At 35.3% G+C, this 215933-nt stretch overlaps 8 protein-coding genes and 3 long non-coding RNA genes across 17 annotated transcripts; 4 read left to right on the top strand and 7 right to left on the bottom strand.

Moving 5' to 3' along the window:
* Positions 1-16622: 16622 nt before the first annotated feature.
* Positions 16623-28429, bottom strand: LOC106080232 (legumain-like). The gene is made up of 5 exons (XM_056039026.1): positions 28003-28429; positions 21941-22286; positions 20919-21084; positions 17949-18157; positions 16623-16941 (listed from the first exon to the last, which is right to left on the bottom strand). The coding sequence occupies exons 1-5, from the start codon at positions 28346-28348 to the stop codon at positions 16692-16694; spliced, it is 1317 nt and encodes a 438-aa protein (XP_055895001.1). The 5' UTR covers positions 28349-28429; the 3' UTR covers positions 16623-16691.
* A 7908-nt stretch (positions 28430-36337) lies between these two features.
* LOC106064233 (uncharacterized) lies at positions 36338-58232 on the top strand. Of its 4 annotated transcripts, none has more exons than XM_056039010.1 (8): positions 36338-36480; positions 45113-45500; positions 47356-47616; positions 48363-48959; positions 49142-49661; positions 52454-52753; positions 55537-55610; positions 55702-58232. In XM_056039010.1, exons 2-8 carry the CDS (start codon positions 45186-45188, stop codon positions 55942-55944), a joined length of 2310 nt encoding a protein of 769 aa, XP_055894985.1. In that variant the 5' UTR covers positions 36338-36480; positions 45113-45185; the 3' UTR covers positions 55945-58232. The 4 variants fall into 4 exon arrangements, with proteins under 4 accessions (XP_055894985.1, XP_055894973.1, XP_055894990.1 ...); XM_056038998.1 differs by lacking the exon at positions 36338-36480 and adding an exon at positions 36487-36829; XM_056039015.1 differs by lacking the exon at positions 36338-36480 and adding an exon at positions 36487-36887.
* Positions 57238-86778, bottom strand: LOC106064234 (RRP12-like protein). Its single transcript, XM_056038991.1, has 34 exons — positions 86457-86778; positions 80263-80462; positions 79941-80024; positions 79770-79846; positions 79466-79571; positions 79243-79359; positions 78626-78764; positions 76058-76185; positions 74282-74380; positions 73350-73441; positions 72745-72856; positions 72461-72616; positions 70999-71034; positions 70445-70587; positions 69667-69788; positions 69411-69526; positions 68924-69035; positions 68665-68813; positions 68378-68442; positions 68019-68112; positions 65086-65244; positions 64915-64995; positions 64723-64834; positions 64150-64257; positions 63493-63650; positions 62786-62871; positions 62520-62684; positions 62204-62367; positions 61747-61860; positions 61549-61634; positions 61117-61192; positions 60832-60911; positions 58198-58280; positions 57238-57876 (listed from the first exon to the last, which is right to left on the bottom strand). The coding sequence occupies exons 1-34, from the start codon at positions 86650-86652 to the stop codon at positions 57771-57773; spliced, it is 3921 nt and encodes a 1306-aa protein (XP_055894966.1). The 5' UTR covers positions 86653-86778; the 3' UTR covers positions 57238-57770.
* Positions 86779-91674: 4896 nt separating this feature from the next.
* LOC129927784 (uncharacterized) lies at positions 91675-94587 on the top strand. The gene has a single exon (XM_056038966.1). The coding sequence runs from the start codon at positions 91907-91909 to the stop codon at positions 94457-94459; it is 2553 nt and encodes an 850-aa protein (XP_055894941.1). The 5' UTR covers positions 91675-91906; the 3' UTR covers positions 94460-94587.
* A 744-nt stretch (positions 94588-95331) lies between these two features.
* Positions 95332-114183, bottom strand: LOC106064232 (aldehyde dehydrogenase 1A1-like). The gene is made up of 15 exons (XM_013222727.2): positions 114087-114183; positions 112707-112778; positions 111969-112073; positions 110805-110945; positions 109621-109753; positions 107526-107587; positions 106192-106320; positions 105583-105696; positions 105145-105247; positions 104871-105055; positions 98925-99089; positions 98654-98811; positions 96900-96974; positions 96733-96772; positions 95332-96575 (listed from the first exon to the last, which is right to left on the bottom strand). The coding sequence occupies exons 2-15, from the start codon at positions 112752-112754 to the stop codon at positions 96543-96545; spliced, it is 1491 nt and encodes a 496-aa protein (XP_013078181.1). The 5' UTR covers positions 112755-112778; positions 114087-114183; the 3' UTR covers positions 95332-96542.
* A 5561-nt stretch (positions 114184-119744) lies between these two features.
* LOC106053020 (dynein regulatory complex protein 11-like) lies at positions 119745-153351 on the bottom strand. Of its 2 annotated transcripts, none has more exons than XM_056038949.1 (10): positions 153207-153351; positions 152884-152997; positions 148827-148953; positions 143509-143688; positions 139110-140624; positions 136362-136524; positions 132336-132464; positions 131436-131563; positions 125399-125486; positions 119745-120180 (listed from the first exon to the last, which is right to left on the bottom strand). In XM_056038949.1, the coding sequence occupies exons 3-10, from the start codon at positions 148901-148903 to the stop codon at positions 119893-119895; spliced, it is 2568 nt and encodes an 855-aa protein (XP_055894924.1). In that variant the 5' UTR covers positions 148904-148953; positions 152884-152997; positions 153207-153351; the 3' UTR covers positions 119745-119892. The 2 variants fall into 2 exon arrangements, with proteins under 2 accessions (XP_055894924.1, XP_055894933.1); XM_056038958.1 differs by having other exon boundaries at positions 120041-120180; positions 131440-131563.
* Positions 153352-155387: 2036 nt separating this feature from the next.
* Positions 155388-177004, top strand: LOC106069781 (leucine-rich repeat-containing protein 49-like). Of its 2 annotated transcripts, none has more exons than XM_056038907.1 (17): positions 155388-155443; positions 159986-160052; positions 161106-161223; positions 162709-162900; positions 163662-163767; positions 165555-165758; positions 166497-166563; positions 166732-166875; positions 167495-167556; positions 168613-168760; positions 169873-169956; positions 173556-173761; positions 173864-173986; positions 174118-174334; positions 175000-175185; positions 175771-175998; positions 176396-177004. In XM_056038907.1, exons 2-17 carry the CDS (start codon positions 160011-160013, stop codon positions 176594-176596), a joined length of 2328 nt encoding a protein of 775 aa, XP_055894882.1. In that variant the 5' UTR covers positions 155388-155443; positions 159986-160010; the 3' UTR covers positions 176597-177004. The 2 variants fall into 2 exon arrangements, with proteins under 2 accessions (XP_055894882.1, XP_055894877.1); XM_056038902.1 differs by having other exon boundaries at positions 155390-155443; positions 159992-160052.
* A 360-nt stretch (positions 177005-177364) lies between these two features.
* On the bottom strand, positions 177365-214816 carry LOC106069782 (adenosine deaminase-like protein). 2 transcript variants are annotated; one of them, XM_056038916.1, is made up of 8 exons: positions 214680-214816; positions 184309-184430; positions 184053-184113; positions 183476-183769; positions 182915-182995; positions 181468-181627; positions 180872-180972; positions 177365-178418 (listed from the first exon to the last, which is right to left on the bottom strand). In XM_056038916.1, the coding sequence occupies exons 1-8, from the start codon at positions 214731-214733 to the stop codon at positions 178224-178226; spliced, it is 1068 nt and encodes a 355-aa protein (XP_055894891.1). In that variant the 5' UTR covers positions 214734-214816; the 3' UTR covers positions 177365-178223. The 2 variants fall into 2 exon arrangements, with proteins under 2 accessions (XP_055894891.1, XP_055894896.1); XM_056038921.1 differs by lacking the exon at positions 214680-214816 and adding an exon at positions 214583-214601.
* On the bottom strand, positions 194314-197973 carry LOC129927777 (uncharacterized). Its single transcript, XR_008779453.1, has 4 exons — positions 197577-197973; positions 196066-196172; positions 195647-195715; positions 194314-195284 (listed from the first exon to the last, which is right to left on the bottom strand). It is a non-coding gene; the product is annotated as an uncharacterized LOC129927777 (long non-coding RNA).
* Positions 200710-203373, top strand: LOC129927776 (uncharacterized). The gene is made up of 3 exons (XR_008779450.1): positions 200710-201014; positions 201615-201691; positions 201971-203373. It is a non-coding gene; the product is annotated as an uncharacterized LOC129927776 (long non-coding RNA).
* Positions 205873-208224, bottom strand: LOC129927778 (uncharacterized). Its single transcript, XR_008779457.1, has 3 exons — positions 207627-208224; positions 207208-207276; positions 205873-206845 (listed from the first exon to the last, which is right to left on the bottom strand). It is a non-coding gene; the product is annotated as an uncharacterized LOC129927778 (long non-coding RNA).
* Positions 214817-215933: the final 1117 nt, after the last annotated feature.

Genomic DNA, 215933 nt, shown 5'->3' with positions numbered 1-215933 from the left:
ATGTGACATCGCCACAAGTAAGTCATGGGTGTGTCTGATGTGACATCGCCTCAAGTAAGTCATGGGTGTGTCTGATGTGACATCGCCTCAAGTAAGTCATGGATGTGTCTGATGTGACATCGCCACAAGTAAGTCATGGGTGTGTCTGATGTGACATCGCCTCAAGTAAGTCATGGATGTGTCTGATGTGACATCGCCTTAAGTAAGTCATGGATGTGTCTGATGTGACATGGCCACAAGTAAGTCATGGGTGTGTCTGATGTGACATCGCCTCAAGTAAGTCATGGATGTGTCTGATGTGACATCGCCACAAGTAAGTCATGGATGTGTCTGATGTGACATGGCCTCAAGTAAGTCATGGGTGTGTCTGATGTGACATCGCCTCAAGTAAGTCATGGGTGTGTCTGATGTGACATGGCCTCAAGTAAGTCATGGGTGTGTCTGATGTGACATGGTCTCAAGTAATTCATGGGTGTGTCTGATGTGACATCGCCTCAAGTAAGTCATGGGTGTGTCTGATGTGACATTGCCTCAAGTAAGTCATGGATGTGTCTGATGTAACATTGCCTCAAGAAAGTCATGGGTATGTCTGATGTGACATCGCCACAAGTAAATCATGGATGTGTCTGATGTAACATGGCCTCAAGTAAGTCATGGGTGTGTCTGATGTGACATGGTCTCAAGTAATTCATGGATGTGTCTGATGTGACATCGCCTCAAGTAAGTCATGGGTGTGTCTGATGTGACATTGCCTCAAGTAAGTCATGGATGTGTCTGATGTGACATGGCCTCAAGTAAGTCATGGATGTGTCTGATGTGACATGGCCTCAAGTAAGTCATGGGTGTGTCTGATGTGACATGGCCTCAAGTAAGTCATGTGTGTGTTATGTGACATCGCCTCAAGTAAGTCATGGGTGTGTCTGATGTGACATGGCCTCAAGTAAGTCATGGGTGTGTCTGATGTGACATGGCCTCAAGTAAGTCATGGGTGTGTCTGATGTGACATGGCCTCAAGTAAGTCATGGGTGTGTCTGATGTGACATCGCCACAAGTAAGTCATGGGTGTGTCTGATGTGACATCGCCACAAGTAAGTCATGGGTGTATCTGATGTGACATCGCCACAAGTAAGTCATGGGTGTCTGATGTGACATCGCCACAAGTAAGTCATGGGTGTGTCTGATGTGACATCGCCACAAGTAAGTCATGGGTGTCTGATGTGACATCGCCACAAGTAAGTCATGGGTGTGTCTGATGTGACATCGCCACAAGTAAGTCATGGGTGTGTCTGATGTGACATCGCCACAAGTAAGTAATGGGTGTGTCTGATGTGACATCGCCACAAGTAAGTCATGGATGTGTCTGATGTGACATTGCCACAAGTAAGTCATGGGTGTGTCTGATGTGACATCGCCACAAGTAAGTCATGGGTGTGTCTGATGTGACATCGCCACAAGTAAGTCATGGATGTGTCTGATGTGACATCGACTCAAGTAAGTCATGGATGTGTCTGATGTGACATGGCCTCAAGTAAGTCATGGGTGTGTCTGATGTGACATGGCCTCAAGTAAGTCATGTGTGTGTTATGTGACATCGCCTCAAGTAAGTCATGGGTGTGTCTGATGTGACATGGCCTCAAGTAAGTCATGGGTGTGTCTGATGTGACATGGCCTCAAGTAAGTCATGGGTGTGTCTGATGTGACATTGCCTCAAGTAAGTCATGGGTGTGTCTGATGTGACATCGCCACAAGTAAGTCATGGGTGTGTCTGATGTGACATCGCCACAAGTAAGTCATGGGTGTATCTGATGTGACATCGCCACAAGTAAGTCATGGTTGTCTGATGTGACATCGCCACAAGTAAGTCATGGGTGTGTCTGATGTGACATTGCCACAAGTAAGTCGTGGGTGTCTGATGTGACATCGCCACAAGTAAGTCATGGGTGTGTCTGATGTGACATCGCCACAAGTAAGTCATGGGTGTGTCTGATGTGACATCGCCACAAGTAAGTCATGGATGTGTCTGATGTGACATCGCCACAAGTAAGTCATGGATGTGTCTGATGTGACATCGCCTCAAGTAAGTCATGGATGTGTCTGATGTGACATCGCCTCAAGTAAGTCATGGATGTGTCTGATGTGACATCGCCACAAGTAAGTCATGGGTTTCTGATGTGACATCGCCACAAGTAAGTCATGGGTGTATCTGATGTGACATTGCCACAAGTAAGTCATGGGTGTCTGATGTGACATCGCCTCAAGTAAGTCATGGATGTGTCTGATGTGACATGGCCTCAAGTAAGTCATGGGTGTGTCTGATGTGACATCGCCACAAGTAAGTCATGGGTTTCTGATGTGACATCGCCACAAGTAAGTCATGGGTGTGTCTGATGTGACATCGCCACAAGTAAGTCATGGGTGTGTCTGATGTGACATCGCCACAAGTAAGTCATAGGTGTGTCTGATGTGACATTGCCACAAGTAATTCATGGATGTGTCTGATGTGACATCGCCACAAGTAAGTCATGGGTGTGTCTGATGTGACATGGCCTCAAGTAAGTCACGGGTGTCTGATGTGACATTGCCTCAAGTAAGTCATTTGTGTCTGATGTGACATTGCCTCAAGTAAGTCATGGATGTGTCTGATGTGACATCGCCTGAAGTAAGTCATGGGTGTGTCTGATGTGATCTTTTGATGGACAAAGAACGAATGGACATTGACTTTTAATGACTTCATATAACCATTGACATATCAATGTATATGGCAAGGCCTAAAAGGGAAAGAACATTGCAGGATTGAGATCAAAGCTTGACGAACATTTGGAGTCGATCATTAGACACAATGCCATCAAAACACTATTCTCCAGTCAGCAACTCAATAAGTCGATTGGTGGTCTAGAGTTGTCTCTCTTGGCATGCTATAGTGACACGCTAATCCAACATACACTCCAATAGAACTTTCTGGTTCAACAATAGGCTCAGTCAATATTGACATCGGATACTTGAGATCAATAATAAATCTATAATTCTTGTGAGACTAAATGATCTTCTTTAAGAATCTTTCAATTTAAGCAAATAAAAAAATGTATGTATTGTAATCTAATTCTTCTAATTAAGTCAAGACTTTCATTGGCAACACATTAATTTCTTGGTCAGTTCAAGCAGTCTATAACTGAACCTGCAATTACCATTTGTATGCATTCTATTTTTTGAAATAAATATGTGCTTCGTCTCCCAATGTTATTTTGCTATCGAGAAAATAAAAAGAATTACTTTTGTGAATGAACTATTCTGTCCTAAAGTATTACTTTAAGAAGTGACTGAACTAAATCTGTCGTATACAAGAAATGTTTCTTGATGATAATGTTAAATAAAATAATAGTTCCAGAATTCTGTCTTGTCCTAATTAATTTTAAAGTTTCATGGTATTGAAATCGATGCACTAACAATTTAATAATAATTATGTCAAATATAACAGTGGTGTAATAATTTGTTGACCTTAATATTTCCATGATAATTAGTTGTTTTTTTAACCTGATAAGTTGAATAATAATTACTTTGTTGATATTTTTCTCCCATGACTATTACTGTGTTGACCTGATTAGTTACAATTATTTAATATTAGTTATTACTAATTACTATTTAAAAGATCAACTCAGGCGCCATTTCGCCCTCACTGGCATAGAGAAAAGTAGCTGGCAGCAAATGGCCTCTGAAACAGACAGTTGGAGAGCGCTCACAAAGGCTGCGGGACAAACATTTGAGACTCAAAGAAAGACATTATTGAAGACAGGTGCAGAAGACGGAAAGAAAACTTAAATAGACCGCAAGCGGACAACGGCTTTGTCTGCACGAGATGCAGGAAAATATGCAGGTCGTAACTGGGTTTGCGGAGTTGTGTGAAACACTGCACTCATCGGAATCGAAGATCTTTTTGAGAAAAGTTAGGAATTGACAGAATTGACAGAACTCTTAGTTAACGACCATTCTTGTTTGTATTATCAATATAGTCTACTAAAAATGAACGCATAAACATTGTCTCGTTGATCAGTCTTTATATTTGCACATCTAGGGTCTCATCATAGATTAAGTTCTCTGACAGTCTCTGCTCACAGCTTCTAGTAGAGTCTCATTATAGATTTAGTTCTCTGATAGTCTCTGCTCACAGCTTCTAATAGAGTCTCATCATAGATTAAGTTCTCTGACAGTCTCTGCTCACAGCTTCTAATAGAGTCTCATCATAGATTAAGTTCTCTGATAGTCTCTGCTCACAGCTTCTAATAGAGTCTCATCATAGATTAATCTCTCTGATAGTCTCTGCTCACAGCTTCTAATAGAGTCTCATCATAGATTAAGTTCTCTGATAGTCTCTGCTCACAGCTTCTAATAGAGTCTCATCATAGATTAAGTTCTCTGATAGTCTCTGCTCACAGCTTCTAATAGAGTCTCATCATAGATTAAGTTCTCTGATAGTCTCTGCTCACAGCTTCTAGTAGGGTCTCATCATAGATTAAGTTCTCTGATAGTCTCTGCTCACAGCTTCTAGTAGAGTCTCATTATAGATTAAGTTCTCTGATAGTCTCTGCTCACAGCTTCTAATAGAGTCTCATTATAGATTAAGTTCTCTGATAGTCTCTGCTCACAGCTTCTAATAGAGTCTCATCATAGATTAAGTTCTCTGATAGTCTCTGCTCACAGCTTCTAATAGAGTCTCATTATAGATTAAGTTCTCTGATAGTCTCTGCTCACAGCTTCTAATAGAGTCTCATCATAGATTAAGTTCTCTGATAGTCTTTGCTCACAGCTTCTAATAGAGTCTCATTATAGATTAAGTTATCTGATAGTCTCTGCTCACAGCTTCTAATAGAGTCATCATAGATTAAGTTCTCTGATAGTCTCTGCTCACAGCTTCTAATAGAGCCTCATCATAGATTAAGTTCTCTGACAGTCTCTGCTCACAGCTTCTAGTAGAGTCTCATCATAGATTAAGTTCTCTGATAGTCTCTGCTCACAGCTTCTTGTAGACCTAGGAAGCAAACTTTGCTGCACTACACAATTGTTAACTTATATTTTGTATTGTTCGTCCATACCTCTGGACTAATATACATAGGTCAGTGTAAAGAAGGCTGAATAGAAATTTAATATTAAACAGGAAGTTGTTATTAAACAGGAAGTTGATATAAAACAGAAGTTGATATTAAACAGGAAGTTGATATCAAACAGGAAGTTGATATTATACAGGAAGTTGATATTAAACAGGAAGTTGATTTTAAACTTGAAAGTTGATATCAAACAGAAAGTTGAAATTAAACAGGAAGTTGATATAAAACAGAAAATTGATATTAAACAGAACGATGATATAAAACAGGAAGTTGATATAAAACAGGAAGTTGATATCAAACAGAAAGTTGATATTGACTCGAAAATAAAATTCGAGGATAAAAATTCCGAGACGATTTTAATCTCGTGCAAAGCACAGATGAAATGAATTGTTTAAATTTTGGGGTTTCCCATAACTTGCTAAGATATTGTATGGCCAGCACAACGACCCTATTACAGTTCATAACAAATTCTGCATGGACGAATTTCATAAAATCAATTAACAGACTTTAATTAAGGCAATTTTACTGTTGTCATACTATTCATAGTTCTTTAAACGAAATGTTTGCCCACCCCCATCTGGAATCGTATCAAACTCTATCACCTAATGAAATAGTTGAAAGATATATCAGGAGACATACAGAAATGTAGTCTTTCATTTCCGTAATCACTTTCCACCCCCCCCCCCAACCTCTTTTTGTATCGTTTTTTTTTTTACGCTTCTCTAATACTGTCATGTCTCGTTAAATATTAATGCGTTTCTTGTCAATAAGTAATTAACGCTCTCGTAGTTGTTTTTAAATAAACTCATGTTTCTTTTATTTATTTTTTCCACACAGGAGCTATCCCTTTATAAGTGCTGACTGAACACATACACGTAACGTCATTCTACACCAACTACTTGTGTTTATAGAGTACATTCTAACGTCATTCTACACCAACTACTTGTGTTTATAGAGTACATTCTAACGTCATTCTACACCAACTACTTGTGTTTATAGAGTACATTCTAACGTCATTCTACACCAACTACTTGTGTTTATAGAGTACATTCTAACGTCATTCTACACCAACTACTTGTGTTTATAGAGTACATTCTAATGTCATTCTACACGAACTACTTGTGTTTATAGAGTACATTCTAACGTCATTCTACACGAACTACTTGTGTTTATAGAGTACATTCTAACGTCATTCTACACGAACTACTTGTGTTTATAGAGTACATTTTAACGTCATTCTACACCAACTACTTGTGTTTATAGAGTACATTCTAACGTCATTCTACACCAACTACTTGTGTTTATAGAGTACATTCTAACGTCATTCTACACCAACTAGTGTTTATAGAGTACATTCTAATGTCATTCTACACCAACTACTTGTGTTTATAGAGTACATTCTAACGTCATTCTACACCAACTACTTGTGTTTATAGAGTACATTCTAACGTCATTCTACACCAACTACTTGTGTTTATAGAGTACATTCTAACATCATTCTACACCAACTAGTGTTTATAGAGTACATTCTAATGTCATTCTATACCAACTACTTGTGTTTATAGAGTACATTCTAACGTCATTCTACACCAACTAGTGTTTATAGAGTACATTCTAACGTCATTCTACACCAACTACTTGTGTTTATAGAGTACATTCTAACGTCATTCTACACCAACTACTTGTGTTTATAGAGTACATTCTAACGTCATTCTACACTAACTACTTGTGTTTATAGAGTACATTCTAACGTCATTCTACACTAACTACTTGTGTTTATAGAGTACATTCTAATGTCATTCTACACCAACTACTTGTGTTTATAGAGAACATTCTAACGTCATTCTACACCAACTACTTGTGTTTATAGAGTACATTCTAACGTCATTCTACACCAACTACTTGTGTTTATAGAGTACATTCTAACGTCATTCTACACCAACTACTTGTGTTTATAGAGTACATTCTAACGTCATTCTACACCAACTACTTGTGTTTATAGAGTACATTCTAACGTCATTCTACACCAACTACTTGTGTTTATAGAGTACATTCTAATGTCATTCTACACGAACTACTTGTGTTTATAGAGTACATTCTAACGTCATTCTACACGAACTACTTGTGTTTATAGAGTACATTCTAACGTCATTCTACACGAACTACTTGTGTTTATAGAGTACATTCTAACGTCATTCTACACGAACTACTTGTGTTTATAGAGTACATTCTAACGTCATTCTACACGAACTACTTGTGTTTATAGAGTACATTCTAACGTCATTCTACACCAACTACTTGTGTTTATAGAGTGCATTCTAACGTCATTCTACACCAACTACTTGTGTTTATAGAGTACATTCTAACGTCATTCTACACCAACTACTTGTGTTTATAGAGTACATTCTAACGTCATTCTACACCAACTACTTGTGTTTATAGAGTACATTCTAACGTCATTCTACACCAACTACTTGTGTTTATAGAGTAAATTCTAACGTCACTCTACACCAACTACTTGTGTTTATAGAGTACATTCTAAATATGTTTCTCTCAAGCGGTACATCCCACCTACCAAAATATTTATAGAATTATTTTTTAAATCGAATGGGCACAAGGTTATGAATATTGATTATCATTGCCCATACTGTATCTATATGCCTAATTGATTATCATTGATAATCCTATATACACCTTTGCAAATGGCTGTTTAGAAAGAAGACAAGTGTGAACAAATGAGTATTAAGCTGAGACTGAACAAAATTAAAAGCTGCTGGAACATTTGACATCTACCTACATCTTCACGTATGTAATGTGTGTGATTGACCAAACCATAAAGCCAGAGATCGATAAGGTTGGCCAAATCATAATATATGAAGCTGTCTGGCCACAGCGAGCCAAAAGCAATTTTCTAGACGCGCTCCTGGGATCACAGATTAAGCTGTGCCGAGTTTTCAGACAGTGTTGCTTCAATCGGCCCCAGGTGACATGGAAATGAGATCTGCCTGATATTCCCAGTCTAGGCGTGGACTGGACGTGGGATACTGATCATGTAATCTATGACACGCTATTCGACTATCAAGGCTGCAGCTTGCTGAACAAAGACTAGTGGATTATAGACCACGGTTCTTGTTGTCCAACCAAAAAATTTAAAACCCAAATCTAACAGAAAAAAACAACACAGCATTTAAATTGAAAAATCTACCCAGTTATAGAAAGCTGAAGATGAAAATAGAAAAATAAAAGGAGACGCTTAAAGAATAGTAGAAGTATCTATTTCTTTGAGTCGTGTTACTTGCAACAGAACTTTGGAACAAGTGTCACACATTCATTTGGTGGAGGGAGTGCCTCCCGTCAAGTTATATTTATATACACTTTAATGTTAAAATACTTTCTATTTCTCTCCCTCCCTCTCTCTCTCTCTCTTTCATCTCTCCGTTTCTCTGTCTCTTTCTCTCTCTCTCATTCACTCACCCACTCTCTACTTTATTGCTTGTATTATCACGATGTACCAAAATTTTAAAGTACTTTGAAAATATTTCTCTCACTCTCTCTCACTCTCTTTCAATGTCTCTCTCGCTCTCTCTCACTCTCTCTCACTCTTGTCACTTTGTACTTTTCCCCCTAGAAACTTCAAGCTGGTCACAAAGTGAAAGAAGAAGGTGGGTGGAGGACAGAACTCCTGTAGCCCTGCCAATAATTTGAAATTCTTAGCCTTCGGTGATTTCCCTTTACCTTCTAGTGTTATTTCTGATCGTATTAAAACAAACAAACAGCTTGACTACACTTTGAACCATTCCACTGTTTGACCAGAAGGTGGGGGGGGGGGGGGGGGGGACAAGTCCATTGAAAACATGCAGACCTGCTGGAAGACTTCATGTTTACATTGCACTAGCGATGCGGTTGAATTATTGACAAGCTTCCTCTGATGGTCTTTTGGAACCTACGGGATAAATCACTCAGATGAATTACACGTCATGGATTATACACACACATACACTGTCACACACACATCAAGTTTTCATTAGAACAATTAACTAAAACGTTTTATACAAATAAGCGTACATATATATTTAATCACGTATTTATATTATTTAAAATTAAAAAAAAATACATATATATTTTAAAATAGGATATACACAGATGCATATGCAAAAATTCGAAACTCATATAAATAGAAAGACTATGTGCTCTGTTATATTTGCCGGATTATCGCACATACAATGAAGTCACAGTAACACTTTACTAGTTATTGGTACATTGATACAATCATATTTTTTGGTATGGTGCGGTACTATGTTGTGTGTGTGTGTGTGGTGGTCTGTTGTGTTGTATGGTGGTGTTTTGTGTTATTTAGTAATGGTGTGTTGTGTTGCTTTGTAATAGTGTGTTGTGTTGTTGACTGATGGTGTGTTGTGTTATAATGTAGAGTGTTTGTGTTCCTCTATATTCTCGACTAAGTCCAACTGACTGTATACAATGTTAATATAATCTGATTCTTTAAGAAAGGTTTCAATGACCTGATTGTTACGTCTGGTATTGATTAACTGCTTAGAAGAACAGTTTCGTCAAGAAAATCTACACTGTATGTTGATATTTTATTGAGTTTCTGTCTATCCCTATGAATGCTTCACTGCAACAGCTGCCTCTCAGACGTTGAAGTCATTTTCACAGGGTCAGAGCTGACCACCGGTCTGGGTTTATTTAGAAGATTTTGGGGCTACATTATAGTGCCACCATCTTTCCCGATAAAAAAATATATACCAGGACAGACTGATGACGTGACCGATTGCCTGGAAATTCTCCGTTTGTATTATAATTAAATGACTATGAGATTTGCTTACCAAATGTTTCAAGATTAGTCCACTCAGCATAACGGTAAACCCTAGCAGGGCCGCGATGACCTTACTCGGTCAATGGAGATTGCAAAGTTGACCAGATTTAGATCTACAGTAAAGATTGGGACGAATGGAGCGTGACCGCTACTGTCTCGTAACTGTCCCTACAGTCCCACTCTTTTGTCGTTTCGTGTAGAAAGCGGAGATGATTCTGTGATACAAAGCTCGTAGACAGAAATACACGGAAAAGAAGTAATTGGAAATAAAAACTGGAAATAAATAAAACCTGAAAATAAAACCTGGAAATAAATAAAACCTGGAAATAAAACCTGGAAATAAAACCTGGAAATAAAACCTGGAAATGAAACCTGGAAATAAAACCTGGAAATAAATAAAACCTGGAAATAAAACCTGGAAATAAATAAAACCTGGAAATAAAACCTGGAAATAAAATCTGGAAATAAAACCTGGAAATAAAATCTGGAAATAAATAAAACCTGGAAATAAAACCTGGAAATAAAACCTGGAAATAAAACCTGGAAATAAAACCTGGAAATGAAACCTGGAAATAAAACCTGGAAATAAATAAAACCTGGAAATAAAACCTGGAAATAAAACCTGGAAATAAAACCTGGAAATAAAACCTGGAAATAAATAAAACCTGGAAATAAAACCTGGAAATAAAACCTGGAAATAAAACCTGGAAATAAATAAAACCTGGAAATAAATAAAACCTGGAAATAAATAAAACCTGGAAATTAATAAAACCTGGAAATAAATAAAACCTGGAAATAAATAAAACCTGGAAATAAAACCTGGAAATAAATAAAACCTGGAAATAAAACCTGGAAATAAAACATGGAAATAAAACCTGAGCATTTCATTTGAAAAACAAAAGAATGAATTTTTACCATAAATTAAGGTCTGGAATTAAAATCAGAGTCAATAAAAAATGAAAACCGACTTTAAAATGAAACCTAGATTTAAGAATAGGAAGCTTATTGAAACTGAAAATAGAACTAGACAAACAAAATAGAAACTCAATACAAAATATAGAATTAGAAATAAAATGTTAAATCAAGAAAAAAAAGTTAAAAAAAAAAAAAAAAGCTTATATAAAGTAATTGTATCAATTACTTTGGATCAGTCATGTAATTAAATTTGTGATAGATCTAGACTAACAATAATAAATCTGTGCGATTAGAATTATTAGACCATTTTTTTTTGTTTAACGCCATTTCATGCTTTCTCAATGCGCTATGATCCTCTAACTCAGGGGTTCTCAACCTGTGGATCGCAACCCCCATGGGGGTCGATTAGCGGTTTACGAGGGGTCGCCTAAGACCATCAGAAAAAATATATTTTTCGTTTACAAAACATGACATAAGATCCAATCTTTGCGAAACAATATTTTTGAACTTGTTCAATCATGGAACTCTACTAATGGTTATATACAGAAGTATATTTGGTGCAGAAGAATTCCCGATCAGGTCAAACAGAAACAAAGCTCAACTTTCGAAATGAGTTGTGGCTTTTCCCACAAACTCTCGCAACATTTTTGTAGCAATGTATGACTCCATTTGCTGGAGCTTACCATGTCCAGAAATGTTTTCCAAATTGGAAAATAATTATAAAATCTTGAATATATCCAATACGCAATTGAAATGTAACAAGTCATAAAAAACACAAACTCAATTATTTGCAATTTAGCTATTAGCAGAAATATTTAGTGTTTCTTGATTAAACATACAGCTTTGGCAAATCATACATTTTGATTTCGATGTTATGTATGACACCCTCAACCTAAGATTTTACAGCTAGGGGTCGCCGCATAAAAAGGGGTCGCGTTACTAAAAAGGTTGAGAACTGCTGCTCTAACTTGTCTGGACCAGTTTGGAAAAGAGGAGGGAGTAGAAGGCGGCTATCTGGATGAATGTTTCCGTGGTGGCTTTTTAAATGTGTCAAAGAAGTGTTCCCTCAAGCACAAGCCTCCACAAGGGGTCTAATGAAACGTATACCACCACATCTGTCAAGTACGATTTCTTTCCATTGTTCAATATCAAACAAAATAGTTAATTACCAATAGTTAATTAACTAATTGTTTTTAGCGGCTCCCGAAAGGAAAAAGACGCTATTAGTTTTGTCTGTCCGTCCGTCCCGTTTTGATCTCGTAAACTAGAAAAGAGTGAAAATCCGACATCATAATATTTTAGACCATTCAAAGTTCTGATGCAACGGCTACTTTTTCTTTTCTGAAAGCGAAAAATCTAATTTTTTAATCACTTATGCAAGCAGTCTTTTCATAAAATACAGCACTTTTACAAATATTTACTATTAATAGTAACAAACACGGGAGGCTCTTTAGTAGGGGCGATGGCTATATACCATATTTTAAACACATTAATGCAAATGGTTTTAGATTTTTTGTCAAAAATAACGAGAAAAAAATTTGTTTAGTATGCATATAAGTTGAACATAATTTAAGATAACAATTAAAACGTAGTTTTTCATACTATGGAGTAAACTGCAATGTTACACTTCAGCCATAGAGCATATAACTAAAGGAATTTGTTTTTTTATGGAAATGTTTTTTTCTTCAGGATTTGAATAAGAGATTGACCCTTTACAAAACAATTAGATCAATTAGATAATCATTATATACAATTAGATGAATTAGATAATCATTATAAGACATTAGTTAGGCCATCTAACTTTACATTCACTTTCAACTATCATTTGGTCTGTTGGACCGCTGGGACACCACACAAGATCGGTCAACCTTCTTTCTCCATTCTTCTCTGTCTTTGTCTTTGATAGAATTTTATTCTGATGTTCTTTCTGAAATTATTGAAACCTGCCTTTTTACCTGCCTGAGTGGACCACTTCGGGGGCCGATTTAGAGTTTGTGTTTCCACACAAACTGTCTTTGTAAAATTGTTTTTTTTTTTATTGATTCTTGTGTTGTCAGGCATAAAACAATAATTGTGCAACTATTAACTTGATCCTAGATTGGGTGTCGGAGACATAACGTGTACAAACTTTTGACCAGACAGACAGAGTTGATATAAGTTTGGTAATAAAACAACACTGAAAGTAAATAAATATCAAATAAGTTTTGATTTTTTTCCAGTTTTAGTTTATCCACTGTCATTCTTAGTCGTTTCCGCTTTCGTAAACGCTTTCGTAAATATATTTGTTAGGAATTTTGTTTTTCTTGCCCTAACAAATGACGTCAGTTTTGGGTAACGAATTCTTCCATTCAAGTCTTTCGTTAATTAGCCAGGACTTATAAATATTTAATTCCCTGTTGGTAAATACAGTCAGCAAAATGAGAAACGTATTCTCCGTGACATGGCTAGAGAGATTTGGTATGACTAGTAGCCTTGACCTTAATTAACCCGCCAATTTTTTTTTTTAATAAATGTAGAACCTAACCAATAGTCAATATATTCAATACTGGATGGCTGACAGGTCGTGCGGTTTGCGCAATGGTCTGTCGTTCGATCGTCTCAATGGTCCCGGGTTCATACCCTGCCTGCCTGCTTGCCTGCCTGCTTGCTGCCGACTCTGAAGGAACATTCGAAACATGTAAAACATGTTTAAAACCATTCCCTACTGTGTAGTGACCGTCATAGTGTGTGCAGAGGGGAAATAATTCAAACACAAATATCTTCCTTTGCTGTTTCATGACGTCGACTAAGTTAAATTTAGCAAAAAACACTAAATGTAAATTTAAAATACTCTGCTATGGGTAGTAGACAGTAGTTAGAAGACATTTCTACTCTTCTACTTGGTTATATACAGACATAAACATATTGATGTTATTTCATAAAGGACATAGCATTTTCTTGAAAATGAAAAGTAAATTCCGCCTTATAAATGTTTTGATTTAGATGTATAAGAAAGTCCGAGGCACTGAGTTAATGTAGGCTTTGAGTTAATGTAGGCTCTGAGTTAATGTAAGCTCTGAGTTAATGTAGGCTATGAGTTAATGTAAGCCTATTTAACCGTATCTGGATACCAACAAGGGACAACAAATAGTTAATTACCAATAGTTAATTGATTAATTGGTGATTTTTTTTTATTGATTCATGTCTTGTCTATTTGGGAAGTGAGGTTGAGAAGCTAAGTACACACCCGACCCGAGCAGAGTTGTGTTTACTTTCTCCCAGATACCACCTCCACCAATCAGATTGGACCCCAGCCCACTGAGTGTGCTAAAAGCAGGAAAGTAGAGCTACATAAAAAAAAAGCTATAAGTTTAATTTCATTTAATTTTTAATGATTTATTCTGCAAAGTTTCAACTTGATCTGAGGATGGGCGTGGGAGAAATAACACATGCACAAACGTTTTACCAGACAACAGACAAAAGAATGAAGGGTTGGAATGTAATAAAGAATAATTACGTGTACACACACGAACGCACACACGCACGCACGCACACACATACATACATACATACATACATACATACATACTGTGAGCTTGCGCTCCCAGAGCTATTTTTTATGTGTATTTTCATAGGCTATAGCTGTTCTGTATATTCTTTTTTATAGGTTAGTGTCAGATTTTATAATTGTACTTCCGCATATTTTTATATAGGTTAGTGCGGGATAGTATAAAAAGTGATTTACATGCTGTCTTAAAACAGTTGGGTGTACAATTGACCAGCGGTCACTAAAGTATATCACTGTCTGTGTGACAGTTGATGATCTTAGTGATCTTGCGTATACTTATTTAATCATTTCTATATTTCTGTACCTGGGACGGCCTGTAAGTTTATAGCTATTTTATATTTTCTTTTACTAGATGTATATCACACTATGTGTAAATATGCTAGATATATCTTAATTTAGTTTTTTGGAATATTTTTCAAAAGAGTTGACAGTTGTTCCCAACATGCTGTATTGAAAATGGCGGCTCCCAGCTTAGCCTGATATGAATATGTTGTTCATGTTCTAGATCTAATAGAATATATGATTTTGTATTTATAGTTTTGCATTTATGTATTGCAGGCTATTATTACTGCTGTTTTAACTGCTGAATATAGCTGCTGAAATACATGCTGCTGTATCTAATATTGCTGCTTTAAGCTGCTGCTGTATATCTAGATTCTAGTGTTATTTTGGTGTACTTAGTCAACTTAGTAAGTAAGGTTCTAAGGTGTTCTTGTTTTAGTGTTAGTGTTATGGGTTGGTTGTAGTAGTAGGATATTGTAGATCTAGACTAGTTTATTGTAGGGTGTTAGTGTAGATCTAGGTCTAATGTACTAGTTGTAGTGATTTAGTTAAGTAGTTGGTTTGAATAGTTTGATCAGTTTGGTTAGTTTGTTGGTGTTTGTAGTGTCGTAGATTTAGAGGGTTTTAGTTAGTTGCTGGGTTCAGTTGTAGTGGTTAGTGTATATATTATATTTTATGATTGATTTATTTTTATGTAAATAAAGTTTCATTTTGTCTTATTTAATTTCAAGTAAAGTTTCGTTGGTGCTTTCATTTAGTTTAAGTTAGTATAGTTTAGTATGTCTGGTTACTTAGGTGACTCTAGCCCCTTGGTCGTAGACTGAGGTGTCACAGATAAAACCCACCCAATAGCGCTAACATCTGCCTACTGTTAAAATTTAATGTTGAGCAGAGAAAGGGTCCTCTCTCGCGCCTCCTGACCTGCTCACAATACATACATATATATATACATACATACATACATACCTACATACATATATATATATACTTTTTACCAGACAACAGACAAAGTGAGTTGATTATAAGCTTTTTAATAAGAAGAAAAACATTGCATAAATCTGTTTTTTCTATTTTGAAGAACTAGCTTATATTTAGTGTATTTGTATCAATTACTTTGGATCAGTCATGCAATTAAATATAGATCTAGACTTATCTGAGCGATTAGAAATATTTTTACCAAAAGTTTTCATGCTTTTATCTTTCTCAATGCGCTATGATCCTATCAGTTGGAATGGTGAGAAGGGGGAAAGGTTGGGCTATCTGTGTGAATGGTGAGAAGGGGGAAAGGTTGGGCTATCTGTGTGAATGGTGAGAAGGGGGAAAGGTTGGGCTATCTGTGTGAATGGTGAGAAGGGGGAAAGGTTGGGCTATCTGTGTGAATGGTGAGAAGGGGGAAAGGTTGGGCTATCTGTGTGAATGGTGAGAAGGGGGAAAGGTTGGGCTATCTGTGTGAATGTTACAGTGTACGACTTGAATGTCCAATTCAGTGCTCATGCCTCCTTAAGGGGAACTAATTCAATTTATTCCCCCACATCTGTCAGTACAATTTTTTTCCTTTGTTCGATACCTTAATTAACTTATTGGTTAATCTTTTTATTGATTCTTGTGTTGTCAGGTAAAAGAAATAATTGTGCGAAATTTCAGCTTGATCCTGGATTGGGTGTGGGAGAAATAACATGTACAAACTCTTTAGCAGACAGACAGAGTGAGTTGAAATAAGGTTTGTACAAACTCTTTAGCAGACAGACAGAGTGAGTTGAAATAAGGTTTGTACAAACTCTTTAGCAGACAGACAGACAGAGTGAGTTGAAATAAGGTTTGTACAAACTCTTTAGCAGACAGACAGACAGAGTGAGTTGAAATAAGGTTTGTACAAACTCTTTAGCAGACAGACAGACAGAGTGAGTTGAAATAAGGTTTGTACAAATGTTTGAAAACACAACAGTTCACTTTTAAATTAATACTTTTATTCTTTATTTACATGACAATGAGAGGTAACTCTCTAAGTTCTGGTCTAGAAGTTGCTACATAACGGGTTGACCCCTACAGCTGTTTCCAGGGCTGCGATGACCTTACTCTGTGGGTTGTGGTTACAGAGGTTGACAAGGAGGTACAGTTTACGCAAGGCCAGATCATTATTGGTCAAGTGAATGTTGGGACAAATGGAGACCAGAGTGTCCACGGCCATCTCGTAGCAGTCCCACTCTTCAATCTCTTCGTGTTTCATCATGACTAGGGAGTAGAGGTGATTCTCTGGCACCTCGCTGGACACAGACAAACAAGCAAACGTAGACACATCGTTATGATATGTGGCAATACGTTAGAGTGTCACAGACAAACAAGCAAACTTAGACACATCGTTATGTAGTGGTATGTAGAGACAATAGTGTCACAGATATCGATATGAACAAAACCACTTTTCGCTCTTTGAAAGATTAGACACAATTCTCTACTCTGTAGAAACTTTGGTAGACGAATCCAAATAAGATAATACAGATAATAGTAGAACTTGATATTGCTATGATATATACTCTATGTAGTTACACACTAATTATTTTAGACTAGGACATTGATTTGGCATACAGTCATAGACTAATACTAAGATCTGAATGTCATTTCAATAGAATCACGTTGTCACTATTGTATTGTTGCTATCCTGCCAACAAATTGTCACAGGTCACAAATAAATTGTCACACTTCAACCATAAATTGTCACACTTCGCGCATTAATTGTCAAAGTTCACGCATAACTTGTCACAGTTCACGCGTAAATTGTTACAGTTCACGCATAAATTGTCGCAAGTCACAAATAAAGTGTCACAGGTCACAAATAAAGTGTCACAGGTCACAAATAAATAGTTACAGGTGTAGTATTGTAAATTCTAAAAGCCTCTTAAGAATTACTTACATTGCTATCTTACATTATAACCAGATCAAACCAGATCATCAATGCCACCAATATGAAAGACAAAGTGAGGAAATAAGAGCTGTCGCGTGGACTATAGGGGCAAAATATGGGTTGGGGGCTTCCAAATGGAAATAGTTTGGATTTCTCTCTATCTGATTGCCATTCTGGCTCTAAATGGATCTGCCCCCCCCCCCCTTTTTTTTTCTGAACATTTCTGTGCCTATAATACACGAGTGTAGACTTGTACAGAGAAAATATGCAGAACCAAATAAATAAATTTTATATTTGTTTTTGGTTGTTTTCTTTTTTTTTACTCACAGCTAATTTCAAAGGAGCTATTCGCCAAAACAATTTCTTTCCTACCTGTAAACTGTACTAACTATTTGATTGAACAGCTGATTGGTATGAGACATGGTTTGTTTCAATTGATTTAACTTTTCCTCCAAATGAGATCTTTCAAGGGAGTCAGCCGCTGCAGCCAATCTGTTTTCAAGTGTCTTGAGGACAACTAGTTCGCTGGGCACTTGATCTGTTGGAATGGTTCTTTCTGTCTTTTCTGGTAATCTGATTGGCTAGACGAACACACAGACACATTTTAGGCTATTTTGAGATACAACTAAAATGTCTGGGTTTATATTGAAACAATTTTAGACCTACTCAGTACCAGTCTTTTGGATAATTTCCAGTTAAAATAAGTAGCCACATTTTTTTTTACTAAATCAATAGACCATTGAAAATTATTTTAATCAGAAGGTTTACAGAACCTGGAATGACTATCGTTGAAAAGTGTCTAAATATATCAGTGTATAGAATATCGGAGATTTTCACAATGTCAAGGACGCTAAAGTAAACTTTAATGTTACCAACGAACTAAAAGCGACATGGCAGAAGAGTTTAAACAGTTCATTCTGCAGAGCTGAAAAGCATTATCCAATGCCAATATAACTTTAAAAAACACTTTTAGCTTATCAACACTTTCTTGTATACCGGAGACACCCTTGCTCTTTATAGCAAGTATGAACATGTCCACTAGAAAATGTTATTAACATAACTTAGAGTGTATTGAAAGAGAGATGGATATTTTCACAAAACAAAAACTGTTTTTAAAACATTGAAACAATTTGTATAGGCTCATGACAACGATGACATCCTAGAAGGCTGACTCAACAAAGAGAATGTAGTCAGGTCGAAGTTTTTGTTCACACTGGACAAGAGGGCTATAAATATTTTTGTTTTAGTCACAATAAAGTTTCAACAGTAGAGTCCCCTTTCAGACCATGCGGTCTATAAAGCAGATGATGTTAGGTCATCTATTTCTTTGGCCAACAGTTAACGAGCAGGGTGTCATGTAGCCCCCACAACGACCAACCACCTTTCCCCAACTACAGTCAGGTACCCATTAGAGTTGGGTGGACTCAGGGGTGCCTTAAAAATCCCAAAATTTAAAACCGCAGTCTTCATCGAGATGCGAACCCAGGATCTCCAGGTTCGGAAGCCAAGTTCTTAACCACTCACTATAATGTCACTTCTAAACAGCCTTGACATTCGAAGAACGTAAAGTCCTTAAAAACTAAGGTAAGGGGGAAAATGAATGTATTTTGTTATGACACGATTAAGAATTAGTTATTTGTTTCGGGAATAGAGGGAAAGTTTTTTTTTTACTTAGTGACAATGACGTGACAGACCCTTTAAAAGTAGAAACAGTTTAGGAGACGCTATAAACAAGACGCTTTTCTTATCACAGGAGGATTAAGAAGCATTCTATAGATGGTTGTAGTAGATGACATTCGACGGTTCCCTCTTTGAGTATTAAACGTGTTTGATGTTCAACACTAGCGTCGACTCCATTTATCGACTGTTGGCCTTTCGTCGGTGTTCCTGTTCCAGCATTGAGTTCGGTGTTACCTCCATTGGAGTCTGCTCCTATTTCAAGTACTCTTCACCGCGGAAGCGCTTAACAATTTTTATCTATATAATTGGACGTCAGGTGTGGTGCCCCAACGGTTCAACAGCCTGACGTCATGTGTGGTGCCCCAACGGTTCAACAGAATAAGTCACTAAGGGAAAGGTGAATTGGGCAACCTGCTTCCATATGAACTAGTCCATGTACATGTCTATGTTCAAGTTTATATACAAGTTCATGTATACGTACATATATATAGGTTCATGTACATGTTCATAACCATATCCCAGTTGATGTTCGTGTACAGATTCATGCTCAAGTTCATGTACATGTTCATGCTGAAGTGGTAAGCCTAATCCATTTCATCCTGTTAGTCTAGTGGAGCTCATCCCAGAGTGTCACAATTAACAGCAGGCTTTAGTTTGGCTGTGGTGGGGCATTAGAGGCCTGAACTTTTTTTTTTATCTTGTTTTTTTTCCCCTCCACGTTTGGGACATTGTTGTGCTTTTGATCGATTGACAATGTGGAGTGGCTATGTAGGGAGGACTAGACTCTTCAGCTATTTATAGCCCGCTGGGACGTGCCACTCTTTCTTTCACACTTTCTCTCTTCCTTCCTGGGCCACTCTTTCTTTCACACTTTCTCTCTTCCTTACTGGGCCACTCTTTCTTTCACACTTTCTCTCTTCCTTCCTGGGCCACTCTTTCTTTCACACTTTCTCTCTTCCTTCCTGGGCCACTCTTTCTCTCACTCATGTATTGTCCAATTCCTATCTCTTTAAACTTATTCTTCACGTTATTCTATATCACTGGACGTTGTCTCTCTATCTGTACACATCTTTACATCATTCAACGTTGTCTCTCTACCTGTACACATCTCTACATCATTCAACGTTGTCTCTCTATCTGTACACATCTCTACATCCTTCAACGTTGTCTCTCTATCTGTACACATCTCTACATCATTCAACGTTGTCTCTCTATCTGTACACATCTCTACATCATTCAACCCTCCTCCCCCCCCCCTCTCTCTCTCTCCTTCATTTATACTGTCTTTCTCTCTCTTCGTTGATTTATTTTGTTTTCTTTAAATATCCTATCTGGCTTCTTCATTTTTTGTACATTTTTTTTATTGAATAATCTCCACATAAACCTAGACCCTGAACTATAATCTAGATTATCAACGCAAGTACCTGTAAGAAAAAGTCCACATGAACCTGTTAGATCTCGATTTAAACTTAAAGGACTTTGAGCTTAATACGATAAAAAAAAAGTATTTCTGTTGTTACTGGGACCTACTTGCTCTCTGTGTACAGAGATGATGAAACTACAATTCTGTTCTAATGAAACTACAATTCTGTTTTAATGAAACTACAATTCTGTTCTAATGAAACTACAATTCTGTTCTAATGAAACTATAATGCAACTTACTTCTTGATTGTTGCCAAAAAATGTGTCGAGTGTAAAAGCATCAATGGAGAGGGCTCCATATTGCATCACATGACTCTGGTTGGTCTTGGCCTTGACCTTTTCATATTGTTGTTCTATAGTTTCCTTCGTCAGTACAGCAACATCTGTGTCTTCCATCCAGTTTACACTGGAAATAGATCAGTAAGCTGAGTCTGAATCATCCAGTTTACACTGGAAATAGATCTCAGTAAGCTGAGTCTGAAGCATCCAGTTTACACTGGAAATAGATCTCAGTAAGCTGAGTCTGAAGCATCCAGTTTACACTGGAAATAGATCTCAGTAAGCTGAGTCTGAAGCATCCAGTTTACACTGGAAATAGATCTCAGTAAGCTGAGTCTGAAGCATCCAGTTTACACTGGAAATAGATCTCAGTAAGCTGAGTCTGAAGGTATATAAAGCCCCCAACCCCCACACACGCACCTTATATTCTTTAAAAAAGTGAACTAAGAAGTTTGAGAGATTGTACCTACTGATGAAACAAAACAAAACGTTAAGTCCATTTAGTTAAGAAGACCAGGTGAGATTCAACTGGCAGAGAATCTGATTTGTAAACAAGTGTCGGAAATGAACAATGATAACCCTAACAATAAAGTCAGACTGGAATACAGTAGTCTCTTTGTGATAGTAGCCTCTTTGTGACAGTAGCCTCTTTGTGACAGTAGTCTCTTTGTGACAGTAGCCTCCTTGTGACAGTAGCTATAGTGGAGGTATCTGTTTGTCTGTGTCTCAGAGGTGAAGGTAACTATATTAAATGGGGGGTTTAGGTTCTCTCAGAGACACTGTCTGTGTCTCTGAGGTAAATGTTACTCTACTGGCCTGTCTGTGTCTCTGAGGTAAAAGTTACTGTACTGACCTGTCTGTGTCTCTGAGGTAAAAGTTACTATATCAAAAGTGGGTTCAATGTCTCATAGGTAAAAGTTACTATACTGTCTTATATATTATTGACATGTAACTGTCTCTGAGGCAAAGGTTACTCTACGGACCTGTATGTGTCTCCCAGGTAAGCATTCCTCTTACTGTCCCAATAACAGCCCCAGCTGGACTCTGTTGGGTTGGCTGCTGTTGTGGCGAACACGTTGATGTTGTCAGGCAGAAGTTTGTTGAAGATGGAGCCGGACTCACAGGCCTCAACGTAAAAGAGAAGCTTGGCGAACTTCTTCTTGTCGTACATGTTCTTCAGGGCTGTATTCAGCTGTCGGGCCTTAAGGTAGGGCTCAGTTGGCATGCCCAGGATACCTGGTGCTCCGTGGTCAGCGAAGTTGACAAAAATGTAATCTTCTGGCCCAGACTCAATCACTTTACCATCTTTGCCTGTCAGTTCACGAATAGCTTGCTGAGAGTTGCAGACAGAAGAAATTTGATTAATTCAATGCATCATTCAGTCCATGCATCAGTAATAATAACTATAAGAAAAACGTTAAAGTGTCTAATTAAGATGCACAACTATTTGACACATGGCTACGCATAGGACGTCATTTTCTTCTTCTTAATAAAGACTATTATTTTTTGTTGGTCGCCCTTGGTCACCCCACGGTTCATTGACCACGGAAATTCTACATTAAAAACAAAGGCTTTAAAGATAACTTAATGAAATTCAATTATTATATCATCTTTCTATTTCTATGAATATAAATTTCTTTGAATTTTCAATAAAATTTTCGCTCTTAAAAAAAAACAAAAAAAAAACACATTTAAGCGACCAAGTTAAGATCAAGACTTTTAAGATTTTTTAGTCAGATAGACAGACATACAGATTGATTGATAGATAGATAGATAGATAGAAAGATAGATAGATAGAAAGATAGATAGATAGATAGATAGATAGATAGATAGATAGATAGATAGATAGATAGTCCTTTCTGTGACACAGATAAAATGGTCAGTTATGTCAAGAGATATTCAGGTCATATTTATACAAGTCAATCAAATATCAATCTCCGATAAATTGTTCCCAAAACTGGCATGGCTGCCTCAGGCTCCAGCTACTAGAAGGCCACTTCATCAGTTAAGTAATGGAACACCTTCTAGCTGTGTTGTCTCCCTTAGAAAGATCTATCTAGACTAGTATAGAACAAGAGACAGACTTCGGTGTTTGTTTTTCTTGTTCTTCATTTCGAAATGTTATAGGAAAACAAATGACTAAAAAAATAAAACTTAAAAGTCTTGTTCTAGACTCTTAAAAGTCAATTAATTAACAGCGAATTAAAATAAACGGTAAGCATCCAAAATGTTATTGACAAATGCAAGAAATTATCATACATGATTCAATAACCTAACTTCATACATTTTTCATTTACAATATAGGTCTAGAGCAGTGGTTCCCAAACTTTTTTGTCTCGTAGACCCCTTGCCATGTTTTCCGGTTTTCGGTAGACCCCCTGCTTAACTATTATTTTAATTTTGTAAATGTAACAACTCAATTTATTTTTTACTGTTTTTAAACTGTATTTATGTGAATAAAAGTAAAACAAATTATAAGCACATGTTAATTGGTATATATACAAATTAAAACGAAGCCAAATAAAATTTAAAGAGTTTTACATGAAAGTATGAAGCAAAAAAAAATAGTACAGAGCACATCAGTTGGAAGGATGGGCCTGATGCTTTGATACTAAACTATCAATGTTGGGCTTCAATTTCGTTAGGCTTAATCTTAAATCTCCTCTGTTAGTGATGTCCAGTTTGTTTCTTTTATTTATTAAAAGATTGGTAACAGTACTGAACCCTCTTTCCACAAGATAGGAAGATGGAAAAGCAATTAGAAACTTTCTGACGATATTCCATAATATGGGATAAGTATCAGGTATATCTTTTTGAAGCCAAAAGAGCTGATATCCTTTTTTAAATTGTACTTTCAGTTCTTCATTAGTACTTATTCCTAGAAGTTCTTCTTGCAATGCTACATCATCCTCTTCTATAATATCAACATATGGATCGATAATCCACTGAGGTATTACCATATTCAGAATATCATCAAATCTAATTTGAAAATCAGAATATAGGGAATTCAAATGCTCAACATAAATGAAAACGTCCTCTTCCTGACATTTTGTGTGTTCTAAATTTGGAAATTGGGAAAATTCACCACGACCAATGTTTTGCTTCATTAATTTTATTCTTGCAAGAAAAGCTGAGATTATGGACTTTGTTTTGATCAAATTCAGGTTATCCCCTTGTAGCTGCAAGTTAACTTCATTAACTTTTTGAAATAAGTCTGTCAAATAGGCAATGTCCTATTTCCGCTTAATTAAATTTTGCTTTAAAATTGAATCTTTATCATGCAAGAATTCTGAAACAGTGTCAAAAAGAGAAAAAAATCTAGTCAGACATAAGCCTTTCGACAGCCATCGAACTTCGGTGTGAAGGAGCAGTTGGTGAAAGTTCTCGTCATTTTCTTCACACAATTGAGTAAATAATCGAGTATTCAAAGCGTTGGCTCGGATTCGATTAACAGCAGTAATGACAAACTGAAGAGATTCATGCAATCTGACACTGAGATTTTTAGCAACTAAATGTTGTCTATGGATAACGCAGTGTATTGCCAACACGCCGGGTACATTTTCTTTTAAAAGGCTCACAAATCCTCGGTAGCGTCCAACCATTGCAGGCGCTCCATCTGTTGCAACTGATATTATATTTCCTAAAGGGATCTCTTTTTCTTTAAAGTAGTCCTTCAAAACTTTCAGTATTGATTCGCCTTTTGTGTCAGTGGCCAAAGTTTTTGCAAATAGAAGTTCTTCGTGGATTTCTTGATCCATAATAAAACGAACATATGCCAACAATAATGCTTCATTACTAGGCAAGGTTGACTCGTCCAGCTGTATAGAGAAGCATGAAGTTTGCAAATATTTACACAAGAAGTTTTCAGTGTCATAACTCATTTCATCTATTCGTCTTTGAACTGTGTTGTTACTTAAAGGAATTCTTTTAATTATATCAGAAGCAAGCTTGTGTAAAACAGTTTGTAAGACTTCTGCAACGGCTGGCAAAATCAATTTTTCACCTACAGTGTGAGGTTTTACGGATTTCGCTATCAGTAAAGAAATATTGTAAGATGCTCGTAAACCATCATCTTCTCTTTGTGATGTCGAAGTGAACATTTTGTCCACTGTAGGTCTATTCTGAGATCTATCTTTAAGTGTTTGAAAATACTTCAAGTCTTTGTCGATTTTATCTGGGTGGCATCGTTTCAGATGATTCTCCAGTTTAGATGGTTTCATGGCGTCATTACACAAAATTTTGTTACATAAAAGGCACATAGGTAATAGCTTGCTGGATGAGGAAGGAATGAAGCCAAATTTCAAATATTCAATACTAAACTGTCTACATTTCTTTTTTGATTCGGCCATGTTAAATATCAGTTACCTGTAGACATAATTAGGATATTTTAAAAAGTTATTAAAATAAAAACTTTCGATTCGCACAAGAGGATTTCACCAGGATTGAAAGTTAAAGAATTAGCTAAGGTAGGCGTACAAATAAAGTATCAAGGTAGGCGTACAAATAAAGTATCAAGGTAGGCGTACAAATAAAGTATCAAGGTAGGCGTACAAATAAAGTATCTTGTGTGTTGAAAATAAAAGAAAATAAAAGTGAGGTTCTGCAGTTGTCAGGAAATAACTACCCCATCCATGAGAGCAGATGTATAGCATCGTATTATTCATTCTAAGAAATCAATGCACATAAAATAAAACTAATAACATCATAAAAAATATTTCTTTTATTATAGTGAAAAATAGTCCTAATAGGATAAGCCTCAATGTTTTACCATGCTAACGTCTGCATTATTTTAAGTTTCAACATTACTGCCATGTATGGCAATCTGAACATAAAAAAATAAAATATACTTTATAAAATAGTAACGTTCAATGCTGTACCAAAATCATCGCCAACAAACAAAGCGCACACTTGGACAATTAGTCAAGAAGAAACAACATTGATAGGTAAGCTGTGCAGATTTTAAGAAAAAAACAACCACCTCTGTTTCATGATTGTAATCTATGACCATCGCAAAGAAGATATAAGACACAGATAACAGAAATAAAAAAAAATAGACACAAAAACTCATTCAACAAAATGAACCTATTAAGTTGTAAATTTTACATGTAATGCTAAAGAGAAACTGTTGTGCAATATCCTACAAATTGTTTGCTCTTATAATGTATTGTAATGTAAAGGCACAATTATAAAACAAATTTCCTCACGGATAATACAGATTATTATAATATATTATTACTATTATATTATCATGTTTTAAATAGAATCTTGAAGTCTTGAAATGGTTTACTCTACAGAGCTCAATAACCTTCAAATGCCACACATTTAGTTGCATTCCACTCTCCAGTTGAACTAAATAATCACTATCTCTACCATAAGACTCAAACAGCTGGTAATGACTTACCACAATCCTTATTCTACAATTAAAACAATAGTATTAAGTCTTATTGACATTTTATTTATTCATATCTAATTATATCCACTCTGTCGTTCTTTTAGGTCAGAGTTAGTAAATGTTAAAAAAATAAAAAATTAGCAGTGCATTCGTCAACGAAACAATTAAAAATCGGCGATTGCAGGCATAGCCCGGTGACTACAATTGTGTAATGGTTTTAAATGAGATTCATTATCGTAGACCCCCAAAAGCATCTCATAGACCCCCAATTTCTTTTTTAACTTCCGTGGACCCCCTGGAGGTCGCCGTGGACCCCTGGGGGTCTATATAGACCACTTTGGGAATCACTGGTCTAGAGTTTCTGTTATCAATGAACTAAATTAGAAAATGGCAGTCTAGGGTAGGCATATGAACCAAAGACCAAAGGGCGGCCAACAAACAATAATTGTTTCATTTTTTTTTTATCTTTTAAATTACAGACAAGATAATTACGTACGCCGTCAATCTAATTGTGCATCTTAATTAGGAGCTGAAGTTCTGCTTAGTCATTGGTTTTCCTGGTCATTCTAAAATCTAATGGCGCAAGGAAAGAAGTAGGCCTGCTCTCTATTGAGTAAATTGAAAATAGTAGTTTCCCTGTCAGTCTTGGCGATCCAAAAGTTTATATACTGCTAGGTCTTTCAACATGCGTGCATAACACATTATTTTAAGGTCGTGTAATACTATTGTTTTTCCCGTATTTTTAAGGTTTGTTCGTGAATTAATTTTTTATTTTATTTTGATCAATAAAGCGATCAGCAAATAATAATGCTTTTTCCGCATTAAATAGAATTTGGAAAGATTAGAGGGCAATAACTCATATTAACTAGTTTTTAAATTTACTGTGCTTTAATTGTCGATCTTGTTTTATGTGCCACTACATCCAAAGTGGCGTGACTTTCGTAAGTTAAATGTGTATCTTTAGTGTCTTCTTAATGGAAGAGAGAGAAAATAATAACAATCTTTAGCAGGTACCGAAGACGAGATACAACTTTTGTTGTTATCACGATTAAATCTCTTGAATATGATAATTTTACTGTACTTATAATAAAACATTCTATTTATCTACCCATCTATATTACATAAACTGTAAAAGGTATATACCCCAATCCATATCTCAATAAAATAGATAATTGGAAGAACTAGGCAGGGGGAATTTAGTGGCCCCAAATGAAATAAAAAATAAAAATAAATAGCGAAAAAAAAATTCTAAATCCTAGTGTACTCTAACAGTAACTTTGGGCACAAGTCTCGCGCTTTTCTTCTCGAAACAAAACGGTTTTGAGTCCTGTGCGAGGCCTTCACAAATCGGAGGTCCTAGGCGGCTGCTTAATTTGCCTATGCCTAAGGCGGCCCTGCTGATATATCAGTTTACTTAAGTCTCTTTACTGTTATATCCGTTCACGTCTTCTGGCCCTAACACGTCCACGAAGGCTGCCTGGCCGTGTGGTAAGCGCTCTGGGCTGTCGTCTCCTTGGTCCCAGGTTCGATCCTAGCCCGTCGCCATCCCGATCAGCTTTTGAAGGAACATCCTAAAACAAACTCAACGTGAGCCTTGGCTAACTTTAAGATGAGTTAACTCTAGTCTAATATACTCCAACGAGCAAAAGTCACTTGCCTTATCTCCCTGTAAAACTGCCAGGAACGTCTTGGCGTTGACATTTTTCCCCGTGTAATCTTTCAATACTCCGGGATACACATTGGGTCCGTTTGGTTTGTTGATGATGTTGCCTTTGACTGGATTCTCGGAATTATGGGCTATGTCATCGTACATCATGACCACAATCTGCTCGTCTGGAATGCCAGCCTTGTGGAGAATCTGGTAGGCATGGCATATGTCAGCTTGATGGCGGTAGTTTTCATAGCCAGCTGATCCAGCAATGAGCAGAGCCCAGTTCTTCCTGGCTGACACAGTGTACAGGAAGACTAGAGACAAGCTGACTAAGAGAAAGACTTTCATTGTGATTGCGATCTCAGGGTAGACGCCACAGAGTAACTAATGTTTATGTTTGGGACTTTATATAGGTCAGCGTCTTGTGACTGGTAGATTGCACTATCACCGTGTGCTTGCTTCACCAATAGTCACGTGATATGATACTAGGACAAAGATAGGGACACTTGATAATAACAATAGACATTCTATTTTGTTCGAGTTTTTTTTTTTTTTTGTTTTTTTGCCTTGGTAAGTCTAATAACCAACAGAGAGAAGAGAGAAAGTATTGCTTGGATTGATTTCTTCAAAGAAATAGTTGCAATGAAATGTCTTTTAAATCTCCCCTAGTTTTGTCAAGTCATAAGTAAAGACATTTTAAAATTAAATTTGAGTTTAAATCTTGTCCTATCTTATAAATAATAATCACTATTTAATTAAGTCGTTCTTGTTTTTTAAAAATTAAAATTTTTCTATGTCATTGATTTTCCTGATTGATAGAAAACGTGTTCCATGTTCCTGATTGATAAACAATGTGTTCCATGTTCCTGATTGATAGACAATGTGTTCCGTGTTCCTGATTGACTAACAACTTGTTCCATGTTCCTGATTGACTAGAAACTTGTTCCATGTTCATGATTGATAGACAATGTGTTCCGTGTTCCTGATTGACTAACAACTTGTTCCATGTTCCTGATTGACTAATAACTTGTTCCTTGTTTGAAATGAAAGAATTTGTATACGAGTTGAATTTGGAAATTCAGCAAGTGAACTCAATATTCATTTTTTGAATTCTTAATTGTTTTGTTTTTATAAGTAATATTACATTTAGTACTGGTACTATTTTATAGATACTAGTGCAGATTCTATTCTAGAGAGCCTCAAAACTAAAAGATAAAAATAATGTTATTCATTAACAGTTTTAACATATGAAAGAGTTGCTAAGCTTTTCTTTGAATTGGGCATGGGTGAGGGGGAAATATAATTTCATTTTCCAAAATTTTCTTGATTAAAGAGTTTCCTAACAGAGAGAATATATTTTCACATTTTTTTCACTTGTAAAAAACTATTTCAATGGAACATATATTTTATTTTTATATTTTATATCAATAGAACCAAAGTTTCTTTTCAGTACAACATAGAACTAATGCTTAAAAATTGTTGAATTTTTAGTCTCATAGCAATTTGTTGAATTATAACATTGTCTTCCAGCCAGATAGTCTAGATCCACCATTTGCATCGCCACACTGTCAGTTGGCCGGAGAAATGGAAAGATTTTAATTAATGGCTATAGACTTCTGTGTGTTGTTATGTTTGTGCATGCTGTTGTTATGTGTGCATGCTGTGGTTGTGTGGTGGTGCAAACTATGGTTGTATGGTGGTGCATAGTGTTGTTGTATGTGTGCATGCTGCTATTGTAGAGGTCTAAATATTGTTGTGTGTATGAGAGCATGGTGTTGTGTGGGTGTGCATATAGTGTGTTTGTACATGCGGTTGTTGTTGTATGTGTGCATGCTGTTGTGTGTGTGCTTGTTGTTGTATGTGTGCATGCTGTTGTTGTAAGTGTGCATGCTGTTGTATGTGTGCATGCTGTTGTGTGTGTGTGCATGCTCTTGTTATGTATGTGTGCATGCTGTTGTTGTGTGTGTGCATGTTGTTGTGTGCATGTTGTTGTATGTGTGTATGCTGTTGTATGTGTGTATGCTGTTGTGTGTGTGCATGCTGTTGTTGTGTATGTGTGCATCCTGTTGTTGTATGTGTGCATGCTGTTGTGTGTGTGCATGCTGTTGTGTGTGTGCATGCTATGTTGTGTATGTGTACATGCTGTTGTTGTGTGTGTGCATGTTGTTGTGTGCATGTTTGTATGTGTGTATGCTGTTGTATGTGTGCATGTTGTTGTGTGTGTATGTGTATGATGTTGTGTGTGTGCATGCTGTGTATGTGTGCATGCTGTGTATGTGTGTATGCTGTTGTATGTGTGCATGTGTGTGTATGCTGTTGTATGTGTGCATGTGTGTGCATGCTGTTGTATGTGTGTATGCTGTTGTTGTGTGTGTGCATGCTGTTGTATGTGTGCATGCTGTTGTTGTGTGTGTGTGCATGCTGTTGTATGTGTGCATGATTTTGTTGTGCATGTGTGCATGCTGTTGTTGTGCATGTGTGCATGCTGTTGTATGTGTGTATGCTGTTGTATGTGTGCATCCTGTTGTATGTGTGCATGATGTTGTTATGTTGTTGTGTGTGTGCATGCTGTTGTTGTGTGTGTGCATGCTGTTGTGTGTGTGCTGTTGTTTGTGTATGCTATTGTATGTGTGTGAATGTTATTGTATGTGTACATGCTGTTGTTGTGTGTGTGCATGTTGTTGTATGTGTGTATGATGTTGTATGTGTGTATGCTGTTGTATGTGTGGATGTTGTTGTTGTGTGTGTATGTGTATGATGTTGTGTGTGTGCATGCTGTGTATGTTTGTATGCTGTTGTGTGTGTGCATGTGTGTGTATGCTGTTGTGTGTGTGCATGTTGCTGTGTATGTGTGTATGCTGTTGTTTGTGTGCATGCTGTTGTTGTGTGTGTGTGCATGCTGTTGTATGTATGCATGCTGTTGTGTGTATGTGTGCATGATGTATGTGTGCATGCTGTTGTTGTGCATGTGTGCATGCTGTTGTATGTGTGTATGCTGTTGTATGTTTGCATGCTGTTGTATGTGTGCATGCTGTTGTTGTGTGTATACATGCTGTTGTGTGTGTGCTGTTGTATGTGTATGCTGTTGTATGTGTGTGAATGTTATTGTATGTGTGCATGTTGTTGTTGTGTGTGTATGCTGTTGTATGTGTGCATGCTGTTGTATGTGTGTGCTGTTGTATGTTAATGCTGTTGTGTGTGTGCATGCTGTTGTATCTGTGCATGCTGTGTATGTGTGCATGCTGTTGTGTGTGTGCTGTTGGATGTGTATGCTGTTGTGTACTTGCATGCTGTTGTATGTGTGCATGTTGTTGTGTGTGTCTATGCTGTTGTATGTATGTGCTGTTGTATGTGTATGCTGTTGCGTGTGTGCATGCTGTTGTATGTATGCATGCTGTGTATGTGTGCATGCTGTTGTGTGCTGGTGTTTTTTTTACTGATAAGATATTAATGCATACTTTCTTTAATGAAATTCTCTTGAATATTACTTAATGAGTTGTGTGTTGTTTTTTCTGTTAATCCTTTTAAATCTTTCTTCGTATTGTTTTTTTTTTAACTTATAGGAACATATGAAAAGATGAAACACACTTGACCATGTATGGGGCATGTTTTTGTGTTGGCTCTGCATTAGCTTCATTTATTGCATGAGATTTACTTCACATGTTGGATTAAGTCTTTGTTTTGTTAAGATTACAACAAGCAGTAGATCCCTCGAACAATGCCAAGTTCAAAACAACACACCCTACAAGTACTTTATGAACTATAACAAGCGCTGGGTTTTTCCCACACTATCTTAAGATGCTATTCTTGGGTCAACTATTAAAACTACTTTTTGGATAAACCTACGACGATTCATTATAATTAGGTCTATGTTGAGCTCAAAGGTTATCCCAAATCACACACACACTCTAACAAAAGATACACACTCCCCTTCAGATTACAATGTCAGAACAGGTGGGAAAAACAACAAACAAACAAAATAATGAAGATCATGACCTATGAAAGTTTTGATTCCGACAATCCAATAAAGAAGCCTTTGTTGATTAATTCTGGTATATGACTGAGTATAATGAATGCAATCATGTGACTTTCTCCGTACAGTTCTTCTTGACAAGGAGTTCCATAGTGATAGAAGTGACCCTTCCTAAACACTGGCTTCATGAAGAGCTATCACTTCTTTTCTTTTCCTCGCTCAAGATATTTGATAACATGTTCCAATCAATCTTAAGTTGTTTCTCTTAAGAGATAGTTCATATCTTTTAGTGGTAGATATCTAGTGCAGATATTGTTCGTATGTTGAAAACAAAATGAAAAGGATTAGAAACTGATTGGTGTCACATTTTGTAAGTTAGAATATGGGAGGCAAATGAGGGTTGTTGTTTTTTTTGTACTGCCACCAACCCAACACTTTACAGCATGGAATTATTTTGTGTATACTTTCTTATGGATTAAAATAATTTCTCACAGAACTAACACAATTTTACGCACTTTAAGATAAAAATCTCAAGAGAATCTGCCTGGTACCGGTCCGCTACTTTTGCCAGTTGTACCTGTTACTTCAGCTTGTACCTGTTACTTCTGCTTGTACCTGTTACTTCAGCTTGTACCTGTTACTTCAGCTTGTTACTTGGACTGTTACTCTAGCCATGTATGTGTCGCAGTTCTTGAGATCTAACACCACTCACTTAACACAGTGTGGAATAAAAAAAAAGAATGTTCTCAAGTTTTGTTCATTTTTAGACATTTTGAATTGAATTTCTTATACTTTCATCTATCCAATATGAGAACGTATCAAATGCTACGCATAGAGAACTAGGTTCCGAGGAAGGAAGCGCATACTTTATGTAGAAAATTGGTTTTTCGATCTCCCCATTGTAAGACAAGACTTAAGTCATATATATATACACAAAGTGAGAGAGAGAGACGTTAGAATTTTCTTATAAAATGAGCTCGATATAAAAACTGTTTACAAGTAAAACTTACACAAATGTCTGGACCTAACATGGTGTGCTACTATTTAAATGTGAGAACCTCCAATGTAATAGCTTACAAAATGACATTTGTGTTCTGAAAAGAAATGAGGTTCTAGTACGCACTATTGTGTTGCTGAAACGAACGTGAATCACATTAGCTGGATTGATAATCTTTTGTCATGTCATGGCTGTGACAGTCACATGATCAATGTTTTGTCTCCATTTAGATGGACTCGATAAAGATGGCCGTTTCATTCAATGAGGGTAAAACGAACTTCATTTATAGGACTAGTTTAGCAAGGAGGTACATCTACAAATAAAATAAACTACTTAAGTTTCAAACTTTATGATAACCATGTGTTGACAAATTAGCCTCGTACTGGATTCTACTGTGCCGGACCGGCCACATTGGCATCACATCACCGGACTGCATCTAAATCGTGAGGAGTCTTGACTCTGAAACCTTCTCTCTTTATATAGGATCCTCGAATGCCTAATTGAAAGCGATAGATCATTGCCAGTTCCTTATGGATGATCACATGGCCATTGCATGCGTGAATTGCATGAGTATTGATCTCAGACAAACAGCAGTAGTTTTTTGAAGCGTTGTCCGTCACCACTCGCCTAATGTTGGACTTTGTCCTCTGATTATACACACTATTACTTCGACACGCTTTGTCACCACAGTTATAACAATAGAATAATAATCATTTCTGATTACAATCACACCATATACGTATAATAGTGTATAAAAATTGAGAACTATAAATACTTACTGGCTTCCACGTTTCAGAATCTTTTTCCTGCCTCTATGCCCTCTCTAGAATGCCCATATTTCACTATATATTTTATCTTCTATTACTTCTGCCCGCTCACTACGTAACACGCACACACGTGACACAACACAGTCTTAATAACGACGATGTACACAAGTACTGTTCATATTGCTTATGGAGTGTTTGTGTGTTTGTATACATCCAGAAGTGTTGTTCCCCAGCTTATTGTCCGGAAGCTCTTAGAGAACGGTTGTCCAGAACTGTTGTTCCGGGGGAATAGTCAGGAAAAGCTGCAGATTAAATGTATTGTTATAACTCTGGTGGTGATGCAGATGGGGGTACTATTGTGTGTGTGTGTGTGTTTGTAGCCAGCTAACACAACTTACACAGGCCAGCGCTAGACGAGCGGTCAACGGTGACAAGTTGCGACATGGCTACGTTCGAGAAAGATGTGTTGTGAACACTACTCAGGCCAGTCACGTCGGATATAGTCGTTTGACCCTCCAGAAGGGTCGAGTGATGTTCCATCGGTTTCTAGAACGCCTTCGGGGACCCTATAAAAGAGTGGGAGCTCGATTCAGTTCAGTGCAGCTCAGTGTAGAGTGGTTCAGTACGGCGCATTACGACGGTTAGGTTCGGAGTAGATTGAAAACACCTCGTGAGTACTAGACGAAGTCACGATCTACGATTAAGTTTGGTACAGCGAGCTCAGAGTGTGAAGTCAGTTTGGAACAGTTTAAACCCAGTGATGCAAGTCCGGGACGTAGCGGAGAGGCCAGTTGAGTGGATACGGCTGTACGGTTGTTAAGGGTGAAGCATTTGGACAGTCAGTGTTACAGGTGCCACTCGTACAGTATTGGCTGTGATTTGTCAAACGTTAAAATGTTACTTTGAAGCCTGAGTTGTCAATTTCTTTGAGTTGGTTGTGTCGTTCGGGGCTATTTGCAGAGAGCCTGGATAGTAAGAGTTGTTACTGTGTGTTAATGGATCGTTTGTTAATAAATCCTGGAACTGAATACCTTTTCAATGTTTCAAAAATGTACATTTATGTGTGTATCTTCTGTTATGAATGAACGTTTGTAATGTATGATAGGCCTATCTGTGTTTATTTAGCTGTAGTTTGGAGATAAGCTAGAATCAAAACTTCGTTTAAAACTTCCAAAGGAACCATGTATTAAAAGCACAGAACAGAAAAAAATAGGCTGAAACTTAGGGGGGGGGGGGGCTAGTTCTTTATGATATTGTACATGTCTTTAGCAGCAACTCTAGACCTGCGCTCAATGGACTCAGCGCTTCTAGTGATGCCATGTTTCTCCTTCAAAAAGTACGGTCTGCGGGCTTTTTCAGTGAACGGACCAAAAGTTTGAAACTCATTTCCCATAGATCTCAGACAGACAACATGCTTCACTACATTCAAGAAGAAAATTAAGACATATCTGCTTAAAGCTGTTTTTAGATTCATTTGCCATTTTAGCTCTCGTGTTTATGCTTGCAATGTTATTTCAGCGCCTTGAGCCTACAGTATATGATTGGTAACAGGGTTTTATAAATTAAATTATTATTATGTTAGAAACGAACGAGTATTCATTCTCTGGCACTACCAGAGAAACCAAATGCATTGCAGTCCCTGTATCAGTGTCCACTGAGGAATGTTCTGGTGGCAGGTCTGCAGCAGTACCGCCCTCTGACAGCCAACGAGAATCTTCTTAGGAATGTTAAAGGGCCTTGGAGGTATCTGTGAGGTCATTGTCATTATTATTATTCATCAATCGTCTTTTTTTCTTCTTTGTGTCCAAATCCCGTTCCTCTTTATGCCCACCGTTAGAGTTTGGGTGTCTGGTAAGTCTATTGGTGCTGAACTAAATCACGTGTTCTCTCAATGTAGATACCAAGTAATTCACTGGAGATTTAAATACGACCAGTTCCTTTAGGTCTTCATTTACTGGGTGGTTATAGTTGTCTTTGTTACCCACCACACAGCCTTTGGGAAGGAGTATCTAGTCTTTCACACTGTGAATCTTTTGTGTATTTGTTCCAATGTATTCATGCGTCCGTTTTAAATGAGAGACATTCACTATAAAAGCTAAACGCATTACGAATTGTTTAAGTCTAAGTTCGCTATCATAAAATAGATCCATTATCAAAACATACAATTAAGAATGTTATTTCATAAGAAAATTTGGTTTAGCAAATATAGTGATACACACACACACACACACATATAGTGATACACACACACACACACTTACACACACACACACATATAGTGATACACACACACACATATAGTGATACACACACACACACATATATAGTGATACACACACACACATATTGATACACACACACACTTACACACACACTTACACACACACATATAGTGATACACACACACACATATAGTGATACACACACACACACACATATTGATACACACACACACACACACTTACACACACACATATATGTAGGCCTACAGTCTATTTGTATTTAGTTCTTGTCTAGAGACACACTTTGAAGCTACGATTCCGTTCTAAAATAAAAGGACGGAGCCTAAATAGTCTTGACTAAATAAATACAACATCAAGATCTTGCTCATTCATTTATTTCCTGTACGCTGTGAAGGTATGCACTTGAGAAGTGAGCAGTTCTGGGTGCGAGGTCAGGGGTCACAGGGCTCCTCTTATCTTTGATTCACACGTTAGACTACAGATAGCTTGCAACTGTTGCGGTAAGTCTGCGGGCTATCATTCCATTTTGTTGTTAAACAGACTATACCCGTTTAAATAGCTGACACATGTGAATTCCAGAATGGCAACCAGCTAGTATCACATTGAATGTTCTAATTCTTACTGAGAACTCTTTAGATAGTGGCCAAAAAAAAAAGTTAACAAAACTACGAAAAGTTTAGTTTTTTTCTTATCATTTAAATAATGGAATAAAGTGTTTTAAATGATCAACTTAAGTATATTCACATATTTAAAAAAAACAAATACTCATTTTCACGAAGGCTTGTTTACAGTTTCCAGCATAGGCAACTTGTGAATCATGTCATTAAACAGCTGCTTCGTGACGTGCGGGTAAGTGTACGATAAGAAAGATACTTCAAGTGAAGAAGCACAGAATATTTACCTCTGGGTAGGCAAAAGTCCTTCGTGACTTTGTGTGCTGTGTGTGAAGTGGTTGTGAACTTTCTGATATATTAGGAATACTTTATGAATGGTCTAACTAGAATGTTTTCTTTTCTTTGATTGGTTGCTATTTCAGTCTAAACGTAAGTTAATTGTTTCCTGTCTATATCGGCGAGCTACGTTCAAACAAATGAGATCTTATGTAAGATCAACAACAAACTATATGCTGTGATAAACAATAATATGAAACAATTAAATAAATATCTCTTGAGACTAATCTATTGTTATTGCGACGGGTACTGTGTGTGTGTGTGTGCGTCTGTGTTGTTTTTTTTTTTTGGGGGGGGGGGAGATAAAGATCGGCATTAATGTAAACATACAGTGTAGATCTAAGTTTAGAAGATGTCTGTAAATTCCCTTTACCAGAAAAAAAATGCTTTAGCATATAGGCTATATAAGTGAAACAATATCAATGACTTGTGTTACAATCACGTTCAGTTTGACCTTTCACCTATTGTATATAGTAGGCCTATACACTCATTTAACAAATAAAAAATCGTTGATCCTTTGATGAATGAGTAATGGCCTACGTATTATGTACTAAGGCATGCTTCTATTTTTAAATACTAGACAGCGTTGTCTCGCGCTTAGAGGTTGCTGATTGACCAGATTGTAAAAAAACCAATTCATGAAATTAATAACTACAAAATATTTTTAAAGATTGTAGTCGGCTAATTAAAAAAAGAGATAAACATTTCGGTACAGGATCACTCAGCATGACTCAGCTTCGGTTTCGTCCAATTCCTGGCGGCTCACAAATGAACTAGATAAAGAGTGACTTTAGATCGTTCAAAGAAAATCAGTAAAGATGACTAAGAGATCTTACATCATACATTAGAAGAATCGCTTCACACTCAATGTTAAATTGTGTGGACACTTTGTACAGATAGACCTAAGGCAGTGGTTCCCAAACTTGAGGCCTAAGTGTACCCCTTTTATAATATTTGTAATGTTGAGTACCCCTCGTCCCCCCTCCCCAATGTACTTGCATCTATGAGAAGAATGAAATTGTTTGTGTTGACATGTCAGTGATGTCAGATCATGGATTCCCTGATTGTTCATTTTAATCTGAGATCAACGTCCAATAGTGTGTGTGTGTGTGTGTGTGTGTGTGTGTGCTTTTTTTCTCTACGTCCACAGATGCTAAACAAAAAGAGACAACTTTACATAAATATAAAGTTGGAAATATAAAGTTGGGAAAGTCAAGATACATTTCAGAACTATTTCTGTTCCAATCGGATGTTGCATTCCAGATTGATGTTGAGGAAATTAAAACATCCACATTTCTTTTCTGTCAAATTTATTTTTAAGATCCACGATAAAACCAGTTATAAGTTTGTACGAATACAAAATCAAAGAATATTAAAGAATGTGAATTAAAAGTTATTACCCCTACTTGATTTTAATTTATTAACAGAATGTAATACATAGGTAGTTAAAAAATCAGCATAGTTAATGACATGAACGCGTACCCTGTTTAAGATATTCCCGTACCCCTGTGGGTACGCGTACCCCACTTAAGGGATAGACCTAAGAGATAGAGCTGCGCTGTTGAAACTAAATCCACTTTCTCCTCATACTAGTTGGGGGGGGGGGGGGCGCTAAGAAAAATGAAATGAAATCTTTAGATAAAGATCAATAAACAGGGACGGACTGGGTGTTAAATCATGCCGCCAAATTAAATGCCATATCCTTAAAATCATTCTGCTAAGTTTGATACAGAGACGAAAACTGGGTTTACGTGACATAATGCATTTCTACTAGTAGGTAGCCTGCATGGTAAGCTAAATAACAATTTACTTCAAGATTATTTTTTTACTATCTTGAATTACTAAGGGACACTTGAAATTGGATCTTTTATAAAGTGAACAAAAAATCAAGCTACCATATAGGTATATATTAAAATAACCATATTCACACACAAAGCTGGTTAAGATCGTCCCCCATGAACGAACTATTCGCCGCTACATCGTTTATGTGTTCCAAATACTCGTAGAACGTCTTGACACCAGGAAAGTGACTTGTGTCTTCTCAGCCTGGTCTTGACACATCTGTACTAGGTAGTGACTTGTGTCTTCTCAGCCTGGTCTTGACACATCTGTAATAGGTAGTGACTTGTGTCTTCTCAGCCTGGTCTTGACACATCTGTAATAGGTAGTGACTTGTGTCTTCTCAGCCTGGTCTTGACACATCTGTACTATGTAGGGACTTTTGTCTTGATACTGCTCAGCCTAGTCTTGACACATCTGTACTATGTAGGGACTTGTGTCTTGATACTGCTCAGCCTAGTCTTGACACATCTGTACTATGTAGGGACTTTTGTCTTGATACTGCTCAGCCTGGTCTTGACACATCTGTACTATGTAGGGACTTGTGTCTTGATACTGCTCAGCCTAGTCTTGACACATCTGTACTATGTAGGGACTTGTGTCTTGATACTTCTCAGCCTGGTCTTGAAACATCTGTACTATGTAGGGACTTGTGTCTTGATACTTCTCAGCCTGGTCTTGACACATCTGTAATATGTAGGGACTTTTGTCTTGATACTTCTCAGCCTGGTATTGACACATCTGTACTATGTAGGGACTTGTGTCTTGATGCTTCTCAGCCTGGTATTGACACATCTGTACTCTGTAGGGACTTTTGTCTTGATACTTCTCAGCCTGGTCTTGACACATCTGTACTAGGTAGGGACTTGTGTCTTGATACTTCTCAGCCTGGTCTTGACACATCTGTACTATGTAGGGACTTGTGTCTTGATACTTCTCAGCCTGGTATTGACACATCTGTACTCTGTAGGGACTTTTGTCTTGATACTTCTCAGCCTGGTCTTGACACATCTGTACTATGTAGGGACTTGTGTCTTGATACTTCTCAGCCTGGTCTTGACACATCTGTACTATGTAGGGACTTGTGTCTTGATACTTCTCAGCCTAGTCTTGACACATCTGTAATATGTATTGACTTCGCTCACAAGCTCCTTACAAAATACAAAATTCTGTACCCGGTCTCTATAACAGCAACTATCGCTTCATGAGCAAGTTCTACTAGGCTTCGGCTTCACTCCTAGCCATGTTCTCGGGCATATGGAACTAAATGCACAAATCCAACTCTTCATTCTCAATTCTTTTGTCCGGCCACTTCACAAGGTCATCTGCTGCTTTCTTAATCACTTGTAATGTCCTGTTTGCGAGTCCACATCTTTGTTACACTGCTTAAGATCATAATTGTGTAATCCTGAAGGGCATCTCAAGATCATGCGATAACCATAACGATAACAATTCGTATGTGCCTGGATATTCCATCTATAAGACTGTTGTGATTGGTCCCTTTATGGAGAAATTCAATTATATTGACACCAACGAAGTTTATAAGAAATATAGGTATTGTTACTTGTTAATGACTTAGTGCGTAGGTCCCTATAAGGGATGAAGCCTATAAATAGCACTGTATACGGTTGTAGGCTTTTACATTATTTCGGAAAATACGTTAGCTTTGTAATCCTAAAACACTGTAGAGTCTGTAACTCACGAAAATACGTTAGCTTTGTAATCCTAAAACACTGTAGAGTCTGTAACTCACGAAAATACGTTAGCTTTGTAATCCTAAAACACTGTAGAGTCTGTAACTCACGAAAATACGTTAGCTTTGTAATCCTAAAACACTGTAGAGTCTGTAACTCACGAAAATACGTTAGCTTTGTAATCCTAAAACACTGTAGAGTCTGTAACTCACGAAAATACGTTAGCTTTGTAATCCTAAAACACTGTAGAGTCTGTAACTCACGAAAATACGTTAGCTTTGTAATCCTAAAACACTGTAGAGTCTGTAACTCACGAAAATACGTTAGCTTTGTAATCTTAAAACACTGTAGAGTCTGTAACTCACGAAAATACGTTAGCTTTGTAATCCTAAAACACTGTAGAGTCTGTAACTCACGAAAATACGTTAGCTTTGTAATCCTAAAACACTGTAGAGTCTGTAACTCACGAAAATACGTTAGCTTTGTAATCCTAAAACACTGTAGAGTCTGTAACTCACGAAAATACGTTAGCTTTGTAATCCTAAAACACTGTAGAGTCTGTAACTCACGAAAATACGTTAGCTTTGTAATCCTAAAACACTGTAGAGTCTGTAACTCACGAAAATACGTTAGCTTTGTAATCCTAAAACACTGTAGAGTCTGTAACTCACGAAAATACGTTAGCTTTGTAATCCTAAAACACTGTAGAGTCTGTAACTCACGAAAATACGTTAGCTTTGTAATCCTAAAACACTGTAGAGTCTGTAACTCACGAAAATACGTTAGCTTTGTAATCCTAAAACACTGTAGAGTCTGTAACTCACGAAAATACGTTAGCTTTGTAATCCTAAAACACTGTAGAGTCTGTAACTCACGAAAATACGTTAGCTTTGTAATCCTAAAACACTGTAGAGTCTGTAACTCACGAAAATACGTTAGCTTTGTAATCCTAAAACACTGTAGAGTCTGTAACTCACGAAAATACGTTAGCTTTGTAATCCTAAAACACTGTAGAGTCTGTAACTCACGAAAATACGTTAGCTTTGTAATCCTAAAACACTGTAGAGTCTGTAACTCACGAAAATACGTCAGCTTTGTAATCCTAAAACACTGTAGAGTCTGTAACTCACGAAAATACGTCAGCTTTGTAATCCTAAAACACTGTAGAGTCTGTAACTCACGAAAATACGTTAGCTTTGTAATCCTAAAACACTGTAGAGTCTGTAACTCACGAAAATACGTTAGCTTTGTAATCCTAAAACACTGTAGAGTCTGTAACTCACGAAAATACGTTAGCTTTGTAATCCTAAAACACTGTAGAGTCTGTAACTCACGAAAATACGTTAGCTTTGTAATCCTAAAACACTGTAGAGTCTGTAACTCACGAAAATACGTTAGCTTTGTAATCCTAAAACACTGTAGAGTCTGTAACTCACGAAAATACGTTAGCTTTGTAATCCTAAAATACTGTAGAGTCTGTAACTCACGAAAATACGTTAGCTTTGTAATCCTAAAACACTGTAGAGTCTGTAACTCACGAAAATACGTTAGCTTTGTAATCCTAAAACACTGTAGAGTCTGTAACTCACGAAAATACGTTAGCTTTGTAATCCTAAAACACTGTAGAGTCTGTAACTCACGAAAATACGTTAGCTTTGTAATCCTAAAACACTGTAGAGTCTGTAACTCACGAAAATACGTTAGCTTTGTAATCCTAAAACACTGTAGAGTCTGTAACTCACGAAAATACGTTAGCTTTGTAATCCTAAAACACTGTAGAGTCTGTAACTCACGAAAATACGTCAGCTTTGTAATCCTAAAACACTGTAGAGTCTGTAACTCACGAAAATACGTTAGCTTTGTAATCCTAAAACACTGTAGAGTCTGTAACTCACGAAAATACGTTAGCTTTGTAATCCTAAAACACTGTAGAGTCTGTAACTCACGAAAATACGTTAGCTTTGTAATCCTAAAACACTGTAGAGTCTGTAACTCACGAAAATACGTTAGCTTTGTAATCCTAAAACACTGTAGAGTCTGTAACTCACGAAAATACGTTAGCTTTGTAATCCTAAAACACTGTAGAGTCTGTAACTCACGAAAATACGTTAGCTTTGTAATCCTAAAACACTGTAGAGTCTGTAACTCACGAAAATACGTTAGCTTTGTAATCCTAAAACACTGTAGAGTCTGTAACTCACGAAAATACGTTAGCTTTGTAATCCTAAAACACTGTAGAGTCTGTAACTCACGAAAATACGTTAGCTTTGTAATCCTAAAACACTGTAGAGTCTGTAACTCACGAAAATACGTTAGCTTTGTAATCCTAAAACACTGTAGAGTCTGTAACTCACGAAAATACGTTAGCTTTGTAATCTTAAAACACTGTAGAGTCTGTAACTCACGAAAATACGTTAGCTTTGTAATCCTAAAACACTGTAGAGTCTGTAACTCACGAAAATACGTTAGCTTTGTAATCCTAAAACACTGTAGAGTCTGTAACTCACGAAAATACGTTAGCTTTGTAATCCTAAAACACTGTAGAGTCTGTAACTCACGAAAATACGTTAGCTTTGTAATCCTAAAACACTGTAGAGTCTGTAACTCACGAAAATACGTTAGCTTTGTAATCCTAAAACACTGTAGAGTCTGTAACTCACGAAAATACGTTAGCTTTGTAATCCTAAAACACTGTAGAGTCTGTAACTCACGAAAATACGTTAGCTTTGTAATCCTAAAACACTGTAGAGTCTGTAACTCACGAAAATACGTTAGCTTTGTAATCCTAAAACACTGTAGAGTCTGTAACTCACGAAAATACGTTAGCTTTGTAATCCTAAAACACTGTAGAGTCTGTAACTCACGAAAATACGTTAGCTTTGTAATCCTAAAACACTGTAGAGTCTGTAACTCACGAAAATACGTTAGCTTTGTAATCCTAAAACACTGTAGAGTCTGTAACTCACGAAAATACGTTAGCTTTGTAATCCTAAAACACTGTAGAGTCTGTAACTCACGAAAATACGTTAGCTTTGTAATCCTAAAACACTGTAGAGTCTGTAACTCACGAAAATACGTTAGCTTTGTAATCCTAAAACACTGTAGAGTCTGTAACTCACGAAAATACGTCAGCTTTGTAATCCTAAAACACTGTAGAGTCTGTAACTCACGAAAATACGTTAGCTTTGTAATCCTAAAACACTGTAGAGTCTGTAACTCACGAAAATACGTTAGCTTTGTAATCCTAAAACACTGTAGAGTCTGTAACTCACGAAAATACGTTAGCTTTGTAATCCTAAAATACTGTAGAGTCTGTAACTCACGAAAATACGTTAGCTTTGTAATCCTAAAACACTGTAGAGTCTGTAACTCACGAAAATACGTTAGCTTTGTAATCCTAAAACACTGTAGAGTCTGTAACTCACGAAAATACGTTAGCTTTGTAATCCTAAAACACTGTAGAGTCTGTAACTCACGAAAATACGTTAGCTTTGTAATCCTAAAACACTGTAGAGTCTGTAACTCACGAAAATACGTTAGCTTTGTAATCCTAAAACACTGTAGAGTCTGTAACTCACGAAAATACGTTAGCTTTGTAATCCTAAAACACTGTAGAGTCTGTAACTCACGAAAATACGTCAGCTTTGTAATCCTAAAACACTGTAGAGTCTGTAACTCACGAAAATACGTTAGCTTTGTAATCCTAAAACACTGTAGAGTCTGTAACTCACGAAAATACGTTAGCTTTGTAATCCTAAAACACTGTAGAGTCTGTAACTCACGAAAATACGTTAGCTTTGTAATCCTAAAACACTGTAGAGTCTGTAACTCACGAAAATACGTTAGCTTTGTAATCCTAAAACACTGTAGAGTCTGTAACTCACGAAAATACGTTAGCTTTGTAATCCTAAAACACTGTAGAGTCTGTAACTCACGAAAATACGTTAGCTTTGTAATCCTAAAACACTGTAGAGTCTGTAACTCACGAAAATACGTTAGCTTTGTAATCCTAAAACACTGTAGAGTCTGTAACTCACGAAAATACGTTAGCTTTGTAATCCTAAAACACTGTAGAGTCTGTAACTCACGAAAATACGTTAGTTTTGTAATCCTAAAACACTGTAGAGTCTGTAACTCACGAAAATACGTTAGCTTTGTAATCCTAAAACACTGTAGAGTCTGTAAATTACGACACCCTGAGTGCTCCTTTTATACAAGAATATTACACAATCTTTTGACAATTGAATACAAGCTTTAGTGACATCCATGCGGCTCATTCACCAGCCCACCGGCATTTGCCCGAATGCCCATATAGCCAGTCCGCCCCTGACAACAAAAGATATTTTAAAGGAATTATTATTAATTAGACCAAAGATTAAAAAAAAAAGGTACAATTCAAAATACATGTAGTCCAATAGCCTACCATAATGGTGAGTTGATATTTGTATTGAACTTCCCTTGAGATACAAATCTGAGACATTCATCCCTGTGGTAGCTACAATCTCTGACAGTTGAAGAAACCGTTCACATGCCATAAATCAAGGTTGATGGTATCATTCAAATAAAACAAAATGTTTTAAAAATAAATGTTTAGGCCTAAGCCTTAACTCTCTAGTAGACTACTAACTATTAGAATTTACTCGTTTCAGTCTCTATTATGTGAAGCAGAAGTGAACAAAGTGTCCAGATTTTTGTGTTTCCGCAACACATTGTTGTCTAAACATGGCTTATAGTGGGCTCTGGAACATACATTGCAGTCCCTTCCTCTTGACGCTATTCTGTTTGGCTCATTTGGCTGCCAATGTAGTCGGCCACGGTGAAACCACAGATGGCGTGCCCCTGGCTAAAAAGTTGGAGGATACTGTGGTCACAGATATGTTGAGGATTGTAGATAACAAATTTGATACACTTACAACAAGAATTACATCCCTAGAAAGAGCAGTCTCCAACCTCCAGTTTTATTCCATAAGACAATTTAGACAAATCAATGGCCGTCTACAGAATAGTGAAAATGGTCAAGATGCGCTTTCTAAACAGGTAGGCCTAAATCTAGTATTGTTTTTTTTTCTTTTATACAGAATTGCTTCCATTTAAATAATCAAGTTGTTTAGAAACATGGACAAATATAGGCATCTATAAATCTAACTTTATAAGATCTAAAAGTAATATCACTTAATACTTTATAGTTATAGTTTATTTTAAAATACTAGTCGACCGGCGGCGTAGCTTACGTCGCTATTTTGCAGGGCCTATGCGTCCGCAGTGTGCCCCGCACTATCATAGGACCCGCACTAATTCTAGGTGTATAAATTATTAAATTAAACCATTTTATAACTTATAAAGGTTTCCCGCGGTCTCCTGATTTACCAGTAGTTCCTGGAAATCTCCTGAAATTGCAAAATATACGAAAAAGTCCTGGAAATATCCGGAAATTATTAAAATCTTTTGAAAACTCATGCAAATCTCCTGAAATATATAGACAAAATGGTCATTTTGGGGTGTCATTCAGTATGGAAAACGCCAATCCTACGCGCGATAAAAAAAAACATTATGCAATAGGCTACCAGAAATTGTGGAATCTAATGAAAGAAGCTTCTCGCTCATCAAACTAATGAAGAATTACTTGAGGTCAACAATTCTCAAAGATAGATTGAAATATTTGGTAATTCTTGCTATTGAGCGTGATCTATGTAGGAAACAGAATTCTTATGATATACTGTATGACTTCGCTACACTCAAGGCTGACAAGGCTCGTGTATTAATTCTGTGCGTAGTAAAGAATGAATAAAATGCAAAGACGAATATATTTTCTAATACAAACTCTTAATTTTCACTAATTATCCTTATCACTACCCAAAATGGGCCCCGCGAAATCCGTTTCTCATTGGGCCCCACAATGGTTTCGTCCGGCCTGCTATTTAGTGACTGGTGAATACAGACTTCTTGGTCACAATGGTTAGGTCCTGCTCTGCTATTTAGTGACGGGTGAATACAGACTTCTTGGTCACAATGGTTAGGTCCTGCTCTGCTATTTAGTGACGGGTGAATACAGACTTGTTCTACCCCCACCCCCTCTTTTTTTGTTTTTTTTTCGTATGGTAACTCTAGTCCGTCCAAAATAAAAGAGTGATCTTTCCATTACTTGGTGTCCAAACTCTTGAGCCATGAAGAGAATTATATATACAAGAACGCAGAGGAAGACCAAAAAGAACATGGCGACACAGTGTACTTGAAGAAGCAGAGAAGACAGGGAAGAGCTGGGAAACCATCAAAAAAAAATAGCAAGAGACCGTGGAGAGTGGCGTGTTTTTGTCGAGGCCCTATGTTCCACGAGGAACAAAGGAGTGATGATGATGATGATATATATATATAGATATAGATAAGATAGATAAGATACGATAGATACGATAGATACGATAGATAGATAGATAGATAGATAGATAGATATAATTTTTCATTAACTACAAAAAGGACAATGTATTTATAGCATTAATTTTCAATCTTTTAATAATCCTTTAATTAAATCTAAATCATTACAAGAAATCAAAACAAAATCTCATTTATAGGTAGACTTATACAAGAAACTTTTAAATAGTATTCTAAAAAAAAATAAAGTTTTTACAAGTAATAAATTAATGACATTCACATAGATCTAAATTTATCTTAATCAAAGTGTGTATATATTGTTCATACCATAATATGTGTCCACTTTCCACAAATAACTGATTGTACTATAATTATAAAATCCATTCATACTCCAACTTTTAATTGATTTTTAAACAAATGTTTACTCTTTGATTATGTAAAAATTGTTTGAGTTTTTTTTTTATTTGATTTATTGAATAATTGTTTGCTTTTGATAAAAGACTACATTCTATTTTCTTGATGACAGGTAGGCCAGTTAGAAGTGGGTGGACAAGCAATGAAGATATCTTTAAGTTTACTCAGTCGAGATATGACAGAGTTAAAGACAAGTAGTTCAAGTCTTGTGACAGAGCTAGAGTCAAGTGTGGCGTTCATCAATGAGAACATAGATAAACAAATCAATTATGTCAAGACTTTAGTAGACGACACTGTTGCCAAATTGTCCCACGAGACCTATCAGATAATAAGTAAACAATATGAAAATTTTACAGACTTCACTCAAAAAGAGGTCAGTAGATGGATATTGATTGGATTAAACTATGTATGCTGCATTTGTTAAAAAAAATCAAACAAATCAAAACACAAAATAAAAAGAAAACTAAATGTTGATTTCTTGTTACATGCAAAAAATGAAAGAAAAAAAAAAACTCAGTAACTTAGTTCTATCATTCTGACAATACTTAATCTTAGTAACTTTTTCTATCATTCTGACAATACTTAATCTCAGTAACTTAGTTCTATCATTCTGACAATACTTAATCTTAGTAACTTAGTTCTATCATTCTGACAATACTTAATCTTAGTAACTTAGTTCTATCATTCTGACAATACTTAATCTTAGTAACTTAGTTCTATCATTCTGACAATACTTAATCTCATTTATGAAAATTTCTAAAAAAAACTCAAAAAAAAAAAACAACAACAAATGTATATGCTGAGTTTCCTTTAGCAAGAAACATTATCAATGTGGCTACATTTATCTGTTTATTAATTTTTCTATTACAAAAATATGGCTAACATCTGGTTCTAACTTTAAGATTACTTAATTGAATTAATTAAAGATTATAATCCAGATTTAGTTTAATTATAATGATTTAACTAATTTAGGGCCACAACATTTAACCTAATTTTAGATTTGATATTTCAAGTTAATCACATTCTAATTGTATTTTAGTAGTTTCAATATTATTCTATGCGCTAACATCAACATCTCTTTTGTATTTGCTTTGATTGAAATGTACTTTCTATTCTCAGCTAGAGCAGCGCAACTGTACTGTAGATTTGACTGGCATAACTCAATATTTTGATGCCAAACTAGATGATATGGAGATATCTAAACAGAATTTAATGGAATCAACCCCTAAGAAAATTAAAAATGTTGAAAGTGAAGAAAAATCAGAGTTGGCAGAGTTAGCAGAACTAAAAGACACTGTTGAAACTAAATTTGAAGCTTTTAAAACTAGCAAAACTGTAAGGGACAAACCAGATGAAAGTGGCATTAGTAAAGAAGAAAGTGAAATGGATAAACAAGTGATGAGTGCTTTAACCAATATGACAGATATGGTTCTTCAGGCAACTAGTTTTTTGAGAAATACAGGAGAACTTTTAGAGAGGATAGTCTCGAATACAGATCTCATTGCTAGCTCACAGGCGGAAATCACTCAGAAATGTAAGTCACTCCAGCTACCAAGACAACCTCAAAATGATGAGTTTGAAGTCTTTAATACAATACCTGGATCTGTCTCTAATGAGGGCCACAATCAATTTTCTCAGACAGCCTGGCAACCATTTTCTAAGGATTTAGCTTGGAAATTTGCAAACATACTTCAAAATGGCAGTCAACTGCTGGAGGTAAGTTAAAACTTATGAAACCTTGAAATAACAAGATTTCAAATTCAACAAAATTGATTTGACATAAAATCACTTATTGTAATATTATTCCTGTTATTTTAAAAACTATAATTATTTTAAAACTATATTGACATTGGCTTTCAATTTCCTTTTATTTAATTTGAAGACTTTTGATCCCTTAGGTGCTCTCAGATTTGGCTCAGTTGAGCTCAGTCTCTTTGACTCAAGCCACCAATTCTTTGCATGATGAGATCAGGAGAATGGAAGGACTTAGAACAAGTATCACTACAACATTCTTAGCCAGGACTTCTGAAGAGGACTCTATGCGAAGAGTAATCAACAGCACAAATCAAATGATCAAGCTGCTAGAATCTGTAGCTACAAATACAGGCTGGCTTCCCTCCATCTATAAAAACATACAAAATGTGGAAGTCTTAACCAATCGATCTTTATTTATGGTGAACAGAAACTATAATTTATTTTTTCAAACTTTGCAAAGTAAAACTAAAAAAAATGACGAGAGTACTTCAGAGTCAGCATCAAACCAGAAAGGTTCTCAAAGTTTTCGACAAGCCGCAAAAAGTAGTAACATCACTAAAGAAGAAAGAGGACTTGATAAGGAATCCTTTGAAACTATATACAGTACAAGTTTGCAACTAAACCGTATAATGCCAGCATTAACTAAACTTCTAGCAGAACCTGGTAAGTAGATCAGATTCTTCCTATGTATAGACTATACTCATATTAATATAGGAGGCTATATCCCCCTGAGTGTTTTTGAACATACATTTTGCTGCTGAATTGCATAAATTTCAATAATATTTCTAACATGGGAAGAATATATAGGCTATCATGGTTTATCTGATAACTAATCGAGTCAATTTGAATTCTAGTCCACTCTAAAATTATATTGTAGGCCTACCAGTATTTGAAATGTTTTAAAAATTGTAAATCTTAACTAAAGGAAACTGTAATGATACATCAGAGCACATGCATGAGAGTTACAAACTTACATTTAATAATGGTTTTAGTTTCTCTCTCTCTCCCTCTTGCTCTCTCTCTTATCACCAAATTAAGTGCAAAACCTAAACTTTCATTTTAACAGGAAAAAAGGGAGAAAACTATACTAAATTTGTAATTCCCATATATTATCAAATCCTCCATGAATTTTATTTTATCAATTTCATTTTTTAGATACCAGAACAAGTCATAAGAATGTTCTCTTTTTGACTTAGTACTAACACATCCAACAAATTCCTTGAAATGAAAATTGATAAATATTTCCTATTGTCTTATTTGAACTCAATATCTTAAAACAGTCATTGTATGTAGGGTGTCTTTACATACAGGGTGTCTTTACATGTAGGGTGCCTTGAAAGAGAAGTGAAATACACTACTCCAAAAAAAAAAAGCCATCCCTTTTTTTTTCAAGAGTGACTCAATAAAACTATATAGATATCTAGACTCCTGCTACAGCTGATATATTAGTCAGTATAAAGCGGTTTATTATTCATTCAAAGAATTGATGGTTCATATTCATTAAACAAATTAAATTTGAGTAGAAAAAATTAATGATTGTTTGTGGTCTGTTAAATTATAATTTATATAATAGCAATGTTGTATTATAAGGCTAAATAATTATTTCTTGAGTCTTAAGACTAAGACTGTTTTATTGATCCTTATGGAAATTAGTTGTGATTACTAGGACTCTTTGTTTCCCATATAAAAACAACAGAACAGAAACAAATAAATAAACTTGAGATTATTTGTTCCTTTATCATTGTTAATGAAGGAATTTTTTTAATCCTCCTTAGGCCTTTATGTTGGTCATAGTTTGAACTCAAATGTTGTTCACATAGACCTATCTATGGTTCATCTCGTGGTTCACTCTTTCATGTGACTGTGGGGAGGCATGTTCTCGAGAGATACTTCCGTTCGTATGGCAGGTAAAGGTGGCAATCTCTTTGGTGCTAGAGGAACCAGCCATTTTTGTGTTTGGCCCATTTTTCTCCCAGAGCAGACTTCAATGCTTGTTTCCCTATCCATCGCGTTCTTAGTCCTCTCCTCCACATAGTGTGTGGTATGTCTTCCCAGTAGTTAGCATCAATAGCCACTTTCAGTAGGGCCAGTCTTAGGCATAGGCAAACTAGGCAGCTTTCTGGGGCCTCCGATTGATGGGGGCCTCGCACAGGAATAAAAACAAAACACATTTATTGAAAAAAAAATTGAAAGATTCGAGACTTAGCTTATTGAAGGTGTATTACAACGGCGCGCTACTGGAACGCTACGCAAACTGCGCGATATGAATTTAATTTTTTTATTGGTATTTAAACAGGTAAGTTTTAATAAATTACGTAATTTTATTTTTTTCTGCGTATTTTGTTCTATTTCATAAGGGGCCACCAAATATACTTTGCTTAAGGTCTCCAATTTCCTAAGACTGGCCCTGCTTTCGGGACACGATTGTCTTCCATCCGGCGACATGACCAAGCCAATACAGGCGGCGTTATCTGAGTGTTGTAAAGATGCTGGAAAGATTTGTTGGAGCAAGTAGCTCAGTGGTACACACGCTTTCTTGCCATGGGATTCTCTCTTGCTTTGCATAGATAGTCCATCACTCACTGCCGTACAGTAGTCTGCTTAAAACTCATGCCTTGTTGATCTCCATTTTGGTCATTGTAGGGAGCTTTCAGTTTTCCTAAACTCTTTGTCTGAGTCTAGCAAAGGTCGTCGCGGCGTTTTTTTCTTTTAAATCTTTTCTAGGGAAAGGTCATCTTGAATTTTGGATCCCAGCTATCAGAATTCGTGAACGGTTTCTAGTTTGTTTTCATCAATGAAGATGGAGGGTGGTGTTGAGGCCCCATCACGTTTGTTTTATTCTTGCTAATAGTTAGCCCACACTCTTTGCAGGCCTGAGAGAAGCGGGCCATTAGTGACTGAAGCTCCTTATGTGTGTGTTGCGTCATCCGCAAATAGAATTTCTTTTACAATGGTGGTTCTGATTTTCGTCCTCAGTCTGGAAATATTCAAAAGTTTGCCGTCGCATCTGGAATTGAGATAGATGCCTTCGGAGGATGTGTCAAACGCGTGGTGCATTAACAGTGAAAAGAATATTCCGAAAAGGGTTGGGGCTAGGGCACATCCTTGTTAAACTTCGCTGTTTATGCTGAAACTTTCATAGCAGGCGCAATTGAACTGCACATTACCCATCATATTATCAGGTCAAATAATTAGTTCTTGAGTCCTGTTTTTGTAGTGAATAAACTTGACATTTATTTGTTCCTTTATCATAAAAATTGAAGTATTTCAGCATTAGGCCTTTATGTTGGTAATAGTTTTATATAAAATGTTGTCCTATATACTAAAACAATGTAAATTTCATTTCAGATCCGATACTAAAACAATGTAAACTTCATTTCAGATCCGGTACTAAAACAATGTAGCCTAAACTTCATTTCAGATCCGATACTAAAACAATGTAAACTTCATTTCAGATCCGCTCATTTCTCTTGTTGGAGGTGGACGAGCCGATCAAGGAAGAGTAGAAATCTATTATAAAGGGCATTGGGGTATCTTATGTCACAATAACCTTACACATTCTGAAGCAGACATCATATGTCGCCATCTTGGCTTTCGAGGTGGAATTTCAGCAGGTGCTGGCCATTTTGGAGCAGGCACTGGTATTGCCTGGACTTTCAATGCCACATGTTTGGACAGCTCAGAGTGTGAGGCTGTGAATTATACCCAGTCAACTGCTCACTGTAATCATGAGATGGCAGCAGCTGTTAAATGTGGTAAGTTATCTTGGCGTTACTTCAAAACCATTTGTTTACCTTTAAAGTAAGATGCAAATAAACTGGTTAAACTTTAAAGTAAGATGCAGTAAAATAAACTGGTTTCCTAAAAAGTAAGTTGTTGTAAGATAAACTGGTTTCCTAAAAAAAAAAATTACATGTGGTAACATAAACTGGTTTCCTAAAAAAATTGCACGTGGTAAGATCAACTGGTTTCCTACCTAAAAAAAGTAAGATGTGGTTAGATCGGTGGTCTTCAACGGGGGCAAAAAACTGTGGTCGAAAATGGAATTATTTTTAGCTTTTCCATCAACATACATGATTAAGCTAGATTTAGTGCGTAATAAACTTGATGAATAAGCAAAGAAAATTGACTGGATGTAGCCACTAGAGGAGATCGCCTTGCTTTGGCTAATTTAAAGCTTGACATTTCTAATAGTGTCAAAACTGCTGTAGGCACAAGGTTCTCAATAGCTTTATTTCATTTTGTAGTGAATTCAGCAATAATAAAGCCTATATTAAAAATAAAACTAAATTTACAATTAAACCTAAAAACAGTAGTCCCTAATATTCAATAATTTAAAAAGGGACTATATTAGGATTTGAAAGACAGCCATGACAATGTGATTAATTTTTGTCTGTAATCATGACATAATTTTTGTATAATAATAATAATAATGGCAATGTCTTCGATTCCGAAGATTAAGGCTGAGTGCAGTGTTTCACATAACTACGCAAACCCAGTTGCGAACTGCATATTTTCCCGATTTTTGTGCATACAAAGCCGTTGTCCGCTGGCGGTCTATTAAATTTTCTGCGCCTGTCTTTAATAATGGCTTTTCTTTGAGTCTCAAATGTTTGTCCCGCAGCTTTTGTGAGAGCTCTCCAACTGTCTCTCTCAGAGGCCAACTGCTGCCAGAGAATGCTGCCAGGTACTTTCCTCTATGCCAGTGAGGACGAAATGGCGCCCGAGTTTATCTTTATAAGGGGGCACTTCTGTTACGCCGTCCTCCTCTAAGCTCGCCAAAGAAGATCGCCTTTGGCATGCGGTCGTCTCCCATGCGGGATAAGTGCTATTGACAGCATAAACATGAATGGATAAATGACATTTTGTTCAACTTTGCCTTCTCACGCTTCTTTATAAGTGTTTTTCTTAGAGGGGGGCGCTGGAGGATTTTTTTTAAAGAAAAAAATACGAAAAGGGGCGGTAGGCCAAAAATGGTTGAAGACCACTGGGTTAGATCTACGAATTTACCTAAATCGTGAGAAGGGAGATAAATGTCAGGCGAAAGTAACTTCGTATTTTTATAACAGTTGTTCTAGATTCTAGAATGTGTATATCGTTTACTTTGCAGGATGGGGAAAAGAACGAATTCAATTGCTTGTATAAGATTTTGATATATCTATGAAAAGCAGGAAATTTTTCAAGTAAATACTTGATATAATAATAAGGGTTGCCTTCGTTGCCTGTGAGAGGGCGGTACTGCTGCAGACCTGCCACATCACCAGAAAATTCCTCAGTGGAAACTGTTAAAGGGACTACGATGAATTTTGTTTCTCTTTAGCGAAACTCGACCCTGGCAGCGCCAGAGAATGACTACTCGTTCATTTCTAACATAATAATAATAATAATCTTTATTATCCGTAAGGAAATTTGTCTTACAATTTGTGCATTACACCAAACAAAAAACATTAAAACTATAAGAAACCAAAGTGTACATTCACACCAGACTCACTCATAATTTGTCCTGACAGATCTTCTCTCCCTCTGTCACCTAAACATTAAGTTGGAACAAGAAGAAAAGTTCAACAAGAGTTTACTATGGAATACCTTGGAACAAGAGGTTGAACTAGGGATATGTGCAATGATTGACACTTGGTTCAAAGACAAATGGTTCACTGACTATTGGCTCACCTGACAAATGGTTCACTGACTATTGGCTCACCTGACAAATGGTTCACTGACTATTGGCTCACCTGACAAATGGTTCACTGACTATTGGCTCACCTGACAAATGGTTCTTATGACAAAAAAAAAGGCTCTCTGACATTTCATCATTTCCTCTCATGTGCCCCTTGACTTACGTCGTAGGGGTGCTATGACAGTTCGGCGGATGGGCGTAGCCAGGTGGGAGGGATTGAGCCGAAATTAAATCCGCAAAGGGGGGGGGGGGAAATTCTGTGACTTTTTTTTTTTTTTGCTTAAATTTTTGTTTATTATAAATGATATTTTAATGTTAAATCATCACTTGCCCCAGCGCATCCAAGACTGGTTTTGAGTTTAACCCCCCCCCCTTTTTTCCAGAATTTGTTGAATGTAAAAACCCCCTCCTCAGTATAAAACTTAAGCAAACAAGTCGCCAGGAGTGGTTTTGAGTTTTAAACCCCCCTCCAGTGTTTTTTTTTTTTACTCTAAAACTCCCTTCCAGCTGGTTTTGAGCAAAGCTACGATTACTATTTTATCTAAGAACTTGCTAAGCATGTGAACATTTTGTGAGTGAAATAAATTAAAAAAGAAAAAAAAAAAGCAACTTGCATCTTTAAAAACACGTTTAACAAGCCAGCTGAACAATTTCAATGGACACTCCCTTAGTTCTTAATGAAGGCCTAGTTGTACATGCAGACATGTTTGTCTCATCCAATGTCTGTCTGGTTATCGTCTTTTTTTCTGGTCCAGACCTGTTCCGGTCTCTAATAATCTTTTGTTGCTTTTTCCTGAAGTATTTTAATAATTTGCTTGTTTGTACTAAAATATTAGGTTTGGAACATTATTTTATTTTCAGATCATATGTTACGAATTGTTCCATTTGTGGGATCGAGAAACCTTAAAGTTGGGCGCTTAGAAATTCACCACAGGGTTTGTACAAGTTCATTTTGTTTAACAGTTTACTATTTATTTTAAAACAATGTCCTCTCACAGCTCACTCTATATGCTTGTTCTGTTCTAGGGCTTGTGGCTACCTATATGTAATGAAGGCTGGACTGGTTTCTCTGCCCAAGTGGCCTGCAAGCAAATGGGTTTCCTAGATGGGAGAGAACTAGACATAGGACGCTGGGAAGACGGTGCCCAATCAGCTTGGCTCAGCAAAGTGTCTTGTACAGGAAATGAAACCAGACTTGACGCCTGTGATACTGAAGGCTGGATCTCCTCATGCTCACATCCATTACCAGCAGGTGTCAGGTGTATCTAGTAGGAGCTGACTTGTCAATTGAAACAAAGAGAGACATATGTAGGTTTCTATCTCACCAGTGTTTGCCAACCATCAAGTTAGGTTTTAGTCAAATGCTACAGAATATTGTTTTGAGTATATTTTATACATATTATTTATTTTGGTTTCTATTTCTAGTCACTTCCATATTTTCATCTTGGTCATTCATATGTGGCACAGCATGGTCAGACACATTTCTCACTCATTTGTTAAAATGAATTTTGTTGACAGAAAAGTATTGAACAAAATGTGTTCGCTCCCTGGATGTAGTCTTTTCAATGTCATCCCATTTTGAAGGCAAGAACATAAAGCCTTCTGGTTGGTCTATGGATAAACCATAAGCACCATCAACTCTGTAATTTGATTAAAACAAAATTACATCCTGTTAGGGTATTATCTTAATACAGCTGGTCTCAGCTCTACATGTAAAAATGTGGATTTAAGACAGTACCTGTACAAAGATCTGATTTAAATGTTATGATATCACAGGGCTACGAGATATGTTAATCTATTGTCTTGAAAAACAATATACAAAAAGTTGTATTACTGATTCAAATGAGAATCACATACGGTACTTAGAGGAAACTAAGGCATTCAATAGTTGCAGCTATACAACTGAAAAAAGAAAGTTAAGAAGCTAACTTTAATGTGCAAGTGTGACTGTTATATATCCAATTGAAATTGATTTCTTAATCCAATAATTGTGTTTTTTCTCTTATTACTCTACTCTTTTAACATATGGCCATTGATGTGTCAATCCCAGGACCAGAATAACTCAACACAGAAACACTTGTAATAATACTATTCAAAACTTGAAAAAAACAAATCTAGGATTACATGCCTTGGGGGGTATCAAACTAGACAATCACATTTTAATACTAGTAAATAATGAAATGAGCGACAAGTCTTCAAAATGTGTATGTAAGATTAATATACATTGATGCTATTGAATAGGAAATGTAACTATAAAAGACTATATTGTTGTTGCACTGTAAACTGCTGCATTCTTTGTGTGTTAGTTGATAGAAAGATGGTTTTACTTTTGTTTTCTCCACCTGTCCCACTGGCCAACAAAATTAGGGAATGATTTCATTTCTGTAAAAAGGTCATTACATTTGTTGAAGAGAAATGAAGCAGCTAGTTCTTATTTCATGCTGGTGTTGAAGAGCAAAATGTGCATCTATCTTTGAACACTAAACAAACAATGTGCATCTATCTTTGAACACTAAACAAACAATGTGCATCTATCTTTGAACACTAAACAAACAATGTGCATCTATCTTGAACTTTTAATGTTCAAACATGAAGTCTTTTCAATTTCAAATAGAAACACAATAAATACAAGTTCATGAATTCACAAGTAATTTGTAAACAAAATTTAGGTGATAGGTCTATCATTGAATTTGTTCTCTCAAGAAAGTTAGTTATGGACACTTCCATAATGACCATCACATGATGATACACAGGATAGATTGACAGCTCATACATGTTAATGAAACAAATTACATTATTTTACTATATACAAAAGTGAAATTTGTTTACATTTATCAGATATGATCACTTAGCCCTATGACAAATATTTCCCTCTAAATACTGACAAGCTCAACCATAACTATATACATGGGTAGCTGACATTTTAACCAGATGAACTACTTGGTACTAGGAACAAATCTGACCATGTGGCAAGCCCACTGCCAGATACAATTTATAACAGAAGTCAGTTCTGACAAATTGTACAAAAGGACACAGTCACTGAGGAATTCAAAATGAATAACATTAAGTAATCTAGTCTATAGTAAACAGACATTTTATTTTTTCCTTTTTTGGTGTACTCTAGATTTATTTCCCTTGGCAGCACCTTTCTTGGCTCCTTTCACCAAATTACTGAATGTACCTTTTACTTTCATCTGTTTCCTGTAATTGAAAACAATTGGTCAATAGTGTGGAGTCTCTACAATAACATGCAACCTGATGGTATTTGTGTGTGTTAAGGCAAACCCAAAGTATGTTTGTCTCCTACCATCAGTGTGAAAGTCAATGAACATGTAACTTACCTCCTCAATGGGGAACACAATACACAAATAAATACAATTATAAGAATAAATGAGTTAAGGAGTGAAAGAATGCCTAGAGCTAATTATGCTATCTAGTTGTATTAGAAACACTACATATCATGTGTGTTAGTAAAATCATTAAAATTGAATAAATTAGTTTGTATACAAGATCTTAACTTACCTTTTATTTAAATGATTAAAGTTTAATGGAACATATGCATATGGATCAGGCTTTCCTTTCTTCTTGACATCTCCCAAAGCTTTCTGCATGTGCAGACAAAACAAAAATATAAAACAATTTGATAAGTCAAACTTTCATGTTTATTTTCAAATAATTGTTACAAAGATTTTCAATGTCCTACTTGTTCAGTTGTCTTTATTGACAAGCAGTAGGGTTTACTTTGGAGTATATTTAGAATCATTTATTATAATAAAATGTTGAAGTATAATTTCATTTTACATGTCAAACCTTAAGTTGTTTTTTTCCCAAAATACTTTCAAATATGGTTAATTAATGAGAAAAAAAACATCCATAACCAAAAAAATTAAAGAAAAACATGATTTCTAATTACTCTTTTAAAATTGTATTGGTATTAATGGAACATATTTACATGGATGTTCTTGTTTAATTGTATAATATACAGTGTCTAGTAGTAGTATTAACCCTACCAGCCCTTAGCCCTGAAACTGTTTCCTACGCCTGAGCTCCTGTGGTACATGATCCTTTACTTACTATCTTTTAAAATTATTATTTTTTTCTTAGCAATCAAACTCTCACTGTCTCAATTACGTAAAAACAAATGCAGACACCTAACAGTCTCAATCAATTCTTTAAATTCAGACACCTAACAGTTTAAATCAGTTCTTCAAATTCAGACACCTAACAGTCTAAATCAATTCTTCAAATTCAGACACCTAACAGTCTAAATCAGTTCTTCAAATTCAGACACCTAACAGTCTAAATCAATTCTTCAAATTCAGACACCTAACAGTCTAAATCAATTCTTCAAATTCAGACACCTAACAGTTTAAATCAATTCTTCAAATTCAGACACCTAAAAGTTTAAATCAATTCTTCAAATTCAGACACCTAACAGTTTAAATCAATTCTTCAAATTCAGACACCTAACAGTCTAAATCAATTCTTCAAATTCAGTCACCTAACAGTCTAAATCAATTCTTCAAATTCAGACACCTAACAGTCTAAATCAGTTCTTCAAATTCAGACACCTAACAGTCTAAATCAATTCTTCAAATTCAGACACCTAACAGTTTAAATTAGTTCTTCAAATTCAGACACCTAACAGTCTAAACCAATTCTTCAAATTCAAAATTCAGACACCTAACAGTCTAAATCAATTCTTCAAATTCAGACACCTAACAGTTTAAATCAATTCTTCAAATTCAGACACCTAACAGTTTAAATCAATTCTTCAAATTCAGACACCTAACAGTCTAAATCAATTCTTCAAATTCAGTCACCTAACAGTCTAAATCAATTCTTCAAATTCAGACACCTAACAGTCTAAATCAGTTCTTCAAATTCAGACACCTAACAGTCTAAATCAATTCTTCAAATTCAGACACCTAACAGTTTAAATTAGTTCTTCAAATTCAGACACCTAACAGTCTAAACCAATTCTTCAAATTCAAAATTCAGACACCTAACAGTCTAAATCAATTCTTCAAATTCAGACACCTAACAGTCTAAATCAGTTCTTCAAATTCAGACACCTAACAGTTTAAATCAGTTCTTCAAATTCAGACACCTGACAGTCTATATCAATTCTTCAAATTCAGACACCTAACAGTCTAAATCAATTCTTCAAATTCAGACACCTAACAGTCTAAATCAGTTCTTCAAATTCAGACACCTAACAGTCTAAATCAATTTTTCAAACTCAGACACCTAACAGTCTAAATCAATTCTTCAAATTCAGACACCTAACAGTTTAAATTAGTTCTTCAAATTCAGACACCTAACAGTCTAAACCAATTCTTCAAATTCAAAATTCAGACACCTAACAGTCTAAATCAATTCTTCAAATTCAGCACCTAACAGTCTAAACCAATTCTTCAAATTCAGACACCCAACAGTCTAAATCAATTCTTCAAATTCAGACACCTAACAGTTTAAATCAGTTCTTCAAATTCAGACACCTAACAGTTTAAATCAGTTCTTCAAATTCAGACACCTAACCGTCTAAACCAATTCTTCAAATTCAGACACCTAACAGTTTAAATCAGTTCTTCAAATTCAGACACCTAACAGTCTAAACCAATTCTTTAAATTCAGTCTAAATCAACCAATAAATTGATTGTCACACTTAACAGCACACCATGCAGTTAAGTAAAGGCATAGATAGAGGCACCTTCGAGCTCACGTCATATGATTTGGGAGACAATACTGCCCTCCAATACAAGTCATGACATCGATCAACTTAAGGCTTATTACAAGCCTAGACCTACCTTTCACATACCTGGTTCATGTATATTACAAATTTTCAAAAATTGTTCTTGTAAAACCACACAAATACATTGTAAACACATGGGGTTTTATTACAAAATGGTTGCTATTGTTGCTGACTAATAATTTTTTTTTTTATGAAACAGGCAAGTACTGAAAAATAATAAGTACAGCAGCATAGTACCATTTTGGTAATTACAGAAAAAAGATACAGCAGTCTGGTAGTTCTAAGACATTGTATTCAAGTTCAAAATAGATGGTCTAAAAAATGGCTATCTTAAAATTCATAAAAGAAAACAGCATATTTGGCCAGTTTTCCTTAAACACAATCACAAAGACTACACTGACCTTAGATCTGTACTCCTGTCCTATTTCTATTTTCTCTTTAACAGTATTCTTAACAGGTCTATGGATACCACTGCCTCCAGCTAAAATAAATGAATGTTGAGAAAAGGTGTGATATATTTTATATGAGATAATGGCCAACAAAATAAATACCAGGAAATGTAAAACATCTTTCTTCTACACTCTTGACTTTCCAACAACAAACACTGGAGAAAACGGAACTAACAAACAAAATATTACAAACAGAAAAAAAAAAAACAAAAAAAAAACAAGAGTTCTTTGTATTACCTTTGTATTTAGAAGCTGGGGGAATATCCTCTTCATCATTTAGCTCAGTTGTTAATTTTCTTTTTCTGTTCATTGTCTGTTTAAAAAAAAAGTATAGAAATGTTTATTAATAACTAAGCCACATGTAGAAGAAATAACCTCATTAGATTTGAGAAAGGCTTTAGAAGCTCTTCTTCACTATGCCTATGATTTTAAAAAGAAAATCTTTGAGTTGATCAATGTACACTTAATCAATGTCCTCAAGCACTCTTACATTTATTAGTCCATACCCTAATAAGCTAGTCCAAAAACAATATACCCGCATGGGCTCTTTGCCTAAACTGAATGCATTACAGACTGAAATGTCTTGATGCCTCCCCAAATATTTGAACAAACAAAAATATAGTAAAGATGAACAAAGTGCTTGACATCATGCTTACTTCATTCACTTACCTTAATATTTTCTACATATAGACCTAGACTATCATTCAAATCATCATCTTCAGCATCAATATCTTTGACTTTCTTATTAGATTTATCTGCAAGTAAAGATGTTTAAAGATATTTTGTATTATTTAGGACCTAACTACATTGAAGACTTGGACTTCAATACAATGAGGACTACATGAGCCAAACTTTAGGACTACTCACCTTTTTTGTTTTCTTCCTCATCTTTTGTAATTATAAGTCGACCATCAGAAGAAAATTTAAAGCCTCTTTCTTGATCAGATTTTTTCTCTTTAACACCAGTTTCAGGTTTCGTAGCTGAGGACAAAAATACAGTTCAAACTATATGCACCAATGCCCTATGACTCAACATTAATACAAATATAACTGAAAAATTTTTGACTATATGCACCAATGACAACACTAATACAAATGACAAAAGTCTTACTTCATTGAAAAGCAAAACTATGCTATTAAAATGTCAACAACTATTTAGAGAGTTTATATTTTTTTAAAGACTCAAAAGAATCTCTTTTCTAGGAAACTAAACAAAATGCTTGAGTTTGGCAGCAATGAACATATGAACTGAAGTAAAGATAAAAAGGAAAGAAAAAATAGAAACACTGAACATGCAATAAGATAAAACAAAACAAACAACTACCTAAAACTTGTTTTGATGCTCCTGGATCCATAAAGTCAACTATATTTTCTCCCGACTCCATCAACCAAGCATCATTGCCACGTTTTCTTTTACTTTTCTTTTTGCTCACACCTTCCTCTTCCTCATCTAGTTCAGAGTCTGTATCTTGTAACAAATCATCAATGCTGAAAACATTGGAAGTCATTTTTTTTTTTACTACGTCAAACATTTAGATACAGTTCATAATTGAATTCTAAACTGATAAAAACAATAGCCCAAACCAAAAAGTACTGAATAGTTAGTTAAGAAGCAACAAACAAAAAAAAAAAAAAAACACCTCTCAGGCTGAGCTGTAAACTTGTCATCATCACTTTCACTCTCACTGTCATCCTCAGAGTTTTCTTTGCCATTTTTCTTCCTTTTAGCTCTCTCTTGAGCTTTGTGAAGATTCTTCAACAGTTTGTGAACACTGGGCTTGGTCATGGATAAGATCAACTCATAGCTACAAGAAGAACAAGACAAATAAAAAAATGAAATTAATCTTCAGTATTTAAATAATCCATAATTTCTAGCAAATAAAAATGCATCGTTTGAGAGACTTACCCAAATTTCTTTATAAACTTGGCATAGATGATTTTAATAAATCTCTTCATGCTACCTTTCACAGCAACATCATGGAGGCTATTCAACTGCAAGGTAAGAAATAATTGATTGTCAAAGAAAAAGCTTCAAGTATTGTCAGAATGGTTATTGATAAACTATTTTTGAAACCCTTTTAAAAAGTTTGGTATTCCTGATGTTAATAATTTCACTTGTCAATGTATACAGCATGAACACTATTCTGACTGCTCTACAGTCAAAGGGATTTGCAATCTTGAGTTCTCAGTAAGATTTAGTTGTCAAGCTGCCATGAAACTATCAGATGGCTAGGTTTGTTTTTTTTAACTAAGCGTATGTTTACTCACTTTGTCTTAGTGAATTCTTTTATATGGTTTTCTCCTACTTCCCATTCTCTGATTAATTGAAAACTTTCCACAATTATTCCTTGTCAAAGACAATACATGACCCAAACAAAAACTAACGAATTAAAACTAATTAATTTGTTGTTCTATATAGAAAAGGGGAAGTAAATCTTGCAGTATTGAGATAGGCCAGTGATTGCGCAGTAACAGTAATTTCCCTTATTTGAGTTATATATATATTTGTATAGTTTTTCATTCTAATGAAACATTTTGTTAGGACCATGTGAATTTGCATAAAATGGGTGTTTATGGGTAACTTTGATTAATGTAAGCCTATGCTATGCTTACCAATTGTTTAAGATGAGAAGCTATGACAGTGTTTTCATAGACAGACAGCAGGACTTTGATAAATCCTACAGCTGCTTTGGAGACTTCTTTGGTTTTAGATGACAACAATAAGCAAGCATTGTCTATTAGATTGTCTAATATTGGGCCAGTCAACTTTCCTGGGGAATACACACACAATTTATTCAAATAAGCCTTCAGTGCAATCAAACAAAAGGGTACTCAAACAATAGTGTCTAAAATCTAAACAAAGGTAATGAAATGATCAAGTACTAGCTCACCAAGACTTACAAAAAGTTAAAGATAATTTTATTAATATATGACTTAAAACAAAAAAATATAAATTTAAGGCCTAAAGTTAAACAATTTAACCCTAGAGGTTTTCAGCTCTAGCAGCTCAGGAACAGTTTAATTTAACTAAGTGTATGATTGTGTGAGACAGCAAGCCAATGAGGTATTAACTGAAGAGCCAATGTGTGAAAGAGCTAGAAGACTTACTTTTAAATTTAGAATCATTTACCTACACATTATGAAACTGTATGTGTGTGAGAGTGGTAGTCTTACAAGACCTACCAGTCATCTATATGTGTGAGAGTGGTAGTCTTACAAGACCTACCTGTAATCTATATGTGTGAGAGTGATAGTCCTCTATACTCTTACCTTTGAATTTGAAGACTATGTGTGAGAGCGCTAAGATTGTAGCACTAACCATGTGTACAGAGCCAGCTAGACCTGCCATCACATGCTGCACAAAAGCTGAAAGATTTTCTGACAAATAAAATGAAAAATGTAATTAATATACAATTAATTGTGCTCTAATTTTTTAATTTGTATTAAAAAATGCTTTACGCAAAATTTAGAATACGTTCAACTACTTTAAATCCTAAACCTTAATAAGACTGCTATAAGCAGCTAATCACTTTTTACCAATTGAATAACCTTAAAAATGTATATTATATCTTTTTTTATTAAATTAAATAATTAAATAAGTAACAACAAGTAATGAATGAAAGTGTACTATTAAGAGGCCTGATGTCCCCACCTGTGAGCAGTTTACACAGGTTGGATGTTGCAGGTCAGTGTTCAGGCCTACTAAAAATAGTCTCAAATAATCCTTTAATGATGCAAGCAGCAGACAATCAATGTAGGTTTACTTTTTTTTTTTTAAATCCTATGTCTTGTCCCCGACTTCTATATTAACATTTAAAACACACACAAAACAATGCACAATACCATTTTCAGAATGCTCTGGATTCCACCTCATGTATGTCTCTGCCATGACAACCAAAAGGTCAAAGGCCACAGCCTTTGCTTTGGATCCAATCTCTTTAGTACACAAGATAGCCTGAAATAGGTAGTCAACATTACATCCAAATTCTTTTCAACAAACTTTTCATTTTGTAACCAAGAACAAAGTGCTCTTACCTCAGGCAATGTTGACAGAAAGAAATCCAAACTTTTATCTTGCAAATTTCTGTACAGATGGATCAAACATCTGAGACGTGGCTGCACAGAGAAATAAAACAAACATTTGAACTTGATGAAATCCTATTCACTTCTACAAGGACTACTAATGACTAAATATCTTGTACTTACAGCTTTAGCAGCAGGACTAGACTTGGACAAGGACTTTAAGATGGTTTCATTAATTTGTTGTAAGTTACATAACACTATCTCTTTACAATTGCTGGATTCACTCTTGCTGATTTCTTCTAACACTCTATAGGATTTTTTTTGGATTCCTTTATCTTCAGACTACAAAATGTTTGTTTAAATAGAAAAGAATTGTCATAAAAATTGTAGGATTTTTTTAAATAAAATCATTTTAAACAAAATTGTTTTGCTGGAACTATATATAAATATAGATAGGAAATAATTTACATGAAGAAATATTTATGATTAAAGTGTGTAGTGACAGGAATAGGCTTCGCAAACATTTTAAGAAATTTTCTAACCCCTGTTAGTGAACCGCCATGTGATGGCGAAGTAAATAAAAGGTTGTGGAATTCTGTTTAAATTAAGTAGAAGTTAATATTAAGTGTTTTCTTCAAAATAATGTTCCAAATCAATGACACTACATCAGCTTAACTGTACATATCAACACAAAATGAATGCAAGGCACTTGTGTTTGTACATTTAGATGAGAAAACTGTGACAGCTTTTCTTCTTTTGTACTTGGCATCTAGCTTTCTATCAGGTCCAGGCATTCTGAACATTCACTTTAGAAATTTATGCTTTACTGGTACTGTTAGGAACTTGTCTCTTAATTAGCTATAAAGAATTAAGGTATTTGAAAATGAAAACGAGCTTGAGTTTTCAAATTTCTTCAAGAGTATGAGCTACACTTCTGTTTGTTTCACTGGTCGTTAAACCATACATGAATGGAGAGGAACTTTACTCTGGGGTCACTAAAAATGATTAAAAAAAGCAACTGTGAGAAAAAAACTTTTAAATTCTTAAGCAAGAGCAACCAGAGGAGTCATGAAGAGAAATACTTTAGGGTGAGAGAATTACAGCAACAAAATAGCACAGTGAGCATATTCATTTCAGTTTAACTTAAGGCTTCCTTGTGGGGCACACTTTCTTGCTAACAGACATGTCAGTTGTTTGCAAGAAGTAGATTTTTTAGGCCTACTCTAGGTCACTGCCACAATGGGCTTTTAAAACATTTTGTTACATTATCAAAATATATAACATATATATTACTGAATTAGATCTACACCTAGAATCTAGATTTAAGTCAATAATCAAATCTAAATGCTAATCCGTAAATTTTGTTTTGCTCCCAGGAGATTTGTGAAATCATTTGTCAACTTCTGTATCTGTACTGATCTATGGGCACTATCATATGCTTGTGATTTTTCAGACCATAATTTGTTACATCAATCAGACATGCCTACCACCAAGACCCAGAATGTGGAACACTCAGGTTGAAAATGTGGAATTTTGGGCCCCAATGTGGAATGTACACGCGTTTATGTTTGTCACCCATACTGTACGCAATAAATAAAACTTCCATTATATTACTTTAATAACAATACTAGTTTGCTTCTTATAAATTAGATGTAAATAGTATCATTAAAAGTAAGAAAACCTTTAATTCATAATTATATCTTTTGTTTGAAATCAATAGTTCTAACTCCTATATATATGATGAATTCTAACCAAAATGTATTCTAATGACCTAGACTCAAATGTTACTATTTTTTTTTTACTACTAGATCTAAATGTAATGACTAGATCTATCTAGATTATTCTAGATTCTAGATCTACTTGATAATCTATCCTTTTCTAGGGCTCTACTTTAGTCACTCTAGATGTTGTCTCTAGTTCTAGTTCTAAAATAAGAGTCAACTACTACTACTAGTCTAGATCTACATCTAATAAGTCCTCTAAGTCTAAGAACACAGATTATAATAATTATATCAATAATACTATAGATCTAAATATTTATATCTAGATCTATAGACTTATTGAGAACTAAATTAATTACATAATTATACATAGAAATTTACAATCTGGAATACTGGATCTATCACATTCTAAGTCTATTTCTAGATAGATCTAGATTTAGTATCATCTAATCTAGACCAGGGGTTCTCAACCTGTGGGTCGATTGACGATTTGCCAGGGGTCGCCTAAGACCATCGAAAAACTGAATTGTTTTTGTCTATTCTTCTGTTGCTGTATGTGTGTTTGGGGGGAGGGGGTCACGGCAGAGTGGGGGATTGTAAAAAGGGGTCACCGAGCCTAAAAGGTTGAGAACCGCTGATCTAGACTCTATCTAGTGCTAGTGACTGCTAGTCCTACTTCTAGATTCTAGAAACTAATTTACTATAATTTAGACTAGATTTGTCACTAGAAGATCTAGAATTCTAGATCTAAATTCTTATACTAATAGTAATACTAGTATTAGTAATAGTAATACTAAAACATGATACACTAAATTCACTAATAGATCTAGTCTAGACTAGATCTAGTAGAGCCATTGTCGGGAAAAAAAAGGGATTTGAATGAAACATTTGGCTTATTAGCACTTACTAGATTCTAAGAATAGATCTAGATCTAGACCTAGACTAATAGATCAGTAGATCTATGTCTAGATCTAGCTCAACCATATCTTCGTAAATTTAGGACACACCGGGTCTGGGAGATGAAATGTAAACAATAAACACAGACCTATATATATATATATTTTATTTTGCATTCAGTATTTTCATATCGCACTATTAATAAATAATGTAAAACGGCGATTTTTTTTTGTCGGAATTCAGACTTGGTGGAACAAAAAATCGTGAATGCGGAACAGCGGAACATGAGCTTTTTTGATGATTTTGCGGGACGGTTCCGCATAATGCGGGACTATAGGCATGTCTGATCAATATAGAGATTTTTTATATTCATATATTTTTTTTTAATTTTTTAAATTCCTGTAGTTTATAAATTATAGTTGTATAATTCTGTTATCTGCCAGATAAAAGCAAATGACAAAATATAAAACTTCATTACAAAAAAATAAACATATTTACCGATAACTCCTGAAGAGATAAGTTGAATATTTTATTCAAACTGACATCATCAGCATAAGGTATCATTGCAATGACCAGATCCAGTAATGCCACACTGAAGAAATAAGCATTCAGTAATTACAGCCTCTATATGCATGCAGAACATTGATAATTGTAACAAGACATCTGCATCTTTTGGTCAAAATTAGCAATTTGAAAATGTCTTTAATCAAAAGCTTTTAATTTCATTATTAGGAAATATTTTACTGTGATATATTTATTAATTCTAATAATGGATTGTTGTATAAATTCGAAATTGAAAATGTAACCTCTAGATAGTGTACCAAATATTGACCAACTACTACAACTCTGAAACTTACTTTTTAAAATTCTTGGAGTCCAAGTCTATTTTCTCTAGACATTTATCCAAGTAGGTCATCACAAGCTGAACAAAAAATTGAAAGTCTATTACTTTACAAGTCTTACTTTATACTGATAGATCAAAGTATTACTTTATACAGATAGGTCAAAGTCTATTACTTTATACAGAAATGTCAAAGTCTATTACTTTATATAGATAGGTCAAAGTTTATTATTAGGTACATTCATTTATCTACTTTCAAAAAATCAATTTATTGCACTAGCTATTGATTTATCTTGAACATACCTTTTTGTCTGTCACTAACATATACTTTTTGATTGTTTCCAGAGCAGCAAGTCTGACTCCATCATTGGATTTACTTTCTTCAGTGAACAAATTAAACAATATGGGCAAATAGTTTTTAGCAAACCTGCCAAGTTCTTTTTTATCTGATTCTGTAAGAGAAAACATGGAAAACCACTCAAATTATTATTATCAAAATATTTCTTTAATTTTTTTTTCTAAGCTGCTCTGAATGACCCTTAATGAAAGCATCAAATAGTACCATTTTGTAGGCTGCAAGTAATCAATGATCTCAAGGCTGACATCACATCAAGCTGTAGGTCTTCTCTTTCATTTAATGCTGTACCAAGGGTTTTGGCTATAGCTTGAAAACTCTAAAAAGATAGAACAAGATGAAAATGGAAATACCTGGTATTGGTTATTTATAAATATCTGCATAAAAGCAACTTTTTAATCAGCAAATTAATTTGAAACTTCTTAGTTAGATGTTAAGGAATATACATTTGACATTTAAAAATCAATAATCATCAAAACACTAAGCACCATGTTGAGTCATAGTTCAATCTAAATGTGAATGATTAAATAACATTGTGAGCACTCAAGGAAAATAAATGAACTTGCAGTACATTTTGATAATGTCAGGAGTTGAATTATTTGGAAACATAGTTAACTTAATTATTATAATTTTAAAAGCTAGTGTGGAATGTGCAGGTTAACATTGCATGTGAGTAAAAACATCTTGCACCTACTTTAGTTATGTCTGTTGGGTGATCACAAAAACCTTTTAGAAGTGACCACATCTGGTGATGTAAAGTTTCATAAACTTTAGATTCTGCTAATCTTTTCTCTTTGGACAATTCATCAGCTAGAAAAGAGATTTCAAAAACTATAACAAAAACAAATTGCTATGTTATACCAATTAACATCACATAATATTGTACAGTGAAAAATGAGTCTATACATACAGATGATTTTAAAATGTTAATGTTTAAAATGTGTGCCAACCTTTAGTTTTGAACTTGGCAGCTAAAGGTAAAAAGTAGACTGCAAAAAAGTTCAGCTCAGTGTGAGTGACATTGTCTCTGATCACAGGAAGAAGCCAACCTCGAGGAAACTCTAAATTATCACTGATACAGAAACAAACAAACAGTTACAGTAATGATTTTTTTTAACATTGTAAACAGTTGAATCATTTATAAGACAAAGACATTAAAAACAAGAACGTATAAAAATACTTAAAAAAAAATCTAGACTAACAATAATAAATCTGTGCGATTTGAAATACTTACACCAATTATTTTTGTTATGCATTATATTATGCTTTTAGCTTTCTCAATACATTATGATTTGTTAGGACTGGTTAGGAAAAAAGGGGGGGGGGGGGAGTATCTGGGTGAATGTGACCATGATCCTTTTTTTAAATGCTTTTATAAAAAAAAAAATGTGAACAAACTGAATTAAAACTCTCCATGAGCCAACATTCTAACCACTGTACCACTACAATTTTTTTTAAACAGATAGACAAGACAGAAAGGGTTGATATAAGCTTTGTAAAGATTTAGACACTTTCATTCCTAACACATTTGGGGTTTTCTAAGAGTTTCCTATTGCTCAATTTAAAAACTACTTTTAAAAGTTAAAAGTTCACCAACTACTGTTTCCAATCTTGAATATTAAACAAATACAATAATTGTTTAAAGAATAATATTTAGTGATGTCATAAGACGGTGACATTTTACTTCACTAAGCTTGTGGAGAAATATAAAGTATATATAGTTCTTACTTTTCTCCAGTAATACCCAGAGGAAGAGCTTCCAATACTAGTCTGGGACCCATGGACTTGACAGCACTTCCAACAGCATGATCCATCTCTCCTTTGTAAGAAAAGTGTGGACTGTCTCTCAACTCACCCAGTGATGACAGACACTGGCAACAAGAAACAATTACAAAATGAATTTTTTGAAATGTTAAGTATAAAGAATCAGTTAAACACATGAGGCAACTCACATACTTACTGTGCTATTTTCATCACAATTTAACATTAGGCTCTTCTGCAAAATTTCAAGGCTAACCAACTCGTACCTTGCCCACAACATGTCAGTAGGAATTTCCGATCATTTTAAGAACATAGTATTATATTACTTTCAGCTTAAATTTATGGCCTGCCCATTAAGAGGCTGAAAACGCGTCTTTACTTAATGGCTTATTCTAAGGAATGTTTTTTTTTCCTAAACATGTATATATTTGCTTTATTTGAAAATATTGTATTAAGTTTATTTTTAAAAAATATTAATATCATAGTAACAAAACATGTCAGTAAAACTAAGCCTCACTTACCGATAACAATGCTTGAGGTATAATACTTCCCAAAGCCTAGATGATAAATTAAAAACATTTAAAATAAAAACCATTTATAAATGTATCACTAATACACTATACTTACAAAACCCAAAGCAAATAAGATTAAAAACATACTATGTTGATATTTATACTGCAACATATTTAATTGACCACAAAATTATTGATCTATTTAAATAAGACTCATGTGGAGTTTTTGATCTCCCATCAAGCACCTCCCCAAGTGGCAGATAAGGCAATGCCCTACAGATATGGTGGGTACAGAGAAAAAATACCCGGAGTGGACCAAAATCAAACCCACTACGTTGCAGGAAGTGGAGGGATCCACAAAGGCTAGGGTAGGGCACCTTATCTGAAAATAATGGCAGCTAAAACACATGAAAAACCAGACAGATTACAATGGAAAACGACCTATGCCCAGAAATGGACCTGACTTTTGTTTTTCGAGGGTGACTTGATGATGTAGAGGCATATCTACAACAGCTAAGGGTCCAGATTTGAAGACTTAAAGCACAGAATAGATCAGAATGGATAGGTGTGCTAAAGCAGGCCAGGGATGGATGGAGGGACTTAAAGTAAGAATGTACAACAATGATATTTTGTTTCTAGTTTCAGTTAAATTAGAGAAAGAACAATTCTCTGCCTATTTACTTTCAGAAGTAAATATAAACACAGACAAAATATTTCCTAATTTAATATTCAATAGAAATGACTGAAGTAAAATCACTGTTTCAATCATGCATCATATTGTGTTAGTGTAAAGTCCCTCACTTTCTATAGCATCTTGCATTGGTTTGTTCAATAAAATGTGTCATCTTTCTCTGCAAGATGCTTAGCTTTACTCTATGTTTTTATAGTTATCTGCTCATACAAAATTGGAAGTACACATTAACTTAATTATACCAGAAGGCCTGAATATAAACTCAGAAACTCCTAATTAGACGTAGCCTAAAACTTATTTACATAACAACTTTTTGTGTGAGGGTAAATAAAAGCATACATCAACACTAGAGGAAGATTACAAGATACTTTCTTAGACATATCTGAATGATATTTCTCAATTTGTCAATAATGTTACATATGTATTAATAAAAAGTGAGAAGGATTTGACATTATGAAGAAATAGACACAATATTAAACAAAAATACATGACAATAAAAAAAAAAATACTAGGACAGAGAAAAGGAGCAAGTGAAATTAGAAAGAATTATTTTGAACAAGTAAATTTTGATATTTGGAAGACCTGAAATTGCTACTAAATATCAAAGAAAGAATATCTAGAGACTTAAAAGACATTTCAGAAGCTACAACTTGCTTCAGAAAACAAATTTGGAGAAATGCTGTCATAAATGTGTAAACTTAATTTTGTTATATGACAAATATAAACTGCATTAGATTTATACAAGTCAAACTATATAGCCATGCATGCAATAGTTCTTACCAAGAATGCAGTAGACCACAGCTGAAGTACCAATGACCACACGGAACAGAACTGATATCCTAACCCAGCCTCCATGGTCTTCACTAACTTCTGTATAGCAGCCAGTGATGTACTACTTTTGACAACTTTTTCTTTGTTCACACTCAGCAACAATGTCTGAAAAACAAATCAAAATAATCTTCATGAACAAACAGAAAAAATGAAAACAGACTGAAATCTAGAAAGAAAACCCCCCACACTAAATGTATATATCAGTCTATTAAAGTTTGAGTCAAGACATTTACCTTCATAGATTCAACAGCTGCTTTGGCTACATCATGTCCATTAGTTAAAAGGCAAGACATTAATTTTGAAAATAGACGAGGTAAGTGATTCATACCTAATTCTAGATCCTGACTGAAATATTCAGAAATGAATAACTGAGTTGGTAACAAAAACAGGATTGAAATATTCTAATGTCCTAATTTTGATGCTTCCTTTATTCAGAATATACATAAAATTTTTACAATATTGTAACAAAGACAATCAGTAGAATGAGGCAACTGTACAGTTATTATTGTGGCAGTGATAAATAATCATTAATCTTTAAGGTCTCAAAGCTGTATGATAATTATGATAGACACTTTGGGGAGTGGTACTAAACATTTATACAAGAGAAATCCCAAGCAAAAGAACGCACTAGCTTTTGTATTGGGTCAATGAAGCTTTAAAAAAAAATTGTCTGTGTATAGAAACCTACAAATATTTTTGTATATTTAGAGTTTTTTATCAGAGAAATACTATTGTGCTGATCAATAAAAATCTAATTTTGCACTATTAATTTTATAAAAATTGTTCATGATAATTCAATGAAGAACTCTAGAAAAGAATACACTAAAACAAGACTGACTTGACTAAATTTAGTGTTGCAGCTTCAATAACTTTGATCCAAGCTAACATCTGTTGACTATCCTTATCAGAGGGCTGGTATTCATGGAGAGCCTAAAAACAACATCAAATAGAAATTAGATCTATTCATGCACAAGCAGTGATGGCAACTGATCAAATCTGTATCAAAACTCTATAGCTGCAACTGTACAAAAAAATATTAATTTGTAGGGCCAAACAATTTGCAGAAATAAAAAATTGCTTTATTATTAAAATAGTTATAGAAAAAAAAAAAAAAATAAGTATATTATTTAAAAAGTCACACTCTTACTAGATGATACATGAAGACAATTTTAAAACTGACAAGGTTATTGGTATATTTATCCAGATGCAAATCATAACAATACCTCGATTCAACTCGTACCTTCGTGGAAAATAAAACCTGGGTGGATACTGACCTCAAAAACGGCTCTTAAACTTTCCTAGAAATTTGACAAGTTTATGTATATTGTTGGGAAACGAATTGCTAGCTCATTGGCCAAAGTAGAACTCTAGTTTGACTGTTACAAAAAAGAAAATTTAAATTTGCTTAGAGAACTAGAAAATATTTATTTTGAACCCCTCTACATCTTTGGATATTTTCTCCCTATTCATTGAAGAGTTTTTAATGTTTTTGAATTAATGTTCAGGAACATTCTGCGCACTGTCTTCTAAGTCTAGATTTAAAGACCAATCATTGAATAAGAAAGTCTAATAGATTTTTTTATTTTAATCTGGGGGTGAGGAAATGGGAAGGGATGTTCCAACTCATGAATGATTAAGTACCAAATAATTGCTCTATAACATGTGTAAAGGAGGTATTGTTTTTTTTTTGTTTTTTTTTAAATATTTTAATATGTTTTTCCTGTTTTATGACATCTACTTTCCTGCCAGTGGTTATGAGCTTGTACTTACTGTAAGGATCTGTGCATTCATTGCAGCTGGCATACACTGGGCACTGGGTTTAGCACTGAATAAATGGTATAGCACTTCCATACAGGATGTTTTCATTATCTACAAGATCAAGAGAGTCATTAGTACACACCAGAGTAAGGTTCTCATTAAGACTAAAGATCTTTAGAAGGCTAGTAAAGTAGAGGGACAGATAGTTCAATGGGAGATTATATGACCAACACAGCCAATCAACTTTCTGTGTTTAAAATAGAGCCACATCAATGAATAAATAGCTTGCAGCATGGCACAGTTTCAGAATAATGAGCTTGTTTTTATCAACAAAGCACATCCTACAATATAGTCACACACTTCAGACAATGAGACTTTATTTCTTTTTATTTTAAGACTATTTTCTGCACTTCAATTTATGGATTCAAGATCTGTTTAATGTTTTTGTTCATATTGTATATTTTTAAAATAATATAGTTAAAAAGAACAAATTATGAAATCGTAATGGAAAATTAAGACAAAAACAGAAATATCATTTCATTTACAAGGACAGATGTGTGTAAAGTAAAAAATGAAGGGAAAAAATAGATACAGCTATAGATATTTAGACTATTAGCAGACCTGCCTACCAAAAGAAGTCCAAATGTGTAACACTGATGGTCAAAATGCGTATTTTGGCACCAGAATGCGTAACACTTACGCATTCCACTATTTTGTCATATATATATATATATAATATTAGATCTAGATGTCATGATTAGATCTACAATCTAAATCTAGATCAATACGACAATAGAGATGATATCCAGACTAATTCTGGATCTATGTCTATATAATGAATATAATCTACTCTAGATCTGGGCTCATGAGTGTTACCGATGCCGTGGATCTGCTACAAACGTAGGTCCAAACTTTCGTAGGCCTACCTTCGTCCTTGATCTATTCTATACTAAGACTAAGAATCTAGTCTAGATCTAGATTAGATGGTAGTAGATGTTATCGATCTAGATTTAGTCAATCTAAATCATACTATAACTAAATTGGATCTAGATTGTAGAGTAATGTAGTGACTAGCTAGACTCTAGCCAGATCTATTCCTGTATAACAAGTTATCTATATAGATTCTAGATCTAGAATCCAGATCTAGACTAGATATCTAGAATGTCACTCAATGTGTTTTGAATCGATAGCACTTCGATATTTTTTTTCTATACAACATAATTAATTTCTACTAATGAACTTACAAAAAAAAAAAGTCACGTTGGTGTATCAGCTAACTGACCGTACCAACACGCCACTTCCTCACTCTCGCGTTCTTTATTTCTAGACTAAATCTAATCAATCAACGTATAGATCTGGACACAATGTGTTCCCCCACCTTTTCTGTCCCCCCCTCCCAACAGGACGGCTTAGCGTGACATCCGTGACCGCTCCTAAGCTAGTCAAGAGAGGGGAAAAAAAGATACGAAATGCGTAACGCGACGGGTTAAATGCATATTTGCATACTGACGGTCATTTTTGGGAGATTTTGCGTAACGAATACGCATTTTGCGTAACGGTAGGCAGGTCTGTATTAGACTGTTACTGTTCATCTATCAGCTGTAATTAATAATTATTTTGAATGTAAATATGATTGAATCATGTTTCATTCTTTCATTTAAATATTGATGAATCGTGTTTAAATCTTTCATTTGTGATTTTTACTTCCTTTTTCTATATAATTATGTTCATGTTTGTAATTAAAAGTTTACAATTTTGAGTGATTAACTTGTACGCTTTAGAACTTACCAAATCAGTCAATGTCATAAACCTCAACATGGTCTCACATAAAGTTTTGATGTTTCCAGCAGGAAATACAAAGATGATATTTTTCAATAATGAGAGCATGTGAAGTACTTCTGTTTTATTTGAATGACCTGCAAGGAATTCAGAAACATTGATGCAAAGAAAATAAATCTTGTAAAGTAAATTTAACTCAATAATTCAGTGATGGGAACTGACTTTGCAAAAATTTTAGGAAATTTTGTAAGCCCCCCCCCCCCCCCCCCCGTTTTTGAACTGGCCTGTCGTGGCGACTTAAAAAAAGATGTTGCTGAATTTTTTTTTAACTTTTTTAAACTACGTCGTAGAATCGTTTTATTTAATATTTTCTTTAATTAATGTTGTATTACATAACATTTACATTGCATTGAGCATTACTGCACACAAAATGCATTCATGGCACTATTGTTTGTATATATATTGATGGGAGGAGAAAGCTTTTTGCAGTCTGAGCATTCTATAATAGATAACTGCTTTACAGATATTGTAACAACTTCTTTCTCAAACAACTATAAGGATTAAATATGTTTGAAAAACATGCTTGAGTTTTGGAAATACTTCAAAAGTATGAGCTACACTTCTGTTTGTCTCACTGATTATTAAATTTTGTACAGGAGAAACTGTTTACTAAGCTTTGCACATGAAGTCCACCAAAAATGCTTTGAAAAGCTGCTGAATCTCTGCTGAGTTCTTAAGCAAGATGAGCAAGAACAACCAGATGAGGAGCAATGCTTAGAGGAAGAGAAAGTTTAGCAATAAAACTGCAAATTGAGGCTTCCTTATGTGACTCTTTTTCATGCAGATACAAGTTGTTTAGAAGAAATGGATCTCTACCACACTGGGCTTTTATACATTTATAGCATTAGTAATGATAAGTTATTAGTTAGAGAAAATTTTTAAACTTTTATATTAAAATATATATATATCCCTCACTATAGATAGATCTATAATCTAGAGCTACTTATATCTAATAACTTGACTCTAGTCTCTAGATCCAATATATTATTATTAGATATCTACATTCTATCAGGCTTATACTCAGTAACTCACTATAGTCATGTAAAGAAGTTAAAGAAGGCCTACTTACTACTATATAAAAAAAAGTATATTCTAGATCTATATATAAATCCAGATGGCCGGTACACGGTAGGTCTATCACAGTATCACTCTAACTCTATTAGTAGTATTAGATTTAGATGAGTAGATCTAGATCTAATTATTATTATAATAGATCTAGATGTCTAAATCTAATCCCATTTGAACTCATGGAAGTCGGCAGGCAGGGTTCAAATTAGAAAAATCTAGGGGCCATTGTAACAACAGCGAAAAAATAATACATCTAGAATTGTAGTAATAGCGGCGATTAGCGCTAGATCTACATAGTTTACATACGTAACATAGATCTAGCGACCGGGCATCATTCATGATACTCTTACGTGTAAGTCTAATCAGTCTAATAGTAATACTTTTCAAAAGCTGGCAAGCAGCCATTGAAGTCTAGATGCTCTAGATCTAGATCAAAAGTATTCAAATTAAAGAATCTAGATATCTTTTCTAGAATATATCTATCTAGACTGATTCAAACCACTCTAGTCTGGACCAACATCTAGACTTATAAGACAATATGGTAACACAAGATTTTTTTAAAAATAGAACTTTAACTGTGTCAAAAGACCGGATGTACGCATGTTCAAAACAAATCAAAAATCTTATTTCGCATTCTTCCGAAAATGGAAAAATAATAAAATCGGATTTTTTTTTCATAAAAAAAAAATCGGATTTAGAAAAAAAAAATGTCTGGAAAACTTCAGATTTTTTTTCTAGAAAATCGGATCAGAAGAAATTATCAGAATTCCGACAATTGTCGGAAAATTCCCATCACTGATAATTCCAATTTGTTTTTTGTTTTTAAATACTGCTTCTTAGTTTAAAAGCAACACAAAAACAGCATTTCAAACTAGATCGTGGGTATGCACAAAGTTTTTATAGAATGAAGAATTTTGATAGTTATCAAATACTAACACTTTTATTTATATATTGGCCTCCTTCAGTCGTAGAACAATTACGATTCATCTCAAACACTTTTTCATATGAATGGAGATCTATTTTGGAGAGAAACTCCCGTCCACATATATTGCAGGTCATGGTGGCTTTCGCTTTAGTGGTAGAGGAGCTGGCCATTTTCCATAATGGCACGCTTTTCTTCAAGAGCTGAGGCCCATTGTTTTCTTGCTGTCCATAGCTTCTTGGTCACTGTCTCTCTCCAACTAGTGCGGTCTAGGGCTATATCTTCCCAATGTTCACCGATTTTAAATCCTGTTTTATCACATTCACGTAACGGAGGTGGGGGCGACCAGTTTATCTTTGTTAAAATTAATTGTTAAATACTTTTTCTTTAAATTTGCTCAAATTATGAGCTACTTTATCCCTCTCCTTTTTTATAGGTCACAAAGACTGTTAGAAATGCCTATGTTCAGAATATAAAACAAGTGAAAGGATCTTTTGAACTAGCGAGAGAGAGTTCCACTAATTTACCTTTGAACGCTTCAATTTGTTTTTCACAATAGTTAGCAGTGACAGGTGCTGCTGGATGGCAAGGTGGTGCAGGTGTCTGCTGCATGAATAAACTTCCCTTAAGTACAACTTTGATGGCTGTTTGAGCAGCTCTTCTTAACTAAAAATTAAAATGGAAATAAAATAAAGCATTAAAAAAAACAACAACTTAGTTCTTGAACACAATTATGCATGGAGGAATTATCACTTACAAAATTTGCTCATACATAGTATGATACTATGCTATTTAAAGAGGGAAAATCATGGTTAATCTAGGATTTTTTTCTCTATAAAACTATTGCTAAAAGTAGAAGTGTTGAATTTCTTTGGATTTAAGTGGACCATTAGGCAAAAATGAACTTCAGGATGTCCTCTGTTTCTCTAAACAGACCAATACCACAAAGAGTATATAAGAGAAAGTAACTAACAGCTGTTCAGCAGCTTTTTCTTTCTTTAAGCATCAAATTTCCTCTGGCTAACCACGCCATGATTTGTCTTCTTCTTGAACAAGGTTTATAAAGAGATAAATAATATGACTGTTGACAAATATATATTTTACTTTAATAATAGAAATAAGAATCACTTAAGATGCATTGTACCTTAGGTTTTTTATGAGTAATGAAAGCAAGTAGTGCATTAAATGCGTGAGTTGTTGAACCATCTAACCATTTTGTTAAATCTTGAACACGAAGAAGACTTGCTAAACAAGAAAGTGCCTGCCAAAAATAAAAAATAAAAAAAATAAAATAAAATGAATAATACTAAGTGTATTGACATATGTATAGCTATTAAAAAAAATTCCATGCAAAACACAAAACATACCGGCTTTAGCGGAGATAGCACTTGGTTCTGAACACACTCTGTGATAGTTTTCAACAATATTTTTTCCACTTGTGAATATCTGCTGCGCAATATAGAGACTGGCACCCTAGCAAAATAAAAAAATTTTTAAAAAAAAACATGATTCAACTTGACCTATGACAAAATAGACACACACAACATATCCTATCTATTCTGTAGGGAGACCATGTACAACAAAATGTCAGTTCAACTTAGTTAAAAATGTTGACAACTTGAAGTTTTTAAGTACAAAACAGAAGTCTATGCAAAAACTATTTCCACTAACCTTTTAATAACAACACTTAAAAGATGAGCCATTGCCATTCTGGTTTCTGTTTTATCTGCACTTTCTAAGCTAGTCACCTGATGAAACAAGCATCAAGAAATATTACATTTTTAACATACAAAACACATTACTAAGAATACTTTCATGACATATCTATCTTGCATTGCTCACCAAGGTTGCAAAATACTGCACATCTGTACCTATTCCTCCATTCTCTTTTATAACCTCTGTTATTGCTGCTAAGACAGCCAGGATCTGAATAGAAATAAAAACTAAATAAATTATTTAATATGACTGTGAAAGCAAGTAGAAAGTTTGAACAGCTGTCTCGAACTTCAGATTAATTATCCTTGTAATGCCTTAAGTATATTCTCTTTTATATCTGTTTATTATCTGGATCAAGAGAAAATTGGAAGTCTGAATCTAGGACTACTTTTGTGTGTAAACTTGCATACAGTATACAAAATAGATACATAATGAATGTAACAAATACCTCCTTATGAATGGCATTATTTGAGTTAAGGTAATGATGAACTCTGCTGAAAGTGATGTTGGTACATCCAGTCAGGTTGGTGGCCCATGTGTTAAAGGTTGTGCCTCCCATGCTGGCCACATCATCTTGAATTGATGCCTCAGTGAAACCATGAGTAGATGCATTATGTTTCTCTAGAGCTTCTAATGTTAAACTTCCACCTGACACAATGATGAACATCTCATTAAATTTATCACAAGCAGCACTGACTAAAATAATAATTAAGTGTGAAACTTCAGCTTATAAAGCCATAACTTTGGCTTGCAAATTTTTTTTTCTATTGGACTTTCCAACCAGGTTTACAGTTATGAAGATAAACAAGCCACCAGCCAGTTCTCTAAGCTTACTAAAACATTGTGCCTACTCAAATATAACAAGTATTCTAATAAATTTGATTTATTATTTATCTTAAGTTTTAAACTATTTTCAATATCCAGTAGGAGTCAAGATTTATACTCAAGATCTTTTGAGCCATAACAGTCAAATACTTTACTTTACCAGTGTCTCTATTCCAAATTAAAAAGTTGCACCATTCACAATCTAGGGTATTTTGATCAAGAGCATTTATGCTTGACTATACCCACCCTACACCTCTTTGACCTCATAGGTCTAATTTTAACTAAGCGTAGTGATACATTAAATCATATCTTTTTTTATACACAAAAGGATGAGGAATTCAGAGACTTAATTTGATAGAATAGAAATTCGCACTCTACTCTAGATCAATTTTCGTTTGCCGTCATCTATCCCAGTATCTGAACTCCCTGATTCCTTCAATATATTCTTTATTGGCAAGATTGAGCAGATCAGAAATGACATGCCATCCCTGTCATCACAGCTTGACCACTCTCCAATCTTTCAAAATTCTCCTTTTTGCAACTTTCAGCGTGTATCCGAAGTTTTTGTCAAAAGGGGGACACGACAATTTGTTCACACGACAAAATGATTTGACGTGAACCAACTGTCTGTGAACGAATAGTCGGGTGAACGAATTGTCGTGGAACCCGTCAAAAGTACTATTTTAAAGATGCCTAATAAGTCATGTGACCTTGATCCCATTCCAACCTCCTTGATCCTTGAATGTTTAGATAAGCTTGCACCCACAATTACTAACATTGTGAACTCTTCACTAACTCCAGGCGTTGTACCACAGCAATTTAAGCATGCACTTGTCAGGCCCTTATTAAAGAAATCCAGTCTTGACCCGGAATGTCTAAAAAAAACTATCACCCGGTATCAAATCTTCACTTCCTGTCAAAGCTTCTGGAGTGCATCGTGTTAGCACAAATTCTTTCTCATCTTGAACAGAACTGTCTCTTGGAAGAATTTCAATCTGCATGTAGGAAGTGCACTAAACGACTTACTTCGCAATTCGGACAAAGGCCACATATCCATGCTGGACTTGTCCGCAGCCTTTGATACGCTAGACCATGAAATTATGATGGCCAGATTCTCTGCCACTTTTGGTTTAGCAGGAATCGTCCTAAAATGGCTTGGATCCTACCTGACTGAACGCACCCAAAGTGTCGTTGTTAAAGGGACAGAATCAACAAACTTACTCTTGAAGTACGGAGTACCCCAAGGATCAGTTCTAGGCCCAGTACTGTTCACTATGTATACATAGCCACTCAGTGGTGCCATAAGGCCAACCGGCATCTTATACCATTTCTTTGCCGATGACTCACAGTTATACGATTCCTCAGTACCCTCAGAGGTGTCGCATTTGGCAGAGAAAATCGGTACCGTTGCAAGGGTGAGCGATTGGATGGTTTAGAATAGATGAACGAAGACAGGACAGAAATAATTAAGATTGGTACTCGGAACAACATCTCAAAAGTCGAAAACACAGATTCTCTTTTTATCACGAACTGCCAGGTTCCTTATGTCCATGTAGTGCTGAATCTTGGAGTTTTCTTCAATTCAATACTATCTTTCGACCCACACATAAGTCAGCTCTGCAAGAGTCTTTATCTGCAGCTGCGCAGATTAGGCCAGATCTGACCATATTTAACAAACGGAGTCAACAAAAATGCTAGCTGTGGCATTCATACTCTCCCACCTTGACTACTGCAATGCTGTGCTAGCAGGTATACCCGATGACAAAATAGCCAAGCTGAAACATATTCAGAACAATGCTCCACAAATAGTCCTTAGAAAAACATGACAAGATTCTGCTACTGCGCTCTTGCGCACGCTCCATTGGCTTCCCATGAAAGCGAGAATCGATTACAAGGTCGCCACACTTTGTCATCAGTGTATATATATATAACAAGGAGATGCCCTTGTACCGTAGCGAACTGATTACTCCATATGTCCCCCAGAGAGCCCTGCGCTCAATGGACTCAACGCTTTTAGTGGTGCCACGTTTCTCCCTCAAAAGCTACGGTCTGCGGGCTTTTTCAGTGCACGAACCAAAGGTTTGGAACTCACTCGCCATTGATCTCAGACAGACAACATGCTACACCACTTTTAAGAAGAACATTAAGACCTATCTGTTTAAAACTTTTTTAGATTAATTGTCATTTAGCTGTTGTGTTTCTGTTTGTAATGTTATTACAGCGCCTTGAGCCTACATTTTGTTTATTAACAGCGCTTTATAAATAAAATTATTATTATTAATAATCCATCTATATACTTATTACTAGAATCATCTCTAGATATCTAATCTATTTAGGTCTAGAAATCTATGGTAATTTTTATTATCCGAACAAGTTTAGCGCTGCCACCGCAATTTTTATGTTTGAATGTTTTTTATAGCTCCATAATGATTAGTTCTAGGAAAAAAACTGGAAACATCTATAAACTCGTCATCTATTTGTCAATAAAATTAGATATATAATATTGCCTTGTTATGCTATGCTTGGTTACAATAATGATGTTGAAGAGAATCAGGTCAAAGACGTCCAGCGCTAATATTAACAAACACCACTGTGCCACTCATAAAAACATTTTTTTTTCATACACATGTCCAACTCCACCCCTCATTAGCACTATGTTTAGCAATATTCCCTTTCTTTATACCCTTTCACATTACACTTGGTTTAACATCTAATACAAAAGCAAAATTAAGTTTGTAAGAAAATGTTACTAAATAAATCAAAGAAATGTTCATCTCCCGGCCTTGAGTTTCATCCCTTACATATGCATTTTCAACATTAAAATAGGCAATAGCATTGGTTTGGTTAGTGTCATTGAAAGGGATAAAGAGCCTTTGTTAATGTCATTGATTGTGACTTGACAAAGGAATATTATGGAACACCCCATATTTACAGGATATCGCTATGAGATGTGTGTGTTTTTAGGCCTATTTAGAAGCATTTTAGATAATTATAAGATAGACTCTAGGTCATGTTTAGCTGATACTTAGATTTACTAAAGAAACTCTCCATGGCCGCTACTTTGGGCCTAGCCTAGCTGGTCGCTCTAGGGGAAAAAATCGCCTCTGTTGCGGGGGAGAAGAGGAGGAGTATTCTCTCTAGTCTACCTACGGGGCACTTTTTTTTCCCTGTAGCACATCTCCACTAGCGCAGTGCGTGCCTGTCTCACCTTAGCCTTTTTGGTACCAGTCAGATAATTGCTAGTCTCCTGCTCTCTCTCTCAATTGCTTTTTTTTTTTTTTTAGAGCGTGTAATGGTATGCTTAAGAGACATGGAAAAAAGGGAAAAAGGGGGGGGGGGAGACTTCATGTAGTATACTCTCTTTTGATTTTGACAATCTCTTAGAATGTTGATGTTTCACACAATGGCCATTTAGTGCACCTAGTCAATCAATAATTGTAGGCTCGAGGTCTACGCTATTGTGACTTTTTTTTTTTTTTCAGCTGCCCATTGATGCCAATTTATTATTGTATACAGACGTGCACTTAAGTGCTATAACATTTGTACATATTTGTTGCATATTAAATGGTTTAAAATAAATGGTTATACGTTTTGCATACACCACATTAACTTTTTTTTTTATAAATATGTTACGAATTATTTTTTTTGTGAAACATGTAACAAACACACACAAGAACACATACATGACTTAAATATACATTTTGTACTATATTATTTCAACAAACAACAAAATTATTCTTGTAAATGTTTAAAAAAAAAAAAATAACAATTTGTTTATTTCCCCATATTTACTGTGTCAAGTTATTTCCCTTTGATGACTAGTGTCATATGACAATATATGTTTTCTTATTCAGAAAAGGTAAAACTTGTTGGCCACCCCCTATTTACATGTTTAAGTGGGAAAGGAGAGTCTGGGTTGTACAATTTATCTGTTTCTAGTGTCTATTTAGAAGCATTATATCTGGGTTTTAATTGGCTAATGCATCTAGCTGATTCTAGCTAGGGCAGCTAGTGGCTTAAAAATCGTCTTAGCTCCAGACCCTATATAGATCTCGTTCTTCCCCTTGGGAGAAAAAAAGCTAAGTTTTACAGTAGTCTACTTTGACCCCAGATAAAATTACTTTCTCTCAATATAAAAGGGAGCTGTACGTGTCGGAAGTGTGACAAAATAGTCCATGCGCAATATTTATGCGGAAGTTGGGTAGTAAACATTCAAATAAATAAGATTTAATAATAATACATCGAGGTGGCCGATATGCGAGACTAAAACCGGGTGTCCGACAACCATCATTTACTCCAGATCTAGACTCTCTCTATTAATACTATAGTAGATTCTTATATTAGGCACACCGTATTCGGGAACTAGGTCAAATTTTTATTATATTTTTTTATTTGGTGACGGTATAACTTACAAAAAAACTGAAAGCAGATTCTTATTCTGCAACTAAAGGACTATAAAAATAGCTGTGTTTCTTTGAATTACCACTCATAGTCAAGATTTTATTTTAAAATAAATCAGGTCACTCCATGCTCCTATAATAAACGCAGTTTTTGTGCTTTCTCCTTTAGCGCACATCGAGCACCGTTAAGAAACACCACAATGTTATTGCTAATAAATTATATCTGTGTTAATTAAAAATTATTTAGATTGTATTAAAAGAAGTAGATTCACTTCTGCAATATGTATTTATAGTATATTGTCTCTCTATATATGCCTACCTATATAATCTATGTGTAGAAACAGACAGAAATAAATCTCTATAAATCATAGATCTATAAATTAATTATTATAATTTAATAAACATGATATTTTCAACTAGGCTACATGTATTCTCTGTCTCTTTCTTTTAATTCCCATCCAAGGACCCTCTTCTTTTCATATTTTGGATGTTCGTTTTGTTACACCTTAACATCCCCTCCCTCCCATAGATGCTTATAATTCTTTTCATGACTCTCTCCCCATTCCCTCCACTGCCTGTATGATAGGTTGTGACACTACACGCTTAGTGTATACCTCTCCTCACCACCAGCGCTCGCCTGGTATGATCACCTGCAGTGGGTATGGTCTCTGGCTTCAAATTAGCAGCCCGCACTTTTTCTTTCATTCATAAATTATATATTCTAGATATCTCGATCTAGGTCACTTTTATTCATTGAAAAAATCATAGATTTATTAATCCCAGTAATATTTCTTATTATGATTTTGCCTTGTGCACAATAGGAGAATGTGTTAAATTCATTAAAATAATGTTGAAACACCTCCTTTTTTAATTTTATTTAACAGCTTACGGAATAAATGTGATTGAAATGTCTTTCTAAAGATGTTTGGAAGCTTATTTTGATAGATCCACCAGCCTACGATCAAACAGGCTCATAATATAGCCTTCATCCCTTATGGGTATGAATTGCCGGGGGAGGTTAAAACAATAGCTTTACATACTTGGTTACCGAGAATCTAAAAAACTGCCATCTGCTTTGGAAAAGCGGAACAAAAATACAGGAACTTATCTAAAATTGGACATGCACTGTCCTGAAACGTCGTTTTTAGCTCCAAACATAAAAACAAATTAATTATAAACAAAAAAAGCGACGTGTTTCTTAAAGGAGAATTCGATGAGCTGTGCCTAATATAAGAAGCTACTATACCCCCAAGCCCAAGGCAATAGTATAGTGGCTAAATTAACTTAATAGGCCAGGGGGTGTTCAGAAGACAAAAATTACTCACTAGTCACTAGATGTAGATCTAGATCTAAATTAGAAAGATCAATATCTCTAAATTATCTTGATCTAATTCAGAAGTAAAAAAAGACAACTTACTGTTTATAATTTGAGATTTGAGAGGTGTTTTATTTGATTGTAAAAATACTCCTCCAGACGACGTTAGTAGAGTTTGACGAACAGCTTCTCTAAACTTTTTTGTCGTAGGATTACTGGATGAACTTTTCGGTAATTTTCTTTTCGTAATCTTCATTTTCGTATTTGGCTTTGATGTTACAATTTTTCGTACTTTCATATTTATAAATTTACCTAGACAAATGGTTTAGACTAGAATATTAATAAGTGACAGATACTGAGATAACACACGTGTCTGTTTATACTTTATCGTAGGACACCAACACGCAGTGGCAACTAAAAATAAAAAACACAAACGACCTATGAAAAAAAAAACTCAAATTATTTTAGGGAGATACCCAGATCTTATCCTAATTATTTTGTTTATGCCACGTAAAAGCACATCCGTGACATCGAAATGTATTATGCATCCGTTAAAATTAATTGAAATGTCAGTTTAATCAATTATATAGATCCTTTTGCTATTTAAAAGTAGTTTGTGCTTATTATTTAAAAATATTTTAATAGTAAATTTTGATACTTTTTAGTGATAGATAATAATTAATATAGAATTTAAGTCATTGGTTAACATGCATGACTAGATGCATGACGCGTAGGACGTAATCATCTTTTTTTTTAAAGTAACGTCTGCATTATTTAAGATCTTATTATATAAGATAAGAAGATTCAATAAGGCTTGTCTTCGAGTCCGAAGATTAATGAGAAATGCAGTATTTCCCATGGCTACGCTGTCAACGGACAATATGTAAGCTAAAGGAGCATGCAGTGATAACATTACAAACACAAACACGATAGCTAAAATGTTTATGGATGTAGGCCCTATCATGGGCGTAGTCAGGATTTTTTTCGGGGGGGGGGATTTTTTTCCTCCAACGGCCAGGAATTTCATTGATTGAGACCCGATCTCTATAGCTGACTCCTAAAATCTGTCTTAGCCATCTTTATTGAGCCACAATAGTGTTTTTCAATTTCGGCAGATGACTATTCAATGCAGTTTATTAATGGAGCCCTGCCACTGGTAAAAATGTGTAACCTCTCTTGAATACGCTCTTGGAATTAAGTGACTGTAGTTTGCTTTAAATTTTATATCGAAAAGAGAAGTTTTATCGTCAAAATCATCTGTTGGGGGTTTTCCAACTCAAAATTCTCTGTAGGGGGATTTAAACTCAAAACCATCTGGAGGGGTTTTAAACTTTTAAAAAAAAGCCATCTGTCGAAGAGGGGTTTAAACTCAAAACCCCCGATTGGATTGGCTACGCTCAAATAATTAATCTTATATAATACAGACGTTACTTCAAAAAAGAAGATGATTACGTCCTACGCGTCATGCATTTAGTCATGCATATTAACCAATGACTTAAATTCTGCCAAGTCACTGGTTTTCTTGGCTAGCTCAGGCAACCCATTCCATGCTCTAATAGCATTAGGGAAGATTGGATTGGCTACGCTCAAATAATTAATCTTATATAATACAGACGTTACTTCAAAAAAGAAGATGATTACGTCCTACGCGTCATGCATTTAGTCATGCATATTAACCAATGACTTAAATTCTACCAAGTCACTGGTTTTCCTGGCTAGCTCAGGCAACCCATTCCATGCTCTAATAGCATTAGGGAAGAAGGAGTGTTTGTACAAATTTGTCCTAGCATATGGGACGAGGAATGTGCCTTTATCTTTGTGTCTTTCAGAGTATTTTATTAAATTCTGTTTTTGTATTTGAAGATTATGGTTCAGTGTTTTATGTATGATTGCTACTTTACTTTTGAGCCTTCTGTCCTGAAGGCTTTCTAAATTTAGTGTTTTTACTAAAGGTGTTACTCTAGTCAAATGTGAATATTCGTTTGTTATGAATCTCACTGCTCTATTTTGTGTCTGTTCCAGTTTCTTAATGTTTTCTTGAGTTGAGGGGTCCCATACGGGGGATGCATATTCTATTATTGGCCTAACCAAGGTTAAATAACATTTTAGTTTTATGTTCTTATTTGATTTATAGAAATTTCTTTTAATAAATCCTAATGCTTTGTTTGATTTTTTTTTTTTTTTTGTAGTTTCATCAATATGTGGATTCCATGACAGTTTTTCATTTATTATAACACCTAGGTATTTTGCGTTTTTAGTCTGTGTATAGTTCCATGGTTTGTGTTACTGATTTGCCATGAATAAGATAAGTGGAATTAATTTGTTTTAGTTTTTTTGTTACTCTTAACAACTGACATTTTTCTGGGTGGAAAGACATGCTCCAATTTGATTCCCACTTCTGTAATTCATCTAATTCTCTTCTAATTTTAGTGTGTAATTTGCTTTTTTTTATATTGAAGAGGTATTTTTAGCATCAAACCCCTCTGAATGGGGGTTTAATCTCAAAACCCCTTTGGCTACGTTCATAGATTTTAGAGTGTGTAATTTGCTTTTTTTTTTTTTATATTGAAAAGGTATTCTTTAGCTTCAAACTTTACTGGAGGGGAGTTTAAACTCAAAACCCCTTTGACTACACACATAGAATTTTGAGTGTATAATTTGCTTTGTTTTTAATATTAAAGAGATATTTTTTTACCTTCAAACCCCACTGAAAAAGGGGGGGGGGGTTAAACTCAAAACTGAGTCAAAACCCATTTAGCTACGCTCATAACATTTTGAGTGCGTAATTTGCTTTTTTTTTTATATTGAAGAATTTTTTTAGCTTCAAACCTTACTGAAGAGGGGGGGGGGGGGTTAAACTCAAAACACCTTTGGCTACGCTCATAGAATTTTGAGTCTGTAATTTGCTTTTTTATATAGAAGAGGGGGTTTATCGTAAATTTTGGAGGCGGTTGTAAAATCAAAATCTTCCTTAACTGTGCTCTTGGAATTTGGGGATTGTCGTTTGCATTTTTTTTGTTTTGTTTTATAGAAGAGGGGGATTTAACTGCAAAAAACCCTGGTAGGGGTTTTAAACTCAAAACTCCCTTGTAGGAGATTTTAAACTAAAAAACCATTGGCTTTCCTGGGGCAAGTGATGGTTTAGTATTGAAATCTCATCTAAAATAAACAAAATCAAAGGAAAAAATCAGTCACTATAACGATACCCCCCCCCTGCAAGGGGGGATTTTATTTCGGGGGGGGGGGGTTAACCCCAAAAAAACCCTACTGGCTATGCCCATGGGCCCTATATACTTGTTTGTTTTATAGGATTCTGACGTTCCTTCACAAATGAGGATACTTGGGCGGCAGCTGTCCAGTGTATTTCTGTGTCATATTTTTGGTATGGGGACCATGATATTTCTTCTAGATCTTTTCTTTTTTTTTTTTTTTTTTGCTTGAAGTAGATAAAATATATCATAAGAGATTTTGTCAAGGCCTGGGGCTTCTTTTGGTTTGACTTTGAGGACCTTTAGAGTTTCATTTAATAGGTTTGTTATTCCTGAAGGGTATGCTGGTTTTTCAGCATAATAGTAACAATTGAGAAGAGTTTTGAACCCAAATTTTTTTTTCCTAGTCGCCTTTTTCCAACCTTTACTCAATTTGATATTTTTCTATTGTATAAATAAATTTGGGACTATAATTCACAATTTATGCTTGAATCCGATTAATGCAAAAAATTTTAAGTAGAATCTAATCCGTCCACTTAATTTCTCCTCCGTCTTCCGAAATTTGTTTAGGCCTACAGCTTTGAATTATATAGTTCAGTAGCAAAACGAAGTTACAAACAGCCTATTGAACAAAATGTAACACTTACAAATAAGCTTTTTTTTTTCAAATATTATTTTTCGAATATTTTTTTTTTTGGCGGCGATCCTCAAAGCCTTAATTTAAATCTGTGGGGTATCTGATCTTTTCAAGGAACAAATAGGTCGTATTTGCAATGTAGTAAGAATGTTGTTAAAGTAAAACATTATTCAGAAGGTTCTTGAAAATTAGATATTTTTGAGCATTTAACCATCTTTCTGTTGATATCTTATGCTGACCAAAACAGACCTACTACAAGAGGTCTCACTTAACATGAAGATAATATTACGATAAATACACCTAATAAAGATATACTTACGCCACTTGTGCCTCGATTGTCAGTCACACTTCAGGATCGGCCCTTGCTCGCAAGTTACTTTATTTTACTAAATTTGACCTGCCTTTTTAATAGGATGAATAATGAGCTGCAGATGTCTGGAGAATGCGTTTCTGCAGTGAAGTATGCAAGAAAACGCTTGGCATCGGTGCTTCGTCCCGAAAAGCCACCAACATGACTGTTTTTTTCTTTCGTGTTTTTCTTGTTGTTTTTTTTTGTTTTTTTTTGACGATTTTGAGAAACATTGCTTTTTTAATATATATATATGTGCATTTATACATAGGGTTAGGGTTTACTGGTCTTTAAAGCGTCTCTGTTACGTCGACCAGATTTCAGCTCAACAGAAAAGATTTCTTTTGACATACGTTCGTCCCCCATACGGGATACGTTGCCATGCCCAGCGTAACTGTTGAACCATAAGAAGTCCCTCTATACTGTCCTTACCGGCGTTTGCAATAATAACTTGTAAAATACGTTCCCCTTAATAAAACATAGGCCAAATCTTTATCATTTGTCTATTTGATCCTTTTGCAAAGCAAAACATTATTACAATTCCTCTTATAAGCTTACAAACAACTCTTCATGGCGGACACGGATTTTGAAAAACGGCTCAAACGATTTTCCATCAAATTACTAGTTAATTGGCCGCACAGTGAAAAAAATACTAAATCAAATTTGGCTACCGATATTTTGAACACGCTTTCAACGGATATTCCCACACTCTACTCAAATGTTTCTACGTATTCAGCAAAGAGTTGAAGAAATAAATAGACGTTCAAGAATATTTTGCCCACCGTCTTATGTAGAAAGGAGCTAGACTGGAATGGAAAACTGGATGTTGCAAGACTCCTTGCAATATTGAAGCATTACTAGAAATAAAAAAAACCTATAATGACAAATTATAGACCGCCATCAGCTTCATAAAGAAGGAATTGATTTTGTAAATAAACAAAACAAAACCAAAAAAACAACAAAAAAACACTTTTGCATGATACTCAATTTTGTACTTTTAAGATATATATTGGCCTCATACCTTATAGACTATATACTAGGCCTACATAGTATATAAGTATATGGTTGGCATTTTCACATGCCAATAAATGAGCTTTTCTTGCGGTGCTCAATTGTGCAACGTAGGTGCGTCTCTAATATAATAAAAACGAAAACACCAATGCAGGCTACAAATTCTTTTCGTTAGGTTAGACCACAGAAAAAGACATTACACACTAAAAAATGCATAATGAGCAGCTCTATTGCAAATCGATCAGGTAAAATATACACAACAATGACTTGTGATTTTAAATTGTGTCGACCTAATTAGACTGTTTCATATTAAGTATAGTCTAGATGATATCTTTTAATAAGCAGAATGTCACATATAACCTTCTCGGAAGCATACAATCTCATGAAAAAGAAAGAAGAAAGGGAATACCAAACAAGAACGAAAAGAGCAGAAAAATTGTCCTACATCAGCTCGCAAGAGGAACTAGAAGCTATCATGCACAAAGTGAAAACTATATTAGAAGACAACTCTCTCACAGCGCTAAAAAGCATTAAAGCTCTTCTATCCACCATTACAGAGTCCTTTGCCTATCACGTAGGTATATGGCGAGACCAGCACAACCTCAATATACTACACTATGCTATTATCAACAACAAACCGGAGATCATTAACTACTTGCTTGCAGATACTTCATTTTTCCCCAAATCACACATGCCATTTCAGAATCCTTACGGGCACTTGGCTGCTCTGCTGGGACACAAGGAATGTTTGCGCGTTATTTTACAGTTCAGACCTGGAGATTTCTTCAAAATCACACAATCGTCACAGTTTCTAAAGCTGCCTGAAGAGTACTACAGGCGGTTAAAGATCAAAGAGTCAGTGAAGAACAATTTTTTAGACAAAATAAAATCATATTCAGAAAGTAACGAGGAGACGAAATTAGCACGGAACGATGTAGAGACTTTAATGGCTATGATAGAAGAAGAGAAACATGACAAAAAATACAAACATTCATTAACAAAGAAATTTCGTCCAGTGAGCGAAAAAAAAACTCCCATTAATGATACCCCTAGCTCCAGCGCGCCAATAAGCAAATATCGAAAATCGATCACAAAAAGTATTCCCAAAACAGGTGAACGGAAGTTAAGCACAGTCTTGATCGCCCCAGCCAATCAGGACGAGTCAAAGTCAATGTTCCAGATTGAACGTATACAATCACAGCCAAAACTCAAACTGGAAAGTCGCACGAATGCTACAATAGACCTCAGAGATAGTACGAAAGTGAACAGCCACTTGATCACTATATACCGCAATCTTTTTACAGAGGATGGCCCAGGAATCCTTAATGGTGCTGCAATGCCTGCTACAGTCAACTTTATGGACACGCCTAAAGCAATGCGCGCGCAAGATTTTAATTATCAAAGCACGTTTCGGAATAATATATTTAGCGAACAAAAGAATGCGGAGTCAGCATACAGGCATAAATGGGACAGCACATCAACAAAGAAGGATTCCACGGATCACATGAGAATCAGTAAGAAGCTCAGTTTTACTAAACCATCTAACTCTAATTTAGGCGAACCCTCCAAGGCTTGGATCAAAAATGAAAGAATAGATATTGGCGTCAGAGGTAAGAAAAAATATAAAGAGTTTCGAATTAAGATTGATCATCGTGAAGTCAAAGAGAAAGATGACGCGTATCGTTCCATGAACAAAACTCCATTGACGATCGCTGCCGAGCGCGGTCACCTAGAATGTGTTCAGTTTCTACTTGATCAAGTCATTCTGAAATCGAACCCAATGATAGCCACGAAGGAGCCACTAACTCTAGCGACCAAAGCCCGTAGTCCAGAAGCTATAATACTTCTGGTTCAAAAGAAAATGTCGCGATGGGACTATCAGAGCGCTGTCCTGGTGGCAATACGCGAGCTGTACCCGGACTGTCTGACAGCACTGTTGACCATCAGCGGCAAGGAAAGAGCAACATTGTTTGATGGAGTCAATCTTTTCCACGTCTTGTACTCTCAGAGCCTTCTGTCCAACTATAGATACGAGTTAATGCCGGAGATGACTCGCGTGCTACTGAGCTGCAAGGAAAATGTGAACGCTCACAACATACCCAGGACGTTCCCCATGTACACTCTCATCAGCTGTGCATTTAATATTTCCCAAATGAAGCAGATCTATTACTACCTCGAATGTCTTACCATTCTCCTCGAAGCCAAAGCCAATCCACATTACAGCGAAGAGAGGGCAGAAAAAGATTTCGCCAAGAATTCGGGCCTGTCATTTACCCGCAAGTCCTTCTCTTCCGCTATCAGCTGCATTTTAGAGAGCGCCAAGGGCTCGCTTGATTACTTTGAAAAACCTTATTTCTCAAAGATGTTTGTGAAGAAGTTTATCACCACTATAGAGACATTTGATAAAACAAAGAGGATGATACTGAATGATGTTCTGTTTGACTACGTCAAGTACAGCAATATATTCGGCTTAGACAAAAGTATTATCAAATCACTTATGAGATATGGCGCGAATCCAGACTCCAAGCGAGCGGGAAAATACGCAGTGAATGCTTACTTTGATATCATCCTTCCCTATTTGACCAAGTTTGAAGTGATCAACTCATACGACCACTATCAAAAAGAACTGGTTGATGTGATGTATATTTGCCGCTACATGTCTCCCAAATGTCTGAACGAGGCGCTCAAAGTGTTTCTAGAAGAGCATTTGCTCGTGTCCCCTATTCAAGCATTGCCTGTCTGTCGTTATTTCTCGTATCTCATCAACGAAATGGTACGTTCGCCCCGCAGTCTGCTAGAGATGACATCACAACAGATATGGTTGTGTGTAGGCCGTAACAAAATAAGGGCTAAAAGTCTGTCACTCTCAGACGAACTATTGACAATTATAATTCCATAAAATCTGTAGTACAATACATTAGCTGTTGTTTTATCTTCCTGCCATTACAATTAGTAGTTATTCTAAGTGAAGATACTTTCACAGTTTGTGCCTAACACTGAACATCTCGTACTAAAGATAAATGATTATGAATGGCTATATTACTTATACTGTGGTAGTTGATGTATGTTTCTAAACAATTCAACAAATACAATTATTTAGCCAATGTGTATCAAGTTTTCAATGTTAGCTAACAAAGTTGCAACTTGTCACACGAACTTGTTCACCCGTGAACATCTGTAGTCTCTATGTAGAAAGTTAATGGATGAAATTTGACTAAAAAAAAGCACTGAATCTGAATTTTAGTTAAAATTTTAATAGATAATTGTATTTGATTGTAACCAGTGCAGGACATCTCGATCTAGACTTGTGTCAGGCTTATAAAGGAGATCATTAGTCGAGTATTATTATTTTCAAACGGTTGAAGAGTCAGATTCTTGCTCATGAAAGAAATTTTATCAGACTAACTTTGTAGTTACACCATTTCATATTTTGTCTGTTATTACCTTTGGGAGTGACATTAGAAAAAGATAAAAGTTCAATACTATTTCAGTTCACATAGCAGAAGTGGTCAACCTTTGTTTCCCATGCATCAGTTTTTCGCCACTTCAAATTCAGAGGTGCCACATAAACTTTACTCCTTGAAAGTAGAAGTGTGTGGATTTGGTTGATGGTATCACATAATGAAATCAAATCTTGCAAAGAACTTAACATTGTATAAATCTATACCTGGGTATGCCATAACAACTCACTACCAATACTTTTATGTTGTTTCTTGAATTTCTTTCATCCTTACAGACATGCAGGAATGAAAAAAACATACTTGAAAACTATTTGGCTTAAATATTTATATTTATTGGGAAAAAAATGAAAGCAACTGATCATTTGTACTGTAAATGTAAGCCATAGAACCAGATTGTATCATCTGTTCTATGGATCAATTGACTTAAAAATCACATCTAAAGTAAATAATGAATCTATATTACTTCCATTCCTTCATAATCAAAATGTAAAAAAAAAAAGATTTGTGACAATAAAAATAATTTGAAAATAATCACAAATAACTCTGTTGCTTATAAATCGACCAACAATTTGAACACAATCCAAATAATTCAACATATTAAAGGGTTAAATGCAATGGTTAACCAATCAAATGACTTTGTGAGTCTATGTGAGGGTAAGCTCAATATTTCATGTATGCAATGCATTGTGTTTATCCTCTCTGCTAAACCCTTCCTTTGACAAAACACACAAAAATAGACTTCCTGGTTATTGAGATAAAATTAAAACAATGCGTACACAAATAAACAAATAAAACCATACACAAGGAGTTCAAGTACAAACTGTTCAACAAACTTGTTAAAATGTTAAAATTCTAGCCATTCTGGAATCAAGTACTTTGGTGTCAGAATCAAGGTTCTATTGAAACAAATTAATACTGATTGATTTTAAGTAAAATAGACTAGTAACAGTTTCTTATTATTAATATATACAATATATAACGTTAGTAAAAGATATATTTTTTTTGGCTTACACAGGTTAGTAGAATAAAAGGTTTCATAAAACAATGTGAACCTTTATCAATATCACCAATAAAAGTCAAAGGTATATCTGTTATACAATTTATTATAATACTGTTGATAAAAAAAATATTTTGGCTTTAATGGCATATTACTGGCAGAGTAAAATAATATAACAAATTTGTTTTTTCACACGATTTTAAATTTCTTTTGGCAAAATTCTTTCCCACATTAAATTACAACATATTTTTTAGGTCTACAAAAAATAAGGACCAACCCCAAAATTGTTTTTTTTATTTACTAGTAAGCACACACAGGGTCTGGTAAAGTTTCGAGAAAAAAAAAAGTTAAGATAAGGTTTTTAACTCTACAAATAATAGTAAACTCAAGTTATTATGATACTGTCCATATAAAATATTCTCTTCAAATATCTTCAATGGCAGTGGCTCTAATGGCATATCTTAGACACTAAAAAAATGTTCAGTAAAAACAATTTAATGATTGTCTTGAGATGACACTTTCCCTTAGGAATTCTTCTCAGTAACTTTCACAAAGACCTGAAAACAAAAGTTCCAAACTGAAGCTAAACCAAATTTATAAAGGAAGATACAATTATGTATTTAAAGCTATGCACCGAATCAATGTCTAACAGGTGAAAATGCTACACAAATCATTAAATTAAGTTTTCTAAAAAACTTAGTCAATAAAACTTACTGATTTGACTTCAACATAGTTCTGCAGACCATAGTCACCCCTGTAGATAAATATATACATAAAAATTGATAACCAAAGGCAATGGACTCGTAGATAAAACACTATTTAAATTTGATGTCTGAAACTAAATACAATAAATTACAGAAAAGTATTAAGAAAACCCTTACAATTCTCTCCCAAGGCCAGACTTTTTGAAGCCTCCAAATGGAACTTGAGGAGCCACATGGTTATAAGAATTGATCCTGTTATGAAAATATCATCTTGTAAAATTGTTTTTCTGATAATACTCAGAGGTAGGTATGGTAATAGCATTTCATCGGGTAAAATTGTTTTTCTGATAATACTCAGAGGTAAGTATGGTAATAACATTTCATCGGGTAAAATTGTTTTTCTGATAATACTCAGAGGTAGGTATGGTAATAGCATTTAATCAGGTAAAATTGTTTTTCTGATAATACTCAGAGGTAGGTATGGTAATAACATTTCATCGGGTAAAATTGTTTTTCTGATAATACTCAGAGGTAGGTATGGTAATAGCATTTCATCGGGTAAAATTGTTTTTCTGATAATACTCAGAGGTAAGTATGGTAATAGCATTTCATTGGGTAAAATTGTTTTTCTGATAATACTCAGAGGTAGGTATGGTAATAGCATTTCATCGGGTAAAATTGTTTTTCTGATAATACTCAGAGGTAAGTATGGTAATAACATTTAATCGGGTAAAATTGTTTTTCTTATAATACTCAGAGGTAGGTATGGTAATAACATTTAATTGGGTAAAATTGTTTTTCTGATAATACTCAGAGGTAGGTATGGTAATAACATTTCATCTCGTAAAATTGTTTTTCTGATAATACTCAAGAGGTAGGTATGGTAATAACATTTCATTGGGTAAAATTGTTTTTCTGATAATACTCAGAGGTAGGTATGGTAATAGCATTTCATCTGGTAAAATTGTTTTTCTGATAATACTCAGAGGTAAGTATGGTAATAACATTTAATCGGGTAAAATTGTTTTTCTGATAATACTCAGAGGTAAGTATGGTAATAACATTTAATCGGGTAAAATTGTTTTTCTGATAATACTCAAGAGGTAAGTATGGTAATAGCATTTCATTGGGTAAAATTGTTTTTCTGATAATACTCAGAGGTAAGTATGGTAATAGCATTTCATTGGGTAAAATTGTTTTTCTGATAATACTCAGAGGTAGGTATGGTAATAGCATTTCATTGGGTAAAATTGTTTTTCTGATAATACTCAGAGGTAGGTATGGTAATAGCATTTCATTGGGTAAAATTGTTTTTCTGATAATACTCAGAGGTAAGTATGGTAATAACATTTAATCGGGTAAAATTGTTTTTCTTATAATACTCAGAGGTAGGTATGGTAATAGCATTTCATCTCGTAAAATTGTTTTTCTGATAATACTCAAGAAGTAGGTATGGTAATAACATTTCATCTCGTAAAATTGTTTTTCTAACACTCAGAGGTAGGTATGGTAATAACAGTTCATCTGGTAAAATTGTTTTTCTGATAATACTCAGAGGTTCGGTAATAACATTTTTACTTGAAAATACACGAGCATAAAGTAAAATTATAATATTGAGAATTACATTTTCATTGATTCATCTGTTGATTGTGTCTGGTAACTAAACTAAATATATATGGTGCCTTTGTGAAAAACATTTTTAAATGTTGATTTACACTAAAAGATAAAATTTCTCTTTTAATTAGGAAAAACTGTATAAGCAATCTACCCATAGTTATCAAATCTATACTTCTAAAAATGAAAATTAAAATATCTAAACAAAAATTGGTTGCTTAAATTTTAATAATTACATTCTCATTTTCAAGTGCCTCCCTTTCAACCTCAATAACCATTTTATATATAAAAAAAAAAAAAAGAAACACAATACAAACCAAACTGTTCCAGCTTGCACACTATGAGCAAATGTTAAAGCCTTGTTGATATCCTTAGTAAAAACTGCCGCACCTAGACCATAGGTAGTATTGTTACAACGTTTGATCACTTCATCCATATCTTTAAATTTCAAAATTTGTTGCACTGGTCCAAATATCTATGGGGTTGAAAAAAAAAGGTTGATTTGTTAAATTTAATGCAATGTTAAAAACATCCAACAGATTTTTATGAAAAGTGACAAAGAAAAGAATTCAGTATAAAAGTTGATACCTCTTCTTTGGCAATTCTCATTTCATCAGTGACATTTGAAAAGACAGTTGGTGTGACATAAAAGCCTTGATCCCCATGTCTTTCACCACCAAATTCAACTGTTGCACCTTCTTTTTTACCACTTTCAATCAAATCTAGAATTTTATTCAGCTGTTCTGCATCAATCTGAAAAGAAATACATTTATTTGCTAGATTTTGCTTTTATGAACAATAGCATAAAGGTGAACTGAGTACATATTTTTATCATAATAAATGAATGCCTCAACAAAGATTACTGAAGAGAGCTCACAAAGTCCCAAAGATCTAATTGTTAACTAGATTCTGACAATTTTAAAATCAAGCAATTGATTCTGACAAATTTACAAAACAAGCAATTATGTCAAAACTTACAAATTCAAATATATATATATATATATATATATATATATATATATATATATATATATATATATATCAACTTAATGAGATACAATGTCAGAGATAAATACAAATATTTTATATAAAAATATTTTCATACCACTAAAATAAAATACAAAGGACATCAAAAACAGATTGATTTGATATGATTTTTTTATTTTAAGCACATCATTAAAATCAAGGTCTATTCACAGTTAAAATAGTAAAGGTAGTAAAAATTTAATTATTTGGTAAAAATCTAATGTAAATAGTACATGTTCACAAATTCGTAATTCAGATCTTTGTAGATAGCCCCACTTCCCGGTTAAAGCCCAGTACCTTCCCAGGGTCGACATTATCAAATAGTGTTTTTAAGCCAGTGGCTCTAAAATATTTCTCCCTGACATCCTGGTATCTGGGGCAATCAACGAGGATATGTTCCACGGTGAGGCGAGAGTCACAGTACTCACAAAGTGGGGGCTCCTCTCTCTTCAGCACAAAAGAGTGCGTGATGTAGGTGTGGCCAATCCTAAGTCTGGACATGGTCGTGCTACCACGCCTTGTCAGACCCTTAGATGTAGGCCGCCACCCGACATCCGCCACAATCTGCCTGAGTTTGTTGTGAGTCTCAGCCTCCCATCGGTTCTGCCATTCTCGATAGGTGGCAGAGGCAATACTTTGTCTCAGGTCCGAGCAGGGAATTTGGGTTCCTGACACCGCATGATTTAGGGCTCTCTTTGCTTCTCTGTCTGCGGTTTCATTTTCCTCAATGCCAACATGGGAGGGGATCCAGATGAAGGTGACATCCCTACGGTTGGCTGTTATTTGGTCCAACAGCTTCAGGCTCTTATGTACCAATGGGATGTCAGTCTTCATCCGCCCCAAAGCTTGCAATGCAGATTTGGAGTCGGAGCAGATTATAAATTTCCTCCTTTCTGATGCTTTAACGGCCATAAGCGCAAGCGATATTGCATGCAATTCGGCCGTAAAAATGGAGCAGCCATCGGGGAGTCTACGGGAGATTGTTTTGTTCCGAAAGGAGAAGGCACACACAACCTTTCCATCCATTTTGGATCCGTCTGTGTAGATGGTGCCACAATCTCCGTAGCTCTCCTGCAGTTCCCTAAAGTGGATTTGTAGTATGCTTGGGTCTGTATTTTCTTTTTTGAAATTAAGGAGGGATAAATTTAATTTGGGTTTATTCATTAGCCAAGGAGGATTCTGAGGGGTTTCTATTTTTAGAGATTTGGTCAATGGGTGGGATTAAATTTTGGATAGGTTCTCTCATTCGATGGCCCAACGGCTGTATGGCGTTAGGCCTTCGATTGTATAATTCTACCTCTGTGGGGTTAAATATGGAGTCTAAAGGAGGGTTCGTGGGGTTGGATTTTAGCTTGACTATATACTGCATTGCAAGCTTTTTCATTCTTATATCCATGGGGAGTTCTCCAGCCTCCACATGGAGATTTGGGATAGGTGATGTACGAAACGCGCCGAGACAGAGACGCAGGGCAGCATTTTGTATTGGTTCCAGTATTTTTTGGTACGACTTCCTTGCTGCTCCATATATTATGGATCCGTAGTCTAGCTTGGATCGAATTAGACTCCAGTAAAGCAAGGTATCTCTGTCAGCTCCCCAGTCCATATGGCTGAGTACTCTAAGTATGTTTAATGACTTTTGGCATTTCTTCTTAAGTTCCTTAATGTGGGGGAGAAAATTAAATTTGGAATCTAAGGTGAGGCCTAAAAATTTTGTAGTTTTCACGACAGGGATCTTCTTTTTGTGTATAAATAGTTCAGGGTCTGGGTGGAGTCCCCTTAGATTACAAAAATGCATACTAACTGTTTTGGAGTCTGAAAATTTAAAACCATTGTCGTTTAAACATAACTGTAATTTTCTTTCTAAGGTGTTCATGTTTTTCCCATAAGTAAAAATGACAAAGTCATCAACATACAAAGAGCACTCTATGCCAGGGGACAGCACATTTATGATGCTATTTATTTTGATGTTGAACAGGGTGACTGACAGAATGCTGCCCTGGGGTACACCCATTTCCTGGTCATGAGTGTCAGAAGCGGAGTTGCCCACTCGAACCTGAAATTTTCGGCCTTTCAGGAATTCCCCCACAAAACGGGGGAGGTGTCCTTAAGCCCTATAAGCTCCAGGTCACGTAGAATGCCATGTTTCCAGGTTGTGTCATAGGCCTTTTCTATATAGAAGAATACAGCTACTAGATGTTCTCTTCTGAATAATGCATTTCTAATATAAGCTTCCAGCCTTATCAGGTGGTCAGTTGTTGTCCGCCCCTGCCGGAATCCACACTGGTAGTTGGAGATCACTTTATTCCTCTCCAGGTACCAGACCAGCCTTCTGTTAATCATTCTTTCCATGGTTTTGCAGATGCAGCTTGTTAGTGCTATTGGTCGATAGTTAGCTGGGTCAGAGCCGTCTCTTCCCAGTTTAGGTATCGGTATAACTGTGGCTTTCCTCCAGCTGTTTGGGAAAGCGCCTGTTTGCCACACACAGTTATAGACCCCTAGCAGGACTGCCAATGAGGGTTCGGGAAGGTGCTTGAGGAACTGGTAATGGATTTCATCTTCTCCAGGCGCTGTGTCATGTGACTTGTCCAGCGATTCCCTCAGTTCCTCAAGCGAGAATGGTTTGTTGTAGTCTTCATTGTTCTCTGACCTGAAATCAATGGGGTGTCTTTCCTCCCTGGTTTTGACTTTTTGGAACTCTGGCGTGTAGTGTGCAGTGGATGATTTTTCTGCTATTGAGGATGCAAGGCAGTCAGCTATTTCTCTGGGGGACGTGACAGTTTGTCCTTGGTTTTTCACCGCTGAGGTCATCCCAATGAGGGGAGATTGTTAGTAATGATGATTGGGAAGTGATCATTTCCCCGTAGATCATTGCTAACTGACCATTTAAAGTCGCCCAGAAGTCCGGGGACGCATACGGTGAGGTCAATGCATGTGAGTGATCCAGTTCCTGGGTGCAAGTAGGTCGGTGATGCATCATTAAGTATGCATAAATCATGTTGGAGGAAGATATCCTCCAGCATACGACCTCTTGTGTCGGTATTGTTGGATCCCCACATGGTGTTATGGGCATTGAAATCCCCAAGGATTAAATACGCCGGGGGAGTTGTTTCAATAGGTCCTCCATGTCTGTTGGGTTTAATGGAGCACCTGGTGGTAGATACAGGCTGCAGCAAGTGATAACCTTGTGAAGGGTTATCCTAGCTGCTACAGCCTGTAGTGTGGTCTGTAGTTCTACCCTCTCATGGGGGATGCGATCCTTCACAAGGATACAGACTCCACCTGATGCTCTCTCTGCATCCTCAACATTCTTGCTGTAAGCACTGTAGCTTCGGAAGCTGATACTATCTTTCAGAAATGTTTCCTGTAAGCAGACAGCTACAGGAGTCTCAGAGTCTATCAGTAGCTGCATTTCCTCATAATTGGCCTTGAGGCCTCTACAATTCCACTGTACAATTCTGGAATCCATGGCTTATTCTAGATGACCTACTTGGAGCTATTTGGCCTTGGGAGGCCCCCGGAGGGGTTTCCCTTTATTCCAGTGACCTTGGTATTTTTATTCTTGGGTTTGGATGGAGAAGAGGACAACCCCCTTTTGGGGGAAGTCTTTCCCTCTGGAGAGGGGAGATCCCTCTGGTTAGAGCGGAGGTTATTTCCTCCTCTCTCACCTTGGGCATCCTCTCCGCTTTGATTTCTACCCTTAGGGAGTTGGTCAACCTCTAATTCGGTAGAGGTTGAGGTGTCTGGCTGGGTTCTCTGAGGAGAACCTGTGTCAGACATGATGTCTCCGGGTTCTCCCGGAGTGTTGGTTTTAACATGCTCCTCAGTCTCCATGCTCTCATCAGCGAGCACAGAGAACCTGTTCTTTAGCATGACAACAGGGCTTTCCTTTTTCTTCGGAGGTGTGTTCTTTGGCGGTGTTTTCTTCTGAGTTGGAGGAGGAGGAGGGGGTGGTGGGGTCAATGTGTCCGTCTGTGTGGCTATGGATCTTCCTATCTTAGCAACAGCCTGGGCGTAGGTCTTTGTCAAGCCGAATTGGCCCTTGGGTAGGGCCAATACAGCCGATTTCGCCTGGCTGAAGGTACATCCATTTCTTGCCTTGTACTCCTGCACGGCAACCTCCTGTTTCCACACAGGGCAGTCCTTGGAGTAGGCTGAGTGGCCAGCGTGACAGTTTGGGCATTTGAACTGGGCTGTGTTCCTCTTGCAGACTGCCGCTCCGTGTCCATAACCCTGGCACTTGAAGCACCTCATGGGGTTAGGTATGTAGGGCTTCACTGGAACTCGTAGGTATCCTGCCTTCACATACTCTGGCGGTGTCCTAGTTCCGAATGTGAGGATAATAGTGGCGGTTTTGACCTCCTCACCATCCCTGCGCCTGGTAATGCGCCGGGCATGGGTGACTCCTTTAATGCCTTCCACTATTTCCTTCTCGGAACATTCCAGTAGGTCCCTAGAGCTGATTACACCTCTGCTGGTGTTCAGACTCTTGTGTGGCATGACTTCCACTTGGAGATCACAGAGTCTTCTGCATCTTAAAAGCCCATCAGAGTGTGTCTTCCCATCTACTTCTACAAGAAGTTCCATTGATTTGTGTAGCTTAGACACACTCTTGGGGCTCTCCCACTACTGACTCGAGTCCTTTATAGATAAGAAAAGGGCTCAGCTTTGTCAGGCTTTTCCCCTCCTCTGTGCACCTGACCACCAAAAATGATGGCCAGGTAGTACAGCTTTTTGTGGCCTCCTCCTTTTTTGCCTCAATACGGCGTCTCTTGCCCAGACTTAAATCTGGGGCAAGTAGTTTATTGTTTTTTTTTTAATCCATATATATTTTCTTGTTAGTTTGGCACCTGTGCTCCCCACCCGCCATCGAGTCCAACAAGGGGACGTGCCATTCGGATGTCCAGAATGAGCCCGCCAGGGCTACACAGGTGCTATACTCAGTCAGCTGCTGCATCTGACATGTGTCTGATACAGCAGCTCCCTGATTGACCCTCCAGCCACCGCCCTTCAGCATAGGTCGACAACCTATGCTGGTAGCTCGGCATGACCAGCCGGTTGACCCAGAGCGGGCCAACTGGGCCTCAGGTCTAGGGGAACTTGGAGCCAAAGTATTGTGTTGTTGTGGTTAATCCTCAGATAGCCACCACTCAAACACCAGGATCTCTTTATCCCCCCTTACCCGTCGCAGTCCACGGAAAACGGACTGGTCTAGGACGTAGTGAGAATTTAAAGTTAAGGAGACAGTGTGATGATCAATGAAGGCAGACTTAGGAAAAGAGGAAGCAGACACAATGATAGAAAAGAAGTAGGGCACTTTTGAGCTCCAAAAGTGTTAAGGAAAGAGGAGCACAGTTTAACATCATGTCTCGGGACGAGACATCAAAAACATCTGCAATGTTTGTTGAACCATACAAAAAAAATGTAGCAAACTCATGACAGTTTGAAATATTTCTAAAGCTAATTAAACATCATATGACCAATATGAATTTGTTTTTTTGAGTGACATACCTGTGGTCCATTTACAGTAGTTGGTTCAAAAGGATCCCCAATAGTTCTGGCTTTAGCCAGCTCTTTGCTTTTAGACACAAACTCATCATAAATACTTTCATGGACAAATGTCCTTGTGCCAGCAACGCAGCACTGACCCATATTAGTCATACAAGCTTCTTGAGCTTCCTTGACTGCTTCATCCACTGTTTAGAAAAAATAAGAAATCAATCAATCAATCAATCAACCTACAAGACAAACAAATCTTCTATCCTTTCAATTGTGAACCCATTACCATCCACATCATCAAAGATAACACAAGGACTCTTTCCCCCTAATTCAAGAGTTGTTCTTTTAATATTGGAGGATCCAGCAGCTTGAAGAATTATTTGACCAATCTGTAGACAATGAAATGTAAAACAATAACTACAAGAACAACAACAAAAACCCAACTAAAACATGATATTGTGCTGTAAAATTCTTCATGCTCTATTTGTCACTGATTTGTATTGCGCTTGTTTGTCATTCAATGTAAAATCTAGACAATTTGAGTATTACACTTATTACATATTTTGTTTTATTTGGCATTTTTTTAATGAGGCATGTTCAGTAAATATTCAAGTAATATCAAATGTATCTAGAACATTGATTGCTAGTTATTAAATCATGTATTTTAAATTTAAACTGTAATCATCTATGTACAAAGCAACAAAGGAAATATTTTAATCATCACCTCAGTTGATCCAGTAAAAGCCACTTTATTGATATCAGGATGATTAGATATAGCTGCTCCAGCGGTAGGACCATAGCCTGGGACAATATTAACTACACCAGGAGGGAATCCAGCCTGGTAGATAGAAAAAAATATTTAGAATGGAAATTTAGAATCTCTGTGGCATTTAACAGCAAAAAGTAGTTCAGATAACAAAAAAAATAGAGAAACAAATGTAAGTAAATTTAAGAGACATTTTTTTTATAGATGTCAAAAAGGTCAAATTTAGTTTGTATAAGGAAAGAAGTATAAAAAATGTTCCTTTTTTATTTTGTCAAAAGGACTAAAATATTCTAGAGTCCCTCTTATTGCAAGGCTCAATGAGGGGTAAACAGCTTACTAACCAATTAGCTGAATGGCATGGATCTAGTCTAAGTATATAAGGGATATAGGAAATTAAACTTTCTAGTAAAGTAGAGTAAAATTTAAAAAAAAAGTAACAGTAAAGCTCTGGCCATTTAATGTTGCAATATTTTTACTGGTTTAACAAACAGTATTTTTAACTATTAAGTAACAATATTTTAGTTGTTTCAACAAGTCCTGACAACTTTAATGTATCTAGAACTTTACCTCTTTAATGAGTGATGCCAGGTACAATGCTGTCAGTGGTGTCTGTTCAGCTGGTTTTAAAACCACAACATTGCCAGCAGCTACAGCAGGTGCAATTTTCCAGGCAGCCATAACTAAAGGATAGTTCCACTACAAAAAGATATTGAATTAACAAAATTGATAATTAAAGTTTAACAAAATAAGATAACTAGTGGGCTGGCTCCACTACTCTATAAATAAATATTTATACAAAAATTTACACTCTGAGTAGTTCCACTATAAAAGTTACAGTCAAAAATTATTTTTTTTTCATTCTATTTAATAAGTTTTCATAGCATGTAGACTTTTATACACAAATAAATTTGACAAGGTTACCACCAATATGTAGATCTAGTTTCAATTTTTTTTACAAACCTGCTATTGTAATGTATGCCTGAAAACCACCCATATTTATTACATTTAAGCACAATCTACACATTATTCCAGTAGCTGTTTGAGACTTTTGAGGTTGAATCAAATTTAGATCTAGATACATTTTGAGGGCAACTCCCCTTTCCAAGCTCACTTTCATTCGCCTGACCTGTACAGGCTTAGATCTCTCTTCATCTCTCTCTATATATAATTAGAGTTTCACAACTGATTTCATCTAAATCTAGATTTCCTATTCATTATTATATAAAAATCTTTCTCTAGATCAAGTATATCATCCTTAGAATTGTTAAGTTCATTGCTTCATGCAATGGGAATTTTTTTTGCATTGCATTAACATTGTAAATCATTTAACTATTTAACAATATACAAACAACACTCATTAGCCATAAGTCTAACAGTCCTATTTTAAATTATAGACTGTCAGTCTGGTAATGTGCATAATCTGGCTAGCAGGGCATGTTTTTTTGTACATGCAGATCAATAAATCGGGCTAGTGGGTTCAAAAGGTTAAAATGACCACATTATAGTGTTATGACATGATTAGGAATTAGTTATTTATTTAGGGAATAGGGAAAAATTTTACTTAGCGACGATGACGTAAAGTTGGTTAAAAAACAAGAATGCTCTACGTGACGCTACAAAGAAGACGCTTCGTATAGAGCAGTAGAATAGATATACAGATTTATGGACATAGCTGACATTGGACAATTCCCTTGGTGATTATTAAATATATTTGTAGAACAACATCGGCGTCGACTACATATGTTGATTGTTTCGGCTTTTCGCCGGTGTTACTGAAGTAGTTTGAGTTCAGTGCTACTTCCAGTCAGACGTAGATCTACACTAGTCATATTTCAAAGAAGCAACACCGCGCGGAAGCCTTAACAATAGATAAATAACAAAAATATGACAAGTCAACTTACTGGAATTATTTGACCACAGATGCCAACAGGTTCATGTCGAGTATAAGCAAAATATTTTCCATCTAAAAATAAAAATGATTTTTCAAAATTACGTATTAAAAAAAAAAAACAAGCCCAGAACATTTTTAAAGTGAAATAAAAAAAAAACTTTTTATGCTGTGGTGGCAATGAGGGTATGAGTAATTGTGTGTATAATCAGCTGACACAGATAACAAATGCTTCAAGAAAGATCTGTATAGCTCAAGAGAGGAATTTTAACAGACTAACTTTGTATTACACCCTATATAAAAAGCAAAGGTGTCAAGATGATCCATGATCTAGCGATTCATGCTTCAGTCTGGTACAATGAGACCAGTGTAAATCAGTTGAATCCAGTGAGTCCAGGACAAGGTGGAGAGGCGAACAGAATTCAGTACAGTAGTAGAGTTATCTATGGTGAAGCATTTTAACAGGCATTTTAACAGTCAGTGTTACCAGTCGTACAGTATTGGCTGTTGATTTATTAGATTTTGATTTGATTTTAGGCTCATCTGCACAATTTAGGCCATGTCGTGCCTGCATTCCTTTAAGGACTACTGATTTATTAGACATTAAAGAGTTATGTTATTTGGAGACTGAGTTATAAAGTTCTTTGAGTAGGTGGTGTCATGCAGCGCAGTGCTTGCAGAGAGCCTCGAATAAATAATCTGTACTGAAATGAACAAGTAACCAAATGATTTGATTTTATTCTCTGATAAGCCAACAATTTGTTTTATGGTGTGGGACCAAGCATTCTCTTCATGTCTTTGGTTATCATTAGATCTAGCTGACTTAAGCTGTTCTTCTTAGGCGATGATTTTTTCTACTCTTCTGGTGTTGCATAGGTGAAGTTCTTAAGCCTGACATGTGATGTGCTTATTCTAAGATAAACAGTATTCTGTCAGATTACTGCCTCAGCTCTATGAGCTAAGTGGGGATGTATTTGTATGGAGGCTATGAGACATTACACCATACAGACCAGTTTCTAATGTTTTTTTCTCAGGTAGCTTATTGCATAGCATTTTTATTCTAGTTTCTCTCTTTTCAGTCCAGCTTATGATGCTTTTAAATTTCTCACCTGTTTAGTTTGTACTAATGCTGCTGGTTGTGTCTTAAAATGTATTGACAATACCAAAGTGTGAAGTTCAAATAATTAAAATTCAGCATAGATGATAGTACTGGTATACTTTAAAAAAAACAACTAATTTAAAATTAAATTATACCTCTAATGTTTATTTGCTTTAATAAAATATTGGTTACAATTACCAAACAATACATTTCATTTATTATGTGTTGTAAGATCAATATTAAAGTTTATATTAAAAAATAATAAATAAAAAAAAAAACTTAAAAAACAACAACACAGCTATTATTAAGTGTAGTTGTATTAATTAGTTTGGGTCAGTCATGTAATTAAATGTGTAATAGATCTAGAATCACAATAATAAATCTGTGTGGTTAGAAATATTTTTACCTATTATTTTATTTAGCGCAATTTCATGCTTTTAGCTTTATCAATACGTTATGATTCTATCACTAGTCTGGACCAGTTGGAAATGGAAGTTTGGGGGGGGGGGGGGGGAGGAGGAGGAGGAGTGAGTGAGAAAGAACGGTATATTTGGCTGATGGCTTATTAAATTAATTTTTTTTTTAAGTGAGCAACCTGAATTCAAACTCGTAGTCTTAAGCCTTCTCAGGATTCTCAAGCCAACTCTGTAACAACTCTGGTAGTGAAGAGCTTTGGAACAGCAGGGAAGAATGTATAGTTATCTATTGTCCTATTTCATGTGTTCACTAAGCTTCAGACGATGACATATAAAGGGGACTAATTCAGCTTATACCACCACTTCAGTCAAGTTCCGTTTTTTTTTCCTTGTTCATGATACCAAACAAAATAATTAATTACCATTAGTTAATGAACTAATTGGTTAAGTTTTTTTTTTTTTTTTATTGATTCTTGTGTTGTCAGGTAAAAGAAATAATTGTGCAAAATTTCAGATTGATCAGAGATAATTACGTGGACAGACAGAGTGAGTTGATATAAGCTTTGCAAAAATAGGTTCTTTAATTATCTCACCTGCTGGTAATGTTTTTCCACAGATTTTATCAGCCCAACCAGCATAGTATCTGAACACATTGACAGAGAAATACACATCTCCTATGGAGCCCCCTAATGAAAAGGCTTTGCCATTGTCCAATGTTTCAAGGCTCTAAAATAAAGATGAACAATAGGATTGAATGGAATAAAGAGAACTAACTGCAAACAAATGGTACTAGAATATTTACTAACTAGTCGACCCCCGGCCTAACATACGCTGTTTTGTAATGGCCACTAACCAATGGACAGCTAAATAGCAGGGATATGGAAAGAAGTTGACCCAGATTGTAAACTCAAGGAGGGTCATACAGATGTCATCGGAAGTGAATAGTCAAGGGAAGTACTTGAGACATTGCCAGAATAAATGCCAGAAGTATTCGTGTAGGCAGCGTATTGTCGAGCAGAGTGCATGACTGTGCTTCCGTGAGGAAGAACAACAGACAGGGCGTCGCCATAGTTATACCAATGTTTGCAAAGAAAGCTTACAGCAATCTTACAAAGTTCAAGAGCAACAGTTTTATCAATGACATTTTCCCAGAAATATGTGACTGATAGAAATAAACAGTTACCTGATGCAGGAATTTCTACTACATTGAAAGACCTGTTGACTACTAGAAATATATGGAAAGGAAATGAAGGGCAATATGGTTAGAGAGTCAGTGTACAGGTGGGCGTGATGTCCTACACGGTTGGGCAACATAGAGACTTGTTCCCCACCCCCTTTTTGTTTTTGATGCGAAAGTTACATGGGGTAGCTCTAGTCTGACTTGCAGACATAAAAGAGTTATCTTTCCATGACTTTTTCATAGAGGGTTAGAGTCTGCATGCATGCATGGGTTGGGCGAAGAGAATTATATGGTATATAGATTATTTTAAAAAAGCAATACACAGAGCTCAAAGAAACAAAAGCCTACATCTGATCTATGCAACTGACATTTCTTACATATACTCTTCCAATCACACTTTTACACCAATACACTGGACATCTCTTCCAATCACATATTTACTGCAATATACTAGACATCTCGTCCAATCACATATTTACAAGCAATACACTAGACATTTCTAATCACACACTTGACATCTCTTCCAATCACACACTTAATATCTCTTCCTATCACACACAGCAATATAGCTGACGTCTTTTCCAATCAAACACTTACAGCAATATAGTTGACATCTCTTTCTATCAGGTCAGCAACTTTATTCAACAATTGTCCTCTGACACTTGCATCAAGAGTACGATATTTTGAGCCAAGGGCAAAAGCATCAGCAGCTGCTTTAACTGCTTTATCAACATCTTCCTAAAATAAATAAAAAAAGCTAATTTTAATTTATAAGACAAGCAAAACTTTTTCTATCTGGATCAAAGATATTGAGACAAAAATAATTTAACAAGATCCACACTTATAATTAGCAGTTTAAGGAACATCTAGATATTTAGACAGTGTCTTGACAATTTACTTCTTAATTTGTTTTCTCTATTCTTTAAATAAAATCTAAATGCTTGTATTAAAATGTTTTTGAGTCTGAAATGTAGTTTACAGAAAATAAAATGTGTGTACATTATTCTTTGAAATTAATCTCAACACTTTAGACTGAGCTTTGAAAGTAGACCTACCAGTATTTTACCTTACTAAATATACTAATCATAGAATGAAAAATGTCTTTATAAAACACTAATTCCATAAATGCATAATGTGCATCTCTTGGAGGGACCATGTCTCCAATCAGGAAGTTTTGAGATTGGCCAATATGAACATCATGTATGCTCTCCTGACACAAAGAAGACTACGCTGGCTCGGACATGTCACCCGCATGCCAAATGAGATATCTTATATGCTGAGCTTGTAGAGGGAGTCAGACCCAAGGCTCAAGACCAAAGACTAACATATAGAGATGTCACAGACATCAACAAAAGTATGTGGGAAGAAATAGCCAAAGACTGGAGTGCAAAGAGATAGACTGTGGATGCTGGGACGATCCTCGCTGAGAGCAAAAGAGCTTGAGTTTTAAGTTTTTGGCAAAAGAAACAAAGCGGCCTTAATCAAGAGGGAAAAAAAAAAGAAAGCTGAATCAGATGCATACACATGCATGAATTGTGGCAAAGTCTGCCGCTCTAGAATTGGCTTGATTTTCCACGCCAGGTTCTGCCCCGTCTCAAGACTAGACCAAAATCAGTGACTCATCTAGGAGCATCCATTGCCTTTCGAGACAAAAGGAGCCATATATATAATTCCATAAATAATTGAAATAAAAAAATAAAAAGACATACCCGGTGAAAACTAGTTTACCAGTACACATATAAACATTTTTTCTCTCGTTACCTTGTCAGCCTCTTGAATGTCAGCAATTTTCTGACCAGTAGCCGGGTTGAAAACAGGAAATGTTTTACCGCTAACAGAGTTGACGAATTCATTGTTTATGAATAACTAAAAAAAAAAAGTGTTTAAAAAATGTTTTAATAATAATTATTATTTAAAAAATGCTATTAAGCTGACATACTGAAGTTTAAGGAAAATTTCATTAGAGCACTAGTGCAAGTCAAAGGAACATGAGAAATAAAGTTTATTTGTTTGTATGGTCTAAAGTTTAAAAGGCTGTCAAGTGGCCAGTATCATGACATACCATTATTATCGAACTAGGGTGGACTAACGAACATTTCAAATACAGTGTAAAATCCCAGCCTATATGAAAAAAAAAATTAACCTAAAACCCTGGGTTGGCAGCTTAGTAAAAAAAAAAATTAACCTAAAACCTTGGGTTGGCAGCTTAGTAAAAAAAAAATTAACCTAAAACCTTGGGTTGGCAGCTTAGTGATTTATAGCCTAGAAGCCTTATATCCCATCATATATTATTTATTGAGTTGGACTAGGGGTGGGAGTCTATTTATTACACACTTAGAATATAGATATACTATCTAACATTAAATTACTTTATAAATGTTAAGAAAGTCATGCAATAGTGTCCCTTTGATTTTAAGGGTCTGTTTTTATAAAATATATTAACTTCAAATAATAAAATGTTAAAATAAATATTATTTCAAAAAATGAAAATTCTAATACCTGTGTATACTTTATCTCTGGATTTCTAATTGGTTTGAAATTTGCCATTTTTACTCTCTCAATAGTTTCAAGCTTTAAAAAAACAACAACATGTTTGCGTATAGTAAGATAAGAGAATCTTGAGACTATAGATCTATATCATCTTTATCAATATAATATTTAATAGATATAAACCCTGTTTGTTTATAAATAGATTTAGAGTGGTTCCGTAAGGTTGTTAATGCTGGAAGTGGTTATGGATATAAGCACTGTACTACCTATAAAATGCTTCAAATAGCATGTGTCTCAAATAGCCTATGACAACCAGTCCATGTGTGGCTTAGATATATTAGGTCCAGCAGAAGTGTTTTCACTAACAGAAGAGGCAAAGGTGAGTAACTGGCACCTAAACCAGTTAGCTTCAAACAAAAGGTGCTCTTTAGCCTTGGCTAGCTAACCACCTAGCAGAAAAGGAAAACTGAATTGAAACCTCTGCTGCCTTGCAGCTAAACCCAAACAAGGGAAAGGTTTCGGGAATTGACCAGGATGAAAGATCTGTAGGCAGTGACCCTTAGGCAGTTTATGACACATAGTGCTACACCCTGGCATGGCCTGTGACACAGCTGATCTTAAACTGTATTGGCACTGGTTGTTCCATTGAACACATCAGCTGTGTGGAGAGGGGAGATCTGTAGTGTGGGTGACATTATCCATAGCTAATGTCCAGATGAGATGAATCTCATTTCTATCAAATGATCCATAATTGCTTCACAGCTGAAGGAAGCCATAATAAATAATAGATCTAGACTAAAACTAAAGTGTATACTATGTGATGTGTCTATCTTGAGAGACAATGGTTGAATAAGCCCACGAGAGAAAATGGTCAGATAAGCCTATAAACACACTGGTCTTGTGTCTATTGCTTTGCAACAGCCATTGAGTTATCTATAGTATTAACCTCTGTTAGTTCTTTTTAAAGACCTTTTCCTGGGCCTTGTAGATCTAGATCTATAAAAGAATCATGGATTGCCCATGCCAAGATGTGTCTTGGTCCCTCTCAACCTTGCTAGAGTGATTCAAATCAATCAATAATAGTAATAGATCTAGTATAATCATAATGATAATCTTGTCAACACTGTGACTGTTCATTCAGGTCGGTGAAAGGGAACTCTTGTCCTTGTTCACTTTTGCTTGCCTTAGCCGCCTTGGGCCTTTTTAGCCTAAGGCTTACCTTAGGCTAGCCTTAGCCAAAACTTAAACTGCCTTGCCTTAACTTAAACTTGCTTAAGACACTTAAGTAGTTAAGTTTATTATATATTATTATTAGAGTTGAGTATTTAGACTTTAGACATAGAGTATCATAGAGTGCGCAGCAGTGTTCAAAGATCGATGCCAACTCACCTTTATAAACGCAGTTAGCTCTAGAATCTATATATTTATGTCTAGATCTAAATTAAGAGTCAGTAGAGTCTGAAACACTACTTTAAGACTACTAAAGTCCAATCTCAGCTGATGAGAAAAACAAGAAATTGAGTAGAATCGAAAAATAAATAAACCCAGATTTGTTATTAGAACCTAATTTTCTATCCAAAAGTAAATCACAGACCTAAATAAAATTAGTTCCTTTCTACCATTTCGTGTTGAGTCAAATCCGAAATGGTTCCTTAACCATGTTTTCTGTCTTTGAAAAGATCACACCCGTTCATTTGACAATTTTTGTCCGGATCCTTTAGCGTCGGTTACAGATCTAGATCTACTAGATCTAGAACTTGCAATACAACATACATGACAAGTGTTTGTGATGGAAGGCATATTTTTTATCTTTTTTTTTTTTTAACATAAAGTCTACTAATTATGTAACACATCCGTGTAGGCGTCCCTTCCCGAGTTCAAAAGTGTCCTACTTGACTATTTTTTAAAATATCATTAGGCCTACATCTAAATTCTGGAATTGCCTATGTGAGTCTGAGGATTGTTTAGTGGTTACTGCACCATAATTCTTAGGCTCTGGGCCAACCAGCATGGGTCGTCGACGTCGAGGGTGGTGCTCAGAGGGTCAGCCGGATGGTTACTGTAATTGGCATAGGGCCGAAATGCAGCAGCTGCCTCTGAGCATTGCACCTGTGTAGACCCGGCGAGCCCGTCTTCTTGTTGGACTAGAAGGCGGATACGAAGCTCACGTACAATTAAATAGCCAACGGATGAAAAAAATAATAAAACAAACTTGTCTTCGGCGTACCGTGGGTCTTGTCAATAAACGACGCATTGTGGTTGAAAGGAAGGAGTTAACATAAAACTCATGCTACCTGGCCATCATTTCCGGAGGTCAAGTGTACAGAAGAGCCTAACAAAACTAAGCCCATTTCTGATCCATAGGCCTAAGGTATTAGAAAACACATAAGAAGAGCACTGAAATGTGACCATAAATCTACTAGATGTAGGTAGCAAGCTGCACTCTGGTGGAAATGGATGAGATTGAGGGAGTCATCCATGCTCGACGCATTACAGGCATCGTGATAGTGACAAAGTCAAGACTGTCATTGCTTTTCTTACATATGATGACACTGATAAAGCATGATACCTACACATTCTAATGATGCCATGTGACGGTAAAAGTGCCAGGGATATGGCGCAGCGGTCTGTAGGACGAAGTGAGGGTACGCTAGAGGTGCTGGATGGCCCACAAGGATAAAGGCTTTACGTCCCAGTTCAAGTGCCCGAAATGTCACTCTGGCAACTCAACTTATTCCAAGGACTGCCTTGTGAGGAGACAGGAAGTAGCCGCGCAGAAGTACAAAGCAAAGAATCATTGCAACTTTTGTCAGGCGATATTGGCTGTACTGGCCTTGCCCGAGTGTCACTTAAAAATAGCTTAACAAAAGTTACGCTTAGGTCGTTGGTTAGGTTGCAAAGTTCATAGCCACGCAGACTGGTACACAGTCCCAGCCTCTTCATCCATTAACTCAGAAAAGAAATCATTTAGAGCCACACTTAAAACGCAAACGAAGGAGCTACCCTTTCAGAAACAGAAATTGAGCAGCTCAAGAAATTAGGAAAGACAAAGGCAAAGTCTTGGTTGCTGATGTTCTCCTTGGTAATAGACATTTTTTTACTTACTTGGACGTTTTAATTAGAAATGAATGTTTTAGCCATGGAATCAATATCCTGCAGAAGGATTCTAGGTATCGCCTACAAAAACTGCATCACAAGAAATATGAAACAGAAGCACAATGCCCATTGAGCCCTATAACGACTAACAACGCAAAAAGCTAAGAATGATCCTTTACGTCAGGGGTCTCAAACTCATTTCAGCATGTGGGCCACAGTGGAAAGTAACAACCATTCAGAGGGCCGCACCACAAAAAGAGAATGTTTTTTCATTAAATTTTACGAACACTACTGTCACTGCAGTTAAATGCTAAAATAAAGTTTTTATAATTATTAATTACATTTATTGTAGTTTATTACATGCACAGGCAGTATAGTTTACTAAAATAAGTTGACGTTGTCTCTGTCACTTATTAAAAAGCAGAAACTGTAGATACCCAAAAAACTACAACTATAATTTCTAGGCCTACTGCAGATGGCTCGTCACTCATGTTTCTGTCCACTCAGCTGAGAGCGTTTGGCAGAGACCAGACCATCGACGTTACGCCTGAAGTCGCGTGTAGTGGCAAGCCGCAAGGTTGCTCTCAGATGCTTATCAGTCAGTCTTGATCGTAATGTTGTTTTGTTGATCATTCTGAAAAAAAAAACTGTTCGCAAACGTACGTACTCCCAAACATCGCTAGAATTCTAGCAACTGCGCAGAATAAGTTTGGAAACTTCTCCCTGGGAAGAAACTGGTAAAAATCTGGAACGCCAACATCAGCGTATTTTTGCTTCAGAACAGTGTCACACTGCAGGTCCAGTAGTTCCATCTGGACTTTCTCTGGAACGTTTTTTCACGTCAACTGCGAACGGAGTGGTAAAAAGGAAAAACTGTGATTCGAGAGCAGTGAATTGCTGAAAGCGGTAGTCCGGAGAGAATGTTTACGTAGTCTTTCAGGCGCTGTCGTTCAACCGTAATGCTCTGTAGAAAAGACAAATGATCCAGGTTTCCATCTGCCAGCTGAGTGGCCAACAAAATCAGCTTGCATCTGAATGATTTGATGAGGTCAAATATCACGGTAATCAGCTGCTTTGTGCCCTGTAGTTGTGAATTGAGTGCATTGAGATGTTAGTAAGAAAAGCAAGATCCGACTAAACATTGGGTCACTGAGCTGAGGTCTCCGCCTTTCATTGCCATGAACAATGCTATTTCCCATCTCAGTTCAAAGAATCACTGCAGCACTTTTCCACGACTCAACCATCTATCTTCCGTATGATAAAGCAACTCACCGTATTCCGTTTCTAAATCAGCTAGAAATTACACAAACCGTCTGTGGTTGAGATCCCGTATGAAGTTCACCGTCTTCACGACAACATCCATCACGTTCTTCATTTGTAGACTTTTGCCACATAGTGCTTCTTGGTGCAGAATTCAGTGTATGGCTGCAAAAGGTCCCGCCAAGCTGAGCTGATACCGTTTCTCTACCATTAATCCAAAAACACCAACCTTCTCTGAACACATTGCTGGTGCACTGTCCGTAGCCACTGAAACAAGTTTTTTCACACTGTAGCCCACACACCTGCCAATACAAGCTTCCAGTTCTTGAAACACGTCGCATCCAGTCGTCGTTCCTTTCATGGGTAGTAAGTCCAATAGCTCTTCAACAATGTTCAAGTTTTCGTCCACCCACGAATGAATGCAGCACAGCATGCGGTGTCTGGTACACCAGTAGACTCGTCCAGTGCAATGGAATATGCTACAAAGTTTTTTGCAGCGGCAATCAGTTGCTGTTGAACATTTGTCGCTGACTCAGTGATCCTGCTTGCCACTGTGTTAGCAGACAAACTTATGCCTTCGAAGAGTTTCTTTTTCTCGGGGCAGATAATTTCACACGCCTGTAGCATGCACTCTTTTACAAAATGGCCTTCAGTGAATGGTCGTGATGCCTTTGCTATCATCTCGCTAACAACAAAGCTTGCCTTCACAGAATCTTCGCTTGCAGTGGGCGGACATCTCATTTACTGATTTGTGCAGTTGCAAATCATTTCACGGCTTATATGTGGTCATTGTAAATTTTATCTAATTTTTTAAAATTCGCGGTATGGCCGTGGGCCACACAAAATTGTTTCGGGTGGCCCGCGGGCCACGTGTTTGAGACTCCTGCTTTACGTGGTTTGCTCAAAATTGTCATTGAAAAAACAGTGCAATGTTAAGCAATCTGTGCAAGATGAGAGAAAAAAAAACAGTGCAATGTTAAGCAATCTGTGCAAGATGAGAGAAAAAAAAAACGCTGGCAGAAGAAAAGGAGAAAAAAAAAAGCCAATGGCACCTAGCTCCGTTCTCTGTCAACTTTGTTTTACATAGTTCTTTGTATCCAATCGAGATCCGTATTCGTGCACCTAGCTCCATTCTCTGTCAACTTTGTTTTACATAGTTCTTTGTATCGAATCGAGATCCGTATTCGTGCACCTAGCTCCATTCTCTGTCAACTTTGTTTTACATAGTTCTTTGTATCGAATCGAGATCCGTATTCGTGCACCTAGCTCCATTCTCTGTCAACTTTGTTTTACATAGTTCTTTGTATCGAATCGAGATCCGTATTCGTGCACCTAGCTCCATTCTCTGTCAACTTTGTTTTACATAGTTCTTTGTATCGAATCGAGATCCGTATTCGTGCACCTAGCTCCATTCTCTGTCAACTTTGTTTTACATAGTTCTTTGTATCGAATCGAGATCCGTATTCGTGCACCTAGCTCCATTCTCTGTCAACTTTGTCTTACATAGTTCTTTGTATCGAATCGAGATCCGTATTCGTGCACCTAGCTCCATTCTCTGTCAACTTTGTCTTACATAGTTCTTTGTATCGAATCGAGATCCGTATTCGTGCACCTAGCTCCATTCTCTGTCAACTTTGTCTTACATAGTTCTTTGTATCGAATCGAGATCCGTATTCGTGCACCTAGCTCCATTCTCTGTCAACTTTGTCTTACATAGTTCTTTGTATCGAATCGAGATCCGTATTCGTGCACCTAGCTCCATTCTCTGTCAACTTTGTTTTACATAGTTCTTTGTATCGAATCGAGATCCGTATTCGTGCACCTAGCTCCATTCTCTGTCAGCTTTGTTTTACATAGTTCTTTGTATCGAATCGAGATCCGTATTCGTGCACCTAGCTCCATTCTCTGTCAGCTTTGTTTTACATAGTTCTTTGTATCGAATCGAGATCCGTATTCGTGCACCTAGCTCCATTCTCTGTCAGCTTTGTTTTACATAGTTCTTTGTATCGAATCGAGATCCGTATTCGTGCACCTAGCTCCATTCTCTGTCAGCTTTGTTTTACATAGTTCTTTGTATCGAATCGAGATCCGTATTCGTGCACCTAGCTCCATTCTCTGTCAGCTTTGTTTTACATAGTTCTTTGTATCGAATCGAGATCCGTATTCGTGCACTAAGCAGTACGTACGTTTTAACTGTTTTTTTAAAGCTGATATACATGAAATAGCCAGCTTTTTGAACGTTTGATCAACCAAAAATTATTCATTAAAAAAAGCGTACAGAAACAAAAAAGAAGCTACTTCAATTACTGTCAATTGATTGCCCCAGATACCTGGATGTCAGGGAGAAATTTTTTAGAGCACACACCTTAAAAACACTATTCGACAATGTCGACCCTGGGAAGGTACTGGGCTTTGTCCGGGAGGTGGGGTTGTCTACGAAGATCTGATTTTTGAATTGTGAACATATAATATTTACATAAGATTTTTACCAAATTATTAAATTTTTACTACCTTTACTATTTTAATTGTGAATAGACCTTGTTTTTAATAATTTAACTGTATAGAATTTAGCCCTTGTTATGTAAAGGGAAAGTGACCCTTAAAGGATTACCGGCACGACATGGCCTAAATTGTGCCGATGTGCATAATCTCAAAACTCAAACTCTGCTATTGAAAAAAGAAATCTGAAGAAATAACGAAACTTGACATTTATTTTTTTAATACTCTTCAGTTTGCGTAAAGATTGTTCCCACTATTCAGTCCACACAGATGAATACAAAGTAAACAAATATACTTTATTCAATGAAAGATAATTCTTCCTAAAAGGTAAGATAACTATTCATTTCTTTTTCTTCCCTTTCTCCTTTGCTTTCCCCTTGTTCTCTTTCCCCTGGTCGCCACTTGGCATCAGTCTGTCCAGACGTTTCTTGGCCAGCGGTGTCTTGTTGTACCAGTCCAGGAAGTCCTCGTGCTCCTCTCGATAGATCGGTTCAAAGCAGGCGATCTTATACACAAACTCTATTGGCTTCAGAACGCTGCGTTTGTTTCTCATGGCATCGACTCGTTCTTTAGTCAATACATCTTGACATGTTTCTTTGATGGCGTTGACAGTAAAGCCTGTAGTCACCTGGTCAAAACATGCAATACAGATGCTAATAGATCATAGTTAGTTTATTATTTTTGGAGAGAGAGAGAGAGAGAGAGTAAAGTGTGTGTGTGTCTGTGTAAGAGCTGAGACGTGTTTGTTTTGCAGATTCTGGACGCTTCTTCAGAAACGAAGATTATTACTTCCTGATGACGTCTATGGATGTCGACTGGCATGGAGAGAGAGAGACAGACAGACAGAAAGACCGATGAATATGGAACGGAATGCCTCATATAATCTGACATAAATCTATATTTGGATAATCTATATGAACAACATATATTTGTTTAAAAAATTAGTAAAAAAAAAATTATTAAACAAGAATAACGTTAAGAATACTTCACAGACTCTTTCTGTGTGCAACTTATGAAACGATTAGTTTTCTCTTAAAAATTAATGATGCTAGATTTAAAAACACTTAAGAGAATAAAAAGATCTAGTAGGCCTACACCTTTTAATATTCCAATAATAAGCATTTTGATCTAGATTTTTTAAGACAAGGCGCACAATTTTCTTAAACATTAATTATATAAATTATTTATTAAAATCTTGAATCAATAATGCCTTACATTCGGAAATTCTCGAACGCGATATTCCTTTCAAGAACTCGATTGTCCTTTCAAGAACGCGACAGTCCTTCCAAAACCGATGTAGGATCTAGACCTAAATTTAGTATCTTGCCAAATTTACATTTATTTATTTTTACTTGAAAAATTAAAACGGTTAATTAAACTCGAGTTCTCCTCATGTGACCAACGAGTTAGTAATTCTTCTCTCAGCGATATACATCAACTGGTTTGCAGTCATGGAGGATAGGGTGGGGTATTCCATTGGTTAGGATATTCACTAAAAATATCTCAGAAATCCAGGGAAATGATTGCAAAAGTGAGTATAGGGCGCTCTAACTCTAAGCCAGGAAAGACGAAGCTAATTAACAATAGATAGCAGTTCATATAGGAGAGATAACTCTGAAAATAAACAACTGCTGCCTTGTAGATGATCTTAGATGATCAAAGGCTATGGTAGCACACCTAGAAAAAAAAAAGAAGACGGAAGTCGGTCAATGGGCCTCCTTGCACATAATACATTAACACGCAACCTCATCTATGCTGGAGTTCAGTAACGATTATAATAGATGTCGAGTCCTGCTGTGGAATCCTGCCGCGGGGTAAGGGGCCGGGCTCTCTGCCACGAAGGAGCCCACACAAGAGGACTGGTGGTTCTTCTATCTCTGCCTGTGGAGCCAGAAGCAGAGATTAGAAAGCACCAACACATCAAGACAAAACAACAACAACTAAAGATCCAAAAGAAAAAGGAATCTTTAAAACTATTGTTTCATGAGAAAGAAGTAGATGTTGCCTGCATTTACGTTTCTCCACCAGAGACTACACCTGTACCAGACAAAACAGACCCAAAGGAGGAATCTCACCTTTATAAAGAATGAAATTCAAACCACAGACATAACTTTGCCCAACTCCGCAGAATCAGAAATAATGGGCATAAAGCTGATTTTTCCAGATGGAAATATTAATATATTTAACTGCTACTTCCCACCAGACAATGGAATTGAGATTGACCGCATACAGATTCTTGACCAAGAAGAACGTCTTGTATTTGGGGATATGAACGGATACATAGACCTCAATGCCAGGGGAGAAGAAATTGAAGACAAACAAGCAGGAAACAGACTCAACTTGCTAAATAAACCTGAGGATATACCAACTTTCTTCTCAAGTGCTTGGTTAACATCAACAACTCCAGATCTAGCCTTTGCAACTAACATCATATCGAAAAAGTGCACAACAGAAGTTTCAGATCAGCTAGCCACCAATGACCACAGTGTAAAGGCCCATACTCATTAGTATTGATACATCCTACAAAGACCTGAAAACTCCATCATCCCCAGAATTCATTCTCAAAACTCACAGACATATATATAATATATATATATATATATATATATATATATACCACATCAATAAACTGCAAATCAAATCAGGTCAGTAAGTCATATTCAGCTTTTGTCTCTTTGCAGCTAAGGAATCTATCCCTAGAGGAGCGAGAAAAGATTATATTCCCAACTGGTCTGATCAACTACAATTCCACAATGCCACTATCGAAGCCAGAAACACAGAAGAATATATTCCTAGTAACGAAAATAATATAGTAATAATATAATACTCTTAACATTCTTCTTAGTATTCATAAACGATCTCAACCAAAACCTAACAAGAAATATTAAAAGCAGCATGTATGCAGATGACCTCGCCTTGATCAGCAAAGAAGATTATGTAGGAACATCGAAATTTCAACTACAAGACTCTCTCAATAAAATCAATAAATGGGTCAAAGATTGGGACATATCCATCAAATAAAAAATGAAAACATATACCATCTTCTCGCTGTCAACAAAACAGCAAACAATAAAATTAAAACTAAATAAGGAAGCTTTAGAAAAAAAATGACAGTTCTACATATCTTGGCGTCACCTATGACCCGAGATTAACTTGGAAAAAAACAAATAGAGAAAACACAGAGTAAAGGCATCCAGGGACTATCCTTATGAAAAAAATCACAACATTCTGAAAAAGACCTATACCAGTTACATAAGACTTGTTCTAGAATATGATTCCACAGCGTGGGACTCAGCAGTCCAAACCAACCTAAAGAAAATAGACAAGGTTCAAACTTTTGGTATAAGGAGAATGACAGGAGCAATAAAAACATCCTAACAATCAATGGATCTGAGTTAACACGGATGGTTCGCCTCACAAGGTCACCACAAATGGAGGAGCTGGAATACTCATCGAATGGCCCACCGGAGAAAAACTAGAAAAATCTATTTCAACTGGAGAGCTCTCCAACAGCCCCAGAGCAGAAAGGGAAGCACTAGAACTAGCGGATACCACGCTAGTAAATCACCCAAGTACCCCGCACAGTCAGATTGTCTTTCAAACCGATGCAAAAAAAACAGACCTCCAAAGCTTGCAAAACTCTGATTCCTTCTATGTGAAACGACTCAGGAAAGCACTTATAAAGCTCAACAAACACATCAAAAAAATGTTATTGAATGAATACGAGCACACATTGAACTAGAAGGAAATGCCAAGTTGGGGAGAACAAACACACAAAACATTGCACTCGAAGACATGAAGAAGCCAATGGTGAATAGAATACACGAGAAATAGACACGCTCGCATCTGAAGCACAAGAAAGACGTCAACAAGTATAAGTTATTCCGACATGATCAACGTCTATGAACGTCTATGATGATCAACAGAATATGTTCCGGAAGCTAAAAATTGGAATTAAACAACCCTAAAGAAAAAAAAACTATATGGAGAGCGCCCTGATTTGGAAACCACTGCGTAGTTCATTTCGTATATTGGTCTAGTCATCTGAACGCTCTAACACAATGAAAACTAGGAAGAAGAAGAAATAAAAAAATAAATAAATTCACGTGTTGTCTTCGACTATAAATAATTACAAATAGCTCTAAATATTTAGCATTTATTTCCTTTCTCGATAATAAACAAACTAATAAATATACAATATTAATAATTTTTTAAATTGATTCATGTTTTGTTAGGTACAAAAAAATTATGTGACGTTTCAACTTGATCCGAGAATGGGTGTGGGAAAAATAACGTGTAGAAATAGTGTTACAGACACATTGAGTGAGCTGATATAAGGTTTGTACAAATAGTGTTACAGACACATTGAGTGTGCTGATATAAGGTTTGTACAAATAGTGTTACAGACACATTGAGTGAGCTGATATAAGGTTTGTACAAATAGTGTTACAGACACATTGAGTGAGCTGATATAAGGTTTGTACAAATAGTGTTACAGACACATTGAGTGAGCTGATATAAGGTTTGTACAAATAGTGTTACAGATACATTGAGTGTGCTGATATAAGGTTTGTACAAATAGTGTTACAGACACATTGAGTGAGCTGATATAAGGTTTGTACAAATAGTGTTACAGACACATTGAGTGAGCTGATACAAGGTTTGTACAAATAGTGTTACAGACACATTGAGTGAGCTGATACAAAGGTTTGTACAAATAGTGTTACAGACACATTGAGTGAGCTGATATAAGGTTTGTACAAATAGTGTTACAGACACATTGAGTGAGCTGATACAAGGTTTGTACAAATAGTGTTACAGACACATTGAGTGAGCTGATACAAGGTTTGTACAAATAGTGTTACAGACACATTGAGTGAGCTGATACAAGGTTTGTACAAATAGTGTTACAGACACATTGAGTGAGCTGATAGAAGGTTTGTACAAATAGTGTTACAGACACATTGAGTGAGCTGATACAAGGTTTGTACAAATAGTGTTACAGACACATTGAGTGAGCTGATACAAGGTTTGTACAAATAGTGTTACAGACACATTGAGTGAGCTGATACAAGGTTTGTACAAATAGTGTTACAGACACATTGAGTGAGCTGATATAAGGTTTGTACAAATAGTGTTACAGACACATTGAGTGAGCTGATATAAGGTTTGTACAAATAGTGTTACAGACACATTGAGTGAGCTGATATAAGGTTTGTACAAATAGTGTTACAGACACATTGAGTGAGCTGATATAAGGTTTGTACAAATAGTGTTACAGACACATTGAGTGAGCTGATATAAGGTTTGTACAAATAGTGTTACAGACACATTGAGTGAGCTGATATAAGGTTTGTACAAATAGTGTTACAGACACATTGAGTGAGCTGATATAAGGTTTGTACAAATAGTGTTACAGACACATTGAGTGAGCTGATATAAGGTTTGTACAAATAGTGTTACAGACACATTGAGTGAGCTAATATAAGGTTTGTACAAATAGTGTTACAGACACATTGAATGATCTGATATAAGGTTTGTACAAATAGTATTACAGACACATTGAGTGAGCTGATATAAGGTTTGTACAAATAGTGTTACAGACACATTGAGGGAGCTGATATAAGGTTTGTACAAATAGTGTTACAGACACATTGAGTGAGCTGATACAAGGTTTGTACAAATAGTGTTACAGACACATTGAGTGAGCTGATACAAGGTTTGTACAAATATTGAAATATTTGAAAGCCGTTTCAAACAATATGCCAACTTTCAGGCATGAGTGAGTGCGGTGATCTAAGTTATATTATTTCCAGAAGAAATCTTGTTTAAAACTCTTTGGCTACCTTAGTGAGTGAAGAAAAATCCATATTGTCCACCTCATAATGAGACAATCCTGCAAGTTCACCAATAAAATGCTGCCAAATTTGATATCTAAAAGAAACAAAAATGTACAGAAGTTCTCCGTAGTATAATGTCAGTATTTTAAGTAAAGGAACACAAGGGGGTTCTGCCCAGAACATTTTTTGCAGTAATAATTTCATTTATTGTTTATTTTTTAAATGATCTTTTTAAACTAGCTTAAATATAACAATTTCATACGTAAAGCAATCCCAGAGCAAATACAGTTTCAGTTATATACACAGCAATAATAATTAGGTTTGTATTTAGCCTTACAAGTTTTGAAGTTTTTGTGTCTTCTTTTGTTAGCACTAAATCTTGTGTCCTTTTAAAAACGTATTTTAGTTTTTTGATGTGTTTTGTTCTTTCTCCAGTGAGGAAATGTGTTTTGTTCTTTCTCCAGTGAGGAAATGTGTTTTGTTCTTTCTCCAGTGAGGAAATGTGTTTTGTTCTTTCTCCAGTGAGGAAATGTGTTTTGTTCTTTCTCCAGTGAGGAAATGTGTTTTGTTCTTTCTCCAGTGAGGAAATGTGTTTTGTTCTTTCTCCAGTGAGGAAATGTGTTTTGTTCTTTCTCCAGTGAGGAAATGTGTTTTGTTCTTTCTCCAGTGAGGAAATGTGTTTTGTTCTTTCTCTAGTGAGGAAATGTGTTTTGTTCTTTCTCCAGTGAGGAAATGTGTTTTGTTCTTTCTCCAGTGAGGAAATGTGTTTTGTTCTTTCTCCAGTGAGGAAATGTGTTTTGTTCTTTCTCCAGTGAGGAAATGTGTTTTGTTCTTTCTCCAGTGAGGAAATGTGTTTTGTTCTTTCTCCAGTGAGGAAATGTGTTTTGTTCTTTCTCTAGTGAGGAAATGTGTTTTGTTCTTTCTCTAGTGAGGAAATGTGTTTTGTTCTTTCTCCAGTGAGGAAATGTGTTTTGTTCTTTCTCCAGTGAGGAAATGTGTTTTGTTCTTTCTCCAGTGAGGAAATGTGTTTTGTTCTTTCTCCAGTGAGGAAATGTGTTTTGTTCTTTCTCCAGTGAGGAAATGTGTTTTGTTCTTTCTCTAGTGAGGAAATGTGTTTTGTTCTTTCTCTAGTGAGGAAATGTGTTTTGTTCTTTCTCCAGTGAGGAAATGTGTTTTGTTCTTTCTCCAGTGAGGAAATGTGTTTTGTTCTTTCTCCAGTGAGGAAATGTGTTTTGTTCTTTCTCCAGTGAGGAAATGTGTTTTGTTCTTTCTCCAGTGAGGAAATGTGTTTTGTTCTTTCTCCAGTGAGGAAATGTGTTTTGTTCTTTCTCCAGTGAGGAAATGTGTTTTGTTCTTTCTCCAGTGAGGAAATGTGTTTTGTTCTTTCTCCAGTGAGGAAATGTGTTTTGTTCTTTCTCCAGTGAGGAAATGTGTTTTGTTCTTTCTCCAGTGAGGAAATGTGTTTTGTTCTTTCTCCAGTGAGGAAATGTGTTTTGTTCTTTCTCCAGTGAGGAAATGTGTTTTGTTCTTTCTCTAGTGAGGAAATGTGTTTTGTTCTTTCTCTAGTGAGGAAATGTGTTTTGTTCTTTCTCCAGTGAGGAAATGTGTTTTGTTCTTTCTCCAGTGAGGAAATGTGTTTTGTTCTTTCTTCAGTGAGGAAATGTGTTTTGTTCTTTCTTCAGTGAGGAAATGTGTTTTGTTCTTTCTCTAGTGAGGAAATGTGTTTTGTTCTTTCTCTAGTGATATTTGATATTTTGGATTTTTGGCACACTTTAGAGACCATGTCATGCCCAGAATCCCTCAATGGTTACTTCCCCTATATAGGTCAAGTGCTACGAGTTACTTGAGGTATTGACAATAAGGTCCACTCACAACTAATATTAATTAGTTTCATTCTTTCTCTAGTATGGAAATGTGTTTCATTCTTCTTTTGATGTAATGGTAACTTTTTCAATGTTTTAATCTAATACAGGGTGTGGGGTGTGCAGAATGTGTGACCTTACACTGTCTTCAAGGCTGATTGGGTCTAGCAATGTTTATCTTTTAAAAAAAATCTACAGCTCTAAATGAAGCCAAATTAAAGCTGTAAATTGCAATTCTAACGGAACCATCTCAATTAGCATCCAATTTGCAAAGGGTCCAAACATTTTAAAATTGGGGACAGTTTAGGTGCACTGTTTTCGAGTTTAGTTTAGTCTCATTGGTGATTTTATAAACCAGTGCTTTCTTAAGATAACATTACAGTTATCTAAGCTTCAGCCACACACTTATCTAAGCTTCAGCCATTAGCCACACACTTATCTAAGCTTCGCCAACACACTTATCTTAACTTTATCCATAAACTTATCTAAGCTTCAGCCACACACTTATCTAAGCTTCAGCCATTAGCCACACACTTATCTAAGCTTCGCCAACAAACTTATCTTAACTTTATCCATAAACTTATCTAAGCTGCAGCCACATACTTATCTAAGCTTCAGCCACACAATTGAGCTTCAGCCACAAACTTTTATAAGATCAGCTATACACCAAAGTTAATGTTACTATTTTATTTTGAAAAAATTATAACGGCCAAACCAGAGATGTTTCTGTCCTATCAATTAGCTAATATTATTTTCCCCCAAAATATACATAAACTGTCATTTTCAAGGAAAATCGTTATGGCGTTTTCGAGATCCGTGTCTACCTAGGTTTTTATTTATGACCCCTGAACAATTTTCAAGATGAGGAATTATAAAAAAAATGGCCAGAATAAGCATTGGACCTACGACATTTGCGTTATAATCGCGACTCTCTATCAACTCAACTAATCAGCAATACTACTATGTGCGAAGTTTTAGCATGACATAAAAAACAACATCAGTTTAAATAATATAAAAATATCCACCTTCTATTTGACTATATAGAGTAATATAGACAGTGTGTCAGCTAGAAAATAATAATAAAAAAAAACAACGACAACAACCAAGCTTATCTAAGGGAAAGAACCACACAAAAACTGCATGTGTGTGTGTGTGTGACGTCCTTGGTGACACCTCATTGTTCACAATATGAGGACAGTTTACGTAGTCCATGGCCACAGCAGGGAAAGAGAGAGAGGGAGAGAGAGAGAGAGGGAGAGAGAGAGAGGGAGAGAGAGAGGGAGAGAGAGAGGGAGAGAGAGAGAGGGAGAGAGAGAGGGAGAGAGAGAGAGGGTGAGAGAGGGAGAGAGGGAGAGAGAGAGGGAGAGAGAGAGAGAGAGAGAGGGAGAGAGAGAGAGGGAGAGAGAGGGAGAGAGAGAGAGAGGGAGAGAGAGAGAGAGAGGGAGAGAGAGGGAGAGAGAGAGAGGGAGAGAGAGAGGGAAAGAGAGAGGGAGAGAGAGAGAGGGAGAGAGAGAGGGAGAGAGAGAGAGGGAGAGAGAGAGAGAGAGAAAGTTAAATCTAGAAGTCGCTAATTTGAAAGTAAAAAGTTACTTATTTTAGTGATCATTATTATTGTATCCTGTATTTACTTTATATATGAACTGTAGGCCTACATTTATTATGTCAAGTTTGAGTTTCAAAGAATTAAACTCTAACTTTGTCACTTCATTGTTTGTTAAAGTGCTCCGAATTCGTAGGCTATATGACCTCATCAAGATTACCAAGTAAAACAAACATAATATAAATCAAATAAGAACATAAAATTAAAATGTTATTTAACCTTGGCTAGGCCAATAATAGAATATGCATCCTCTGTTTGGGACCCCTCAACTCAAGAAAACATTAAGAGACTGGAACAGACACAAAATAGAGCAGTGAGATTCATAACAAACGAATATTCACATTTGACTAGAGTAACACCTTTAGTTAAATCACTAAATTTAGAAAGCCTTCTGAATAGAAGACTTAAAAATAAAGTAGCAATTATACATAAAACACTGCACTATAATCTTCAAATACAAAAACAAAATATAATAAAATACTCAGAAAGAAACAAGGATAAGGGCGTATCCCTCGTTCCTTATGCTAGGAGCGGGGTTTAAGCTAAAAAAAATACCTCTTCATATATAAAAAAAGCAAATTACACACTCAAAATTCTATGAGCGTCGCCAAAAGGGGTTTTGAGTTTAAACCCCTCTTCAGCGGGGTTTGAAGCTAAAAAAATACCTCTTCAATATAAAAAAAAGCAAATTACACACTCAAAATGCTATGATCGTAGCCAAAATGGGTTTTGAGTTTAAACCGCCCATCCCGCCATTTTTTATGCTAAAAAATACCTCTTCAATACAAAAAAAAAAAAAAAAAAGCAAATTACAATCAAAATGCTTTGATCGTAGCCAAAGGGGGTTTTAAATTTAAACCCCCATTCAGCGGGGTTTGATGCTAAAAATACCTCTTCGATATAAAAAAAAAAAGCAAATTACACACTCAAAATTCTACGAGCGTAGCCAAGCCAAGGTTTTTTTTGTTTAAACCCCCCTCCTGCAGAAGGCTTTAAAACCCCTGCAGATAGTTTTGAGTTTGAAGTTGAAAACCTCTCTCTTCAATTTTATTCTAAAACAAACTACAGTCAACAAATTCTATGAGCGTAGCTAAGGGGGTTTTGGATTTGTAAAAAAAAAAACAACTCCAGAGATTTTTCAGTTTAAACCCTCCCCCCTCCCCCCAACAGATGATTTTGACGATAAAACTTCCCTTTTCGATATAAAATCTAAAGCAAACTACAGTCACCTAATTCCAAGAGCGCAGTCAAGAGAGGTTACACATTTCTACCAGTGGCTGGGCTCCATTAATAAAGTGCAGTGAATAGTCATCTGCCAAAATTGAAAAAGATTAAATGTGGCTCAACAAAGATGGCTAAGACGGATTTTAGGAGTCAGTTATGCCGAAATGGGGTCGACCCCATAGTAAGGTTGTGACAGAGCGTCGCATGAGGTTTGCGAGATATGTTCTCCGACAAAATGAATTAAGCATAATAAAAGTTGCGATGACATGGAGGCCATTACAAGGAAAGAGCAAACAGGGACATCCTAGTACAACTTGGCGCCAGACTTTCATAGAGGTCCTCAGAGCAGGTAGAAAGAAGCTTCAGACATTGCCAGTGACAGATTTTTATGGAAGCAGCTTGCCGCCCAATGCGCCGAATGACGCGGGAGGATCTAAGTCAGTAAGAAATGCACATAAGGTTTTGAAAAAAAACAAACAAAAAAAAAACACTTTTTAATAGTAGGATAATGCACTGTAGATACGTCAGAATATGCACTTTGTTGGCTTTCAATACCGAAAGTAGTGCTTGGCGGCGCTCCCCCAGACTCCTTTTCTGGCAAGGGCGCAGACTCAACAATTTTTCCACTAACTCTAGGAAGAACCTATTCAATAAACGTCTTCCGAAAGAATGAAGGGTTATAATGTAATAAAGATTAATTATATGTGTGTACACACACACACACACACATATATATATGTATATTTTTCGGGGTGGGGGAGAAAAACAAACAAACACCCAGATAGACAGAGTGAGTTGAATAAGCTTTAAATATTTGTAAAAAAAAAAATAATAATTTTGAAATACGAAATACTTAAAATACCCACCCCCTTAAAACTCGTGCAAATAACATGTATGCTTTCTTCTTACATTACTGCTTGGTTTCCCAAGAGTTTCTCCCCTTGCCCCTTCACACACACACTCTCTCTCCATGATAGGCCAAGTTTGACACAGTGTTGTCTATAGTAATCTTTTTACCGCATTCCTAACTAATTTTCGGACTCGAAGACAAGCCTTATATTATGTTTATAAAAAAACAACAGCATAAGCACAACATACAAATGAATACAAATTATTCATTGTCCTGCATATCATTTATAACAGACATGGTCAAAACGGCAGACCAACACGATAGACCTCAATTTAGAAATAGCCAAAATATCAAGCTAGATAAAAGAAGGAATGTTATCTCTGAATGAACAAAATTACACATTTAGAAGGTAACTTGGAAACGATAACAAAAGTTGAAGCACTAACTTAATTTTTTTGTACTTTATTTAAAATATCTGATAATTTTTTTTAATAGAAATGATCTCACCTACTTCCATAATCTGGCAAGGGAACAATGATTGTCTTTTTAAAGAATTTAGCAAGTGATTTCTGTTTGGCCAGATTGGGTCTCTTAGTGGTTCCAATCAACAACATCCTATCACCATTCTTGATTTTCTGGCCAAAAATAATAATAATCATAATAGCTTATGGCGCAATATCTAAAAGTAGCCTGCCTGTCTATCTATATCCAAACCGACAGAAACCGAGCAAAACCTAAAGTGAGTTTTCTCTAAGAAGACTGCTAAAAAGAAACTTGAAAAATAAATGTTTTAATTCTACACGATGACATTCTTTATTATTTAAAACAAATACAAACTTGGGTAGTAGCCTACTCTGTAAGCTTATAGTGTAGGTTACTGGAGTTACTTAAAACTACATGAAACATCTCATATTTCATAAATTGCTTCCTTGTTAACATTTGTTTTCATTTGCAATATAAGAAACTTTTTAAAATTAATGCATCTTAATTCAGATTATCTATACAAAATAAAAATCAACATAATCTTTCAAAATTAAAACTTGTTCCTCATGATATGAAATAGTAGTAGCCTCCATTTTGTGACAGAAACTGCTCAATGGTGTATGTTACTAAGATGCACTGAATAGCGTCGATGGATCTAAACCTAATTAGATCTAAGTAACAATAAATCTAACTAAACCTAAGCAGATCTAAGTAAATCTAAGTAACAATAAATCTAACTAAACCTAAGCAGATCTAAGTAAATCTAAGTAACAAAAAGTAACAACAAATCTAACTAAAAGTATATATATGTAGCTCTAAGTAAATCTAAGTAACAATACATCTATCTCGCTGTCGTTTTCTATGTGATTTAAAGAAAACAATACAACGACAGACAATGTCTAAGTTGGACGTCTAATTACAAACCTTGATTGTTTTATTAAGAATTTTAACCCATTTCGTTGGCTTCGCTGGATCGGTTTTGTCTTTCTTTTTCAGGAACATTTTCTCACACTGGTCAATCCAAAACACTGAAGGTTCCAGCGCCTTACCGACCTAGAACAAAGTTTGTAATGTCTCTACACATTGAATACGGAGGGGGGTGGGGACTGAAAGTGAGAGACACGTGACAGAAATACAGACAAACATTAGGGACATTTCGAATAGAGAACTTTCTGCCTTGACAGACCAGGTGAAAATGACAATGACATGTATTTGGAAAATTTCAGTTTTGAAAGAGTAGTCAGCAAGACAAAATCAGTTGACAAATATAAAAAAGTCTACATCATAGCTCTGCCATTCTAAGTTTTAGGCCACTTAAGTTTGGGACTCAAGAGCTGTTATCTGACCTCTTAGCGAGGTGTATTAGACTGGCTTGACCCTAGATAGGAAATGTAGTCATCTGTACTTTTGATAATTTGCTCTAGCAAAAAAAAAAAAAAGGTTCAGCGTAATAAACACCAGATCTGAACCAACAGCCTCAGTAACAATCCTCAAGTCCAGAATAGCAGTTGAACAAAACACAAAAACAGAGAAAGACGTTTGTGAAGTAACAAGGAAGTTTGTTATTGTTTGACTTTTAGAGAACATCAGAGGACCGAGGCAGATAGCTTGATGTTAAGAAGGATTCAATAATGGTACCACAATACAGGGGCGGACTGGGTATCAAAATCGGCCCGGGCATTACCATATAAACCGGTCAACAAATGGCATGTCATATATTTTCGGTTTGGTTGGGGGATTTTTACCCCACTCCGCAATTTATATATATATATATTAGTGTGTGTGTATATCTAATTAATCTTCATTACATTATGATCTTTCATTCTTTCAAGCGTTTTTTTCTACCCTAGAATACTCTCTTCCTATAATTAGTGGAAAGACAGTACACACCGCCAAATGGCTGCTAGGGAGTTCGGGGGAGCGCTGCAAGCTCCCTCAGTGGGGTCCGGGGCGAAGCCCCGGAACCAAGCATTATTTCCGCTATTTTAAGCTTTAAAAATGCATATTCTGAGGTATCTACAGTGCAATTAGCCTGCTACTCTTCCTCTAAAAAAATTCAAAAACCAAATCTGCTAATCAATGGTGTCCAGCGACTGGTAGAAAATGGTAACTATAGTTTTGCTTTAGCTTTTCTATTGGAGGGGGGAAGGGAAACCACAAAACCCCTTTTGGATACGCTCATGAAATTTGGTGACTGTAGTTTGCTTAAGTTGGCTGCACTGGGGCAGTAAGTAAAGTTTCCCTTTCAGACAATGAGGTCGGAGGCAAGTGATGATTTAAAGACCCTCCCCTCCCGGCTACGCCCATGTGTTATATTATAGGTGTAAGCCTAATTCTCTACAAAATATATACAGTTTGATAACGCATCGAAAACTGGATGTATGCATTCGTAGGATTACATAATATATTCTATTTATACATGCATGTAGTCTGAAAACTATAAACAATACAATAGCAGCCTAATGAGTTTGAAGCTTTTTGGTATTACTTATAGATTACAGACGTTTCTTCAAAAAATAATATTGTTACGTCTTACGCATTTCATGTGTCAATCTAGTCATGCATGTTGATCTGTGAGTGAAAATATGCTAAATCATTGGTTTTCCTGGCTGACTCAGGCAACCCATTCCATTAAAAGATAAGAGAAAGCAGAACGGTTAGAGAGGCACTTACTTAATATAAAAAGCTCTTGCTTCCTCCTAGTACATTCTCAAAAACGCGATTTGTATATGAATATACTATGACCCATTATTTAAAACTAGTCGACCGGCGGCGTAGCATATGCCGCTATTTTGCATGGCCGGTCTTAGGCCTCTGCAACCTAAGCGACCGCAGTGAGCCCCCACTTTCAAAGGATCCGATTTTTCATAGGACCCGAGCTAATTCAAGGTGTATAAATTATTAAATTAAACCATTTTATAAATTAAAACAGATTTCCCGCGCCCTCCTGTCGATTTACCAGGAGCTCCTGGAAATCTCCCGAAATTGCAAAATATACGAAAAAGTCCTTAAAATATACGGAAAATATAGAAAAAAATTGTCCTTTTGGGGGTGTCATTCAATATGGAAAACGCCAATCCTACGCCCGATAAATAAAAACGGCATTATGCATTAGCCGTAATTGTGTAGTCTGGTCAAAGAAGCTTCTCGCGCCTCAAACTAATGAAGAGTTACTTGAGGTCAACAATTCTCAAAGATAGATTGAAACATTTGGTAATTCTGGCTATTGAGCGTGATCTTTGTAGGAAACAGAATTATTATGATATACTCTATAACTTTGCTATACGCAAGGCTCGTAAAGTAATTCTGTGCGTAGTAAAGAATGAATAAAATACATAGATGAATTTATTTTCTAATACAAACTCTTAAATCTCACAAATTATTCGCTTCCCTACCCAAACTTGCCCAGCGAAATCTGTTTCGCATAGGGCCCCAAAATGGTTAAGTCCGGCCCTGCTATTTAGTGTTTGTAAAATGTTTTACATGTTTCGGATGTTCCTTCAGAGTTGAAGATAGTTTACTTTTTAGCCCAAACCTCCCGCAAGACGAAGGGGGGTGGGAGCGGGCAGGGTTTGACAGTCCAGCGCGCAGCCATCCGTTGCGACGTGTGAATACCCACTTGTTCTCTCCCACCCCCTCTAGTTTTCTCGTGGACTATCCGCAGAAATAAGAGAGTGATCTTTCCTTTACTTCTTCTTCTCGTTTATATTGTTGAGGGAAGAAGAGAATTATATATATAGATATAAATCTCCTTTCATTTAATATCGGATGTGACAGCGTATAATAAATTATTGTAATAATTTTCATCATTAATGACTTCATACTAAGCATAAGTTTGCCATTGATTATAATAGTCTAACAGTTGATTTAGATCTAGATTTATTTTGTAATTAAATATTTTTTTTTGTAAGCCTTAAGTGTAGTAGCCTATATTTAGATCTATTTTATTAAAAATAAACAAAAAGAAACTTAATTTTTCTTTTCAAATCGCAGAAAGTAGAGCTTTATACCCATATTGAGCTGTGAATAAGTTGGGTGGTTTGCAATTTCGCGGCTGTGTGTATGTGTGTAAGTTAATTTCTATTAAGTATTGTTAAAGAGTTAATTGTCGCGCCTTTTTCTGCGTTATATCAATGTTTTCTAACTTAACCTCTCTCATCCCTCTTTTTGGTTAAATTTCATTGGAACCATTAAAAGACGGGGGAGGGAAGGAGCAAAAAAAATTGGGAGTGCCATCAAAGGCCCATGCTGACCAGCAAAATGATTAGGCCAAGCACAACCTCGAAGACATCAAAGCAGTCCATGCCGCTCGTGCATAGCAGAAAGTACGGTCTAACGTTTTGCAAATGATAATACGTACAGTGTATAGTGTATTTTTAAAATTTCTTGTTGAATTTCAAACAAAATTAATTGTAATAAGAAGTTCGGGCCTTTGTGTCTTGCTGCTGTGACTTTTTTTTTTTTTTTAAATTATCTGCATTGAAATTTTGTTTTCTTTGGTCGCGACCATACCGGCCCATTTGGTACCGGCCCACTGGGCATTTGCCCGTTTGCCCATATAGCCAGTCCGCCCCTGCCACAATACCGTCAATACCTGTCCCGTGTGGTCTTAGAAAAGTAATGGTAGAATACTTCTTAAGTCTCAACTACGCAGATGTGAGGAGAGGCAGGTTAACTTCTTGTAAGTGTAATCAGGACATAAAAGATGTTCAACTCTAATGGCATGCATATAAAGAAACATGCATTAATGCACCTACTACAGCATCAAGATCATTGTCTTGTATTGAAGGTCCACGTTGTTATAAAGTTTTTTTTGTTTCATTGGGTTATACTTATTACATTTTGAGTCGCTAGAGAACGTTCTTATTTTTACTTTACTTGTGTACAAGTACAAAATATTTATAACACATTGTATTACCGAATAAAAGCGTTTTTGTTTTCAATGTTTACCTTCATAATAAGATGCATTAACATTTTCATTCCGGCTTTAGAGTCATACTTGCCCATCAAATTAGTCGGAGTCAAGTCAAAGAGATTCGCCCCAGCTTCATGGCAGATAATGTTCACAAGCATCTTTTTGCCAGTTCCTCGAACTCCAGCTAAGAGAAGAGATCTGTAGAGCAAAAGCATCCCCGTTGACTTCTGGCAAAGACGTGTGAAAAAACAAAGAAATGGAGGGGGTATTTAGAAAAATGAGTGGCCAACTGATGAACAGTGCTGTCTTTACGTAACGTGGCAATGTGGGCACTTGCTCAGGCTTGATGGCTCGATAAAATGTAAATATGTGTACAGAGTAAAGAAAAATCATTTGCAGCCTTTATCTAGTCTAGCAATCTTTTATTAGCTTTGATGACTTATTTAGAGGTGAGTGATAGAAGAAATTTAAATGTACCGGTAACATTTTAAAACAGTATCATTTATCTTTCATTAAGACATCTTTCTAAAATAAAACAAGCAACATTTTTTTTAAATTCTTTAAAAAAAGACAACAAAATATAAGGAAAATAACTCCGCACTTACAACTAAAAATAATGTAGAAGCTATTTCCCTTATACGATATCAAACAAAATAATTAATTACCGATAAATGGTTAATTTTTTGTTTCATGTTTTGTTAGGTATAATAAATGTTTAAAGTTTCAACTTGATTCAATAAAAGGTGTGGGAGAAATAACATGTTCAATTCTCTGAAGGGATGAAACATATTTAGCCGTATCTGTGAATACTGAAGAATTAGATTTTTTCCTGGTTTCACGAAAGATAGATCTAGCTATAGTGCTGCTAAAGTTTGTCGGCTGAGACAGATCTAGCTATAGTGCTGCTAAAGTTTGTCGGCTGAGACAGATCTAGCTATAGTGCTGCTAAAGTTTGTCGGCTGAGACAGATCTAGCTATAGTGCTGCTAAAGTTTGTCAGCTGAGACAGATCTAGCTATAGTGCTGCTAAAGTTTGTCGGCTGAGACAGATCTAGCTATAGTGCTGCTAAAGTTTGTCGGTTGAGACAGATCTAGCTATAGTGCTGCTAAAGTTTGTCGGCTGAGATGGATCTAACTATAGTGCTGCTAAAGTTTGTCGGCTGAGACAGATCTAGCTATAGTGCTGCTAAAGTTTGTCGGTTGAGACAGATCTAGCTATAGTGCTGCTAAAGTTTGTCGGTTGAGATAGATCTAACTAAAGTGCTGCTAAAGTTTGTCGGTTGAGATAGATCTAACTAAAGTGCTGCTAAAGTTTGTCGGCTGAGACAGATCTAGCTATAGTGCTGCTAAAGTTTGTCGGTTGAGACAGATCTAGCTATAGTGCTGCTAAAGTTTGTCGGCTGAGACAGATCTAACTATAGTGCTGCTAAAGTTTGTCGGTTGAGACAGATCTAGCTATAGTGCTGCTAAAGTTTGTCGGTTGAGACAGATCTAGCTATAGTGCTGCTTAAGTTTGTCGGTTGAGACAGATCTAGCTATAGTGCTGCTAAAGTTTGTCGGTTGAGACAGATCTAGCTATAGTGCTGCTAAAGTTTGTCGGCTGAGATGGATCTAACTATAGTGCTGCTAAAGTTTGTCGGCTGAGACAGATCTAGCTATAGTGCTGCTAAAGTTTGTCGGTTGAGACAGATCTAGCTATAGTGCTGCTAAAGTTTGTCGGTTGAGATAGATCTAACTAAAGTGCTGCTAAAGTTTGTCGGTTGAGATAGATCTAACTAAAGTGCTGCTAAAGTTTGTCGGCTGAGACAGATCTAGCTATAGTGCTGCTAAAGTTTGTCGGTTGAGACAGATCTAGCTATAGTGCTGCTAAAGTTTGTCGGCTGAGACAGATCTAACTATAGTGCTGCTAAAGTTTGTCGGTTGAGACAGATCTAGCTATAGTGCTGCTAAAGTTTGTCGGTTGAGACAGATCTAGCTATAGTGCTGCTAAAGTTTGTCGGTTGAGACAGATCTAGCTATAGTGCTGCTAAAGTTTGTCGGTTGAGACAGATCTAGCTATAGTGCTGCTAAAGTTTGTCGGTTGAGATAGATCTAACTAAAGTGCTGCTAAAGTTTGTCGGTTGAGACAGCAGATCTAACTAAAGTGCTGCTAAAGTTTGTCGGTTGAGATAGATCTAACTAAAGTGCTGCTAAAGTTTGTCGGTTGAGACAGATCTAACTAAAGTGCTGCTAAAGTTTGTCGGTTGAGACAGATCTAGCTATAGTGCTGCTAAATTTTGTCGGTTGAGACATCTAACTAAAGTGCTACTAAAGTTTATAGAGGTGCTAAAGTTTATCAGTTGAAACAGATCTAACTAAAGTGCTGCGAAAGTTTATAGAGGTGCTAAAGTTTATCGGTTGAGACAGATCTAACTAAAGTGCTGTTAAAGTTTATAGAGATGCTTAAGTTTATCAGTTGAGACAGATCTAACTAAAGTGCTGCTAAAGTTTATAGAGGTGCTAAAGTTTATCGGTTGATATTTAAAATTGTTTGAACAGAGTCGTGTGGGAGTAGGGCAACATTGTAGTGACCTGGCCTCTTACACAAATCAAACATTTAAATTATGAGAACATATACAAATCATGAATATGAAATTAACAAATAGACTCCTTCATACTAAATTGAAGAATTATTAAGCAATGTTAACCAATAAACTTGAATCTAGCATTCGTTTCTAGAACTAAACACACTTGTTATGAGAACACCTAGCCCCTTAACTGGCCATTAATGGCTACTAAGATTACCTGTTCAACGGAGCCAATTGATGAATATCTTCTGAGCCGAGCGGAAGTATGGCGAACTCAGTGACAAGTCGTCTTACGTCTGCCAGTGAGGGCAATGGGTTGAGGTTGGATTCCTGAGTATTTGTCCCGGAGTAGCAGAAGGCGCCAAGAAATTCCGAGAGATGAATGGGATCCGGTTTCTTAATGATTTCATTCAAAACAAGCTCTTGGTAGAGATCTTCCATAGTCCGATCTTTGGTCAAATCTTTCTCTTTTTTACCTTTCTTCTTTTTCCCTCCTTTTTTCTTTTTGTCTTTCTTCTTACTCTTTTTCTTGACCAGTGGAGCTTTCTCTATCGATATCTTCATATTTTCAAGCTCAAATCGCATCAACTTATCCACTTCTAATCTAATCTGCTCTGCTATTTTCAGACGTATTGCCTCTTTTAATATTTGCGCATCGTGTTTCTGGTGGATGTTCTTGGAGTCGTCCTTATAAAACCAGTATTTCATGTACTCCTCCTTTTCCTCTGTCAACAACGGCATGACTTGAGATTGGGGAATTGTCCATTCAAATTCTTCTTCTTCACCTTTTTTGGGTTTCTTGGTTTCTTTCTGTTTCTTTTCTTTTTTCTTGGATTCCTTTTTAGCTGGTTTCTTCGACTTATTGTCGTCAAACATTTCTCTAATGTCTTCCTCAACCTGTCTTACAGTTTTGGAGCTGAACAGAAAACTGCTTCCACCCATTTCTTCGTCTGGTAAGTCAGGGAAAACCCCAACAAGGTTTTTGATTTCAAGTAGCCATTGTATAATATTGTACTTGAGATTTTCTGCCATGCTCGGCCCTTCTCTGGTCAATATATCATCTTCAAGCATAATCTTATCGTACTCATACGAGTTGATGTTATCCTCTACCTTTTTCTTATTCCTAGCTATGTGCTCCTCTTGGTCCTTTAAAATGGCTTGCATGCTGTCAGTGGGCTTTGATAACATACCCAGAAATTGTTGCTCCTCTTCGCGCAGACGTTTACTCTTGATCTTGTACACGTAGCATGCCCAGCGATCAGCTGCCTTCCGGATCAGTTCATAGTTATTTCTCATCTGCGAAAGTTTGCACGCGGTCTGGTAAAACCTAATGCGCCCCATGTAGGCTCTTTGGTGTCTTTGGATAAGAAGAACAGCTTGTTCTCTGTTCATAGTTACTGCAGAATGTCTGTCGGTTCTTTCATTCGTTTCTAGCTTCTGAAGGATAGTTAACAGAATGTGCTCCCTGTTCTTGTAGACATCGTATCTATCATCATGGAAGTATTTTGGGATGGGTAGCACAACGTCCTCCGGGGTGAGGTTTAAATCTTGAAGCACGTCATCGAAGAACTGAAACTCTCGGTCATCAAGTCCTATCATCAAGTCCTTCAGCTCCAAAATTCGTGTAAATATGCCAGAGAGACAGGTTTTAACAAGCAGACGTTTCTGTGGGTGGATCATATAGGTGTAGCACTCTTCCAGACGTCGAGCTATCAAAATATATTTTAAATACCTGGAGAGAGAGAAAATAGAATATTGGGTCAAGTCAGGTGCTCCATTCAGATTGTATTACACAAATGTTTTCGTAAACGTGTTAATGCTATTATGTTTCTTATCCAACGTAGCTTTGATTAGGACTTAGTTATTTCATCACACGGAACTGTGTCCTAGAAACTAGATTAAATATTGAAATGAACAGACGTGATAGCCAAAATAAAAGGAAATTTTGATAATCTTTGATAAACAATCAGTAATACATCGTATACGTCACTATGATTTTTATCAGAGCCATGGCGAGTTTCCTAGCTTCTACACGCGATTCAAAACGGTTGAAATCACATAATGTGAGAAGTAGATCTAAATCTAAACGTCTGCTGGGCGCAAATATTTTGTAGGGTATTTTGTCCTTACACTTTCAAACATAACAATGCCATGAGTAATTCTTTGTGTCAGGAAAAGAAATCAAGAATTTAAATGTCTAAACAGACTGGTAAAAGGTAAAGTGAACAGCTTCTGACTAGGAATGAAATACTAACGTTCGCCGAGCTCTCTATCCCAGAGGCTCTCAAACTAAAACTTTTTATGAGACTTTCCTGCCTTGAGGTGCGGTGAGCACTACAGCGGAGCGCTAAAAGGAAGCTCTAGGTCCGAGCTTGAATACATGTGACGATACCCGATAAAAATATGCCTTCCCTAAGTCCATTTCATTTATAATAGAGCCGATTTAAGTATTCGACTTTGTCGAGATGTTTGTAACTTTTATGAACAAAAGGGAAAATAAGTAATATTCATTCTTATGTAACAATAGGTTTTGTTTACTTAAAGCTAATATTTTTTTAGCTTCTTCATAATATTATTACATGCCTATTGTATATAAAGTGGCGTAATCTAAAGCAGCTGTTTACATTCACAAATTCGTTTGACATACTTCTAACGGTATGATATAATCATGTTTGACTCACTTAATGTAACAAGCTTACTTGATTACTTGATGATATAAACCTATTTCACTTATGATACAATTATGTTTTATTTACTTCATCAAACAAAAGTATTTGACGTACTTTAAATTAGAAACCTATTTAACCCATTCCATGATACAAACCTGTTTAACTTACTCCATGATACAAACATTGTTTCAGTAAGCACTTACTTCATGATACAAACCTGTTTAACTTCATGATACAAACCTGTTTAACTTCATGATACAAACCTGTTTCTCTGACTCCATAAATTCGTTCTCTGTCTGGTTCGTGTCGGACGTCCCTTCAGAAATGAACATTACTACGTCCTAGTTCAAACCTTTTCCTGGACGTCAGTGTCAGGACTGAGTTGTGGTCAGCTCTTTGTCTCCTGTTACTTTGGAGGAGGAAGTTGTGAGAACGAAAGAACAAAACACATCTACAAGAAAAAAGTGCTTGACAGGCATGGACTGACACAAAACACATCTACAGGCAATAGAATACTTGACAGGCATGGATTGACACAAAACACATCTACAAGAAAAAAGTACTTGACAGGCATGGATTGACACAAAACACATCTACAGGCAATAGAATACTTGACAGGCATGGATTGACACAAAACACATCTACAAGAAAAAAGTACTTGACAGGCATGGATTGACACAAAACACATCTACAGGCAATAGAATACTTGACAGGCATGGATTGACACAAAACACATCTACAAGAAAAAAGTACTTGACAGGCATGGATTGACACAAAACACATCTACAGGCAATAGAATACTTGACAGGCATGGATTGACACAAAACACATCTACAAGAAAAAAGTACTTGACAGGCATGGACTGACACAAAACACATCTACATGCAATAGAATACTTGACAGGCATGGATTGACACAAAACACATCTACAAGAAAAAAGTACTTGACAGGCATGGATTGACACAAAACACATCTACAGGCAATAGAATACTTGACAGGCATGGATTGACACAAAACACATCTACAAGAAAAAAGTACTTGACAGGCATGGATTGACACAAAACACATCTACAGGCAATAGAATACTTGACAGGCATGGATTGACACAAAACACATCTACAAGAAAAAAGTACTTGACAGCCATGGATTGACACAAAACACATCTACAGGCAATAGAATACTTGACAGGCATGGATTGACACAAGACACATCTACAAGAAAAAAGGTACTTGACAGGCATGGATTGACACAAAACACATCTACAGGCAATAGAATACTTGACAGGCATGGATTAACACAAGACACACATACAGGCAATAAAGTACTTGACAGGCATGGATTGACACAAGACACACATACAGGCAATAAAGTACTTGACAGGCATGGATTGACACAAGACACACATACAGGCAATAAAGTACTTGACAGGCATGGATTGACACAAGACACACATACAGGCAATAATGTACTTGACAGGCATGGATTGACACAAGACAGACATACAGGCAATAAAGTACTTGACAGGCAGGGAATGACACAAGACACATGTACAGGCAATAAAGTACTTGACAGGCAGGGAATGACATAAGACACATGTACAGGCAATAAAGTACTTGACAGGCAGGGAATGACACAAGACACATGTACAGGCAATAAAGTACTTGACAGGCAGGGAATGACACAAGACACATGTACAGGCAATAAAGTACTTGACAGGCAGGGAATGACACAAGACACATGTACAGGCCATAAAGTACTTGGCAAATATGGTATGATATGATACAAACCTGTCTGACGTACTTTATGATACAAACGTTTTTGAAGCACTTTGATTACACAAACCTATTTGACTTAATAACGTAAACCTTTTTGACTTACTTTATTATACAAACCTATTTGACTTTATAACGTAAACCCTTACTTTATGATACAAACCTCTTGACTTACTTTATGACACAAAACTGAAAAGCCTTGTCTCTGTTTTTGATTGGCTTAGGTTCTTTTGGTTTTCCTTTCTTGTTAAAAAACAAAGCATTTTCTTCTAAAATCATTCGATTGATATCCAATTGAACTTCATGCCATTTCCTATTGCTGTAAGCATTGATCGGTATTGGCGGATTAATATTCCTGAAAAAAAAAAAAAAAAAAAATTCTAGTTATAATATGGCCTCCTTCAATGGCTCATTTCATACAAATGAAACGAAAGCCTGGGCGACATCGCCCACACAGTTCCCACCCTCTCCACGCAGCTGATATTTCCAAAGGTGTGACAGGTGTATGAAATGTGACGTGTGTTTGGCGCGTTTAATGTCTAGGGGATGATTATTTTTAAAGCTATCACACACCAACCTATCAGCATATGAATCGGGAGCAGGCACGCAACGAGACAAGCAATGAAAGATAGATACAAAAGTTAAAATAAAAGAATATTTATTTACATAAATATACATATAAGAATAAAAAGGGGAGGGTTTGCATCTATCTCTAAATAATACTAGATTTAATCATCACTCTTGCACCTAATAAGAGAGTATGTCACTTTGTCATCTGACTTAGCTGGTTGTCCTGTTGATGTCGCAGCTGGCTGTGTCCTGGCTTGAGGTTCTGCAGCTGGAGGTGGCGCTCTAGCGGATAGAGGGACGCCGGTGATATAGTTCTTGTGAAGTCTCAATCCCAAGTTCTAGTATCTGTAGTGGGCACAGTAGGGCGGGTGGCTGGCTACCGTGGGCACAAGGTTACTGCGGGCAGAGCTGATCTACCGTGGGCAGTGTAGTTGACAGGATATGTCCAGTGAGTTGCAGAGGGTTGGCGTAGCTATGACGTCTCACACAGATCTGAATCTATAGGGACGTCGCACCTAATAGCTTGACAGGTGGGCTGTCGAATAGGCGGGCAATGCCGATAGCGCCAAGTGGTAGAGTTGAGTAGATCTCAGTAGGCAAGTGCAGTGCTGAATAGCACTAAGCACACAAATAGGCAGGTAAGTAGATCGTTGATCCAATAAATAAATAGGCAGGTAAATCCAATAGATAAATAGGCAGGTAAATCCAATAGATAAATAAAGACAAGTTAGGACATGTCTCTCATGCATCTTATCGATGCCCTCGACTGAGGTGCATTCGTCAGATTGGTAAAATTGCTTTAGAGCACAAAGGGGAGATGATGACAAATGGGATTTGGAAAATAGATGGCAGATAGTAGCAATATAAAAATGTACATCAAAGGGAAAGTAATAATATAAAATAAATAACACAGGTGGATAGAGAAAGAGAGGGGGGTGGTGAATTGGGCGGTGGTCAGCGACCAAGACGGTTTGTTTACATATGACCGTGGGTCGAGAACAATGGAGCGCGCTTGAATGGAGAGGGTGTCCGTTCAAGCGGCGCAACTCTCGTTAGAGTGAAAGGGCTACAGGGGAGATAATTCAATAAAGGGGAGATAACTCATATCTCCTTTCTAAGCGCAGTATTAGTGCGATAGTAAAATTATCAAGGCTGTCAACCGAGATAAAGGAAATAAAATAAGGTGTACAAATATATACATGGTGCATCAACGATCAATTGAGCAACATAGCATTAATAGATTAATGCAATACTAAAATACATACATAGCACATGTTTATGTTTTCTACTTACGCCAGTGAGAAATACACAATGCACTAATTAAATCTAAATGAACTAAGCAAAATACACATGATAATATCCAATGGAAATATACACAGAGTAATTAAGATGGAACTTGTGATTAAGTTCGGCTTACCACCAGGTATTCCTCTAGGAGTGAGAATAAATGATATAGTCCAGACTCGATAGCTCAGCTTGAATGCGAAAGGAGAGAGAGTCTGACTTGATTTAGTTTACCTTATATACAGGCCTGGAGAATGTGGGCAGACACAGGAAATGTCCTAGGCTAAGAATTATCTTACACGTGGGGGAATTAGACTTGAGATGGGAGTCGCACACTGGGAAGGTCAATGGGCGTGTTTGTCGTCGTGGTCTCCTAGATCAAAGAGAGACGCGGGAGAAAGGGGGGGGGAGTGACTTGCATTCCACACAAGGTGGTGTCATCTGAGCCCGTCAGACATCCGGCCGGTACGATCAAAGAGAATGTGTCTATCTTTGACCCGGTCAAGGGAAGATAAGTCGGAAGACGCGGCCTAGCTATCTCCAATGTGGTCAACTAAGTCTAGCCTGGAGGAGAAAAGGTGGTGCGGGTGGAGAATTCAGGGGTAGGATGGGGGAATAATTAAAATAAAATAAATAAATAAGGACAAATAATAATTAATGCTGTGATAAATTTGAGTGACTCTGACAGCGAGTTTTTGACTTGTCACAAAAGGAACGGCAGGTGCTGATACAGTTTGGGATCAGTGGTGTCGCAGGTTCTGCCACTGTGTCACCGGCTCTAGATTTTACCATGCGGTTGCCTTTCTCATGTTTGGGTATAGTCATAAGCATTGGCGTAGCCAGGATTTTTTTCGGGGGAGGATTTTTTTCTCCTCCCCCCCGCCCCCCCTTCCCGCGAAAAAAAATAGTATGTATGTTTGTGTTTACATGATCTTTATTACATTCTGACCCTTCATTCGTTCGGAAGACGTTTATTATGCCCTAGAATGTTTCTTCCTGGAGTTAGTGGAAAAATTGTAGATTGCCCGCCATTGCCAGCAATGGGGTCTGTGGGAGCGTTTGGAGCCCCCCCAGCGTGGGGCGAAGCCCCGCCGCCAAGCACTATTTCTGGTATTGAAAGCCAACAAAATGAATATTTTGAGGTATCTACAGTAAATTTTCCTGCTATTAAAAAGTTTTATTTCAAAAACCTAAAATCCATTCTCACTGCCTTACTGGCGCCAAGTTGTACTAGGATGTCATCGCAACTCTTAGTATGCGTAATTCATTTTGTCGGAAAACATGTCCCGCAAACCTCATGCGACGCTCTGTCACAACCATACTAAGATGTCGACTCCCGATTCGGCAAAGGATTTTCCTTGACTTAGACCCGATCTCTATAACTGACTCCTAAAATATGTCCTAGCCATCTTTGTTGAGCCACATTAAGTGTTTTTCAATTTTGGCAGATGACTATTCACTGCACTTCGATTATGGAGCCCCGCCACTGGTAGAAATGTATAACCTCTCTTTAATACTCTCTTGGAATTAGGTGACTGTAACTTGCTTTAGATTTTATATCGAAAAGGGAAGTTTTATCGTCAAAATGATCTGTTGAGGGTTTTAAACTAAAAAATCTCTAGAGTTGTTTTTTTCTTAATTCAAAACCCCATTTAGCTACGGTCTTAGAATTTGGTAACTGGAGTTTGCCTTACAATAATATTGAAGATAGAGGTTTTCCACCTCAAAACTCTCTGTAGGGGGATTTTAAACTCAAAAACCATCTGGAGGGGTTTTAAACTTTTAAGAAAAGCCATCTGTAGGAGAGGGGTTTAAACTCAAAACCCCCAATTGGCTTGGCTACGCTCAAATAATTTTAGTGTGTAATTTGATTTTTTATATTAAAGATGTATTTTTTTAGCATCAAACCCCGCTGAAAGGGGTTTTAAACTCAAAACCCCTTTTGGCAACTCTCATAGCATTTTGAGTGCGTAATTTGCTTTTTTTTTAATATTGAAGAGTTATTTTGTTAGCTTCAAACTCCACAGGAGGGAGTTTAAACTCAAAACCCTTTGACTACACTCATAGAATTTTGAGTGTATAATTTGCTTTGTTTTTAATATTAAAGAGGTATTTTTTACCTTCAAAACCCGCTGAAAGGGGTTTAAACGCTCATAACATTTTAAGTGCATAATTTACTTTTTTTTCATATTGAAGAAGCATTTTTAGATTCAAAACCCGCTGAATGGGGGTTTAAACTCAAAACTGAGACGAAACCCATTAAACTACGCTCATAACAATTTGAGTGCGTAATTTTCTTTTTTTTTATATTTAAGAGGTATTTTTTAGCTTCAAACCCTACTGAAGAGAGGGGGTTAAACGCAAAACCCTCATAGAATTTTGAGTGTGTATTTTGCTTTTTTTGTATTGTATAGGGGGTTATAAAATCAAAATCTTCTAACTGTAAAAAAAACCTGGTAGGGAGTTTTAAACTCAAAACCCGCTGGTAGGTGGTTTTAAACTAAAAACCCCCTGATAGGGGTTTTGAACTCTAACCCGCCTGGTAGGGGTTTTAAACTCAAACCCCCCATGTAGGGGTTTTAAACTCAAAACCCCCTGATAGAGGTTTTGAACTCAACCCCCCTCTGGTAGGGGGTTTTAAACTCGAAACCCCCTGGGCTGGGGTTTTAAACTCAAAACCCCCTGATAGAGGTTTTGAACTCAACCCCCCTCTGGTAGGGGGTTTTAAACTCGAAACCCCCTGGGCTGGGGTTTTAAACTCAAAACCCCTTAGCTGTGTTGGGGCAAGTGATGGTTTAGTATTAAAATGTCACCAAAAAAAAACAAAAAAACAAAGCAAAAAATCAATTACTGAATTCCGATCCCCCCTCTGTGTGTGTGTGTGGGGGGAATTTCATTTCGGGGGGGGGGGCTGGCTACGCCTATGGTCATAAGTCAGCAGAGGTTTGAATTCAGAGGTTTTTTTGTCTCTCCAAGGTTAAAGAGCCTTTCCTGCCCGAAATAAATAGTATTTAATTGTTATACAATGGGGTCGTGGTGGTTGAGTGATAAAACGCTTGGTTTCCCAGCGAGTTCGAATCCCAGTGAAGACAGAATTTTGAATTTTAGGTATTCTTTACGGACCCCTTAGTCCACAAAACTCTAATGGATACCTGACATTAGTTGGGGAAAAGTAATGGCAGTTGGTCGTTGTGCTGGCCACACGACACCCTCGTCAACCGTGAGTCACAGAAAAAGAAGATATTTACATTATCTGCCCTATAAATAGAAAAGTCTAAAAAAGGTATTATATTTTTATTGCTATGATATACCGGTAGTTACTATCATCTCTAGCCTGGTGATTACAAATGCCCAACTTGTGACCGTGCATGTGTATCGGCATCGGTCACCACAACGTGTTCCCTGCTACTGAGTTTAGGTCTTCCAAGAAAGTATGCAAAGTTATTGATACTAATGGACTAGCTTATAAAAGTATAGAAAGCTACTGACGCCCAGCTTGTGGAGGTAGGCCTATGTAATTAGATTATAGCCTACTCAGCTAAATATGACTGTAAAGGCAAATAATAGGCGCGAACAAGAGTTTAAAGGGGGACAATGAAAGTGAAACACGTGCTGGCTATTCTAAAAAGTTGAACTTACCAAAAAAAACCATCGCTAGATTTGACACTCGATTTTTTTTTCTTTTTCCCTTTCTTCTTGCTTTTCTTGGGCGCCATTATTTTCTTCTTTTTTTTTTTCTAGAGATGGCCGATCTTACTCACATCGCCTATAAGTTACAGAGAAGATTTTTTCATTAGGATTTGAAATTGTTAAGTAAGTTGTCTCTTACATTCAAAATGATTTCATTGTTGTATGCGCGGTTGTGTGGTATGCGTGGTTGTGTGGTATGCGATCTGGACTGTCGTTCGGTTGTCTCGATGGTTCCGGCTCGAAGCCTGCTCACTGCCCCCCCCCTTGCCCCCCCCCGCCCCCCGTGAGGTTATGACTAGGATGTAATTATCTTCAAATCTGAAGGAACATCCGAAACATATCAAACATTTTACAAACATTAGGATCTGAAGCCGTCAATTCATGTCTCACATTTTTAAATAAAGGGAGAGTTTGCTTTGTAAAAAAATGCGGTGTTGGTCTACATGCGTGTGCTGTTTTAGAATCCATCTGTTTGGCCGACAGCAAGCAATGACAGCTCACAAGATTGCAAAGTGTGCCAAATCATCTTGAAAAGCAATTCCCAAGCTCAGAACCACGGAGTAGAATAGCTGCACCCATTTAAACCCTACTAGCTCTTAGGTCTACTTCACCCAGTCACAGCCGAGCTAAACAAAGTTGTATGACAGCTACTCCAAGTTACCGTGTAGGCCTATTAACTAACGCCACAATTCTAGCTAGACCTAGAAATTGGTTGGAAATGGTCTAGTAGCTTTTAGGCTTCCTAGCACTTTGATTAGATCTGGTAGCTTTTAGACCTGGCGTTCCAGTACCATCTGATCGTGGTCGCCAGGTGAACACCCTGCTCTCTTAGAGTGGCCAAGGTACTGGTTGCCCGCTACTGATGAATGAGCAGGCAGAGAGTGTAAAATGACATCAAAGGGGTTATGTCCATCCCCCCCCCCCGTGGGGCCCCTTGCAACGGTGAGTAAGAGACCTAACGGGATCTCCGAAAAGCAGATAGCGCTGGACACCAACTCGAGGGTTGGCTGGGATCTCCTAGGTCCCGGTTGATTCGCGGGTCTCTCTTTGGACAAAGACTGGACTGACTGGCGCGGCCATAGCGGGCTGTGTCGGGCGGTCTGGTTGGAGTCCACGAGCTAGGCTCTAACTAGCCCTTTCCCTGGTGCGCTAGTGGAGGAATACGCCGCGATAAATGGTAATTCGTTAAATGGTAATTCCGATACTGGGAATATTACGTGTACCACCCCACTCCCTGCAGGAACCTATTTTGCCAAACTGTGGTGGTGAGCAGGTTTTTCCTTGCCCTCCATGCTGACATGAGTATAGACCATGCACACTGCTGCATATGAGCAGTAACTAAGGCCGCCAACGGTCTTAACCATACATGAATGACAAGTACTGACAAGAAAAAAAAAGCGGACACGAGCAGACCCGAACAGGCTCCGCGTCCCGGGTAGCGGGCGTCAGGCCTGGGCACGAAAAGTCCACTACTGGTTGCCCCGCGACCTCGATGATGGGGGAATTTGTCAGATCGCGAAAAGTGGACTAAAATTCCTCCTCCAAAGTCCTCTTCTAAACGTACACTGCATTGGTACCTCCTCCGGAGGTCCGATACGAACCAGATTGCTGGACGTCAGCCACAACCTCCTGTGGATAATGATACGTGCCAGGCCGAACTGACTGGAAGCGATTCAGTGATGAGAGCCTCCTGCTCTCAAAACAACCAATTAGACACTAGTGGGATCAAAGCCACCCCAGGGACTGAGGCAATGAACACTAGGTCCCTCACGATCTTACAACTAAATATCTGCAAGGAAATCCCAAAAATTTTAGAGCTCTCTAAACTCCTCCATGAGAGGTCATTTGATATAGCATCATTACAGGAGACCCTTACTGGCAAGAGAAATGCCAGTATAATTGGTTACACAAGTGTAAGTGCACAGACTGCCGGGGACTGATAACTTATGTTCGCAATAACTTAGTTACATAAAACAAGTCCCAGGTCCACGAATGCACGGGCGTAACGACGTCACCACCCTCGAGATCCATAAGCAAGGGCAAATAATCACGGTTACAAATCTGTACAACCCTCCCAAACACAATATCAGTATAGAAATTGACAGCACAAATATCAATTCTCAAAATGTCATCGCGGGCGATTTCAACGCAAAGTCTCCACAGTGGAGCCATGACGTAACTGACTCGTCAGGACACAACATACATGAACTGCTCAATAACACAAATCTCTTTTGTCTACAAAATAAACATATTCCCCCAACATTATTCCATACTGGTAACGGCAGTCAATCCAGACCCGACCTTACTCGTATAACTGCAAATTTAGAATCCAATACTCAATTTCAGGTCCTGGACGGCATTACTGTAGTGCTAGTCACCGACTCCCGCTCCAGTCTCCTAGCTATGGGTGGCGGCGGGGGAGGGTCGCTCGTAATAGAAGAGACAGTCGCGCCGCAGATAACATCCGCCTAGCCATTGGAGCTGTCGTTTTTATGCAGTAGGCGCCCTCACATTGATGTGTGAGGGGCAATGAAACGGCAGACACCCTTGCACGAGAGGGAGCTATGGCAGCCACACACCTTGAAACACCAAGCACGTTTTTACAAGCAACGGCAGCAATCCAAGCACTCATTCATGAGAAGTGGTTCAAGTCCTGGGAGGAATCCGACAGAGCACGTAGTGTCTGGCAGCATATGCGTCACCCAGGTCGCGACGATCCGTGGTGAAGTTAAGTAGGTCAGAACAAGCAATAATTGCACAGTGTAGGACGGAACATTGTCCTGTTGGGGCATTTTTTTGCCAGGTTCCGCCCGAACTACGACTCCCGATGCCGTTACTGTGGAGAGAGTGTCGAAACAGTGTCGCACGTCTTGTACTAGTGTCCCCAGCTCCGAGAGCTAAAGGAGGGGGGGGGAGACGTCTCTGAGCAGTCACTCGACTTGTATGGTAGCTACGAGGACGGTACGTGCCGTTTTGACGCCGCCGTTTTGGCGCCGCCGTTTTGGCGACGGGACGTTTTGGCGCGAGCCGTTTTGGCTCCGGGACGTTTTGGCGAAAGATATCATTTGACGATAATTTAATAAGCACGTAGCTTTTTTTAATGAACCCTTGAATATATATATATATACCCTATGTATAATTAACTTAGAGTATTTTGAGAAACATGGTACATGTATTATATTTTTACTTATATTAGCAAGTGTTTGGTATGTATAGTTGGAGATACCTTACAGTCATTAAATAAACAAATGTTAATGTAAACAAATAATTGCATCAATTTTTAGTCTATCATCGTTTCTTTTTGTTTTTAATTTTAAAGTAATATCTTAAAAAACTTTTTTGAAAATAAAAGTGTGCCTCTTAATAAACACACATACACAAGCCAAAATGATTATTATAGAAAATGATGTGAAAAACAAACACACATTTACATTTAATACGTGAAAAATATGTCTTAACACAAACACTCATGCAAAACATAGATATAAATAATTCTTTTAAAAGAAATAATACAATAAACGTACATAATGTATTTCGCGCCAAAACGTCCCGTCGCCAAAACGGCTCGCGCCAAAACGACCTTCGCGCCAAAACGGCGGGGCCAAAACGGCGTCGCCAAAACGGCGGCGCCAAAACGTCCTGCTTCGCTACGAGGCATTACGCCGAACGGCCCAGTTTCTTGTCAGAGCACTACGGGAGGATTGAGTCCTTCCTGCTCTGATTTTTCAATAGGAGTTCATCTCAGGTAGATTTTAGACTTCCAAACACTTTGTAAAGATCTGGTAGATTTTTAGATGATTTGAGCATGACACACATCCCCACAAAGGCGGATCCATAAGCAGTGGCAAAGTTATGTAACGATCAATTTAATACGAACAGATAATGAAGCCCCTGCTGTTAGTGTGAAAAGTTACTTTGGAGTTAGGCTGATTATTTTAAAAGCTACTAAATGGGACTACAGATTATAGATGACAATCTGATATAACCTAACTCGATTTTCTCTTACAATGGTAATAAAGTAGAGTTTGTCTCTTCACCGACTTGTATGTCCGAAAATCTCACATCAACTAAATGTACATGCTTCTCCCTGGCCGGTGGCGGAGTCCTTCAAGGAATACATCTGAAACATATACTAGACTTTATGGTCAAATGTGAATTAAAAATTCTATATTAGTGTCTGTCTAGATCTAATTATCTAGATCTATACTATGTATTTCTCTTTAGTTTTTGACTAAACTCTAAAAAAAAAATTAAAAACAAACAAACAAACAAACAAAGATTGCCATGTCTAGCCTAAATGGTAGAATGGTAGTCTACTTCTTGAGATACCTTGGTCTGCTTCATTCTGTTTCTATTATCCCATTTTCTTGTCTTTCTAACAATGCTTCATTCTTATTGGCAATGACTTTTTTCTTTTAAATAAAAAAAGATTGCATTAAGAAGTGTACATTTAAAACATAACGCGACTATGTGTTCAAAAACAGTACATAAATGTGCTTGATATTAACAAACAAAACGTCCGAAGATTAAACAACTAACCAAAAAAAAAAAAAAACTTTTTCAAAGGCAATTCCTTCTTTAAGCACTTTTGTCTTACCATGATTAGGTCTAGTTGGTGCCAGTGTTTGGAGCGAGGGTGCCGCCAAGATACTCTATGCTGCGGTTTAGTCTTGAAATAGGTAGTAGTGACGCAGAGGGAGTGTAGTGGGCAAACCTCGAGGAGCCTTTGTCCATTTTCATTTACTTTTCCGACACCAATACGCCCAATACAGCTGTCCCATGCAGAGTTGTCAGATCCAACGCGTGCATTGAGGTCGCCGAGGATGATAACCTGTTCCGTAGTTGGGATCTCGCTAAGAGCAGACGAAAGGTTGTCATAAAAAATATCTTTGGCCTCTGGTGTGGAACTCCGAGTATGAGCGTAGGCACATATCAAAGTCACATGTCCAATAGATGTGTTAAGGCGTAGTGATAGGAGTCTTTCTGAACCGTTGCACTTTAGCTCTACTGTGTTCAGCAGTGTGTTCTTAACTGCAAAACCAACGCCATGTTCCCTTACTTCACTTTCGACTTTGCCTTGCCAGAAGAAGGAGTAGTCTTTTTCTTTGATTGAACCAGAGTTAGCTAAACGAGTTTCCTACTTTGAGCCTGGACAGTTCATCGTTTATTATTGCAGATATTCTGACATCTTCTATGTCTGGTAGGTTTTCATTAAGTCCAGTTTGTAGAGTACGCACATTCCATGTGCTCAGTTTAAGAGTGGAGCTCCTCTTTTTTTTCTTCATGTCGACTGGTACATTGGCTTTGTGCCTGCTTTTCAGATTTTGTCCTATCCTCGTGTACCCAAACGAGGAAGACAGGCATGACGGGACAGCACCTTATTGGCTGGGGGCTGCCCAGCTTGAAGCGGGCGGTAGCTGTCCATTGGGATCCTAGGATCTCTCCCACCGACGAAAGTGGCCCCTGGCGCCCTGCTCTACGTCAATTGAGCATTTGAGCTTATAACCGGTGACTGACACTTCCCGTGTTTGGCCGACACCAAAGGCGAAGCTGGAGTGTCCACTCCAGTTTTTTGGGGTTAGGGCTTTGAATAAGTGAGATGAAAGCCTGGGCATTGTTTATGGTCGGAACGATGTCGCCCACACAGCAGTTCCCCCCTCTCCGCGCAGCTGATGTGACCAAAATAACGGAGTATCCAATACAGTTTATGATCAGTAGCGCCGCAGGATCTGCCAGGCTGTAGCACGGTGTGCCACAATCTGCCTAAGGGTCACCAGCTCCTGATTTTTCCTCAGGGTTGTCTCTCGAAGCCTTTCCCGTGTTTGGGTATAGCCGCAGGGCTGCGGAGGTTTGGATTCAGAGTTTTCCTCCTCCAAGGCTAACGAGCCCCTCCTGCCCGAAGCTTACTGGTTTATTGGTTCCGCAAGGTTGTTAACGCCGGAAGTTGTAATGGTCTTAAGCCCATCATTACCTACAAAGTGCTTCTAATGGCATGCGTCTCAAATAGCCTCTGACAACCAGTCCAACTCCTGGCCTTCACGTGTGGCTCAGTTACTGAGCCTGGCGGAGCCGTTACCACAGACAGGAGAAGGGGCAAAGGCGAGCAACTGGCGCCTATTTACGATAATGCTTTATATATTAGCAGCATATTAGACATGTGTATAAGCTGTGTTTTTTTTTAATCGGGACGCTGAAAGTGTTGCTTTGAAAGAGTGTTTTATAAAATCTTAAAACAATTTACTGGCATTCATGTGGCCCTAATATAAAGCCCACCGGTAGGCCTATTCAGTGTGGTTTTATGTAGCCTACTTTTTCAGTCTTCCCTTTACTAGGTTAGAAATCAGTTTTAAAAAAAAGACAACAATAACACACAATCAAAATTGCAATAGTAGCTATACCGAATCCAGGAAAAGATGGCAAGGTGTTTGTTTACGAGCAAAAAAAAAAAAAAAAAATTGAAACCACTGCTTATATAGTTTAGTTCACGAATTTAAAGACACTTCAGTGCGCATGTTTTGTACGAAGCTTCCTAGGTTTCAAAATGGTGGTATGGCATCACAAATGATGTACGTATTCTACTAGTGTAACTAGTATCATATGTAGTCTAAGTCTAAACTTCTAAAATCTAGATCTAGAATAGATCTATATATAGTCACTATCTATTAGATCTAACGTAGTATACCTAATCATCAATAATAGAATTAGATCTACTATATCTAGATTTAGAATCTATAACTTAATAACTAAGTTTACTAAGTAACTGGTAAACTAGTCTATATTTAAGTCTAATTAAGTCTATACTAATAGTAAATACTTCGTAAGTTCGTATTGTTACTAATTGTAACATGAATGTAACTGTATGATTGTTAAGTAGGCCTATCATAATCATGCCCTATCTTAGTTAACTTAATATCTAGCCTAGGCTAGAAATGTAATCATTCAATCATTGTGATTGATAATGTCTTTTTCTAAAAAAGTCTTAGTTACTATAATAACACTTATTAAGTTAAATTACTTATCTAAGTTTTAATTAATCATTATCTGAATCATTATCGTGTCATTTATGATTTTCATACTGTTTAGTCTATAATACTATTCAACTAATGTCAAGATGTCAGTACAAGACTACTAATACTTACTACAGTGACTACAGTCTACAGTTATTCTTAGTTACCTATATATATATATATATATATATATATTTAATATATAATATATTCTGTGGCATTTTACGTCTTGAGAGATGATCTTTTTCCTTTGCAACTTCTTGTGTGACTAAAGAGGCCAATCCTTGTTACACAGCTGCGATCGCAGGTTGCGCATATATGTAATCACCAGGCGCCATTGCATTTTCACCTTTCTTTCTGCTTCTGTTGTGTATGGCATCTGCAATCCAATACCCTTCTTTTATGCTCTTCATGTGGATCTATCCAATGCTACTTTTTCCCAGCTGCTAGTGTCGATTTTGAAGAGCTTCATGTCGTGTTTGCATACATCCCTATACGATAAAAGTGGGTGACCAGTTTCTCTCCTGCCTTCTATTAGATCGCCATACAGAATGTCTTGTGGAAGTCGTCCCAATGGCATTCTACTAACCTTGCCAAGCCAGCCAAGGCATCTGCTGCTGATAACAGAGCAGATGTCCTGGCACCCTGCTCTTCGTAGCACTATATATTTATAATCTAACCTATATATATATATATAGGTTAATGTGATACTTTGTAATAGAGATTTAGAATCTAGATATATATATATACTACTTTTTTTAGTTTTTTTTGGCTACTAGAGTACATCTATCTAGATATATAGGGCCTATCATTGCTTCTAGATTCTAGATCTCTAAATTAATATAAATATAAGCCTATAAGGTCATGGTAGCCCAACAGTACTCATGTTTTTGGTGATAATTAAGGCATATTATTATTAAATGAAAATAAAGCATTTACAGGGACACTTTTTACTGTAGTCAAGCATGTAAGTTGATTTTTTTTTTAAGTTTGTAGATCTAGGCCAGGGGTTGGCAACCTGCAGATCGTGAGCCACGTGTCTCTTTCGATGTTAAGCTGCGGCTCTTAAGTTCTATGCTCAAATATTATTTATTTTATCGAAGAAAAGAAACATTTAAAAATCATTCTGATTCGATTAACAAGTATTAGATACCGATTCTATCTCTCAGCAACTTTTACTTGCTTTTCAGCGCATCCCTCCACTATGTCTTGAAATGTAACATATTTGCAGGTGGAAGATATTCAACTTTCTTCTGCCTTATCACTTGATATAGATGAGTCTTACAACATAAAAGACACAGCACAAATTGACCTTTTGTCAGATATATGTCTTCCCAAGGTCCAAAAGAATATTTTCTAGGATTGCTACCGCTCTCGTGACAAACTAGAGGAGAAGATAAAAAAATACCTTGAAGACAATATAATCAATATAAATAAAATCATTTCAATAGCAAATGACGGAGCCAGGAGACAGGAAAAAAATAAAGGAGCAATTACGTTTCTTTGGAGCAAAATAAACCACATAATTCTTATGTTTCACTGCATAATACACCAAGAGGCACTTTGTGTCTAAACATTTCCGCTGAAATAGTTGAGGTCATTCTTTCTTCTTCTTCTTCATTCTCATTTTACATGTCTAAGGGTTCAGATCAGTAATCCTATATCTGAGATGAACTGCGTAGTGGTTTCCAGATCAGGCAGCTCTCCGTATAGTTTTTGTTCTATAGGAAGGTTTTGGGGCCAGAGTCTTGTTCAGGCCTCTTGATATAGTATGCAGCTTTGAAGGGCATTTTCTGGGAATGCTCCACAAGTGCAGGATTTGCTCGTCCCGACAAAGCTTTTGGAAAATATGTTTTCATTTGGTTGTGTCCGGTTCTGAGTATAAAAATTATGCGTTGGTCATGTCGTCCTTTTTCTTGTAATTCGGATGTGAGCTGGTCCTCTTCTCATTTATTCTACTCTCTATTATTTTCATCATTTCTTCTGGGTAGAGAGGGATTTTCATTTGTTTGTTCATTCTTCCCTTTTTGGCCAGTATGTCTGCTTTTTCAATGTGTGCTGGGATCCATTGAAGAACAGTTTCCTTGCTGTAAATGTCAAGGTTTACAAGGGCTTTTTATGAAAGTTGAGGTCATGAATTTGGTAATCAAGATTGTTAACAGCGTCTTGTCAAAAGCACTCTACCATCGTCATTTTAAAGAATTGTTAACAAAATGGAGACTCAGTATTCCGACCTCCATCTTCACAATAAAATGTGATACTTTTCCAAAGGTTGAAATGTTTTGCTTTGTGCTTGAATCAATTAAATACATTCCTAAATGTTAATCACCCTGAATTAGAGAACAACAAATAGTTGCGAGCATTTTACTTTATGTTGGATATAACAGAGAAATTAAATGGGCTGAATCTAAAACTGCAAGAAAAGAAAAACCCAGCCTATGTTTTGGTAGAAGAATTGGTTTGTTTTGAAGAAAAATGTATTCTTTTTGTAGAAGATATTCCGAGCGGTCAATTACTTCATTTTCAATTTGTAAAGCAAAATTGCGATAAAAACCATTGCAACTGTTGACACAAATTAGTTCAGCACAGTTATAAAGAAAAATTAAAGATGAATTTGCTGAAAGATTTTAGCAATTCAAAACAAATAAAACGATTGTACCAGTTATTTAAAAAATCCTCTCAACACAAATAGTAACGAAATCAACATTGAGCAATATGGAATAGATACTGGATCTCTAGACATGCAATTGATCGGTTTAAAAAGTAAAGATTTGTGGAGTGAAAAATTTACAGAGTTGAAAATCAAGTTGAAAGAGTTGAAGGTCCAGAAATATATGTAACGCAACAAAAGTGGACAACTTTAAAAGAAATGCCACGAGATGAGGCACTTAAATTAGACGTTTGTCATAGTCTTCCTAGGTTCAGTCTTCCAAACGCCAACTATCATCGGATTGACATATTTGTGCAAGCAAGCATTCTCTTGCATAACTATAATTAAATGTAAAGTAAGAAGCCAACTAAGGAATGAAACTTTAGAGTCGTGTTTGAAACTAAAGACAAGCTATGAGCTAAATGGTGACCTGTTATTTCATCCCCGGTCATTTCATCCCTGGTCACTTCATCCCTTGTCATTTCTTCCCCCAGAGGATGAAATAACTGGGAACCGAGCTAAATGTATCCAAACTTTCTAAAACCATGCAAAGCCATATTTAGTGTTGTATGTAAATGTTTAAATATTTAAATTTTATACTTGCATCATTATATCTAATTATACTATATATATGTCAAATATATAATAAATATATTATCTAATTTGTTGTGAAAGACACTATTTATATAAAGATAGATATTTTTTTATATGAATAAATAGATTGTTTTTTTTTTTAACTTAAAAAACTTTATTTATGCGAGTGCTATTTATTGTTTGGAAGAGAAAAAAAGTTGTGGCTCTTTAAAAACTTTGAAATTTTGTAAATTGTAATATTTGGCTCTTCCGACTCAATAGGTTGCTGACCCCTGATCTAGGCCTATATCAACCCACTCTGTCTGATACAAATTTGTACAAAATATTTCTCTTACTTCCCATTCTTGGAACAAATTGAAACTTTGCACAATTATTCCTTGTCCCTTACAACACCTGAAAAAAAATAAAAAAATTGACCAATTATTTTATCAATTAGTTGTAATTAATTAATTTTGTTTAATATAGAGACAGTATAACTAGCTAAGGGGAGATAGGCCTTGTATGGAGAATCATTTGAAACTAACAAAAGATAACTATAAAACCTTCTGTTTACATTTGCACTTCACTAGCTATATAGCATAGTGGTAATTGTACTACATTTAATATGAAGTGCAAGTGCAGGTTTGCCTATTGTATGTCCTCTGTCATTCACAGAGTCTGAGAGGGCTGCTGACATAAGATTTCTAGGATTATATCTGAACTGCTATCTCTTAAACTGGCCACTGCTTTAGTTTCAAGACTGCCTTTATTTAAGAGGTAGTCCAAATGAGATATTTTTTCTTCTCATTATTCTTTTCTTTATAATGATTTTTCAAAATATAATTTTTAAAATGATTTTTATCTGCATGGAAATAAAGATCCAGCTGGAGATAAACTTTGAAGATGTACAACAAAGCAAAATCTAAAGGATTGGATCCTCAAGGGGTAAGCTGGACCAGCTTTATAATTTACTGAATGATGCATTCTAGTTTGTCTTCAATGTAGGATTTCAATTTAAGATTTCTGTTAACAGTGTTGTTTACTTTAAATACATATTAAAATGATACAGTTTATTTTTAAGAAGCCTTTATAATGTAACCTTAAGTGTAAGGTTTTGCAAAATTAAGTCTTGTAAAAATGTATAAGTTACATAGAATTAATTCAATAGAATTCTTGAACATCTGCAAAGACAAACTTGGAAACTATAAGGCGCAACATGCAAACTAATTTAATGATAAGTATTAGGCATCATATTAAGGCTACCTTTGTAACAGATTTCATTGGTAAGCATTACAAATTCCTTATTGGCTGAAGCTAAATTAAAAATTGTGGAATTTTATTGCAGTAATGAGGAAAAATACTTATTTAAATATATATATACTACTGTTAAGAGAGATACAGAAAGTGCAAGGCAATTTAAAAAACAACAGATTTTAAACAGAGCTTATATTATTTGTATTTATAGGATATTGAGATGTAAACACAATGTATTACTAATAATTGCCCAGACTTGCTGATCTCCAACTTGACAGGTCTGGGAAACCACAAATTTCTCGACCTTTATGGTGACATACATGCGCTATGCAAAACAGCTGGGTTCTTCTCCAGGGATTTTGAAAGAGAGGTTTTGAGCTCTCAAGTCCTCTTTGGAATATGGAGTTAGATTTGATGATGATTAATAATGACAATTTTTCATTCATCTCAGTGGTCTATATTACAAGGGTATTGTATCAATCATGAATGCTATTTCCTTTCTTTGAAATACTTAGAGCTTCAAAATCATTTATCAAAATTAAAAAAAGCAGATGAAATTAATGAGATATAGTAAAAAAGTATCTATTTGTTATCACCTTTAGTAGATCACTATCAAAAGACCATCGAATGATACTGTAATAAATTTCTTTTTGTTGAGTTTCTAATTCTATGCTTTTAGTCTATATTTTGTTCTCTATAAATAAAAATGCTTATAAAAAATAATTTCTTTGTTTTATTTTATAGAAAGACTATGATTCCTCTGGAGCTGACTTTGTTAGATCAACAAACATCAATGAAAGTCGACCATTGAAAAGATTTTCACAGCAGCATTTAGATGACATTAAAATAAACACTTTTGCAGGTAACTGTTTATACAGAGAGCTGTAATGACCATGAGTCTTTATAATAAATTGTAATGTTACCTAGTATAGTGTAGAAAATATTTAATGAGATGTATCATCTATAAAAGTCACTGTATGACTTTATTGTTAATACCAAGTTCCCATGTGACCTATAGCTAGAATTAGGTTATTAAGATCAACAGATCAGTGTTTAAGGTGTGCTGTTGTATTTTGGTCCCTACTTATATTTTCTAGGCTATTAAGTATAACCTGTAGGTATATAATTACACTATTGTGTGCAAAATAAGACTTAAAGTCCCAGATAAACAAATATACAAATAGTTTATTTACAATTAAAGTCAAATAACTGGATAAACAACTGGCCATGAACTCATATGCCTTCTCAATAGAAAATAAACAATTAAAATTACACACTCCACACAAGTCATATATTACAAATAAATATATAACAATCATATGTCACAAGGCAGGTTAATGTGTCATTCGAGAAAAACTTTCTAAACCACTGTATGATACACATTAGGGTCAGAAAAATAACATTTTTTAACATCACCGGATTAAGGTCAACACATGACCACTTTTAGCCATTTTAAGGTCGTAGGCTTCAGGTTAACACATGACCACTTTTAGCCACTCTAAAGTCTAGGTTTCTGGCTAATATATGGCCACTTTAGCTGAAATAAGGTCTTGATGAACTATATATTCAGGGCACCCACTTATAGTCAACCGTTCTAGAAAGCCTATCAGATGATTCAAAATAAATTTTAGCTCACCTTAGACATAAGGCTAGAAAATATGTCACGTTTGGGAATAGCCCAGGCGAAAAATAATCAAGGTTAAAATATACTGCCTTTTCATTTTAAATTGTGTATAAATGTATGTTGTTACTTTTTAGAATTATTCCCCTTGGCAAGGGAGTTAATATTGTAGTGTTGTGTATTATGTGTGTTATGTTAGTGATAATAGAAGTTATTCATGAACCTGTCTTTTGGTGTAAGCATAGCTTATTTGTTATTGTGTTATCTATTATAAATAAAATATTTTCTCAGGAGTTTAATCTTTTTACTGTTAGACACAGTGAGAGCCTTGAATTCAAATTCTGTGGAATACAATTTTTTATTCAGGATTCAGGGCATTAATTAGAATTAGTTCTAATGAATATTTTTGATTTGGTAGATTACAAAATGGTGGGTTTTGTGCCAACCACAAGACAATTTTGATAACTTGATCCCATTCCCTCCATTAACTTCTTGATCTTAAAAAGAACTTTACTTGACCTATCTGGCACAGGACTTTCACTCTGACACCTAAAACCTGTCTACACTTTAACTACCCTTGTTTTTAACTATTGACTAGGTCATCTTAACCTTCACATGTCCAGAAGTCTTTGGACCATGCAAGTTATCAGGTGACCAGAATACATTTTCTGCTTTTGATTTTTTTATTCTAAACATTTAAAGAATTGTTTAATTTTGGCATTCCAGAAAAAATTCCAATCCATCATAGAAATCACCAGAAAGCTCTTACACCAACATCAACATACAGTACAGGTCACCATCACTCACAACAGTATCATGAAGAAGAAGAAATTGGACCATTTCCTGTTAGAGAAAATAGTGCATCAGGTCAAGGACAAGCAAAACTTAAATCTGTCAAAATGACAGCCATTCTTCCTGGTAAAAACATCAAGTATTTTAATCTAAATGCTCCTTTCTTACTGCCTCAAGCTTCACTTTTCTCATCTGATCTCTAGATATTCACTCATTTCTTTACTCCTATGCTTTAGTTCTAAATATAATAAAATTGTTCATAATTGTACTATTCAACTTGTGAGAATTTTTAATGTGCTTGAAATATGTATTTTTTTTTTTGTATGAAAAGTAAAAAAAAAATATGTATGAAAATAGTAGAGGCCTAACTATTGAATCTCAAAAGACCAGTGACCTCACAATTTGTTATTATTTGCAATTAAAAAGCAACCACTAGGCATAAAATACAGGGATTGTTGACTTAGAAATGCCTTTCTATACAGTACATCTTGCCTCTTCCCATTTCATATAGTTAAACATATAAATTAATTTTAACTCAATTATTTGTCTAGTTATTAAACTTTTTTTTTTGCTTTAATCAACAATTTCTTTTTATCTTAACAAATAAACCACTCAAAGAATGATTCATTTCATGTTAGAGTGTCACTCTTTTTTTGTCCCTAATATTTCATCAATATTATGTCATTAATGACACTCTCTGGCTATACTTTGGCCCTAGAAGCTCTTAACAATTAGGGAATTTAGTGCTATAAGAAACACACACATGAAAAACAACAAAATATATTTAATTAAAAAAAAAAGGAAAATACAACTTTGTAGGTTGGATCATAAGTAATTTAATTAATTTACTATTGTTGTTTTAAAAAAAAAATTAATCTTTATTTTAGGAGATCGTGTTATATTTTCTGAGAATCCTTCAATTCCTGGAGTTCCTGTAGTATATAGAACACTTGAAGAAAGGGCATCCAACCCAGACAGATTAAATTTAGACAGGTTTGATGTTTGACTAGTTTCCTCTTATAAATCTCATTTTTTTAATAGAAGGGCTGTAACTTTATTCGAATTCTATTTTGTTTTGAATTGTTATTTATCCTTGTTGATGGTGTGTAAATTACAGTATTTTTATCATATAGCATAAAACATAGCAACACTATTAGAAATATTTTGCATAACTGAATAATTCACTCAAATTGCAAGCTCTAAATTCACATTGAAAGGGTTTATTTTTCAATCGATCTTAACTTTGCCCTTGTAAGGGTAATCCTTGTATGACTGTTGTAGCTGTAAAGTAAAAAAAAAAGTAAAGTTCCCCTTTCAGACCTTGTGGTCTATAGGGCAGATGATGTAAAGGTCATCTGATTCTGTGGGCTACGGTTTATGAGGGTGTCATGTGGCCAGCACAACGACCAACCGCCTTTACTTTTCCCCAACTAATGTCAGGAACCCATTAGAGCTGGGTGGATTCAGAGGCACTAAAGGATCCCGAACTTAAAAATCCCAGTCTTCACCAGGATTTGAACCTGGGACCCCTCGGTTCAGAAGCCAAGCGCTTTACCGCTCAACCACCGCGCTGTGGTGCTGACTAAATTCTACTACAAAGTGACTTTTTGTTTCCATTGTACCTTTTATTTTATTAAAACAGGTTCATAAAATTACATTTGTAAATCAATTTACCAGGTTTCACAGTCTGTACAAAAATGTTACTCTATTTTCTAACTATAAAAAAACATTATAAATAAACATGATTCAAACTTTTTGAGTAAAGCTCTTTAATAACTTGTCTTTCTAACTTGTCAGGTAAATGTTATCCAGTATAATGAGTATATGCATTTGTGCAATGTATAGGGTAACAGATTTATGCTGGCTATATATGTCTACTGTTTTGAATTATCTGATAAAGCCAATTCATTATTGATTTTATCCATTTATGGTTTTTGGTATCTTTATCACTTTTACAATGTTCAGCAAAGAATTGAAAAAAAAAAGATGAAAATATTTATAACATCCTTTGCAGACTTCTAGATTTTGATTTGTGTTTGAAATATTTAGAAGTTTTAGATGATTTTCAATTTGAAGTATTTTAATTTGACTTCAAAAGCTGTACATTTGTTGTGTCATAAGCTCTTTATCTTGCTCAAAGTGACAGTACTATGAGTTGAGATCTATGAGTTGAGGTCTGTGAGCTGAGATCTCTGAGTGGTTCTGTCAAGCTACTATTGTTTGATCCAACCATCTAATACAATAACACAGTGCTTTCTTCTCTAGATGTCTGTTACTTTAAAATCATCCAGACCAAGACTGCTAAACCAGTCACCTATTCTGTTGTTTCAAAATATAAGGCTCACTGCTCTGAAATATTTTCTTGAAAGCTTCTTTGAGATGCAATTATTGTGAGATTATTCCCTCTCTAATACAGTCAGTTTCTTTTTTTTATAATTAAAATCAAAAGTTATCTAAATTTCAAAGGAAAATTTGTTGAAAGTTTTTAGTTAATATTGGTTAATGCTTGTCTGGAGGTAACTGCAGATTACAAAGCTATGTAAATAACCAAAACCTTTATTGATTTGAGATAGTTCCCAGACAAGAATGACAGAGAGGAGAAAATTATAACCAATCACAAATTAATGTCTATGACAAACATAACAGAATGACTAATAATGACCTACAGTAATTAGTTCTCATGTGCTTCAGGTTCTTCTAATTATTGTAAATGAAGTTTACATGATCAATACTTTTCATGATTAACTTTTGTAGCAGTCTTGTTTATATTTCTAACCCAGGAGAAAGCTTACCATGTGTCCTATTTTAGAAGGAGAAGAACAGCTGAGGCTACTGAACTATCAACATAATTTGATCACTCACATGCAGAACTTATCTTCTCTGAAACGTCTGATATTTCTTGATCTGTATGACAATCACATTGAAGAAATAACAGGATTGTCTTCTCTTAGGTCTCTCAGGGTACTGATGTTGGGTAAAAACAGGTTAGTTTCAACATTCTGATTCTGGCTAAATAATTACTGAAGTTATGAGAAGATCCTGTTTTTAATTTAACATGCCATGTTTTCATTTTTTCCTATCACAACAGTTGACCCTTGATAGTCAGACACTTAATTATTCTACACACACAGTAATCTGATGCATCACCACCTTAAATTCATATAATTAATGTACCGGACATTATGTCTATTTTTAGACTAGCTAGGCTTAAATTGTACTTTAGTATGATATGTAAAAGCTGAAATAATATATTTGTATTTTTAGATCAATCAGTTTTGTCTTTTTCATCTATTTTATACTCTTTAAAGAGATTACCCTATTACATCATAAAAATTTTTTCTTTATAAGTAAAGTTAAATACTTTGAAGTACAGCTAATCTTTTGTAATCCGACTTTTTTTGGTAATAACTTACTCCCCAGTCCTGCAACTTTCAGACTATCAGGAGTCATCTGTAATATTTAAATTTCTTGAAAATAAATATATAATATTAAAAGTTGTATGAAATGATGTTGGAAAATTACAAATAACAAACCATCAAAACAATACCTTAGGTCTTTAGGCATTCTTAGGCATCTGAACATTGGCTTAAATTTGCTGACTTCTGTTCCACATTATGACCACCATCACCTGTTTACAGTTTCATTTTTATTTTCACCTTTTCTTGTTTGTCTCGGCTACTGTAATCACATATCATATATATATTTTTTTTTTTGGCAAACAGAATTAAAAAGATAGAAAATCTGGACTCCTTGATAAAGTTGGATGTCTTAGACTTACATGGGAATCAGGTATAACATATTTCATATCAAAGTTTATTTTTTGTCAAATTAAATCTTTTTCATTTTTTAGTATTCTGTTTTATAAATAAAAGTAGAATTTAAGCTATAAACTAAATTAGTTGCATTAATGATTTGCCTTGTAATTTTATTGAGAGATCTTTCTCTTTTTATAAAAAGATCACAAAGATTGAAAACTTAAGACACCTGACAGAATTACGAGTTTTGAATCTAGCTGGAAACAATATAGGTTATGTTGATGAACTGGCTGGATTAGATTCACTGGCAGAATTGAATCTCAGACGAAATAGAATTCGAGCTGTGGTAGGTGATTAAATAAGTTTAAATAAGCAGTAGGAGGAATGAATTACATCTTCATGTCAGTGAGGAGAGAGGAGCAGTTACATATTCTATTAACTGGAAGTCAATATCACATTTTCTTAAGAACTGTATCATGGCATAGGTTTTTTTTTATGACAAACTCTGCACATATTTTATACCTTGACCAGTCAACATCTGACTGAAATACTATCAGCACTTTACATATTATGTAATTCTATCATATGGTTTAGATTTGGCAGTAGTTACTGAGAAACCAAATGGTAAAAGAATAAGAAAAAGTTTAATATATATTGAGACAATAATTGAGTGCTTGAAATCAAATCAGCTATTTATTTAGATTTTAGTTGATCACTAATATTATTTGCACTGACATAAAAACACTGAATTTCCAGTCAAGAGTTAAGCAGATAATGAATTACTATCAAGCTGGCCCCTTAAAGTATTAAAAATTAGATCTACAATTGAGATTTAAAAAAAATAATTTTTTGTTGATTTTGAAATAAACTTTATCTCTCTTCCCCTAATTCAACCCTAAACCTGATTGCCTCATGCTGGTCAACTGTTACATCATAAATGACGTTATCTTGTTTCATCATTTCAGACTGAAATTGATTTACTGCCTAATTTACAGCGACTGTTTTTAAGTTTCAATGATATCACTAGGTACAGTATTTATTTGTAAAAAATTTTTAACAAACAAATCTATATTATATGCGCAAAGGGCCCTGATTGATTCATATAATGACTGACCTAGCACTAATTCTCTCACATGCCGTGGAAGAGATCAAAACCACTGAAATTGATTTTTTATTCACAATTTCTAAAAAATACAAAACATTTAAGCTTTTACGAACTGTACTAAATTACAAGACTATACTTCTGTTAACCTTTTGTGGGTAATTCCCACTGATTTTAATAACACTCGGTTATATTAGTCAGTAGAGTATCAGACTTTAGATCAGAAGTTCAGTGGTTCCAATCACTTGATTATAAAATTTATGGTGTTTTAAAGTGTTTCAAATATTTGGATAAAAAGCTGAAAAGTCAAAGAAAACTCATATATTGTAAGTAGGACTATTTTTTAAAGCGTAGAGTTGTGTGGGGGGGAATAAGTGATGTGGATAATTTAACTCACTGGCAAAAAAAAGTGTTTGGGAGGGGATGCGTTGTAAAGCAGGCCGTGCTAATACATGTAACAGATACTAAGGGGGCGAGAAAAGTGATAGAGAGTTCACAGACCAGAAGTGAGTGTTGGGGGGGGGGGGGACGATTTAAAGGGATTCCTTCCAAAAACCTAGAATACACTTGGGGGTTGTTGAAATGCAGGCAGTTCTGTTGAAAGTGCTAAAGAATAAGGATGGGAGTGCTGTCAAAGTATTGGATGGCTGCCTGGATCGTGCGGTTTGCACGCTGGACTGTCGTTCAGATTTATCGATGGTCCCGGGTTCAAACCCTGCCCGCTCCCATCCCCCGTCATCCTGCGGGAGGTTTGGACTAGGAAGTAATTATCTTCAACTCTGAAGGAACATCCGAAACATGTAAAACATTTTACAACAAACAACAAAGTATTATGTGAACATTTGCAGGCTGTAATCAGAAAAAAATGTGTGAAGCCAGTGGGTAATGCTTGTTTAATCTAAATTTGGATCTTTTTAGTAATAGTAACTTTGTATATCTAAATCATTCAGAGCTAATGAAAATGACTCTTCTTTAATCTAGTTTTGAAGATGTTCAATGTCTGGGAGAGTCATCAAGCCTTTCTGAAATTTCTTTTGATGGTAATCCTATAGCACAAGATGGCAACTACAAGCAAATCATTCTAAGACATATGCACCAAATAAAACTTTTGGATATGAAAAGAGTGACTGTAAGTAGATCCTAAAGACTGCTTATCTCCTCTACATCTACTTTTAGATAACTTGGTGATAAACAAGAAATAATAAGTATAGTTTGTGTGATAGAGAAATAACAAGATGATTAATGGATACTTTTATCAAGATAACTAGCTAAGCTACTGAAAAACCTGAAATTTATACTTTCCCTTTTCAAAAAAAAAAAAGCTGCCCAAGTTTCAAAAGTAAAATACTTGTATTTCACTTAGTGTTTACAAGGAGCCTACAATTTGGTCACTTTCTGGAGTATCACTGCAATGATGTGATATTATGGAGTGACTATGTGGTCAAACATAAAGAACAACATAAGAACATGTGTACTTATTTATCTGATTTGTAGGTTGAAGTTATATAATTACTGTACAGTTTCTGTTTATTGCTTTGTCTTTTAAAGAGTCATAGACTGACATAATCTTGTTACTGACATCTGGTCTTTGAAAACATTTACCATGTATTCCTTTTTTTATCTCAACAATAAATATTTTAAATTATTTTTAAAATCTGATATTTTCTTTTCATACAATTCATATTGCATTTGTTAACACATGCATATGTCTAAACGTACACATGTAGCATAAAGTACTTGTAAATACCAAAACGTACACATGTAGCATAAAGTACTTGTACAAACCAAAAGGTACTACTGTCCTGCATGAGGTTTGGGATATGGTGTCATTATTATCTTCCAATCTGTAGGAACATCTGAAGCATGTACAACAAAACAAAAATCATTTACATCACCTTTTTTTTTTGTTCTTGTTCAACTCTTCCCGAACATTGTGGGTTACTTCCCTTTCATCTTCTCTTATACAGTGGAATGGCCCCACCCCAAAAAAAGATGTTTCATTCTGCACTAAACTCGAAATCTTTCTGTATGCCTTTAGGTTACAAGAAATTATCTTCTTTTTTGAAAAAATGTCATTGATTTATAAGATAAGACGGAATAACATAAACTACTTCTATTGACATGATGCAGATGAAAGGGTTCCATATGAAGCTCTCAAACCCTATATATACTAATTGAAGCCTACACGTAGAACTCAATTAACACGTAGGCTGACTTTCTAATTCTGGACACTGTCTCTAGGAAGATGAGAGAAGGCAGGCTCTTGTTCTGGTCAAGAAAGATGAAGAAAAAAGAAGAGAGATGAACAAGATAGCAATGCTCAAAGTTTGTCATTTTAACATTGATTTTAATATTTGAAACATTTAAATAAGTTATTGTAGATAAGTATATATTGATTTAAAAATAAAAAAGAATAAAAAAAATTAGATATATTTTATGTTTCTTTTTATATAAATTAGGGGTGCACCGGATAGTAGCTCCACCTCCTAGCTCCACCTCCGGCGGAATATGCAGCCATATTTGGCCCGATAGTTGGCTGAATAGTACAAGTGCACCTAATATGCATAAAGTGGACCTCGTTCCATTAATATCTGTTTTATAATGTTATTATATTTATATTTAAAACATAATAATGTGCTTAAAAATATGGCCTATATGAATATGCACCAAACATCTTTTATTATAATAATAATAATTGTATGTATAAAGCGCTGTTAACAAACAAAATGTTGGCTCAAGGCGCTGTGATAACATGACAAACTAATCTAAAAAAGTTTTTAACTGGTAGGTCTTAATGTTCTTTTTGAAAGTTGAGTAGCATGTTGTCTGTCTGAGATCAATGGGGAGTGAGTTCCAAGCCTTTGGTCCGTGCACTGAAAAAGCCCGCAGCTTTTGAGGGAGAAACGCGGCACCACTAGAAGCGTTGAGTCCATTGAGCGCAGGGCTCTTTGAGGGACATATGGAGTGATCAGTTCACTAAGATATAAGGGGATGTCATTGTTATATATACACTGATGACAAAGTGTGGCCACCTTGTAGTCGATTCTTGCTTTCACGGGAAGCCAATGGAGCGTGCGCAAGGACGTAGTTGTAGAATCTCGTCTTGTTATTCTAAGAACTATTCGAGCGGCGTTGTTCTGTATTCGTTGCAGCTTAGCTATTTTGTCATCAGGTATACCTGCTAGCACGGCGTTGAAGTAGTCAAGGCGGGAGAGTATGAATGCCACAGCAAGCTTTTTTGTTGACTCCGTTGTCAAATATGATCGGATCTGGCCGCGCAGCTGCAGATAAAGACCCATTGCAGAGCTGACTTATGTGTACCGATACGCCGGGATTGTCTTTCCAAACCGGGCGATAGTTTTTAGACATTCCGGCTCAAGACTGGATTTCTTTAATAAGGGCCTGACAAGTGCATGCTTCAATTGCTGAGGTACAACGCCTGAAGTCAGTGAAGAGTTCACAATGTTAGTAATTGTAGGAACATCTCATCTAAACATTCAAGGAGCAAGGGATAGATGACAGCAAACGTTTGTTATTTGCTTCCCCTAACATTTCAGCGGTGATCCTAAATAGCTCCATTGAAGACTCTGAAGTTTCGATTTTTTGTCGAATAGGACTAGCTTTTGCGTCTCTAATCATGCGGTTCACCTTGTTTTTTTTCTTTGATGTATCGTCAGACCTGTCTTTTGAAATGTACGTTCGGCACGTCGGCGAATAAGTTTGGCAGTCTTTATGTCTTCCGTCATCCAGGGTGCAGATGGCCTAACTGAGACTGTACGAGTGACAAGAGATGCATGGCTATCCAGCAACTTTTTCAAGCAAGAATTGTTATTGCTGAGAACGTCTGTGTTGCTCTGTTGCAACAGCAAAGAGGTCACGTCCTTTTTGAAGGAGGCAATGTCTATGGCTTTAAATTCACTGGAAGTTACGTTTTTCTTTGGCCTTTTTGTTTTTGATAGGCGCATTTCAAAGTGTACAAGAAAATGATCTGACAAGCCACAGTGTAAGACATTGAGTTTGGCTCTAAGCTCACTTGCATTTGTAACAATCCAGTCAAGAGTATGGCCTTTGACGTGTGTCGGAACATTTATCAGTTGGTCTAAGTTGCGATCCTTTAGCGCGTTTTTCAGCGACAGCGCGTAGGTCTCATTTCCACTGTCGAAAGGCAAGTTCACATCGCCTATAGATATTAGACATTATAATGACAAGGGGGCGTGTTAATATCAATAGAAATGACATGTGACATTACAACTGCACGTTACATACAGAGCAGCAATGGCTGATACACTTTTTTTTTTCATTTGGTCTTGACCTTTGCCTGGGTTAGTTAACATGTGAAGACGTCTGTCTCCAGCTGTGTGGGCATATCTCCAGAGGTAGAGATGAACAACTCCCACCCCTTTTTATTTGTTTAGTCCATCACATTGAGTTTATTGATAGGTGACCACAAGTCAAATACGATGGACGTATGCACTCCATAGAAGTCACACGAGGGAACTGAGTTTGTTTACTTGGTAGTAAATCTTAATTAGGGGGCTGGACTTCAAGCCACACCTCTACATGGGTAACCGGACAATGAGTTTGCTTATTTGGAGAAAAATCTCAATCACGTGGCTGGGCTACAGGCCACACATCTACACGAGTACCGTACCGAGTTTGCTTACTTGGGTATAAATCTCAGTTAGATGGACTAAAGATCACACACCTTAACGAGTGACATTTTGCTACACGGATCGCGAGATTTCAGAGCCCAGTAAGCCAGTAACTAATTATTTTGTAGAAAAAAGTACAGACTTAAGATTTGTGTATATTAACGTAAAAGACATGACCAGTCCTATCTTTAAAGGGAGAGCTCAACACCCATTACTCCTTATATTATTTTTTAAGTCCTTGACACTCAATTTATTGATAGACATTCACCATTTTTTTTAGCTAGAATGGATAAACACAACATACTAAGACAGCATACTTCACTGTAAATAAATATTATAGTTGAATTACTTTTCCTAATGTGTTAACTTGAGTATTGACCCTGCGTTAAGTGTCTTGATTTCATAACGATATTCTGAATAATTTGTGAGTGGCAAGTAACTCCTCGTAACTACTGTTTGTTTTGTTTTTGTTACTTACGCTGCGTACTTAGCCACTGTGTATCAGGCCAGGACGACTATGTACACACGTGTGTGTGTGTGTGTGTAGTTTTTTTGCCTTAACCTTATATTAAAACCTCTAGAAAGAAAGCTCATTTGATTGTTTAATTCTATTGACTTATTATATAACGTAAATATTCACAGTAAATTTTAAAATCGCTTCAGATTCCAACTATCAGTATTAAGCCCTTGAAGCCAGAACCAGAAGCGGGTCCTTGGACTTTAAATTACAAGCCTGATGACCAGTTGTTGGTAAATTACAAGCCTGATGACCAGTTGTTGGTCTGAAATTCATGAACACATACATCCGACCACTATACAAGCCAGATTGCACTTTGGGGGAGATTTACATTAGTAACTAGTTCAATATATATTTACATATTTTACACTGACAATCCCACACCCCCCCCCTTTACAGTTTGTGGCATCGAAGATACACACACTCATGTTACACAGATTAGTTTGTGATAGGCCTATCATTTTATAAATACTGTTAAGCTTTAATTCATCAACCAGTAACAGAGTTTAAAACAATAAGGTAAATAAAAGCAAAAAAAAAAAAAAATACGAATATTGGTATGCTATTTAACAGTTTTGTAAAATGTTCAGTAACACAAGCTATTGACAAGACATATAGGTCTCTGGCTTCTGCCGAATATCATATTTTACTATCCGGTCATATTCGACTCTGGCCGAATATCAAAAAAGTACTATCCGGTGCACCCCTAATATAAATTAAAAAAAATATATTTCTGTTTTAATACTTGTTTTTAGGAAAAGCGCAGACTTGCAATAAACAATGCCAAGAGACAGTGGGAAACAATGCAAGGTTCTATGATGTCCAGAACATCTCGACTTGCTAAACTCAATGGATCAATGCCCGAACTCTTTGCCAGCCATCTGGGTTCCATCCCTAGCATGGACGTGTCCGGTTCCACTACTGCTGACCCAGATGGCTTGGACATAGAATCATTGACCAGGTTGAGATTAAACACTTTGTAACTTGTAGGAAATATGAAAATGTTTTCCTTTATAGAAAGGTTGCAATTTTATAACTTATTTCCTTGTGATTGCCATGACAGTGGTGAACTAGGCAGCAGACCAGGTAGTGCACATAGTAATCTATTTGAAGCATCACACGAGAGCTCAAGAAATACAAATGTCAAGAGGTTTCAGCCAAGAGATACAAACAAAGAATCAAACTCGTTAGTGCTGGCATTTTTACAATAGTCACCTCATTTGACATTTTTACTTCCATCACTTCATAGTTTTATTTAATAATTGTCTTTGAAATTAACACATTTTCTTTCTTTCTTTAAAATTACTTTTCAAATAGAAATCAGAATACAATAATAGACGAAGGATTGAATATGCTGGAGCTAATAGAAGGTGACACTCTATCGTTGTATGGGATTCAATCATTGGATGCCTTTGAAAGAAACTGGGGCTATCAGTCAGCTGGAGCAGTCAACACAATAGTCTTCAAGTTCATTGATTTTGATGCTATTGTCAAATATTTGCCAAAAATTCGAGTTCGTTTCCCAGCCACACAGGTTAAGAAAAACATAAAATATTATTGTGTTGTGTTTACATGAAGGATTCATTCAAATTATATTTCCATTATGTTCATCGATTGCCCATGTATAATGACAGAACTTTGTTACATCTTCCTAGATGTAATTGTGGTCTGTTATCCTGATCATAAAGCATTATCTATTCAAATTCACAGTTAGTGGAACAAAACTTGATAATAAAATCGTTAGTGTTACAGAAACTTATGGAACATAATCCCCTACAATAAGTGCCAATCATAGAGCGGTTAGCCAGGTAATAGAAGAAAAATAAGATTAATATTGAAATCAAAACAACCCAAAATTCATCTTTGCATTTGGTGGAAGTAGTGAAAATCTGTTGCTCATAACTTATCTCCTGATGCCCATCCTTCACTTTATCAAAATCCCTCTTTCTCGAATATAGGCTTGTCATTTTTAACCGTAACCCTAAAATGGCTGGGGATGAAGTGATCAAAGTTGAAATGACTGGGGATTAAGTGACTGGGAACCAATAAGATTAAAGCTGTAAAAAGCTTATTGATTCTATTTCGCTTCTTTTGTCCACATTGTTTTAATATGCTTACAATTAAGTTTTATCAAAGTATAATTTGATTTCTGTGGATTTTATCAATGACTTGTTGCAATTGTATTTTTTAAAAATCTAGTCATTAGTGTTCTGCTCGACCAACATCCACAGCCTGCAGCAAATCAATGCTCTCTCATTGGTCCGCAGACTTGATAATCTGACCATTGACTTGGACGGAAACCCTGTGACCAAGTTTACATTATGGAGAATGTACACTGTCTTCAGATTGGCTCAGTTTGCACTTAAAAAAATTAATGACATTGAGGTAAATTGGGGGTAGGCTGGGTAGTTGAAATTGTGGTGCAGCTTCTTTGTATAGTTACTCCAAGTAGGAATGATAAAACTCTACGTGTGAACATCTTTCTCTCTAGTTACTCCGACTAGGAATGATAAAACTCTATGTGTGAACATCTTTCTCTCTAGTTACTCTGTAGGAATGATAAAACTCTACATGTGAACATCTTTCTCTTTAGTTACTCCGAGTAGGAATGATAAAACTCTACATGTGAACATCTTTCTCTCTAGTTACTCCGAGTAGGAATGATAAAACTCTACATGTGAACATCTTTCTCTCTAGTTACTCCGAGTAGGAATGATAAAACTCTATATGTGAACATCTTTCTCTCTAGTTACTCCGAGTAGGAATGATAAAACTCTACATGTGAACATCTTTCTCTCTAGTTACTCCGAGTAGGAATGATAAAACTCTACATGTGAACATCTTTCTCTCTAGTTACTCTGAGTAGGAATGATAAAACTCTACATGTGAACATCTTTTTCTCTAGTTACTCCAAGTAGGAATGATAAAACTCTACATGTGAACATCTTTCTCTCCTACATTTTGTTTCAGGTTTCCTCTGCGGATATTGTCAATGCAGAGAAATTATTTGGCCTACTCTCTCAAATGGCCTCAAACATGCCACAATACCGTCTTCATGTTCTGACAGCAGAGGCCCAGAGAAAGATTACTTCTGAGAATAAGAAAGTGAATGAAACAGGCAAAGGAAACCTGGACAAAAGTCACATGGAAATGATTGGTAGAGCTGGATTAGTATACACAGTAACAGATGCTAAACAGGTAACAGTCACTTTGAATCAGATCCTGAGTCTAAGTTGAAACATAAATTGATTGTGAGATTAAAAGAGTACTACTGGACACCTTTTGATGGACACATACTATTGAGTTTGAAGATAGTTTAAAGGTGACCTTACTGAATTAAAGAAAAGGTTTATACAAAATTAATATTTCTCAGGCATGTTTATTCAGTCTTTAAAAAAAATGAAATAAGAATTAGATTTTTTTTTCTTTTTCTCAAAATATTTGTAACTAAAACTATATGATTATAGTTATAGGAATTTTAATTATTAGTCACAGATCTCAAATATCCTTTATTGTCTGATTTCAAACAACACCACACTAATGTAACCTTTATCGTATCACTTAAAAGGTTTTCAATGTTTATTTTTGAATTCAGGAATTAGAGGCCAAGAAAAAGTTTGCTCACAATTTTGTGAGTGAAATATCAAAGGAATCTTTATTCAATGAAAGGAAAAGGACTGAGTTATTAAAGATTTGGCCTTACATAATAACAGAGATGGTACAGAATGTCTTATCAGATCTCAAGTCAATGGAGACATACATGAAATGTTCATTAGAGGAAGTTGAAAGAAGTTGAACAAATGTTGATCTAGTGATGAAATACACAAAGTTGAAAGAAGTTGAAACAAAATTTGATCTAGTGATGAAATACACAAAGTTGAAAGAAGTTGAAACAAAATTTGATCTAGTGATGAAATACACAAGTTGAAATTCTTGTCAAGTGTTAACATAGTTGTGTTCATTATTCATTGCATTAAAGTTAAGATCAGTTTTTTTAAAAATCCTAATGATTTTCACATTCTGAATAGAAACAAATAAGACTTTGCTAATTGAGTTTGTGAAAAGTCACTTTAACCTGATGTCATTTTTCTTTCATGTCAATTGTTGTCATTAAGTGATGGGAATGTCTCATATTAAGGAATGTTTTTATTTTAAAAAAATGTTTATGTTTACTTGCAAGACTAAATAAATAACTTCATCAAAACATACTCTTTTAAATTCTTTTCCAATAATAGTTACCTGTAGTAATGTAAGTCAACTCTACTTCAATTGCACAAGAGTTATTTTTAAATATTTCTATCCATAGGTGCTCTGAATAGCTGGACGGGAAGCAGGTGGCTATAATATCTATAAACTTTGAGATGCATGCCAAATATCTAATAAAACTCTGAAACAGCATGATCTTTGAACAGATATTTTCTTGCTTTGTGCATAACAATTCTGTTAACATCACATACCCTTAACCAACTCTGTTCAGCCTTGCAAGAATGTGTCCAATAATATCTAATTACATAATACAAATGAAAATAATCACATTCACAAAACGTACAAAAAAAAGCATCAGTAAAGAGAGTTATCAAAATTTTATTGAGAATAAATGCATGTTACCCTAGTGAAAATCTCAGGGGAAGTCTTGTAACAGTAAAACAAATGCTTGTTACAATTGTTACAAGGTAAGATAAGTATCTTTTGCACCTAAAAACACATAATGAACATTACTGAAAAAAAAAAAACAACATTGTCCAAAAATTTAATCATATATGCTGCAGAATTGCATATACTCTGTACTTAGTCTATAAAATAAAAGATTCTAAAATGTTTTAAAAATGGTGTTTATGTATGTAAAATAGCAACAATAAAATAAATATTGAATACATTTCAGTTGAAAATCATTGAGCATTATAATCATCTTGAGATAGTCCTTCAGAAGTGAAGATTATTCCATCCTAGCCCAAACCTCCAACAGGGGATGGTAGTGGGCAGGGTTCAAACAACAGTCCAGAGCACAAACCAAACCTCCAACAGGGGATGGTAGTGGGCAGGGTTCGAACAACAGTCCAGAGCACAAACCAAACCTCCAACAGGGGATGGTAGTGGGCAGGGTTCGAACAACAGTCCAGAGCACAAACCAAATAACCAGGCAGCTGCCAAATATAATTTGATAGAATTGAGGGATTTCAAGTATACAGATAGAAAATCTCTTTACATAAATATCAATTGCAATGGACAATGCGGAAGTGACTAGGACAAATACATCACCTCCTCATGTCATAAACAATAAAGAACACAAAATCTTACATGAAAATAACAACAAAATATAATGCCCAAAAATTACACCCAATGTGTCAACTTTTCTAACCTACTTTGCAGGTAATGTTTTACCAACAAATGTCAAATGAACTCATTCTATTCAACCTAAAGATTTACACTGAAGGTAAAGTGCTCATCAACGTAGTAAATTCAGTTCTAAGTTCTTCTTTGATCTCATCACTCCCAAAAATAGAGTCTAATGTTCCTACAACATAGTCTTTGAGCTCTTGCTGGGTCAGCTGGAAGGCAGACATTGCTAAGAAATATTCTTGTGAAAGACTTGTGTTGTACACTCCTTTACCATCAGCCTGAAACAGTCATAAGAAAAAGAAACTACATTTTCACATTGTGATCTTAATTTTTAAACAAATTTCTATTTGTACTGAGCTCAGGGCTACTGTAGTGGTTAAAATTATTTCAAGTGGACTGAGGATTGTTATGTTGTTAGCTCAGGGCTACTGTAGTGGTCAAGTGGACTGAGGATTGTTGTGTACTGAACTCAGGGCTACTGTAGTGGTCAAGTGGACTGAGGATTGTTGTGTACTGAGCTCAGGGCTACTGTAGTGGTCAAGTGGACTGAGGATTGATGTGTACTGAACTCAGGGCTACTGTAGTGGTCAAGTGGACTGAGGATTGTTGTGTACTGAGCTCAGGGCTACTGTAGTGGTCAAGTGGACTGAGGATTGTTGTGTACTGAACTCAGGGCTACTGTAGTGGTCAAGTGGACTGAGGATTGTTGTGTACTGAAATCAGGGCTAATGTAGTGGTTAAAATGATGTCAAGTGGACTGAGGATTGTTGTGTACTGAGCTCAGGGCTACTGTAGTGGTCAAGTGGACTGAGGATTGTTGTGTACTGAAATCAGGGCTAATGTAGTGGTTAAAATGATGTCAAGTGGACTGAGGATTGTTGTGTACTGAGCTCAGGGCTACTGTAGTGGTCAAGTGGACTGAGAATTGTTGTGTACTGAACTCAGGGCTACTGTAGTGGTCAAGTGGACTGAGGATTGTTGTGTACTGAAATCAGGGCTAATGTAGTGGTTAAAATGATGTCAAGTGGACTGAGGATTGTTGTGTACTGAGCTCAGGGCTACTGTAGTGGTCAAGTGGACTGAGGATTGTTGTGTACTGAAATCAGGGCTAATGTAGTGGTTAAAATGATGTCAAGTGGACTGAGGATTGTTGTGTACTGAGCTCAGGGCTACTGTAGTGGTCAAGTGGACTGAGGATTGTTGTGTACTGAACTCAGGGCTATTGTAGTGGTCAAGTAGACTGAGGATTGTTGTCTAATGAGCTCAGGGCTACTGTAGTGGTTAAAATGATGTCAAGTGGACTGAAGATTGTTGTGCTACTGTAGTGGTCAAGTGGACTGAGGATTGTTGTGTACTGAGCTCAGAGCTATTGTAGTGGTCAAGTGGATTGAGGATTGTTGTGTACTGAGCTCAGGGCTACTGTAGTGGTCAAGTGGACTAAGGATTGTTGTGTACTGAGCTCAGGGCTACTGTAGTGGTTAAGTGGACTGAGGATTGTTATGTACTGAGCTCAGGGCTACTGTAGTGGTTAAGTGGACTGAGGATTGTTGTGTACTGAGCTCAGGGCTACTGTAGTGGTCAAGTGGACTGAGGATTGTTATGTACTGAGCTCAGGGCTACTGTAGTGGTCAAGTGGACTGAGGATTGTTATGTACTGAACTCAGGGCTACTGTAGTGGTCAAGTGGACTGATGATTGTTGTGTACTGAGTTCAGGGCAACTGTAGTGGTCAAGTGGACTGAGGATTGTTGTGTACTGAGCTCAGGGCTACTGTAGTGGTTAAGTGGACTGAGGATTGTTATGTACTGAGCTCAGGGCTACTGTAGTGGTTAAGTGGACTGAGGATTGTTATGTACTGAACTCAGGGCCGTACTAACAGTTTAAATTATGTTAAGTAGACCCAGCATTGTTGTAGCGATTTAAATCATTGATGTCCAAACTCCCTGGCTGCCAATTGAAACTTTTACCCAAAATGTTAATATAAAGCCATAGAGGCATGGTTCCATTGGACACAAAGATTTTTTTAAAGTGACAATGTGGTCTTAGACTTACCATGTGTGGTCTTAGACTTACCACCAACAATGTGCACTGGGCTAGCATTGAATGTCATTAGATATACGAGTTATTGCGTGTTATTTGTGATGACTATTAAGACATCCCCTCGTTTGTCAGATGTATCATATTATTGATATTTCTAAATTGGGGTCATCTGTGTTTAGTCATGTTTCTAAAACATTAATCATATTGTGATTACCTAGCTTTAATTTGATCTAAGAATAAAATCTTACATATAAAATAACTGGATGTCCTCTATCTAAATCTTACACATAAAATAACTGGATGTCCTCTATCTAAATCTTACACATAAAATAACTGGATGTCCTCTATCTAAATCTTACACATAAAATAACTGGATGTCCTCTATCTAAATCTTACACATAAAATAACTGGATGTCCTCTATCTAAATCTTACACATAAAATAACTGGATGTCCTCTATCTAAATCTTACACATAAAATAACTGGATGTCCTCTATCTAAATCTTACACATAAAATAACTGGATGTCCTCTATCTAAATCTTACACATAAAATAACTGGATGTCCTCTATCTAAATCTTACACATAAAATAACTGGATGTCCTCTATCTAAATCTTACACATAAAATAACTGGATGTCCTCTATCTAAATCTTACACATAAAATAACTGGATGTCCTCTATCTAAATCTTACACATAAAATAACTGGATGTCCTCTATCTTTCCAGTACTTGAAGTGATGTTGCTCTAAACAATGCACAGTTTCTGTTTTCAGATTTGAAGTAATGCATGCTTCTACAATGAAAACAAAATTCATTACATAAATATACATGTTATCTCTTGAGATTATGTGCAGTTTACTGTCCAATCTAATAAATTCTTTTAAAGATAAATAAGGATTTTACAAAATGAAGTGTGCTCCTATTATGATTGGTAAATTCAGATCATATTAAAAGAATCTGTTGTGACTATTTTCCCAGAAATTTGAACATAAAGAAAATAAACAGCTACTTTATAAAATAGAGCTATACTTAAAAAAAACAATAACACTAATACCAATGTGTACAATTAATGAATAGATATTTAGTAATAGATCAATACCAAAACAAAGGTGAACAATTAATGAATAGATATTTAGAATACCAAGACAAATGTTTACAATTAATGAATAGATATTTAGAAATAGCTGCAATTCCTACAAAGACATCATGTGCAAAGTTTCCTCTAAATTAACAACACAAACTTTTTTTTGGCTCAAACAATCCCATGAGTGCATGCAAAATTACTCACCTATTGGTATCTTCTTAGTATACACAAGATTTGCCAATGCTGACCATTTGTCATTCTGTTGAGCATGGTGTAGAAATGTGCCATGACCTATACGAATGGGGAGATCACAACACTGCTCTAGTACTTTCACAGTCTCTTGAAAGGAATGCTCCTTGTTTAACTGGAATATAGAAGTTTTTTTTTTTACAGTTTTAAAGTATTTAAAAGTTTCTGACTGTGAAATGCCTAATTACAGTTAATAATATATAGATGCAGGCATTCAAATGTTTGAGTCTGTGAGATAAAAGACCCATTATAAATTTAAAAAAAAGAAAACCAAGCTTTTCTTTTTGGCTTAAAAAGGATAATATTCCTGGGGAAAAGTTTATGAATAAAATTACATGTTGACTTGAATAAATTAAGTTACATCTTTTAATATTAAAAAAAAAAATCATTTGTTGTGATTGTCTCTACTTTTACATATTTCTCAAGTCTTTCTGGAACTTCTTTTTATTCCAGTTCTTCTTAGAAATCTGTATCATTGCTTATTCTGCTTTGAAATTTAAAGTAATACAATACTGTATCAGTTTCACAATAAAAACAAAAGTTAGTAGAATTGTATTAAGAAAAAAATATAACACAATTTTGTTTTGGCTTCAATAATTAATTGGTTATTTTGTTTTATTGATACATGTATTGTCTATGCCAATGAATAATTGAGTCAAGTTTCAGCTTGGTTCTAGAATGGATGTGGAAGAAATAACATGTTAAACTTTTTACCAGACAGACAGAGTGAGTTGATATAAGCTTTGTAAAAAAATAAACAACAAAAAACAAAACAGGAAATCAGTTTTACCAACTCATTTTGTGGGGGCATTATCCATTAAATAAATAAATGAACACTAGGTGATGAATTTCAGTCTTAGAACAAGTGGAAATAATAGAGCAAGCAAAATATAAAAAAAAAAATTAAAAAAATGTGAGGGAGAAATAGCATTAACAATTATTTAAGGGGACTAAACCCAACAAATTTAGCCATACCTGTGAATACTCAAGTATTATTTTCCCTTGTTACTACTAGACAAAATAATTAATTAACAGCAATTAATTGTCTAATCGGTTACTTTTGTTAAATATTGATTCATGTCAATGAATAATTGTGCTAAGTTTCAACTAGATCTGAAAAAGGCTGGGGAAGAAATAACATGTACATACTTTTTACCAGACAGACAGAGGGAGTTTATATATAATTGTAGAAAGAGTTGTCCCAAAGTAAAAAAAAAGCCTTTAAACTTTCTTTCCTCCACTAGAGTTCAACTTGTAAGATGACCATTAATTCTAGAAATACATTCTAATAATGCCATACATGTGGAAGAACAGATTTACAATGTAATGAATAATGTTTTAGAAGATTTGTCAGCAGTGATCAGAAAGTAAAAAATATTTCTTGTTTCTGGCAAGATTTTACCTCTGCTAAATGTAGAGCAAGTTTCAGTTTTCTTTTAGCAGCATCCAGAAATACTGGAATGTAGTCAGCAGCATCACCAACCTAAACATTGACAAAATATGACACATGTATATAAATATGGCAGAGAGGCTTCAACAGCAGAGTTATGTTTTCTGAGCGCCTAAAGATAACAGACCCTAGCGCTCAAAGCATGCTATAATCATGAAACACTTCTACGATGTATACATTGTGTACTTTTATTCATTTGCAACAATTGATAAGAGTCAACAACAATCTTAAGGAATATCACTTTTAAAATTTCTAGATTTTCCTTTAAACCTAAGGAACATTAAAAAAAGTAAAGTTCCCCTTTCAGACCTTGTGATCTATAAGACAGATGATGTTAAGGTCATCTGTTTCTTTTGGAAGAAATCAACTTTGCTAGTTCATGTATAATTTTAGAGGCCCTAATTAGAAGTAAAAAATATTTCCAAAGTTTATGTAACAGAATACAGTATTCACACAGTGCTTTTTAAACAAAAGTTTTTCAGAAGAATTCTTGACAAAAAAATCTGGACTAACCTCTGGATCTCCACTGAAGTCAATACCAACAACAATGTTATCTTCATTCATTAGTTTTTCTGCAAGATCAACTGCTACTCTTGCATTTTCTAAGCCTTGCCTACGATCAATTGATACCAATATTCTGACAATTATTGGATAACCTTCACTTTCACTGTCTTTGATGGCTTCAATCATTGTTCGTAAATACACCTCTTTAGTCATCCCAGAACTAGGAATATGCTTTGGTGTAGACCTCAATTCTAGGTACTTAACATTTTCTTCAGCATATTCTTCAATAATACTTTTTGTCAGCTACAGAGTGGTAAGGAAGAAAATAATATTAAATGTTAGAAATGAAAGACAAAATATAGGCAAGTGATCCTATTATTAGTTCTATTTCATATTTTTAAAGAGGCTTCATGAGGTAGGCATATGAAAATCAAAACATTGAATGAATAACATAAAACACAAAAGACAACATTACACATAGGGCAGAAGAAACAACATTGAAATGAAACATTGAAGACACAACAGTGAACTCATTGACATTAGATACATAGCACTAAACTGTGACTAAACAAATAAAAAAACCTACAATGTAGACATCCTCAGGCGTTGTCACAAGTGACTGTATTTTGGTAAACAGCTTAAAACTTCTGAAATAATATTAGAAATATACATTCAGACAAACATCTAGCAGAAAATGTCTTTAATGCAACAAAATAGCTAAATAAAAAAAAAAAAAACTTTTCATATAGAACAGCCATCCCCCTCCCCCCCCCCCCCAAACCCAACCAAAAATTTTAAGAACAACTAAATGTGTGTGAAGAAGAAAAAAAGGCTCAACCTACTCTGCTATCGGATGACTTGTAGTAAAGTACATATCTTCAATATTTTCACTGCCATTGTTAGATTCCAATAAAAGGCGAAGAGTTCGTAGACTATAGGTTGTATTCAAATGTGCATGAAGCTCCTGATTAGGATCAAATAAAAACAAATTCATTTTTTATATTCATCCATAATAAATAAACAAGTTTCTAAATTAACATTATCCTCTAGTATCTATGGTCAGGTAACATCACAGTGAGATATCCAGAGTAAACATCACCCTGAGGTATCTACAGCCAATGTAACATCACCCTGAGTCAAAGTGACATCATCTCAAGGTATCTAAAGTCAAGGTAACATAGTCCTGAGGTATCTATAGGCTCATGGTAATAGGGAAAAGATTGATCTTACAACATACCAAGGAGTTATCTGTCTCACAGTCTGATGGAGGATAATCGCATCCCAAAAATCCTTCTGTACAAGCAACTTGCATCTGGCTCAAGAAAAACTGGTCGCCCCCACCTCCGTTATGTGAATGTGATAAAACAGGATTTAAAATCCATGAACATTGATACTTACCATTGGGAAGACATAGCCTTAGACCGAATTAGTTAAAGAGAGATGGTGATAAAGAAAGCTATGGACAGTGAGAAAACATGGGCGATGGGCCTCAGCTCTTGAGAAAAGCGTGCCATCTGAAAAATGACAGGCTCTGCTACCACCAAAGCGAAAGCCACCTTGACCTACAATATAAGTAGATGGGAGTGTCTATCCAAAATAGGGCTCCACAGCCATATGAAAAAGTGTTCGAGATGAACCATAATGGTTCTACGTTCTATGACTGAAGGAAGCTAATATATGGTAACATACGCCTGAGTTATCTAAAGTCAAGGTGACATTGTCCAGTGGTATCTTGAGTCAATGTAACATCACCGTGAGGTATCTAGAATCAAAGTCACATCATTCTTAGTTATCTAAAGTCAAAGTTACATCATCCTCGGGTATCTAGTAAATGTAACATTACATATATTTCAACCATGTCCAGAGGTATCTTGAGTCAATGTAACATCACCGTGAGGTATCTAGAATCAAAGTCACATCATTCTTAGTTATCTAAAGTCAAAGTTACATCATCCTCGGGTATCTAGTAAATGTAACATTACATATATTTCAACCATTGTGAACGTATGATGACCACTTAAAGTATCCAGGGGGCTGAGGGCTTTGCACTATATTTTTGTCTGTTCTCATGTGGCTTGTGGGCCGGAAATCATCTGCTGCACACTGGGCAAGCTATTCCAGCTGAAGCTTGTGTGAGTTCTTTGGTGATTTTCTTCAGCAAAGGCTGAGATATCTAGAGTAAGAGTGACATCATCCTTAGGTATCTAAGAGTTAAAGTGATATCACTCTGAGGTATATGAGCTAAAGTGACAGCATCCTGAGGTATCTGGTATCTTGAGTTAAAGTGACAGAGAATTTTTTACTGGCTAATTAAAGACTTAACCATTATTTAATCGCTGCTTGTATGTGCAGTTTGCATGCTGGACTATTGTTCTGAACTATCGATAGTCTGGGTTCAAACCCTCCCCACTGACATCCCCTGTCATAATGAGGGAGGTTTGGACTAGGAAGTAAATTATCTTCAACTCTGAAGGCACATTCATAACATGTAAAACATTTTAAAAATAAACCTTTTTTTACATTAATTTTTGTCTTGAAAAACAAACCCAGAATAAGACATGAACATGTTTTAGTGTTTTTAAGATAAGACATTTGCAGTGCCTTTTCATAAAATGTTTTATTTGTCTCTTCAAAACAGCAAAATATAAACAAGTTAAATGGATACTAAGATAGATTTAAATAGTTCAGTGACATGTTTGGTGTACGTAGATCTAGTTAAAAAAATATAATAATAATATATATATCTATATTATAAAGTAGAATGTGAGGGGTATGTATGTATGTATGTATGTTACTTATAGACATCAAAACCGCTTGACCAATCTTGATAAAACTAGGCAGGAATGTTCCTTGGGTACCAACTTAGACCTTAGTGAATGTATTGTAGCCCTAAAACAAATGTAAGACCCTCAAAAAAAATAAAGTTGTCCGACTCTATTACAGCTATAGTATTTTATGGATCTAGGCCATGTCTACAATGTTGACATGAGAAAAGATAGAAAGGATTTAGACCTAGATCTAATTTTAAGAAATACACTTTGCGCAGATAGTTTTTTACTTTGACACATGAAAAGACAAAAGAAGATCCATTGATTTCATTATATAATTAAATTAACCTACAATTTTGTGTTTCAAAAGCATTTTTTACATAAATTAGTTCCTGATATCTGTGACTACAGATTTCCTGACGAACATTCTTTCATTAGACAATACCGTAATGAATCGCGTACTAAAAATTAATTCGTTTAATTGTTTACTTAATAATCCCATCCCTAGATCTAAAACTCTAATTCAACTCTAAGATGATAAAACTTCTCTTCGCACAGATAGTTTTATACTTTAACACATAAACATATTAATTAAAGTCCATTCATTTCATATTTTGATCAAATAAACATTCAAATTTGGTTTTCTAAAGCTACATTCGTTTACGAAAGCTGCGAAGCCGAGTTAAAGGCCTAGATCTATATTCATTCATGAATCGCGTACTAAAAATTATTTCGTTTAATTGTTTACTTTATAATCCCATCCCTAGATCTAAAACTCTAATCCAACTCTAAGATGATAATACTTCTCTTCGCACAGATAGTTTTATACTTTAACACATAAATATATTAATTAAAGTCCATTCATTTCATATTTTGATCAAATAAACATTCAAATTTGGTTTTCTAAACCTACATTCGCTTACGAAAGCTGCGAAGCCGAGTTGAGATAGGCCTAGATCTATATTCATTCATGAATCGCGTACTAAAAATTATTTCGTTTAATTGTTCACTTTATAATCCCATTTATTTAACAAAGCTATCGCTCTTTTCGTTTTTAATAGATAAGAATGTATCGACTTCGGGTAAACCCATTTTCGCAAACCTAATTTTATTTTCGTAGCGAAAGAGAAATAACGTGAAAGGATCATTAGCTACGTTTAACATACAAATAAATTCAATCCACTAGATTATTCAAAAGCATTTTTTACATAAATTAGTTCCTGATATCTACAGATTTCCTGGCGAACATTCTTTCATTAGACATTACCAAATGGTTACACATTAACACATCTCTCTTCTGAGGTCTGAGTCTATTCCTAGGCCTAGGTCTAAAACTCTTACTGAACTCTAAGATGATAAAACTTCTTTTCGCAAAGATAGTTTTATGCTTTAACACATAAATATACTAATTATTGTCCATTCATTTCATATTTTAATCAAATTAACATTCAAATTTGTTTTTCTAAAGCATTTTTAATACATTCGTTCGCTGTTCGCTAAAGCTGCGTAGCCGTGTTGAGATAGGCCTATATTCATTCATGAAAAAAAGTTCACGCATGCGCAGCACAGAACTCTAGATTAGTGTAGATTTAGATCTACGTCTACCTCAAGACCTACTTTATACTTTATACACATGAACATACAAAATTTAGTCTATTCATCTCAAATTTTAATCAAATATATGTAGGCCTACAAGCAAATGTTTTAATTTGAAAAAAAAAATGGAATTAATTAAGCCTATTAGCTATTTTGATTTAATAGCTTCATTCACACTATTTTTACATTGACGCATTCGCTTTACTTATTACATTATTATTTCGTTTAATTGTTTACAAAACACTCTCAGTGACTATATCGACATTAATGCGCAAATAAAGACCCGCGGGTCGCGGGTAACATATGTCTAGTCTATATTATAAAGTAGAATGTGAGGGGTATGTATGTATGTATGTATGTTACTTATAGACATCAAAACCGCTTGACCAATCTTGATAAAACTAGGCAGGAATGTTCCTTGGGTACCAACTTAGACCGTAGTGTATGTATTGTAGCCCTAAAACAAATGTAAGACCCTCAAAAAAAATAAAGTTGTCCGACTCTATTACAGCTATAGTATTTTATGGATCTAGGCCATGTCTACAATGTTGACATGAGAAAAGATAGAAAGGATTTAGACCTAGATCTAATTTTAAGAAATACACTTTGCGCAGATAGTTTTTTACTTTGACACATGAAAAGACAAAAGAAGATCCATTGATTTCATTATATAATAAAATTAATCTTCAATTTTGTGTTTCAAAAGCATTTTTTACATTAATTAGTTCCTTATATCTGTGATTACAGATTTCCTGACGAACATTCTTTCATTAGACAATACCGTAATGAATCGCGTACTAAAAATTAATTCGTTTAATTGTTTACTTTATAATCCCATCCCTAGATCTAAAACTCTAATTCAACTCTAAGATGATAAAACTTCTCTTCGCACAGATAGTTTTATACTTTAACACATAAACATATTAAATGAAGTCCATTCATTTCATATTTTGATCAAATAAACATTCAAATTTGGTTTTTAAAGCTACATTCATTTGCGAAAGCTGCGCAGCCGAGTTAAAGGCCTAGATCTATATTCATTCATGAATCGCGTACTAAAAATTATTTCGTTTAATTGTTCACTTTATAATCCCATTCATTTAACAAAGCTCTTTTCGTTTGTAATAGATATGAATTTATCGGCTTCGGGTAATCCCATTTTCGCAAACCTAATTTTATTTTCGTAGCGAAAGAGAAAAAACTTGAAAGGATCATTAGTTAAGTTTAACATACATCTAAATCCAATCCACTAGATTAGTAAACACAAACTTAGACCCGAAGGCCGCGGGTAAAGTCTGGCGAACATCCTTTCATTAGACATTACCAAATGGTTACACATTAACAGTGATTAACACATCTCTCTACTGAGTCTATTCCTAGGCCTAGGTCTAAAACTGTGACTCTTATTGAACTCTAAGATAATAAAACTTCTTTTCGCAAAGATTGTTTTATGCTTTAACACATAAACATACTAATTATTGTCCACTCATTTCATATTTTAATCAAATTAACATTCAAATTTGTTTTTCTAAAGCATTTTTAATACATTCGTTCGCTGTTCGCTAAATAAAGCTGCGTAGCCGTGTTGAGATAGGCCTATATTCATTCATGAAAAAAGGTCACGCATGCGCAACACAGAATGAGCTCTGTCTACCTCAAGATCTACTTTATACTTTAACACATGAACATACAAAATTTAGTCTATTCATCTCAATTTTTAATCAAATATATGTAGGCCTACAAGCAAATGTTTTAATTAGAAAAAAAAATAGATTTAAGCCTATTAGCTATTTTGATTTGATAGCTTCATTCACACCATTTTTACATTGACACATTCGCTTTACTTATTACATTATTATTTCGTTTAATTGTTTACAAAACACTCTGTGACTATATCGAAAGTAATGCGCAAATAAAGACCCGCGGGTCACATATGTCTAGTATATATATATATATATATTATAAAGTAGAATGTGAGGGGTATGTATGTATGTATGTTACTTATAGACATCAAAACCGCTTGACCAATCTTGATAAAACTAGGCAGGAATGTTCCTTGGGTACCAACTTAGACCGTAGTGTATGTATTGTAGCCCTAAAACAAATGTAAGACCCTCAAAAAAAAATAAAGTTGTCCGACTCTATTACAGCTATAGTATTTTATGGATCTAGGCCATGTCTACAATGTTGACATGAGAAAAGATAGAAAGGATTTAGACCTAGATCTAATTTTAAGAAATACACTTTGCGCAGATAGTTTTTTACTTTGACACATGAAAAGACAAAAGAAGATCCATTGATTTCATTATATAATAAAATTAACCTTCAATTTTGTGTTTCAAAAGCATTTTTTACATTAATTAGTTCCTTATATCTGTGATTACAGATTTCCTGACGAACATTCTTTCATTAGACAATTCAGTAATGAATCGCGTACTAAATATTAATTCGTTTAATTGTTTACTTTATAATCCCATCCCTAGATCTAAAACTCTAATTCAACTCTAAGATGATAAAACTTCTCTTCGCACAGATAGTTTTATACTTTAACACATAAACATATTAATTAAAGTCCATTCATTTCATATTTTGATCAAATAAACATTCAAATTTGGTTTTCTAAAGCTACATTCGTTTACGAGAGCTGCGAAGCCGAGTTAAAGGCCTAGATCTATATTCATTCATGAATCGCGTACTAAAAATTATTTCGTTTTATTGTTACTTTATAATCCCATCCCTAGATCTAAAACTCTAATTCAACACTAAGATGATAAAACTTCTCTTCGCACAGATAGTCTTATACTTTAACACATAAACATATTAATTAAAGTCCATTCATTTCATATTTTGATCATGTAAACATTCAAATTTGGTTTTCTAAAGCTACATACACTTACGAAAGCCACGAAGCCGAGTTGAGATAGGCCTAGGGCCTAGATCTATATTCATTCATGAATCGCGTACTAAAAATTATTTCGTTTAATTGTTCACTTTATAATCCCATTCATTTAACAAAGCTATCGCTCTTTTCGTTTTTAATAGATAAGAATGTATCGACCTCGGGTAAACCCATTTTCACAAAACTAATTTTATTTTCGTAACGAAAGAGAAATTACGTGAAAGGATTATTAGCTAAGTTTAATATACATCTAAATCCAATCCACTAGATTATTCAAAAGCATTTTTTACATAAATTAGTTCCTGATATCTGTGACTACAGATTTCCTGGCGAACATTATTTCATTAGACATTACCAATGGTTACACCATGGAACTATACTAATGGAACACCAGCTTCGAGTTTTTTACAAAGACAAAGAGAGTCGAAGTGCCGTCGCGCATCTTTTTTCGCGCACCATACCAATTTGAAAAATCGATGAGGATGCCAAAGAAGAAATTTACTCCGAGAGCCACTTGGATTGACCTTCATTGAGAGTAAAACTTCCCCACACTATATTTTATTAGATCTGTAAAAACTTTATCCATTTTCTGACTATCTGATAAAATAGATACAATTTCCCTGAATAAGAGATCGTCACAAAAGTTATTTTTTTCGATCACCCTATAAAATGCCACTTATTTTCCAAAAAATAGAATCTAAATTCCGAAAATACAATCTTTCAGTGTTTCTGTGTTTGGTTTATTTACACTAAATCTGGATGAAGACCTGTCTACCGTTCCGCTAAATGCGTATTTGTTACGATATACTAAATTGCACGAAATAAAAATAGGAGGCCTAATACAGTTTTGACACTCCAAGCTACGCATTTCTAATCGTTTTTTTTTTATTATCGAAAGGACTAGGCTATAGGCATACACGTCTCGTGGGAAACAAAGAAAAAGTTAATCTTGATAATATTGTAGCCTAAATAAAATGACAAAAAAAAAAAAAAAAAAAAACTATAGCCTAATCTAAAATGAAATAGATCTAGAGCTAGATTTTCTTGGAAGAATGATATAAAATAAGTATAAATAATAAGTCATATGAATCTGATAGATCTAAAACAAATACTGATAGAGTCATTCATTAATTAATTATTAGAATTACTTGACTACCAACTGGGTATTTTTATTGCCAAAATACAATGTATTTTATGTGCATTTATTAAAAACAACAACCAAAAATTAAGCGTTTGACGCAACTAGATCTAATATTAGTAATATATAGATTCTACTTCTAGATCCAGAAAGCTACTTCTCTAATTCAGTTTTCTAGTTTAATTCTAGTTAGATCTAGATGTCTAGACCACTAGATCTAAATCTAGCCAGGGTTTTTGTCATGGAATAGATTTATAAAACTTCAGCCACCTACTGATCACGATATGACAGATAGGCCTACTGACCTACTCTCTCTACTACTAGACTCTAGATCTAGTACAAGTAGATCACTACATTTGACTAGATGATTACTAGATCACAGTAAAATTCAATGTGTACTTCCGACTTTAGCTCAACAAACAAGTCTACTCCAAAGTATAGATCTACTAGTAAAGTCACAAAGTGTAAAGGATCATTATATATTCACATAAAAAAAAATATAGGCCTACAATGAATCGAATAATCAGTCACTAATTTGACTAATCAGTAATCTAAATTGTTTTTTTTTTTTTTTAAATGGCAAATGTTATTGATGACTTCTGACTTGTAAACCAGTTGCAGAGATTCTAGTTTTTATTTTGATGACATGTTACGATACATCAATGATATTTAGATAAACCTAGTGGAACAGACAGAAGGACCATTTAATATAAGGCAAAGAAGTAAGATGTTTATAATCCATCAAACTATGATCAAACTCACAGAGGACTTGTGTCATTTGTGACGGCATTTCATGCATTTACAGAAGCTACAAACTATTCTACAAAAATGATAGGCTTGTCTTTGATAATGATAGGCTTGTCTTTGATTCCGAAGACTTATGAGGAATGCTATGTTTCCAGTGGCTACTCAGCCCCAGCCGTGACCTACATATTATGCCACAATGAGCACAGGCATAACCATTGTCCACCTGTGGTAGAATCAGTTGTTTTTTTTCTTTTTGCCGTCTACCCTCGGCAATTAATTTTCATTGGTGTATACCACACCTTTGTAAGTGACCTCCAGCTGTCTCGCTCTGAAGCTGTATGCAACCAAGTGCTCTCTTATTCTATATCAGTTAAAGCAAGTTGGCGCCTAAGCTTGTCTTTAAAGCATTTCTGTGGTACCTCTTTATGTGCATATGACATGTTAGGCAAATAGGTTTCGGAATATATAGGTGTTTAAAATGAAACTCCAAACATCTGGACTTCCAGTAACCAAGAAAATAAGCTTAGGATTCAAAGAGACAACACTGGCATTTCAGCTAAGACAATCAGTAAAATTAATAGCAACTTTAATTGCAGTCCACCAAACAAGATAAAAAGAAACAAGTGTGGCTTCAATAGCATTGATGATATTTAGTTTACTTTTATCTCATTTACTAGTATTACTATTTCATTGACTAAGGTTTTTTTATTGTCAAATATGCATAAGTACATGTACTAGTTCCTGCAATTTGATGAAAAATAATAATTAAATTGTGTGTAGTCTATATACAAATGTTTATAAGAGATGACAGCTTAGCTTAATTTACTTAATTTCAAAACTATGATTTTGTGTTCTGACTCTACTCTAAATAAATTATATTTTATTTTAAGAATGCAAAGTTGGAAATTCTGTTCTGATGAAAAAAAATTATTAAAATAAAGTAGATGTTTATGGTTTCTTTGTATTTATTTTTAAATTATTTATTCATTAAAAATTAATTGTTCATTAACATTTACTTGAAGTAAAGATAAAAAACAGAAATTCAATTCATGCAGATCACAGCCCATCACTTAAATGTATTTACTGTCAATTCTACACACTATTCATTTCAAAATGTTGCTTTAAATTGTTATATGACACAATCAAAGTACTGGTACCTCACATTGATGTAGGCCTAAAGCACCTGAAATAATGACAAATTTTCATTCAATAACTTGTACTGTCATTTATTATCAGACGTGTTAAAACTAATGACCTGTATCATCATCATTGGCCTCCTTCAGTCATAGAAATAGAAAGACTAAGGTTTCATCTCAGAGCACACTTCCTCGTGTGGTTGGGGAGCCCTATTTCGGAGAGACACTCCTGTCCACAGATAGCGCAGGTTAAGGTGGCTTTTGCTTCGGTGGTAGGAAGGAGCTGGCAGTTTTTCGGATTGTATGTTTTTCTTCCTGAGCTGAGACCTATGTACTTTCACTGTCCATAGCTTTCTTGGTCACTGTCTCTCCATCTGTTGCGGTCTAAAGCTATGTCTTCCCAATTGTCAGTATTGATGTTCACTGATTTGAGGTCACGTTTTATTACATCTATGTAATGGAAGTGGGGGCGACCAGTTTTTCTTGTGTCAGTAGTGTGTTAAAACTAATGACCTGTGTATATAATTTATTAAGCAGGAGCATCAACAAATCTTGAACAATAATTGTCTACAGAAAAACTTTATTCTTATCCAAACAATATACATTTACAATGTATTTAAGCAAGTTAATTTATATTTATACAAATCTATATGGCCTAAAGATTATAGCGTATTTTGATGTGTGAATACCAAGTTACATTATTACATGAAAATAGTGTGCTCATTTTTAAAATATTCTGGGTAATAAAAAACTAATGATACAATAAAATTGAAGCATTAGTCAAAAAAAGAAAAATTTCACTCAAGATCTATGTGAACTCTGCTTGAAAATTAATTAATAAATTTTGAAATTAATTAAAAAAAAAAATTATGGTTCTTTAGTCAATGGAATGATAGCAGCAATTATTTAACAATTTCATGATTATCCATTCATTTCAATATATTTATAACTGAAAAATAATTCATAAGGTTTAGATACAACCATTTGAAATAATGATTATAATTTTTTTCTTAATTTGCTTAATTCAAATCTAATATAAACAAGATTTCCTCTGTCAAGAAACTTATGAGGGAACAATATGCATGTTCTTCTCAGTAAGTTTTGCAAAGGGAATTAAAAATATTTAATTGATGTTGCTTTTTTTTTGCCAACATTTTAAACCTTTGCACCAGGTTTTAGTTTTAAGGAGAATGCACCATATTTTATATGTTTACTTTTGTTAGATTCTTATTTTAATTTAAAAAAAGTAAAATTTCCCTTACCACTCATCCACTGCACTCCCTCTTGTTTTAATGCGGCTCAGATTAATAGTTTTCAAGTACAATATCAAACAGATTTAAAGAAATACTAAATCCAAACCTGTTGGCTGAATGACAGGATATACATAAATATGTATACAGCTTACAGTATAATATATATATCTTAAATTAAAATTGGTCCAAGACTTTTATTTTGCAACATGATGGGATTTTCCTTTCTGGTGGTGCTATGCAGGAGTCCAAGAATCTCATCTTTTCTCATAACAGAAAGTTATCTAGTTATAAAAATAAATAAAAGGATTTTTAAAAAAATTAAAAAATATGTGTGACATATGTGTTGACCATGCTAAACGTATATATGTTATTAATTATAGTTATATAATTTTGCCATTCTAAAAATAGTCTGTACCTAAAAGGAGCTACTGCGTTAATGTGTAGACATGGCCCTGACCTTAATAGTTATGAATTATTACTATAGGTGAAGGCAGATGTTCAGTTAATTTGATGCACATTGAACTAATCTAAAAGCAACTATAACATATATTATGATTTACATTTTCATGGAAAACTAGTTTTTCAAAAATACAAGTACTTCAGCTTATGAGAAAAGTACATGGGAAAAATTGCAGTACCTTACCTTTAAGAGGTGCAACCAATCATTGACTTTTCAGGAATGCATGCCTTTTTCTTGCATTTCCAAACATAACTGTAATTATACAATTATGCATATTGGTTAAGTTCTTTTGAAAACATTAAAATTAAAAAATAATATTATTAAATTGAAAACATTGTTGTATCAAACATACAAATTATCAGACAATTTTGCCTAATTTCATCTAACAGTTTATTGTAAAGGAATGGCCTGCACAACAGCCAAGGTATATTAGGCATTCATGAAAGATGAATGTGCTTAAGAGTGTTATAAATAAAAAAAAAAACTAGAGAAAAATGTTAAATTCCATCCCAGATAATTGGATGTTGCTTGACCATGAAAATCACACAATTCATAAAACATCTATTAGATAACTAAAATAAAAATTGTATAGTAGTACTTACATTAAATATTGAATGGATGCCCAGAGAGTAGAAATAGTATAAGTATGATCCTTGAGCCATTCTGGGACATCATCAGAACTGGTTGCCATGGTTCTACTTGTTAATAACTGAAACATTACAAACATTTTTTTTTATTTATAATTTATCACAGACTAGAATAGAAATGTTGCCAGGAAAAATACCAATGGTTAGAATACACCTGATGCTACTTTTGTAGCCTTATTACTGGTTAAAATGCACCAAAACTTCATTAATTAAATCTGATAAGAAACATATATGTATCACACAAGTCCAAGTTTATCAGAGTGTCATAGCAAATAATTAACTAGATATGTGAGTTTTAAATTAAAGCACTGAATTTCAGGGGATAGATCCAACTTGACACCACATCATTTATTATTTCATGAACTCCTGGGTATGGCATGGAATGGAAACTATTATTTAATATATATGGGGTGTAGGCAAGGCATGGATTATAAATTGTCTTGTATAGATTAGATTGGGTAAAACTGCCAATCGAAGGTAACTTTTACTGATAGATCTGGATCAATTATAAATTTATGGGATCTAGGCCTGCATAAATTGTATCTTTTATTTATATATAATATATAACTAGTCTAGAATCTATAATTATATCTTAATAATAATTTTTGTAGATGTCATATAATATCTAACATATTAAGTATAGATCAGTAAAATGTTTGTTTGTAAAATGTTTTACATGTTTCGGATGTTCCTTCAGAGTTGAAGATAGTTTACTTCCTAGTCCAAACCTCCCGCAGGACGACGGGGGATGGGAGCGGGCAGGGTTTGAACCCTCGACCGTCGATAAATCCGAACGACAGTCCAGCGCGCAAACCGCACGACCAGGCAGCCATCCATAGATTTAGATTTTTAGCTATAGTGGAATATTTTTATATCCTAATCTGAACTGGATCTATATATCTAGAATTTAGATCAGTAGATTTAGTATTTTAGGTAGTAAAAACTTTTATATATTCTAAATCTAAACTGGATCTAGATCTAATTAATCGAGAAGCTTAGATTTAGATATAGAAGACTAGTTGTAAAGATTTGACTACACTATGGCTAATGCACTAGCTTAGTAGGCCTACTAGATAGATCAAGAGACATAGTACTAATAGACTCGTCTTGCCTCGTTGGGCCTCTCAAATCAGCTACAGACTTTAGAGACAATTTAGGAAGGTGAATATCAATCCAATTCAAAGATCTACAATCTACATGTTAGAGTCTAACTAGAGATGCTAGATCTAGACAATCTAGTCTAGAAGGCTTATCAATAAAAAATAAAATCAATCATTTCTAAAGTTTGTAAAATTATATGTAGATCTAATATATCTATTTATAATATAATAAAAATCTATGTCTACTTTTTAAATATTTAAAATGATATGGCTGATGATATTAATTATTTTAATTGAGACATTGACATACTGTCACATACAAAGTAACAATATAATTAGATCTTATACTAACTCATAGACTCATACCGTATTGTATTAAACCTTCGAGTTTACGTTCCACTATCTTGACTTGACTATATTGACTAAATAAAGGGCACTATGATTATAGATGTAGATTATTATCTATGATGATGATGTTTATCAACTGGTAGATCTGTAAGTAGTATCGTCACTTTAAGTATAATCAGTATAACCACTGCATTCGTTTCATTCACTGTCTGTATCAATAATCGTGTGAAAGTGAAGTCTAGATTTAGATAGAATTGATAGATTATAGATCTACTATTAAAAAGTATTAACTATACTTAATACTAACTATAGTGTCTATACTATAGTATAGCCAGTATGACTCGTATGAGTATACTCATATACTGTAAAAGTGTATAATAGTAAGTATAAGTATAGCTATAGACAGACTAGATTCTAGATGATCGATAGATCTAGACTAGATGATATTCATATATGATATTGACAACTATTGATCTCATGTATGGTCTAGATCTAGATCTAGATAAAATAGAGTGGATCTCATGACTGTCTATATTAGATCTATTGATTATTTTTTTTAAACGTTAAATAAATCTAGACCTTAGTCTTTAACTTTAGTCTAGGTGTTGTAGATCTATATTATTCTAGATATTATACAAGAGATCTAGATCAATATAAGTTCGGTTTTTTAAAAATTCGCATTCAAAATTTTAAATACCCAGATTTAAGTATTTATATACCCATATTGGTAGGTCCGAGTTAATCATTTATTAGATCTATTAAAGCATGTCTATATACAAGATTATTATTTTAAAAATATATTATTATATAAAAGATATAGTTATGAATATTTACTTTAAAAAATTAAACAAAATGAATTTTTTCACTTTTACCAATTAACACTCTGGCTAGCAAAAAGGATGACTCCTCAAAACTGTGAAAAGACGATAACTGCATGAGTTGGTTTGGAATTGTATTTTGTAAGACTAATTTTCAAAACATATCCTTCATGAGAGAGAACGAAAAAAAGGTTGTCAAAAAAAAAAAAAAAGCTGGCTGGACTACGCAAATAATGGACCAGCCTCTCTCTCTTGATATCTTGTTAAGAACATTGGTGACCGGGAAAAGTGGATGGTTTTGTTGCGCGGGACAGATGATAAAAATGACATGTACATAAAAAAAATTCCAGATTTTGTGTAAAATACCCAAATGAGGAAGTACTGGAAACACCTATTTTAACGAAGTGGCCTTAAAAAAAAATCTTTTGTGACGATCCATTATTCAGGGAAATTGTATCTATTTTATCAGATAGTCAGAAAATGGATAAAGTTTTTACAGATCTAATAAAATATAGTGTGGGGAAGTTTTACTCTCAATGAAGGTCAATCCAAGTGGCTCTCGGAGTAAATTTCTTCTTTGGCATCCTCATCGATTTTTCAAATTGGTATGGTGCGCGAAAATGATGCGCGACGGCACTCTGATCATAAAATCTCGAAGCTGGTGTTCCATTAGTATAGTTCCATGGTTACACCATGGAACTATACTAATGGAACACCAGCTTCGAGTTTTTTACAAAGACAAAGAGAGTCGAAGTGCCGTCGCGCATCTTTTTTCGCGCACCATACCAATTTGAAAAATCGATGAGGATGCCAAAGAAGAAATTTACTCCGAGAGCCACTTGGATTGACCTTCATTGAGAGTAAAACTTCCCCACACTATATTTTATTAGATCTGTAAAAACTTTATCCATTTTCTGACTATCTGATAAAATAGATACAATTTCCATGAATAAGAGATCGTCACAAAAGTTATTTTTTTCGATCACCCTATAAAATGCCACTTATTTTCCAAAAAATAGAATCTAAATTCCGAAAATACAATCTTTCAGTGTTTCTGTGTTTGGTTTATTTACACTAAATCTGGATGAAGACCTGTCTACCGTTCCGCTAAATGCGTATTTGTTACGATATACTAAATTGCACGAAATAAAAATAGGAGGCCTAATACAGTTTTGACACTCCAAGCTACGCATTTCTAATCGTTTTTTTTTTATTATCGAAAGGACTAGGCTATAGGCATACACGTCTCGTGGGAAACAAAGAAAAAGTTAATCTTGATAATATTGTAGCCTAAATAAAATGACAAAAAAAAAAATAAAAAATAAAACAACTATAGCCTAATCTAAAATGAAATAGATCTAGAGCTAGATTTTCTTGGAAGAATGATATAAAATAAGTATAAATAATAAGTCATATGAATCTGATAGATCTAAAACAAATACTGATAGAGTCATTCATTAATTAATTATTAGAATTACTTGACTACCAACTGGGTATTTTTATTGCCAAAATACAATGTATTTTATGTGCATTTATTAAAAACAACAACCAAAAATTAAGCGTTTGACGCAACTAGATCTAATATTAGTAATATATAGATTCTACTTCTAGATCCAGAAAGCTACTTCTCTAATTCAGTTTTCTAGTTTAATTCTAGTTAGATCTAGATGTCTAGACCACTAGATCTAAATCTAGCCAGGGTTTTTGTCATGGAATAGATTTATAAAACTTCAGCCACCTACTGATCACGATATGACAGATAGGCCTACTGACCTACTCTCTCTACTACTAGACTCTAGATCTAGTACAAGTAGATCACTACATTTGACTAGATGATTACTAGATCACAGTAAAATTCAATGTGTACTTCCGACTTTAGCTCAACAAACAAGTCTACTCCAAAGTATAGATCTACTAGTAAAGTCACAAAGTGTAAAGGATCATTATATATTCACATAAAAAAAATATAGGCCTAAAATGAATCGAATAATCAGTCACTAATTTGACTAATCAGTAATCTAAATTGTTTTTTTTTTTTTTTAAATGGCAAATGTTATTGATGACTTCTGACTTGTAAACCAGTTGCAGAGATTCTAGTTTTTATTTTGATGACATGTTACGATACATCAATGATATTTAGATAAACCTAGTGGAACAGACAGAAGGACCATTTAATATAAGGCAAAGAAGTAAGATGTTTATAATCCATCAAACTATGATCAAACCGGCGCCTTCGACATAGAAAGCCTTAGCTCTGACCAGGTCGCGGCCTACGTCATCACTGGTCAGAGGCCAAGGTTATGCGTCACGGATTGATGCGTGTGTAAGTAACCACTCAGTCCACTGTGTTGCTGTGTAGTTTACATAGACAGAAAGATTTCTTTTGAAACAAATAGAATCTTCATCTAAATATGATTTAGACTTTTCAAAATATTCATCATGGATTAAAACTCTAGATCTACAATGGTGAACAAATGTCTCGTTTTGTAAAGGATCTAGATCTAGCACTACTAGCAGATATGCTTTCCGATTACCAAAAGATGATGAATGGTGGCTTAGAAAGAAAAAATGGCCAGCGGTAATACCTTTGGCTTAGTAGAAGGATTAGATCTACGTACCATTAAAGGAGTACTCTAAAGTAAGTAAATATTTCTAGATCCAGCATATTAACTTTATACATAATTAATTGACTTTTATGCTTTTGATGATTAACATGATAATCATTATATAAAGTCAAAGTGGGTAGATCTAGAAATCTAGGCCTAGCCTAGGCATTGAATACTTGATCTAGGCTAGGACGATGTAGATCTAATTGTAAATCTATTCATTTAATAACGATTCTGTCAATAATTATAGAGTCTAGATCTAGTTTATATACCAATAGCATAGTATAGTCCGTATATTATATAGAAGTACAAATAGACAGGTAGTAACTTATAGATTTATAATAGATAGAGATATATATATTATATATATTATAATAATTATATATATATAACCAGTAGAAGTACAGATCTATAATCTATTGTAGTCTATTACTAGTATTCTATAGTTACATAGACTCATTCTATTAGACTGTTAGACAGTTACTATTAGATCTGTCATATTTTATACCTCGGTATATACCAAATTATTCTAGTAAATGTTAGATGTTATATATAGGCCTAATATATACATTTTATTTTATATTTTATACAGTTTGCATTTCATTTCAAAAAAATTAATTGTAAACTTTCAGATCTGCCATTAACATTTTCAAGACGAAGTATCATGGACAGTATTGAAGGATTACGTACTATAAAGGAATACTCTAAAGTAAGTAATAATTATTACTAGCATCTAGCATATAATATTAGTATTATAAATAATTTAAATTTTTTATGCTTTTGATGATCAACAAGACTATAAAAAGAGGCTATTGCTAGGAAGTAAATACTACTTTAGGCTAGAACTATGTAAATCTATTAATTTAATAACGATTCTATCAATAGATATTCTAGTAAATGTTTGATATTATTATATTATATACAGTATTTATTTACAGTTTGCATTTCATCTAAAAAATATTAATAGTAAACTTTATTTAACTTTCAGATCTGCCTTTAACATTGAAGTATTGTGGACTAGCTACTACACATGAAAGAGTAGAGAGTGCATTAAAAAAAGTGTTAAGTCTCAGGAAGTCGCAGGATGGCTGCCTGGTCTTGTGGTTTGTGCGCTGGACTGTCGTTTGGATTTATCGATGTCTCTGGTTCAAACCCTGTCCGCTCCCATCCCCTGTCGTCAACTCTGAAGGAATATCCGAAACATGTCAAGCATATAAGGATATAATAGTAAAAAAAACATATCAGTGATTTCAGTGAATTTCAAGATAGTGTAAGAAATATAAATGTGTCTTCGTTTTGGATGTTCTTTGTCAAGAGGAGTGTATGATTTATGTACATTGTGAAGGTTCTGGTCCAGTTAAGGTAGTATATATATAGTCTATTGTTCTTGGTACATCTCTTTGATGTTTTTTTTTTAAACAAACAGAAGTATTTGGTCAAGGTGATAAGCTACTTCTTAAAACTGTATCCTACATTTATGAAATTACTAATTTGTTAGAACACATAGAACAATATTCTACAAAAAATTTTACCAACAATACTAACAGTTTTTAAATGCTATTAAAGAAAACACTAAAGTACACAAATACAAAAAATGACAATGAAATAAATATATTAAATTGACTTAAACCAAACAGGACTAAATAAGAAGACCATGTCACTTTTTATGGACTATCTAAATTAAGTATTGTCTACCCACATCCTGCAGATTCCTGCTTATATAAGTTATTGACCATGTACACTACATATATTTAAAGGTTTAAGATACAGTGGGATAAATAAAAAAGATGAAAATATTTCTTTTATCTTTCCTAATTTTAATGATTCATCAAAACATCATAAAGGTTCTCTGTAAGTCTAACTGTTAGATGTTATATTATGGGTAATTATCTTGTTTTTTGAAGTAACTTGTGTAATCTATAAGATAAGATATGTTGCTGGTTATCGTGTTCATGTGGTTCTAAAGAAATTTAATGACTGCATGACTGTGGATGGGAGCGGCCAGGGTTTGAACTTGGGACCATCAATAAATCTAAGCGACAGTCCGGAGCGCAAGCCGCTCCACCAGGCAGCCATCCATATATATATAATATATAATTTAAATAACATTAACATTATATGAGCAAACCGCTTGAACAGGCAGCCATCCATATATTTAAATCACATTAACATTATATGTAATCATTGTATTTTTAAAATGTGTATTGTAAATTATTGAAATTTTTTTTTTCCATATGTTCATTAAGCAATTGCATTAAAAACTTAACTCATTAAAGTGGTATCCTTTGTCTGCAAATAAAATTGCTATATAACACCACACATTTGTTTTCATGTTGTGTTATTTCTGTTGTGATGCTTGTTATCATTAGTGTGTACATTAAGTTGTAAAGCAACTGATGAATTTTATATTCTAATAACACATGTAGGTGTAATACTGTTTATAGAAAAGTCATAACATACATGACTACACGTTAATGAGTTACAGACTATATCACTTAGCCTAAGCACTAATGCAAACATTCAGCCAGGTGTGCTACAGTTCAGTTTACAACACACTACAGTTTACAACACACACAAAGCAGTCTTCAATCACTTAGTGTGTATATTAAGTAAATACATAAAGTCTAGACCTAGTAATTAGTCTACTTTAATAATACGTCTGTTTATAGTTATGAGGATCTAAGTCTGATCTAGTACTTAATCTACTTTAATACGTCTGTTTACAGTTATGAGGATCTAATTCTAGACCTAGTAATTTGTCTACTTTAATAATACGTCTGTTTATAGTTATGAGAATCTAAGTCTAGATCTAGTAATTTGTCTACTTTAATAATACGTCTGTTTATAGTTATGAGCATCTAAGTCTAGACCTAGTAATTTGTCTACTTTAATAATACGTCTGTTTATAGTTATGAGGACAACAACTACATGTTGGTTGTGTTACATTTTACAACACTTCGCCTAAGCGCTAATGCTAACACAATCACTTAGTGTGTATATTAAGTAAATACATAAAGTCTAGATCCAGTGATTAGTCTAGTTTAATAATACGTCTGTGTATAGTCATCAGGACAACTACACGTTGGATGTGTTACAGTTTACAACACTTCGCCTAAGCGCTAACACACAGCCAGGCTCTGGTTACGATCAGAAACAATGGTCGCTGACCTACTACGTCACAATCCAGCCTTACGGCCTGGGGTCACGGAGGTCACGATCAAACTCACAGAGGACTTGTGTCATTTGTGACGGCATTTCATGCATTTACAGAAGCTACAAACTATTCTACAAAAATGATAGGCTTGTCTTTGATTCCGAAGACTTATGAGGAATGCTATGTTTCCAGTGGCTACTCAGCCCCAGCTGTGACCTACATATTATGCCACACTGAGCACAGGCATAACCATTGTCCACCTGTGGTAGAATCAGTTGTTTTTTTTCTTTTTGCCGTCTACCCTCGGCAATTAATTTTCATTGGTGTATACCACACCTTTGTAAGTGACCTCCAGCTGTCTCGCTCTGAAGCTGTATGCAACCAAGTGCTCTCTTATTCTATATCAGTTAAAGCAAGTTGGCGCCTAAGCTTGTCTTTAAAGCATTTCTGTGGTACCTCTTTATGTGCATATGACATGTTAGGCAAATAGGTTTCGGAATATATAGGTGTTTAAAATGAAACTCCAAACATCTGGACTTCCAGTAACCAAGAAAATAAGCTTAGGATTCAAAGAGACAACACTGGCATTTCAGCTAAGACAATCAGTAAAATTAATAGCAACTTTAATTGCAGTCCACCAAACAAGATAAAAAGAAACAAGTGTGGCTTCAATAGCATTGATAATATTTAGTTTACTTTTATCTCATTTACTAGTATTACTATTTCATTGACTAAGGTTTTTTTATTGTCAAATATGCATAAGTACATGTACTAGTTCCTGCAATTTGATGAAAAATAATAATTAAATTGTGTGTAGTCTATATACAAATGTTTATAAGAGATGACAGCTTAGCTTAATTTACTTAATTTCAAAACTATGATTTTGTGTTCTGACTCTACTCTAAATAAATTATATTTTATTTTAAGAATGCAAAGTTGGAAATTCTGTTCTGATGAAAAAAAATTATTAAAATAAAGTAGATGTTTATGGTTTCTTTGTATTTATTTTTAAATTATTTATTCATTAAAAATTAATTGTTCATTAACATTTACTTGAAGTAAAGATAAAAAACAGAAATTCAATTCATGCAGATCACAGCCCATCACTTAAATGTATTTACTGTCAATTCTACACACTATTCATTTCAAAATGTTGCTTTAAATTGTTATATGACACAATCAAAGTACTGGTACCTCACATTGATGTAGGCCTAAAGCACTTGAAATAATGACAAATTTTCATTCAATAACTTGTACTGTCATTTATTATCAGACGTGTTAAAACTAATGACCTGTATCATCATCATTGGCCTCCTTCAGTCATAGAAATAGAAAGACTAAGGTTTCATCTCAGAGCACACTTCCTCGTGTGGTTGGGGAGCCCTATTTCGGAGAGACACTCCTGTCCACAGATAGCGCAGGTTAAGGTGGCTTTTGCTTCGGTGGTAGGAAGGAGCTGGCAGTTTTTCGGATTGTACGTTTTTCTTCCTGAGCTGAGACCTATGTACTTTCACTGTCCATAGCTTTCTTGGTCACTGTCTCTCTATCTGTTGCGGTCTAAAGCTATGTCTTCCCAATTGTCAGTATTGATGTTCACTGATTTGAGGTCACGTTTTATTACATCTATGTAATGGAAGTGGGGGCGACCAGTTTTTCTTGTGTCAGTAGTGTGTTAAAACTAATGACCTGTGTATATAATTTATTAAGCAGGAGCATCAACAAATCTTGAACAATAATTGTCTACAGAAAAACTTTATTCTTATCCAAACAATATACATTTACAATGTATTTAAGCAAGTTAATTTATATTTATACAAATCTATATGGCCTAAAGATTATAGCGTATTTTGATGTGTGAATACCAAGTTACATTATTACATGAAAATAGTGTACTCATTTTTAAAATATTCTGGGTAATAAAAAACTAATGATACAATAAAATTGAAGCATTAGTCAAAAAAAGAAAAATTTCACTCAAGATCTATGTGAACTCTGCTTGAAAATTAATTAATAAATTTTGAAATTAATTTAAAAAAAAAAATTATGGTTCTTTAGTCAATGGAATGATAGCAGCAATTATTTAACAATTTCATGATTATCCATTCATTTCAATATACTTATAACTGAAAAATAATTCATAAGGTTTAGATACAACCATTTGAAATAATGATTATAATTTTTTTCTTAATTTGCTTAATTCAAATCTAATATAAACAAGATTTCCTCTGTCAAGAAACTTATGAGGGAACAATATGCATGTTCTTCTCAGTAAGTTTTGCAAAGGGAATTAAAAATATTTAATTGATGTTGCTTTTTTTTTTGCCAACATTTTAAACCTTTGCACCAGGTTTTAGTTTTAAGGAGAATGCACCATATTTTATATGTTAACTTTTGTTAGATTCTTATTTTAATTTAAAAAAAGTAAAATTTCCCTTACCACTCATCCACTGCACTCCCTCTTGTTTTAATGCGGCTCAGATTAATAGTTTTCAAGTACAATATCAAACAGATTTAAAGAAATACTAAATCCAAACCTGTTGGCTGAATGACAGGATATACATAAATATGTATACAGCTTACAGTATAATATATATATCTTAAATTAAAATTGGTCCAAGACTTTTATTTTGCAACATGATGGGATTTTCCTTTCTGGTGGTGCTATGCAGGAGTCCAAGAATCTCATCTTTTCTCATAACAGAAAGTTATCTAGTTATAAAAATAAATAAAAGGATTTAAAAACAAAATAAAAAATATGTGTGACATATGTGTTGACCATGCTAAACGTATATATGTTATTAATTATAGTTATATAATTTTGCCATTCTAAAAATAGTCTGTACCTAAAAGGAGCTACTGCGTTAATGTGTAGACATGGCCCTGACCTTAATAGTTATGAATTATTACTATAGGTGAAGGCAGATGTTCAGTTAATTTGATGCACATTGAACTAATCTAAAAGCAACTATAACATATATTATGATTTACATTTTCATGGAAAACTAGTTTTTCAAAAATACAAGTACTTCAGCTTATGAGAAAAGTACATGGGAAAAATTGCAGTACCTTACCTTTAAGAGGTGCAACCAATCATTGACTTTTCAGGAATGCATGCCTTTTTCTTGCATTTCCAAACATAACTGTAATTATACAATTAGGCATATTGGTTAATTTCTTTTGAAAACATTAAAATTAAAAAATAATATTATTAAATTGAAAACATTGTTGTATCAAACATACAAATTATCAGACAATTTTGCCTAATTTCATCTAACAGTTTATTGTAAAGGAATGGCCTGCACAACAGCCAAGGTATATTAGGCATTCATGAAAGATGAATGTGCTTAAGAGTGTTATAAATAAAAAAAAAAACTAGAGAAAAATGTTAAATTCCATCCCAGATAATTGGATGTTGCTTGACCATGAAAATCACACAATTCATAAAACATCTATTAGATAACTAAAATAAAAATTGTATAGTAGTACTTACATTAAATATTGAATGGATGCCCAGAGAGTAGAAATAGTATAAGTATGATCCTTGAGGCATTCTGGGACATCATCAGAACTGGTTGTCATGGTCCTACTTGTTAATAACTGAAACATTACAAACATTTTTTTTTATTTATAATTTATCACAGACTAGAATAGAAATGTTGCCAGGAAAAATACCAATGGTTAGAATACACCTGATGCTACTTTTGTAGCCTTATTACTGGTTAAAATGCACCAAAACTTCATTAATTAAATCTGATAAGAAACATATATGTATCACACAAGTCCAAGTTTATCAGAGTGTCATAGCAAATAATTAACTAGATATGTGAGTTTTAAATTAAAGCACTGAATTTCAGGGGATAGATCCAACTTGACACCACATCATTTATTATTTCATGAACTCATGGGTCTGGGTATGGCATGGAATGGAAACTATTATTTAATATATATGGGGTGTAGGCAAGGCATGGATTATAAATTGTCTTGTATAGATTAGATTGGGTAAAACTGCCAATCGAAGGTAACTTTTACTGATAGATCTGGATCAATTATAAATTTATGGGATCTAGGCCTGCATAAATTGTATCTTTTATTTATATATAATATATAACTAGTCTAGAATCTATAATTATATCTTAATAATAATTTTTGTAGATGTCATATAATATCTAACATATTAAGTATAGATCAGTAAAATGTTTGTTTGTAAAATGTTTTACATGTTTTACATGTTTCGGATGTTCCGTCAGAGTTGAAGATAGTTTACTTCCTAGTCCAAACCTCCCGCAGGACGACGGGGGATGGGAGCGGGCAGGGTTTGAACCCTCGACCGTCGATAAATCCGAACGACCATCCATAGATTTAGATTTTTAGCTATAGTGGAATATTTTTATATCCTAATCTGAACTGGATCTATATATCTAGAATTTAGATCAGTAGATTTAGTATTTTAGGTAGTAAAAACTTTTATATATTCTAAATCTAAACTGGATCTAGATCTAATTAATCGAGAAGCTTAGATATAGAAGACTAGTTGTAAAGATTTGACTACACTATGGCTAATGCACTAGCTTAGTAGGCCTACTAGATAGATCAAGAGACATAGTACTAATAGACTCGTCTTGCCTCGTTGGGCCTCTCAAATCAGCTACAGACTTTAGAGACAATTTAGGAAGGTGAATATCAATCCAATTCAAAGATCTACAATCTACATGTTAGAGTCTAACTAGAGATGCTAGATCTAGACAATCTAGTCTAGAAGGCTTATCAATAAAAAATAAAATCAATCATTTCTAAAGTTTGTAAAATTATATGTAGATCTAATCTATCTATTTATAATATAATAAAAATCTATGTCTACTTTTTAAATATTTAAAATGATATGGCTGATGATATTAATTATTTTAATTGAGACATTGACATACTGTCACATACAAAGTAACAAAATAATTAGATCTTATACTAACTCATAGACTCATACCGTATTGTATTAAACCTTCGAGTTTATGTTCCACTATCTTGACTTGACTATATTGACTAAATAAAGGGCACTATGATTATAGATGTAGATTATTATCTATGATGATGATGTTTATCAACTGGTAGATCTGTAAGTAGTATCGTCACTTTAAGTATAATCAGTATAACCACTGCATTCGTTTCATTCACTGTCTGCATCAATAATCGTGTGAATGTGATGTGAAAGTGAAGTCTAGATTTAGATAGAATTGATAGATTATAGATCTACTATTAAAAAGTATTAACTATACTTAATACTAACTATAGTGTCTATACTATAGTATAGCCAGTATGACTCGTATGAGTATACTCATATACTGTAAAAGTGTATAATAGTAAGTATAAGTACTATAGCTATAGACAGACTAGATTCTAGATGATCGATAGATCTAGACTAGATGATATTCATATTGACAATTATTGATCTCATGTATGGTCTAGATCTAGATAAAATAGAGTGGATCTCATGACTGTCTATATTAGATCTATTGATTATTTTTTTTAAACGTTAAATAAATCTAGACCTTAGCCTTAGTCTTTAACTTTAGTCTAGGTGTTGTAGATCTATATTATTCTAGATATTATACAAGAGATCTAGATCAATATAAGTTCGGTTTTTTAAAAATTCGCATTCAAAATTTTAAATACCCAGATTTAAGTATTTATATACCCATATTGGTAGGTCCGAGTTAATCATTTATTAGATCTATTAAAGCATGTCTATATACAAGATTATTATTTTAAAAATATATTATTATATAAAAGATATAGTTATGAATATTTACTTTAAAAAATTAAACAAAATGAATTTTTTCACTTTTACCAATTAACACTCTGGCTAGCAAAAAGGATGACTCCTCAAAACTGTGAAAAGACGATAACTGCATGAGTTGGTTTGGAATTGTATTTTGTAAGACTAATTTTCAAAACATATCCTTCATGAGAGAGAACGAAAAAAAGGTTGTCAAAAAAAAAAAAAGCTGGCTGGACTACGCAAATAATGGACCAGCCTCTCTCTCTTGATATCTTGTTAAGAACATTGGTGACCGGGAAAAGTGGATGGTTTTGTTGCGCGGGACAGATGATAAAAATGACATGTACATAAAAAAAATTCCAGATTTTGTGTAAAATACCCAAATGAGGAAGTACTGGAAACACCTATTTTAACGAAGTGGCCTTAAAAAAAAATCTTTTGTGACGATCCATTATTCAGGGAAATTGTATCTATTTTATCAGATAGTCAGAAAATGGATAAAGTTTTTACAGATCTAATAAAATATAGTGTGGGGAAGTTTTACTCTCAATGAAGGTCAATCCAAGTGGCTCTCGGAGTAAATTTCTTCTTTGGCATCCTCATCGATTTTTCAAATTGGTATGGTGCGCGAAAATGATGCGCGACGGCACTCTGATCATAAAATCTCGAAGCTGGTGTTCCATTAGTATAGTTCCATGGTTACACATTAACACATCTCTCTACTGAGTCTATTTCTAGGCCTAGGTCTAAAACTCTTATTGAACTCTAAGATGATAAAACTTCTTTTCGCAAAGATAGTTTTGTGCTTTAACACATAAATATACTAATTATTGTCCATTCATTTCATATTTTAATCAAATTAACATTCAAATTTGTTTTTCTAAAGCATTTTAATACATTCGTTCGCTGTTCGCTAAAGCTGCGTAGCCGTGTTGAGATAGGCCTATATTCATTCATGAAAAAAGGTCACGCATGCACAGCACAGAATGAACTCTATAAAAGCCAATGTTTAACTCTAGATTAGTGTAGATTTAGATATATGTTTACCTCAAGATCTACTTTATACTTTATACACATGAACATTCAAAATTTAGTCTATTCATCTCAAATTTTAATCAAATATATGTAGGCCTACAAGCAAATGTTTTAATTTAAAAAAAAAATGGATTTAAGCCTATTAGCTATTCTGATTTGATAGCTTCATTCACACTACTATTACATTGACACATTCGCTTTACTTATTACATTATTATTTCGTTTAATTGTTTACAAAACACTCTCAGTGACTATATCGACAGTAATGCGCAAATAAAGACCCGCGGGTCGCGGGTAACATATGTCTAGTATATATATATATATTAGGGGTGCACCGGATAGTACTTTTTGATATTCGTCCAGAGCAGAATATTGCCGAATAGTAAAAAATGATATTCGGCAGGAGCCAGAGCCGGATACCTAAGTGTCTTGTAAATAGCTTGTGTTGTTGAACATTTTACTAAACTGTTAAATACCTATATTGGTTGGTATTTTATTTTCCTTTTATATACCTTATTGTTTTAAACTCTGTTACTGATTGATTTATTAAAGCTTAACAGTATTTATAAACAGATAGGCCTATCACAAATTAATCTGTGTAGCATGAGCGTGTCTGTGTGTATATACGAGGCCACCAACTATAAATGCTGTGTGGGGGAGGGTCAATGTAAAATATGTTAGTATATATTTAACTTGTTACTAATGTAAATCTCTCATAAGTCTGGCTTGTATAGTGGTTGGATATATGTGTTCAAGAATTTCAGACCAACAACTGATCATCAGACTTGTAATTTAAAGTTCAAAGACTGCTTCTGGTTCTGGCTTCAAGGGCTTAATACTGATAGTAGCTGTTAGCTAATAGTTGGAATCTGAAGCGTAGTAGGTCATATATTTATTAATCCATTTGCGGCAAACAATATTTTATTAACAGCGGGAACATCAATTATACCTATTTATAGCTTGAACCTTAGATGTTGCGAAGCATAGATTTAATTGTAGTCTGTAGGCCTATTATTGATATCTATGTTTAGATCTACTGTTATATAAAAATAATAAATCTAAGAGCATTAGGAAAACAAACTATAGAAGAAAAAAACTCATCCACAACCTCCCTTATAAAAAAAAACATAAATAGACTTAGTGTTCGACTGATTGCAACAACCTGGTCAGATAGACGTAGTGAGCCTATGCATGTAGTCCTAGTGTAGTGTGTATAGTTGATGGTGTTGACCATCACGCATTTTTTTTCCTTGGGCATGTGCAATGGTATTGAGTGGTCAGGCAAAAAAGATAACACATTGGCATGGTCAGTCAAGCATATAGATAAATTATATCCGTATACTAGTTACAGAGGTCAAGTGTTTCTTAACATTCAAGCATATTTTTTTATTTGTTTGCTAGATCTAATTGCGGTGCTTCAGATCAATTTATTTTCTGAGATTTTAAACTTTACTGTAAGGTTTTCCTTTATATATTAAATGAATAGAATTAAACAATGAAAATAGCTTTCTTTCTAAAGGCAAAAAAATACACACACGCATATCTTTGTTTTATTTTATTGTGCAACGAATGTGCGTTCAGCGCAATAATTGACATTTCTCTCCAAGTAAACAAACTTAGTGTCATCATTTAGTGACCTCTAGACAGTGTCAATATGTCTTCTATACAATTTTTGTCAATACATTCTGGCTTAAGAATGGTCAATGTCTATCAATACATTAAGTGTCATGAATTAAACAAATAAGAAGTTGGGGGTGTTGAGTCTGTTGAGCCTTCCCTTTAAAGATACCCCTGGTCAGTGTCTTCTATGCTAATATACACAGATCCTTTCTATTTGTATCAACATTAAAATTAGTTATTAGCTTACTAAACTATTAAATATAATAAATATTAATAATATACTCTTGGTTTTAGGGTTGCAAAAAATCATTCTTGTAGGTCCATTGACATTTATCTCCGAGTTAGCAATCTTGGTAACAGTGTAGAGGTTTGGCTTGTTGTCCAGCCCCCTAATTGAGACTTAACTCAAAGTAAATAAACTTATTACCCGGTCAACAGTGTAAAAGGTGTGGCTTGTGGTCCAGACCCTTGATTGACAACCTATCTATAAATAAACAAACTCATACCAGGTTAACCTTGTAGAGGTATGGCTTGTAGTCCAGCCCCCTAATATGATTTTAGTCTAATTTTAATTAAAGTTAAAGGTTAAAGAGAAACTCTGATGGTTTTTCAAATTTGAGTTATTGACATATATTTGAATTCTGTGTAAAAAGTTGTAATAGTAAACATTTTACCATTTTCTATTTCAATGCTTAGAAACATTTATATTTAATAAATTAGACAGTGAATTCTTGACATCTCCAAAAAAACGGGGTGCTTTGAGATTTTGTTTCTAGGTTAGGCATACGTCACTTCCATCAACAATACTGAAAAGGAAACTAGATTTAACCAATCGTATCGTTTCATTCTAATTCTTACAGGCTCTTGGGCTTAGTGACGGCCTATTCCAGAGCTATGGTACAGTTATTTTTTTTATACATATGTATAGGTAGATCTAAGAGCATTAGGATAACCAACTCGAGAAAAAAAGTAACATTTTCATCTAAGCCTCTCCTTTTCCCAAGAAGTAAATATATCATGTGTCTGACTGATTCGAACAAACCGATCTGTGTAAGGCTAGTCGAGACTACGTGTAGTTCGTCATGACAAGACAACCAAGCGATAGTGTTTGTAAAGTTTGTTGTGTGTTGAGTGGTCTGGCGAGAAAATACAGACTGCCGTGGTTAGTCAAGCATGTAAATCTACTTTTAATAGGCATTTTGTCTTTGCTTACAAGATCCTAGATCTAACTGCATCTGACGAAAATATATTTTTCTTTTACGAGAATGTTAACTTTGCTGTATGGTCTCCCGCTATACAATAAGTCAATATATTAAATTAGTAGGCTAGTGTGACATCACATAGAATCCCGGTGAATGTCTGACTGTTTTGGATGCGCAGGAAAATTAGGTCAGAAAAACATCAATTACTAAGTTATTATTGCAAATAAAAAAAAAAGAATAATATATTCATTATCTGTAAATCAAAACACATATCAAAAATTGTCAAAACTATTGGAGTTTCCCTTTAAAGTTAATTAAAGGGATTCATGATCATGGATAATATTATAATAATAAATGTTTGGGAACCACTGTTACTAGTGATATCTGTCTGGTATCAGTCACATTGTAGCTCAGCTGTATATGACAACAGAATTTATATTAAATATATAGTATACTACTATATACTTATAGATCTTGATCTAGATCTAATCTATAATCTATATAGGCCTAGTTATATAGATTTAATAGAGATTAGTGTAATAGAGTTAATTTTTATCTTATAAATCAGTAAAAATGGTATAATATATGTATATAATAATTATAATAGTATATCTAGATCTATATAACATAAGTCTAAGTACACTACAGTATTAGAGTCTAGTACTACTAGTCTACTTTACTAGTAAGTAACTAGACTCTAGCTAGTAGTAGAGTAGTGACTAGTATAGTACTATCTTAAACTATCTAAGAATAAGACTACGTAAGTGTCGTAAGTAAGTTAGTAAGATCTAGAAGTCTAGATCTATATAGAATATAGACCTATTTGATTTCAAATTTCAGGTTATTTCAATATAGATCTAGTATTTCTAGTGTCTAGATCTAAACTCTCAACTCATCTTGTCAGTTTTCTACTTACGACTTTTGGTAATCTGTGACAAAATTTTTGTAGATCTAGATCAGACATCTTCATGCTTTATTCCGATGAGCATTTTATATTGGGCCATAGTGCAGCGGTTCTTAACCTTTTTAGCTCGCAACCCCCTTTTTTTTTCGATTCACTACTAGACTCTATGCGGCGACCCCCAACATATTTTTCGTTCTTACTCAAAGAAAGTCATTGTGCTTTTGCTTATGTTATAAAATCGTAATATCAATGTAAATATCTGATTAAATCTGATAGGTATTTAGTACTATTTACCAAAGCTTTATAATATGTTTAATCACAAAAAAATATATGATTATTTTTTTTTTCAAATAGCCTATATTTCTCCTTACAATTAAATAACCAATAAATGAAATCTTATCACACAATGACGTGCATTTATTTATTTTTCTATTTCTTATTATTCACCTTATTCATGTTGCATATATATAGTTATATGCAGGGCCGCCGCGAGGGTTGTGGCCGCCTGCGTGCGAAATTTTAAAATGCCGCCCCCCATTCTTTTTTTTTTTCTAGAAAAAAAATTAATTAAGACTGAGCTGGATACTGTTCCAAAAATGCCCTTTGATTTCAATCCATTTTTTTTTGTAGACCATTCCATTTTTTCCTTTCATATTCGCACCGTTGTCGTACCCCTCATGTAGGCCTACAACTATGAACCATGCACTATGAACTATTTCGGATTAGAGTGTCTTCAGAAATCTGACATTTTGGTTCTTTGTGATAAGAATTAAAAACTTATCTCGTTCTTACCATGGAACTATATAGTTCCATGTTCTGACTACTCCTGTATTTGTGAAGATTATATATGCATTCACAAATAGAGAAAACAACGGGATAAATATATCATACAGATTTGATGGAGGCCTATTCAACCCGAGGCGGCTTAAATCAAAATCAAAAACAGATTCAGCAGTAGGCCTAATCAGAAACTTGCTATTTGCTGACGACTGTGCCCTAAATGCCTACTCTGAAAATGATCTGCAGAGCATTGTCAGTGACTTCTCAAGAGCATGCTCAGACTTTGGCCTTACCATTAACACAAACAAGACTGAAGTCTTATATTTACCTGCTCCTGGGAAAGCCTACTCGGATCCAAGCATCACTATAAATGGACAGGATATAAACGCAGTGGACAAATTCACATATCTTGGCAGCACACTCTCATGAAACGGATAAATCGATAGTGAAATCGACCTGCGTATCGCCAAGGCCAGTGCATCCTAT

The sequence above is a fragment of the Biomphalaria glabrata genome, chromosome 1, assembly GCF_947242115.1.
Source record: "Biomphalaria glabrata chromosome 1, xgBioGlab47.1, whole genome shotgun sequence".
Classification (NCBI taxonomy): domain Eukaryota; kingdom Metazoa; phylum Mollusca; class Gastropoda; family Planorbidae; genus Biomphalaria; species Biomphalaria glabrata.
Note: the sequence above shows the minus strand (reverse complement) of the source record. Positions and strands in the feature narration are given on the sequence as shown.

Coding starts and splice junctions, on each gene's coding strand:
- LOC106080232 (XM_056039026.1), bottom strand. CDS start 28,348: ATGAAAGTCTTTCTCTTAGTCAGCTTGTCTCTAGTCTTCCTGTACACT. Junction 21,085..21,940: donor TACCTGGGAGACACATACAG/GTCCGTAGAGTA, acceptor ATCTATTTCCAG/TGTAAACTGGATGGAAGACA. Junction 18,158..20,918: donor TTTTTGGCAACAATCAAGAA/GTAAGTTGCATT, acceptor GTGTTCGTCTAG/CCAATCAGATTACCAGAAAA.
- LOC106064233 (XM_056039010.1), top strand. CDS start 45,186: ATGGCTTATAGTGGGCTCTGGAACATACATTGCAGTCCCTTCCTCTTG. Junction 45,501..47,355: donor AAGATGCGCTTTCTAAACAG/GTAGGCCTAAAT, acceptor TCTTGATGACAG/GTAGGCCAGTTAGAAGTGGG. Junction 48,960..49,141: donor ATGGCAGTCAACTGCTGGAG/GTAAGTTAAAAC, acceptor TTGATCCCTTAG/GTGCTCTCAGATTTGGCTCA.
- LOC106064234 (XM_056038991.1), bottom strand. CDS start 86,652: ATGAAAGTACGAAAAATTGTAACATCAAAGCCAAATACGAAAATGAAG. Junction 78,765..79,242: donor TTACTCATAAAAAACCTAAG/GTACAATGCATC, acceptor TTTAATTTTTAG/TTAAGAAGAGCTGCTCAAAC. Junction 62,872..63,492: donor CTTCTCATCTTAAACAATTG/GTAAGCATAGCA, acceptor CTTACCTTGCAG/TTGAATAGCCTCCATGATGT.
- LOC129927784 (XM_056038966.1), top strand. CDS start 91,907: ATGTCACATATAACCTTCTCGGAAGCATACAATCTCATGAAAAAGAAA.
- LOC106064232 (XM_013222727.2), bottom strand. CDS start 112,754: ATGGCAAATTTCAAACCAATTAGAAATCCAGAGATAAAGTATACACAG. Junction 112,074..112,706: donor CAGAGATAAAGTATACACAG/GTATTAGAATTT, acceptor TTTTTTTTTTAG/TTATTCATAAACAATGAATT. Junction 110,946..111,968: donor ACATTCAAGAGGCTGACAAG/GTAACGAGAGAA, acceptor TATTTATTTTAG/GAAGATGTTGATAAAGCAGT.
- LOC106053020 (XM_056038949.1), bottom strand. CDS start 148,903: ATGGCGCCCAAGAAAAGCAAGAAGAAAGGGAAAAAGAAAAAAAAATCG. Junction 140,625..143,508: donor TTTCAGTTTTGTGTCATAAA/GTAAGTCAAGAG, acceptor CTCTCTCTCCAG/GTATTTAAAATATATTTTGA. Junction 120,181..125,398: donor ATTTTTCTTCACTCACTAAG/GTAGCCAAAGAG, acceptor TGTTTTGACCAG/GTGACTACAGGCTTTACTGT.
- LOC106069781 (XM_056038907.1), top strand. CDS start 160,011: ATGTACAACAAAGCAAAATCTAAAGGATTGGATCCTCAAGGG. Junction 163,768..165,554: donor GACAGATTAAATTTAGACAG/GTTTGATGTTTG, acceptor TTTCTAACCCAG/GAGAAAGCTTACCATGTGTC. Junction 166,876..167,494: donor GAAATAGAATTCGAGCTGTG/GTAGGTGATTAA, acceptor TCATCATTTCAG/ACTGAAATTGATTTACTGCC.
- LOC106069782 (XM_056038916.1), bottom strand. CDS start 214,733: ATGAAGATGTCTGATCTAGATCTACAAAAATTTTGTCACAGATTACCA. Junction 182,996..183,475: donor ACTTCAGTGGAGATCCAGAG/GTTAGTCCAGAT, acceptor GTCAATGTTTAG/GTTGGTGATGCTGCTGACTA. Junction 178,419..180,871: donor GACATCCAGTTATTTTATGT/GTAAGATTTAGA, acceptor TGACTGTTTCAG/GCTGATGGTAAAGGAGTGTA.